Source organism: Sphaerodactylus townsendi, linkage group LG05 (assembly GCF_021028975.2).
Source record: "Sphaerodactylus townsendi isolate TG3544 linkage group LG05, MPM_Stown_v2.3, whole genome shotgun sequence".
NCBI classification, from domain to species: Eukaryota; Metazoa; Chordata; class Lepidosauria; order Squamata; family Sphaerodactylidae; genus Sphaerodactylus; species Sphaerodactylus townsendi.
The window spans coordinates 28045046-28333403 of NC_059429.1; the positions used below are offsets into that span (position 1 = coordinate 28045046).

Consider the following 288358-nt stretch of genomic DNA (forward strand, 5'->3'; position numbering starts at 1 on the left):
GCCTGGGCCATCCAAGTTTGGACTAGTAGTGCTGAATAGCCCAACTATTCAGTGAATATCCAAACAAAGCTATGAATAAATGTCCTGATTAAAACAACTGGTTTATGGGCATGACGAAGAGATTTTTTTGCAAGTAACCAAGATGCAGAACAAAGTCACATCTTTGGTGCCATGAACAAAGTGGTCAGCAGCAATGTACAGCAACTACTACCCAAATGGTTAGTTTGCTTTCTGATAGCTAGTTTTGGGGGAATTTGAGGATAGAAGGCAGCTAAGAAAGGGATGGGCAGCTGTGGGATTCTTCACCAGTACAGGGGCGTAACTGGAGCCCTGGGCAAAACCTGAGTTTGATGCCCCCCCATGGGCAGCGGAAGGAGGTGGAGCTCCTCCATCCTCCTCCCCTGGTGGCTTGTGGTTTCCCCCCCTCCCTGCCGGCTGAACTTAGGTACCCCCCTTACCGGCGAAATGGCTTGAGATGCGGGGGGCAGGCAAGTGGCTCCAGGAGGGACTACCAGCCAGTTACTACTGGTTACCATGTCTAATTACCTATATGCCCAGTGAGGCTGCATCCAGACTTAGTTGGATATTGTACAACTGTTGCACTATAATAATCATATCTTCCTGGATTACCCTGTCCCCAAAGTAAAATCCAGCTGCTAAAGCACAACAATAGCAAGTGAGTGTTTTGAAGTATTTATTTATTTATAACCCATCTTTTTCTCCAATGGGAACCCAAAGTGGTTTGCAATATCAATCTTGTTTCCCATGGCTTATCTTCACAACAACATTGCCAGATACATTAGACCGAGAGTGTGTGACTGGCCCAAAAACACCCGACAAACCTTTGTGGCAGTTTGGGGATTCAAATCTGAGTCTCCAGATCCTTAGTCTAACTCTCTAACCATTACAAAGAACTGGGCCCCAATAACTGTTGGCAGATTACTTCATGGAAAAGTGGCAACACACTATATTGTCGAAGGTTTTCACATCCAGAATCACTGGGGTGCTGTGTGGTTTCTGGGCTGTATGGCCATGTTCTAGCAGCATTCTCTCCTGACGTTTCGCCTGTATCTGTGGCTAGCATCTTCAGAGGATCTGATAGTAGATAGGATCTGGTCTAAAGATGCCAGCCACAGATGCAGGCGAAACATCAGGAGAGAATGTTGCTAGAACACGGCCATACAGCCCGGAAACCACACAGCACCTCACTGGCAACACACTGATTAAAAGGAGTAAGCATTTTTTTTAAATTAGGGAACTACATTCCAGATAGGAAAGACACTACCTCATTAGCTAGAGAAGTGAAGAGTGCTCAGTTTCTGATCAGGAAATTACATCTAGGAATATCAGTCTATGGACAGATAAGAGATGACACAAAAGCTGACTACTTGCCCACCCCTAACTAGCTGACTACTTGCCCACTCCATTCTGTGACTTCATCTCAATTCCTTTGCACACTAGACATTGCTACTTCCAACAATAATATCCAATGATGTGGATGCAGCCTCACTTACAAATTAACATGCAAACTCACCACTTGAAAATCCTGCCCTTGTGAAAATTATACAAAACTTTTGTAGCTAATCACATACTTGCCCTACTACTGCGGTAGAAACATCTACAGAAAAAAACAGAGGAGGTTACAAACCAAGGCATATGAATCAAAGTAGCTTTTTTGCCTTTACTTGCCTTGCTCTTAATGAGAAACTGATTCCAGGAGTTTCAAAACAAGGGGGATATTTTTGAACAGTGCTGGGGGGAACATGCAGAGAAGAAGCTTCTGCCCGGCAGATATAATCATGGCAACCATATTTATAGCTAGCCAATGAGATACATGACAAAGGCTTCCTGTGTAAGAGACAGCAGAAAAGATTGATGGATGATACTTCCCACAGAGAGCAGCTTTCTCATTGTGCGGACTCCTGTGGGGAGTCTCAAGGAAAGTTACATGACAAGATGTTTTGTGGCTACGGGATGCAATCCCACTAAAATGACAAAGCTGAGATCTGTGCAGTATTTTGGCTGATGTTTTTTAAAAATCCATTCTCTTAAGCATAGGCTGATGGTAGAAATAGTCAGAGTCTTCAGCATAAAGCTTGTATAAGTTCTCAACATGCCGAGTAGAAGCCGACCAAAGGCCAGCTTGTCCCAGATGTAAGATGCAATTCGAATGATATCATTCACTACCAGGAGTTTCATTGGGGAGAGGTCAACCTCCTTGACAACATCAAGGACAGGATCAGTGGCTCTTGGAGCCTCATGAATGAATTCAAAGCTTCACTGGTTGAATCAGATGGTCTACACATTACTTGTGGGTTGCAGCTAAGGCTGAATGTTGTTTTGTGCCCCCAGGGAGTTGTCATAGCTGGCATTTGTGATTGGGCTGGAATCCCCCCTCCCAATTGTCTTCAGGCTCTGAAGCATATAGAATTGCTGGTGGGGTTGATCCTGGGACAGGGGATGGAGTAAGACCAGTCAAGTGCTGCACCCCAAGACATGTGTTCTCTCTACCTGAAGACAGCCAATCCTTCTGCTGCCAGCCACTGCAGAGTGCCCACATAGTTTGCTAGACCCCAGTGGGTGGAGGCATGTCTCCCTGCACCGCAAAGAGCTTCTGCAGGAAACAGGAAGGGAGCCCCAGTCCACCATTTCCTTCTCTGGAGAGGGGTATTGCAGGTCCCCCAGTGTAGGCAATGGAGCTTGTGGCCTGTTGCCACTCCTCACCCTGGGGAGGAGGTTGATCTTGCTGAACTGCCCAGGGGAGCACCCTCTGGTTGAGTCTACTCTGGTTGAGTCTACTGTGGGGAGATAGACCTGAGGTGAGGCACAGGGGTCGACTCCCTTCTAGAAGGGGTTGCCTGCTGATGCAGTGGAGGAGCCTTCTCTCTGTCAAGGGTAGAGGGGATCAATCTGCAGTGGGGAGCAGACCCCTTTTGAACTGGAGTGATGCCCATCAAGCAAGGGCAAAGTGCTCTGAGACAAAAGACACTGACTTGACACATCTTCATATGAACCTTCTTTGGTGTCACCAAGGCCTGCCCCAGAGAGTGGCCTGCAGTGGAGGTGGAAGGTGCAGCATCCCCATGTGGACCTCCATCCAGAGCTGTGGTCTGAAGAGCTCTTGTGCATAGAGCCCCTCTGCTGGCACAGATAATGCCACGATGCAATCGGGAGTTTTGCATTGACCCCGGTGCTGCAGTGTGGCTGCCATGTTTCTGCCCCGGAGACGCCCCATAGCAATGGCTTTGCTCCACAAATTTCCTGAACCACAAAGGTTGAGGTCCTTTTGAAATGCCCTTTTGTTGCTCTGGAGGCTTCCACCGCAGTGCAAAACTGCTCCGTAGCAGAAACGGGGCCAGTTTTCCCACCTCGCCACTCTGGCCTTCCCCACCAATGGGCAGGCACTGAGAAGTGCCACCCTTCCCCCACTTGCAGTGAAAAAAACAGAGGGAGAAACCTTGGTCTTTAGAAAGGAGGGAGAAATCTTGGGCAGAAAAGTGGCATGTGCAGGCGTTGTGAATGAAAGGGCAGCAATTCTCTCGCACATGCAAAGATTTTAGATTTAGATTTTAGACGGATGGGAAAGGATGCCGATCTTGTCACACATGTAAGAATCTTAGATGGGGGGGGGGCAAGGGCACCGATTATGATGGCCTTTTTGTGTTCAGAGTCATTTAAAACTAAAATAGTGAAAATGAGTGGGGGGAATGGGGCAAGATTCAGCCAATCTGAATGCAGGAAATGGAGGCTGCCGGCGCATGTGTGAAAGAGACTACGGAAGAGCTTAAGCAGTGCTTATGGGAAAGCCTGGGCTTATAAGGAACGATTCGGGGCTTCCTGCACCAGCCCTGACTCGAGAGAAGGAAAGAGCTGGGCAGCAGTGGGGAACTACAAGCAGGGTGAGAAGCCCTGCAGCAGGTATGGTCCTGGGCTAAGCCACGTAGCATTTAGAAAGTGCAAAAGCAGCCTAAGATGCAGAGAGAAGGCACTTGTTGTCATTGGAGGTCACACAAAGAAACAGAAAGAAAAGGAGGCAGCTGGAAGGAAATCTCTGAGAATAGTAAATGGGTCAAAAAAGAGATAGTGGCAGTATGGACATAGGAAGGATACAGAGGAAACTGACCTATCCATCATTCTAGCTCCACTGTCCCTTCTGGTGTATTGGGATGCTTGGTGCAAAGAGATGCTGCACAGTCTTTTACTACAGATATACTTCACATGAATATGAGGAATCCCCTTTTAAAGCAACATGGCCACCATCATAGTTTGAGACAGCAAATACCATAATGAACTGTTTTCTGAAGAAGCATTTTGTTTTGCATCTCATTCTGTTTGAGAGATGGTGTGGTGCAGCACATCATGTTGAGGATCACTAGGGTGAACAGTTCTGAGCCAGAGAGATCAATGTGTCTAACTTAGTAAAAAGTAGCTTCATACATTCATATGATTTTCAAAGTACCGAAAGGCTCTGGAGCCTAATCAGGAAATAAGTAGCAAGACAAGGAAAGTATTGAAATCTTTATGGAAAATGTGGAGGACTGTAAGAATGACAAGATTGATGGTGCAACTGAGGCTTCAGTCCCATTTGTGTTTAACAGCGTTTACAACCCAAATCTATCTCGTTACCAACAGAGCTGCAAATTTCAAGGCAAACGTAAATTATGCCACTTGCTGTCATTCATGTGCAAAGCTGCAAGAGAACTGGCTCGGGACTACAGAAGAGCAGAGGAGCTGCTAGTCATAGAGAAAAAATCTCTCTCGAGGGAACCATAAAGAGCCTCCCATTGACAGCTGGGCTGAAAAGGTGGGTGAAAAATAAACAGTGCTGTTAACAGGAGCTGTCATTGTGATTAATACTGATGAGCTTTAATGAATGTGGATGCTTTCAAGCACAGCCCCTCACTTCCATTCAGAGACCAAGTGCTCATAGAGAGAAAGAATGGGAGATAATTTTATTAGAGAAAGGGTAGATGGTGAGATTTCAGGAAAGCCTATTGTTTTGTTTTTGCAATACAGTCCAGCAGTAACTTCAGTATGGTGTACTGGGAGATGACCATAGATCCTCTAGACATCATGGTCACCATCAAGGGTAGACTCACTTGGGTCATGCACTCCATTTGTGGTTTGGGAATTAATCAGGGGGTTACATTAGTAAGCAACCTAGGGCAGTACCATTCTAATGAAGGAACTTCCTTTGATAATTAAATCTTGCTGGTTTAGGCGGATGTCTTGGGACACTGTGTCTGTCACTAGTTCAAAGATTACCAGTTCAATGGAAGCAGACTTGCTGTCCCTCTCTGTAATCCTAAGCACTGTTCACATGTTACAGTGAACATTCCTATATCCTGCATATTTGTAAGAAAAAGCCAGCACACATTCACTTTACAAAGCTGGGAATCAGTACCTGGCTAAATGTGTGTTTGAAATCACATGTTTAGCTGCACATGTGTTAAATGTGACTGAAGAATTACTCAGTGCACATATAAAGAAAAAGCAAGTGCACACTGTACACAAATTATATGTGAGTTCCCTGTAATTTGGCAACAGGGTTAAAGTGTGTGAGTGCTGCTTGAAGGAATGAAGGGCAATAAACATGATTATCCTGAGGGTGTTAACATGGCATGCTGTTCCGGAACACCTGAATGGCAGGTACAGAAATGACCTCCCCCTTCCTATGCCTTGTGGATGTATAGATGCTCTTCCCAATAGGTGAGGAAAGAATAAAATTAAATAGGCTCCATTAGGCACATTGTAGTTTCTTAGGGTCTTTTAAAATTGTAGTCATAATTTATCCTGGTATGGCTGTCATTTCTGTCTTTCAGGGTGTGAAAAATGCAGTAGTGTCTTTTAAGTTCAGCAACTAAGGGGGGGATTGCATCCACAAGGTGTGCGTGCCTCATTATTTTGTAAAACAAATCAAAATTCCCACATAGTGCTTTTTGTGAATTAAAAAATATATTACCATCTGTGGTTTGGGAAATTGTCTGACAATTATCTAAGTATCACGGGTAGCTAATCCTTTTATATGAATTTCTGAATAGGGTTTTTGAAGAGATTTACAACCCTTTACAGGCTAAAGTAGTGTTATAGGGAAAAAAGCAATATATTTTCCAGTACTTTATGGAATAAATAAAAACACAGAGGAACTCTTAGTTTAAAAAAATTAATATGGAATGTTCTACCTACAGGAGACACCACATATGAAGCATTTAAATGCTGGTTTAACTGGAAAATCCAATTACAAAGCCATAAACTAATCATGATGTTATGTCCATTCACCTAATGATCCTAAGAGTGCTTTTAACAAATGATGCTAAGGATGCTATTTAGTTTTTGATGTGACCCCTGTGAATTTTTCTAATGCCTTATTGAAAGCTGCTTGCTTCAACATCCATATTACTTCTGGGAAATGTAATTTGTTCATTTAATGCACAGGTGGGAAATGAAAATAAATATATAAACATATTAAACTGATTCCGTTTTCACTAAAAGCCAGTTTGTACACCTGGCAGAATCAAATAGCAAAGTTTTTCTTTAGATTGGACCAAATCAGGATTTAGGTAGCTGCAGAAGAACATGAAGCTGTCTTATTCCAGATCAGATTCTTGGTCTGTCATGATCAGTATTGTCTACTCAGACTGACAAGAGCTCTCCAGAGTCACGACTAGAGGTGTTTTGCATCACCTACTAAACTGGAGATGCTGGAGGGTCAACCCAGGACTTTCTGCATGCCAAACAGATATTTTACTACTGATCTACGGCATCTGTGCATCTTTGAACATCGGTGGTTGCATCTTCCTGCACGCAATGAACACATAGTACATCAGATATCAATGTACATAACTCTCTTAGATGGTTAACCAATGCTTGGTCAGTTAGTGCTGCAGATGGATATTCACATGACTGAATGCTCCTTCCCCGCATTTTCCATAGAAAATTAAATATTAGAACATGTCTAACCTAACCTTTTTCTTTGGCATTCTAGTTTTCTTTGCCTAGGAAGACTTTTAAAAAAACAAAACAAAGGCTAATTGAAAGATGATAGCCTAGTTTCGATAGTGAATATAATTAAATTCCATATGCTGCATTCTTATTATTGAATTCACTGCCATGTGAAGCTATGTTCAAAGGTGGCTTATAAATGTGATTTGGGTTCTGGGGACTCTTCACTCAGTAAAAGGATAGAAGCTTCCTCTGTCACAGCAAGATTTCTTCCACTGGAGCCAGATTTCTCTCTTAGCTGGTAGAATCCCCACTGTCGATTAATCGAGTAATACTCACGCGAAATATCCAGGATTCATGACGAACTCCCCATAGCCTGATTGCCAAACACGTGTTCATCTTAGTTTTGGCGCTCCCTCTCCCCTTACTCATGTGTTTTTTCCAGAACCTGGTGCACCTTTTTAACAAACACATGGCGAAGCTGGATCTGAGGGGAGTAACATGAGTCGAATGTGTGTTTGTTTTCGCGCCATTGGTAGTGACACAATAGCTTTTCAGCCAATCAGAGCAAGGTGGGCTGTGCACAGTGTGCACGTGGCCTTTTTTTTTTTCCCGTGTGCTGGGCATGACCATGAGGAAATGGGGAGATGTGAACAATGAGAGCGCAGGGGGGACACGGGGGTGGAGAATACCTCTTATTTAACTGTTTTATTTTAGAGAGATAGTGTTTGTGTGTTTATTTTATTTTTTTGCAGGGAACAAGAAATGCAAAGATCTCTATTTCCCTTACCTTAGCTGCTGCAGCTGGACTAAACCAAGTCGCAATGGAGCTTGGGGAGATAGGAAAATTGGCTACGTTTCTCCTTTTTCCTTCTGCAGTTTTGTTTAAAAAAATGTTGCTTGTTTTGTATTGAGCTTCTCAAGTAGTAACAGCAGAAAATCACAAGGGGGGTGATATGTTTAAATTCCAGGTGATTAATCATTGCTGCATCCTTGGGGATTTTTTTAAATGGCACCCCTTTTTTTCTTTTACTAAATACTGATGCGGGGTGGCTGTTTCATGCTAGGTTGATTTATTCTGCAACACCTTCAATTCCAATATGTGTGTGTGTGTGTGTGTGTGTGTGTGTGTGTGGGTGGGTGGGTGGGTGGGTGTGCGCATGCGCAATTATAAAACCTTTGCAAAAATATTTCACTCACACAGCACCTCCTTAAAAGGAATGGGGTTTTTAAAAAAACCCAAACCAATCATCCACCATTCCCTCTATCTTCCCCCCCCCCTTCCCTCTCTCCTTCTCCTCCTCCAAGCAAATCAACCCTCTTTGAGATGCAACTCTCTTTTGGGTGGGACAAGCAGGAATGCTGCTGCAGCTTTAAATGGATTTGGGGAAAATTGGGGATTTTTGCTCTCATGACAGTGGAGGTGAGCTACAGGAGCTGGATTCTTCTGCTGTCTGTGGGGGCGTGTGCAGACTTTTTGTGTGTGCTGGCTGTGGCCACATGGCAATGATTAGTGAATATTATTCATATGTAGGTGCGTCGAAACATTGCACAAAAAGAAAAATCAGGGGTGGAGTGATGTTCCCACTTTGACCCAATAGCAAATCAAATTGTCCGATGCTGCCATGTAGTGACGTAGTAATGTCACCACGTCGCTGCATGCAAAAATATAAAAAAGGTCCCACCCCAACATGACACGACAGCCAATCAGAACCAGGAAGAACACGCCCGCTGAGCGGATCATGTGTTCGAGGGGAGTGGTACTTGAATCTGTGGGGAGTCTAGCATTGTTTGAATCTGTGATAGACATAGATGTCTTCACTAAAAACATGCTGCAGTGTGGAGGGGGAATCAGTGATTCTTTTGATTCTGATTCTTTTGAAACCTGGATGTGTCTGCATTTAATTTGAAGTGGGGATTCAGCTGCTGAAGGAATCATTAGATCCAACCCATGGTGAATAAATAAATGAACTGAAAACTCTATTAAATTAATGCAAGTTTCTACTGGAAATGAGAGCAGCTTTAGTGCTTTAGAGGGGTGGACTCTAATCTGCAGAACTGGGTTAGATTTCTCACTCCTCCACATGAAGCCTGCTTGACCTAGGGCCAATCCCAGTTCTCTCATAACTCTGTCAGGCCGTGCAGAGGCAGGCAATGGCAAATCACCTTTGAACACCGCTTGCCTTGAACACCCTATAGGGTCGCCATAAATCAGCTGTGACTTAACAGCACTTTCCACCATCACACTGGAAATGAGTTCACCCAGGAATACAGATATCCAGAATGGCCCACTGGACCATCCTTCCAATAGGATCAAACTGTTTTGAAATTTCTTTCTTTCATTCTTTTTTTCCCCCCAGAATCAAGTTTCAGCTACATTCTAAATGTCTATTTTGTCTTTCAGAATACCAGGCCTTTCTGTACATTTTAAATCATCTACGCAATGTGATAATATTTTGGTCCTATTTATACTATCGAACGTCATTTAACTTGTTTAATGCTTTTGATATAAACAATGTTGGAGTGTATTGCAATGGGTCATTGCCTTGGCCACTTGTGTGATTTCCAGAGGGCAAGAGGTCTTTGTCACACAGAGTTCACCTTTCTCTCTTCTCTGTTTATTCTAAACAAAACCAAAACCAAACCCTACCCAAGCATCTCAAATCACTGTGTGGATTAGCAATGGTAATAAGCATTTCTAGTGAAGTGGCTCTTTCCAACCGTAAAGTGGAACTTCTCACTCTCTCTGTTTAATGAGTTTAATAAAGCTTAATGAAACATTTTTAAACTTAATGAAGTACTTGGAAAATGCATGGGAAAAGGATGTGTGTTCCACTTATAAAGGAAAGAGGCCATTTCACTTGAAGCAACTGAGGTCCTCTTAAGCTTTTAATGTTCCTCCGAGGTTAATTTGTGTATTTTCAATGTCTTTCAAAGATAAGTGCACCCTAGAAAAATCTTGTTAGAGTAATTTAGAAAAATAAAAACATCCTGCTTTCATTACATTGGCATCAGTGGAAGCTCGAGGGGCTTTTAAAATGATTTGTTAATTATTTACAGCAATACCATATTAATATGAAAAAGGGTGACATCACAGATAAATTCAAGAAGCATAGAGCTAATTTGTTTCTATGGCCATTGGCTCACAGAATTTGTTGAATCAGGGAATGAGATTGAAGGATGGACATTTGAATGCTAATACATTTTAACCCAGCAAGCTCTTTAGCAGGTGAAAAGGTCACAGAAAGTCCCCTTTGATCACCAAAAAGCTGTGCTGGATATTATGGGACCAGCGTGCCCAAAATCAATATTGGATGGGGATGTAGTAAGGAATGGAACTGAGATAAATTGAAAAAAATGACTGGATTACCCAGTCTACTGAGCTAGCCTATGCTTCCAGATGTTCACCTATTAAGATCATATGGTTTTCTTTCAAAAAAACCCCTTGTACTAGAAGGAGAGTTTATAATATACAAACCCTCTCTTCACCCAATACCTGTCATTTTCCAGACATATTTTCAGACATGAAATGGCAGTGAATTTTTTTTAAAAAATAATGCCATATAAATGTTTCTCTATTCAGTTGTCTGCTTTGGTGCCCTATTCTGTGCCAAAAAAGACAACTGTTTGATTTCTGATACTGTCAAACTAACATCTGTAACTAGAGCTGACTTCACGTCACACTCTCCAATACCATAGAGATATGAACTGTGAACTTCTGTGGAACAAAGACTTGTAAATACCCTCAAGAACAAAGTTTTCCTTTACAACATTAGTTGACAATAGAGATGTGACAATGTATGAGAGAAATGTCAGTGAGTTTTTCGTAACAGTAGAGGCAAAAAAAATCACTCCAGTCAGAGACAACAGTTTCTCACATCTCTATTGTTTTTCATAAAGTCAACACTTTGTCTCTGGGCACCTCTTCTTAATGAAGTGTACATTTACTTTCGCCCTTGGTTTCCTCACGAATAGGTCTTGTGGCACCAAAACTGTCTTGAGATTTGTAGGTCAGACATAATAAATCTAGGAGCTTGTATTGTCCAGGGTCCACCTATTTATAATTGTTTTGGCTTGTTAATATGTTTGCCTGTACTCTGCAGAAAACAGAATTCTGCCCTCTCTAAGGGCAGAATTATGTACCCAAGGAAACTGCTACCAGTCTGCCTTCAGTTTTTTTTAATGACTTTGGAAGGGTACTAAAGCAACAGCAAAAGGGTTGTCAGAGTATGATTTCAGATTACTGATCCCTAGGAAATCAACAAGTGCAAATTAAGGAACTTGAGTTCTGACATCCTTTGGAGGTGGAAGTGAAGTAAAATACCTAGGTTGTGATTGGAATGTGTTTCAAGATTCTTTCCCATGGCAAAGCAGTTGAAGAATTCATAGAAAACTTCAGAGATATCAGATAAATGAAAAGTCTTTGGCTCCATGGGATCATGTGAAGTGATATTAGCAAGAAGTGTATGTTATATAGAGAAAATGCATGATTGTACTAAGTGGAAAAAATAAAATCTTTGACTGGGGAAATAGTTATGTGATTTCTCTTTGTATGCATTAGTTACTCATTTCTTTTACTCATTACTTACTTATAGTCTGCCATTCTCACTGGGACTCAAGGCAGATTGCATAGAGTCAATACAATCAACATGGGTCATTCAATAAATAATGAAAAAGGATGTGGATTGTGAATTCAACCAGAAGTTTAAGAAACAGGACTGAAGCAAAGCATAAGTGTCAACATAACACATAGGCTGTTTCCGCACACACACGAAAACGCCCCTCCATGGGCATGAATTGTGCCAGTGGAGGCTCAAGGACTGCTCGCACAGGAGCATGAGAGCAGCCCCGACTTTCTCCCCCTCTCCATTGGCCCCCTCCACTCACCGTCCCGTCCAGTGCTGCTCTGGAGGGACATGCCCATGCTGCCTCGGGCCCCTGGAGATCGGAAGGCAGCGGGGGCGTGTTCCCTAGCCCTTCAGATGCTGGATGGGATGGTGAGTGGAGGGGAGGGGGAAAACAGTTTCTTCCCAGCAGGTGCTGTTTGCACCGTGCCGGCGGGAAGGCAACGCTTTTCAAAAACCTTGCTCAATGAGCGAGGTTTAAAGTGCCAGGTTCATGCTGCTCCGGGGCAGCCAGGACGGAGCTGCTGTGAAGCAGCAGTGCCTCCAGTGCAAATGCCTTCCTAGAGATGGGAACTATGTGAATGCTTCCCTAGAGACTGTGTGAATGCTTCCTCCTGTGCGAACGCTTCCCTAGAGACATGTGGAAAGGGCCATAAAATGGTGGGAGATTACATGGTAAAATCTAACTTAAAACAAGCTATACATGGCAGTGTAGACCACAATCCCTAATAATTTATCGAAGTGACTTCATGAATGTTTGTGTACAGTGCTATCCTATTGCACACATAGAAAGGCCTCTTAAATAATTCAATTTTGCACAGTTTGTGGAAAACCAGGAAAGTGGGAGCCTTACTTACCTCTCAGACAGGCCAGTTCTCCAGGTGGGGACAACAATGAAGAAGGCATGTGAATGAATAATTGACTTTACGTATTTTCAGATTGCATTTGCAGAAAGTTTTGCTAAGGCCCCTTACACACAGCACCAAGAGAGCAGGTTGCAGGTGTGATAAAGTAACCTACTCTCCTGCTGTCCAGTTTGCATGCCTCTGAGCAGGTAGCAAACAGAGCCCGCGAAAGCAATGCGGGCTGCCATCGTGCCTTCTCAAGGAGGTGTGTCTTTCAAAAAAACCTCACCTCCCATGCTGCGTACCTGTGCAGAAGAAGAAAAGTTTGGATTTATTGTCAGAGCACTGTCAAACTACAAGTGTCTGATTAACAAAATCTATTTGACAGATGTCATATGACCTAGCTTCATTCTGAGCTTAATTGAAGCTGCTCCATGATAGGACAGCAACATGTATAGAAGACTCTAAAGTACTTGCTTCAGTGCGACTCATGTCTCCGGCCTGTAGGACCACTTCTGTGAAGCTGAGTGTAACGGACTTGCCCCCCCCCCCCAAGGGCTGGTGTGAAGCAGGCCTGCTTAAAAAGGCCTGGGTGACAGTAACAGTATGGCAGCAGGCCCTAATTAAAATAAAAGCAAGGTGATTGGTCGATGGAAGGCACTGTTGCCCCTGGCCAATGTAAGGGGGCACTAAAACGCTGCTAGATAAACAAAAAAGACATAGAGAGCCTGTTAGACAGTTCTTTGTGGAGAATTCTGAAGAGAACAGCTTGTGTTCAGAGAGCAGAGTCTGTGGAGTGAAGTCTCCCCGCTCTGTCTCTGGTGTAAAGGAATTCTGGTCCAGCTCAGATAGCTGGCAGGATTCTAGTGACTCTCCTCAAGTGAAGGAAGCTTTTGAGAGGAAGGAAGGCACTGGCTTTTTGGTGCAGAGTGAAGGGCCGGCCAGAGGCTTGTCAGTAGACACTGACCAGGCCTAGGAGTCTGTCCTGCCCCTGTACAACACCAGTCTGGGAAAAACCCATTCCAGAGGCAGTGAGGCCAGTTTGGGAGTAGTATGAGAGAGGGAGGCTTTGTATGCCAGAATCTCACAGGGCAAAGACTGGGTGTGTGTGTATTCAGTGGGTTGTGGATCAGAAAGGACTAGTGTCTGTTTGTGAGGAAAAGCAAAGTGTGTAAAAGCCAAGTCGTTTCTGAAGAGACACCTGCGTGTGTCTGTGTATGTGTGTGAAACCTAAATAACAACTGAAGCTCTGTAACTTTTAAGTGAAAAGAACCTCTCTGAAACCATCAAGCGTTAGTACCTTTCTGAGCCAGTTTAAGAAGCCTTTTTTGTTTTGTTTTTAATAAATTTAATTCGTTGTGTTCAAGTTACCCTCGTGCCAGCCTGCGTTTGTGTGTGAGAGGTTGAAGAGTGCCTGTTTGAGAGACTAGAATCCCAGCCAATTTTGAGTTCCCTCCGTTATTTGTATATGGGACTCTGAAGGACATTCTCCTCAGACCAAGAGCGAATGTGAGGTGGGATCCTTTATATATTTGACAGCCAGCAACAGTTTTTGGGATTCCTAGTTCCTTCCCTTTAATGGTGGCAGCAAAGAAAAAAAAAGATCCCTGAACACTAGCCTGGGATATTTTGGGTGGCAAAGGAAACTCCACTGGTCAGTTTAGTGGGTACCTTGATTGCAAGCCACCCGTCCTGTTATAATTGGTGGCTAGTGGTAGGATAATATCTCTCCCTCACCTTGAATATAAGCAACCCCATTACAATTGGTGGCTAGTGGTGGGATAATATCTCTCCCTCGCCAGAAACATAAGGGGTCCTGTTACTCTAAGCCACTGTGTTTGACTGAGTTCCTACAACATTCCTTTGTATTTTACACTCCTCTCCCGCACCTGGTATTAACCCTTTCCTTTTCATTTATATCCCCCCTTTCTCTCCCGTAAGAAGACTCAAAGGGGCTTACAATCTCCTTTCCCTTCCCCCCTCACAACAAACACCCTGTGAAGTAGGTGGGGATGAGAGAGTTCAATGGAACTGTGACTAGCCCAAGGTTACCCAGCTGGCATGTGTTGGAGTGCACAAGCTAATCTGGTTCACCAGATAAGCCTCCACAGCTCAAGTGGCAGAGCAGGGAATCAAACCTGATTCTCCAGATTAAAGTGCACCTGCTCTTAACCACTACACCATGCAGGGAGGTCCTTTAAAAACTGGTTCACTTGTGAGTGGCTTCAATCCGCATTACAACTAAAGAATCTCAGATAGATCCATTCTTGAAAAACCTGGGTTGATGGGAAAGCACAGAGCGGACTCACGTTAGGAGTGGGATCCATGCGAAGTCCCTCCCCCAACACAGGTTTTACTCCATGGTTATCCCAGGTTTATTGGTCCATGCGGAAAGGGCCTAAGGTGAGTAAAGTTGTTGTGGCAGAGCATGGGGGGGCAATGGTCTCACAGATAGGACAGCTCAAGGTCATGAATGGCTTTTTATAAGATAGTTCTTTAAATTGAGCTTGGCAGATGCGCAGTCAGTGGGGTGACTGGGGTTGTATTTGGTTATATTTTAATATTTTTCTTTTACTTTTTTGTTTGTTGTTGGTAGTGTCTATGAGTGTGTTTTTATAGGAGAACAATAAAATTATTGTACAAAAAAGTAATGTACAGACAACAAAATATGAGGTCTTCTGTTCCATTATTGTGTAGATTCTAAGTTAGATAGAAGTGACATCTGGGAATTAATAGGAAGTTGTATATGCAGATAAACAAGAACATTGACATGAAAACAAGTTTACTAATGAATAAGGAATGTTTTTTACTTGCTCCTGACTCAAATTTAAATCAGTTTATGAAAAAGAGAGAGACTTGCTGTGAAATATCTTCATACTACTGTAACATACAGTTGTTAGGTCAACACACTAGGGTGGATCCTACCCCTATCATATCACAATACTGAGTAAAGGTCATTTATTTACTTATTAAAATATGTACATCCCACCTTTGTTTTAGCCTCAAGTTTGAAGTCTTCCTCCAATCTAAAGCTTCTCCCTTCAGTTTAAATAGTTCTTTCATTGGAGGAACAGCTTCATAAGTTGGAGAAAGTCTCTTTAGAGAGGAGGAAGGCAACTGGGGGATAGTTGGATTCACCCCTTATCAGGATGAAGCTTGTGTTCTGATGGTTTGCATTTAACATAGACTGGCTGGTAATCTAGACCATAGAGTCAGCAGCAATCATAATGCTAGTATAGGTATGTTTATAGGGGGTTAAAGATCAGCGACTAAAATTTGCCAGCCCTCATTATCTTAATGAACTTCACACAACTCACATGTATCAAATTTCTAATCACTGTTAGAAATCTGAAGCTGGTCTCTAAGAGGCTATTGCAACTTTCTGCATCAGGTAATACAGAGAAATTGCACATATTATTCATTGTAAAAATCTACAGCTTTCCCTAACTGTCACAGCAAGAAAGTGCCCCAGTAATGGGATGAAGGTGATTAGGCACGCTTAATGAGAGTGCTCATTTTATAAAAGCATTCTGTAAAAACAATATCTCTCTCTCTCTCTCTCTCTCTCTCTCTCTCTCTCTCTCTCTCTCTCTCTCTCTCTCTCTCTGTGTGTGTGTGTGTGTGTACCTACCCCCAAAATAAGTCCTATCATGATTATATAAACCCTACTCCAAAAATATGCCCTACTGGTAGTTACAGATCAGGATGGTGTGATCCAGCAGGGTTCTCTCTGCCAATGAGGATGCAGCTTGCAACACACGTGACGGGGAAGCAACGGGGGTGCCGAGAGCCCACCTTAATAAATTGTGAGCGTACTGTATTTCTGCTAAAACAAGCCCTACCTTGAAAATAAGCCCTAATGCATCTTTTGGTGCAAAAATTAATATAAGACCCTGTCTTATTTTGGGGGAAACACGGTACCACCCCCACATGAAATTGCTGGAAGGAGAGCAAGCATAAAATCCATAAAAGGACTGGAACATCTTGTGGTGCCGGGGAGAATCCTGTACATTGGGGTGTCAAGCATGCAACCTGGGGGCAGGATCTGGCCCCTTGATAGAGCTTGCCAAGCCTGGAAAACATGGACTGCATATACAGACGCAAGGCAAATGAACTTATTGGTATATGCAAATGTCCCAAATTGTAAAGACAATTGATAAGACATAAACCATTCGTAGAGGTATATTGTGTATATATGGTAACTAATGTGCAACTGGATAAAGGTTCAACAACATATAAAACATATAAAACAATTCAGGTACTTAAGCACCTTATGAAATGTAGTGGGGTAGTGATTGTTAACAAAACTCTTAATCACTGTACATAAGGTATTAGACCTGTAGCATCCATTTGTCATTTCAATAATTGAAATAGCCATTTATCACCAATGTCCAAGTGACAGAAAAGCTTGCATGGAACAGTGGTAGTAGACAACGTAACAGCAATAACAACAGCAGCTCCAACAAGTAGATGACAACACCACAACGGCAGCATAAACATCCGCAGAACGCGTTGTGCGCTAGTCCATGTTTTCAATAATAATTTCCTCAGTGCATTCAAGTGAATATAGTAGTCATAGAGTTTAAATTTTTCTTGTATTATTAGCTTAGTAAAACCACATACAGCTTCAACATGCATGTGTTGTAGGACTGTAGGCCCTCAGAAGATGATTGTAGCACTCTAGTAGATTAATAAGCAATGGTTGATCCTTCAGACATGCTAGTTCCAAGTCATATGGGACTTTAAGGGTTTGCACCAGAACTTTGAATTATGCCCAGAAATAGATCGGGAGCCAGTATTGATGGGCCAAGATTGGAGAGGTATGGTCCTTATAGCCCACACCAGTCAACATCCTGGCTGAAACATTCTACACCAGTTTAAGTTTCCAAAAACATTCTCATTGATATTTATGAGCAAGTTACATATTCACTGCATAGTAGTAGCATAAAATGTTATGGAGAATATGGGAATGTATAGAATGAAAAAATAGCATTTTGATGTCATCAAAGAAAGAAAATAGCCAGTGTGGAACAATGTTTTTTTTAATGTTTGTGTGTGAAGTGCTGTCAAGTCACTTCCAGTGCAATGGTGACCCTAAGAATCAGTGTCCTCCAAAACATCCTGTCATTAACAGCCTTGCTAAAGTCTTGCAAACTGAAGGGTGTGGCTTCCTTTATAGTGTCAATCCACTTTAAGTCAAGTCTTCTTTTCTTTCTGCCTTCAACCTTTTCTAGCATTATTGTCTTTTCCAGGGGCACTTGTTCTCTTGTTATATGACCAAAGTATGACAGGATTAGAAGTTTTAGCAACAAAGATCAGACAGTATCCAAGAATTAAGGGATTAAATGTAGATGGAGAAGAGTTTAAGATTTTTTTTAAAATTGCGGGTCATGTCATTCTAACAATTGTAAATCCACAATTATCAAGCAGTCATTTAATGCAACAATTTGGATTGTTTTCAAGATATAAAATTAACCAAAAGAAAACAAAAATAATTTTGAAATTCTTAAAACAGAAAGATGCTGATATTGGTAAGATTACACGATGTGATGTCATTTAGGAATCAATTTTAATGGACGAAATGACACATTGTAGAGAGACAATTATAAAGCAACATGGAAGAAGATACAAGAAGATTTACAAAGCTGGAATAAGTTAAAATTTTCATGGTTGTGACAAATTGCTACTGTTAAAATGAATACTTTAGCAAAACTAAATTTTTAATTCCAAATGTTGCTGATTTACATACAAGATAAAACTTTGAAAGGCAAAATCAGATAAATAATTTTATCTGGAACAATTAAAAAAGCAATAATCAGGTTTAAAGTGATACAGGATGAAAAGAAAAGAAGAGGTCTGGCAGTACCTAACATCAAGTTATATTACCAGGCAGTGGGACTAGTATGGGTCTCAGCTTGGATTAAAAATCCAGAGCAAAGAATAACAAAGCTGGAAACAGCAGATTTAAAAGCAAGAGTACATAGCTATTTATAGACTCTGAAACTGGAGAAGAAGAAATATATAAATCAAAAGGATATACTTGTAATAAAACATGGACTTTTAGAAATTTGGGCAAAACCCCATAAAAGATTAAACCCTCCAATATCACCATTAATGTCTCCAATTGAAGCCTACTATGAAAGAACTGTAAAGAAGAATAATGATAGCATAAACTATGGCGAAATGATGACTGCCCAAGGAAAAAAATAAATCCTGGCAAGAAATAAAAGATGAAGGAAAAAAAATACAATAGCTAATATATTTTAAACTGGTTTCAAGATTAGAAGAGAACTGAGTTCAATAAGAGAAACACAAAGAAAAATGTCCAAATTTAAATAAACCATCATTTATTAGGAAGAATATATAAAATTCTTCTGAAATATGATACAGAGATGAAACAAGTGAAGAAATGCATAGTGAAATGAATGCAAAGTTTTCAAGAAATTTCAACACTAGGAACTTTTATGGACAAAAAAATATAAAATCACCACTTGCTAGACCTTGAGAGAAAACTAGTACAAGATGTTTTATTGATAGTATATCACACCAAAAGATATTGGAAAGATTATTAAATCCTTTAAAGGGACCTGTTAGATGTCAAGAAATAGAGGGATCTTTTTACCATATGTGGTAGACATATGCAAAAAAGTGAGAAAAAGATTCTGGAAAGAGATACATGCATAAATGTAAAAAAATCAGTGTTAATGTAGACCCCAAGATGATGCTATTAAAAATTATTCCAAAGAATCTACCAAGAAAATTGCAAGAACTGTTTCAGTATATGATAACAGCAGGTAGAGTGACATTTGCAGCAGAAAAATACCCCAATTGAGAAAACTGGGAAGAGATCAGAGAGTATGTCAAAATGTGGAAACTAACCAACCCCATAAATAAATGCTCATATCAGGAATTTCAAGGGAGTTCCAGGTTGCAAGGAGAGAGGGTGACGACTGAGAGGTCTCAGGTGCCACTGCAAAACTGCAATATTTGAGATTCCAAACTCCAAGAGCTGTGCCAACGTATCTTGAGAGGATGGAAGAAACCCCTTAGAGATAGGGGAAATGGGGAAAGAGGAAATATTTCTCTTACAACCATTCACCGGGACTAGGAGGGGCCTGCGGTAGCCCACAGCGGGAGTCCTAGCCTTTGCTTTGAGAGTGATGGAAAGAACTGCAAGCGGTGAGCTACATAACCCTCCAAATTGCAACCTCCCTTTTCCACCAAAGGGTCTTAGTGTATTATATATAAGACTTACAGAGTGGGCAGGAGTTATGATGGGAAATGACTGACAGGCATTGCAGGGAAAGCCTGCATTTGGTAATGGAAACTGACTGACTGGAAAGCTGGTCAAGCAAAGACGACCAGATAGTAAAGGCAGCAAACCTGTTTAAAATGTTTAAAAGAAGAAGGAACAGTACAAATTCAAAATGGTTTGACTAACAAGAAGGTTCTACTTATGAGAAAGGGAAAGGTGAAGTTTGAGTAGGCACAGACACTGTTGATATAAAGCCGGAAATAACAACAAGAAAGCTTCGACGCTTTGACGTGTGCACACTATACAGAGTAATAGAGACTGAGACGCAGGCGCACTAGAGGGAAAGATTGAGAAACAGAGCTTGGAATCGAAACTGATATGGAGACAGTGAAATGCATGGCGTAAAGTGGAAACCGGCATAGGAATAAAGACTTAGCAATAAACTACACATGTGCAAGAAAGCTAGAAAAAAGAGAAGGAATACTAGATATAAAGCTAAGAATTTAAGGCACTCTACCAGGAAAAGTGACCTACAACAAAGGACTGGTGACTTAACAGGAATGGCAAGTATGTCTAAGACCAGGAAAAATGGCATCCCAGAGAAGGTGGAAAAAATTGAACTGGAGAGTAAGATGGATCAACTGCTAGAACCAATAGGAGAAATGAAGAAGGAAACAACAACCAAATTAAATGGTCTAGAAAATAAAATGACATTGTTCCAGACACATCTTAGGAATATAAAAGGAGTTAAAAAAATGAAAGAGGATATGACACACCTAAAAAAAAAGAAAAGGAAAGTAACCAATCTAGAGGAAAGATTGGACTCACAAGATAAAATAAATGGAAGGCTGGGAGGGAAAATAGACCTATTAGAAGAGGAGATGGAAAGAACTGCAAAACAACTAGCATTATTAGAATTATGTCAAAAAGAAAACATTCTCAGATTCCGTGGATGTCTGAAGAGAAAGATAAAAAGCTGTATGAGTTAATTAAAAATTTAGCTAAATTTATAGATCAAGATGAAGACATTATTGAAGAGGACATTGTGAGAGTACTCAGAACTAATATAAAGAATACAGATTTCCAAAAGAAAGAAAGAGATTTTTTTTTCAAGGAAGCAGACAAGAGACGAGGTTCTAAAGAGGAATTCGAAGGGGAAGATGAAGATATTGTCTAAAGAGATAATAATACTTAAAGAGATACCCATATGGATTTTAAATAGAAGGAAATCTTATCACTTCCTGACAAATTTTTTGAGGAAAAAGGGATAAGCTTCACGTGGGAGGAAGTAGAGGGACTAAGACTCAAATATAAAATGAAATTCTACAGACTGCAAACTATTCCACAAGCAAATATTAAGCCTAAAAATTAGTAAAGAACAAAATGGTTTTCTCCCAAACAGACAAATTAGGAATAATGTTAGAATGGCAATAAATATAATTGAGTACTTAAATAAAAGAATAGATCAACAAGTGGCATTAATTTTTTTGGACTTGGAAAAAGCATTCGATAATCTAAATTGGCAATATATGAGGGAGATAAGATAGAGAGAGGAAGATATTTTCAGAATTGGATAGATACAATTTATAAGGAACAAAATAATGGAAGCCAGAGAGAGAGACGAAATTTAAGTTAATAAGCAAATTTGCCAGTGGTTTACAGCAAATAAAAGAAAGGTTTAATAAAGATGAAATTTAAGGTTTTGAGACAGAAGACTCATCCTTCATAAAAATTTTAAAAGATCCAAAAAAAAAGGAACTATGAGTAGGCTATATAAAAATATACTCCAAGAAGATCTGGTGGAGGAACAAGTAAAGAATTGTATGGTTAACTGGGCCCAGGATCTAAATAAAGAAATTAGCTTAGACAACTAGGAAAAAGTTTGGTGTAAAAAACTTGAATTTACAAGACCTACAAGGTTAAAAGAGAACTATGTGAAAATGTTGCATAGATGGTACTTATACCCCTCTAAATTGGTCCAAATGTACAAAAACTGTTCAGATAGATGTTGGGCCCTTTCTGCATGGGCCATAAACAGCGCCCTGGGGATGGCAAAAATGCCATCCCCAGGGAGCCGTTCGCGCAGGCGGCGCTGACTAAAAAACGCACTTGCAGCCGCCGACCTGGCTCCTCCCTCCCTCCTCCCCAGTGGCAAGCGCCAGGCACGCCTCCAAAACCTGCCTCCCTCCTGAAGGGAGTTTTTTTGTAAACAGCGCATTCCCGGCGGCACGATGCAAATGGCACCGCCAGAAATGCGCTGTTTTCCCCATCCCTCTCCCACTCACCTCGTCGCCTCCGTCGCCCTGCTGGCCTCCTAAGACCTGGAGGTCGGAGGGCAGCGTGGGCGGGTCTTAGGAGGCCAGCAGGGCGATGGAGGCGACAAGGTGAGTGGGAGAGGGCCGGGAAAGAGGCGGCTCTCCTGCGCCGGCCTCTGCGGGGGCTGCTCGCACACACTCGTGCGAATGGCCCCCACCCCTCCACCGGCAGAATTCCTGCCGGTGGGGAAGCGCCCATGGAAATGCCAATCTCAGAGAGGCTTGTTTATTCATTTATGGTGGAATTATAAATAAACCAAAAATACTGGATGAATATAATAAAAAATATTAGAAAGATAATAAAGATAGAAATCCCATGTGAACCTGAAATTTTTCTTCTGAATATTTTTGATATCAAATTAGGAAAAGAGATGGAAGTATTGTATGTGATAGTGGCAGCAAGAGTACAAGAGTACAATTTGCGAGGAAATTGAGGTTCATCCATAAAAGACTGGTTAACACAATTGGTAGAATACGTGCCCTACGATAAATTATCCAATATATTAAAGAATCATACAATAGACAATTTTTTGAATATATGGCAACCGCTTATAAATTATTTACAAAATCAAAAAGAATATGAGAATTTATGTACCTACCTGCAATGTTGAATATAGTAAGAAATAGAAGGTGTAATAGACAAATGTATGGGGTGATTAAATGTTATTGTTTTTGATAGGAGGAAGTCACATTTATTAAGTATCTGAAATAGGGGAAATGCTTTTTGTTAGCTTGGAAATGTTTTTTTCTTTGTTTGTTTTTATGTTTTCTTCTCTTTCTCATTGTTTTTTCCTGCTTTCTTAGTATCCCACTTTCTACTCTTTTGGCGTGCCTAGAGACCTGCATGTCTAATCTCTCTTTACTTTTTGTTCATCTTATTGCCATCTATACCTATCTATATGTTCTTACTTTTCTGATAGTTTACAAGAAGAATTTTGAAGATACATTATAATTAAGATTTACGTTCAAGATTATAATAATAGAAATAAGAAAAGAAGAAATATGAAGAAAAAATATGTAATTTGTCTATTTTGTACACAGGATTTTTTTGTTTTGAAATAGCAATAAAAATTAATTTAAAAAGGAATTTCAAGATAAATCGAAACTGTGTTTTATGTATCATGCCTAAAAGTAAAAAAAAATCTGTATATTCAATTCTGACTAAGGTTATAACTAAGATACTGAATTGCAGAAGATTTATGGTTGAACTTTAATAATTATGGAAATGTTAGTATTAAGCCAGAGCTAGTAATCAATAATTAGTAAACAGGTTATATTATATGAAAACAGTATTACACAATAATAATAATGGCTAGAAGTAAGTAATTATCTAGAAAAAGTAAAGGATTATATAAAACAGTATGATTTTAATTTTGTAAGTTTTGTGGTAAATTAGCAAGCAATTTTGAAGGTGTCTAAATTTAGGAGAATGTTGTAAATATTATGATCCATTTTAATTATTATTAATTAATCATTATTTGACCATATACTTAATTTTCCTAACTGTAAATTTTGTGCTTTTTGTTTTTATTTGTTATTAAGTTTGAAAATAATTAAAAATGAAAAAAAAGGATGATAGGTACTGTGGTTACAGTGTCCAGTTAAGACTGGGAAGACTCTGTTTCTAATATCTCTGTCTCCCTCAGCCTCAGCTACCTAACAGGGCTGCTGTGAGGATAAAATAGGAAGGGGAGAAGAAAGTTTTGAGGTGGAACCATGGCCCTGCTCTGTGTGCAGAAGGCCTGTGATTCAGTCTTGGCATCTTCAGTTGAAATGTGATTTGAAAGATCTGCTGCCAGTCAGAATAGAAAATACTAATGTTGATAGACCAACGGTCTGAAATTTCTATGAGACAAAAATGACTTTTCCCCACAACTTATTTTATATTTTCTTAAGCCAATTAATCCTTTTAAATGGTTAGATTGAATCCAGGAGCACCTTAGATTGGTTAGATTGAACCCAAGGAGCAGCAGTGGTGTAGGAGGTTAAGAGCTCGTGTATCTAATCTGGAGGAACCGGGTTTGATTCCCAGCTCTGCCGCCTGAGCTGTGGAGGCTTATCTGGGGAATTCAGATTAGCCTGTGCACTCCCACACATGCCAGCTGGGTGACCTTGGGCACAGCTTCTCGGAGCTCTCTCAGCCCCACCTACCTCACAGGGTGTTTGTTGTGAGGGGGGAAGGGCAAGGAGATTGTAAGCCCCTTTGAGTCTCCTGCAGGAGAGAAAGGGGGGATATAAATCCCAACTCTTCTTCTTCTTCTTCTTATAGGCCATCCAAAGGGAGGGACAAATACACTGCTGGAGGCAGCATGGGGGTGCACCAGTAGATTTGCCCTCCCTGGGTCACTTGCCCTAGCAGAAGAGCAGATCCACCAGTGGGCAGCCACTGTGGACTTCCACAGTGCTCTAACATGGTGCAGAGCTCTGTAGCTGTAGTACTGGCACCCTCACTGCCACTGGCTTCCACCTGGCCAATGGCAATGCCCAGGGCTTTGGATTTATGCCACCTTTTCAGTGGTGCAAGTCCATTAAGCTGAATGAGTGCTTTCTGGTGGCAAGGAGGCTTTTTTGTGTGTTTTTTGCCTCCCCACACTGCCGGAAAGTTCCCTTGGGAATGGCAGGGTGGTGCAGCTGCAGCACCATATCTGGGCACCTGGCTTTGAATGAAGCTGCCTGAGAGGAACGGAAGTTTCAGTGTATAACCTTTGAAGAGTTTATGTTCCACCTGATAGCCACAGTAGAATAGAAATGGAGATCTGAGTACAACTCTCTAAATAAATAATAAATAAATATTTCCTACATTGAGCTACATGTAGGACTACTTGAGTTATAAGGCTCCTTCCAATTTTATTATTCTATTTATCTATTATTCTGTTCATTATTCTATTATATGAGGGGTTTGCCCTGAATGAGAACTGAGGTTCAGAATGACAAAAAGTGTACACCTCGCAGTCGTGTCTTCATTGTTCCATACACGAATAATCAAATTAAGTGATGCAGATGAGGGACAACAAGAGTTTCCTTGTGCTTCTGATTCACATACTCACATTACCATAAGTAAACTCAGTCAATTGTGTTCTTGAATGTTCTTGGATATATTAAAAATCATGAAATATTAGGCAGTAAGCTCATTGTTGGATAAAGCAATATTTTTAGTTATTTTAGTGGCCCTGCTAAAAGTGGATTAAATAACTATGAAAATTAACTGGCAAATCTAATTTGAAAAGGAAACTCTGCTTAGAATTGGTGTGAGACCTTGAAAGTTGGACAAAACCCTGACTGGCTGGTTGTAACATTTAGAAATAGGGGAAATTCACAGCAACGGAGCCACAGATAAGTAATACACATCTTAAGCTTCATTATATCCAATTGAGGTCTCCATACCCTGACCCAGGTGTGGGATTCCACTCTTTTTAGCTAAATGAGGACATGCACATGTCAACTAGTGTATACAGGATTCCTAGCCAATCCAGAGCTTCACACTGCTTCTTTCAGCCAATTAGCAAACTTTCTGATCATGAAATGCAGCAGGAAGTTAGACTTATACCCCCACAAATAACTTACCAGTGCTATCACCAATCATCCAACAGGGTCATGGCAGCATGTGTGAGTCTACTCTCACTACTCCATGCTCATAGAGCTGGATTGGAGCAATTTTTGTTTAGAAACAACTTGCCTTAGTCTATCCATCTCTAAACTCATCAGGACAATTTGTCCTTTAGAAACATGCTTCAAGCCACAGTGTTCTACTGGGAATTGACATTTATTTTGAGGAAGCTCTAGTCTCAGACAGAAAATTATAGTTCACATTCCTGATTCATTTTATACATGGCTCATCTCCACTACAAATGAAATGAAATGCTTACTTTTCTGCTAACTCTGCAGAATGCATGGTTTAGTCGGAGACACCCTGTAGTGAACCTGCCATCTGCTGCTAGATTTGTTTGCTTATTGGTCTGACAAAACTGGGACTTCTTTTGTACAAAATATATTTTAGACTTAAATCCAATGAAGCATTCTACAGACAGTGGAAGGATGAAGAAGGGCCCCTGTTTGATAACTGAAAAAAGTTATATCCCTGACTGATTCCCAAGAATGAAAGCCGGGATTGCAGAATCTGCCACAATCGAGCAGAAAATCTGATAAGTTCCAACCCTTTATATTTTCTGATAATTGCTGAAAATTGTAGAATGAAATTTGCAGAGATATACAACATTCATTCTCATCTATTATAGGTGCTTCCTTTTCATGGTATTTTTGCAAGCAGGAAAAAAATGGCCACTTTCTTTTAAGCAATGAATAATAGTTCAAAAAATATATATAGAATTTCTTCCAGGTCCACAAAGGAACCCATTGTGAAACATATCTATGTATCTCTGATGTACACATACTCCAGTGTAAATAGGAATTGCCACATTCTAAAGGAATGCTGTGCTCATGCTCTTGCTTTCCTCATAGAAAACATTGACTGATATTGAAAGGAGAGTTTCAGGCTCATAGCTCCAAATCTTCTAAGTATCCAGGCAGTCTACAAAATCAGTGTGAGATCACCATAAATCAGTATGATACTACAAAAAAACTAAATGGAAGTGGTCAAATCTAAATACACATTAATGAATTTATTCCATCATCTTAATTAATTAGAACTGCAATGAACAGATGGAATCCAAAGAACCATGAGAAAAGTTCTCCTTAAAGAATCAACCTTTGAAGCCTCTCTCTGGCCCATGACCAGCTCTGCCCTACCCTTGCCCCATTCAGCACAAAAGTCTCTCTCTCTCCCACGCACACGCACACGCACACGCACATGCACACATACACACCCCTCATGTCATCCGAAAAAGCTGCTTCTGAATGGTGGAGAAGTCTCTGGACAATATGGGATGCAACATGGAAAAGATACAGGTTGGTGGAGAAACCTCAAGAAAATAAAGGGGGAGGGCGGTATAAAAGTGGAACGAATAAATAAATAAATAAATAAATAAAATAAAGACATCCCCTATACACACTTTGAGTGAGCAAAAAGTATCATTTGTTTGCATAAGGGAATTCTGGACTCAACCTAGTACTTCTGTTTGTAGTGTTGAGTACCCAAGCGTTGTCATACCCTTTCGTTTGATCTTATTCTTACTGAGGAATCAGGCAGAGTACCAGTTGCACCTTTGTTTCTTCTCTGTCCACAAATGAAAGTGCTGGAATTGTACAGCATGATCCATATCGTGGAAGGTGCAGTGCAAATGCCTGCACTGAAAGGGTGGCACATGGTTCGAAAGAGGTCTGTCTGCCCCTTGCCACATATGTAATGTGATGTTTTGCTGGTCTCTGTGCATCTGTCATGTCTCATCCAGTCCCCTACTTTTCCTGCACTGAAGTTATACTACTGAGCACTGTGCTAATCCTTCCTAGCATAGAGGGCTATCTGTATGCAGGGAAAGGCTGTGCATTTGCTTTGCAAACAAAATATTAAAACTTACATTCAGAGAAGGAGCATCAAATATCTCTAAAGTGGTCAGACTCACACTGTTCTATCAAGACTGTGGTTCTGGATGTGCCCATAGTGCCATAGTAGGGAGACCAGGTTTCCTGCCTCCTCAGACTCCACCTGCTGCTGCCAGCCTGAGAAATGGGTGTGTATGGTGGGGCGAATAGGGGTGATTGTTACCTTCAGTGTGACCTGGAAGTGAAGTCATCACATCAGATGACACTCTAATATTTACCCCAAACTCTGCGGTTAAAGCATAGAGTTTTGGGGGAATATCAGAGTGTTACTCTAGAACAGCCATTCTCAACCAGGGTTCCCTGGTACCCTGGGGTGCCGTGAGCATGTCCCAGGGGTACCGCAGCAACACTATAATCACCCCCCCCCTCATTTTTGTGGTGTCTCCCACCAGCTCCAGCGAGGACATGGAGCTGGCCCATGGGGCAGGGCCTGCCACAAGGTCAGCAGCCACCCCCCCACCCCAGTGCTACCCTTCACCCTGGGAGGGGAAGGTGGGGTGTGTGGCAAGCAGGGGCAATGGGAGGGGAAGGTGGAGGGTGGCGGCAGGGGTACTGTGATATATGAAGCGTGAGGTCAAGGGTACCCTGACCTCGAAAAGGTTGGGAAACACTGCTCTAGAATGATGAAATTGCTACTGAGTCATATGAGAAGTGACAACTTTTCCTCCGCCAGTACCCCACCTGGTTGCCAGTTTCAGGGGTGAGGCTGGCAACCCTATACTATAGTCACAAGCCAGTGTAAAGTATGAAGAACTCTGATTTCACTGCATGTAGAACTCTGCACTTAGGTACATCAGAGGCTCCTTGTGGTCACCAAAGTGATCTGGTTAAGGTATTTCTTTCTAGAAGACAATTGATTCTCCATAAAACCTGGTAATTTGTTAGTTACATTTTACTTCTTTGCTATTAAGGCTATGGCACATGTTTTCATTATATCCCACCTAATGTTAGTAAGCTAGCTTTTTGTTTCCCCTATAATGCACAATACAATAATATGGGGAATATGTGTGCCATAACATGGCTCCTTAATGGAAAAAAGATACAGCCCTTGTCAGATATCTTCGATGAAGCCATCAATAAGAACTGTCACTTTGCATCAACAGGAATGCCCAGATTTAGTCTCAAGAACTACAGAAAAAAATCTTGAATTAAGTTGCCAGGGTTTTTTTTAAACCTTATCTATTCCATATATACTCCACTTCCCCTTCCTGGCCAAAGACAGCAGACAATATCAACAATGTTACTCATTTTTAGTGAGGGGGGAAAGAATGAATCCCACAGCATTTCTTTTTAATAACTGTTCAGCTACAAAATTTTATTGGTATCCTTTTATGTTCCCTCTAGAGGATGTAATGCACAAAAGCATTGCCACGGAACATATAAAATTACAAATGAAATTTATTGTAAAAAGTAGAATGTCTTCTAGACTGGTGTCAGTATTTATTTTCATTCATAAAACAGAACCAAAAAAAATTGCAGGTATAATATATTCATTTGTCAGCAAGTTCATGGGTGTAAATTGCCATCCAACGGTATTGACTGATATAAGACAGATATTGAAAAGACAATTTAAATTTACTCTTCCAAACATAAACTGTTCCACAAAAGCACTGTAAAAACTCCTTCATGGTTTTCTTTTCTTTTTTTCTGTTGTGCTTCACACTTATGGTTAACTACATAATTTGGTTGTGTCATAATCCACTGTGTTTGGCAATTTGGCATTGAAGGCCTGCAAAGCAGATTGAATTCTCACCACCTCACTGGTAGACAGTTTGAGTCTATGACGCAGCAAGCATGAGAAAAGATCTAGACGACGTTGGCCAGGTGGAGAAAGTTTATTTACACGGTCCCGTATCTCTAGTAGCTGCAAGAGTGCAGAGTCCTGGGATCCCTGAGTATAGGGGTAGTCCAGCTGCAAAATCAAGTCCCGGATTGCTTCCGGATCAAAATGCATGCTGTAGCCAAACACTTGGATATTGTTGATTTTCATATAGCCCAGGTTCCGGGAGGGATCAATAAACTCCAGAGGTTCGTAGTAAATGCTCTCGTTGCCATTTGGACCATTTGACCTAATGCGACTCCTCAAGTAGATGTGGACTGTTTCAAAAAACGTCTTCCACTTGTTGCCTAGAGTCAGCGTCCAGTTATAACACTGAAGGGGTAAGTCCAGTTTAGTCCGCTCCCAGTCTGGGAAACTGTTTTCATTGACAGGCATAAACCAACTCTCAGAGTGGCTACCTCCAAAAGGGTTGACATAAACAGCCAGGACAGGCTCCAAGGTGCTGTTCTTAGTTAGGCAAATTTGAAGAGAGATACCTAATATCATATGGACCAAGCTAGATTTGTACTTGTTACTCTTAAGTGTAAGGAGCATCCGTTTGCGCCAGGAAGGGTCAAACCAACTGTTAAGACGCATGTCGTTGCTGATGAAGATAGCGTGGACCTCAATCCGGCGGTCTGTTTTCTGCAATAAATACTTCATCTCCAAATCCTGGAGATCAGTCTCAAACCCAATGTAGTGCTCTGTTGAGTCTGCCACTTCAGGTTTACAGAGCCCTTGGCTCAGCATGTACCCAGTATTACAGGTCCCACAGCGGGTACGGTTATCAGGTGCACAAGTTAAACAGGCAGAACCATCTCCTACAATGCATGGTAAAGAGCCAAGACAGGCAACCTGGTCATTAGGGCATGTGCACGAGTGAGTCTCTTCAGAAAAGCTTCCCAGAAGGCCATTTTCATTGCAGTAGAGAAAGGACTGGATGCGGTTCAGCCAATAGGTTGAAGATCTGTGAAGGAAACAAGAAACTGATAAATACCAAGTGAAATGAATATCAAAGTATGACAACCAATTTTTTTTTTAAAATCCCTTTAAAGGAGCAATCTAGCATTGGGTGGTGGCTCATAGGGACATCAGAGCTTCTTGTGGACACCAAGGTCACCTGGTTAAGGTACTTCACTCTACAAGACAATTGATTCTCATAATGCCTAGTAATCTGTTAGTTACATTTTACTTTTCTATTAAAGTAATGACAAATGTTTTCATAATATCCCACCAGAGATTCATATACTAGCTTGGGGAATTTGTGTGACACAGCATGGCTCCTTAGGAAAAAAAAGGCAGGGCCCTTGTCAGATCTTTTAGATGAAACCATCAATAAGAAAAGTGACTTTGCAACAACAGGAATGCCCAGATTTAGGTCTCAAGAATTACAGGGGGAAAACTTCAATTAAGTTGCTGGTTTTTACTTTATCTTATTTGACAGAGTAGAGACATTTCCTGACACATTGGAAGAACAGAAAGCAACCTGGGACTTTCCTAATTCACACAGAATGTTTGCACTGGAAGTTTTTAAGCAAGTCCCTGTCTCTTGGTGGTTGCTGGTACTAGTGCATAAGATTATTCTTTTAATGATAATAGACTTCTGCCACTGAGAACTGATGAAGAGCTGAAAACTAACTCTCTGATGGAAGGCACTGCAGTGGAGAGACAAGAATCATGTAAATCCATCAATGTTGGGCAGCTGTGCTACCTTGTGCATGTGTAAGATATTATGTAGGAGACCCATGATGCTGCTAGTCTTAGGTCATTTGTCTGTATGGTGCTAGGTTAGGAGCACACATGACTCTGCTGCCTTACAAAGCCCTCCAGTAACAACTTTGTTCTCCCCTGCATTGTTATACAGTGATGGCAGCTTTTAGTCTCTGGAGAACTACCTTACAAAACATCATAGGAAGACAGTAATACTATGAGCCAAACCTTACTAGTCTGTGGTAAGGATAATGAATTAATATGTAAAAAACTCTTTGAGGCCTTGATGAGCTCTATATACATCTACATATTACTTTGACACCTGGAATAAATAATATTATGCATATTTTCTTAGGTATGACAAATTGCTATTGTAACTTTATTTATATATTGATACAACAGCATGGTTTCCCCAAAGCATTCCTTCCACTCATTTGTACCAATAATGTCTGACATGAGAGTATAAATCCTATGCCAACAAAACCCACAACCCAGATTCCAGTTGTTCCACAAAATCAAACAAATATAAAAACAGCCTTTGGGGGATGTTTCATCCCTCACTGTTCCCTTACTGCTTTTAATAGCATGCAAATTAATGATTCCCACACCTATCAATGGATACTATTTATTTATTTGTTTGTTATTTTTATTAGGTTTATATCAGTGGTGGGATTCAGCAGGTTCGCACCACTTCGGCAGAACCGGTTGTTAATATGGTGCTTGTAAACAACCAGTTGTTAAATTGTTTGAATCCCACCACGGAACTGGTTGTTAAATTATTTGAATTCCACCACTGGTTTATATACTACCTCTCCCAATATAGGGCAGTTTCCAACATTTATAAAATGATGTAACAATTCAGATATAAATCAATGTAAACTCAGGACAATTAAAACCACTAACAATTTAAAAGTTAATCTAGCCAAATTATCTCAGATGGTATCTGAAATGGCACAGAAGATGGTACTTAGCTCCTTTACCCCAACTGAGGGGGAAAGAAGAGGAGGAAAGGAAAAGGAAAAAGGGGAGAAAAGGGGAGAAAAGAGCAATAAAAGGAGAGGGAAAGGGGAAGGGGGGAAAGGCTCTTAGATGTGACAGCCAAATCAAACCTTCATGTATATAGCAGGGAAAGACAATCACCATTATGAGAGTCAGTATAATGCAGTGGTTACAATGCTGGATTAGGATCTGGGATACCCAGACTCAAATCCTCACTCTGCCATGGATGCCCACTGTGCATCCCTGAGCAAGTCACTCTCAGCCAAAGTTACCTCACAGGATCTCCGTAAGGATAAAATGAAGGAGAGAAGAACTATGTAAGCCATGTTGGGGGTCCACTAAGGAGAAAGACAGGGTACAGACAAACATTCCCACTGTGTTGGTCAGCTCTCCTAAAAGCAGCTGCCAGGCCAGTGTTAGGATGCTGGAAAAGACCACCTATGGAAGTGGTGGCGAACCTTTGGCACTCCAGATGTTATGGACTACAATTCCCATCAGCCCCTGCCAGCATGGCCAATTGGCCATCTGGCAGGGGCTGATGGGAATTGTAGTCCATAACATCTGGAGTGCCAAAGGTTCGCCACCACGGACCTATGGTGTGATCCAACAAGCAATTCATATGTCCATGCAGTCTCTTGGAGATGAATCTAAGAACTTGGCAGCTCCGAGACGAAAATGTTTTACCTTTTTTCATTCTCACTGAGCACCTTGATGTATCACTGCTAGTCTCTCCTTCAAGCTGGATTGTAAGGCCAGACAGGTCTGGTGTTCTGTTTTTAAATAACTGAGTTTGCTGTCAGTGAACTGGTGATACAGACAGTATCAAGGACAAAAGGCAAACTATTCAGGAGAGGACAATTGTCCACTTGTGGTTACAAGCAAGTGCCTACTAAACTGGTTCAGCAATCTTTCATTTTATGATTTGCTGCTATGATTTGCAAGTCATCAATCTAACAAGGAACCAAACTTTGTTTCCCTTGGAAAAGTAAGAAGTACTGAAGTTGTTCCAAGCATAATTTTCTGAATGGACTGCAAGTACAATATTCCTATTGTTAACTAGATGAATATTCTGTGCATTTTTTATCATGTGCAAAGCAGATTAAGATATTCTTTTATGTTTGTGCCATCTCAATTCCCCCTTCTGGATTCAGAATCATCCAACAGTTGGAGTTTGCAGCAGAATCTGGGAACTGGACTGGATGAACAGTTTCCAAGAAAACAGACAATGCAAAAATGATAAGATTTTGAAAACGATTCAGAGAAATAGCCATCTTTGTTGTGTTTTGCATTTTCCAGATGCTCTTTCTTCTCATAGAGAATCATGAATTGAAGTGCAGATTTTGGAAGTGGCTATGCTAGATTCTATTTCATATTGATGAGGAGTTTTGCATACTCTTGTGTGGCACAAAACTTACTAGGATGCAGACAATACAAGAGGCAAAATTGCATTTGATTTAACAGGCAAGCAAGTCAGCATTTAATGGCTGACATCCTTTGGAACTATAATTAGGAAAGAAAGAAAGAAAGAAAGAAAGAAAGAAAGAAAGAAAGAAAGAAAGAAAGAAAGAAAGAAAGAAAGAAAGAAAGAAAGAAAGAAAGAAAGAAAGAAAGAAAGAAAGAACAAATGAACAATAGGCCCATTTCTGAAATTTGCTTGTGTATCAGTAGACTTTGTGATAATGAAGATGTGTGTTCATCTCCCTCAGCTTCTCATGCACCTCAAGCAATGTCTGAAGTCAGAACTCTACACAGGAGCTTCTTCCCACTGTCTACTGAGGCAGGAAAATCCTGTAAAATCAGATGAACATATGAAGAAGAGTTTGGATTTATATCCTCCCTTTCCCTTCTGTAAAGAGACTCAAAGGGGCTTAAAATTTCTTTCCCTTCCCCCCTCACAACAAACACTATGTGAGGTAGGTGGGGCTGAGAGAGCTCTAAAGAACTGTGGCTAGCCCAAGGTCACTTAGCTGGCACGTGTTGGAGTGCCCAAGGTAATCTGGTGAACCAGATAAGCCTTCTCAGCTCAAGTGGCAGAGCGGGGAATCAAACCCAGTTCTCCAGATTAGAGTGCGCCTGCTCTGAACCACTACACCATAATGGTGTATGTACTCCGGTGAAAGGAAGAAAACTTGTACCAACCAGGCTACAATAATTACTTCAAAAAAATTTTTTTCTCCCACTGGAGTAGCAATTTACTTGTAAGTAACCAAAATAATTTTACAACACAATAACAAAATGCTGATCCCTCAGAAGAAGATGTCACTATTTGATGCCTTTAACTCAACTAAAGTATCGTTAGATCCATCTTTCTTGTACAAATTCTAGTGGGTTTGTTACTGCATTATGTAATATTTATTGAGAGCAAAGCATGTTTTTACACATCCAGCAATACTTTATGCAAGAATCAATCTTGAAAAATTAATATTGATCTGTACTGCATATCATTTGATTTGAAACTGTTTTAGTGGGCCTTGCTACATTTGAATTCCCACTCAGACATGAACTCATAAGTCCTGCCATTTCCTCCTAGGGAATGGATCTCTTTCTTCCTGCAATTCACAGATGACTTATGGCAAGCCTGTAAATTTTTCAAGTCAATAGATGTTCAGAGGTGGTTTGCCAATGCCTGCTATCACATCACACCCCTGGTACTCTTTGGAGATCTCCCATTGAAATAACTGCCAGGGTTGAGGCTGAGTCCATGTGACTGGCCCAAAGTCACCCAGCAAGTTGGTGGAGTGGGGAAAGCTGGATTTCCCAGAACCTAGTCTGAGACGTTATCCACTATACCATGTTAGCTTTCAACACAGCTACTTAGCTGGATAATGCATTAGAAATTAAAAATACAAGAGTATGATTATCCATATGTGTAGCTGTGTTAATCTGTAGTAGCAAAGTTAAACAGGAGTCTAGTTGAATTTACTCTAGCACTAACTTTTGACAGTATTAGCTTGGAACTGATGAAGTGAGTTTTGGTTCAAGAAACCTTCTACATATGCAATTCATTTGGTCAGTCTGGACTCCTGTGTCATTTTAATGTATTATTGTTAACTGGAGATAGAAAAGAACCTATCAAAACTGGCCATTCTTTCAAACAATAAATGGAAGTAGTTTTATTAAATTGCAAATTGTCCCTCAGCAATGCATATATGTGAAGTTCTGTGGATATGTCAATTCATGTGAATTACTTCAATCAGTGAAAACACAGATGAACTAAAGTTCTTTGAACTGAAGACAGGACTAGCTAAAGTAAACAAACTTTTTTTTCTTGATAACTAATTCTATTGACAATCCATGGAAATTGTCCCAAATTGGTTTCTGCAGACCTTCAGCTCCCCAGTCCATAATAAAACACCTGCCTTAATTAGCCTGTGATCTTCATGTTATTATCTGGTGCTGATCTTCTGCCCCTTATCTGAGGTCTGGTAGAGTGATAATGCCTCATGCTTCCCCAAGGTCTCAGAGGGAAAAAAAGACACTTTAACCTTTAAAAAGGTAGTTTTCATTATTTTTAATTAAGCTCATCAAACTTAAGTACCATATCAGTCAGATAAGGAGCAGCTGTTTGCAAAGCTATCATGGTGTGCTCTTATCTTCTTAACAACAGATTTGCCCTCCTTGGTTACTTATTGATTAAACAAAGTCACATACAATTTGTGAGCCTCCTGCAAAGTTCATCACTTCTCCTTCTGGGGGATTTGGCATTTAACAACAAACATCTCCACTGGAATGTTTGATATGCAAATATTCTTCCTTAAAATGCATTTTAAATCTACATGCATGAAATGCACAAAATACATTTTTTTTCATCATCATATGTGGGCTCTGGATTCAGGGACCAAAGGGCTCTTCTAAATGCACAGAAGCTTGTAAAGTGACCCCCTACCCAAGCTGTTTGGTAATAAAATTGTAGGGGTCCACTGTTCGTGCCTGGTTTGTCCCTCCTAAAAGCTAACACTCGCTAGGGAGGAGTACACAGCCTACATTTTGCCCATACAATTTTGTATTTCTGAGTTTACAGAGCTGCAAGTGAAAAAGCAATGCTGAATTAGATACATGGAGTTAAGAATGTCAACCTACTCTATCAACAGGGTAAGGACACCTAACTCTGCTGCAGTGACATGTTTTGCCAGTCCTGTCTTGAAACTACATTTTCTGCCATTCATATTTCTACACATTCTGCTCTTAAAAGCTTGGCTTATTGAAATTCTACTAGAGTGCCATTTTCCATACAATCCAGTGGTTTACTGGAAAATATCCACTGATTAGTGGATTTCTTGTTCCTGTGGCAGACCTCTGATTTTCTACTCAAGCTATTTCAGGGTGGTCCCCTGCCTTGAAAGCAACAATGAGGACACGGCAAGAAGGAAAATGACGTGTGTTTTTTCCACTGTTGTTGTTTTTTGCATGGAATCCAGTCATCATGATGATAGTCAATGTGATACAAGGTCTGAGGAATGGATAACTCACAGCATGATCCCAGTTAAGTATCTATCCCTCAGCATGGCCTGAGATTGGGATGTTACTCTAAGTTATATGGGAGATCTGCAGTACCATAATGACCCCGCAGCCTGGATTCAGGAGCACATCAGCAGCAACATTCAAGGCAGTGGTGGGATTCAGTAGGTTCGCACAACTTTGGCAGAACTGGTTGTTAAAATGTTGCTTGTAACAATCAGTTGTTAAATTAATTGAATCCTACCACTGGAAACGATTGTTACATTATTTTAATCCCACCACTGATTCGAGGCCTTTCTACATCCACCAACCCTCAAAACATATACGAATCCTCTTTGCCACCCTCACTCCCCAGTTCCAAATGAAAAAAAAACCCCAACACTATTCTACATTGCCCAGCTGACCTCCCACTGAGTAAGTCGATCCTGTCTGTACCATAGGTGAATGTGTATACTTTCAGTCCTACTGTAGTCCAAAATTTCCTACAAATGCTACTCCTGGGGGTGGGGGGGAATGTCCCCTTAGGAACAACTGGGAGAGAGTTGGAGGTCTGTAGAAGGAACCAAAATTGGATAAAATACCCTTTACATTCCACAGAAATCACAGGTGGGATCCAACCCCATATCTGATAAATACCAGGGTAGATTGGCCCTTTAATTTACCAGATCAGTTAACTTTGGGTTGTAGACCAGGATGGCTGTTTGTATCTGAGAGCAAGCTGTACTTTGCTCCAGTACTGCTAGCCATTCCACAAGGACTGCTCACTCAGACCTTAACAGTGGTGATAATGACTGGCAAAGGCTCAGCCACATCCTTCTCCTACCCTTGGTTTGTGCCACTGGTGGCAACCACAGACACAAGTTTCTTGAAACATCTCTCACACTGCCAGTGTCTGGATCTGAGCTGAATATGGAAGGAGGCAATTAGAGAGCTACAGTCAGAAGGAAAGCACAATTGCAGCAGACTTCAGGAAATACTGTTGACTTCACTAGCAATTGCAAGGAGAAATTCACATAAAACTGTGCAGATGCAGTCATTTTTGAAACCATCCTGGTTTTAGTAGGAATACACAACTGCTGTAAGTTAAGATTTAATTTTCTATGAGCTGTACTTGATGCAAATGTATAGCCATTCACATTTTTCAATAACCTTAGATAATAAAAGATTCATTTTTAGTCAGGTGTCATGCACATCTCTTACACATAAACTATTGCATGCCGTTTCAGTACCTGACTTCATTTTATTTTCAAAGAAATTAATTTTTATATCCTAACCTACACCACAAACTGAAAGCAATAGACAAAACATGTTCTAGCTTGCTCATTCTGAACTTTGAATCTTAACATATTTATCCTACTGATATTAACAGAAATTTATTTATCGTTTCTAGTTCACCCCGTTCGTAAAATGTAGCTCAGAACTGTTTAAAGTTGTTCCATATATCCAGATTTAAAAGGCACAACAACTTGAAGAGCCCTTCAGCTGAAAACCAAAAGCCACAAGGCTCTTGATCATGAAAGGCTAAGTCAATGCAGTTATCAACACCACTTCTCTGATCTGCCCGCTGAACTTTGACCTGCAACCATTCTTGCTCCACTTTTTCTCTCAGAACAACAGAAAGTGAACAGCAACTGGTAGCATATGAGAGGGTGATGTCTGTTGGGTAAAAAATGTTTCTCCTAAGTTTTCCAGACTTGGCCTGACCACCAGTGGGACGAATGGGGGAACAGGGACATTGGGGGGGGGGGGGATCTGTCAGTAACAGCATTACGATCAGGAAAAACTGGAAATGATGACACTTTATTCTATGAAAGAAATTCTCTATTCATTACCACATTTATATTGACTAATACTATAGAGAATAAAACTTAACTGGTCTCCCAAAGCTGTGTTAAAAAAGATTTTGTTTTTTACTAAGTACATTTTGTAGACTGCATGAGTAATCTTTGAGAAAAGCAGCCCAAGAACCCCCTTTAAATTTCTCCTCAGTGGGAACCAAAAAACAGCTCTTGAAAGGATTAAATGAATGCATCTGCTTTTCACAGTGATTTCTTAAAAGCTACCATTAATAATGGGAAAATGATTCGAGAAGTGAACATTTGCTGCTTTGAAAAAAGAAATTCCATTAAAGAATATGTTCTGACAAGTGAAAATATGGAAACAACATTTCAATTTTATTTTCTGGCAGATACTTAAGCATTGAGTAGGTGGGACCCCCCCTCTCCCAACAACACTTGTATAAGTCTCAGCAGAGTTCTTTTTAATGGTTCTTGAATACTCGATGAAAAACTGTAGTCAGAACCTTGGAAGAAAAGAACATCCCTGAACTGCTGCTGCTGTTACTACTGCTGCTGATGCTGTTGCTACTCTTGCTATTTTGATGATTAATTGTTTGCATTAAAATTTTCAGATATGTTATCCTTGGGTTTATTTATTATATTTTTAGACCACCCTCCCCAGTAGGCTCCGGGCAGTGTACATCATAATTAAAACATAAAATAAAATGTAAAACAATAGTTCAAGCTGTAATTTAAAACAATCAATATGGCGACAGTTCCCTCCCCCCAACCCCATCCATGGGGGGCCTGGATGACATGAGGGTCTGATGGCTATCCTGGCTGGCCAAAAGCCTGGTGGAACAGGTCTGTTTTACAAGCCTTGCGGAAACTTTGAAGGTCTCCTTAGGGGGCCTGTTCCACCAGGTAGGGCCCAGGGCTGTGAAAGCCCTGGACCTTGTAGAGGCCAGCCAGATCTGTTTTGGGCTGGGGATTTCCAGCAGACACTCCTTCGAGGAGCGGAGGGCCCTAGCAGGGCAGTATGGGGAGATGCGGTCCCTCAGATATGCAGGCCCAATGCCGCTAACAGTCTTAAAGGTCAAAACCAGTACTTTGAAGATGGCCCAGAACTCGATGGGCAGCCAGTGATGGTATAAGACCGGAGTGATCCGGTCCCGGCACGATGTTCCCATCAGTAATCTGGCTGCTGCATGTTGAACGAGTTTCAATTTCCGGACCATCAACATACAGTTTGAAGATAACAAGACTGTAGAATCTTGCCCACTAGCACTGTTTAAGTCAAATCCATAAATCTGTAAGGGGATTCAGGATTGCACAGTGAAGTGTTTCCACATAAAAGTTCCAAGGTCTCTTTGGGACATGATATGAAGAATGTAAGGAATTAGATTACATGAAATCAGATCTCTAGGTCATCAAGCACACTACCGTTTGTTCAAATTCTCTGTAGCTCTTCATGATCTTTTGGTAGAAGTTGTGTCCCTTTAACTATAGAGACCTTGGATTAAACCTACAATCTCACACATGTATATGGTTTAGCATAAAGCTATGGCCATTTCCAGTAAAGCTACTGTATGCATATAAGTACATCACCTGAACCCAGAGCAAACATAATCAGCTTGACATGCATGGAACTTGTGTAAGAGTTAGAGTAAGCACATCTCTCCATTATTAGAGTTGCTAACAACCAGTTGGAGATCACCTCTATTACAACTGATCTCCAGACAACCAAGATAATTTCACATGCAAAAAATGTTAGCTTTGGAAGATGGATTCTATGGGGTTATAGCCCCATGAAGTCCATTCCCTCCTGCCTCCTCAGGCTCCACCCCCAAAATCTCCATATGTTTCCCCATATGGAACTGGCAACCCTATCCATTAGGAAAATAATGGATTGTAACATGGATGCATTATACAGAAACCTGCCCAAATGATGACTTGATTCATGTTATCACCCTCCCTTATTGTTCAGGGTGAAGAAACCTCCTAATGAGGCTATCTCACACAAAAACTACAGAATAAGGGACCCATATCTCATATTATGTTACACCTGTGACAGAAGGACAGTTTGCAGTTCCGGCCTGATCATTATCTGAATTGGGTCTCATTCTCTTATCCCGTGGTTGAATGTATGTGCCAGTCTCACCATTGAAATGCTGTTTGTATTTAAATGGAAGGTGTGTGAGAGTCCTGGCTGTGGTAATAGCTTGTTCCCAGATGTACCTGTTAAACTAGTGATGAATATACATGGAAGGACCAGCCTTCATTAACTTACATCCTACTCAAATGCACTGTGACATCTTAGACTTTAATAACTTCATTGTGGTACAGTTTTTATTGGGCCAAAGTCCATTTTATTATAGGCATAAAGTGGTCTTCTTAATTGTACCCAAATGCCAGAAAAGGACATTTCCACCCAGCAGTAGAAGGACTAAGCATTATACAGACATTCTCCTAAAAAAACAAAAAAACTAGAGACATCAGATGGTGGGATGGGGAAAGAGGGGCTGCCCTCATACAATTCAACCAACAAACCATTTAGCACTTTTTTTGCTACAGAGTTTCCCACACTTCCATTGCTGTGGCAACATTTTGGGATTAGACAGTCACTTTGGGGATGAACAGATTTTTTGGGCGGGAGGGGCTTATCTGTTAGGTTGGGAAAAGGGACATTTTAACCCTTTGCCTGCTTCATATTTGTTGTATTTCGGTCAGGTTTTATAAACAGGCTAGATTCTGAGGGGATTGATGAGGCTCTGGTTGGGGTTGGTGAGCTTTGAGTGGGTGTCGTGCTTGTCGCTTAGATTGGCAAGCACATTGAGGCATTAAGTATGTGCAAGACACCCAAATCAGCCATTGATCTCAGCACAGTCCCAAAGGTTTGGAGTGGATTAATCTCTCGGTGTTGATAGGTAACATTTCTCTATACAAATTTGATGCAGTTGAGTTAAACACAGAGTTCAGATTGCAATTAGTAAATCCTCATTTAACCCATGCATTTTATTTGGTGGCTTCATTTCAGGATAGGGGGCCAACTGCTTCTTGGGGAGGGATAATAAATGTAAAAGCTCACAACAGATAGGTAAGATTTCTAGGCTGGACTCAGATCAAACCAAGAAGTTCTGGAATACAGTGCCAATTCAGAAGGTAACAATAAAATGTAATTTCCAAGTTGATTTAAAAAAAAAAACTTCTTCAGTTCATATGATAAGGCCGCCCAAATGGTTGAAAGGTTAGAAGGCAGTGATGCAGACTGAGGGTGGATGATTGCACACTCTTGAAGAGCCACTACCTAATACTACAGTACTGGAACGTTAAATGCTGCCTCTGCCCTCCTGAGGATTTCCTGCTGGGCAGACTGAATGGCTATGAATCCCTGCAGAAAGGTTATGTCTTCAGGCATGACTCTCACGACCATTAACTTGCCAATCAGAAATTCAGTTTATCCAACTTCTTTTCAGGTCCTCCTGACACTGTATTTGGTAAAGAATGGCTATCTTGCATTCCCATTTAATGAACATTTGAAGTTGCACAAAAGATTTCATTTAGGAACTTTTCTGCCAACTGCTACATATGATATTTTCTTTCAAGGGTGTAATCTCTTCTCTTCCTGCCCAGCAGTTATCATGTTGGGCTGTGGATTTCTGACAAGTTGAAAAGCTTTGCTAGTGGATAATAAAATAGACAAGTGTTTACAGATTCACGTACACTCTTGCTTTGATGAGTAATCATGCTGTCTTTGTGATACATTCTTTCTCTACTGCCTACAGAATGGGAAAACCAAAACCACTGATAATCTAATATTTACCACAAGTCAGCCTTTACCACAAGTCAGCCTTAAAGTTAAAGAAGTTTTCTCTCTTTCTCACAATACTAGAACCAGGGGGCATTTATTGAAAATGCTGGGGGGAAGAATTAGGACTAATAAAAGGAAACACTTCTTCACGCAACTTGGGATTGGTGCTTGGAATATGCTGCCACAGGAGGTGGTGATGGCCACTAACCTGGATAGCTTTAAAAAGGGCTTGGACAGATCTATGGAGGAGAAGTCGACCTATGGCTACCAATCTTGATCCTCCTTGATCTCAGATTGCAAATGCCTTAACAGACCAGGTGCTCAGGCGCAGCAGCAGCAGAAGGCCATTGCTTTCACATCCTGCATGTGAGCTCCCAAAGGCACCTGGTGGGCCACTGCGAGTAGCAGAGTGCTGGACTAGATGGACTCTGGTCTCATCCAGCAGGCTCGTTCTTATGTTCTTAAGTAGAACTGACTTTACCAAAGGTTCAAGACATTTTTCTCAAACTGCATGTTTGGATGAGCAAAGGAAACTAAACCCACATCATCAAAATTGCCACAGTTTCTCTCCCCTCTGGCTTTTCCGTCAAAAGTCCACCTTCCATTTTTTCACATTCTCCTTTCACAATTCATTGCCTATACCTTATCCATACTTCAGCTCCCTTCCATCTGAGTTTCTTGTCCCTTACCATCTTTATCTCCTGGGTAGCTTATTTTTCATCCACAGTTTCTCCCATGAAGTTACAGTTGCCCATAGCAGGGGTGTAGCAAGGGGGGAAAGCGCCCAGTGCACTGGTGCATCCTCCGCCCCATCCCGTCCTGCCATGCCCTCGTCACACCCCCATAGGGGTGTCTGCCTGGTGCACCGGGCACCCCCGGCCCCCTTGGAGCTACGCCTCTGGTCCATAGGGCTTATGGAAAGCTTTCACCTCTTAAATAAACTCATATACACTCATTGCACTCAGGCTGAACTCAAGCATGATATATTAATTTTGCATATAATTCATACAATTCTCATAGTCATCAACTTAACACATCCATTTGATCATATTGTAGTTTATTATTTCATCAAATCCATTTCTCTTACAGGATTTTTAAAGATACAATTAATCACTTTTATCACTTTTGTCAAAACATAAACACAATCAACGTTCTGATATATGTTCTTAAATTTCCAGTCGTTCAAATATTCCTAAATTACAATAAATGATAATCATCCATTCATATTCATGCTGAATCTTTAAGAATCCTGCATCTTTAAGAATCCTGTGAGAGATTTCACTTGCACAAGTAGTACTTTAACTCACATGAGATTTCCAATGACTCAGCAACCTCAAAGGAATAGAATTTGGGAGATCACAGTAGACTACGCTTTGAAGACAGAAGTAGGAAAGGGGAGCACTGTTTGGGGAGCACAACTGTACTGTGTAAAATCCATTCCTTGCCAACTTGTCAATATTGTGATGCAATAAAACAAAAAGTTGACATGCTGCCTTTCTATTTATTCAGCTACTACTTATCAACTATATATGAAAAATGATATGTGTCATCAACAATATGGCTACTCAGTATGATTTCAAATGAGTTCAAAATGTGACCACTAACTTGCAAACATTTGAGCGTATTAGGTAAGCTCTAGGAAGCATTCCTAGTTCTTGCAAAAGGTCAGACATTGCCTGTGTCCTTTCAATGAAGTGTACACTCTACAACATTTCCCAGACTCCTTTGGAGTGCACTTGGATTCCATGGCAGAAATGCAGAGTTTCCATAGAATGCACGTTGATGGAGAAAGAGGACCCCCAAAACTGGAATATTTGAGATAAAAATCCCCTACAGGAAATAAAGACTTATCTGGCCAGAGGCCTAGTAATCCATGATGGATAGAGAAGTTATCTCCTCTACCTATTGGCAAAGGAGGGAAAAGACCAGTCCCCGACCAACTGGCAGGAAAGGGAGAGGAGCATCCCTTACCGCCCTGAGCATCCCTTCCCCACCCCCCTTGTCAGAATTAGGGCCATTCTGACAGAGGCAAATGTGGGACAGAGAGGTCCATTTCAAAATATTCTCCATGCTTTTATTTTTCTGTTCCTGTTGCATTTTTTGTGGGAAGTCAAGTGTTGTGATGACATGTGAAGGAAAATCAGATGGCTGCTCCACAAATTTAGCTTTCCTGAAGTTATTCCACCCCACGCACAGCATTCTTGCTTAGGGTTGCCTTCCTTGATTGCCTTTTTACTCCTATTTTGTGGTGGTGGGGTTGTTGGGTTTCAGAAAGCGAAAGTTTTGCTTCCCTCTCCCCCCACACCCCTCCCTCTCCCCTCGCCAGACCCCCAGTGTGATAATAGCGTAATTATTTCAGAGAGATTATTAGCATTAAACTCCAACCTCTGAGATGATGTTGATGTGCTGGCAAACAAAGTAGAAGTGGAAAGATGAAGACTGTACTTGACAAGTCATTCTTGGAACCAGCCAAGCCCCAACATTGCTGCCACCATCTCAGGGATTCACTTTGGATTTGGATAGTGGCTATGCAGGTCTGAGAGCTGAGGACAGATACAAGCTGTACTCTTATATTCTGCCATAACACAGGCCCCAGTAGTACAGCCAGTGCCTTGGTTGCTTAAGCAGAGATCTAGCTCTGGGTGCTAAGCAAAATGGCCTGTTGCCATGAGTTGCTGACCCTGACCAAGAAACTCTCAGTTTTGTTGTTTCTCATCTGTAAAATGGTTATGCTATTGGCTAGATATTATGACTAGGTCATTGCTGGTGGTAAGGGACTTATAAGCACATGGAATATGCGTACATTTTAAATGAACAGGAAAAATGTGATTAAGTATCGTTCTTATACCAATCAACTCCACCTTGGGTACATGGGCTCCATTTTTTTCACTGCTGGGCTCCATCCTTGGGCACAGGGTCACCATTAATTAACCTCAATTAACCTCAAGGACTAGCTCTTGGGGTCATAATTTTGTCTGTCAGGACATCATAAAACAAACAAAAACATTTATGAATCCAAGGAAAATGAAAAAAAAAACCTTTATTGCTTTTCTATTCCTCTATTTTTTTCTAATGGACGAACACAGCTACTTTATGTACTATGGAAAATTCATGAAGGGTCCTTGTGTGTGGTGATCATTAATCATACATATTTATACGTAGCAATCTATACTGATCAATGAAGCCAAATATTCATTAGCTAGATGCAAGTCATTATAGTTCAGCCTGCATCCCAAAGGAGACTGTCCAATTTGGAAAGCAAAAGTTTCACCCAGAGTTTAAGAACAGTTTGTATACTGCCCAGGAGTATTCACTTATAGCATAGAACACTTAATTCTATGGCTGTGTTTATCATTGTGGCTCCAATCCACAGCAGCTTATACTGGGACAAATGTTTTATTTAAGGTGTCACAAGATTCCTGCTCATTCTGCTGCAATTAAGTAACACACCTACAGACAGACAGACAGACCTTAGGGTGAGAAAACTAGTAAGGGATGATTTTGAATTTCTCACCCCAATTTCAGTCTGAAAATCTCCATTTTGTCATAGACACAAATCAAATAACATGAGAGGCACAGCAGACTAATTCAGCCAGAAAAATCAGCAATAGCTGAACAAATGATAAACCAAGCTGGGCACAGAATATTATTTAAAAACACAGAAATTCTGGACCACTCTGATAACCACTATGTCAGACTACACAGAGAAGCCATTGAAATCCACAAGCACATGGACAATTTCAACAGAAAAGAAGAAACCATTAAAATGAACAAAATTTGGCTACCAGTATTGAAAAACACTAGAATCAAGACAGTGACTAATGAACACCACTCAGACAAAGGATGTCTCCAGGCAGTAAGCAATCAAAAGGGTCAGTGAACACTACCCAGACAAAGGATGTCTCTAGGTAGTAAGCAATCAAAAGGATCAAAAGGCCATGCTACTACAATGCAGATGCCCTCACTATTGATATTATCTTCATGGTTACTCACATGCTAAATAGGTGGATCCCACCCATCACATGCAAATCAAGCTTGCTAATTGCACCCTTTACACTTGTTAACAGGCAAATGGTTCTTTTTCCCACCCTGGACATTCAACAGGTATATATACTCCACTTGCTTTACTAACATCAGATCCTCTGAAGATGCCAGCCACAGATGCAGGTGAAACGTCAAGAGAAAATGCTGCTAGAACACGGCCGTACAGCCTGGAAAGCACACAATTTTCCCAGTGATTCCAGCCGTGAAAGACTTTGACAATACAATGTTCAGTTGATTTGTAAGATTGTGTGTGTGTGTGGTATGTGTTTGTGTGGCTTTCTCTTTTTCCTGATTTTGAAATAAATGCCAAGGAAGGAGGAGGAGGAGGAGGAGGAGGAGGAGGAGGAGGAGGAGGAGTATCTTGGATTTATATCCCCCTATATCCACTGCATGGAGACTCAAAGCGGAGTACAAACTCATTTCCCTTCCTCTCCCCACAACAAACACCCTGTGAGGTGAGTGGGGCTGAGAGAGTTTGGAAGAACTGTGACTAGCCCAAGGTCACCCAGCTGGCATGTGTTGGAGTGCACAAGGTAATCTGGTGAACCAGATAAGCTTCCACAGCTCAAGTGGGAGGGTGGGGAATCAAACCCGGTTCTCCAGATTAGAGATTAACACCTGCTCTTAACCACTACACCACGCTGGCTCTCTAAGAAGCAGCTAATCAGGCTCCATCAGCTAAAAAAGTGTTTCTCTAGATAAAGTCATTGCTGCTTTGTATTTAATCAATCATTAAATTTGAGATCATTAAAATGTTGATGCAGGCAAGAGCACAAATTTGTCAAGCTAACAGTGCCTTGGTGGCTGAAACACTCTCTATTTTGGCAAAATGTTAGATATTGAAGATTGGAAAAACTCTGGTTTCAAAACTAGAAGATTCAAGTTTGAATACGCATTTTTATGCTGAAGAAATAATGAGATAAAAGAAAAATATAGATATTTTCTTATTTAGATTCTTGTTCTGTCTAATCATTTACTTCATTCATTAAATCAGTGTAAACATAAATTTATATATAATAAAATCTATCACATATATTATGTCACTTTAATGTAATTTATGTATACTAATTGGCCACAAACTGTAACTTGTTCACAATATTTTGTCTTTTAGTAGTGGTATCCTGCCATTCTTTCTTTTGATTTCAAACAACCAATCAACACCCTGACCCTTCAAAAAGTCTGCAGTCAGCCCTTCCCTCCCCAGGATGTGCTAATTTCTGATTGTTTTATTTAGTTGTGAATTTGGAAAACACATCAGTCCATAAAACATTCTGAGGATGGGGAAAAAAAAGCATCTTGGGGAGGAACTCTGCACGGCTTTTTCCCCAAGATGTCCTCTGGACGCCTTATTTCTGCTTAAGCCGTCTTTTTTTGAAGTTGCTAAAATGTGGACTGAAGTTATCTGCAAGTAGTCTCCTGATTGCTGTGTGGAGTTTAGCAACTAAGGAGACATCTTATTTTTCCCACTTGACCATTAAAACGCTCTTGTTAGTCTTCAAAGACACAAACATACGATACAAAAACTGGTGTGGATCCTCATATAATGAATTTGTGTCTTGGATGAAAGATCATCAAAAAATTTTAAAAGGAAAAACTATATACTGCTGGAATCAGCGGGATGAGCTGAGTACAACCATGTGCTTTTGGGGCTGAAAGGCACCTAGCAGCAGGCCCTGAAGCACAAACATCCAGGGTAACCTTCACCAAATAGCTGTGTGTATGGAGAATCCCTGCAGCAGAAAATGTTGGCAGGAGAGCTTTTAACTCAGGCGAGTTTTTGTCCATGCTGTCTGAACAAAAAGTCAGGACATCTTTTTAGAGATGTTCCCAGGATGTCTTATTTGTGCTGTGCATGAAGAACCATGAGGAATAATTTAGACTATGCTATGTATAGAGCAGGAACTTCAAATGTCAAGATTCTCTATGACTAAAAGCTGTTCTCCAGAATAAGAACTTCAAAAGAAGAAAAAAGCACATTTTACACTGTAGATTCTGGGAGCAGAAGTCCCCCCCCCCCCCAATATAAGCTAAATTAAAAGGAGCAAAAAACAAGCTTGGGAAATAGTTAACAGAAATATTTTGCATGAGCTTTTGTTCATTGGGTTGAGAGATTGCATGCTCAAGGATTGCACAGCTTTTTTTCCCACTGTGGTTTTAGAACTTCCTTGGTCTTTCCCATTGATTGCACATGTATGCACTAAGCACTTTCTGACCTGCACCTGGAGTCTATGGAAAGAACAACAGAATGAAGCTGCCAGTACATTCTATGCAAGTGTAGAATTTTGCCGATTTCTGAAACAACATTCAGTTCATAACATTTGGAAATATTGCCTCTTTAGGTCCTGTATGTAATTTTGCTGGCTTATGTTGGGCCCAGATTGTTAATAAATTAAACATAATTATTTTGAATGGAACTGCCCCAGGTGATTGGCCTGAGCAATTTTCCTTTTGATATAGATTTAAACTCTACCATAGATTACTTAATTGTATCAAGTGATGTGGCATTAAGGATATTGGACTTGGTGATAGAGTCAAGGTCTGAAAGTGACCAGATTTCATCAATTTTCCTCTTATCCTTTTCTGAAATTTTAAGTGCCACCAATATTCCCTGTAAGCTGTGTGTGTGCATGGCTGCATGGCCACCGTACTGGTGCTGCATAAATAAGGGACTACCCACCAGGGGGAGCTCTCCCAGGTGGATCAGTTCCACATAGCATTTTCAGATTGCCACACAGAACCATGGAATACTTAAGGGGGCCATTAAGTGCCATCTTAAGTGTTCTGATCTTACACATCTGGACATTTCTGTAGAATTTGAAAGACGTAAGTTAGATAGAACTGGCAGGTGTATAACATTTTCAGTGAATAGGTTAATTCAGAGCAGGGCAGAGAAATCCATGACAATCTCTCAGGAGACTTGAGGAATAATATCTTTACTCTCAGTTATTATTATGAGCTTATACTGGACTTAAAACCATTATTATCTAGGCCTGGTCAGACTAACCAGGCTCTAAAGGTTCCATCAAGAAAGTGGTATTGACTAGGATTGTATAACCACCAAAATCGTCTTGGCCATTTTGCTTCCTTTAAAGCCAATCCTTCTCTGACAGCTAATCAAAAGTGACAGAGAGAGAGTCTATAAGACTCTTTTAAGGGATAAGAGAAGAGCTGCAGTTTATGAAAACTTGACATCTCTTATTAAGTCAATAAGAAGGACTTTTAGGGTTCTGGAAAATAATCTCTACCTGCTCCAATGCTGCTAACAGCAATATATTTAGTTTTATCAAAGCTGAGGCCTGGGAATGCCATTTTTCTTCTCTCTACAGTGAACAACATATGCATATCCAGTTAGATTTCCCACTGGGTTCCACCCCTCAGTGGTCCTCTGTAAAAACACAAGAAATGAAGCAATTATTACTCCAACTAAAGAATGGAAGGCCATGGGTAATGGTTTTGTTTTGCCTGATTTATTGAAATCAAATGTGGACTAGTGGGCTCAAATTCTTACCTCCCTATTTACATATATAGAACAGACTGTCCAGGTCCCTAAAGACATTATAGTCCTCATCTTTAAGAGGGGTAGAACATCCAGCCAACTGTAGATCAATAAGTCTTTTTGAACACAAGTAGTAAAGTATATGGCAAACATTTCTGTTTTAAATTATGTGATTGGTTAGATCGAGAAGTTTTTTAGAGGGAAAACAAGCTGGCTTTAGACACAATAGATCAGCTATGGAGCATTGTCTAATTTTACAATATTTTATGAACAAACAAGTGCATTCTGCTAAAGAATTTCTTTTTGCAACTTTTGTTGACTATAAAGCTGCTTTTGATTCAATTTCTAGGGGCCTTTTATGGACAAGACTTTCTAACTCAACAATTGATAAATGGCTGTTGTTTCTACTTTATAAACTGCACGAGAACACAAATTTGTGAGTTAGACATAGCAGAGAGGGTCATTTATCCAGCTCAATCTCTATCCAAGAAGGTGGGAGACAGGGTTTTATATTGGCACTCTTCTTCTTTAACATTCATATTGATACACTAACTGTTTGTTGAATACAGATGGCCATGCCCCTAAATTAGCTGATAAAAGGCTCCAAATAGTCCTGTATACTGATGGCACAGTAATTCTATCGCAGACTAGGGTCAGGTTGAAAAGTTCTAGCACTGCATTGTCAATTATGCCAAAATTTAAAAAGTGCTTTAACAACTGGGTATTAAAAAAAAAAAACCTGGCACATTGAGGAGTGGTATATTGAGGTGAAATGTTTCAAATGCCTTGGCATAGTTCTTCAGTATACTGGAAGACACACAGCTCGTTTCAAAGTGTTAGCTGACTCCACACAAAAGAGCACAGAGGCAATACTAAAAGTTTACTGTGTGAAGGTGGTAGATTCAGCCCTGCCACTATCAAATTACTTATGGCCAAATTTCTAATTTAGCTCAGCCAATTATGATCCTATACTAATTTTATTCCCTCAGAGAAAGTTCAGTTGGGATTTCTTAAAGGTCTATTCAATGCTCCAAATTGTACCCTCGATGTGATACTTCAGCAGGAGGCTGGGTTACCAAAAGTAGAGGCTAGGCTAGTATCATCAATTACTGGTTGAAACTCCACCTTCAACCTGCAGGCCTTATTCCTTTCTTTCTGTCAGCCAACCAACAATCTTCTTGAAATCAGAGAGTAATTAATAAATTATCTCACAATTGGCCTAACCCCTGATTATTTACTGGAAAGGGGACTTTAGAAAGCAAAAATCTGGCCCACCAATGAATAACAGATATCGAGTCACAGAATGAAATGGCCTTTCTCTCAAGGGCATATAGGCCATTAAAGACCAGGATAGGATCTTCCACTGTATCATATCTAACACAGATTACTTGTTTTAAATTTTGTTGGGCTTTTCAAGACCCCAATTCAATGCTGTCTCATCAGCCTTACTATAGAGCAGTGATGGCGAACCTTTTACAGACCAAGTGCCCAAACTGCAACTCAAAACCCACTTATTTATTGTAAAGTGCCAATTTGGCAGTTTAACCTGAATATTGAGGTTTTAGTTTAGGAAAAACGGTTGACTCCGAGGCGCGCGTTACTCGGGAATAAGCCTGTGGGCGCCTTTGGAATTTTCACACGGGCCCCTTTTTTGCACACACCATTTAAAATGTTTTTCAGGCAGGAAACAAAATGTTTCGTCTGTGGAGTTCCACACTGTTTTTTCCCTCTTTGGTTCCAAAAACATTTCCAAGCAGCTTTGGGAAAGGACATAAAGGAAGATTTAGAGGTCAGCAGCTATCGTTTTCTTTTTCTTACATGGTTTTGCCTTTTGTTTTTTGTTGAACTTCACAAGAAGAAAATTTCTTGGAAATGGTCCAACTCGACTCCCACTCCTAACGAGTGGCCAGTGCGCATGGGGGGGGGGGGGGGGATGGTGCGTGCACCCAGCAGAAGTAAGGGAAGCCACTTGCACCGGCACAGGCAGCCAGCACCGTACGCTTGGAAGTTGCATGCAAGCCAGCCAGGCGGGAAAGAAAGTCTCGTCTCTCGCGTTACTTCCGCTGCGCATGCCAGGCGGGGGGGTGGCACGCAGCTGGGGCGCAGCCTCGAATTCTTTCTCTCTGAAAACGATACACCTGTAGCTGGGGTTGGGAGGGAGGTTGTTGCATTTGGCCGCAGATGCCAGCCATGGCGGTGTCAATCCGGGTGGAGGGGGAGAGGACTTGCAGATAGCAGCCTGGGATGGCGGTGCGGAATATTTGTGTCTTTTATGGGTTACTTAAGTCCATATCCCCACGCTCACACACCGGAGCATCTTAACGATGGGGCAAGGTCTTGCTGACAACGACACGTGCTCCCTACTCCCTTGCAGGTCGTTGTGCTCCTTTTGCTCTTTTTATATGGCCAATATAAAAATATTGCTCTTTTTATATGGATTTGCTCTGTCTTGCATCCCCTTCTCCCCACGCGTCTTGGCCCCTGTGCAGAGTGCTGCTCGTCCACGGAGCGCCATGACCCGGAGAGCCCACTGACGGATGGACAGGGCAGGGGCTTTGGAGGAAGCTGCGCCCCGTGAGGGAAGAGCGCGCGGAGAAGCGGGTGGACAGCACGGCTGTCAAGGAGCACCATGGGGAAGAAGCCGACTTGCCCGGAGGGGGTTGACAGCTGGTGCCAGAGAGGGGTGCGGGCTGCCAGGGAGGGAGCGTGGGGGGCTGACGTCTGATGCGCTCTCTGGCCAGCTGGCAACTGGAGCCCGAGATCCCGGGCTGCGGAGCCTTGCCCTGCCCTGCTGCAGGAGGGGAGGGGAGCGGAAGGGAACCCCGGCTGGCCGGGTAGGTGTGGACGCCTCTGACGGAAGGGGGGGAGAGCGCACACCGGCCAGCTCTGTTCCCTCCTCCTGAGAGCTGTTCGCCAGTGTGCCAGTTCCTTTGCAACTGTGCGGGGAGGGCCCCCACATTTCCAGGATACTGCAGCTCGCTCCGGGGGAAAAAACGGTCCGGCAGAGCTTTGTTTTGTCTCACTTAGGCAGCAGCAGAGAGCAAAAGCAAAAACAAAGGGCTTATATATGTGGCTGCTGAACTTTGCAAGTGGAGGGGGGAGGTTTGGAGAGTACCAACGGCGTGAACTCTTTTCTCTGACCCGGTGGTGCACTGCAGCCGAGCCAGGGGAGAGGGGCCTGTCGATGCATATCAGCTGTTTCTTGAGCACTTTCTCGTGTGGGGGGTGGGGTTAAACTATAAACGGCGCCCACAGTCACTCTTCTGTGGAAGGCACCTCGTTTCGCGCCTGGAGGAAGGGAGGCATGTCGGGTGTCCCCACAGGCAGGAAGTGCCTCCACCGGAGCGGATTGTCCCAACAGCCACACCCCCGCCGTGGGGGGAAGGACCCCTCGCAGCTGTTGCAGGGCCACCGGCGGCTGTGAGATATCAGAGGAGCATTTTGCACACCACTTGCCCCCTTTCTCGCGTGTCCCTGGCTGCGAGCCTAGCAGGGGGGAGGGGGAGATTCAGCACTCTCTTGCCGACAGCAAGGCCTTGGCGTGCCACGTCCGGCACCCGTGCCAGAGGTTCCCCAACACGGCTTTAGCACCTACCTCTGGAGGATCAGCAGTGTCCTTGTAACTCCACTGCAACTGAAATGACTGCTCATGTTTTATTTTACTGTGAATTCTGTTGAGATACTAGGAACAGCTTAATTTTCCCTCTGTTGCCTAGGCTTCCTAGGTTTGATGAGATGTCTTAGTAGAATGCTTGCTTGCAGATAAAGATACTCACATCTCTTAGAGTAGACAGTGGCAAAGTTCTGCGATATTGCTATCAGAGTGTGGAAATCTCTAATCAGTAACAGGCGACATACAAATAATTTGTATTCTTTGCTTCGTTGTTGGTTTTATTCCTTTGTAATATTGCTAGTCAATGACCGTAAATAAATACACTGAGCTGCAGCCTAGGTTTTTGTATTCCAAACTAGATAACTGCAAATTTTGTCACAAATGTGATTTTCTCAACAGGCCACACGGTAAACCACTTTTCAGTTTAAAAATGAAGTTTATGATATTTCAATTCAATTCAACCTTTAATGGCATATAGTTTACGATATAGCACTGGAGGATAATGTTCAAATACAGAAAATAACAGCAGTATCACAAACCATGTCCTAACCTTTGAACACATCCATTTCTCTATCTTTCATTTGCTTTCATGGCAGGTCTTTATTTGCCAATTTGCATTCTATAGAAGCTAAAACATTTTTAGTTTTGCATGTTCTTTTGACACCACAATTAACAGCGCCAAAGATTTATATGAAGTGCCATGTCATCAACTTTGACAGTACTATTCCCTTCATATCTGTAGGCTTCCATACCCAAATAACTAAACTATTCGGGGCAGGGGTGGGGGGAAAGGAGGCTGCCTATGAAATCTTTTTTTATCTCTTTGCCAAGATTCACAGGTGCCTATTGTAGAAAGATCCTTTATTATACTTCACTATTTCCCTTCAGGACACTAATGTGGATTCAGCAGAGAGTTAACAAAGCAGAGGGGAAAACCCTCCATCAGGCAGGGAATCTGTTTTTGTATTTGAAGTCCACTTTACCATGCATAATAGAAGCAATTATGCATCCTTTAAAAATCAGTGCTGCAGAAATTGTGCATAGACTTCTTTTTCAATCTGCATGGACAGAAATCTTTGCTTTAACATGGAAGGCCAGAAGAGGCTCTTTCATATTTTCCTCCTCATTTATTTCTATTTCTATTTGCATTTATCACGAGTCCTTTACCACAGTTCCAGGGCGGGTTACAACAAATTAAATCACCACAGGCAGAATGGTGTCTTTTTCCTGTGTGCTTGAGAGGACAGTTTAGTAGCATTCTGGGACTGACATATCTTTACAGGGAGGGGGGAAAAGGCTATCTTTTTCTGTGGTGAGCAATTTTATGCTCCAGGTGAAGTTTCTCAACTACTAAATACTGTTTATGACTTCAGTTTAGAGTCAATCAATTAAGACAAAAAAAAGTTCTAAAAGCTTTTAAAGCATTTAGAACAGAGACAATGAACAAACAGTTCACAAATTTTAAAACATGCTGTCAGGGCAATCCACAGGCAGAGTGGATAATGAATCAAGCTAACAGTAAAGAGACAGGAAGCAAGAACATGTTTGTGCTGCAACAGTGAACTTCAGCATCCCAAACAGGTCTGACTCCAGCAAACTCATCCTTACCATACAAGTTGTTTACAAAGGCTGTTTCCACACAGCACAATTACACTGGGGTAGATCCGGGATCGTACATATCGGGGCTATTTTATCCCAATTTCTGCCTCCACACAGCTCCCCGCTTCTTCCCAGGAGCCGATGCAAGGCAGGGAGGTAATACTCCAGTTTGTTCCGCACAGCCCTGGTAATTTGTAATTACCTCATTGACAAAAGACAGAGGGAATGGCTCCCCCCTCCCCCCGCTTTCCCCTTCCTACACGATCCATGCTTCGCCAGCTCCAAAGACAGAGGGACTGGCTCTCCCCACCCAGCTTTCCCCTTCCTGCACAATCGATGCCTCACCAGCTCCAAAAATAGAGGGAACGGCTCTCCCCTCCAGCTTTCCCCTTCCCACACGATCCACGCCTTGCCGACTCCAAAGGTAGAGGAAATTGCCCCTCCACTTTCCCCTTCCTACACAATCAATGCCTCACCGGCTCTAAAGAGAGGGAACGGCTTCTCCCCACCCACACCCCCGCAAAGCGGGAAAATGGCAAGGTGGGGAAAATATACCGGGTCTGCTCCCATGGTGTTTGCAGGGCAGCAGGATCACCCTGGGATCTTTTAAAAGAACCACCGAACTGGCAATTTTTGAATATCGTGGGGTAAGGAAAATATCTCGGGGCAGCACTGGGGCAGACACCAAACTGGCAATTTTTGAATATTGTGGGGTAAGGGAAATATCTCGGGGCAGAACCAGGGCAGCACCGGAGCCATGCGGAATTCACGACTGAACGGGGATATTTTTCTCACTCACTCCGGGATATTTTGACCATGCAGAAACCTTGATGCCAAATGCTACATTTTCCCCTTTGAATTCTACATTCCCCCCCCTCCATTTGGATCATGAAACATTTTTCCTTCATTTTTTTCTCCATTGTTTTCCCCAGCATTTAACTACAATTTTTAGAAAAAGATGTTTCCCAGCCAGCTTCTTTTGAGTATGTGAAGGTGTTGAAATGGTTTTTATTTCTCCTTCTCACCAAACACCTGGCCCTTATTCATGTCCCCATGTGTCACTCAACCTCTTCAGCCATTTTCTCCTCCCTCTTGTGTTCTGTTTTCAAAAGGAATCTTTAATTTTTCTCTGTCTGCCACATTGCATTAGCAACATAACATTAAAGCAAAGACACAAGCCACGTCAGTTATATCAGCTTTGTCAATTTCATCTGGAATTAGGGCTGTAACATTAAGGAGAAGGTACACTGTGCCTGCAGTCAAGAGCCAGTGAAATTAACAAGGAATGCTGTTTTTGCAGGAAGAACTTGACAAGGGACTGCCACAGTAACAATTGTGTGTTAATACAGCTCTAATTTTGCCAAAAATGTGGGAGGTTTTTTTTGGGGGGGGGGGGGAGGCTACAGCTTTCCCTCTCCTGTTGCAAACCCTAGAATGTGACCCAAAATGATGGAGGAAAAAAATCAAATAGAGAGAAGATTTGAATGCTGCACTGGGCTGAGCCTAGCATACCATTCAGAACAGGGACGTAGGTATAGATTTTTTAAGGGGGGTTCGGGGTGTGGCCACACTCACCTTCCCCTAGGGCATGGCCATGCCTCCCCAAGCTCCACCCCTGGCCTAGTGCTTATAAAAGCAGCTCTCCAAGGCCAGGGGTGGCAGACTCCCCTGCCCTGCCCTCCTCTCCACCAGCTGAGCTCCCAGCTGGCAGCCGGCAGTTCCTTCAGCCCTCCCCTCTGGGCAGAGGCATAGAGGGAAAATGGAGTCTGGTGCAAAATCTGAGTTTTGCCCCCCCCCCCCGGCAGCCGCTGTAATGCTGGAATCCACCCCCAAACAGCATCACTTTCAATGGATTATCCCCCACCCTGAAACAGCATGGATTATCCCCCACCCTGAAACAGCATCACTTTCAATGTGGCATAGTGGTTAAGAGCAGGTGCACTCTAATCTGGAGGAACCAGGTTTGATTCCCTGCTCTGCCACTTGAGCTGTGGAGGCTTTATCTGGGGAATTCAGATTAGCCTGTGCACTCCCACACAGGCCAGCTGGGTGACCTTGGGCTAGTCACAGCTTTTCGGCGCTCTCTCAGCCCCACCTACCTCACAGGGTGTTTGTTGTGAGGGGGGAAGGGCAAGGAGCTTGTAAACTCCTTTGAGTCTCCTACAGGAGAGAAAGGGGGATATAAATCCAAACTTTTCTTCTTCTTCTAAGCTGAGGACCTCAGCTTCTCCCTTTAAATCCATGCCGAAGGGGGTGGATTTAAAAGGAGAATCTGGGGAAATTGGGGGGGTGCCTGCTTTCAGGGGCGCAATTGTTAAGCTAGCAGTACCAAACTTTCAGGGTATCTTTAGGAGACTCTCCTAATGATACCACCCCGGTTTGGTGAAGTTTGGTTCAGGGGGTCCAAAGTTATGGACCCTCAAAGATGTAGCCCCCATCTACTATTAGCTCCCTTTGGAAACAATGAAGGATGGGGCAACCCCTTTGGGAGTCCTTAGCTTTGGACCCTCTGGACCAAACGTCACAAAACCTGGGTGGTATCAGTAACAGCCTTTCCTGATGATACCTCCCAGGTTTGGTGAAGTTTGGTTCAGGGTGTCCAAAGTTATGGACCCTCAAAGGTGTAGCTCCCATCTTCTATTAGCTCCTATTGGAAACAATGGAGGATGGGGGCACCCCCTATGGGAGTCCATAACTTTGGACCCCCTGAACCAAACCTCGCCAAACCCAGGTAGTATCATCAGAAGAATCCCCCAAACAATTCCTGAAAGTTTGGTTCTGCTATCCCGAACAATGCGCCCCCTGCAGGCAAAAAAACAGAAAAAACACTAAAATGTTTTAAAAACCCACAAACGGAGGGGTGGAGCTTCGGACATGAATGGGGGGGTTGAGCCTGAGGAAACCCCCCCCCCCTTACCTACGTCCTTGATTCAGAACTCTTTCCCTCCTACTCCACTCTAAAAGCTGATAAAGCCAAACCATGTTCATTTTTATCAGCTTCCACACTATTTGGCTCAGCCAAGTATCCTGTTGTTGTTTTTTTAAAATAAACTTTTTGACGATTCAGGTGTTACCAAATCAGCAACCCTAGCTCTGAGTGATGTGGTGAGGTGGTTCAAAGGGCTCATGGAAGCTCTCAACAATCCTGCTCAAAAGCAAGTTTCTGCATACCACCTGTTATTCCTTTATTTTGTATAACACATCATATTTATAACTTTCTAGTTCATACACATCTCAACACTTTAGATTTCGATGTCAACTGTTCAGTTCTAACATTTACTGGTCTTTAACAAACACTCTAGGAGGTGTACAAAAAGCATGGCTTTTTTTTGTAGGCAATATGCTGATGAAAGCAATCCAGACTATAACAGATGGCATTCTTTCATCTTAAATTTAGAAAGTAATCAGTTCTTGTCTCAATCTCTTTTTAAACAAAAACAAAAACAAAAAAGGAAGGTATAGATGCCAAATAATACCTTCCACTGCTCAAGGTTATGAAATCCGTGAGCATTTAATTCAGCCTATTATTCTGAATAGTTGTAGTTTTATTTGGGAACAAAAAAAAATATCTTGTGTTCATTTATTATATGGTGTCCACGTAGACACTGGCTCAATTCACACGTATACGAAACAACAGTTTATTTTTGAATTATGGTTATTTTGTAAACTTGCAACTTGTCTTGCATTCAATCAATAAAATCCCAATTTGCCTGTCTGTAGACAGAAAATAAGGTCCTGGGAAACAAATCACACAAAATGTGTTCAGAGGTGAATCTACAGAAAATGGCACCCAGGGACAAGCAGTAAAATTATGCCCCCCCCCCCAACATTTGACACTAATCTTTTAGAATGTTGACTATATTGACTCACTATGCATAAAATGCTTTGAGTCTCTGTGAGAAAAGCAGACTATAAATAACATAAACAAACAAAATCCTCCAACAGCATCAATAAGAGTTTCACTCCCCCATTTGATGTTCAAGAACTATGATCCCAGAGCTGATCCTGACAGGGCATATCCTTTTAGAAATGCTGGTTTGATTGGGCCTCAAGGTGTACAGGAGTCTTAAGGGTCAGCCTCTTTCATCTCAACTCTTGTCCCCTCTCCCCAGACCAAGATTTCTTGCAGGACTCTTCCAACTACTAGAGAAGGTGCACATGGCATCCTTGGATGAGTCTGTTGACTGAATGTGTGAATTGCCTCCTCTGGACAGCAGAGACAGAGAAGAATTTGTATTGCTGGTCTAGACAAAGGGCCCCTTCAGAGCCCCCAAAGTATCCCAGAATGGAATTTGAAGTCGCTAAAAGGGAGACATCCTATAGATACACCTGTGAACACATTTTGTGCATAAATAGCCACAGACTTTTTTGCAAACAACATTTAAAGTGCAAATTATCTTACAGTTCTTGTAAGGAGGAAGGGAAGGGGGCCGTCATCTGGTCATGCCTAACCAAGTCTGAGGGGAAGGGGAGAGGCCTGTTATCTGGTTGAGGCCCACCCACCCTGGGGGAAGAGTTGGGGGGAGAGGGAAAAGGGCATTTGTGTTTCTCCATTCCTTCCAAGGGTAGTATAATTTTCATGGGGAAAGGAATGATTCACAAAAATAACCTAAAAGTCCCTTTTTGTACCGTCTGCTTTTGTGGAGGTGTGCTCTCACTCACTAAAACTTGTGCTGAGTTTTACACATTGCCTCACAAAAGGGTGGCCAGATCCATTCCCAACCCCACCCCAAGACAGCAGAAAGGTATTGGAAGGGGTATGCAATAGCTTTAAAACTACCCCGTTCCACCTGCCTGTGTTTGGAGGACATATGATCTACTCTCATCTGCTCCCCAAAAGACCCAGCCAGTGCAGCTTTTTCTTAGGATGGTAGAAGTTGCTTGCCCAGTGCACACCCTCCCATGTGGAGGTCTGCTAGCCTAGGTTGCGAAAGGGTCTGCCCAGCAGGGATGGGAGGAAAATGAGCTCTGCCTACACTCACACACACAACTGCCCCCCCCCCACTTGCAGGAGCTGTCATGGTGGTGCCAGCCAAGAAAAGGCCAACAGGAATTGGAGAGTGGGAAATGGCTAGATCTCAGTCTTTTTTCTGCCTGCAACCTGACTATTTCAAGAGGGGGTGTTTCCCAGCCAGGTGCTCTGGCAAAGATAAACAGTAAGCTTCTATCTCCTAAAGCAGGGGTAGGGAACCTGCGGCTCTCCAGATGTTCAGGAACTACAATTCCCATCAGCCTCTGTCAGCATGGCCAATTGGCCATGCTGGTAGGTGCTGATGGGAATTGTAGTTCCTGAACATCTGGGGAGCCGCAGGTTCCCTACCCCTGTCCTAAAGGGAGAGCATTTTGCAGAGCACTCTGTTGTGGTTTGGCATGAGGCCAGGATCACCTGGGCCTGAGGTCCTCTGCCAGATGCACCTGCATCTCCAGATCAAGGAGCCATCTTTCAAGGGTCCTTGATCTGGAGATGCAGGTGTGCCTGGCATTCAGGACCAGGTTATCCTGTCCTCATGACCTTTCCCATGCAGTCAACCAGTACAAGGGGCCAATCCCAGTGATCCTCCCAATCCAGTGTGCTCAGGTGGATTTCCCTAAGCAGCCAAGGGCTTTCAGAACAGGCAACCAAGATCCTCTTCCACTTGGCAAGGATAAGCATAGGCCACATGGCTGCTGCTGTCACATATCAATCAGGTGGAAACCCTGCTGTGAGGAGGGAGGCCCTGCAACTCATCCACCCACCTACTCTCTTGCTCAATCACCTGCCCACTTTCTCACTCACGCCCTACTTGTTTGCCCAACAAAAGGGCCACTTCAGCTACCTTTCTGGCCTGCAGGAGGGGAGAGGGGTGGGTGGCCATATGCACCCACTGTGTGACCCAGGCAAGTGACATCTGGGGAGAGGCCTCTCCCTCCAATATCCAGCTCTGGACATGCTACAGGAAAGAGGGGGAAAAATATACTACACATCACAGGTGTTATTTCAGGATTTTGTCAATAAAATTCATATGTGACATGAAATCACAGGTACAAATACAGTTGGTAAACCATGTTCAAACTCCTGTCTCAAATCTTGATTTCATGGACTGTAACAAGTCACAATTAGCAGAGCTGCCCTCATTTGACTTCAGGGAGGAATTAGCCATTGAACATACAAGGAAATTTCCTTCCAGGCCACTAGAGGGCTACTGGTGGCTAGAAGAAAGCACACCCAAGCCCTAGCAACTCTACCAATGCCTCAGGGGCTACTTTGCTCAGACCTGTCATCAACAATGCCAGTGGTATCAGCTCATCAGTTGCCTCCTCCTGCACCATTGCCAAATGGGAAGGATGCAATGGGTGAATTTCCCCCACTGATCTGAGTGGCCCTGCAGCGCTGGCTTGTAGCATCACAAGGGCCTCTCAGTTTGGCTTGCTCCAAGGTCATTTTCACTTCCCAGCCTGAGACACAAACATGATGCTATGGCCACCACATGACTGCATGGTATAGCAGTTAAGAGCGGTGGACTCTAATCTGGAGAACCAGGTTTGTTTTTACACTCCTCCACAGGAAGACCTTGGGCCAGTCACAGTTTTCTCAGAAATCTCTCAGTTCTATCTACCTTACAAAGTGTCTGTTGTGTGTGTGTGTGTGTGTGGGGGGGGGGGGGGTTTGTAGCTGCTTTGAGACTCCTTAAAAGTAGAGAAAAACGGGGTATAAAGCCAACTTTTTCGCATGACTGATCCACAAGTTGTGCCATGGTTCCTTCTCCTTTCTCCTCCCCCCTCCTTTTTCCATTAGATTTTCCCCAGTCATCTAGTGAAACAAATTGTTTGACATGGCATCACTACCTTTTGAGGTCCCCCTCTCTACCTTGCTAGCTGTCTGTTAGCTGTCTTTTTTAGGGGATGGAAAGACGATGTCACATGTTTATTTTTTTTTTAAAAAACCCCTGTGCATTATGATTACCTGCAGTGAAGGAAGGAAGAATTAAAGGGCTATTGCTTTCAATGTCAGCTGCACTACTTCTGCAGTAGCTCATTCTAGCCTGAGGCACTTTGGGAATAGTGTTATTTATAAGGAGTGGAATTTTTCACCCTGAAACTCACTTTTTGTAGATATAAATGCTGATTATTCTTTTTTTTTCTTTCAAAAGGAAGAATTTCTCTTTTATTTCTGTTTTTAGGTTTCTATCACACCTCCGTGCACCCTTCTATAACTGCAGCCCTTACAGGGTTGTTTTTATATCACACAAAACAGAATGCTGTAGCAGGAGGATAGGAAGGTCTGGGAAGACACTGTTTGCTCTGAACAATTACATAATGAAATTTGGAAATTCCGTAGAACCTCATTTCCTGTCCCTCCTATTTTTGAATTGGTCTTCTGATCAAAACATAATTGATTGATAACAGACTCCAAATCCATAAGAAGATGAAAAGAAATGGATTTTTGGATTTCAGGGAGAAATTGGGCTAAAGAGAACTAAGAGAATTCCTCTTAACACCCCTACTCAATGGTAAAAAAACAGGAAGTATTTAATTCACCCACAGTTTATTTGGCTGCTGAAAGGGTTAGGAACTTGAATGCTAACAGCTGGGTGAGGCTTTGATTTTAAAAGTGTAATAAACTGCTACCGATTTTACTGTGCAAGAGGGGAGATTATGTACACATAGCTGTACTTGCTTGAACAGCTTCTGAAACTGAGAAAGACAGCCTCTTTACAAAATCAATTCTGCAGACTTTTAATGGGAATCAATAGATAAAACAATAATAATGGAAAATGATTAATTAGGTTCTGACATTAAGTGAACATTATGATGCACACTTTCAGTTCTCTACATACTTAATAAGAATGCAAGTGTTAGAATACTTAAATGCCTCATAAACTATCTTAGGAGTATTATTGGCTTCTTAAGAGTGGGAGGCTCACTGGAAAGAGTTCACATCAGCAAAGTTTTAATGAGATGGACCCTTTCAAGGTTGAGATGGAGTCTCTGTTTCAAATATGGGGAAAACTCAGAAATAGAAGACTTGTGCAAATATTCAAAGTATAAAGAAAATTATATGTCTGAGATGAAGGTCAGGATAATGCATTCTATTAATCTACATCATTTGCAATTATTTTACATCACGTTTCTGAAAAGTTTGAAAACAGTAAACAGAAGGTGAAAATTATAACAATCCTTTAAAATTATTCAAGTGTAGCCAGGTTGATCTTTACAGATCTTTAAAAACTGTGCCTTAAAAATTGGTGTGGGCTGTGAAAAACTTGTGTTAATCTTAACTGGTAGAGAGAAGGTAGCATGTTATAGCCAGATCTCATCGGATTTTGGAAGCTAAGCAGGATCGGTACACAGAAAGAAGACCTCCAAAGAATATTTTGCAGAGGAAGGGAATGGCAAACCACCTCTGCTTAATTACTTGTCTTGAAAGCTCCCTTGCTGGGGTTGCCAGAAATTTGCTGTGATTTGATGGCATGACACACACAATCTTAAAAGGAACAACTGAATTTTCTTATTAAAAACTCATTATCCAATACATTAAAACATCCCATTAAACCATAAAAATAAATACATTTTAAAAGGGCCATAGAAAGAAAGTCAAGGATAATGTCCCAAGGATAATGACCTTAATACCTGTCAATAAAGAAGCCCTATCAATAAAGAATCCCACCTGTGTATAACTAATGAACATGACTCTACATAAACCTTTAAAAAAAAGGCTACAAAATTTTAAGACTAACATAGTAATTCACAAATTCAGCCCTTTAACTGAACCCCAAAAAGTGAAGTTTTAGACTCCTTGCCAGAAACAGGCTATATGCGACTCAGCCCATTTTCCACGATCTTAAGCATGGGCTTTGGTTAGCATACCCATAGTGCAGATGACCAAACTCATTTCATTACTTAAAGAAAGGAGCTTAGAAAAAAATGGACAATTGGAAACTATTGGTGGATTACTTGGGAAGAACATAAAAAAGAAAAAAAATGATGATTAGTGGTTTTGAAGATTGGTGGATTGTTGTTATAAGACTTAATGGAGAAAAGTATTTTATTACTTGTAGTTATTGAGTTGGAATTTTAAGTATGTGGTTAAAGAGCAAGTGATATTAATTTTTACTGTTCACTCAACATAGATGAAATTGGAAGTTGTTACATTAAGCGTACTTTTCATAGATTTTGATATTTTTTTCTTTTTGTAAGTATTTTAAATATTAATAAAATTTGATAAGTTAAGACTGGCCGATTACCCACAAGGTCTTTGCTGTGTAGTGGAGGCCACTGTTTGCCGCAGTAGGAATTCTTGTATGGTTGCATTTTTGGAACCCCAATTTCACTTTCCACTCTCTTAATGGCAAGTGAAACCACTTATAGCATCATTTAAATCTTGCTTCGCCACCAGAGTGGGACAGATTTGCCAGTGGCACAGCTTTGCCCCAGACATCTTCTCTCCACCTGTGGCCAGTCTTCCCACTGCATTGCACACTTTGCATACCTTTCCCCTCACCCTCCCTTCATGCTGTCAGATCCTTCTTGCTTCCCTAAGTGCACTGATCAAGAAATCAGAGATCGATCTTTCATATGTATAGTGGTTGAGTGGGAGGAAGAACCCATCCATCTTTATCTAACATCTGTGTTCAGTCTGTCCTCTACCAGCACAGCCTCAGTTTCCAGGTGTCCTGAAGCTTTTCCCCTTGCCCCCCTTCCATTCTGCTGGCTCCTTCCTGCTTCTCTAAAGTCCACATACTGACAGATTGAGAGATCAAGCTTTCAATATACTATAACAACAGAGAAGGTTTTTGCAAGGAACAGTACAAGCAGGTATCTTTTTGGCTCCACTCCACCACCCTGCTCTGCTTCCGCCATTCCCAATGTCTGGGTGGGGGGGTTTAAACTTTATTTTAGGCAAGACTCTGTTTCTAAAACAAATATTTCTCTTGCGACAGTGGCAGAGATACATAAAGAGAGAGAAAGTTTGTGTGTGTGTCGAGGGAAAGGGAGGGGGAGAGAACATCAGCTCAGTGCCTTTAAGGCTGTTGATGGGCAGAGTTAAGAGAACCAGGAGAAGTAGAGGCCCAGCAGAGTTAAGCAGACAAATGTGCTGCAGGCTATGGACTGCCACCTCATGTGTAAACAGAGAAATGTGAGGAGAGCCCATTATGAGTCCACTGCACAGAGAACAGGTTTGAGGTAAGTGTTCCATGTGGAATGGGCCTCTGTCAATTTTCTTTTTTCCTGCTAATATCCACCTTGCAGACAAAGCTAGGGAAGGAGTTGGTAATCACTGTCCTTTTATATTTTTTAAGAGAGTAAGTTTTACTTCTTTATAGTTTAGAAATTTATAAAAAGGCATGAGATATCTTTCCTTAAAAGTACTTACTTTAATGAAATGTGAGAATCCAGGTCATCAAATGGCTTAAATGGGTACTAAGTGCAATAGGAAACCTTAGACCTGGCCTACTCATGCTTGGAAGATGGGACTAAACCACTTCATGTTGCAGTTGGACCATCACATTTGTGAATTCTCTGCTATGTTAAAGTTTGCAGATATACATATATATAAAAAAAACAAGCACATAAATGTTCCAATCCAGGTATTTGCCTTTCTCTCTATTGTGCAAGTTTCTTTTTGCAGGGAGATTTAAAACAAAACAACAAGGAACAGCATACAAATTCAGTATTCATCACTAGCGGTCTGAAGCAGTGCAGTCCATTCTACCTTCACAGAATTCTACCTAGGATTGCCAAGTGGAGACAGTTAGGGTTGGGAACAATCAGGGCATGATGTCAACTGTGTTTCTGCATCACTTCAAGGATGTGACATATCTTGGGGGTGAGATGTATGTGCCTTGCAACCAAGGTGTCATTTGTCTTGGTCATGTAGGGGTGCATTCGGCCACCCCTTCTCCTTCTGCAGCTCCACCCACAAGCTTCTGCTTGCCCACTGTCTCACTGACTTGCCTAGCCCATCGCCTCCCCATCTCGCTGGCCCACCACCTCACTCAGCCTGTCACCCGCCACCTCACTCAGCCTGCTGCCTTGCTGCCTTGTGCCGCTTGCTGCCTCCCATGGCCCCAGCTCACATGGCCTGCCTCTCCCTCCCCTCCCTCTCTCCCCGCACACCCAGCCCCTGGCCTTACCGGTGCAAAATGGCACCTGGCAAGGGGAATTTGGGGGGATTGGCCACGGAGGGTGGGCACCATTTCTCTCAGGAACATAATTCCAGATAGCTCTGGGAATTGCCAGGAAGTCCATTGTAAAACCACAGTTTTGTGACAATTCCTAGAGCAAGCTTATGTCATTTATTTTTGGGGTTTTCTTGGAAATGATGTAGTTAATGTCACATTTCTTTGATTTTTTTCTGCTGTCACTCTGAGTGGCAGTGGGCAACTAGGGCTGTTAGTGGTAGACCTCCTGCCATAGCAGGCCTACTGCTATGCTGAATGTGTCCAGTGACATTTACTCAGTCAAACACTTCTAGATTTCAGTCATGACCTTCACAGAGTCAGACAGTTGAAAGGAGCCTTATAGGCCCTTTAGTCCAACCCTCTGTCCAGTTCAATACATTATTATTATTTATTGATCTAAATTGTCAGCTCTTCCCACTCTAATAGTCAGACTCAGAGTAGCTAACAAATCAAAATATATCAATAAAACAATTCACAAGTTAAAACAACATTCAAACATTAAAATCCTAACACAGATGGTGATTTCCTCTTTAGATGATGTAAAGTGCCAATAAACTGCCAGATATGATCAATTAAAACCCTCCTATACCACTTTGATGAAGAAGAAGGAGGGGTGGATTTGGGAGGCCAATAAGCTCAAGAGAAAACTGTTGTTAGCCTCAGTTAAAAGCTCAGTGGAACATCTCTATATTACAGAGCTTGTGGAACTGAGTTAAGTCCTGCAGGGCCCTGGTCTCAGATGACAGAAAATTCTACCAGGTTGTGGCTGGCTGAGCCAAACTGGAAAATCTTGGGGCCAGGGATCACTAAGAGGTTGCTTCTAGCAGAGTGTAATGCTTGCAGGAACAATATCAGGAGAAGCAATTCCACAGATATGATAGTTCCAGACCACTCAAGGCCTTAAAAATTAAAATTGAAACCTTGAACACGATCTGGAATTCAACCGGTAACCAATGCAACTGACAAAGCTCAGGTTGAATAAATGTTCTTACTGGGGTCCTTGTAAGGACCCTTGATGCTGCTTTCTGTATCAATTGTAGCTTCCAGAGCAATTTCAAGGATAGGCCAGAGTAGTTGGAGTTATAGTAATCCAGTCTTGATGTGACCATTGGGTAGATCACTGTAGCTATGTCTGAATGTAATAGATAAGGGACCAACTGTCTTGTCTGGCAAAGGTGGAAAAAAAGCTAAAAAGAAAAACCAAACCTGGTAGACCCAAACCACAAATTGACCACTGAGAAAATACAGTGTTTCTTTATAGTGCAATTAAAGTGAACGTTTGCTTGGAATTATTTCCTAGTTTACAGAAACAAAAAGATAGAACAATAAACAGCAGATGCCATACATACACAGATGAACAAAATAGATATTGCTAATAGATGTTGCTAACACGCACTCAACGAAGAATCACAATGATACTCAAAAGTCCAATAATACTGTGTTCTCTGTTGCTAACAAGCATTCAGCTAATTATTGCAATGATATTCATATTTGATGGGATTCTAGATAATGTTCCATTTTGTGGCTTTACCACTTCATCAGACTTCCAATCCACTTGCCCTTTCACTGGAAAATACTTTTAAGCATCTGTGTGATCCAAGTAGATAAGTATCTCTGCCATTGGTTGTGATGCTTGAAAAATTCCTATCAAGTCATACAGTACAGAGGCTAAGCATTTATTTCATGTCAATTTGCTGTATGAGCAACCCTTGGCCTCCCCTAACTGGAAGGATCCCAAGGTCACACCCAGGCTTTTGACAGAAGTAGCAGATATTAGTGTTACTCTGTCTAATTTTGGCAGTTCAAAACTTCCCCCTTGGCCCAACCATAGGACCTCCATCCTATGGATTTAGATTCAATCTGCTCTGTTTCAACCATTCTGCCATGGCTTCCAGATTCTTGATCAGATTTTTGGGGGTGGCAGCTGGCTGGCCCTTCATCAACAGAAAAAGCTAGCTGTCATCAGCATTCTGATGGCAACTCAGTCCAAAGGTCTGGACCAGTTGAGCCAGGGTCATATGTAGATGTTAAATAACATTGGTGATAGGATTTCCCCCTGTGGAACCTCACAAAGCAAGAATCACTGTTGGAACATATCCTCACCAAATGTCACGCACTGTCCCTGACCCTGGAGAATTGATGTCAGTCATTCTAAGGCTGTTCCCTGAATCCCAATGATGGTAAGTGGTGGGTCAAAAGATCATAGTCACCATGTCAAATTCTGCTGTTAGATCTAACAGCAATAGCAGTCCGACCTGTCTCTATCTGTAACTGGAGCTCATCTGTGAGGGCAGCCAGCACAGTCTCCATCACATGGCCAGGTCAGAAACCAAACTGCAATGTGTCCAAGCCTGAGATATCATATCAAAACACCTGGCCATCAACAATTCTTTGAGACAGTTTCTCGAACTAGCCAATGGTAAGCATGCATGGAGACATTGTTAGCAACTCCCTTCTAAGTTCCATTAATGCAGGTCTATAAAGAAAGGCATTCACTTTATTTTTAAGAGAATCATTCTGTACAATCTTAGTTGGTACCAATGTTGTTCACTCTGTTCAGCTTGAGGGCAAGGTGAGAGATACATATTTATTATCATTAGTTTGAGAGTATCCCAGATTATTAGAAGTACCTGAGCCAAATTATCACATGAGTGTGGAGTTTTAACTCTTGCTCCCACATTTGAGGCAAGCAATATGGCCAAACCCACTTTACAGCAACCTTTCATACTAGATCTGTGTGCTGGAATACAATAGGAATTATACTCTGAAAGAAGGATGGGAGTTGGGACCATATCCCTTGCATGAGTAACAGGTCAGCTTTAGCTAGAGTATTGCAAAAATCTGCATTACTGAACTAATTAGTCCAATCAGCCACATTCCAAGATATAAATTTCAGAGATGTTAATGGATTGACACTTCATTTCTGGCATCAATCTAACTCTGCTATTTGATCTAGGGTGCCACGAACATCATGGAAAACACAACAGTTAGAATCAAAGGCTGGAGGTGAGTTGGACTGTACAGACTGCCCAATATCCTTGCTTATGAACACCCACCACCCCCCGAGAGTTTCGATGTATCATGGTGCCTATATTTCTAAGTACTGTAGTATCTTCAGGAGCCCTGCAAGTATCTGCCAGCTTAACTTCATCTGATTTGCTCAGTTCCTTGAGCTCTTGCCAGAGGCAGAGATGCAATGGGGACATCTGGGGTGGCTCACCCCAGGAGCTGTCACTGCAGTCACATGTCAGGCACGGGACTGGGGGCATGTCAGGGGCAGGGTGGGGGAATGTCAGGGGCATTTCAGTGGTGGGGCGGGGGTGGGAGAGGGCGTGCAGGCAGTTCATGTCCCAAGTTCCCCTTCATTCATCACTGGCTCTTGTACCCATGATTTCCCACCATCAGAACTTCCAATGTCATTATATAGGCCCTTAAATGTGGAGGATTCAGTTCTAGTTCACTCAGTTGTTTCATATGAACTTGATTCTGGGTGGCCAATCTCAGCGTTTTATGATGATGGGGTAGAAAAGGAGTTTGCCTTTTCAAGTTGAACTGGTGTCAAAAGTGGTGATCAAATCCCAACATTACAACAGTTCTTAGGAGAGACTGATATTAACATTTTGTCTCTGCAAGTGTTAAGACTCTCCCTCAACTGATCTAGTCTCTTCAATATTGCTTCCTGCTCGTTATTGCTTGATAGTTGGAAGGAGTTCTTAACACTTTCTTCGAGCATTTCATTTCCAAAGGATAACAGACCTTTAAAGCTTTTACTGAGATCACCAGAATTATCAGGTTGTTTGCTGATAGAATTACTATTAAGGAGAGCAGCATGCTGAGATATTTGAGCAGAAGGTAAACTGGGGGTGACACAGATGATGGACACTGGAATGGTAGGCCAACAATAGTGAGGAAGTAGTGGATATTTAAGTCTACTAACAAAAACTCCTCATGAAAATGTCCTTAGATGCCAAATTTACTCTGATCTGAAGTAACAAACCCAGAATATAGGCTGTCTTAAAAGTAAGCAACAGCCTTTGCAGTTTGGGAGGAAAGCTTAAGCTAGATCCATCCAGAGACTCTACTGATAGTAGGTCAATATTCAAAGACTTTCTTCCCAACAAAATTCTCAGATGGTTTTTGGCCAGTCTTGTTGAGTTCCATGAAGCACAGACTCCCCTAAATTCATTAACTGTGAGACAAATTTGCTTAGCAGCCATCATGAACTGAAATGATTGGCTGTTACTAGAGTTTCCTAATTCTGAATGTTTCCCATATAGTTAATGTCATTTCCTCCCATTCTTCTTTTGTTATGTGTATTCTAAATTTGGGAGGATACAACGGTGCTACTCTCAGGCTTATTTACAGTTCAAGTTGAGTGAGCAGAAGGTTTACCTTTTAATTCAATGCACTCTAAGCACTGAAATAGTTTATCATTCATATCTTTCAGGTCAGCATATATTTTCTTTACTGTAATGGCAACAAGATTACATAGCTGAAGCAGTTTGTTTCCAGTGGTTCTAATATTACTGTTTCCAAAAGAGGAGAAGAGGCTGGTTTCCCCATGCTCCTCCAACTCATTAGGTCCTTCCTTACAGAAATGGGCTGCTGTTATCTCCATCTGAGGTGGAAGTGCCTTATGGAATGCAGACATTATGACCTCAGGCTCTGCCAAAACAGGTATTGCAAAGTTTTGTGAACAGAGATCATAATTTTCCTTTGTAGCAAGAAAGTCTCTGATTTTAAGTTTTTTTTGCAGGCAGGCAGTGAGCTTAGCACCTCTCTCTGCACCATGTGATTGCTTTCTCACTGTCCTTTATCTTTCCATTAAAAAATTCAGAAGTTAGAGTGAAAAGTTTTTTTAAAAAAAAACTCAGTGAAGGCACAATGAACAATAATAATAAAAGTCTTTCATCTCACTCAGCAGAGCTTTTTCAAGGTCGAACTTGCTCAGACCTAGTATAACTACTCCCCTCAGCTCTTCAGTTCTCAGTAACAATGCTTGAAAAAACAGTAGTCTTAAAGTAGTCCAATAAGCCACAGATTCTCACTTAGCTCATTTAAACTCCATCTCTGGGCTGACTAACAGTTTAAAGCACTGAAAACAACAGCTGGCCAGGTTCTCAGGTAAAAGTTTTTTCACATCGCATAGTTCCTGGTCCTTTTAACTGGAGACCCTGGGGATTGAACTGGCTGGAGCATTCTGCATGCAAAGCAAATGCTCTTCCATGGAGTCACACCTGTCCCCAAGTGCAGTGGTGGAATTCAGCAGGTTTGCACCACTTCGGCAGAACAGGTTGTTAAAATGGTGCTTGTAAGCAGCCAGTTGTTAAAATATGTGAATCTCATCACCAGAACCCGTTAAATTATTTGAATCCCACCACTGCCCAAGTGGCTTTACTATTCTAACTTTTGCCTATTCTGACCCTTCACCTCAAAGTGAGCCATGTTACATAGCCCTAAGTTTAATTAGAGCATGATCATTATTATGGTTATTATTTCCTTCATAGATTCTACAGGGAACCTTTTCCTTTAATAGAACAACCATAGAGGATCTGACCTTTGTCTTATCTCTCGTTCTTTCATGTTATCAACATTCACTTTGGTTGGAACAGGCTTTTTGATGTGCACCTGCTCTGTGAGATCGAAGGCTTTGATTTGCAACCGTACGCTCCTTTGCATTTAAACCTGTAAACTCATGTTAAACTCCCACATGCAACAAATGTAATGAAATGGATCAAAAAGCGTTTTATGGTGCGATTCAAAGTGATGCACATCTGAGGTGTAGTTGGCTTTGTTCATGCCGGAGGCAATTTGTATTTCACAATGAGTGTATGTTTCATGAAAGAGGAGCACTTGCTATTATTGTGACCATTTATACTAGGGATGAACACATCTTCTACGGGTGGTTTCTTTTTTTATATTCCACTATCATATGTCAGCGATTGGTTTTCTCAGTTTTGTCACTGGCTTCCCATATTCATTTGTATGGTATAGAGTTTTGTATACCATTTACTTGGTATTGATAAATACAATGTACATTGGTTGTTATGGGTTTTCCAGGCTGTGTGGCTGTGGTCTGGTAGATCTTGTTCCTAACGTTTCATCTGCATCTGATTGTGGCTGGCATCTTCAGAGGTGTATCACAGAGAGATGTCTATCACAAACTGTGTCCATTGTCAAATGCTGATTTATTGATGCAAAAATAATATTGGATAAATAATAATAGTATACAGGGAAATAATATTTTACAGGGAAAAAAATTGGTCTGAGACACAGAAAATGGTGGAAGAATCACAGATTTGATTCATACAAGGAAGAAACACATGAATATCAGGATTGTCCATTTGAAACCAGAGAAGTTTGAAATCCCTGATTTGCATTTCAATCTGTTACATGCTGCATACAGCCCTTTGCTCTGGCAGACTGAATTTGATTCTTCCTTAGGAACACCTGTGGCCAGATTCAAATGTGATATGTTGTGTTACCCAACATTTTGTTTTAACTGAGCAGCTGTTGCCCATGAAATCTAGTCACATGGGCTTCATTATCATACTGCAGACTTGTGGCCTGGGAAGGTGTTACTCGGTCATGCTGACTACTCCTATGAAGTTGTTTTGCAGTAGTAGCTGCTCAGTTTCAATAAGATAGTGGACCAATGCAAAACAATGTTCTTTTGCATTGTCATAGACCAATATTTGCAGGCAGCAAACAAGTTGCGCACACAGAATGTGAATCATAAACAGTAGAAACTAAGAAAAATTATTTAAAAATTGAGCCATGGGCACAACTACCCTGACTTAAAAATGGAGCTCATGAGTCATTGTTGCAAAAAGCTTGGAGCTCAATTTCATCTCTGTGCCAAGACAGAAATAACGTTTGAACAGTGAGGAGGAACAGTGTTGTTCTGAAACCAACATCTATCTCTCCTGAGGCCAGCTCTAGAAACACTAATTCTGTAAGCTAGCAAAATGGTTCCATCTGAATAGGGAAAAGGAGGGTACCTGTTGGTTCTGCTCAAAACTGCAGTTCTCCTCTCATGTCTTATAAGAGATATCCAACTGTGAAAAAATGTTTCTGGCTTTTTTATTGCTAAATGCTATAATAGATATTTAATTCTGAAATTGGCCCTGAGTGCAGATCAAAAATCCACACAATGGGGTCAGGTACAGAAAGGGGAGATGCTTTGACAAATCTGCCATGATGCACTGTTTGCGAAAACATCCCTAAAGTAAAAGCTATGAAGACACACCCATTCATACCTAGCTGTGAAGAATCTGCTACAACTACTTTAAAATTCCAGAGATTGGGTTGCCAGGCCCACACTCGGGCTGTACACCCCCTGCTTCATGTCTCTTCCCTCTGGTGCTGATCTGCTAGCCATAAGGAGCCTTGCTGGCAGGAAACTAGGCCTAGGCCATTTGTCTTGGGCTATGTCACTTCCAATGCACATCAGAAGTGATGTTGCTGAGTGACACAGGCCTAGGCCTAATTTTTGTGCTGGTAGTTGCTGCCTGAGGATGGGACCACCCCTTCTTGGAGCCCTTTAACCCAATAATCACACCACACTCATGGCTGGGGAAAATTACTTGACCATAGCCAACCATTAATTCTGCAGTAAGAAGTGTGAGGTGCAGCATGGGATTCTGATCTGATTTGTAACACTGGGCAGCCCCTCCTCAAGGGTGCCTCCAGGACAAGCTGCTCTTCCCGCCACCCTGTTGGCTGACAGTTTCCCTTGCCACTGCTGCGGAGCTCCAGCAGGTGGTTGGCCTCTTACTGGAGCTTCGCTGCGATGTTCAGCTGGGCGGTCTGCCTCTTGTCATAGCATTCCATACTACATGCGGGGGGGGGGGAGGTAGTTCCCTAGCTTCCCTCCCCCAGCCCCTCAGATCAATTCCCATGCGCCAAACCACTGAATGGCTATGACAAAGCAGCATGCATTAACACATCACCAAAGTATAAAAGGGGGAGAGGTGGGCAGGCGAGTTGTTGGCCGGGTTACATGGTCTCCAGGGTACATGGTCTGAAGACAAAGGCCAGCCTGGTCTTAGGTGTGCTCCGACCGGCCTCCCCCTGGAGATGTTGCCCTGCCCTCATGGGGCATGGCTGAGAGGCCCCCCATCCGCCCTTAGTAGGGTGGATGCCAAAGGCCTCCTCCTGCCCTTCCCAGGCAGCAACTGCAGCTGTGGTGATTCACAGTCGCTCTTTTATCCCTATTTCCTGCATCCTGCCGCCAGTTGGCAGGGGGTACTTGAAAAGCCTATCCAATGATTATCTTTGTCACACATTCCCTTGAATTATTTCATTATTTCCAGGTAAATGCAGCCATTGAGATATGTTCCTGGGATATGTTGAAATAATTGTTATTCAAACATTCACAGTGGCTATACTTTGTATTATGTGTATATCCTTATAAAAACTTTGGTTTTGACTTAGTTCAAAGTAAATGTTCTCAGGACTGCAGATACAGAGTACTAACTCAGTTTGTCCTGAGCCAAAATTTTAAAGGGGTCACAAGGGGGAAAAACATCCAATTTATCTTAGCTTTTTATTTCCTCCAGTGACAAAAAGAAACCATTTATCAATCCTCTAAAACCTGGCCATTTTGCTCCAGTTAATGGACTCACAAAACCTGTTTTCCCATTCATGCTGCAGTTTTCAGACTCCTCAAAGAAAACAGAGCAGGAGCATTTCAAACGGGTTTCCCTTATGGACAGCCAAGTGGAATGTTCTCAAATATTTAAATGCTGGCATTTGCTGAATTGTGGGTGAACTTTGTTTAACAAACATAATCCTTTATATTCACTTGTTTTGAATTTTATCCATTTGTTTTGGATTACTTGTACATTAGGAATTAATTGCTAAGATAGCTCCATTTTGCCAATGTGCCAGGGAAAATGCTTTTTGATCCAGTACTTTCTTGTCACAGTTGCATCATTTCTTCTAAAAATATATTTTCCTTGCCTTTTTAATTAATCCACAAATTGTGCTGTTTAGACTTGGCACTGATTGATGTCTCTCATTGCAAACTGATTTAAACAGCATACTAATTAGTCTTATGTAGATACTACCCAATGATACTGCATTGAAATCAGTAATGCACCAAACTCATCCGACTAACCACAACATATCTTACAAACTGATACTGTAAAGCATGTTAAAGTGCTTTTATACTCAGAAAACTCTATACAGCTCCTAAGAATTACACTGCAGCTGAGGGGGGTGGGATTTGGAAATTCTGCTCACCATCAATGGAAAAACTTGCTTCTTTTAATCCTATTAATTTATTTGAAACTAGGGGCCACTCCCCACTTACCTCGTCTGAGTGCAACCCCGCAGCGACCCCTCGTAGAAAAGCCTCCGTGGCTTTTGACAACGGAGACATTTGTTCCCCACTCATTTTCCATTCAGGAAATAGCATGGGGTTCCACATCAAGAGTCAAAGAGGCAATCGAGCGTTCTGATTGGCTGGCATGCGTGTGCATCACATTTACCGACATTAAGGGAGTTGCAGCCAGCCAGGGTTAGGCCGAGGGCTCAATTTGATTAGCTGACCCGAAGAAGTTACGTTTTGGATAAGCTGAAGCAGCATTGTTTTAAGAGAGCGTCTGCACATGCTTTGAAGCGTCACTACCATGTTACCAAATTTAGCGCTGGGCAGAAAAATGAGAAAGTAAATATTGGTTTCGGCTATTAACCGCCGACGAAAGCCCTGTGCTCAGCAGCACTTTGCCAAGCTGCGAGCAAAAAAGAGCAATGTTAGGCGCGTCTTGTTGATGCACACGTCTCAATTTCCGGAAGCACTTTCTGGCGGGAATACCCTCCCTAAACAAAATGGCCCGGTTCCACCAGTCGTGTTTTCCTACCGATTGGCCTGGGAAGCTGCGCGTCAGAAGCCCGAATCAGCCGCGCGTAAACAGCCCGAGGATTTCCCACCTTACCCCCCTGCGGCACTCCTGCATAAGGGTTTTTTGAAAATGTTGCTCTTTTCAGGGGACCTAATTTGCCGTGCAACAAGGAAGTGGGAGAGCAGCAAATTAAGGGCAGCTGTGCAGTGGGCGCTGGTGACGTGGGGAACGTCCATCCTCCTCGTGTCTTTTAAAGAGGTGACCCCGCGGCTTATGGTGAGTGGGGAGTGGCCCTAGATCTTCTTTTACACATATTGCAACTGTACTTCCACTATAATTAGCTCTGTAGAAATGTACACATGTGATAATACGGGGAGGAAGACAGCTTTCTTTTATGTTCAGGATATTTTCTTGTGACTTGTTTTCTTTTAATTTTTTTCCCTATTTCACTGCTTTATTCCACAGTTGACCTGTTACTAGCTCCAATAAAACCAGTTCACCCTGAAAAAGAAGCCCCAGGCAAGTTTCTGAGCACTTCATGTGCTTAACTCCCCACCAGATCAATGGCTTGGATCCTGCAGTAGATCTCTACTGTCCAAAAGAATTTTCACTGGTAGAACTGAACTTTCATGCTTTTCTCCTCTCACTGCAGTCCACTCCACCAAAATGCAGCCCTCTGATGGACCGGGGAACCCCAGAAACAAAGCGGTGGGTGGGTAGACATCTGCAGCACTAGAAGGAAATGGCAAGAAAACATGCCTCCCCTTCTGTTTGTGGAAATTCTCCATGAGTTCCAACTAAACATGACTTGCAACACTTTGTAGAAATGGAACATGCATGATATGAACCAACTGTGATTTGGATCTTCCTTTTGTAAAAGCTAATTAGCAGTCCCGAGAGTCACTTGGATGACTTGAGAAGGGTTGAGGGGTTAAATTGTATTTAATCCTTTCCTCTCATTATAAAACTGCAATTCTTCCCTGGACGTTTATGCACTTGTGGTCTGCTTCAGTGTGCATTCCTTTTGAGTTGGATGTTCAATTATGCACTCATTTTGGCTTCTTCAGAAGTTATGGAGCTCTCACATCCGAGAAACTCCACTGTTTCTAAAACCAGGCAAAGTGTGATTTTCCCTTGTTTTTGCTGGGAAAGCAAAGGGAGTTAGGATATGTTATGTTTCCTTTGGGTTTTCCAGCTCCTCCCTGCCTTCCCCCACTGACAAAACAGCTTTTCCAGCCAGAATCAAAAGACTTTTTAAAAATTATTTTTGCCCTGCAGATCTACCGATAATGCAGTAGACCGAAGAAATTGGCATGGTGTATTGCATTATCGATCACCCAAACTGGCATCATCCCCTCCTTGCAAAAAAGTGTTGGGCTACCTCCCCAGAGGGAGGTTGCACAGAAACAAAAATGAAGTGGTAGGCAAACAGTAGATGTCCCCTGCAAACAGGAAACTGTGGGAAAACCATGTTACGAAGCCAACAGCTGTGCTGCAAACAGTAAGTGCAGTAAGTCTGCGGATAAAGCAGGCATGCATGTCTTTCCCCCATCTTGAATGCCTTGCCACTGGGGCATATTAAATGGGGGCATTTACTCACTCAATGACTCTTTATTTTTAAAATAAAAACTGTGGCCGATCCTGATCATGAAACTTTCATGCCACCTCTGCTTGATCCTGACAAGTGGTGTCATGCAAGCATTGAAACTGAGTCGGGACATGCCAATTCCAAACCTGTGAGCTCCTCAGCAGGCCTTAGCCAATCACCTTTTTCTCTCTGCCTTCCCCTTTGATCCCACCCTCTGCAATAATGCTAAATTGTAAGACTTGCAAGGATTACTGAGAAGGAAGCCAAGCATTTTTAACAGAGCACTACATAAATGCTAATTATTATTGCTTTTATTAGTTTCAGTGGCACTTGTTAAGACCTAGCTTTTTTCTGGTCTGTGGGTCTCTGGTGCCCTATGCACTCCAGATGCCTTCATTTCCATAGCTGATGGTTAGTTTGTGCCTATAGTGCTTGCTGTTATTAAAATTCCACACAATTGACAAATTGAAGCAAACTGAAACAGTTTTTCATTCTCTGCTTGCTATGCCTTTGCGTTTCTTAAACTGATTAAAGAAGGCTCTTTGTCAATATGCATTCAGGAGATGAGCATGATAGAAAAGACCCAAATGGCCTCACAAATGTATTTTTGACTTGAAGGAATGTTTGCAGTTCTTTTCAAAGAGAGTTAACTAGGGCACATCCAGATTCACAAAAGCAAGACTTCCAAAGAACGCATTCAGTGACTGTTGTTTTCAGATGATGTAGACACTACTTAGCTCAGCACTCTAATGATCCCATATGCATTTTTGATAAGCTTATCAGACATTATTAGGATGCAACAAAAATAACAACAAGAAAAATGTGTGGAATAACTGTGCTGGTCGTTGCTCAGTTGTTTTCCCACAAATGAATTATTCTTTACTTCCAAATATCTTAGGACTTGTACACTTTTCCACTTTCCTTATTGTGAAGTACTCCTAGAGTTGCTTAATATGACCTTGGAAATTCCTGAAGACTAGGGGGTGGTATTTGAAGAGGGGGGAATGTGGGGGGAAAGGAGGGAGGGAAGTGATTGCAGCAAGGATGTGATGCCATAGATTCCACTTTTTAAAGTTACCATTTTCTCAATTTTAATCCCAGAGCTCCAGGTCCCACTTGAAGGCTGGTAACATGATACTGTAATCCTTAGCAGAGTTCCCCTGTTCCAAGTCCATTTAGTTAATGGGCTCAAGTTACCACCTGAATTACCCTACCCACTATATGGTGTTTTCCCCACTTTGCTTTTGTCATATCCTGACAATCTTTGAACTCTCAAAACAGGATGGAACCAAATCCATGAACTGTATCTTAGAGGCTTTTAACCTAAGGTTTGGCTGATTATTTAAATATATGTGAATTCAGTTTACCTTAACTTGGCATTGCTGGCTCCTTCTCTTTTTCCCTGTTTGTGTGTGTGTATGTCAGGTTCTTCCTTGAACTACCTTCGCCTCCCCACACTTTTCTAGCTTAGGATCCCTTTTCTTTTACCCCCTCCTTCCTTGATCCTTCTGCTTATCCTACACTGCTCTTCAATCAGATCAGTTCAGACAATGACAGTCCTTTGGCACAGTTAATCCCACTGTGACATCAGAGCAGCTCATCTAAACACTGATGGAGGTTTCACCACAATCACAGCTCAATAATTTGGTGGAACATTATAATATTGGAAAACCTTCAATAAAGAGGCAATATGAATTCGGTGCTACGGAACTATGCTGTGCATATAATTTTAAAACAAGAAAACTGGCACATACAGAAAGGATTTTATGCTGCTTGCTTATTCCTCTCTCCCATTAAAACTCAATATGGAATGTAAGCTTGTGTGATCACTGTCAGATATAAAATTGCATTTGATTGCAAATCTTCCTCCTGATCTGACAGCCCACAAATGTTACTTTGGCATATACAATGTAAAATGAAAATGAAAAGCCTGAAGATTGAATGAATATAAATGGTGTGATGTTGGCTGCTATTAAAGAACGGAAAACTTTCTAGTCAATTCAAGATGATTATTATTTTTCTTTCAATAGAGCTTGATTTTGAAGCATCAAGTGACCATACAAATCCTGTCTATGATATGAATGCAAGAGGAGGCAAAGAAACTACTTTACATGAAACCAAATGCACCTGTTTGTATACAAGGCTTAATTCTAGGCCCTTGGAAACTGCCAAAAAAAACATTGCTACTGAAGATGAGCAAGAGATTCTATTCTTTGAGGAGCTTCTCCAATTCTTACATGACAGTGAGAGGCACCAAGCACTATTGCTATCTAGCAATAATTTCATCCTGTTGAACTAGGACCTTTCCGCACAGGCGGGAAAGAGCACCCCAGGGACACCAAAAACGGCGTCCCTGGGGAGGGGTTTGCATGGCCGCCGCCACTGCATCACAGCAGCGCCGGCCTCACAACCCCCGAGCGGCGCAAAGATGCTGCTTCCAAACCTCGCTCCCTGAGCGAGGTTTTTTGGAAGCAGAGTCTTCCAACCACTGCCGTGCGAATGGCAGCGGATGGAAGGCGCCATTTCCCCCGCACCATCCCCAAACACTTACCTCCTTTCCTGGCTTCTGGCTCATCGCAGAGGCCAGGGAACACGCCCCCCCCCCGGCCTGCAAATCTAGAGCCATCGCTCCAGGCTGTGGGGGTATGTCCCCTGGCCTCTGCGACAAGCCAGAAGCCAGGAGACAAGGTAGGCATTCAGCAACAGCGCAGCCTGTGCGAAGGCTACGCCACCACCTGCTGCCCTCCCGGGACCATCCATGCGAATGGTCCCGGTGTGTGTGTGTGTGTGCGTCAGCATTGTTTATGCCAATGCACCGTTGCGGTGCAGAAAGGGCCCTAGAGACTGATAGCATCGGGAGGCACAAACTGTGGGGAGAATCTGTGGGGAGAGAGTGCACAGATATGTGCTGTTGCCATGGTGCAGGCAAATCAGCCACACAGAGTGAAGCCTGACCCTCTTCAGGCTGAACTTCTTGTGAGAGCCAGCGTGGTATAGTAGTGAAGGGTAGATAGACTATAATCTGGAGAACTGGATTTGATTCCCCACTCCTCCACAGGAGCAGAAGATTGTTATCTGGGGAACCAGACTGGTTTCCCCACTCCCACCATGGTTAACAAGGGAGGTTCAGGAAAGTATCAGAAAAAAAGATGTCTTTTAGAAAATGGAAGTCCAGCTTGACTGATGAAGAATATGAAAAGGAACACAAATGGTGGCAAAAGAGAAGCAAGTTAGCTGAAAGGGAGGCAAAAAAGGATTATGAGGAACACATGGCTGCGAATATCAAGACCAGCAACGAACAGTTCTTCAAGTACATCAAAAGTAAGAAGCCAGCTAGGGAAGCGGATGATGAAGGAACAAAAGGTGTGCTGAAGGATGACAGGGAGATTGCAAAGAAGCTGAATGAATTCTTTGCATCAGTCTTCATCCAAGAGGAGGTGAGGAAAATTCCTGCCCCTGGACCAAACTTCTTAGGGGGTGAATCTGAGGAACTAGCAAAGATACTGGTAGACAAGGAAGAAGTTCTGGCAGCCATTGATAAACTAAATGCCCTGGTCCAGGTTGCATTCACCCAAGAGTTCTTAAGGAGCTCAAGTGTGAAATTGCCGATCTTTTCACTTTAATATGCAACTTATCCCTGAAATCAGCCTCCATCCCTGAAGACTGGAAGATGGCCAATGTCACACCAATCTTTTTTTAAAAAAAAGATCTAGGGGGGACCCACGAAATTACAGACCAGTCAGTTTGACATCTGTTCCTGGTAAGTTAGTAGAATCAGCTGTCTTTATTGTTAAAAAGCCTCATAAAGAAGAGGCGCCGACTTACCGGCACCGCCATTGCCGACGGGGGTAGGAGAGCTGTGTCTCCGCTCCGGCGGTGGCTCCTCCCCCCAATGGCCAAACTCAGGGCTGCGCTGCACAGGCGTGCAGCAGCGCAGCCAATTGGGCAATGGGTCAGGGAGGCGCACAGTCATGACGTCGACTAATAGGTGCCTCCCACCCTCGTTAATTAGCCGGGCTGGGCCTCGTGACGCCCCTTCTTTCTCAGCCGGCTGGAGATTGTCCCGCCCACCCTCCACTTCTTTCGGTTGTTTTGTCGTGTCCATTCATTTATTGTCGTCTGCGGTTTGCGCATGGGGGAATGATCTATGGTTCAGGTTAGCTGCCTGCTAACTAATTTGGAGCCTCCTAATGAGGTTTGGGATGGAGCAAGCCAGGTACAGTTTAGCCCAGGCGTGGGCTGAACTGGCTTGCCCCCCTCCCCACAGCAACTGGAAGAGTCTTCAGGCAGCGGCCCAGCACCCATCTGAAACTCCCCCACCTTGTTGCTGCCAGGCACCGTTTTTTTTCTGGTTTGTTTCCTCAAACAGGCGGGTTTGAGGAAAGCGCGTGTTGGGGGACAGCCTGCTTGGCCTGCCCAACTCTGGATCAATCCCCCATGCTGCACCTTACGCTCTATTCTGTCAAGCCAATAAATTCTTGGCTATGGCCAAATTTTATACCATAAATAAATGAGTGTATTGTTTTATTTCTTAGCTTAAGTCTTGATTCATACAGCGGTCTTTCTCTCCCTCTGGCGGTAAAGTCTCTTTTGGAGTACCCAAACTAGTTTGAAGGGTGTTAAACAGATTTGGAGGGGAAAGTGAGATCTCCTCACAGTGAAAATTTCCCTCAAAGGTAGCAGTGTGATGTAGCCTGACAAGATCAGCCTTGAAGGGTTTGTATGAGTGCCTGTGTGTGAGTGGGGTGTGCTTGTGCCTTGCTGCTGAGCTTTGCTCTGAGCTACTGTCTCTCCCTCAGCAGTATGTAGGGTAGATGATCCTTTACAGTGGTGCCAAGAGGTGGGAATCCTTTATAGTAGATAAGGGATCCAATACAGAGAGCTTCAAGGGATATCAGGGTTGTGGCACAGAGGTAGACTATGGCAAACCACCTCTGAATGTCTCTTGCCAGGAGTTGCTATAACTCAGATGTGACTTGACAGTAAAAAAAAGAGAGTATTTGTTGCAGAAACTAGGGCATTAGAGTAGGAAATAAATGGACTTACATAGAAACCTCAACTAATCAAAACTGATTTCTCCTGTTGGACTTTGTGTTCCCCAGCATGACTTCCTACCACATAGCAAAAAATAGAACTTGTCCCTTATGACTACAAGTCACTGATACTGCAAAAAAGAGATCTCACTTCTGCCCCTGCAGTCTGATTGCCACTGCACCTGTAAGAACAACTGCAAGAAAAAGAGAAATGCAAAGTATTTTTATCTTATTAGTATAGAGCAGTGTTTTCTAACCTTTTCGATGTCACGGTACCCTTGACCTCACTCTTCATATCTCACAGTACCCCTGCCATGCTCCCCCCACTTTCCCCTCCCAGTCTCCCTGCTTGCCACCCCCCACCTTCCCCTCCCAAGATGAAGGGAAGCACGGGGGGTGGGAAGTGGCTACTGACCTAGTGTCAGGCCCTGCCGGTGGGTCAGCTCCATATCCTTGCTGGTGCCGGCAGGAGACACTGCAAAAGTGAGGGGGGCCGGCAGCATTGCCGCGGTACCCTTGGGACATGCTCACGGCACCCCAGGGTACCACGGAACCCTGGTTGGGAATCGCTGGTATAGAGCATAACAGCTCTCCTCTGGTGCTCAGCTTGCCTGGCTCTGAGCTGCACATGCAGATCCAAAATGGGACAAATTCCTGTTCCCCCAAGTGATTTCCATTCAGGACAACAGGGTGGAGGGAGGGAGGAGCCTTTCTGCTCCCTACACTGTGATCCTGAGCCAAATTGGACCTTCACAGATTTTCAGAAACACTGTTCCCTGCAGCTGCTGTGTGGCTGTGAGGAAACATCAGGTTTGGACCCATCTTATTAGAAACTGCATTATTTCATTTGACCTTGAGCGAATGAGCTTGCTAGGCTATTTTTAGCAAGGGTATGAGCTTTTATTGGGAAGTGGGGCCATCTTCACACAGACATGTGCCTAGAGTAAATGTATTCCCAATAACATGTGGAGTCATTGTCTGACCTGATAATTAATATGAATGCTAAAACTCATCCTTAAGTGAGAGTATTTGGAGGGGACAAATACTCCAAATACTCTCTTTGTGTTCCCCAGCACTTCCTACTACATAGCAAAAAATAGAACTTGTCCCTGATGACATAGGAAGCAGAGTAGTTTGGAGTATAGCCACAGTTTAGGGGCAATGCACAGAAGGTCTCAGGCTCAGATACTGGCATATTCAGAAATAATTTTAGGTAGCCGGACCCATTCTGGAGAGCCACTGCCAGTCAAAAGAAAGCAGTACTTCACTAGAGTTACCAATGAACATATAAGGTGGCTTTCTATAATCAGTTATTGTTGGACTAACCGGACAGTTTTAACATAAGCTGCCTATGAACATATTCTACAATTCTTATAAAATCTATTTGATTTATAACAGACATTTAAAACATTCTCAGCTTTCTATAAGAAAAATTAAGCTCTTGATTTGGATTTATGGTCATCATAAGACAGCAATCTGTCCCTCTACTGAATCACTATTGGCATAGTGAATCATACTTTCTCTTGGCATAGTTTCAGCAAATATTCTATTTACTACAACTCCCTTTGGCTTCAATGGATTCTGGATGGAATCCTAATGATAGCAGAGTTGTAAAATGGAGGATAGGCTAGGTAGTTAAGGGAATTGGGAGGGGCGTTGGTTTTTTTAACTGTCTTTGGAAAATGACCAACCAAATCTGGGAAATCTGCTCTGCAGATAATTTAGGAGAAATGCAGTATCTATGATTCATGGACCTTCTATCAAAGGGTAAAATGCTTTTGGAGAGAAAGATCGGTCCACCGTAATGCATTTTTATAGTCACCCCTTCATAACATGAAAGCTATCTGTTCCTCTCTTTGGGGATAAAGTATAATTAGAAGACTCCATCTGGAATGTATTTCAGACTGTACTAAATACAGGAGCCTGGGATTCTCAAATAGAATGGGGCCAGTCCACAAGGCAGGGCTTTAAATAAGCCCTAGCCCAGCGCCCATACCAACGGCGTGCTCTTGTACCTCGCGAGAGCACGCCAATCCGCATTCATGTCAACCCTGCCCTTCTCTGGGCAAGATGACTTCCTGGCGGCCAACTGCGCATGCACCAGAATGGGCGCACATGCGCAAGGCGGGCCGCAACATCAACTCTGCAACCTGGTGCTGAACCGACAGCTTCTCTGCCGGGCCTCCCCTCCAACAATGGCAGCAGCATGAGAGGTGCGGCCACGCTTTCTCATATAATTTGACCCAAAGAAATACAAACATGTTGATCTAGTCCAGGAAGAAAGCAACAGCAGAAAGTGCATTGAGAGGAATCTCATCATGCACAAACTCCTTACTTGTTAAATTAAGATGATTTTTTTTGCAGCAGAAAAAGATGCACCCATAGCAAATAATCTTTTTTTTTTTTGGTGGGAGGTAATAAAACTAAAGAAAGCTGTGTCACAGAGAGAAACACATTTTGCTGTGACATACCTCTGAAGATGCCAGACATAGATGGGGGCAAAAAGGTTAAAAGCAAAAACTACCTGACCATAGTCACACAGCATGGAAAACCCACAACAGTTAAATCTGGAAGTATTGTTTTACAACACTTTCAGAAGAAAAGTTGTGTTGGTCTGCATCAGAAGGACTAGATTCAAGTCCAGTACCACTATTGAGATGAACAAGATTTCTGGAGTATAAATGTTTGAGGGTCAAAGCTCATTTCATCAGATCTGATAAGCTTTGATTGTGGAAAGCTTATACCCCCAAAATCTTGTTGGTCTCTAAGGTGCTACTGGACTCAAATCAAGCTCAAAAATGCCTTCTGCTTAAATGTGGCCAGGTGTCTTCAACAACTGGAACAGCAAATGAACCACCTTTGATGCTTCATTTGAGCCATGGATTCAGATTGCATAACAGGTTTCAGATGCTCATTTCAGCTTCTCAGACTGTATGGTCCTGACATTTCTCCAGGCACAACAACAATAACAAATATTCCCCACCAGTGATTTGCCATAGTTGGTCCCCACCGCTTGAGGTGTGAGGCTAAGGGCCAGCACGTCCCAGATAAGGTCATTCTTCACAGATAAGCTTGAGTTCCAGCATTGTATCAGCCTACCAGGCGAAAGTACTGTTGGTCAGAAGAACATTCAACTGAAACCAGTAAGGCTTCCTTACTTCCAAACTAAATGTGTTTAAGTTTTAACCTAGTTTTGGCTGACTGCATTTACATTGGTGTCTCCAAAACATATATCCAGTACATTGCTTTTTCATACAGCCAGTAAACAATATTAGCCCTGTAATGTTCCTGGCCCATTTCACATAGCTCTTTAGTTTTCACTTTCTGAACCTTTCAGTGCAATTGTATGCAGATACCTCTGTTAAATCCCATAGATTTCAATAGACTTGAAACAACACTATGTAGAATTGAACTGTTAATACAAGAAGTGTGCATTTGGCTTTGCCAAACCAAAAAAAAGAACCTTTAAATGGCAGTCAAAAAAGTCAGAAAAAATAAGGGTTTTTTTTCTGGGATTCCCCAAAATGCCTCCATTGAAGCCTATCAGGAACCTTTATAAGGCTCTGGGGAACTTTTTTTAACAGGGAATTGTCCACACCTGTATGGTTAGAAGGTTGGCTAAAACTACAGCTCGTTCCCATAGTACAAACATATATTATTGCTTTAAAACAAAGTCATAATACAGGAAGAAGACCACCACTTCCACTTCCACTTCCACCAGCAGCAGCAGCAGCAGCAGCAGCAGCAGCAGCAGCAGCAGCAGCAGTATGGATTTATACCCCACCTTTCTCTCCTGTAAGGAGATTCAAGGTGGCTTACAAACTCCTTTCCCTTCCTCTCCCCACAACAGACACCTTGTGAGGTCGGTGAGGCTGAGAGAATTCTGAAGAACTGTGAATAGCCCAAGGTTACCCAGCAGGAATGCAGGAGTGCGGAAACACATCTAGTTCACCAGATAAGCCTCAGTCACTCAGGTGGGGAATCAAACCGGGCTCTCCAGATTAGAATGCACCTGCTCTTAACCACTACACCACACTGTAGATACTATCACTAATTTCCCACATTTCTCCATTTTATGGCATCTTGTGTAATTTATTTTTAGTCCATGTGCAGTTCTTGCTAAGCCAAAGTAGATCTTTTAACAATTTTAATTGTTAAAAAAATCTGAAATAAGCAATAGAAACCAGTCAACTCAAGGAGCACTATTATTGTTGATAATCTATATAAATAAAAAGCAAAGTGTCCATTTGTTTCTTATCGTTGCTCTCCAAAACTACTGGACCAAATGCTATGAAATTTTCAGACAACGTTGCTCTCTCATCTGAACATGTTTTCACTACCTCACATTTCTCAACTGTGCCAGGTAAACCATCCTTTCCCCCCAAAACAGCACCATCACTGCCCTTTCCCCCCCAAACAGTGCCATCACCGTTCTTTCCCCAAAAAACAGTGCCATCTGGTGGATGCTGGGCCTGTTCTGAGGTATGCGTTCTAATATTTCATTCAGGGAGAGGGGCCAGGAGTCAGTGAGGGAGTGGAGGGACAACAGAAGTTGAGGCGCCAGCAGTCCTCTAGAGGTACTGACCAGACAGAAATGAAATACAAAACCACTCTCAACCTATTATCTAGAAAACAATCACACTTACACATGAAGCCTCTGCCCTCACCTCCAGTCCCTCTCCCTGAATGAAATATTACCTCAGAACGCATAATCCACCCCACTCTGGTGTCTCACCAAACCTTAGGAATACAAACCTCTTACAGTACGGACTGGCATTCTTCAGACCATGCTCATCATGACCACTGATGCCATTATATAAGTAATACAATCATTGCACTGCTAATTATATATTCTAATCCAGGATAACTAACAGACTATGTTGCAAATGAAAAAAAAAACAACTTCCACTAGAGATTTTAACTGCCTTGAGCGCAGCGTCATTGGCAGAATCATAAAAACAGTTCACATATACATAGCCATTGTACATATTTGCGGGTGCCCCCCCCCCAAAAAAAACTAGCTGAATACATTCATTCTTCAGCCTGTGCTTACAATGATTACAGAGAAGAATGCTGCAACAGGTTTTCCCCCTGTATGGCAAGTAATCAGAGAGTACATTGGTTTTTCTGCAGCATGGTATTTAGTAAAAGCCTAGCCACAGCAGTCCACACACACTGTATTCTGCTGTATTTGTGCTCAACTTTTCCGGTAGGGAAATGTTCCCAGTTTCGAATTGGAAGGAGGCCCTGTGAATTAGGCCGCAGGAGCATTCTCCCCAGCATGTGCTGCATGGCCTGCTCTCCGTGCCATTTACCTCACACATTACTGGGAACTGCGGGCCTTGGGGACAGAGACACAGAGGTCAGGAGGGCAGACTGTTTCCCTTCTCCAGCCGCAAATCTCAGTGCAGCCACAGTCACCCACCACTTCTTCACACGATCACATGGCTGGATGTGCGTGACAATTTCACAACACACATGTGCACATTAGGTTTTAGGTAATATTTAGGTAATATTTAGGTTTTAGGTAATATTAGGCAAAGCAATTCTCCTACACTGTTTGCACATCATCACCCCATACAGTCCAACACAGTGAACACTCTCACAATTGCCCTCTCACCCTCAGTCCACCAAGCACTTGGACAGATGCTAACTCACAACAGACTACCTGTCTACAGGGACTTCTATTCCCTTTGGAAATTTGGCCAGCCAGATCTGCAAGGCTCCCTTCACAAGAAGCCCCATTGGCGGACAACCCAACTCATGTGGGGAGAAGGGAGCTGGGGAGGTAGTTCTAATCTGAGACCTCTGAAGTAACATTGGGTTTCCCCTGACATTTGAGGAGTGGTTAGATAACGGCTGCTACCACCAGGCTCTGCCATTGTGTACTCCAAGGTAAATTAGGTCTGAACTGTCAGTGCCAGCCTGTGTTGGACCATCCCTGAATTCTACTAAACAAACTACAAACCATAATACAACATTGTGAATCCAATCTGCTGTTGAAAAGGGAAAGAGGGGTTCTATTTGACCAGCCCAAAAAGCTATGCTGGGGATCATTGGACCTGCATGGACATCTGTGTGGGTTGCGGACTGTGATGAGGAGGACATTTGCCACGAGTGGCCGGGTACCGCTAGTATTTTCTAAAATCAGATGAGGTTTGCTTCAAGATATACCATATTATTGAGTGTTTGGCTGTGTTAAATTATTGTTATTACACATACTCTGCTGTTCAACCAGAGAGTAGCTCTTATATGGTAGCTCATCATTTAGGTTTATTACATGCCAAATGTAGTCCACCTCAGTTCTATGAGATTCAGGCCCTTTTCTGGGCCACATAAGAATTATATTACTGATGAATCTCTATTAACACAAATGGTCTGACTTTACTAACCAAGGCCCTTTGTCAGTGCATCATGTTATATGAATCTGATGTTTGCAAAAATGTCCAACAAAAAAAGCTATGGGAGTATTTTTGAACTTTCCTGTTGTAGCATTTACACTTCAGAAGATCAGTCAGCCCAATTTATTAGTAGTTGTTTTAGAGCCACTGACCACCTTCCAAACTATTTCCTTGTATGTCCACCAGAGATAAGACTGAGGATGGAGATTTCATCCTTTCTTCTCCCTGATAAATGATGGGGGTGGAAAGAAACCTCTGAAGTACTCAGAACCAAATTGCATCATACCAGTAGTAAAGATGCCAGTACAAATTGTGTTCCCATATTAGGGGTACCAGGTCCCTCCTGGCCATCAGCAGGTGATGGGGGCAGGATTACCAGAATCAGTTTGGGGAAACTCTTGGATATTTGGGGAGGAGCCTGGGGAGAACAGTGACCTCAGAGTGGTACAATGCCATAGATTCTACCCACCAAAGCATCCATTTTCTCCAAGGTAACTGATCTATGTTGTCTGGAGATTAGCTGTATTTTGGGGGCAACCTGGAGGCTGGCATCCCTACTGTCAGTCCCAAGCCCCTTGTGTCTGGACATCATCACCCAGGGGATTCTGGGGGACCGTGACACCAAAGAACCTCCTATTGGAGTGTACAAGTTCATTCTCTGATTCAATAAACCTGATTTCTGCAATCTTGAGTTTGGTTATTGGGAGGAGGTCGATGAACACAACACCTACCCATATGTCCCTTCTCTCTACAGTCTCTAAAGATTAGCATCCTCTCTCCTCATATCCATTTCACATCATTGGCTAGAAGTCAGAAAAGTGAGGAATCCTGTGAACGACTGGTTCCATTGGACTGTACTTCTTAAGACACTGTCTGCCCACAGTTATGTTGTTTCACATATGAGTGGAAAGAAGAATAGCACCGTGGAGAGACTTATGAACTTGTAGCTTTAACATAGTAATGTCATCGAAGAGCCTGCACATTCCTAGGTCTAGTGAGAGTGCTTAAAAGATGTTTTAAGACAGTCATTAGTTTGTGACCAAGCTTTCTACCAACCCTTCTTTCCACCAATTTGTTAATCTACCTCCAAGTCACATTTAAGAATCACTGCTCTAAGTTGCTTGCATTTGGTTGTAGTTGTTTTCTTACCTTTGCCTTGGCAAGCTGATGAGTGGCTGTTTATGGCACCTCTTGCTAAGGCTAAAGAGCTTGTAAACAATTTTCTGTGCCTTAAAGAACAGTTGTTTCATGCTGGTTTCTAGCTGCTCATAGCGATGCTGGAAATTTGAATCCATTGTCCACAAGTGCATAATGGCAGATGTGTTGAGGAAATAGTTCATGGGGAGCCTTTTCATAAAGAACTTGAATTCATCTGCAAAATGGTAAAATTAACATTCTTTTAGGTTGGTTGTCCTTTAAGCAGCAATACAAGATTTATGCTGATTTTTGTCACTGTTAATGAACAGGCAAATGCAATACTATCACTTTTATACACAGGTAAATGTTGATGGAACATGAACACTCAAGAACTCAACAGCAAAGATCATCAGTACAACTCACAGCAGAATTTGATAAATTTAGAATTCCAAAACTTATTTTTAATTAAGGCTATGGCCAAAAGCACCCAAACTTGGGACTTACTTCCAAACAAGGTTGTCTAAAGCTGGATCTGTATGTCATTACAGTATCATAATCACCCATTTCTTTTTTCTCTTTTTTATGAAGTTAAAGCTTCTATTAAGTTTAAAAGCAGACGATAATATAATATTTCATATGGGGCAGATCAGTGCTGGAATTCAAATAATTTAACAAACGGTTCCAGTTGAGAGGGGGGTGCGGTGCCACTCCCCCTCTCAACTGGAACTGGCTCTCCCCTGGCTCAACCTCCATCGCCGGTGGCCCTGCTGCCTCCAAAGACGAGGCAGCAGGGCCACCGATGATGGATTCTGATCCAGGGGTGGCAGCAGCCAGCAGCAAGCTGTGGGCCCATTGGCTGATGTGCCCCCCTGGCTGCTGCACTCCCCAGCTCAAGTGGGCTGTGGGGGGGGGGTACACAGTGGTGGGATTGACTACCAGTTCTAACAAACTGGTGCAAACTAGCTGAATCCCACCACTTGGGCAGATGTTACCAAGTATTTTAAGTTAACCTTGTCCCACTGGTTGGTCTTTGGTGACCTTAAGTCATCCAATTCATGGCCACTTATGTCATGGAATGTTTAGAAATGCCTTGTCTGGAGCTAGATGATTAATTTACAGCACAATCCAGATCGTGGAGGTGGCTGGGGATGGCACCACTGCCAGAGGACTTTCAGGTGGTGTGGGGAGGCAGAGGAATAAAAAAATCTCCCTGGCAGCTCAAAAGTCCTTCATAGGAGAAAACAAAATTATGCTAGCCAAAAAGGTGGCCTAAGTCCATTCTCCCACCGCTGGCATTCCTGGGGTGAAAGCCTGATGGGAACTGACTAGTGTCAGCTCCACCTCCAGGAATGTTCCTGGGATGCCCTCAGCCCAATGTTTTTCAGTGGGCAGCAGATCACTCTTCTGGGTGGCTAAGATTCTTACATGTGTGTTTGTGTAGCTGTGAAAATAGCTCCTTGAAAATTAAGGAAAAAATGAAAACTATATATTGCTGGAATTGACAGGACCAGCTGAGTACAACCATGTATGTTTTAGACTGAAAAGGTGTCCAGGATTGGAGCCTGCAGAGCAAACGTATTAGGAAACCTTCAGCAAATGGCAGCAGGGAGAATCCCTTCAGCTGCACACAAAATGTCAGGCACAAGCTGAGGGTGAAACTGACCAGAGAGCAAAACGGTTGGGTGGGAAACAGTGTCTTTTCCTCTCTGATGCTTTTACTGTCTGGAAAACACCCAGAAGCAGCTTCTTTTAAAGACATCCCCTAGACATCTTATTTTGGGTGTACTGAGTGAAAAGAGGCAGTTTCCTCTTTGTAAGACGTCCCACGGGCTTCTTTTTTGTGCCGTGTGACATGGACCCTTCATAGCCTGCATTTTCTTGTCCACACAGGAAAGAAGATACAGTTGTGAATTACTGACTAATGTAATGATAGCACACTCCAATCGTGTGTGGATGTGGCTGCAATGAACTTCATGACTGACTCAGTATATGAACCGGGGTCTCTGTGGTCCTGGTCCAATGACTACAACATACCATGTACCACAAATTTCAGACCGTCAGTCCCAAAGTAGTATACTAAGGAAACGTTTGTTATCTGCAGCTATTTGTGGAAGGACTACATGAAGTACCATACCTGCTATCCAACCTGACATGCTGTTTATAAGTGATAAGCAAGGTTTGTATTGTACTCATTTTCAATGCAAAACTAAAAGGGGCGGGGAGACTTTTGCCAAGAGCAGAGCTTGTTAAGTCTTAATGAAATTATGTCCTGCATTCTTTCCTAATGAATATCTCATTGTATCCAGAGTAATGAGAGATAAGGCTAATGTAAAGCCACAGAGCTTTGCAAATAAAGAGGGAGAGGGAGAAAGGAGGGAAGGAAGGAAAGAAAGAAGTGGTATTTGCCTCATATCTTAAACTGACACATTTCATGAGCTGTGAAACTGCAACACGAGTGCTTACTGTTCAAGGATTATTAAATTTATTGTACTCTAATCAGCAAAATGCACAGGTACTTTTGAAATGTGATTAAGGGCACAGGAAGGAATCTGGACAAGAGAGGAACTTAACCATCCCATAACTACCTTTCAGTTAGAGTTGCCAGAGAAATTTTTCAGCAGTAAATTTGGAGGTTACTTCTCTGATGAGACATCAGAGCAATACTACTACTGCAATTGCTTCGGAGAGTTTCATGAATCTTTTTCACCTACTCCTACACTGCCAGGCTTCTCTGACAGGTCCGGTTCTTGAACACTGAATTTCTGGGGTCAGGGGATAAAGGCTACATTTATATGCAATTTAGTAACTTTATAAATGTGGATACCGCTCCTTAACCTTCTCCCCTTGAAACATACAAGAAATAGAAAATACGTAAACAAGCGGGAGACGCCAAAAGATTCACAGGGAAGAGGATCTCATTTCCCCCCACTAGCTACTGCTATGTTGTTCTGTCTCCTCCCCAACTTTCCTTGGTATACATTCCACCCCTTTCCTTCCCACCATCCCTGTTCAGTTACTTGGGGGAGGGGCTAATTTCCTCTCTCTCTCTCTCTCTCTCTCTCTTTCATGCACACACACACACTTATGCACATGCATCTATAATCTATAACAAACACGCACACAAGTGGGTGATCTGCAAGGGTTTGTGGGGGTATATCATCTTTCTCTTTACCACTATTTCTTTCTATCCTTTCTTGAAAGTCCCCATAGCATTTCCCCTTTTCCTTCTTCACTCTTTCTTTTCTACCCATGAGCCAACCTACTTTTATCTGCCCCCTTGTTAGCTTTCCCTACTTCCCTCTCCTGGAGGTGGGAAAGACTGGCCCAGCTCTATGGTGCTGGCTGCTTACCTGCAAAGACTTGAGGGGAAGCAAGCCACTTTCCCTGGTATCTCCCTCCTGATATAACTTCCTTTTTTCCCCTTTATCCTGGCAGCCCCAGTATCATCTTCCCTCCTCTGCTTCCCACTTACCAACCAACTTACCTTCTATCTGCCCCACATTTTTAGTTATATGTAGCATTTATTTACTTCATTTATACACTTTTCTCCCTAATGGAGGCCCAAAATAGCTTACATCATTCTCCTCTTCATTTTAATCTCACAACAACCCTGTGAAGTAGGGGAGTCTGAGAATATGTACCTGGCCCAAGATCATCCAGCAAGCCTTCATTGCACAAGTGGAGATTTGAACCTCGGCCTTCCAGATCCTAGTTCAACATACTTAACCATTACACCACATTATGGTTGCTTAGCAGTGGCCAGAAAGACCATTTGTTTCTTTAAGGTACAGACGCTGCTTGTGTTATTTAGTGTTTTTTTTTAAAAAAAAACCCTTCTGTATTTTTTTTTAAGATTCCATATTTTTCTGCCCTGTTTGTCCCTGCCCATTTTCTTAAAATACATGGTGGGTGACAGAACAAGTATTGGTTGCATACTGTCACTTTGTCCAATGAAGCATTTAGCCTTCCATGCAGGGATCATTCTTCTTGAGAAAGACCCTGTTGCATAGGAGGGGAAAAACCTGTTTGAGGAGGGATCTTGCACAAGAGTAATGCTTTACATCTACCTGAGTGGAGTGGTTGGATTCTCAGACTTTGGCCATCCTCCAGTAGAACAAAATATAGAGCTCTGCATGCCCTTGACATTTTCTACTTGATTCAAGGAATAGTTTATGAGGCATTGCTAAACTGAGTTACATCCTTCTAAACCCAATGACTTCTCCAGGTTTAGAAGTCTGTAACTCAGTTCAGGTTTGCACAGATAATTTGTCAATAAGCAAAATATCTCCCTGGATCACAGGGTAAGAGACCATCTCAAGACATGCACCTACCACTAATTACCCTCACTCTTTTTGGAAGACCATATACCTGTGCCTCCCCTTGTAACAATCCTGTAAAATCATGCATCTCTTACCAGCTGTGCATGGATACATACTAGGACTTAATAACCTGTGTGTGGCTCTTTTCTCTCTTTTTTGAGCCTCTTTTACTTCTCACAGCCTTGGGAAAGGGGGGGGGGTTGTCAAGCATTTGGCTGGTCACAATGCACAGTCGGTGGGCTACACTCAGCTTGATGAACCATAAGTGATGTAGGCCTGCTGTCCTTAGATAAAAGCACACATTATCCCTTCCCTTCTCATAACAATGACTTTAATTGTAATCAGAGCAATAAAAGTTACAGAGGTCAAGTACCAATCGCAGCAGCAAATTGAAATCCCAAAACACACAGCTACTGAAATTTTATCTGCAATGAAAGCATCTTTTTCCCCCTGTAGTCCCAAACTACACATGTTCAATCAAACTCCTTTTTAATATTTTTCAGGCATCGTTACTGAGATTTAGAAAAGATGAGCAGCTTCAAGAAATGCAGACTCTCACATTTCCACGGGGCTGGCAAAACATAGCTATAAAATGTTGTATATTAGTTTTTATGTTGCAATGAGTTTCAGTTTCCATGATACATTACTGAAGGCATCCCAAGACAGAGGGACTGGCTCTGAAATGTGGATATGTTTATTTGAACAAGAACAAAAAAACCACCCTCCATTTTAAATTGGTTTATTATTTGACAGAAAAATGCAGAGAAGCTGAACTTTGAACTTGCTTTAATAAACCAATTAAATCCTTTCTACTATCAATACCTTTATCATCAAACTCTATACACAGGGCTGTGTATAAGAATCTATGCATACTGTCTATTGTGGCTTTCTCACAGGGCTGGATCCAAATCAGTAAGTCACTGCGAGACAAAGATGCCATACATCATTAACATAGCTGGAAGTTAACATGACTTTCATGGATCATGGGGCTGGTTCCAGCATTTGGAATTCCTCCATATGGACACTATGCCTTTGGATGCAGCCATGTGGATCAAGAGTACTGGCTGGCGTAATACACCCACAAATTCAGGCACCAATTCCTGGCCGAGATTAGCATTAGCATGATAAGGGCCCCTTTCTCAACTGCCAAGTTGTGATGCTGTATTTGTGGTTGCAGCTTCCTCCATGGCATATCAATATGGTCATGCTGGTTTATTTACAAAAAAAAGCATCTTGACTTCTCAAGCAGGGAAACAAATATTTAATGTTACAGTGGGTGATTTGGGGCCAGTCACCTACTTTCACCCTAACCATCCTCATAAGGGATAAAAAAATGAGAGAATAATATTAGCTGCTTTGATCCCACTGTGGAGAAAGTTGAGGTATCTATGAAGTATATACATAATAAATACAGCTGAGGTTGGGAGGCAGATGAAAAGTAGGTTGGTGAAGGACTGAGAAGGAAAAAAAGGGAGGAAAGGAGGAAGGAAAAGGGGGAGATGATATGGGGGTGGCTGGAAGACCAAAAGAAGAAATATTGTAGAGAAAAGTGAAATGAAAGTGAGGTGTCCTTGAGGGTTCTACCATGCAAGTGGGCCTAGTCCAATGGCTGGCACCACACAACTGGGGCACAGTTTTCCTAGGCAGAGACTATCAGGCAGTGAAGAGAAGGGAAGCTTAAGACAGAGGGGCAAATAAAGGTAGGTTGGTTGTTTAATGGGAATGAGATAGGGATGCCAACTCCAGGTTAGGAAATTCCTAAAGATATATAGGGGTGGAGCTTGGGAAGTGTAGGCTTTAAGAAGGGGAGAGACCCTTTTTAGTGTTTTTTTTCCAGTCTTTGGCCTGTAGAGGGCACAGCTTTTAGGCTAGCAGCACCAAAATTTCAGAGATTTTTTGGAAAGGGGGTCCAAAGTTACCATCCCCCATTGTTTCCAATGGGAGCTAATAGAAGATGGGGGCTACACTTTTGAGGGTCCATAACTTTGGACCCCCTGAACCAAACTTCACCAAACCGGGGTGGTATCATCAGGAGAGTCTCCTAAAGATACCTTGAAATTTTGGTGCTGCTAGCTTAACAATTGCACCCCTGACAGCAGGCACCCCCCAAATTTCCCCAGATTCTCCTTTTAAATCCCCCCCTTTGGCATGGATTTAAAGGGAGAATCTGAGGTCCCCAGTTTAAACACTGAAAGTGATTCTGTTTCAGGGTGGGGGATAATTCACCACAAAACAGCATCACTTTCAATTTTGTTTTAACTGAGGACCCAGATTCTCCCTTTAAGGTGGATTTAAAAAGAGAATCTGGGCTCCCTAGTTTAAACACCATTGGAAGTAATGCTGTTTGAGGGTGGATTCCAGCATCACAGCAGCCGCCCATGCTCCCCCCCCCCAAAAAAAAAACTCAGATCTTGCACCGGACTCCATTTTCCCTAGTTACGCCTCTGCTTGAAGGGAAGGGCAGAAGGAACTGCCAGCTGCTGGCTGGGAGCCCAGCTGGTGGGGGGGAGGGCAGGGGAGTCTGCCATCCCCAGCCTTGGAGAGCTGCTTTTCTAAGCACTGAGGCTGTGGCGGGGCTTGGGGAGGCGTGGCCATGCCCCCAGGGCAGGTGGGGGCATGGCCCTGCCCCCCAAACCCACCCCATTAAAAATCTATACCTAAATCACTGGCTCCACCCCCAAATCTCTAGGAATATCCCAACCTGGAGCTGACAATTGTAATTGGTCTCTGTAGTTGGGTGATCTGTTGTGATTTCTGGGTAACTCCAAACCCCACGTGGAGGTTGTCAACCCTACCAAGGTGAGAAAGAGGAGGAAATAGGGAGAGGCTATGGGGGCTTTCAGGGAAGGGTAAGAGGAAATAGTGGGGGAGGGAAAACAGCAATTAACATTGCTGTAAATTCATAACAGCAATGGTGAGCCAAGAGAAGATAAAAATAATAGAATCTCTTTTAATCTTTAATTTTATGTACAAAGCAGAATAGGCAGACTGTGGACTTGCGAGGAATGAGAGCTTGTTATCAGCTTTCAAGGAAATCCGCAGTGCCCTTGTTCATGGTGGACTGGACATCAACTGGATTTTACTGGCATATCTTTCTTGTTTTCTTTCTTGTTAATGCAATCTCATCAAAACTGTTTCACATACCTTAGTACACAACTTGTGTGACTTTTAATAAGTAGATTTGCCAGGTGCAGTACTAGCAGGTGGCCCCTAATGCTTTTAAGGCTGGAAAGGAAATGATTACATTATGCATTGTGGATTGGTTGTGCCCTCCATTTGGTTACAGGACAAGAACAATTTAAATATTGGCTCTGTGAAGGAATTATGTGTGTTGCACCTGTTTGTTTTCATAAAACAGAGCTACCTTGGGGTGAGGGGAGAGGAGGAGGGAAATTGTAGCCATGGACACTGTGACAGTTTGGTAAATTTGTGTTTCTCCCTCTTACTGATTAAATTTCTTGACATCTACATGGGGGAGTTAATTACTGGAAGGCAAATTAACACCCCTGTAAGATAACAGAGTAAACAATAATTATATTAAGGATGTGGGGATGTTGCTGAGGTTTTTCAAAGCCCAGTATAAAAAGAAGACCATTAGTTTGGGGAAAGGGTCAAATGGAGTGAACTGTATTGATTAATGTCTTTCCACTCAGTGATTATAAAGTACCTTCAGTTGCCAGTGAATCTTCTCTAGACTTTTTCACAAGGAATCTTTCAATTAAGACCTGGCATGGAACAGCCTTTGCATACTAAATAGCCACCACTCCTGAGCTAGCAATCGGTCTGTTGTAATCAGAACAGTGACTAAAATGTACTGAGTGAACCAGACAGTTGCTCTTCTCTTGGAAGGATGAAAGACCATTTTCAGTGCCCAAATAAACCCACAATTTCATTTGAGTTCATGAGCATTTCAAAAGTTGGAAGTCTGTATGATCACATTTTCTAGTTTACTGTTCAGACAATGAAAGAGAACTACCTTTATTTTAAAATGTCAAAACTGTCCTAAAGACTGGTATGAACAATCTTCCCACAAATGAATTTCCCACAAATGCAATGTAAAATGGCTTCAATTATGTCATTGTGTATGCTATACAAAGTCTTCAAAACACATGAATGGGGGGAAGCCTCAAAACATTTAAGGTTCATTCACTTATTTATTTACTTTTAATTATTTATAATTTGCTACTGATGTGTTTTGTCAGGAGGTTTAGATCAAAATACCATTTAAAACACACATGTAAAGCAATCAAACAAAAGGGAAAATACATGAAAAGCTTCCTTATACCTAAACCTTACCTACAGTTACTAGAAACCTAAATCCTTCACTGAAGATCCAGCAAATCCAGAAAGTACAACAACTCAATAGCCAATTATGTGTCAGTTTTACCAAGGACTGTATTGTTGACTGTGACTGGTAGCAGCTATAGCTCTCCATGTTTTCTGACCAAGGAAGGTCCTTCCCAAAACCCACTACATGAGATCCTTAACTGGAGATCCCAGGCATTGAGACTTGGATCTTCTGCAACTAAAACATGCACTCTACCACTCTCTGACAGCCACTCTCTGACAGACCAAGAAAGTGAGAGGCTGGAAAGCTCTGGTTGTCTCTAGTCAGAAAACAAACCATGAGCCCAAAAGGAAGACACTGATGTGAGTAACTCTGGACCATTCCGCACAACACAATATGTCTTGTAGACATTTTAAAAAGAATAATTTCTTCTTTTTTGCCCACATAACATGGACAAATTAAGCATTTCACCCCAAAAAGGTCCTTTAGCCTGCCTCCCTCCCACCTAAGGACATAGGTTAGGGGGGGTTTCTGGGTGTAAACCCAACCATTACATGTCCGAAGCTAAGCTCCCCCGCCCCGCTTGTTTTTTTTGTATTTTAGTGTATTTTTTCAGTTTTTGGCCTGTAGGGGGTGCAACTTTTAGGCTAGCTGCACCAAAATTTCAGAGATTTTTCAGGAGACACTCCTGATGCTACCATTCATGTATGGTGAGGTTTGGTTCAGGGGGGTCCAAAGTTATGGACTCCCAAAAGGGGACCTCATTCTCCATTGTTTCCAATAGGAACTAATAGAATATGGGGGCTACACATTTGAGGGACTATAACATTGGACCCCCCTGAACCAAACTTTAAACATTGAAAGTGATGCTGTTTCAGGGTGGGGGATAAAAGGAGAATCTGGGCTCCCTATTTTAAACACCAATGAAAGTGATGCTGTTTGTGGGTGGATTCCAGCATCACAGTCTATTAGGGGGGCACAAAAATCAGATTTTGCACCAGGCTGCATTTTCCCTAGCTACACCTCTGTCTGGAGGAGAGGGCAGAAGGGACTGCCGGTTGCTGGCTGGGAGGCTAGCTAGTGGGGGGGTAGGGGGTGCGGGGCAGGATAGTTTGCCATCCCTGGCCTCAGAGAACAACTTTTATAAGCACTGGGGCCAGGGGCGGGGCTTGGGGAGGCGTGGCCACACACCCCGAACCCACCCCATTAAAATCTATGCCTGCATCACTGCCCCCACCAATTGTTAGACCTCTCATTTCCGTTTTCTGAACAGCTTGTACCCGCCATTTTCTGCTGCTTCGGGATTCTCTGTGCCGCCCGCAATTTGCAGAAGGTTTCCACAGAGGTTTCCTCTGCTTGCACCAGAGGCGTAGCTAGAAAAATGGAGCCCGGGGCAGAATCTGAGTTTTGCGCGCCCCCGTAGGTGACCGCCCTCCCCTCCCCCATGACCAAACAATGATTTTTTGCACCAGGTCATTTTCAAATGGGATTGCGGGGGCAGGGAGAGCTTGTTTTGCCCATGGATTTTGTGATCCATGGACACAGCCAGATTGCTGGAGATGGGTGGTGGTGGCAGAGCTGGCTCTGCCCATGGAATCTGTCAGAGAGAGGGGAGCTCCAGCCTCAGCATTTGTGCCAAGGCTGGAGTGCTGGAGGTGTCTGCTGGGGGAGGTGAAGGCTTCTGCTGGGCCCCTGCAGGCCTGACTAGGCTTTTGGGTCGGGGAGGGGAGGCTTCTGCTGGGTCCCTGCAGGCCCGGCTGGGTTTCTGGGGTGGGGGAGGAGGGAGGGGAGGCTTCTGCCGAGCTTTTGCAGTTCCAGCTGGGCTTTTTGAGAGGGGAAGAAGGGAGGGGAGTCTTCTGCCGGGCCCCTGCAGGTCCAGCTGGGCTTTTTGGTTGAGGGGGAGGGAGGGAAGGCTCCTGCCAGGCCCCTGAAGGCCCTGCTGGGCTTTTTGGGGTGGACAAGGAAGGAGGGGAGGCTTCCGATGGGCCCAGGCCAAGCCCCCTCCCCTGTGCCCCACTTACCTTTGGTGCCGCAGTGGTCTGGGGCAGCCTGGCAGGGCCTGGCCTCCTTCCCTCCTTGGCCTGGCCCTTCCCCATCAGACTGCTCTTTCAGCCAGCAGAGGGATCAGTCCTGAACAGACTGCTCTTTCAGCTGGCTCTGCCGAGAGCAGTCTGTTGGGGTGGGGCCAGGCGATGCAGGAAGGGGGATGGGTTTGGGGCAATTGTGCTCCCCCACATGACTTAAGTGTAGGGCGACTGGATCAATTGTCCCCAGATGTCCCCATTGTAGTTTCGCCACTGGCTTGCACCTCATCTCTTTGCAATTTCGGTCTAAAAAGTACATGAATAAAGTTAGTTTTCACTGCTGATTCAGCACATGTTTTGTTTTTTTGGTTTTGAGGAAGGTGTCTTTGAATCTACAAAGACACAATATGAGAATCAGCAATATGCATACATTTCGAGTCTTTGTAGCTTTAAAAAGACCTCTGTCAAAATAAAACAAAAGGAAAAGTGATATATGGTGTGCAACACAGAGAATCCCAAGAGGCAGAAAACATCTGTATTCATATTTCACATTTTGAAATGTTGGTTTATTAAGCACTGTAAGTTTTGATTAAACTATGGTTTTGTAAGGACTACTTGTGGTTGATAAATCAGCTTCAAACCCTAACTTTAGATCAAGGATTGATAAATCTTAATTTATATGAGTGGCACACATTCCATTGTGCAGTAAAAAAAACAAAACTAAGATGTTCCATGGAAGGCAGGTCTACTCAATGCTTCTCAATGGGAGGCAAAGCAGTCCTCTGAGCAGCTAAGATTCTTTTATGCATGTCTGCAGAGTTACAAAAATAGTCTTTGAATTTTTTTTTAAAAAAAAGGAAAACCAGAATTGGCAAGACCATCTGACAACAATTATGTACTTTTTGGGCTGAAAAGGTGCCCAGGATTGGAGCCTGCAGAGCAAACATCCTGGGGCAACCTTCAGCAAATGAAGGCAGGGAGAATCTCTTCAGCAGCATACAAAATGTTGGGCACAAGCAGAGGGTGAAACTGACCAGACAGCAAAATGCGGTCTGGTGGGAAAAATAAGATGCCTCCTCATGAGCTCCGCATTCTGCAGTCAGGCAGATGACATCTTGCAGGCACCTTAAGGGGAAAAGGTGCACTTCAAAGAGTTTTCAAAAAAAGATGCCTTGAGCTGAAATAAGGCATCCTGAGGAAATTTTGGGGAAAAAGCTTTGTGGAATTCGTTCCCAAGACACCTTTTTAAAGATTCTCAGGACATTCTTTATCTGTGCTGTGCAGAATGGACCAATTATTTCTTCCCCCTGCTCTTGAATGGTTTTCATCTGTTTGGATTTTCAGTGTCACCTTCATTCATATCTTCTCTCTTTAAAAAATTTATATGGCAATAAGAAAAAAAATCTTCAGCAGTTTTTAAAAATAGGTATAGCCAGCAGATTCAAAATGGCAACTGTAAATATTTTGTGGTTGATGGATAATCCATAAGAGTCTCTTGTGCATCTCTGTAGTTAAAGGACTAGTCTTGGAATCCCAGTCTGAAATGAGTGACTGAAAATATCAGATTCATTCCTTTCTGCTGAATGGGAGGGAGGTTTTAATGAAAAAAAAAGTTTAATAACACCCAAACGGGCCATGAAAAGGGGAAAGGAATGCAAGGTGTCTTCTACCTCTAAATCCTTTGATATAATATTCAGTCAATGGCTGTAGCAAATTGTCTTTCCTAGTAGAACTTCCTTATGAATTTTCTTTATTGCTTTAAATCCCATCAGCTTAGTCGAGCAGTTTTCGGCAAGAGAATGTTAATAATTCAATCTCTATGAAGAAGTGAAAAAATAAAGAATGCAAATGGGAGCAAAAAAGGTAAGGCTATAGTAATACAGATCCCCAGCTGAGCACACTGATGCGGATTCACAAATTTCAAAAGGGAATTAAGCGGATTTCAACCCGTGTTCAGATGTTTGGTGCTGTGTTCCAGGTAAATCTTGCAGTATCTGGGTGAAGCTGATGACTGCACTTTGTTGAAAATAAAACTCACCAGCATTCATCAGCAGGCGACCCATCCATTGTTAAGGAATTACATATTGTATCTAGTTAATACAGGGACTCAAAGCTAATTCACGTGGAAATCCAATTTCAGTTCAATGGGTGTACTTTAATCACCACCATGGGAAAAGTTCAAAGTCAAAAATGATTTTGGTAAAAATATAAAGTGGAAGGGGGGCTCAAAATGGAAATAATTGAGGGGTCACCAGCAGAAATGACCACCCCACATTGCCCCCTTATCTGCCACAGTTATAGAAATGTGCAATAGGTCATTACTACCTTGTGTTGTCTACCCCATCCCCATGAGTGCCAAGGATGTAGAAAGAATGTGCAGAAATACACCATATGGTGGCATCACACCAGCAGAGAGGGCATTAGATGCAGGGTGTCATTTTGAGAGGTAAATTCACACATGTCATCACTAAGCTTGAGCAATATCGAAAAAATTCAGGAAAATTCGGATTCAGCTTGATTTGGCTAGAAAATTATCAGTATGGCTGGATTAGCCAAATCCCCAATTCGGTATACCCGAATTTATTTGGGATCGTTAGCATTTTTAGGCATTTTAAGTGTTTTTTTCATTTTTGGTCAGTAGGAGGGCATTGTTAAAGCTAGTGGCACCAAGATTTCAGGGTATCTTCAGGAGACTCTCCTAATGACACCACCACAGTTTTGTGAAGTTTAGTTTAGGAGGTCCAAAGTTATGGACACCCAAGGGGGTGCCACCATCCCCCCATAGTTTCCAGTGGAAGCTAACAGGAGATGGGGACTCCCCCTTTGATGGTCCATAACTTTGGACCCTCTGAACCAAACATCACAAAACCTAGCTAATATCATCAGGAGAGTATCCTGAAGATACTCTGAAAGTTTGGTGCCACTAGGTTAATAAATGCATGAATAGATAACATTATCATAATCTCTGCTCTGAAATGGCTCCATTGCAGCCAATGGAGAATTTCTGGGTGTGTAAGCACGGTGCACATATTTCAAGGTAGAGGCACCAAACTTTCAGGGTGGCTCCAGGAGATACTCCTGGCATGAACACCCAGGTTTGGGGAAGCTTGATTTAGGAGGTTCAATTTTCTGGACCCCCAAAAGGGTAGGACACATCTCACTCCATCCACAGAAGCAAAGTTCATGAAACCTGTGTGGTGTCATCAAGAGAGTCTCCTGAAGATACCCTGAAAGTTTGGTGCTTTTACCTTGAAAAATGTGCCCCCCAGACACCCCCAGAAATTCGTTATTGGCTGTTATGGAGTCAATTCAGAGCAAAGCTCTTCAGCAAATTCCATGGTGGGAAAGACTTCAATGGGGCTTGCTCCTTTTAAATCCTTGCCTTGATCCCTTGAAATCCTGCACCCCAATCCATGCCAAATGAACAACACCTCCCACGTTGTTTAAAGGGAGGCCAAAGATTCTCTTTAAATCCACCCCTTGGGGAGGACTTAAATTTAAAGGGACCCTCTGGCCTCCCTTTAAACAACATGGGTCTGTTTAAATCCTGATCCCCAATCCATGCTGAAAGAACAACACTTTCCACATTGTTTAAAAGGAACCTAGAGGCTCTCTTTAAATCCATCCCCATTGGCATGGATTGGGGGGGGGGGTGGATTTAAAGGGACCCTCTAAGCTCCCTTTAAACTCCCCTGAATCGATTTGAATGCCTGAATGGTGATTCATATTTGAGCATTCAAATGGATTTGGATTCAGCTTGCATTTTGGGAGCTTGAATTTATCCCGAATACAAGCCAAATTTGCCAAATCAGACCCAATTTGGCTTTTGGCTATTTGGGCATGCTGAATCACCAAGCCTAGTCATCACAGTTAGTTTTGCCACCAATATATGATATCGTTTGAGTTAGTTCAAATCATATCTTGTCTAGGCACATGTGTACCTACTACTCATTCTGAAGCTTTCAAAATAAGAGCTGCACAACAAACTGTTAAAAATGAAGCACAATTTTCTGAGGGCACAAAGTTCCTCTTTTTACTCATTTCTTAGGAGAGGAAGGGCAAGCTAAAGCTACGTAGAACTTGTACATACTGCAGGTCCCCTGCCTGGAGATTCTAGCAATACCAAGCCTGGATCAGTGATGTCATTTAAAACATGGCCAATCATTTAGTTCAGTTTATTTGTTTAGAACTTTTTTTCCTTCCTAGATTAGGTTGAGAGTCCATGACTGACCTAAGGTAAGCTTCAGGGCAAAGTGGAATTTTGAACTTGGTTAATTCAGATCCTACTCCAGTACTACACCCCATTGGCTTTCATAGTTAATAGGTCATCAGAGGTACATGAAAAACCGGGGGGGGGGGGGGGGGGTTAAATTCATCACAGATTTCACACACCAGAAAGTGATGTTGTTCATTGAGTGTTTAGATGAATCAGCAAACAAGATGAAACCCTGCTGTTCTTCAGCACAGTTTTCCCTCCCTCTCCCCCGAGGAAAAACTTAAGAGTTTTAATTCAGTCAGGATCCCTGAGACACTAATGAAGCATGCTAATTTAGGGTGAACAGCATCAGTATGGATTTTTGATCAAAACAGCTGCTCATTTTGCAGAGCAAGCAACTAAATCTGAAGGCTACAAGATACGGCTGTACAAAGAAGATATAAGGAGAAAACAGATGGATCCAGGAGAACAGAGCTGAAAGAGCCCCTGTTTCCATCAGCATAGAGGGAAGAGACTGAATATAGGAAAGAACTTATAGGAAAGAAAAGAAACTGTGGTCTGTCTGTCACATGTTTGTGTTAAACTAAAGCATGGCGAGGAGATGGGTAGGGGTCGTTGTTGCTATCTCCTATCATACATGAGTTTCAGAAGATCACTATCCTCAAAGCTTGGGAGAAGGGACAGCCGTGGAGAACCTGACTCTCACTCCACACATTCAATGAACATGTGAGAAGAGTTCTCAGTGCTCAAAAATACACTTTTCGGGTAAAACCCACATAGCAAGAAGCATGCAAAAAGAGAGGACCAGTTGGCCTCATTCAAACATCACACAATTCATGTATTAAAAATATTTGTTTCCCACCCTTGTTTTCCAGCTATGAAAGAAAGAAAGAAAGAAGCTGCAAAGTCATAAAAACAGCCTTAACAGTCCATCAACAGGAGAAAAATATATGCACTGGTTACCAATGTAGCCAGATCTGCCAAATCTCAGGAGCGGTGGTGGTGTGATTTTTACTTAGATCTGCCAAATCTGAAGAGGGGAGTGTGGTTTTTTACTTAGGTTTTTTGCTCCTCAGCATTGTTTGGTTCAATTTGGTTTGTGCATTGATTGCAAGTTTTCTTTCCCCCTTTAAGAAACCTGGAGTTTGTTTTCACCCAATAAACCAGGTTCGTAAATACAGGAAGGAAACAAGCTCTCATCTGCTTTGGTAGCTGCATTTGGACTTCATGGGAAACAGGAGTACCAAAAGCCTTCAAGTGTACTCTGTGTACAAGGGGAGGGGTGACAGGAAGGAGTACTTGAATGTAAGAACTCGCTCCACTTGGGCCTGTCTTGGATAGAAGTTTGTTGAGAAGTGAATGTCTTCATTCTGATTCTGAAATATTATCACCAGACTTTTGCAATGTAATTTACTTTTTTTTTTTTCAAGTACCAATGTGTGTGGATGCAGTTTTTGGCATTTGCACATATGTTTGATCAACTTTTTTAAAAAATTCAGTCTCCAATGCACACTTTTCCTCCAAAGTTAAAATTCATCAAGCTTCTCTCCTGCAGGAGATAAAGGGGGGGGGGGGATATAAATTCCAAAGTCGTCGTCTTTGAATATCTTTGAAATTCTATGCCATCTGCAGCTATCATTGTCCCATCTGATCAAATACTGAAAATGACACTTGGGTGGATCTCGGCAGCATTCTACACCACTGACTGAAGAACTGTTTCTCAAGTCAGTTCATATACACCCCAGTGCTGGGATCTAGTTGAGACAAAGCGTGGCCTTCCTGCAAACATCACAAGACTCTATACTTACCACTTGGCAGGATGTTTGAATTGTGAAAACTGCAACCTGCATGTGGGAGCTATTCATTGCAGTGCCACTCTTTCAGTGACACTGGCAGACCTCTGATGGGCTACTGCAATTGTGCAATCATAACAGTGGCATGAATAGCTCCCCAGACATAGCTATTGGTTCTTATAATGATGTACTCATATGAGAGTGGGGAACTTGTTATATGCATTACCAAGTGTACCACCAATCATGACTAGTCCCTCCGTACGTGACCACGTTCTTCTGCTAAATGGAATAAGGTTTGTCCCATTCAGCAAAAAAGATCAGGCAGCACCTGATGGATTTCCCAAATCAAACTGGAAGCAAGCAGCATGTGTCACTCTAGGATTTCTATCTGTGTTTGGCAGTGAAACCTCCCTCCAGATCTCATGGCAGTCTCACACTGGTGATAACTATGTTGATCTAGAGGTAGGCATAGATACTGGTTTCTCCTCCTATATGCTCTGTTTTTTCTTCTTTGATTCTGATCTGTAATACATCAAAAGATTTTCTAGAGCATCAGAAACTTAACCTGTCACCTTTGGCAGCCCAGTAAAATGTTAATTGCTTGCAAGTTGTTTGAATGATGATGCAATCTCATGACTGCTTCACTCTATACAAACTCTACATTGGTTCCCCTGTTCTCCATTAACTGTTTTGGGTCATGTGGGTTAATCCTGGCTTTTAAGGACCAGCCATGACTGTCATTTGGGCTCAATCAGGAAGGGCTCACTGTTGTGTATGGAAAGTGATGCATTTGATTCAAGACAGTACAGAAGCTTAGGCTTTATTTGAAACCAACAGAAGTCTTCGATTAAGTTTCAAAGGCAATATTTATTTTGGGGGAGAAATGATAACAAGAGAAAGCCGGTTCTCTCATTTGTAAACTCCTGGAGTACAATGGGCATGACAGATAGCTCTGCAATGCTGGCCCACCCTTTCTCTCCTTCTCTCTCCACAGAATATCCTCCAAAACATTTCTTATATTTACAAGGGAGAAAGAGATCATTCTGCTCAGTAATGTAGGAAAAATGGACAACTACTCAATAAAGAGTAATAGGTAGGGAGGTATAACTGCAGGCAAAAAAAAAATCTGTCTCCTTTTCAACCCCCTGTCAAATCATTTCCATAGCCTCGGTGAGAGCCTGTAAACCAGGAATGAGGAATGAGGGCATGACAAGTTCTCTTAGAGGTATGCCGCAGCCATAAAGGTCATAATAGTCTAGTGTGGTTAGATCGCAAGGTATTTAAAGGTTGCTCCCTTCAAGTTGCAAGTCTAGAAAGGGCAAAATGGAGACAGCCAGAGGAGAACTTAATTCAACAGAGGATTGGAATGGATTAACAATGATGACTTGCATCAATAAAATCCTGCTAACCCGGATCACTCCTTATTTCACATGGTCATCTTCTGCTGTCTCTATGTATGCCATTACTAGTGTTATAAGATGTTAATGGAAACATCTTATATATCTTGTTGCTGCTGTCAACAGGACTGCTGGGTATAGCAATGAAGCAAGTTGAAGGGTGGGTCTGATAGTGGGGGAGGCATTTGATCAGAGATGGAGATTCAAGCTCAACTGAACAAGATGGGAGGGGTGTGTGATTTTTTTATGCAGCTTCTAGCTTTCCTTCTGCAAAACACTGCAAATTGCCATTACCTAGGTATCCTTGGAGAAATGTCACTTGCTCCTTAGCGTCTATGCTAGACTTTGGCCTCCCTCTTCTCTGCTGTTCCATCTTTGCCCTATTTATAGTCATATGAATGTAATTATTTAACACTATATGTTAGTTGCTATTGAGTTTTTTTTAATGATGTTTATTATTATTATTATTATTATTATTATTATTATTATTATTATTATTATTATTATTATTATTATTATTATTATTATACACATAACAACACAGCACAAGTGTCTGGAATTCATCTCTGAATAGCGAGTCCTTCCCAAGGACCTAGGATATTTTTATTTTTTATTTATTTATGTTTCAATTTATTATACGCTACATGTCCAGACTCTAGGCCAGTGTACAGCCTAATACCTATCATATACAAGAGTAAAATAACTAAAACCATTAAAAGCAGCAATAGAAAGAGACTAAAGTATAAAGACTAAAAATTAACTTGCAATGGTGTCCGACAATTTCCATTTCCAAACCACACCTCTTTCAAGGAGGGAAGATCAAGCAAAATCCCAGATGGCAGAAGGCACAGATGTAAAAGAGCCATGGGGGGGCGGGGGGGGGGCACCATCAGCGGCTGGTTCCATCCAAAGGAGCCCGGCCGGAACAGCTCCGTCTTGCAGGCCCCTCTTGAATTCGGTAAGGTCCCTTGACCGGACAGCTGGTGGAAGAAGCGTTCCACCAGGCTGGGAGCCAAGAGCTATACAAAAGAGCCCTGGCCCGCGTGGAAGCCAACCGTATCATCGAGGGCCAGGGACCACCAGTAGATTGGCCTCCGGCGCTGGCCCGAAGAGGCGTGTATAGAGGACATGTGAAGCGTCTGGTCCCGAAGCTGAAGAGTCCCAGGCAGCGTAAAGGCCTTAAAGGTCAGCACCAACACCTTGAAGATGATTGGGAACTCTACTGGAAGCCAATGCAGCTGAAACGCGCTTTGGAAACTGGATATGCTCCCAGATGGCACTGCCTGTGAGCAAACGTGCAGCTGCATTTTGGACCAGTTTTAACTTCCGAATCAGCACGCGAAGGAAGGCCCGCGTGAAGCGAGGGATTACTGGCATAGTCTAATCTGGAGATGACCGTTGCATGGATCACTGTGGCCAGGTCGGTCTGGGAGAGGAAGGGAGACCCCAGCCGGCGGGCCTGGCGAAGATGGAAAAAAGCAACCCGGGTTATATGGGCCACCTGGGTACTCCATTGATAGAAGGCGGAGTCCAGGTGGACCCCTGGGTCTGTCTGTGGAGAAGGTCGGTGCCAATGTGACCCCTCTCCACACACCGGCCCGGCTGAAACATCCCCCTCTCTCCCTCACGGCCAGCCAAGGAGGATCTCCGTCTTCGATGGATTCAGTTTTAACCTGCTCTGTCGTAACCATGGCACCAGCAACCGCCTCCAAACAATGCTGTGGCAGAGGCTGCAGGGGCGGTGGCTGTTCCCCCCTCCATCAACAGAATGAGCTGAGTGTCATCCGCATACTGATGACAAGACAACCCAAAACTTTCGTACCAGCTGAGCAAAGGGGTCGCATGTAGATATTAAATAACGAAGTAGCGGGGATAATAATGCCCCCTGGGGTACACAGCAATAGGCCCGGAGCACTTCCGGGAGGCCTCATCCCAGCGCCTCACTTGCTGATTCGACCCCAGAGAAACTTGAGGCAATCCATTTGAAGGACAGTGCCCGCCTCCAGAGGCAGCCAGGCGGTGGGTCAAAAAGGTTCATGATGCGACCACATCAAACGCTGCGGTGGATCTAACAATACCAGCTTTGGCGCCGATCCGCCTCGGTCAAAGCTGCATCACGGAGTGTATCTGTGGCGGCGGCGAGAACAGTCTCCATCCCATGCCCAGGACGGAAGCGGACTGGAAGGGAATCAAAAGCCGATGTGTCATCCAGAACCTTGAAGCTGCTCCAGCACCACTCTCTCAATTACCTTCCCCAGAAAGCGAAAGATTCGAAACAGAGCGGTAATTATGGCCAGCTCTCCAGGATCTAATGATCGTCTTTTTAAGCGTTGGTGGACCACTGCCCCCTTCAGCCCATCCGGGAAACCTCCTTGCTCAAGGGAGTTATTGATGATACTCTCAACAGATGGGGCCGTAGCTCCCAGCTTGGCAGAGCTTTCACAAGCCAAGGCGGGCATGGATCCAGAAGAGGACAGGTAGTTGGTCTAACAGCAGCTACAAGGTCCTGTCAACAGCGGCTTCACAGAGGCCCGGGAAAAACTGGGCCAAACAAAGGGCCTGAAGATGGCGAAGGGAGTCTCCAGTTCACTCAATTGTATGCCAACGTGGAGGGAAGGTCACGGCGGAGCGACGAATCCTTATCCGCAAAAAAGCTCATAAATGCCTCACAGCTAATATCCAATTGAGAATTTGATGACCTCTTCTGACCAAAGAGAGGTCAATGACTCGGATTATCACTGAGAACAATTGAGCTGGGCGGAAGCTAGTGGACGCCAGGGAGGAGGAGAAGAAGCACCACTCTTGGCAACCATTCGTGCAGCCATCTCATAGGCTTTCATAAACGTCCTATAATATGTTCGCGCAGCTTCGTCGCGAGATTTCCTCCACACTCCACACTATATTAGAGGTATTTGCGTAGAAGATAATGTTGTAGCAGTTCCTAGAAGTGCTGCTTCTCTTGCAGCATGTGGACTGGATGTTCTGGGTCCAAGTTTTAGGCTTTCCAGATGTATTTTCTTAAGATTTCTTGGGGATTTACCTCCTAGAGCACCGACTACTAAGTGTGGGATTACAGTTGTTCTTTTGCCACAATCATTTCCAACTTCAATTTGTAAGTCGCTTGTATTTTGTGATCTTTTTCCAGCTCTTTTTGCGTCCTCTAATTCCTACATGTCAACTGGCACAGCAACATCCTTCATGATCCAAACATGTATGTTTTTTTCTCTACCACTGTTATGTCTGCAGGGTGTTGTGTACTTGCCCAGTTAATCTGTCTGTCTGTATTCTAAAGTCCCAGAGTATTTTTGCTTCTTCATTTTCTGTGGTCTTCTCTGGCTTGTGCTCATACCAGGTCTTGCTACAGGGCAGGCCGTACTACTACTACTACTACTACTACTACTATTAATACTACTACTACTACTACTACTACTACTAATTATTATTATTATTATTATTATTATTATTATTATTATTATTATTATTATTATTATTATTATTATTATTATTGATGATGTGATAGGTATTGGTAGGTTCTAAGCTGTGGTCTAATTGTTATTTACATCTTTATTGTATTTTTCTGGATTGTTGGAAGTCAACCTGAGCCTAAAAGGGTGGTCTACAAATGTAATAAATTAAATGAAATTAAAATATTAAATATTTTCAAACTTGCTGTCTCATTCTGTGATCTTTTCTTCAGCTCACATTCATACAGAGACCTCCAGGCATTTGTTCACTTTCAACCACATATTTCATTTTTTTTTTTTGATGGAGCTGTGCAGCATCTTGTTTTTGCCTGCATGTTTTGATCCCAAGGCTCTTATACTTGCAATCAATGGATCTCAGAAGGTGAGAGTCTAAGGACAGGAAATGTTACATGCCTTGTTGAAATTTTTTTGGCTGTTTAGATTTAGGTGAATTTTGTTTCAGCAACATTACATGAGGATTTTAACAAAAGGCCTAAAGTTACTGAAACCCACCAGGATTTAGGATTGCCAACTCTGGGTTGGGAAATTCCTGGAGATTTATAGGCAGAGCCTAGGGAAGGTGGTGTTGGAGGAGGAAAGGAAGCTCAGCAGGAATGTAATACCATTTTTACCCTCCAAAACTTCCACAGTCTCCAGAAGAACTAATCCCTGTAGTTTAAGATCAGTTATAATTTCAGGAGATCTCTAGGCCTCATCTGGAGACTGGCAACCTTGTCATGACTTCCCAAGAAAATATATATATTGGGCATCTCTCATAGTATCCAAACCTGACCAAAGCAGCATATGAAATCACATGACTTGTCTGTTTCCATGGGCCTCCAGGGGGACTAGGACCAGTGGTGAGATTCAGCAAATTCCCACCACTTGGTCAGAACCGGTTAAAACAGTGCTTGTAAACAACCAGTTGTTAAATTATTTGAATCCCACCACTGACTAGGACCCCCAGAATTTTGTTTCTGTAGTCCCCTTCTGCCAATCCCCCCCCCCCCCGTATCATCATTGTTGTTCTGTTCCAACTGGGAACTTTTTACATACATTGTCCCTCTGGGATTCCTGAAATCACTGTAATTGCTGCTGCAAGCCGTGGTTCCCATGCAATAGAATTATACATGAAACAAGGAAGAAATAAAGAAAAGGCAATTTCAAATCAGCTATCCTCAGAGAAAAACAGTTAAGTTTTGTCATTTGGCTTCATCTTCTGTTCTTAAATCACTAACAATGTGCATCAATATTACACAAAGACAAAATCTAGAGGAATAAAACTGAGTAGTGCTAGAAGCAAGATTATAATTATGTTAATCGCCCTTGTAATAAGAGAAAATGTGGGCTTTCTCCATGTAGAAAAGTGCATGAAATAGCAGTTCCAAAAACCACTATACACACAAAGGACCTTGAGTCCCACATGATATTCTACCTGTAGACCTTAGTTCCCACCACTCATCAAGCACAGAACCCACAAGTAAGGATGCAATGTCAGCCTTTCCTAAAAATAACCCTTTGTGTCGTCTTTATACACAGACATAAGATAATCCAAAGTATACTTCCAATTCCTCTTGATTTCATTTTTCTGTTACATATATCTTAATCTATATCTGCAATTCCTGTCACCCCAGCCCTCAGTTATAGTCACATTTCCTGCCAAACATTTTTTCCATATTGTACATCCATATGCGTCCCACATAGCTTCCCATTTCTCTTACTGTTTTTCCCCAGGTCTGATCAGTGCTTCTTGTTTTTTCCTACCATATGGCCAGGCAGCTGGTCATGAAACTGATAAACTAAAGAGTGGCAAAAGTAGTTCTTTATATGCCAGTATCAACTTCTCTCCCCCCGCCCCATCTTCCCATTCTCTGTGGTACTTAGAATACAAGAAAAAGAGAGAAAAAGAGGGGGGGTGTATTATATTTCCCAAACATTTTGGATCTACACAGCTATTTTCAAGAACTAGGTGACTTTCAGTGAACACAGCAACAGGAACTTCTTTCAAATCTTCCTCTACTCTCACTTGGTTTGGGGAGTCCATCCAGAATGCATCGAGCATGAATAAAATAAAATGTGCAACCTCAAAGCCTGCACCTGCCAATAGTGTTTGTCATTAATCATTATCAATGTTCAGCTCACCTGAGTGGATCATCATTACCTAAAATTCATTGAAACAACTTTGAATTTGCAGAGGTGTATTAACGACAGAAATACTGAGAGGAATCATGACTCTGGCCCCTTCTGCACACGGAAAATAATGCGTTTTCAAACCACTTTAATAACTGTTTGCAAGTAGATTTTGCTATTCTGCACAGCTTCAAAGAGCACTGAAAGCAGTTTGAAAGTGCATTATTCTGCATGTGCGGAATGAGCCCATCTCTCATGCACTGTATACAGCCCTTATTCTAAGAGGCTCAGAACAGTGTACACTGTACTCCCATTCTCATTTTATACTTACAAAAAACCTTTAAGGTCAGTTAGACTGGGAAAATGGCTGTCTCAAAAGAGGTAATCCATTGAGCTTCTATTGAAAGGTGGACTAGCTTACAAGGAATATTCAGAACAGAGGCCAGACACAGCCTTCTGGTAGGACCAAGGTTAATAATGTTTTATCCCTGTTGCAAACAGGGTTATATTGTATATTAATTTATATACCGCCTTCCCCCGAAAGGCTCAGGGCTATGTACAAGAAGAATGACCATATCAATAGTCATAACATAAACATCAGTTAGGCATAGTCAATCAGCAACATCAAATAAGCATATTTGAATAGCAAGATATCAGACAAAAACATAAAAAATATAATCAGCAATGTACTGTATAACAGGAGGTTAACTCTGATATATGTACTGTAGAGCAGGAGATTAGCATTTAGGTTAACTCAGCTTCATGGTAGAGTGGGGATGAGAATCTCGCTGTCCTAGATCTTTGTTTAATATTCCAACCACTACATCACTCTGACTCTTACTAAAGAAAGGAACTCTGCTCCAGCTGAGCAAGTTGTCCTCCACTGGAACAAGGCTCTTAGCTGAAGGCAACTGTAGGTATAAAAAGTTATATAAATATCACACCTGAGTCTTCAAACTCGCTGTTGTAAGCATTCCAGGTCTCACTTATGCGAAGCAAGTTCTCCTCCATAGCTTGAATATCCATATATGGACAGTTGCATTCTGGGAATTTGGGGCCACACTGACACCAACAATCGTTTTCCTTGCAGATGAATTCTCCCTCTGAATTGCAGGCAATATAGCTCAGGGCTGCCTGCACAAACCGCTCTTGCAAATATTCAGGCAGGATGAGCTGCAGACCTGAAAAGGCGGGGGGAGGGAGAGAGGAAACAGTCTTACTAAGTCTTCTGGTTTCCTCCAAACCATTGTTATATTTCTGTTGACACATGTAAAACAACCTTGCAAATAAATGTACAAAAGTCACTGGATCACAGTTTTATACTTCTCCAGCTGCCCACATATACCTATGACAGAGGGGGGGAAATAGCCTGTTCTTTTGCAATTTATAAAGCTTTTCTTTTTGTATCACTTACTTTTTATTCTGGTTTTGTGGTCACTGCTGCAATATCAGGTGTCATTTTTGGGTTGCTGAAGCAACCCAGATTCATGAAGGCTGTGACATCTGCATATGCACTTTTGACATTTTTACCCCTTCACTGATTTTTTTAAACCAGATTTTTCTGCAAACCTCAGAATTGCAGAACCATAAGTGTAGCCATGATTGGCTCCGTTGTACACATTTTTTCTATCTTCATGGGGCCAAATTCAGCCTGTTAGATATCAGGTTTTAGAAAGGACATATGCTATGGGTTATCCCATGTATTAGCACCCCCTCTCTAGGATTCAGAGAGTATAGAAGACACCAAGTTGTTAGCCTCACATACACATTTGCTTGATCCATATACACTTCCCAGAACCACAGCACTGTGTCTTTGTGTGAAAGGGGACCTAGTCAGAGACTAGGAGAGATAAATTCCAGTCTCAAATGATCCAATTGATTAAGGACCTTAAAATTTTATCAATATTTGCATGTATGACATATACATAAAAAGTGCACATGGATATTTTTAGATATTTGGAAAAGTTTTATAGATGCTTATCTGTAGACTTGTCACCATTGTTCTTATGTTTTCATATATTTTTTATTTCTTTCTGTTTGGGGGGTTGCACATTTTTTAAAAAATTGCAACATTTAAAAATGAACACTGAAGTGAGTTAATGGCTTGCTCCCTGTTAACAATAGTTAGATTTGTGTGAGCTGGTTACATATCCTTATCTATCTTTAACTATTGTAACTATCTTTCTTCTTTTGGGTTATTTGAGCAGCAGGATGAATTTTGAATTTTCCTCCTGCCTGTGCCACCCAGAGCCCCTTTGGAGACAGCACAGTGTCACCTTCACTACGCTGTTTCCTGCTGCCACAGTGCTCCCAGAACTTTGCGCTGTAAGTCCATCCTACATCAGTCCTATAACCTCCAGTCCCGCATCTGACAATATTATAATCTAAGGGTCAAACAAAGAAGATTAATATAACGTAATTCACTTTATCTATAACATGCAATGTGCATTTAAAAGGAAAAGCTCAAAAGGGGAGGGGGTATAGAAATTAATAAAATAGAATCAAATTAAAAAGTGTTGTTTTAATGGGCTTGGCTCTTCTTCTTTTAATAAAGCCTGGAACTTAGTTTCAAATAGCAAAACTGAATGGATGATGAAATTAACAAATACCACATGTACTTCCTAGCTGCATGATCCTAACACAAACTCAGCTTGCAATTTGTATTTCATGTACAGAACCAGAACAAAACAGGTGATCTTCATCTTGTCTGCAAGAGCCCCAAGGTGAGGAGAAGGATTGTTTTTCTCCCTGCCACCTCTAAGTGTATTACTATTTTTTCCTGTTCTGTAATGCTTCTTACAGAGCCATCCTAAATGGAGCTACACACTTCTAAGACCATTATTTTAATGCAACTCTTCCTGGCCAAGCAGAGTCCTGGATTTATCAGCATTCCTCTTCATTCATAGAATGAGACTGACCTCCTTATACTGAATTCCTTCAAAACAAATGTGAAAGGCTTCAGGTTTGAATGCTTCTCCCTTAAAAAATTAGCAGCTCAAGGTAAAGGATATCCTGGAAACTATCTCTCTGAGGTCGGAGTGTGCTATATGGGCAGAATGGGCTCAGTTTAGACATCAAATAAAACCATGGTTTAATTAAACATCACAAGTCCCATGGTGTGGAGTGGTAAGCTGCAGTACTGCAGCCAAAACTGTGCTCATGACTTTAGTTTGATCTTGACAGAAGTTGATTTCAGGTAGCTGGCTCAAGGTTGACTCAGCATTTTATCCTTCCAAGGCCAATAATGTGAGCCGCCAGCTTTCTGGGAGTAAAGTATAGGTGACTGATGAAGGCAATAGCAAACCACGCCATAAACATAGTCTGCCTAGTGAACATTGTGATGTGACATCACCCCATGAGTCAGTAATGACCCAGGGTTTGCACAGGGGACTACCTTTAATTAAACCATGGTTTTCTAATTAAAGTTAGTTAATTACCACAGGGCCCCAGAATCACTGGCAACACAGTCCTAAGCAAAAGGTGATGGTTGCCTTGAATGAGTAGAGCAGGGATCACCACAAGCCAGCAGCAAGTGGTGGAGCATGATCAGCTGTTTTTGTAGCAAGTAAGCATGAACAGTCACTGCCATAAACTGGCAGCCTCCCCTTGCATGCCTATTCTACCCTTCTTTCCACTTCCATCAGATAGTGGGGCTGTAGGCAGTGCCCTTTCTGGGGCCATTTTTGTTTCTCAATATCCCCCAGATAACTAGGTGTAGGGATGGATTCATGGCAGGGGTGAGTATAAATTAGCTTAAGTGGGTCAAGGGCTCCTCCACCTCTGCAGCAGATTGTCCTGACAGCAATCCTGAAGCCACCATCACTGCCACGACCCCAAGGAGGTAAAGATGGTTGTGTCAAGGCAATTAATGAACCTTCACTGGGTTCTGACCTCATCACAGGGCCTGGGACAACTGTTGTAGTTGACCTGTGGCTATGAACACCTGACTATCAAGTCAGGATCTGATATCACTGTTCGAACTGGTCTATTAACCACAGCTAGTCTTAACTGCAATTTCTCATGATGTATTTATTAATTTATTTATTTATTGTTATATTTATAAACCGCCCTCCCCCGAAGGGCTCAGGGTATGAATATGAATGAACCCCAAAGGGCTCAGTATGAATATGGACATCCTGGCTTAATCCTGGCTCATTCTCCAACACTGAATCAAAAGTGTTGAAGTAACATTTGATGAGGCAAAGCAGAATTTGGAAGATAATCTGTAAGGTGAATCCTGGTTTTTTTAAAAAATAACCATGGGTAAAATAAACCATGGTTTTGTGTTGTGATTTTGTCTGTACTTTTGGATTGCCTCTTTTCCTAATAAGACTTTGGGTCTTAAAAAGCTAAAGAACGGAACCAAATACAAAGTCCATTCACACTATTTGTTTTCATGGAAAAGTGATATTTCTTTATCTGTGGAAGCATAAAATGAAAAGTCATAAAAGGAATTGTTTTCGGAATGTCACTGATTATTCAATTATAATATTGCCAGTAAGCAATTATCATGTTTGAACTTTGTGTACATTGTGTTTTTCTGGATATCCAGTTGGACAGATCCACATAACCCAAGGATCAGAGGTGGATGGCAGCAGACAGCAGAATTCCATGCTTATCAGAAAAAACACAATTGTCCTCTCTCCACCCGGATTCTAAAGATTATATAGCCTTGTGTCTGACACAGTTGTATTCAATTCCCCACCTCAATATTTTTTTTCCTGTTTCCCTTTCCTTGCTCCTTTTGAATGAATGGAGAGATGGCTTCCTTTAATTTTCTGGACAGGGACTGCAGTCATAAAAGATCCCAGGGTTCAACTAGAAGATACACATGATATGAGTCACTGAGTAGTCCTTTGACCCAATTCATGTCATATATGTCACCTAGCTGAGTCCTGTCAAAGTGGAAACAAAGTTGGTCTCCCAACAACAGGGAATGAGGATACTGGGCAGCCTGGGTTGCAGGACAGTCTGACTGATAGTTGTGAGAATTTGATGGGCATTGCCTTGTATTTTGCACATCTTGTACAGAGGTGACAATTGTTAATTTCTTGATAGGTTTGCTTGAGATGTGGAATCTGATTCTGGTGCTTTTAACTACTGATGAATACTAAAATATGTATGCTATGTGGTAATGAAAGGAATCTAATGAATTCAGTTGAACAACATTTTCATGTGGATTTTACCATTTTGACATTGAGATACCACAGACTGAATTCTGTACCTTTTCCATTAATTTCAACAAGCCTCATATAGAAGAAAGATTCTATGAACTGTATCTAGGTAATACTTCCTTACCTGGAGAAAAAAAAGTTCCTCCTCTCAGGAGTTGAAATGGACACAATAGAGCTTTTGCTGTAATAATAACCAGGTAGGCTGGGATCACTCTTCATAGTAATTAGACTCATCCTATTATTATCACCTCTGCTTACAGCTTTTGGATTCCTGTGTTTTAAAATTCTGTCTAATCTATTTGATAACATATGAGCAGTGTATTATGTTTGTGTGACTGCCATCGATGGCAGGGTATAAATGTTTCAATAAATAAAAATATATAAACGCTCACAATGGGAAATGAATGCTACTTCCACCCTACTACCTTAAATTCTTCTAATAAGAAAATAAAGCCTATACCAGGGCTCCTACTATAGCAGTGATGGCGAACCTTTTCGAGACGAAGTGCCCAAATTGCAACCCAAAACCCACTTATTTATCACAAAGTGCCAGCATGACAATTTAACCTGAATGCTGAGGTTTTAGTTTAGAAAACACGGTTAGCTCCGAGGCATGCATTACTCAGGAGTAAGCTTGGTGATAGTCGGTGGCTTTGCTTTGAAGCAACCGTGCAACTCTTCCAATGGGTGAATCACGACCCAAGGAGGGTTTACTCAGAAGCAAACCCCATTGCCAGCAACCAAGCTTCCTCCCAGGTAAAGGATTGCGCTTTAGTTCTTCACATGAAAATCAGTGGGGTTTAACAGCGCTTAACAGGGTTACCTACACTGCTTCCCCAAAACTAGGTCTTAGGTTTAATGCTAATAATTGAGGCCAGCGGCCCAAGCCAGACTAGATGTTGGGGGGGGGGGGACTCTGTTTGTGCGTGCCCACAGAGAGAGCTCTGAGTGCGACCTCTGGCACCCGTGCCATAGGTTCGCCACCACTGTACTATAGTGTGGGGCCTTTCAGTATTCTGTTTTGTTGCAGAATGAAAAAATGCATTCCGGGGTTGCATAAGTATGCCTATGTTACTTCTGATAAAAACCAGAAGTGACACAGTGAATACTCTAGCATTTCCCAAAAACTCTCTAGTAAAAATCATAGTGATTTTGAAAAAAGCTAGAGCAGCTACCTTGTCTCTTCCAGTTTTTATCTGAAGTAACTGCCCTTCCCCCATGTACTCCGAAGGTTGCTGGCAGTAGCCTGGCAACAGACAAAAAGCTGCAGCTGATGTATTTCAATCAACAGGAAAGGGAAAAGCTTGTCTTTTTGCCAGCAATTTTTGGGAGGTAGCGTAAGAAGCTGGAGTCAACTCACTGTGCTATGGAAGTATGTGCTTACTGACCAGTTAGTGGCCTCTGTGAACAACAATGCCCACCTCCACTTTGTGGGCTGCTAGCTAGGCAGTAGTCAAGCGCTTGCATGGTGGTGCCTGAGCTACTTGGTGGGGCCTTTCACTACTTTACAATAAAATATATATATTTTTAAAAAACCTGAAATTTAATGTACTGAGCTATTGGGTTTTTTAACTGACTGAACACAAGTTTGTGTGTTTAATTCCTTTGCAGTTTAATTGACTGAACACAAGGTTAAATGAGTCCGCACAATAATAATGTCAATGTAGATTGGCCCTACCCTGTAGAATAGCTAAGTTGGGCAGGTCCATGTTGAACTCCATCTTTAAGAGTACAATTCTAAAAAATAATTGCCTGGTTGTAAGCCCAACTGAATGCAATGGGACTTACTTCCAAGTCAACCTGCTTAGGATTGCACTTTAAAGTCACCCTGAAATAACATCAATTTCCTACCTGCAAAGCATCTCATAAGTTGAGGCTTTGTAAAGCCTCAAAACTAACTGGTGACAGCTAATGAGAAACTCAGCCAAAAACCAACTTCTTTTCTGTGTCAAAACATGTTAATTTCATTGGTGATTTGGGCATGCTTTTAAACATAATTTGGAATAAATGAAAAGAAAACTTCTCAGTATGGAGCTCTTTATCGAAATATGATGGCATTGACTGAAATGGTTTTATGAAAAGCAATTCTTGTGCTGTGTTTTTGACTTTGACTAGGAATCCAACAGAATGTATCAAAACAGGTCCGTGATTGATGTAACAACCAATTTCCTAAGCATTTTACTGACAAATATTATGTCGAGCACTGAGAGAACAGCTTCAGAATGGCAAATAATTTCCATAAACACAGTGGAGATATGAGCCCCAATGAAAATGACAGGATCATCTATCAAACTGTTACATGCCCAAAAAATATCAGGCGTATAATGTGATATTCTTGATAGGCTGCCTTATTATGGGAGGAAATGGAGAAGGAATCTTGAATTCTGAACGTCAATTCAATGGGAAGATAATTCTCATTGCCAGTTACCAGAGCCCCCCAAAATGGGATTTTCAGACAGCTTGCAGACTTAGTTTAATCCTGCAAATACTTCAGCATCTCAGGGGGTGTCATAAGGAGATATGCTGTTATTGTGACGGGAAAGCATTTCATTCAATGGTTCCATCAAATATTGCAAGAGCAGGAGCCCAAGTGAACTTTATAATAACTACAACTGATCTTGCATCACTCTTGGGTGGTTTTTGAATCATTCATATTCAGCCACTTCATGTAACTATTGCTATTCAATTTTTTAAAATTTGAAACTGTAGACTGATAACTCATATTCCAGGTTAAAAGCCAAAGAGAACTGTGAACTGTTCATATTTATTAGAACTTCATTTAATGTTATTAAAAAGAATGATATTTGGCAATGTTTGACAAATCAACTGATCAACTGGTGGGTCAGAAAATATTCAACTTGGAAATGTCATGACCACATATGGCCCTTGTCCCATCATATCTCCCCTCTCCAATTTGCTAGCCTTTTTGAAACTTTGTAGGCTTTCTTCCAAATTCCTCACAGGTAGTGGTGGGATTCAGCAGGTTTGCACCACTTCAGCAGAACCGATTGTTAAAATGGTGCTTATAAACAACCAGTTGTTAAATTCTTTGAATCCCACCACCAGAACTGGTTGTTAAATTCTTTGAATCCCACCACTGCTCACAGGGCTGCTGAGCAGGAACATTTCAATTTTCCTCAAGCTGTGCTGAAGGATTTACTCCTTGACCACCTGGGGATGTGTAGAATTGAGTTAATCTTTAATTAAGTTCTGTTATCTTTCCTTGAAATATCTCAGATGGTTTATCTGGCAAGAACCCATGATGTAATCTTGAGGTTTACCCCTGATACTGGGGACATATTAACCACAATGCTACAAGTTTCAAAAATGATATGCTTGAACATGGCAACCCCAACATTGGACAAGGAAGAATAATGTGTCACTGATGAAGGGGACAAGCCACCATGAAACAGGTAGTTACTGGATAACCCATCTCTTTGATGATTTAAGGACTAAATTTATGTAACCAAGTTTTCACTATTTGTCCTGGAGGGTGTATCTAGATAGATGCTTTAATTCCTTTGCCGTTTGCTGTTTGTTTACTTGTATATGGGGTGTGCACTCTTCTTGGACATCGTTTGCAACTTCGGATTCTGTATGCACATTGAGGCCGCTTCCACACGGCCACACTGGGGGTTGGGTCGGCGTACATGACGCTGACCAACCCCCCCCCCCTGCCCTGCCCGACAGGTAACAACAGGTAACAACAGGGAAGATGGCACTGCGCTGCACCGTCGCCCGATCGACTTACCTTTCCTGTGATCTTCCGACGTGTCGCCGAGGCCAGGGGACACCCCCCCCTGCCCTGCCCGACCGCTCCGGAGTTGCAGGGCAGGGGGGCATGTCCCCAGGCCTCGGCGATGCGCTGGAAGGTCACAGGGAAGGTAAGTCGATCAGGAAAGGGGGGGATGGCGCCTTCCATCCGCTGCCGTTTGCACGGCAGCAGCTGGAAGCCGCCATTTTCCAAAAACCTTGCTCGGGGAGCAAGGTGGGAAAATGGAGGCTTCGCGCCGCTGGGGGGGGAGCAAGGGCGGCGCGGCTGCGAAGCATCTGCGCCCCCCATGCAAACAGCTCCTTAGGGATGGCGTTTTTGCCATCCCTAGGGCGCTGTAAACGGCCTGTGTGGAAAGGGCCTGACATTGTCACTTATTAAATCAGCCTTTTAATTGTCTACTTTATATATTGCTTCTCATAACTGTGGTGTAGTAGGTTTATGTAGTATATTTCCACTACACCTCACAGTTTTTTGTTGTTTGGTTGTTTACCTTACAAATAGCACATTCTGACATGCATGCATGCAATGGCACTGGGTGTCAGGTTGTGCTGCCCATTTTGCAGCTGTGCAGTGACAATGCTGCAGTTGTGGCTCCAGCATCTCTGTCATGACTTCCCGATACCCTCTAGTAAAGGCTCCACTTCCCTGTCCCCCTTCAGTACACTCAGTAGTGTAAGGGCCCTCCCAACGCCCAATCAAGTAAGCCATTGCTGACATTCCTACTGGCTGTGTTTTTTTACAAAGCATCTGTAAAAAAAGGTTGTAAAAATCATCTCAGGTGTCTCAGGCCAATGTGTGTTCAAAATATGGAAATATGATCTTAGTCCAATCACCGTGATTAGCCAAGTATTTTGGTTAAACGAAGCAGCACAACTGACTGAACACAAGAGTGTCCTTAATTTTGAAATATATGACTGTACTGTCTACCTGCATAAAAATTCTACTTTCATATGTGCAGGCTATAGAAAATTAACATTCTGAAGGTGTGACAGATAGATATAGCAATAATGAAGGTGAACATTGATATTCATTTTCAATAGTATCTCATTTCTCAGATATGAAATTTATGCTGATTCAGGCCATCTGTCCATCTAGCTCAATGTGTCTACTCTGATTAGGAACAGCACTCTAGACTCTCATGCAAGAGGCTCTTCATTAAAGTCTTTCTTCACGAAGAGAATTTCTAGAGTTAATTCTGTAACTAGATCATGTGCAGTTCACACAACATTCATTTCTTTCCATTCACTTGTTTGTTATTAATTTTCATGTGTATGTTGATAAAAAAACCTGCCAAAAAGTAATCTTACTAGAATTGTAAATGAGATTTTATCAGAATTCCTATTGTATCACATCTTGCTGAAGTAGGCTTTCTGCATAACCCCCTGAAAATGTTTTGCAAACATTTTGCAAACATTTTGAAAAAACCATGTTTGCCCTAAGTCACCTCCTCAAAAATGCTTCCTGACCACTATGTTGTGGTCATTCAGTTTTTTAAAACAGATTCAATGCTATGAGGCTTCAAAGCCCCATGCTGCCATTCTCTAGAGCCCTGGATTTCTTTTTTTTTTAAATTATCAAAATACAGCCAGAGACTGCTGGCAGAAGCTCAGAAAAGGGTGCTGACAGGGAACTCCTGGGCAGAGGCGTAGCTGAGCCAAACTGTGCCCAGTGCGCAGTCTATATTTTCCACCCCCCATGACCCCCCGCCTTTCCCCCCGTGCCCCCTGCAGTGCCCCCCGCATTCTCCCTGCAGCGCCCCCCCTTCCCACACTTACCTTAGTTCCTTTCCTTTTCCTAGAACTTTTTCAGGCTGAAAAAAAGGCCTATTCACAGTTCAGGCTTTAAAACTGCCTGATGGGAACTATACTTCCCAGGATACTTTGTGAGCCCCAAGGACTCCTGGGAACTGAAGTTCCTCAGGCTGTTTTTAGCCTGTACTGTGAACAGGCCTTTTTTTCTGTCTGAAAAAGTTCTAGGGCCGTGGTGGCGAACCTTTGGCACTCCAGATGTTATGGACTACAATTCCCATCAGCCCCTGCCAGCATGCCCAATTGGCCATGCTGGCAGGGGTTGATGGGAATTGTCGTCCACAACATCTGGAGTGCCAAAGGTTCGCCACCACTGTTCTAGGGAAAGGAAAGGAACTAAAGTAAGTGTAGGAAGGAGGGGGGTGCCATGGGGGGTCGGGGCAGGGGCCTGAGAAAGGGGAGGGGTTAGGGAGAATTGTCCACCCCCAACATGACCCAAAACCATGTGCCCAGTGTGTGGCCCCGTCCCTGATGGCCCTGCCTCTGCTCCAGGGACTGCAGAACAGATCAGAAACATTTTAAAAATCCACACAGCAAGTGAAAACTGTTCTGCAAAAGAAACGCTTCCAGAAAACTATTTTCAAAAATGAATTGCCTCGGAACAGCATGCAAATAAAATGTTTTAAGGCAGGAAATGAAATGTTTCGGGGGGGGGGGGGACCATGTGGAACTCCATGAAGAAAACATTATATTTCCAGTCGGGAAATGTTTTATTTGGTTTGTGTGAAAAGTACATGTGCTGCTGTACTTCTCCAAACAGCACATTAAAAGAAACCTCATACAATTGTATTAATAATTGCATCATTCTTAAAAAGTTTTTGCAGTGTTTTATCAAACATGATCATCAGGCTCACAGAGGTGTCAGTTCAAGGTTTTCCAGTACCTCAAGCAAGGTATACCTCTGCCTCTCATACCTCCTGTCAGCTGGCAGTAAGTTAATGACAGTTGGTCAGCCCAAGAAGTGATACAGATATTCGCTGCAAGTCAGATAAGTCCCTGTGGTTCTCACTGAGATACCCCACACACTTGTTTGGTTGCTGGGCTAGAGAACTAACCGTAGCAAAGAAAAGATCAGTGTGAACAGAAGAAAGGGAAAGCTGTACCAAACTATAACATACACAGTGCTTTGGACAAAATTTGAACATAATTTTTTTAAAAAACTGGAGTATTTCTAATACATCAGTTCCACTGTCTAAAGAAAAATGAATCATTTCCAATTCCAGGTTGAAATCTGGACAAGGAGAACTTTAGAAGGTTATGATCCCTGCAGCACACATAACATCTAAATTGATTTGAGTACATGGAAACTACAGACCTGCTTAGAATGCTAGAGGCTTCATATACCTGGACTTTCCAGCAGAGCTAACAGAAGCTAAATTTCTACTTTCATGTAAGTCAAGATTAGAAAAATTAGACATTTAAATTGACCCTTGAGATGCACCGTTCAGACAAAGGTTTGCAGAAAATTACAACCACTAAAAACATTTTCCTTCTCCATAAGAAATTTGAACGAAATTCTACCAACATACCTTGCAACTGAATCTTATTTTCCGGACTCTGTACCAGAACAGAACTGACAGAATCTAGGTTGTCATAGTTACTGCAGCCAAGAGGACCAGTCCGGGTTTCTGTTACCTAGTGAGCAAGGGAATGGAAAACCATTTGCTGCATTATATGGAATATGTTGAACTTGCTGTACAAAAGACTAGGCAAAGTGCAGTAGCAGAACTCAATACTGTTAAATTTCAGCTTCCTAAAATGAATATTTTGATATCTTTTTTAAAAAAATACCCACATCCAGCAATAGTCATATGATAAATGAGGGGTAGTCTATTTAGCATGGTGTACATGTTTTGCAAGCAAATTCAAATTAGGACTTGACTCCAAACCATTGCCAATCCCCCCACTTCCAAATAGATCTGATCATAGTCTGTGGGGAAGGTAAATTATAAAGAGGTTAATGACTAAGGTTGTCAGGTTTGCATTGGGAAATAGCTGAAGATTTGAGGAATAGAACCTTGGGCTGGCAGGATTTGGGGAGGGGTATGGGTATAATACCAATGAGTCCACCTTCCAAAGCCACCGTTTTCTTCAGGGAAACTCATCTCTGTCACCTGCAGATCAGTTGTAACTGAGGTAGTTATCCAGGGCCCAACTGGAGGGTGGCAATCCTGTTAATTACACCTAGCTAAATAAACCCAACTGATTGATGACCATAAGCTTCAGGAACCTGTGGTCTGAGCAGTGGGTCACAAATGCCTCTTCCACTTTCTGATCACTTATGGGCACCAGTTATTTGTGCCAGCTCCTTCAGCAGTGAGAAACCATTCACAGGACACCATGAAATTTCATTTGATGTCAATGATCATTATTTGAATCTTGTAATTATAAAAAAAGAGATAACAATCATATATGACAATTATGCAGAACAGACTGGCCAGAGTGAGGAAGATGTGAATTAAGTTGTAAGCAGTGCTTTGCTTCCCTGAACACAGTTTGACAATCAGTGCACAAGGTGGGGGAAATCAAGAGTATGCTTTTAAGATAACAGGTACTGTATTTAAGCAACAACTTTTTGCTTTTATGAGTTACAGTTAAATATGAGAAAAGTTTGCACATCTGCTTTTCTTGCCTAGCTTGTGCCACAAGAAATCTGATTGTCTAAGATGACAACCTATAATATTGTCCATTTGCAAGTGACCACAGTACATCAGACATGAAAATGGAATTTAATAATTGAACAAAAAGTAACTTAAAATTAGTAAGAGGGAGCAGAAGAGTTCAGAAATTGGAGGGAGGGAAGTAAAAAAGTGAGGTTTGGTCCAGAATTCACTGGTGTAATTTTGTATAAATTAATTTAATTATAACTGGCTTTTCTCTCCAAAGGGGACTTGAAATAGCTTACTGCCCCCACTTTATTCTCATAACAACAAACCCATGAGGTAGGTTAGTGTGATATAGCCAGGATATGAAGGGCTCAGCTCCTTGCATCATGGGAAAACTACTAGTGTCAGAAGAAAGTGTTCCTGCTAGCAGACTAAGGTTGGCAACTCCAGGTTGAAAGAGTCTTGGACATTTGAGGAATGCAGAGTCTGAGGAGGGGAGAGCGCAGCAGCATGTAGAGTCCACCCTCAAAAACCACCATTTTGTTCAAGGAAACTGATCTCTGTAATCTGGAGATCCATTGTAATTCTGGTAGAATTCCAGCCCCCACCTGGAGGTTGACAATATCAAGTGGGAAAGATCAGGCTGTCCAGACCCTTTGTTTGCAAGAGAGGCCAGCCAGATGGCTCTGGAAACAAGGACCACCACCCTCCAAGGGGGTATTTGACTGACTGTTGTATGAAAAAGAAAGCTGGATGAGATGGACCTTTGATCTGACCTGGCAAGGCAAGTTTTCATAGCTTTTCTTTTATTCATGAAGCCATTTGCCTTTAATGCAATATGAATCCAGAATGTTGTTTTATAATGAGGATTTATGTGATCATATTTGTACTTCCCATTCATTCTCATTACAGCTTGTAACTTCTAAGGTAACCAAATAAGGGAAGTGTGGTCATTAGCATGATCGTTACATGCTCTGCTTTTGCATATTCATGTTCATCCTTCATTCAGAGAGGCCATTCAAGACAATTGAATATAGGCACTGATTGCCACTGATTTATTATACAGGAGCAGGGTGTGTGTGTGGGGAGGGGGGAATCCTTTAAAAATGTTCCATAGCTGTGAGAAATGTGAGGGATAAGGAAGAAAAGTTTCTCAGTTTGCTGTGAAATCCATTAGCCTGTTTACCTGGAAAAGAACCATTATAATCATGGGGCAAGTATATGTCCATACCAATTATGCTTATGAACAACCTTCATTTATTTCGTTACTTTGAGATATACATGCTTGAATGATAATGAACTGGAAATACAAGTGAAGAAGAGAACAAATGGGCATGTCTCGACTTCTGCAAAAGTTTCATTCCCTTCAGTGGTGCACTTGGGCAGAGAAGCCTTCTGGTAGATTCCATCTTTGGGGCTGGGGCTTGTAAGTGATAACATGAAAAACAGAGATGGGAATGTTACTGAAACTTGGAAAGAAGAATAAGAGATTGGATTTATACCCCACTTTCAGTGGTGGGATTCAGCAGGTTTGTACCACTTTGGCAGAACCAGTTGTTAAAATGGTGCTTGTAAACAACCAGTTGTTAAATTATTTGAATCCCACCACTGTCCACCTTTCTTTCCTGTAAGGAGTCTCAAAATGGCTTACATTTTCCCACAACATATACCTTGTGAGGTAGGTGGGGCTGAGAGGGTTCTGAAGAACTGTGACTCAAGGTCACCCTGCCAGCTTCATGTGTAGGAGTGGGGAAACAGATACAATTCCATAGCTCATTTAGAGGAGTGGGGAATCAAACCCAGTTCTTCAGATTAGAGTCCACTGCTCTTAACCATTATGCCACACTAGGATTTCTTCACTTTTTGAGTTTTCTTAAGTTAAAAGTTTCTTGAAGACGAAGCTGAACTCGGGAGATTTTGATAGATGTAATAGGATCAGAGAAGCTAATGATGAAAAAAGATAAGCAGCGCATATCCCCCAAAGGAAGGAAGAATCATAAAAAAGGCTTCCATCTTCCTCAGCATGAGACAAATGTGTAAATAATAGAAGGTATAGCTATTTATTTTAAATATGTAACTATAATCTTTTACATTAACAGAAATGGAAGCCTTCCTCTTCACTCCAGATACAAAGAGCTGGCTGAGGTTCAACAATGGCAAAGAAACAGAGGTACTCTGGTAATGTAAAAGGTTATAGTTACATATTTAAAATTAACAGTTATACCTTATCTCATTGTATAAACATGTTTGGCAGGGTGGCACACAGAACATTTAGTAGCCATGTGGCTCTTTGGTTGATAGTAATATAAAAGAATGGGAAGATTCCTTAATTTCAGGGTCAACAATGGGCTATTCAAATATCCTTATTTAGGGTTTTCTTTGGACAAGAATATCTTCCAAATAACCCTTCATGAAGATACCCAGGCTGGGAGGTGACAATTTTGTTGGTAGCTGCTCAGATGGTATAAATAATTATAGCTTCTCTCTAGATCCATCTCTTTATATACAAAGGGGGATTTCCACATAAGCATCCATGTTCACCATTTCTCCCCAATGGTGTAATCAATGGATCTGCATATATGCACTGCCTTCTACAGAAAAGAACCATATCATTTTAGTCAGTTTTTTCTTAATAGATTACAGGGGGGCGGGGGGGGGTGTCATTCCATATTTTGCATCTTTTGACTGAAAGTACCATCAGTGGAGTGATGTTAGTGAAGTAGGACTTCTTTCCTTCTCTTCTCATGCTACAGTTCACTGGCCCCTGGGACCCTCATGAACAAAATGACGACCATCTGCAGAGGGAGGCGTGAACAGGCAAAAAGACCACTCCTCCCCTCTGCTACTAACAGAAGTGTTATTCAGACATCCTTGGATTCAACCCATTATTCTCTCCACCTTAATTATATCCTCACAACAACTCAGAGATTGTTTAGACTGAAATAAAGCAACTGTCTGTAGTTCACCCAGCAGGCTTCGTAGCATTTTAAGCCTGGGTCTCCCCAATCTTATTACAACACTCTAACTACTACTCCACACAGGTGCCAGTCATTTTGGGTGCAATCCTTTGTATACTTTGTCAGTGCTACATGGGTGTGTTGGCTCAAAACCTCTTGTAAAAGTCAGTCACCTTGTAGCAGTCCCCACCCTAATTTCAAAAATGATGGCATGGGTCAACTTTTAGGGTTCTTCCCCCATTCTCAGTCTAACCCAATGGGTGGCAGTAGACATGACGTAAACAGTTGGATGTTATCAGCCCTACATTTCATTCACAAACACATATTTCTTAGTAAATGCATGATGTCATCATACTTCATTTTCTCACAGATGGCAGCCTATGGAGTGAAGATAAGATTGAGAAACTCAAAGTTTGATGAATATTTGAAAGAACAGGTTATAAATGGATTGTAAATGCACTTGTACTGAACCATAGGCCCAAGAGAAAAGCTTGACTGAGCTTGCTGAGATTCTGTAATTTCAGTCAAACATCAATTATACTCCAGATAATTTGATTCACAGAGAGCTACACACCGGATAATTAGTACAATTATTGGTGCTGTTCCAGAAAAAATGACTTGAAAACCTAATCAAACCAAGGTAACAGAAGAAGCAAACCTTATTAGTGAAGAAGCACAGAAAGAAGGTGTGGAAAGGCCCTGAAGTTAATCAAAATCCTTCCTTGCTTTAAGGCTGTATCTGACATATTAGTGTGCTCTTTTTATGATTCAGGCAGATACTCTATCTCACTGGGGATGCCAATGGACTACATGATGGCTAAGAAACTGAAGCTCAGTAAAGGCAAGATGAAGATAATGTTGGTCAACAGTAAAACTAATTATGGGTTGTCAGACTGCCCCAGGCAGGGTTGTACTTTCCCAAAGAAACAGCTTCACTCTATGGATCTACAGCTGGAATGCCTGTCACCAGCTTTGGATCAGCCTAGAACATCCCTTCTGATGTGCTCGCTATTCCTTTCAGTTTGGTATCATCTGCAAATTTAATGAGTAGTCCCATCAGCCTCTCATCCAGATCATTTACAAAAATATTGAAAAGTACTGGGCCCATAACTGAGCCCGATGGGACCCCACTTGACACCTCCCTCCAATTCAGATAAAATGCCACTACTTTTCGAGTGCAGTTCTCCAACTAGTTTCCTATCCACCTAACAATCTTAGAGTCCAGTCCACAATTCATCAGAACATTGTGGGGAACCCTGCAGAGGCATAGGGGGCAAAATGGTGCCTGGGGCAAAATGAAAACTGTGCCCATCCCCGCCCACCTCTGTACGCCCCCGCCACACCATGTCCACATACTGACGTGTGCCTGGGGCAAGACCCCTCCACCCCATCTCTTGGCAGCTATGCCCCTGCTCCTCCCTTTCTTTGAAACTTGGGATAACATTAGCCCTCATTCAGTCTTGTGGCACATCTTCCAAGAGGTCTAGAACATGGTGGACAAAAGATCTGCAAGTTCTCTATAAAGTTCTTTGAGCACTCTTAGGTACATAACATCTGGAATGGGAGATTTGTACTCATCTGTATTGCAGCCAGGTGCTTATCAACTACCTCTCTTCCCATATCAGCCAGTAGCCTGGATGCTTTGCCTTGTCTACTACCATCTCTAGATGAGCCTGTTATCTTATTCAGGGAAACAAAACTGAGGCAAAATAACTACTGAACCTTTCTGCTCTCTCTCTGTTCTCTGTCAGCATTATTCCATTTTCACCCAACAATAGGACTATCATCTGTTTAAACCTTGTGTTTGCTTCTCACATATCTGGAAAAAAAGCTTTTCTTGCTGTAGCAAGCCTTCCTAGCTTGCCTCAGCTCACTATGATCTTTGGCCTCTCTGATGGCTGACCTACAGTGCCTAGCAATCCCTAGACACTCTTCTTTGGAACTATGCCCTTGCCTCCATTTCTTTCACATTTCCTTTTTCTCCCTTAGCTCATCATAAAGTTCTCTGTTCATCCACATTGGCTTTTTGGAGTCCCATGTTTCCTAGTTGTTGGAATAGTGATGGCTTGAGATTTCCAGAACTCTGGTTTTAGGAAAGGCCAACCTTCATTTGTTCCTTTCCCAGCAGTCTTGCCCACTGAATGACTCTCATTATTCTGTAATCTGCCCTACTAAAATCTAACAGACATATACAAACTTCCTTGGTCCACCACAGTAAAAAAGAATTCCAGGAGGACATGGTCACTTCCCTCTAAGGTCCTCACCACCTTTACTCCATTTACCATCTCTTGCTTGTGGGAAACTCATTCCCATGTAGGGCCTGTATGGAAAAGGCTGCACTGGAGAAAAGGCAAACTTGCTCCCTTCTGCTTCTTCCATAAATGGCATTCCATTAATGCAGGAAGCAGGAGGGAGCAATTTTGCCCCCTTCCCTGCTGCAGCCTCTCAACCCACATGGCTATTACACTGAGTCCCCTGACTTTGGAAATAAAATTTCCTGGCATTGGAAGTGGCTGCTGGAGGAACAAAAGAGCCAAAAAGACCTACAGCCATCAGCATCTTTTTCCTAAAGGACTGGAGTATCCAACTCACCATCTGCAGAATTGGCTAATTAAGCCCTCCCCCCACCCCCACCCCGCTCTGCTGTTCTGCTTCTGTAAAATCTTGCTGCTTTCCTTTTATATCGTTTACATGACTTCAGGGACTTATTTTATTTATTTATTCATATCTCTCAGATGCAGGGGGGCAAACGTATCAGAAGAAACAGTATCAAATGCTCTCTGGAATATAATCACCTCACATGCCTTTCTGAATGCAGCAAGAGAGGGTGCCCTCTGCATCTGCTTTGGTAGGCTGTTCCAGAAGAATAGACCCACCACAGAAAAAGCCCATGACCTCTGTTGCCAACCAGACACTCCTAGGCAAGGATGCCACCAGGAAATACAACTTTCCAATGCTCTTAATTATTTTAGCATGCTTGTGCTGCTTTAGTAAGGTCTGGTCATATGTAGAGTCTATACAATGTATTGCATTTTTGCATTTAATTTACTGTATGTCACTCAAAGCCTTCAGGCTGAAGGTAGGAATTTTTTTTTCACAAGTAAATAAATAAACAAACATTAGCCTCATCTCCTGGTAAAAATAAAAATAGGATGGCATCTCTACTTGTCAGAGATGCTCATTTGACAGCAAAAACACCATATTTTTTGCCAATACATGACTGTTGACAAATGGATACATTTTCATGACATAATCAATATCAATAATCCATTTTCATGACACATGATGAATATCCAAGGAGTGATGAAATGTGTACTGGAGGTCATGTACCCAAAGGTTAACTAATACAGTCCAGGTAATTTTTTGAGCAACACTTAAAGTTGACAGAATATGATCTGGCAGATCTGGGTTTACCTTTCCATTCTGACATGAACCTTGCTTTATGACCATGAATCAGTCACAGTCTCTTAGTCTGAACTACCTCATGAAGTGGTTTTGATGATAATGTGGAAAAGGGAGAACGTACAAATGTACTGCCTTGAAATCCTTGGAAGTAGAGTGAGATAAAAATGTATTGGATAGAATCTACTGAAAAAGGAATTGAGCTTCTCAAACTTTGTTATAGGGAATTATGGAGCTCTTCAGAGCCAGTGTGGTGAGTGGTTAGGGGGTTAGCTTAGGATCTGGGAGACCCAGTCTGGAATCTCCACTCATTCAATGGAACCTTGCTTGCTCACCTTGAGCCAGTCACTCTCAGCCTCACCTACATCACAGGATAGTTGTGAGGATAAAATGGAGGGGAGAAGAATGTTGTGAGGCACTTTTAGTCCTCATTGGGAAGAAAATCAAGGTATGTTTATCTAAACAAACAACCTGAAAGCATAAGAGCTTATTCTTAATGATAAGTTCATTTATGACATGTCATATTCAGCTCTCATATTTAGCTTACTCACAACTACCACTCTTCACCTATCATACCCAATTGAGTTCCAAGGTATTTTCTCAGTTGATGTGAGACTACAGTGAAATCCAGCAAGAATAGCACCTGGTGGCCAACAGACTAGGCTAGTGCCTTGCATAAACTGAAAGTGCTCGCTAGAATTCACTCCCAGAATCTTCACTCCCAGAATCTTCTGAGACACAGACAGAAATTCTGTAGCAAATGCAAATGGATTCCTCAGCAGCCAAGTCAATGTTCTCTGAAGGTACATGATATGGAAACTCATCCAAGTGGCTCAAGCAAGTGAACTGTTGCTTCCTGTGCTCCATGTCAGGCTGCGCGTAATTTCATGTACTTCCACCAAATTGCACACAATGCACATGATTAGTCCCTGGAGAAACTTGCAATTTGTAACCAATTTTTTGGCTACAAAAGCCCTTTTAAGACTGAGTGAAAGGAAAGTTTTGAAATGACAGTTTTGAAATGACAGTTGGCCATTAGAGCTGCAAGTGGTCTTGGGCAAGGCACAGCCTTTCAGCCTACCTTACCTCATAGGGTGCTTTCAACAATAAAATGGGATCACTCCATGTGTGCATCCTAAGCTTTCTGGAGGAATGGCAGAAATAGCAATGTAATAAACATAATAATGGTGTTTGTTTGTCTGTGTCAGAGTCTTATCAACTGGATGAAGTGTTTGTGTTCAGTTTGACAGAATTTATGAAGTAGCACTACATCCATCATGAGAAACAAAGGAAATAGAGGACCAGGGATACACAAATAATAACATTATGTTTCTACTGTGGCTCTCAGTCTCCTCTTGCTGGAATATAACAGATACTGAGGAAACTGTGCAGACTATAGTAGCAGAGGGTCTTCCTTGACTTGTTCAGTTCTGCATTTCTGTTGCTCCCTGGTAGAGGAAAGAACCTAGCCTGTCAGAAACCATTTAAAACAGTCCATTGGAAAAAAAATGTTTTGCTTTCCCATGGTTCCTGAAAGTTCACTGACACTCCCCATCCAGGAACAATATTTGAGGAGGGATCAGTGGGCTGTAGTCAGAGGGAGAAGCAGAAAAGTTCCACTCCACAAAGTCCATGGATAGCTGGATACATACTATGGCAGTCAAAGGCTTACTTCAATTCTGGTTTATTTTTTATTATTCAGAGCTCAGAAGATGATAGGTAATGTTTAAAAAGTGGTGCATGCTTCAAGAAGCAGAATTCCATAAATTAAATGAGGAATTGCCGGCATATAAAGCATCATTCACTTACAGCACTGAGACTACACTGAAAACCTGAAACTATATTTGTTTTGTCTTGGACTATTCAGATAAATAGCAGTAGGACCAACCTTTGGCTTGTGAGTGATATTGCCTTTCATCACAGATAATCTCCAGCCAGCATGGTGTAGTGGTTGAGAGTGGTGCACACTAATCTGGAGAATTAGATTTGATTCCCAACGCTTTCATGTGAAGTCTGCCTGGTGACCTTGGGCTAGTCAAAGTTCTCTCAAAACTCTCTCCGCCGACTCAGAGGCAGCTATGGCAAATGTCTTTTACCTTGAAAACCCTACGAGTATGTGACTTGAAGGTTTGACTTAAAGGCACACACACATTTACACACTGTTTAGATTACCTGATTGGAGCTATGCACACACATCTTCCCCCCAATGAGCATGCTTACTGTTGGATGGGGGTGGGGGGGGAGGTTTGAACATTTCTAGTTGCTTAAAGGTAAAAAATCCAAATGTCACAAACATTATTCTAGAACTTCAATGGAAGTAGTATGAGTTCAATATCCAGGAGTTGCTCTGCTCTAAGAACAAAGGTTACTGCACAGATCAATGGCAATTGAATCACATTCACAGTTCAATTGACTTTGCCCATAGAAACAATGACTTCTAGCTCAGGCAGTTTTAAGGGATGATGTAGCAAGGATTTTTTAAAACTGGAATTAATTGAACTGTCTCATGAATACCGTCCATGAAAAGTTGTCTGTGACACTTACTGTTTCAGCTGATGGCAAAGAGATTGAATATTGCAAGTGACATGGCCCGACAGCACCAAGGATAAAGAAAAAACAATGGATGTGTATTTCTTAGTTTGGTATTTATTTTTTGCGAGGCAAATCAGCCCCATTATACCTCTGCCAGATTGACCACCAGGTAAGGGTAAAATTGTTGATCTGCCACTAAGGATAATTTGATGATCACATCATAGGCACTGTAGTTCAGAACTTAATCCACCCCATTGTTGTACTATATCACCTACCCAAAGCCTTGTCCTCATGGAAAAAATACTGGAGATGAATGATTATAATAGCTCAGTGGTAGCACAATAAACAGTGTTTTTTAAAGGGGGGACATTTTCTCTATCCTGGAAAACTGTGGCAAGTCAGAGTAGACATTAATTAAGTGGACAATGACCCCAACTCAATAGCTTCATATGTAAATTACCCATTTTCATTTTCAAATAAATATCCCAAACATTCAAGGTCTATTTTCAGCAAGACAGAGATGACTTTCACCCAGCACCTTCCCCTATGTTTGAAAATGTACTTATTACAGATATTAAATAAATTTTGTTGGATAGGCATGATGGGGAAGACAGGAGAGAGTTTGATCCTTGTAAGAATTGTCTTGCTGGGCATGCAGCATTTTATAAAAAAAAAAATACAAGACGTGTGTGTAAAGTGTTAATTTAGTTAATAACTTTTTTAAAAAATAAATAAGTCAATTCCCTTGTCCTTCAAATACCCCAAAGCAGTCAGCCAATCTTTTTCCCTTTGCCAGTCCTCTGCTAAAATAAATAAATAAATAATCCTCCCAACTGCAAAATCCAGGATTAATTTTAACCAGTATATCAATATAGGATTTAGAATCCTTTAAAAGCTGCAAAGCCTCCAAATTATTAGAAGGGCATTTAGTTTCCTTTGCAGATCCATGGGGCTTACAATTACACGGTCACTGAGGATGTAAATTATGATGTTTGAATTAGTGCTCTTTATTTATTTCTTCCACCAAGCATGCTGAGATCAATATAGTGCCGAATGTCATATTTCAGCTGAAAATTTTTAGGCTGAATAAATTCCGCATAAATAGACTAATACACACAGGCCTGCAAAGGAAGGAAGGGGGATAAAATGGAGCTCTTTAGACTATTTTCTGTGCTACCTGCAGTGTTTGAGTCACTGGCTTGCATTGTTAGAAATTCAGTGCAGCACTGGTCCATTCTGCACAGCACAAAAAAGATGTCTATGTGATATCATAAAAAGAGGTAACGGCCTCTTTCTACCTCGCACACCCCAAATAACATGTACAGGAGAGGTCTTAATGAGAGGCTGCTTCTGGTGTGTTTTCCAGACATCAAAGGTGTCAGAGGGGAAAAGAAGTTGTTTCCTGCCTGACCATTATGCTCCCTGGTTAGTTTTACACTCAGCTTGCACCTAACATTTTGTTTGCAGCTGAAGGGATTCTCCCTGTCTCCATTTGCTGAAGGTTGCCTCAGGATGTTTGCCCTGCAGGTTTCATTCCTGGGTGCCTTGTCAGCCCAAAAAGTGCATAGTTGTACTCAGATCATCCTGCCAATTCTGGCAATACATTGTTTTCCTTTTTAAAAATCTCAATGAGCTATCTCAGTAGCTACATCGACACGAATAAGAGAATCTTAGCTGCTTGGAAGACAGGTCTACCACTCATTGAAAAGCATTGGGTATACCTGCCCTCTGCAAACCCACTTGAGTTCCTTTTTTTTTTTCCTTACTGCACTGGCAGCAGATCACAGACATTATGTGAGATATACTCATTTTTCTACTAGGGCCTTTTCTACCAGGATACATTTTTCTACCAGGATACATTCACTTGCCGAATTCATGAAGGTGCGTAAAACTATTATTCTGGAGGAAATTTGGTGGAAGGTGAAGTGTTTGGTGGAGGGTACAGTGTTTCAACCTTTGACACTGATTTAGTCAAGACAATCCTCCCCACACCATTTCCAATCTATTATTCTGGATAATGCTATGTGAAGTACAAGAGTGCGAGGCACATATTGCTGGGACACCTGGTATTGTAGCTGTGATGGACTGCAGAAGAAATGTATATTTTACTGTGTAGGTCTGTATAAATAACGTATTGTTTACATTAAAGTGTGAGGCATAAAGGCCTAGAAATGGAAGCCACCTGATTAGTTATTGCATCCTCCACTTTGATTGGTTTAAAACCTTGATGACACAGAGAGGGAGAAGATTGACTCCCTGACTAGAACAAGTTTAGAGCCTTTTGGATCTGAATGTCTATTAGTTAATTGATAACATTATAGTCTGATTATACTGTGTTATAGCCTGTGCCATGTGTTAAAACAATACAATACCCAGACTGAAATAACTGGTGGCAGATTGATGGAAGAGTGTCTTTCCACTGGGGCCATGTAAACCTGAACTAGGGATCAGATATTCCAGAGATAGGGAAGAAGAATTCCTGGAGTTTTTGCTTGGTTTCCACCAGAGAGAAAGAGTTATGTTTTAGTTGTAGGGTTTCTAATGAGTGAGGCTTGTGAGGGTACTGAGTATATGTACCAGCCTGTGATAGACCCTGAATGAACAATCCACTAGCCAATACCATCTGAAATATATGGAACTATACTATCAAAGAAACATCTAAAAGAACATTTAAGCAGACTAATAACTGAAACTGAACACATTCATTAAGCCTGTGCCTGAGAACTATAGCGAATATTCTCTGCCAAACCTCTTTTGTAACTATATTTTATCCTGCCTTATCTTTTTACCTATTCCTTCCATCCAAGTTATTTATCCCCCTTTCCCATCTCCTCTCTGTTAAATCAATCTTTTATTCTGTTTGAAATCAGTATTCTTTTGTGTGCCTTATCAAGGGGTTTTCCAGAAAATTTAAAATAACAAGCAACCTTCACCTTCTGGGAAAGCTATAGGGCTGAGGAGAAGGGCTTTTGTTCCATCATATGCTACCATATTTGAAGCACCTCATTTCCTGAGTGGAAAAAGGAATTAAAAATCTGACAAGCTGGGTCAGACAGTGGTTTCCCTGCCTCAGAGAGATGAGAAGGTGAGGGGGTCCATTGCAGTAGCAATTTTCCTCAGCACTGAAGTAGCAAAAAGAGTAAAAGAGGGCTTAGTTGAATGGATGTGTATATTTTCTCTTTGTGCGCAGAGGCATACTCAGAAGGGGAGAATTATGCCCACTGTTTCTGACAAGCTAGTTTTCTTGTTTTAATAGATTTCACTTTTCATGTCACTAATGGATCTATGTGCCTAAACAATTTTAATGGGTTGGATCCAACCTCTTAGTTAACAGAACAAATTATTGTGAGAGCAGAGCAATCTCTGCACATGGAACAAATGGCTATGTGAGGAGTGTGTGCGCTAAATACTGCTGACCTTCTTTTCTACTGCAACTTCCCATGTCATTTCCATACATATCTCACAATTCCATGGGGAGGGGAACAAGACTTGAGTGTAGCTAATTGCATAAACTGATGGTGCACTAGAAAACTTTCTGCTGTATCAGGGCTTAAAAACAAGAAAAATAGCAAGTTCCCATCTATGGCTTGGTGGGGGAAAGTGTCAAGTTGCATCCAAGTCATGGTGGTCCAATAGGTTTTCAAGGCCAGGGACAAACAGAGGTGGTTTGCCATTTCCTGACTCCGTGTAGCCACCCTGGACATCTTTCATAATCTCCCATCTAAATATTAACCAGGGCCAACTTTAGTTAGTTTCTTAGACCTGATGAGTTCAGGCTAGGCTAGGCCATCCAGGTCAGGGCCATTGGCTCACCTGCCATCAAAAGACAGCTTTCAGATTTGGGGCAAATTTTAGATATATAGTATGAGAATGAGCATACAGTTAGAAATACTAAAGTAACACATGACCGTTGATTTCCAGTTTTATTTGAGAAAGCCACTAATTTATGACTGATTTGCCCACTGGGTGGAACTGGTGGGCTCTCAACAGCAACAAAACAAAACAAAAACCCAAGCATATTGTGGATGGGAGTGGTTGTGACTGGAGTGAAACTTTAAACTCACTAAGGCAGAGGCATTGTGATACACTATGACACAGGGTACCACATTTGGTGGCAAAGATCTCTCTGTCAAGGTCTGTTCATAGAATGGCTGGGTCCAAATCAGTATTTGCACTCTGCCAAAATAACAGTGTATGAAATGACTCCATAAATTAAAAAAAAAGTTGGGGGAAAGCCACTGAGGATGTGTTTCTCTTTGTCGATACTACTCATACACACTAGATTATTATCAAGAAATTGTCCTTGGCAGACTGTGTCAGTCGTGTTAAGGCAGAGAGGAGGTGACAATATGTTTAATCTGGAGGAGATAACCAATTTATGGTTTCAGAGGTCAACATCAGCACTTTCATTTTTGCTTGGAAAGTCATAGTATAGCCATTAGTGTTCCTAGGATGCCCCTGTAAACGATTTCTTCATACTCCCACTCTCTTTGTATCCTCTCACCAGCAAATAATTTCAGATCAATTACCTGTGGCAAGTTAAAACTGATACTCTCAATATCTGGAAGTTGCAGGACAGAGACCCGAAGCATGAAGTTGCACAGAAAGTCAGGTCTTGGCACATATGAAACTCCCTAAAGGAATTCTGGAGTGGAATTTGTTGTCTTGGCAACAGATTTCTGCCAAAAATATGAGTGACCTGTCAGATACTAACTCACCTGTTTTTGCTGCTTCTGTTTTTCTGTGCTCTCCCATGCTTGCTCTTTTTAACATCATGCATTCTTTATTCATGTATGGATGACTATGAACTGCACTGGGTCACCAGCTTTTTACTCTATAGCTAGGAAGTTCAAAGTGAATAATCCTCACATTATGTGAAATCATTCTCCAGAATGCAGAAAATATAGATTGCAAAGCTATTGATGCAGTGCAGGTTAGGACGGACTGTGCATGCACAAAGACAGTGGGGCAATGTAGAACCCAGAAATAAATAAGGTCCACTGTCACATTTATCATGAGCTTCAATTTCTCCATCTGTTTTAGATTGTAATGACTTATTTAAATGACATGGCTGAACATTCTATTCATCTCTTTTACTTTTATAAACAGTGCATCTTACACTTTGCAAGGGAGAAGAAAATGTCAAGCATGAGTACACAGCCCAAAGATTGGATCCATTGATGTGTGGACAGAAACCCACACTCAGTGCAGTACTGCTTGTGCAAGCGATCACAGTGGCTATAATACAAGACACTCAATTATTTGTAAAATGTCTGGTGCAAGCTGAAATGCAAATTGGGATACGGTAAGTTTAACTAAGGAGATAGAGAAATGTGCTTTGCTTTGGAAGTTTGACTGTACCAAAATCTGCATCTTTAGTATAAAAAAGTTTTTCTCTGTCATAGCAGAAAGCAGGCAGGAGGGAAGAGGTAAATTAAATCACTGTTCTCTTGCCTCACCTAGCTATCCTCTAGAAATACTAATGGCCTCCTGGACAAAAGACAATGCACCAGCTAGAAGCTGGCACCTAGTATGGAACAGAGATTTGCGAGGTCTGAGATAGAAGTTATCTTCATTGAGATTCCTGGAGATTGCAGGCTGATTCCATGTACAGAGAAAGAGCTTTTAGACCTAGGCTCCCGTGGAAAGTTGCCATTGCCAAGTAGAGGAATGCTGGTCCAGACAAAACTTCCAAGCTAATAGGAGCATTTTTGAACACTGTAACTTCTAACTTAACCTGTTTTAGAATAAAATCTGCTAGAACATGTAGAGAATGAGCGATAGAGGAATTTTGGGATCCCCTGGTCAATTTGTTGCTTGTGTGAGGACTTTTTTTTTCATTTTAAGTAATATTTTACAATTTTTCATGCTGTTAATTGTTGCCTGTGCCACACAGACTTCCACCATCTAAACCCACTATATATATAAAGCCTGTTCAGAGAAGGGGAACTAATCTCTCAATGGTGTACAAGTACAGTCAGATATCCCTGTGGTAATGAGGGTAGCAGGAGTTACTGGCACCAGGTGGGGTCTTAGAACAATAATGCAGGGAAGGGAAGCTGAGAGCCCTCGGCAGATAATTCCTACGAAGGAAGCTGGTAGCAGTCGGGGGAAAGGAAGATTAAAACCCTTTGATGCCGGAAAGCTAGGAAACTGACTCATTGCCAGGCAGAGACTTGAAGGACTGCTGGAGATAAGGTTGCCAGTCCCACAGGTGGTACCCAGAAATCTTCAGGTGTTATGACTGATCTCCAGGCAACAGATATCAGTCATCTGGAGAAAACATCTGCTTTGGAAGGTGGACTGTATGGCACTGTACCCACTGAAGTCTCTCCAAATTCCATCCTCTACGTAGGTTCCACTCCCCAAATCTCTAGGTATTTCCCAATTTGAAGCTGGCAGTCCTACTTGGAGAGCAGAACAGAACTGGGGCTACAGGTCAGTGGGGCTGCTCTACCATGAAAAAGGAAACTTTCAGAGCAGACCTCTTTTTTTGCGTATTTCAGTTTGTATATTTAGAAATCTTCCTTTGGACCCATGAAAAATGCAGTGGTTTTGCAAAATAGATAGACTTGCTTGCCATTATTGGGAAGCAAGTCAAGGGCAACTAGATGGTTTTATTTTTTAAAAGTTTAGTCCAGATTTCTCAGACATTACTTGCAGCCACACAGGAACTTCAGGGAACATCAGCTGATAAATTTAAAGAGAGAGAGAGAAACTGATCAAGCTCAGAATGCTGCAGCAGGAAAAGGAAATGCTTCTGCTCCCACCATCCATTTTCCATGCCAAAAGAGGGCTGAGGAGAGTTATTTCCCTGATTTTGCAGTTCAATATGGAGCATTCAGTGCATGTAGGGCAGCAAAAACTGAATAGTGCCTCCCTCCCCCACAAGTGGTTTTGGTACAGAAAACATGGGGGATGGGCAGAAGAGACTTTTTCACCAGCAGTGTCCTGAGCCCAGTGGGGCTCTCCTTTATTTTTTAAACTGATATTCCCCACAGCTGATGTGGGTGCATAGAGGAAGGGTCTGATCTAGGAACCTAGACCCAATTATTTTTTTAAAAAAATCATCATGTCTAGTTTGCTCTAAAGGTGGTGATTGTGCAAAACCAAATTACCCCAAAACCAGGAAAAACAAACCTTGTTGAGTTTTAGGAGAGATTGTTTTTTTACTAAAAAAACAAAACAAATTCCCAGGCTATTTACCAGAGACAAATAGTCTGGAAGCTGATAAAGGCATATATGATTCAACTTTATAGCTGAGAGAGCTTCAACTGAACACTGGAGATTTCAGTTGAACCTCCCTCCCTCCCTCTCTTTTCCATTCTCTGCCCCCCCACACACACACACACATCAGCTCCTAAGGCTACATGGACTTGGGAACCAGCATCAGGTCTGATGGACCTGAGAAACAGTGGAGGGAGGACAGCATCATGTGGACTTGAGAAACAGTGGAGGGAGGACAGAAGTTAATCATTGTGGCCTCTGAGCAGTGCCACATGAGACTGTGCTTGCGTAGGCCAACTGCAGAACTTTTTGATAGCAAAAATTAAGAGCTTTAGGTTGCTAAACTGTATTTATATTTTTGTGTTGTACACCGCCCAGAGCCTTTCGGGGATGGGGCGGTTTAAAAGTTTAAGTAATAAATAAATAAAATAAATAAATACATAAATAAATGGGTGCTCCCCTCTCTCAGCTTGGGCTACACTAGTTTCCAGCCAGGTCCATAACTTTGGTCCCCCTGAACGAAACTTCACCAAACTTGGCTGGTATCATCAGGAGTGTCACCTGACAATAGTCTGCAATTTTGGTGTTTTTAGCCTAAAAACTGCGCCCCCTGCAGGCCAAAAACAAAAAACCACTTTAAAATGCAAAAATCCACAAACGGGGGGCGGAGCTTCGGACATGCAATGGGGGGGGGGTTGAACCCGAGAAAAAAAAACCCGTTATCTATGTCCCTGCATCCTACCTGTCAAAAAGGACTCAAGCCATACAGGTTTTGGTAACAAAATTCCAAGCTCACCAATACCAAAAAGAAATCGCTATACAGAAACTAATGGGTTTAATGGCCTTGGCTACAGCCGCACACTGTTATGCCTTTCCAGGCTTCGCACGCACCTCATTCAAAATTGGATTGTGAGATCATTTAGGATTAATGTGGAACCTCAATGGCAGAGGTTGTCCATCCCCCAATACATCCTTAAGTTCCTCAATTGACTGGATGAGATTAACCTACTAATGGGAATGCTGCCTGGGGCACTTGCCCAGAATATTTTAGTGACCACAGACCCTTCACTTGTGGGTTGGGGAGTGCACCGCCAAGGTCTTGAGGTACAGGGCCTCTGGTCACAACATGAAACTTCTCTGCACATTAATCTAATTGAACTCAGCACCCATTTAGTGACCTAAATAACTTAATTTTTGCTTTCAAAAAGCTCCATGGTTGGTCTGCACAAGCACAGTCCTACGTGTGCCTGCACAGAGGATCACTAGATGAACAACAATTACAATGAGGAACACTGTTTTTCTCCCTACCCCTGCTTCTCAAGTCCATGTGAACTTGAATAGCAGCAGCAGGAAAAACTGAAATGTCTTGGGTTTGGATTTTTAACATCTGAAAAATTCAGTAAAAGCTGAATAAAGCTGGCAGGTATTTGCTTTATTCAGCTTTAATGAAAATGTATGGGTGTTTATTGCCCAAACCTGAAATGTACTGAGAACAATTTGTTTGTGTTCAGCCTTAGTTTGCTCCTAATGACTTCTCCAAAGTGGGATAGGATGGACTTAAAAAATCAAATAAAAAAGGCAATTTCTTCTACAAAAATATTGTGGCTTAATCAGCCTCTAAAGTTAAGTAGCAAAAAGACTGGTGCAATGTTCTTCTAGCATTCAACATGAGAAAGAGCTTCCTGCTAACTTTGAAAATAGCTGAATTTTCTAGGCTTGAAAGTTTCTGAAGTGGGCAGAAAAGCTTAGCAACATGACAGCTTTCAACATTATATCTTTCAAGTTTTCAAAAACGGCAGGTTGTCCGATCATGTAAATATATCTATCAATGGAATATAGCCTTCAGGCATCTGGCAAGTTGCCAGTGAAGCCCCTAGGGTAACATGAGCACTGATTTAGGAAACAAACTTAACCACTTCAAACAGAGCAATGCATATATTTAACAAGTCTACTGAACCATTATTGGGGTATTCCATGTAAGATAATAATTGAAGCAGGTTTCTTGTCACATACTTGCATTCTATCAGGGAAAAGGGAAAGTGGGGGAAATAACATCAAGTGCAATGTACCTTAGTTTCCATTTGCTTAGATCTTTCCCAATGTTACAAGTCAAGTCTGCCTCGGGTTTTAAAGTAGCAACCTGAAGGGTATGGGCAGGAATTCAACTAGAGCATTGCTCATTTCTCGCTAGAGGAGTGGACTTCAGGGAGGCCAGCCATAGCAGCAAGAAAGTCAGAACAGGATGGTACTTTCTTGCTGGCAATTGTCTTCACTTCATTTTGCTCTTTCTGCCTCTGTTTTGTCTTGCCCCACAGAGGAGTTGGTGCTAGGATATCTTTGGATCTCAATGCCACGCATGCAATGATGTACAAGCACCAGTTTCTGATGCTTTTGTTCAGGAACTTCCATGTTGAAAAGCCCCTTCCTATTCTTGTATTTATGTTTGAGTTTAGCATGCAGTCTGTATGTCCAATGGAAGGTGACCTTGTAAGTGGGAAACAGAATGGAAAACTTGGAGAACCTAAGATTCATCTTGCTTAATCATATCAAAGGTCCAAATGGTCCAGAAGTCTGTATCCAAAAAGCTCCTGCTATATGCAGTGAAAACCTCACAAACAAGATATCCATATAGTCCTAAATGTTAGAAAGACACTACAGAAGGTTAGCTGTGATGTAACTCATCAAGACGATTTTTTGACATGCTTTAGGACATGATGAAGGGAGGGTGCAAACAGACTGTAGAAATTAAAAGCTGTGGCAAAAGATGTGCATAATATTATGTTCAAAATTCAGATTTTTTAAACAAAAGAACAATATAGATTTCACAATGTATTGGGTTCCTCTTTGGAAACAAGAGTGAATAACTTGGAACTTCAGAATCCAGGGAGAAGTTCAGATGAGGAGATTGTTCAGCAGTATCTCTAAACCTAAAGCACAGTACTGTGGCTCATAATGCAATGCTAATTAATTGGGTGAACTTCTCTATCTTCCTGTGTGGTTCTGGGAACTGCTCCAAAATGCTGAGAGGTCAGGCTTGCTGAAGAACCTGTCAAAACTTCTTCTCTTCTTGGCAGTTAGCAGCACAGCTCAGGGAAACAGGGACAATTGAATAATGGGATGGTAATTCTTAGGACAAATTGCCTGAGCAATCCAATTGTGTGGTTGCACAATCTCAGAATAGCCATATAAGAATGGGTTTCAACCATGATTTCAATGGTGGTATTTTGATATAACAGTTTGTAATGATCAGCAGTGATTTTACAATCTCCGTTCAGAGTGGGCTGATCTTTACCAAGCTAATTCAGACATGATTCAGAATGGGCCCAAATTAGTTCATGGAAGCTCAGCCCAGAGTTTTCAGGTTTCCCTAGCCCCGTGGTGGCGAACCTTTGGCACTCCAGATGTTATGGACTACAATTCCCGTAAGCCCCTGCCAGCATGCCCAATTGGCCATGCTATCAGGGGCTGATGGGAATTGTAGTCCATAACATCTGGAGTGCCAAAGGTTCGCCACCACTGCCCTAGCCTCTGGTGGCAGATGGGAGAATGGAGATACCCGATCCATGTTGGGAAAGTCTTGGAGATTTGGGAATAAGGTCTGAGGAGGAGGACAGGGACCTCAGTGGGTTATGATGTCATAGAGTCTACCTTCCAAACCATCCATTTTATCAAAGGGAACTGATCTCTTTCATCTGGAGATGAGCTGTCCTTCTAGGGGATCTGCAGGTCCCACCTGGAGGTTGGCATCCCTAGCTCAATTCCATGCCAAGCTTAAACCCATCTAATGTTAACAAAAAAAAATTAAGAAGTCACAATCTACACACACTCTATTTATCCCAGTTTTGTTTACTATTCTGGGACATTCGAGATGGGATCCATACATTTGATGTCTTGTGTGTCAAACATCATGAACCAAGACAACATCTTCACACTATATACCATGCATGGGTGGAGGATTTGCCTATGCCTCTTTCAGGAAAGGAGCAGGAGGTCCTCTAGGCAGAAGTGAGATGCCTCATGTATCACAATCTTTCAGAAGAAACCTTGGAGGCTCAGCCTCCCCTCAGCAGTCTTTTGCTTCAGCATCAGCTCCTTCCCACATTCTATGTGATATGGAATAATTAGCTATTTGCCTAAAGGACCAAATAGTAATTTTGAGCTGCTTCTCAGATTGGCTTAGAGAGGGCCCTTTATAAAGAAACTGCTTTGCATTGGTAGGCCAGGAAGGCTGGGTCACATAAGCAGACCCTAAAAAGAATTAAAGTACAGGAAGGGTTTGAATAGAAGTGTAGTGTAAATTGGCAAGCACTCTGAGGTATGCAGAGATGAAGGAACATTTACCTCAAACCATATGTTAAATATAGGTTTTCCTCAACTGTGGTGTGATACTGGAGGTTGGGGACTGAAGGTTGGGGACTGTGTGGGAAGATCCACACCAATAAGTGTCATTGGTGTGGGTCTTCCTGCACAGTCATGCCTGTATAGAAGTCATGTATCACTGTTGCACCAATAGCAGTTTTACTTTATTTGTCTGGTGCCACAGCAGCAGTGAGCAACTGGACTGAGGGTGAGAGAACCACAGCCACAAGTGGGTGCCTGACTACCCTGCTCATAACTTACTAGTTAGCAAGGACTAGTGAGAGTGCTCACTGGGTGCCAGGCAGCCTCATTGGAACTTAATGACAACCAGAAGGAAACTGATGGTGACAACCCTATCTAACCACGGTCGTTTCTGCAGGTTAAACAAGGGAAATATCCTGGTTTGGCCAAGAAGTTTGCATGGTTCCTGGCCCTAAAGCAGGTTTGTCTCACAATATTTCCCTCATCCTGGGATTTTCAAAAATTGCAGATTTGGCAATTCTTTTCAAAAATTCCACATTGAACTTGCTACTGTGCAAACACCACGGGAGCAGAAACAGTTTATTTTTCCTGCACAGCCACCTGATCTCCCCGCCCCACCCCACCTCGCCCAGCTCCACCCTGCCCCACTGCCCACGCCCCTGATTTTCACACCTGTGTCATGTCAGTTTCCCTCTGCTGAGCCACCAACCATTGCAGCCCGCCCTTCCCAAAACATCCCCCCATGCACATTTTCTGTTTGACCAGGTGCCATTTCACTTGGGTTAATCAGGAGTGGAGTCCCAAAATGTCCCCCTTTTCTTTTCTGTACATGTACTGGTTGCTCAGAGCACATAGCTAGGGTGATGTGCACTTTGGGTTAAATGTTGGTGGGCATATCACGTGGTGGGGGAGCCTCTTGTTTTCTAGAAAAATATGAGAATGTGAGTGGGAATGTGATGTGATTCTGTACCCCATTGATTTTTGCTGCCACTTGCTGTGTTGAGGCCTGCACCGGGCCCTATCCAGAAGTGGGAAAAGGGGGGTTCATTTTCCCCTGCTCACTGTGGGTCGGCCAATCAAAAGTGCAGCCTTTTTGTGGGGGTGGCCAATCAAAACATGGGACACAGACTGTTTGTGTATGTGAAGATATGCTTGTGGTGTAAATACAAAAGACCCAGGTTTGTGTGAAACAAACTGGAGTAGTTCCTCCTGGTCTTTACTCAGTTCCTTCACAGAAATGGGTGGCCCTGTGAAGGGAGAAACCGGGACAAAATAGACCCAGACTGTAAGATACCGATTGTAACCCGGTATAATTGTGCCATGGAAAGGCTCACATATTTTGGCATGTAGCCTATGAGAACAAACCACAGCATTCTACACTGCTGATGTTTGAACCATAATGGGTTTGTCACCCTGAAGGCTAGGTGTTATGAAGGGAGTGAAGGTTAAATAAGTTATTGATGTAATTCTTCCATTAATAAAACCCTAATTTTATCCATTGAGAACCAGCATAGTGTAGTGGTTAAAAGCAGAAGACTGAAATCTTGAAAACCAGGTTTGATATTCCCCTTCTCCACATGAAGCCTACTGCGTGATGTTGGGTCGGTTATAATTCTTTTAGAAGTTTTTCAGCCCATGAGGAGGAAGGCAGCAAACCACCTCTGAACACCACTTGCCTTGAAAGCCCTACAAGGTTACTGAACTCAGCTGTTGCTTGGAGGCAAAATCACATGCACACACACAATTTAACCCATCAGCTTGAGTCCTATCTCTTAAATCTGAGGGCAGTAGGCTCACCTTCACTTAAGTTTAAATGGCCAAGGTAAATATTTCATCTTCACAGCTGAACCACCAGAAAAAGAACTTTCATATTTTTTTTCCGATCATCTCAAATGCATGACTTGGTTCATGTTAGTTGGTGATAATGCTGACATAAATTAGATGCCAGTTGTCAGAGAGCAAAGAGAGAACATGAGGGTTTTAAAAATATATATTAATAATGGAAAACTGTACCAAAGAACTTTCAAAGGAACCTCCAGTTTTATAAATCAAGCAACTCAAGTAGCTATTGTCTGAGAATTCCTTCACTGTCTTGAAATGTGCTGTTGTTAACAAGGAAGGTTGTTAGTTTGAAATAAAACAGTATGTTCCACAACTGAAGAGCCAGGCTTTGAACTAAAGAATCCAGGTCGATCGCTGGTTGAAAAAAGCTGCAACGGAAGGCTGCTTCACACATTTCATTTTAAGTGTATGATGCAGGTATATGCATCAGGACACAAGTGTAGGACACAGGTATATGCATAAAGAAAAACATGAGTGCAATTTACCAGTGAATTAACATTGAATGGTAAACTCTATTTAGGCATGCCAGCTGCTGCTAAACATCCAGCAGAATTGGGGGGTTGGGGAGGAATGGGGTGAGGAGGCACACTAATGTCCTGCTGCTGTATGACATCACTTCTGGTGAACAACTAGAAGCAAGGAAGTTCTTCAACAAGAACAAAAAAGACTTTTAGGCAATCTGATATTTAAGTTAATAAACAGATATAAGTAGATAATAAAGGGTCCATTATGCATGTTGAACTTGCCACAATCCCAAACAGAATTCTCCATGAAGTCTTTTGTCTGGGACATGTTGGTTATTACCCACTGCCCCTTTCCCCCCTTGGTTTGTCATCCTTTTTTGCAGCAGGGCAGGCTGGTGGGCTTAGGAGAGCAAGGGGATCCACGATTTTTACATGTCAGCAGTGGAGAGAAAGCCCATGGAAACAATATTGGTTGTTTTAGAACCTTCAAATGGGGATGCTTCTCTTTTGCTATGAAGACATACAGAAATGAACCCCCACAGCCATGCCAATTATTCCACAATCTAATCGGCTGCATCTGTGTAGCTGCACATGTGCAACACAAAAAATAATAGAAAATGCAAAAGGGACCTCGTGCAATAATGAATGTATTGCCGTAGATATGCATGGCAGCCATAAGGGTTGGTCGATACCCCAAAAATTCGGTAAATTTTGTATTCAGATGTTTTGGGACATAAAATGATCTGTATGCCTGAATCCAACTCATAGCCAATTCCGATATGCCCGACAATTTGGGTAAATCTGAAAAATTCGGGTCCGTTTTAATTTTTTTGGGGGTATTTTTTGTGTTTTTACACGTTGTGGCCTACAGGGGTGCATTTTTAAAGCTAGCGGTACCAAACTTTCAGGATAGCATCTGGAGACTGTTGTGATGATTCTCCCCAAGTTTGGTGAAGGTTGGTTCAGGGGGTCCAAAGTTATTGACCCCCAAAGGGGGTGCCCCATCCCCCATTGTTTCCAATGGGAGCTAACAGGAGATGGGGGCTACACCTTTTGAGGGTCCATAACTTTGGACCCTCTGAACCAAACTTCACCAAACTTGGAGAGTATCATCAGAACAGTCTCCATATGATACACCAAAATTCTGGTGCCACTATCTCAAAAATGCACCCCGACAGGCAACCCAAGAAATTTCCCCAGATTCTGTGTTCTGCAGTGACTTCACTGCATTGCAGCCAATGGGAAATTTCTGGGGGAGGGCTGTGGAGTGCACATTTCTCAAGGTAAAGCCACAAAAATTTCATAGCATCTTCAGAAGAGTCTCTTTATGACACAAGCCAGGTTTAGTAAACTTTGCTTCAGGGGGCAGTGGGAGATGGGTCCTACCCTTTTGGGGGCCCATAACATTCAACCCCCAGAAGCAAAGTTTACCAAACCTGGATGGTGTCATCAAGAGTCTTTCCTGAAGATACCCTGAAAGTTTTGCGGCTTTACCTTGAGAAATGTACACCCCACAGCCCTTCCCCAGAAATTTCCCATTGGTTGCAATGGAGCCACTTCAGAGCACAATCTCCCAGCTCTCTAGTCTTCCCACCATAGAACTTGAAGAGGCTTACTGTGTTTCACCACCACTCCTACACATGAAGCCTGCTCAGTTACTGGACACTGTGTAATAGACTTCTCTCTGTGATATATTCTGAAGGTGCCAGCCACAGATGCAGGCAACTTGTTAAGAACAAGATATACCAGATCACGGCAACACAGCCCGGAAAACCCTACAGAACCTCCACCTCTTAAAGTGAAGCCATTCTGCAACACTCTTCAAGCAAGGGGCACACTTGGGGCAGAGGGACGGAAGGTTTTTGTTGGGGACTCGGAAGGGAAAAGTTTTTTTTCGTTGGATTTTTTTTTTTAAAAAACACAAGTTGGGCCATCCAAGGCCCGATTCGGTAATGGTGCCGAATCAGACTCCATTGATTCGGACCTGGCTCAGTCCAAATCTGCCCGAGTTGGAGGCGATTCAGACTGAATTGTTGATTTGGTTGATCCGAATCACCAACCCTACCCATAATTGTTGCCACCAAGGGGAGAAAATGTGCTTGGAAAACATTGTACACCTTCGGGCTCTCAGAGAATCTTCCCACAATGTGCTGAGCAATCTGCACAGAATGGTGGGTAAACAGGTGGATTCTCCCTAACATAGTGGTTGGCACAGGACCTTAAGTAAACAGGTGGAATGGAGGGAAATAAAGCCCATTGTATTCACCTGGCACATGGCAGAGGCCTTATGCATAATCGGCCAAGGTTTGGCATTGTACCAGGGTTTACAAAATTTTAAATAATAGATTGAGACAGTTAACCAAAGAAAATGAGGTTATTTGTGTTTAGATTTTTATGGACATTTAGTGATATAAATGTGGCTACTTTTAAAAGGAAGGAAAAAATAATAGGAGCTGGTACAAGAGTATAAACAATTAGTTTTTTTTAAAAAAATACCATGTATAGGGTGAAGACAAGATGGGAGCCATTTACTTTCTCTTTTCTATTCTGTATTCTGACCTTTTAATCTTTAAATATCAGTGTATGGGTTACCAGATAATTTCAGGGGGAGGAAACTATATCTTTCTTTTGGTAAGGTGGATGGTTCACCATCTTTGTGGTTATGTAGTATAAAATGGAATATATATTAGTGTGATGGTGGTGTGCCTGTCCCATTTTTCCCCTTGCCACTTTTTGAGGAACCTGTGAGTAATGGAGGTAGGGACTGCCATAAGGCCTCCTACCATAATGGGAGACCTGGAATCCTGAGATTTGCCTATTTGCAGTGTTTAAAAGGACCAAAGTGACTACCTTGCTTGATCAACCAAACCAAATTACCATCTCAGGCAATTCTCTCTCTCTCTCTCTCTCTCTCTCTCTCTCTCTCTCTCTCTCTCTCACACACACACACACACACACACACACACACACACACACACACACACACACACACACCCCCACACACCCCAAGCAAACTGCTGACATACTTTCCCTTATATTTCAGCATTTTAAAGAGCTAGAGACTTTTAAAAATAAACTGTCGGAATTCAGAGGCGGGTATGATGTCCACATGCTTGTCCCATATGTATGTCCGTGTGTGCATGTCTATAACAAGGAAGAACACAACATTTATGGTGTGATTCCAGAAAGTTTTCCCATACCTTTATGGCAGTAGAGGCAATTTGAATATGGTGTAGCCTGCGCAGTGTGCTGTCCCTATCAATGAAGTAAGAGGCTGCCAACTGGTGCAGAGTCTCCAGCGTCACCGTGGTACTGTTAATGCTGGGATCGCTCATTTCTGATCTTTTACTCAGCTTCCGCTTGTCCACAAAAATTGTGAGCGATTCCTCTCCTGCACAAGTGAGACATGAAAAAAAATCAGAAAAAAATTAGAGAAAAGAAAACACCCACCATCCTTCCACTTTCCCTTGATTTTCATGCATTTGCTCTGGTTTTCCTGCAAGCAGAGGAGAAGGTCAGAGTGCATGCTTTGCTTTGCATTCAGAAAGTTCCAAGTTCAGTCCCTGATATTGCCGAACAAACATCCAGGGCACCAGAGCTGGAAAAGATTACTAATTGAGAATTTTGCATGAGCAACTGCACACGTGCACACACACTCACACACCCCCACATGGGCAGCTGCCCTCCCCCACCATGATCAAACAAATTTTTTTGCACCAGGTCATCTCAAAGTCACCATTACATTATAGAACATGCCCCAACTCACAAATCTTGGTAAAAGCTGAATCCAGATGATTTTAAACAGATCCTCATGAATTCATATGATTTTTGCATTGGAGTGAAATGAAACAACCATGAAACTATAGAACATGTCTTAGTCTACAGGCAGCACCAAAACAATCACATATCCCATGCTCTGTGGCATCGCAGGGGCACAAAAACCTGCTTGAAAAATATGGATCCTCATGATTTTTGCAGTAAGTAATCCCAAAATCACCAGCACATCACTATTCCAACCATTAGCCACATGTCTGAACACAACAATCATACACCCCATGCTTCATGGTGCTGCAGTGGCACAGTAACCTGCTTGAAAAAACATGGATTTTGGTGGATCCTCATGATTTTTCCACTTGGTCACCCAAAAATCACCAGCACATCACAGCTCATACATATCCCTAGACATATATCTGAACACAATAATACTTCATCCCATGCTCCATGGCACCACAGTGGCACAAATATGTGGTTAAAATACACGGATCCTCATGGATCCTCCTAACTTTTGCACGAAGTCTCCGCAAAATCAGCATCAAATCATAGCCCAAGACCCTGGCCACATGTCTGAACACAACAATCATGCATCCCGTGCTCCATGGTGCAAAAACCTGCTTGGAAAACATGGATCCTTGTGGATCTTCATAATTTTTGCACTAAGTCACCCCAAAATCACCACCTCTCAGAACAATGTCAGCTGAGCTAGGGGTGGGGGAAGGAAGATAAGTGTTGGGTAGGTATTGGAGAAGGTGGCAAGGGGTGGCTAGGGTGGGGGAGGGTGGCAAGGGGTGGGGGAGAGTTGCAAGGGGTAGCTAGGGGTGAGGGAAGGTGGCAAGGGATGGCTGTGGGTGGGGGAACTGGGAAGGGGTGGTGGGGGGAAGGCCTCTGCCAGGCCTCTGTGGGCCTGGGCCGTACCCCTACCCTCTGCACCCCACTTGCCTTTACAGCATGGCAGCAGTCTCAGGTAGCCTTGCAGGGTGGGGCCTCTTTCCCCCTTTGCCTGCCCCCCGCTGGACTGCTCCTTCAGCTGGCTGTGTGATTTTCTGCCCCCCCCACATGACTCAATGGGGCAATTGTCCCTGGATGTACACCACTGAAGTGGACCAGTGATCTGACATGGTATAAGGTATGTTTCATAATATCATTTCTGCCCTCGAGCAGGTTATATATAAAGAGAAACAAGGCAAAGGGCTGATCAGCAAGTGTGAAAGTTAAAGCAGCGACATCATTACCATTGAAACTAATGTAGAAGGAAGCTTGGGTGTAATTCTTACAAACACAAGCCTTAATTTACAGCTGCAAATAGATCCGACTGCCCCAGTTGATGAATCTCTCCTCGCCAGCTGCAGTCTACAACCATGAAATAGGCTTAGAAGATGATCTGAACATTCACTGACAAATGGATGCGATTTGGAAACCTATTCAAGGTTGTGAGTCTTACAGACTAAAAAGGATTAATCACACTGTACAGCGAAAGGATGGAGGGAAAGGGAGATTGCTCAGCACCAGAACAACGCAGCTGTGAGCCTTACAACTCTTTTTTTTAAAAAAAGACTATCTGCAAAAAACCTCCAGAGGCAGTTTTACTTCAGTTGCCCCAGGCAAAATGAGTGTAAAATACATTTTTGTTTCCTGCTCACAGGAGGGGGGGAAAAAAGCTTCATATAATCCAATAATTGGTTCATCGGATTAGCCAGCCTTCTAGGTTGATGCTTTTTTTCTCCCTACAGCAATGCTACTGTCTCGGCATTCATCAATGTTTGTAGAGTGACATTCATTCTATAGACTGACCTTCGTGCACTATTTTCCAATGTTCTGGCTAGCCTTGGCATGTACAAACTGCTCCTAAGACTAAATTTCATTCTTCTTTGGTATACAAGAGTATATTTTATTATCTAAGATTTATAGTAACCTTCATTGATGACATATCCCTTTCATTATTGTTGTTTTTCTATTTCGAGGTGGAATGTGATGCCCGCCCCTAAACATAAGGCTGCAGATGAAAACAGTCTTGATTATTAAAAAAACTCTCATAATAAATATAACAGAATGGTTTATAATGCAGGAAAATATCTCAAGTTCAGATTCATTCATCCATGAGTGGAGACGGAAGTTAATGATTGTGTCTTGTTACATCTCTTTGTTTTTTTATTTGCAGAAACTATTTTTAATTTGTTTCTAATCTGCATGTTGTTGTGATGGAATACGTCAGTACAGATTCAATAATTTTTTTGCTGTTGTTTGTTGAAGTTTGTAATAAAGAGAAAAGCTCTATGTCTAGTTGCTTGCCTTTCTCTGATACGTAGCAATAAAAGGAGTGGCATGGTGTCATCTTGCTGTGCATTCCCCCACACTGCATAATTCCTTGGCATGCCATTGTGTTGTGTGTGTGTGTGTGTGTGTGTGTGTGTGTGTGTGTGACAAAGAAGTACTCAATAAGAGAATGCCACGTTATCACTCATTGCATTACTATGCATTACAGGCAATAATTTTCAGTGGAAGCACTGTTTTCAGTGGAAGCACTGTGTTTTGGTAACATCTAGTTTTGCCTGTGCAGCCTTGCCTTTGTATTAGCTCAGCACTAAGTGCCACTGAATCCAACAGGGATTTTTAGCAAACAAACATGCACAGAATTGCAGCCTTGGCCTATATTTAATTCTATGCAGGTATAGTAAAACATATTTTATTTTCCAGGATTTATATTTGCAATTTAAAGTCTTTGTTCAGCCAAGACCTGTTCCCTCCTATCTCTCAAAGGTGCCTGAAAATACAGGAAGTTGACGTTTCAAAAATACAGCACCCCACTGTGGCCACTTGAGCAAAGAGTAGGTGGCACATTAATTGGGAAATGGCAGGCTGAAATAATGAATTGAATCCTCATGGGTCTTAGGAAAAACTTCAGGGATTATTTAAATAGAAATGCAGATCACAATATCCTAACACAAGGGGCATTAGAATAGTACAGTAACAGCTTTCACAACCAACGTAAGAACATACGAATACGCCGCCCTGAAGCCGCTGCCGAGCGATCGGCAGGGTCTTCACGACGCCTCCCGGACACGGCACTTACCTCCCCTGGCCTGCGCCGAAGAGCAGGCGCGCAAGGCCAGGGTTAAGCGTGTCCCTAGGCCTCAAGCGACGCAAGCCGAAGTCTACAGGGACACGCCGGGTCGGCCGGGCGCTGGCGCTCCACGGTACCGGCGTCCCGCCTCTTCCCGGGATCGTCCGTGCGGATCGTCCTTAGTGTAGCCGGTCGGGCGCCGAATGCGCCGACCTAGCCGCTTCCGCCTCATATGAAACGGCCAGAGTTCCTAGAGAACTGCTGTTAGTCAGAGGAGACCATGCTGGGCTTTAAGGATCAAAGATCTGACACAGCAGAAAGAAGGTATGTATCTTAGAATACTCGACATGCACAAAAATAATAGAATCAAGCATTTTGTCATGTTCTTCATCATACTGTGACCATAGCTTTGGCTCATTCCGCACATGCAGAATAATGCACTTTCAAACTGTTTTCAGTGCTCTTTGAAGCTGTGCGGAATAGCAAAATCCACTTGTAAACAGTTGTGAAAGTGGTTTGAAAACGCATTATTTTGCGTGTGTGGAAGGGGCCTTAGTTAATATTCCTGGATAGGGCAATGATAGTGTATTTGATGTTAACAAGCTTAAGTAGAGACACAGTAAGAGAAGAACACATGAAACTGGGCCTTGCTGTGGTGATACTCTGGGATTCTAACAGTCCAGTCCAATACTAAACTGAGTTACACCCTTCTATGTTTATTTAAATCAGTAAACTTAGAAGGGTGTAACTGTTTTAGGGTGGCACCATAAATGATTTTTAAAAGTGAGTGTTTAATTGTAACAGTACAGCAAAAAAAAGCAGAGGGAAATCATCCAGAATCAATGTGAGGGCAAAGCCAGATCTAGCAAATTCATGTTTCAGCCCAGATCTGACACAATTTAGAAAGCAGAGGGTGCAGTTTTAAGATCTAGTGGCAGTACCTGTCCAAAGGGCTGGGACAGGAGTCTGTTCCAGCCCTGTGCTCCACCTGAAATGTCTGTGTGTAAAGTGTCGTCAAGTTGCAGCCAACAAATGGTGACCCCAAGCAAAAGGCTCTAGGTATTATCTTCAAAGCATGAAAACTTCAAAGTGGGTGGGGGATGTTTGGCTGTGCAGCCTTGCACATCACACTGTGGGTCCTCAGTAAAGTTCTCTAATGAGATATAAGTGAATACTAAAATATATTTTAAAGCATATATTCTGAGCCAACCCCCACTTCCACATCCATCATAAAAAAAGAGAAAGTATTATATTGCAGAACCTTGCTGAAAACTTGGGTGATTTCCGCCCCGATGGTCAATGCATGACAGAAATACATGCCCATGAAATCACAAACAACAAAAACACCTCCCCTTCTTTGGTATTCCCAAGTTTAAAGTCACTAGGGAAATCTGAACTATTCTCAACGATACTCCTGAATTTTAATCCATAAAGTTTCATTAAATTTAAGAGGAGGTTATCAGACCAAATCCCAATGAATGACCAGAGAACAGAACATAATTGGAACAAAATGGGTGTGTGGACTTTGTTCAACACTTGCCAGAACAGAATTTACATGTGTACAGATTATACACACGTTGCTCACTCTGTATGATCAGAAAGGCTGAATTTCATAGGATTTTTAACTGACTATACATACTGAACCTATGGACATATAACATTCATGTACATATGATGACCCACAAACAGACAAATGGGTATCAGAGAAAGACCTAATGTTTCCTGCTCCCTACTTTTGATGCATGAAAAGGGCTGGGGTAATTTTAATGTCTCAAAATTTTGGGGAGGAAATCAATACATTATCTGCAATACATTTACAAGAGACTTCAATACAAATGTATCAAACATGTAGAAAAGAAATCACACCAAAACACTTTAATGCCAGAGCACCTTGGAAAGACATGAAAATAGTATCAAAGGTAGGGTGAAGTTACTTTTGAAGAGTGAGACTAAAATACTCATTGAAAGGAAACTTTAACAGAATCTTATGACAGTGTAATTACACACAGATCACAGGTATGATTATGTAAACATATGGGACTGACAAGTCTGAGGGCAAACTCTGCACATATGTGAAGGAGTTGCACAGATCATTCTGTACTGGAAGAATATCACTGAAAAATTTGAGTATGCTATTGATTACAATTGTCATTCATGTTTTTTCTGTGTGATTGGAAATGTAGCATCATTATGAAACACAGCCAAATTCCTGCCATGCTGGATATCAAAGACAGGCAAACCAGATGCCCTGCCATAGAAGATGTCTCCCCCCCCACCACACCCCAGCAATGCTGCCTTCTGCTGCCCCCTGTAGCACCAGGAAAAATGGGGTGGGGGAGTGCAAATGCCACTTCTGGTCATGTAACTAGTAGAGATGTCATGCATATCCACAATACACTAACAGTCCCCCAAATCTTTGTGGTTTTACCATAGAATTTGGGGGTAGATTGCAAGCTTTTAAACAGCATACGATGTCACTTCTGGTCACAGAAACGAAAATGTTGTTGTGGTGTCAAACAATGCCTCGTCCCACTCCAAAAAGCTAATCTATGATCAGACATCCTAATGTGATTTTTGAGCATACAGGGCAGCTATGGAGAGTCCTAATTAGATTAAAATAACAGAACATGGCAGAGGAAAGTATAACAATTTCTCTCAAATATTTTTAGTTGTGTTCCTCCCACACCACTGGCACAATTGCTGGTGACTAAGAAAGAAGATAAGCAAAGATAAATGCCTATCCTTTTCCCCTGCAGAGTTGAATGGCAGCTGTGGATGGCAAGAGGAGCAGGAAAATGGCAATGATGAGAAAGAGTCTGGGAGGAGGGGCAACTTGTCCAGTTGCACAGTCCTGATCTGAGTCGCCACCCTGGCCTGTGAGCAAAATAAAAACTATCAGGAAAACCTCCAACATAATGCATGTTGGGGCACAGTGCATATGCTTCTGTATTTAAGATGAGTCTGTTATGCCACATTGTATTTTACGACTGTAAAGTGATCACATGCTGAGATGACCTTTAAGTTAGGGTATCTGGCTACCTTTATGGCAGTGAAAACTAGCTGCTTGATAAGAATCCAGGATTATGTAGCTGGTGTCACTAATTTTGCATGACTTGTTGCCAGGTTTCCCAAATAAACAGATTATTCAAGTTATGACAATATATATATTTTAAGTTGTGCGACTCAACAAGATGGGTTGAGTGATTTGAGTTACAAGATTGAGTGAGTGGTTACAATTTGCTTTGTCTTCATCTGATTATCAGAAATGGTTTTTGGAATAAATTGACTGTGTATTTGTAACATCTAAAACAGGGACCACCCAGGATCACAGTTTCCCTCTGCAGATTATTTGCAGAGTTTACTGCACATCTGCCCAGTGGGGCAATAACTAACTAACTGTGCTCTCATTGCACCAATATGGTTTATAGAGCTGTTGAGCGACCCAGCTCCCTGGAGTTGCTATCTATCTGAATTCCCATACTAATCAGCAACAAGGTAATTAAAATATGATCCCTATTCTGCATCCAACTCCTTGGAGATGGGTGGTGAGCATCCTGAGAGCAGTCTTTCACCCTCATTTCCCAGTTTAGTGGCTCTGGAATGCAGTGACAGGTTCCTGTTTTAACCTCCTCCACAATTCATCCATATTTGAATGCATAGCACAAGCAGCAACCAGAGACATGCGGGGGGAGGGAGGGGGAATTTTTTTTTTCCACAGAGGATTCCTCCTCCTTTCCCTCTGTCAAGAGAGAATCCATTTTGAAAGCTAAAAGCCTAGAAAAATATTTTGTTTTCTCTCACGAGTTACCAGCATTCAAATCTGCGGGTACTGTTTAATTAAGTGAATGTTCATCTGTTCAAGGTTACTGTGTGCTTTGTGAGAATGATGGTGTCATCCTCACTAATTGGGTTCAGCTGAAACTGGTTGTTTCAAGAACGCTGGAGAAAGTTTTGTTTTGCATGGGAGGGAAAACTTGCTCACAGTCAATGAGACCCAGGAAGTTCTGATTAAAGTGTGCCCTCATTGGTCAATCATTCATTTATTTATTTTTATTTATTTATTTCTTCAATTTTTTTATACCGCCCGATCCCCGAGGGGCTACAGTGGTCAGCCAAAAACATAAATTAGTACCTATGGTTTTGCCCAGTATTATTTTGCTTACTTTCCTTCTACTTTCCTTATGCTCCACTCTGCACACAAAGCTAATGAAACTCTTGAAACCTCTAGTAGCTTCTGCTTGTAAGGGTTCACTGTGATATGTAGAAGCTAGTATTGTTATTTTTTTGTGTGACTGTATGTGTCGGAAGTGAAGGGTTTTACACTTTTTTGCCACAGGGACAGAGGAGGACTTACCAGTGAGTCAGATAGCTAGAGGGGGTCAAGATTATAGACACCTTTCTCTACCACTCTGACACTATCACTTTGATGTGTAGATTTTTACTCTGAGGCAGGGGCGTATCTGCCAGAGGAACATGGGGGGAGCAATTGACATTGGGCACCACCCGTAACATCACAGGGAGGGTGCAAAATTGCCCCCACATGTCTTTGTGGTTTATTAATTCATGCTGGATAATATTAAAACAAAGCATAACAACCCTTGCTGGGTTCTTATTAGGCTAGATGTTAACATTGGACTAGTATGATCTATGGCTTAAAGATATACTTCTCTGCTTTTCTTTTTTCTACAAAAAGACTGTTGGTTAATGTTATATGGTTTGAAATATTGTTATATTTTAATATTACTGTAATAAAAATTCTTATCTATGTGAAGCCACAGTTTCCACAGGATAAACCAACTGGAAACACCACTAACTGTATTATCTCACAGTGACATAAAAAATATTACTGAACTCCTCTTTAGATCACCCAAGGGAGGCATATTTTCGGGGCTTGTGAACAGAGACTTGGGAACATTTCAAAAAAGGCCACGTGTAGTATTTCCCTTTATGGCCAAAAAGGTATAGTCTCACCAGCCAACAGGTTGCAAACACACATACAAGTCTCACCACAAAGTCATTCATTTCCTGAATTTGTTTCCCTGCATGCTGGATACAAATGTTTGGCAGCTCTATTAAGGAATCTAGAAGGACACATTTTTCTTACACCATGTAGCCACAACAGAAATTCAAAGAAAATGTAGATGTAATTAAAGGGAAAGAAAAGCAGTTCTGTTGGAAAACTCAAAGATACGATTTTTGTACCGGAGCATAATACATCATATAAACAAAATATCAGAATAGAATCTTATTACAAAGGTCAGCCTATAGATGGAAATGAGCATGTTTTCCAGCTGTGCATTTATTTCAAGACAAACTACATGTTACATGAATTTCTATGTGGGGAGATGGGAGGCACAGAAAATTGGCCACTGAGATCAATTGCTACCATATCTTATTGAGAGAGTCCATGACTATACATATCACTGAAATGTATTGAATGGTTATTTAGCAGGTAGTAAAGTGAGGGAAGTGAGGGGAAAAAAGGAAAGGTTCATTCCAATGTGTCATGCCAATCTAACAGCACAGATCAAATCTGGTGAAAAGATTAGCAGAAGGAAATGTCTTGAGAACTCCTAGCTCTGGTCTCCTGGTGTCAGCTGTTCCTTTTATCCACTTTAATCCACTTATGAGAGCAGGTGGATTCCAATCTGGAGAACCAGGTTTGATTCCCCACTCCTCCACCTGAGTGGCAGAGGCTTATCTGGAGAACCAGATGTGTTTCCGCACTCCTACATTCCTACACTCCTTGGGCTAGTAGTCACAGTTCTTCAAAACCCTCTCAGCCCCACCTACATCACAAGGTGTCTGTTGTGGGGAGAGAAAGGGAAAGGAGCTTGTAAGCCACCTTGAGTCTCCTTATAGGAGAGAAAGGTGAGATATAAATCCAAACTCCTCCTCCTCCTCCTCCTCCTCCTCCTCCTCCCAGGGCCATCTCAGATCAGGAGAGCAGAGGGCAGGGGAATGCTGATCCCCCTTCCCCATGCATACAATGACCCTGATTAGAATGAAGAATTGATTCTTCATGCACCTGGAAAGCATGGAACTCCCAGTGGTGTGACTAAAAAAAATCATGGTGGCAGCCTCAAGAAGTTTCTATCATGTGAATTAGTTTTAAGGATGTGAAGGAAAAAGCCACCTCATGGTGATTCCTGTACTTTAAAAAAAGTCATTTCAAGTGAAGAGGGCAAGTCATGGGGGAAAGATTGCCCCAATATGCCTTCCCTCCTCAAATGAGGACATGAAACAACAGAAAATGGGTTCCTCCTTTTAATGCTGTGCAGTAGTAGTATGGTAGCCATACCATCAGAAAGGAGATGCAATTCTATTCCAGGCAACAACCAAATAAAAATAGACAGCTCCTGATGTGGCAGATTCTTGCACAGCACCTGACAAGAATGCTTTTATTAGCATTTTGCAAAAAAGAAAAAAAACTGTTAAGTTTTATATAATTGAACTGAATGTTGGCAAGCAGGAAAGAGGGAGGCTTCTTTAGGGAGGGGAAGGGCTTCTCTTCAGTGAGATTTTGATCTACCTGCTATTTTCCGAAGGAGAAAAAAAATTATGATGGGGCTTAATGCACTGTTATCTAAAATGACAACAGAAAGCTATATCTGGAAAGGACCTTTACAGAACTGATGCTGCAGTGGGATGCTATGGAAGTCACTGAGATGTGAAACTGAACAAGGTGACTGCTATTTTCTTAATATACAGCTGATGTTTCACACACAGAAACAAATTAAAGAATTTTTCATATGAATAAAAGGTGTTTGACAAGATTGTCTGGTGGGAAGGATGCAAAATCACAGGAATTATCTTTAATACAATCACCCACCAAGGGAGAAAGCAGTTTTGTTCAATTGTCACTTTTTGTTGGTGCCTGCGTGGGTATTTCTGAACATTAATTATCTTTCCTGCTGCATAATTCCTATTCTTTCTCTTCACTGAATTGTTTTGCCCTCCCAGCCTATTACAGAATGGATTGTGTATCTCTCCCCCCAACCCCATCTGCCCCATTCATTCCAAATTCCATGCACGATGGCACTGCTTTTCAAAACAGCATGTGAGAATTTAGGTATGCTGTTTCCATTAATGCTAATGGGATCCGTGTGGCTAAAGGTATCTGTGCTTTCTTTAATATTTTTGTCTACCTGTGGTCTTAGTCACAGGAGGAAACATGCATTCCACAGTCATCTGAAAGGCTTGTTAGCTGGAAAGTCTTACAACCAGCTGCCACTGACTTTTTATGTTGGACAACTTCAACTATAATAGTTTCCTAGATACATTCAGCATGAAACCTGAATAATCATAGCAAAGAAGATTCTATCAAAAATCAGAAAAAAGAGGATTGTTGGATCAGTCCAAGACAAGACATTGTTGGATCAGTCCAAGTCTTCCAAGATGGAAAGTCTAGGGTCCATTATGCATGGAACACTTACCTCGGGGCTCTTTGTTGCACAGTGGGGTTATAGTGGGAGTTTACATGCAAGGAGGCACCCCACTGCCTGCTGTGTGGCTTGTCTACGGAACTCTCAGAGTCTCTGCTTTTCTGGGTTCTCTTAACTCTGCCCATCACCTCACTCTTAAAGGCACAGATCTCATCACATCTAGTCATCGCAAGATTGCTGGCTTTCTTAAAGCCCTTTAAATTGATGTTATATTGATATCGTGGTTGCAGTTATATTGATATTGTAGCCCCTTTCCAAAAAATAATCCTCCCCAATGAAAGAGGCAAAGCAGTTTCCTGAACCTCAGCCAGTTGAAGAATAAGACAGTGTTCTAGAACTGATATTCACTCCCCCCCTCCACACACATATACCTTCTCCCATTGCTGCTGCCACCATGAGATAAGAGAGAGGCTTGTCATTTCAATATTCCTTGGTATTTCAACATTCTGGTATTAGATCTATCATTACTTAAATAGTTCTAATATAGTTCAAATGCTTGAACATAAGAACATAAGAAATAGCCTGCTGGATTAGACCAGAGTCCATCTAGTCCAACACTGCTACTTGCAGTGGTCCACCAGATACCTTTGGGAGCTCACATGCAGGATGCGAAAGCAATGGCCTTCTGCTGCTGCTGCTCCCAAGCACCTGGTCTGCTGAGGCATTTGCAATTTCAGATCAAGGCAAATCAAGATTGGTAGCCATGCTTCAACTTCTCCTCCATAAATCTGTCCAAGTCCCTTTTAAAGTTATCCAGGTTAGTAGCCATCATCACCTCTTGTGGCAGCATATTCCAAACACCAATCACATGTTGCATGAAGAAATGTTTCCTTTTATTAGTCCTAATTCTTCCCCCCAGCATTTTCAATGTATGCCCCCTGGTTCTAGTATTGTGAGAAAGAGAGAGTAATTTCTCTCTGTCAACATTTTCTATCCCATGCATAATTTTATAGACTTCAATCATATCCCCCCCTCAGACGTCTTCTCTCCAGACTAAAGAGTCCTAAATGCTGCAGTTTCTCCTCATAAGAAAGGTGCTCCAATTCCTCAATCATCCTCGTTGCCCTTCTCTGCACTTTTTCTATCTCTTCGATATCCTTTTTGAGATGTGGTGACCAGAACTGAACACAGTACTCCAAGTGCGGTCACACCACTGCTTTATATAAGGGCATGACAATCCTTGCAGTTTTATTATCAATTCCTTTCCTAATTATCCCCAGCACAGTTTGCCTTTTTCACAGCTGTCAATCATTGAGTTGGCATTCCCATGGAACTATCAACTAAGATGCTCAAATTTCTTTCCTGATCTGTGACTAATAGTACTGACCCCTGTAGCGTGTATGTGAAGTTTGGTGAGTATGTAACCCCCATGCCCAGAATGGGTTGGCCCAGAATGGGTTGACCCAGTAAGGGGGTGGAGACTCGGAGCAGCAGAGAGGCTGAAAGAGCTCTTTGCAGAAGACAAGGGTACCAGACTCGGACCTTTATTTCTATAAGCCCTTAACACCTTGTTAAGGTAATTGCAATATTATTGGGAACTACTGGGAAGGTAGTTGTTTTTGCTATGTTGTAAATGTTGAAGTTTATTGTTTCAGGGTTTTCTTTTGTGGTTGTAATGGGTGAGAGTTCTCCTGGAGACCTTCATCATGTTGCAACCTGTTCATCAAGCCCTTGGAGTCTTCAGGAGCCAGCCAACTTGCAAAGAAGAATTTGGACTTGGCAATATCAGTAGACTGTAAATAGAAGGACTTGAAATGCAACCTGAACAGGACCTTGAATTGTAACGTTAAATGTTGATGTTTTAAAAGTGTTAATTGTAAAGAAAAGTAAACCATTTTGTTTTTTTAAATTTGGTTCTTTGCAACTCATTCCAGGTTCTGCCCGACAGAACCCACAGAAGGAGGTTACAAGTACACTAGAGTACACATGAACAGCTTATTTTCAAGATTGCCTTCCCCCCAAAGTGGCAGTTAGAGCTTAGTGGAGGATAGGGTAAGATATCATTTCAAAATCAGTTTAGATTAGGGCTGCAAATCCCCCAGTTCTAGTTTGAGCAGAAGAGGGAGAATTAAAAAAACAAACTGGCAGCATCACATGTAGCACTTCTGGTGAAAAACTTGGAAGTGAGATAGGGTAGCTCTAGAAATCACAAACGCCGCCCCCCCCTTTATGCTTTTACCATAATCCTGGCAATTCCTAGAACTAACCTAGGTCACTTGTAGGTTTTTACCAGAAGTGCCACAGTGCCACATGTGATGCTGCCCTCCCCATTGTGTCGCCCCCTCCACCCTCCCATCAGTTGACAGGCACAGCTTGAGAACTTCAATTTGAATTATACTAGTTGAAAATCATCCCAGGATGCAGCATGATCACATCAATATTGCCTATATAAACTTCATTTATACTAACAGTGTCCTTTGGAATTATTGAAAATTGATTGTAATGGTTTCAGAGGTTTTCTTAGCAAATACTTTATGCAGCAACACTTAAAAATAATGAACAGACTGCAGGTTCATTGAATCGTACCCAATTTTCAATGAAATCATACAATTTCCTCCCCCCCCCCCCATCCCTCTTTGAGCTCTGGATACTGTTCCTCAAAACACGGGGTAGGGTCCTCCCTCAACACCAGCAGGAAACAAGGGAATAGGGTTGTCAGAGCCAGGTTGGGGAAACTTCTGGAGACTTGAGGATGGAGACAGGGGAATTCAAGGACATCAGAAGGATACACTTTGAGGCTGGCATCCCAATGTCATGGGGATTTCTTTTAGCTATCATGACCATCAACATACTTTCCTCCATGAATCTGGCTAATCTTTTATGAAAGGCATTTATTGTCAGGTTCTGTCAGCCTCCCTTGCAATAATCACACTCTTGGATACAGAAATCAGTTTATTAAACAGGATTAGTGAACAGCTACTGGCAGCTCTTTGCTGGAACTAATTACAATACAGCAACTCGAGTTAATAATTCTTCCTTTCTAACCTCCTCCCTTAGAATCCTAGTGGGGTGAAGTAGCTAGCAAATTTCTAAGCGAAGAGAAAGCTTCAAGGTTGTCCCATAGATAGGACAGGTGTTGCCAGACAAGAGGATGAAAAAGCATTTTCACACCCAGAGCAAAAAAGCAAAGATGGCAGAGGTTTCTGACCTTCTTCCGGTCCACCTCAAAGATCCATTGCAAGAACAAAAAGAAAAGCTGACATATCAACAGGTTTTCACAGGATCTTGAAATTGATGCAGCATGTGTCAGCAAATTCCATAAGTTAACTATGGATGGCATGAAGGATTTCCTTTTCCCTGAATTTACTACCAAACTATTTCATTGGGTGACTTAATATTCCAGTGTTATAATTAAGGGTTAAAACTTATCTGTTCTCCAAGATCTCTTCAAAAGTGAGTTCCCTGCACCAGCCTTTGGCCACAGTTCAGTCGTAGTCATATCCGTATATGTGCATACACATAAATAATGCATCTAGCCAATTTATGTGAGCTTAGATGAACATCCCAATATATATATATAAAAGTTCAGGCATGGAAGACAAATTTTCACATGAATCTCTTTCACGCTTTCAAACCCTGTCTGTTATACAGAAAGAAGCTGAAAAGAAAATCAGAGTTAAATCTATGATGAAGGTTGAAGGAAAATAAAGCAGTCAAATATGGTGGTATATTAATATTGCATTTTCATAGTATTATTGTATTTTCTTACAGAAAGGAGGTTCCTGTTTTGGTTTTTGTGCCAAAACCATCAGAATATAATGGAGAGTTCCTGAGCTAAGGGATAATTTGTGCATTCATTTTCCTTTCTTCATAACAGAAACATTAAGTGGTAACTTGCATGTGCCATCACAAATCAGACAGAATCGACAGAATTTTCATATCTCCTTTTGTATGATTTTTTTAAAAAATTGCCAACAAAATTTACAGAAAGTAAGATTTTTTTAAAAAAAAGAGTAACCAAGGGCAATCATTATCATACAGTTTAAAAAAACAATTATAATTCGAAAAAAGAAAATAAGGAAGAAAATAAAATAAAACTGAAAGAGTAAAGAAAAGAAAAGCCAATACAAAGAAAGGGGGGCTGCTTCTGAGAGCTGTTTAGCTTATACAGACTTGCTGATCCTAGATTTTCCCAGAACTAGTTGGTCAGTATCAAACCTCTTTTAGTCCACCTGTCAAATTTAAGGTCTCCAGTATCTGAAGAGATGAAAGCTGAGGAAAAGCTTGCTTTCAACAAATAAAAAAATGCTCCTTTCAGCAAGAATGGTTAAGAAAGACTCAATTGAAGTGAAGTGCCATTCCCCTGGAAGTCCTCACTAGAATTTTCTTATCTCCTGAACCATAATGATTGTTGATTAAGACATACAACAGAAATGTGTAGAATGTTGGTAGAATGTTGACCTGATAAAATATGCAGAACCATTTATAGGCAAATTTTGAAAACTAAATTAGAAATTCCCCAGACATAAAGCAGATAAATAGGTAGGCTAAGCCCCTGAACCTTTGTATGCTACTTTCTATTCGTGGGAAATGCTTTCCACCTGCAGCTTGAAGCGGTACAATCCACTCTGACAGCTCAACATTTCATCATGCCCTTTCTAGCTAACAATTCTAGTCCACTGAACAACACAGGGAATTCACAATACCTCTATCCTACTCCCCAGTGACCCCTGATCAATGCCTCGAGGTAGGCAAAAAACCTCCCGGACACCTGGCCAATCTCGTCAGGAGGAAAACTTCTCCATGACCCCGAAGTGGTGATTACATTACTCTAGGCAAGTAAGAAAGAGCCATGGGAGCAGAGAACTGACTCATCCATTCCTACTTTCTCTCTCATGATCTGCCTGAGTTCACAGAATCAGTCTCGCTCTCAGATGGCCATCTAGCCTCTGCATAAAAACCTCCAAAGAAGGAGAGCTCACCACCTCTCGTGCAAGCCTGTCCCACTGAGGAACCACTCTACCTGTTAGGAAGCTCTTCCTAATGTTTGCCCCCAAAATAGTTTAGTTTAGTTTGAACCCATTGGTTCCTCCCCCCCAAAACCCCCCAACAACTCCTCACCATCCTCTATACGACATCCTTTGAACGCTTATCTGGGGTGTCCTTGATGTTCCCCTCACTGTCCCTTGAGACCGGTCCCCCCGGTTGGAGGGCTTCCACGGGACATCTACTAGGAGCATTTGTAATATCCTATGGGGTTCCATTTGAAGCACTTCAGTGAGGGGGAGATTGATCTGGCCTCCGATAACTTTTCAGCCACCCTACAGGTCACTGCTTGGGGAGTACCCAAACAAGATGGCCTACACCATCCAGGAGAATGACCCATTGGATACTCACCATGAAGGGGTCTTCTTCTGAGTGGTTGTAGGCCATCCTGGCCCTCCCTGTTCTTGTTCTTCTCCGGTAATGTGTTTCATACATAAAATTGCAAGGTTAACATTCCAAGCTAGAGTTTCAGAGCCTGTGAGAATTCCTTTGAGCTTTGGTCCCTTCCAGAGTTGTTAGGTTAGGTTTATTTTTTCAGCATGTTATTATGTGTTTGGTTGTGGTTCCATTGTTCTTGTCTCATTGTGGTGAGTCTGATCCTCGGCTAGTCAGATACTGGGGCAAGACTGCTACGACCCGCCTACAGGAAGTGACCAAAGTATATTTTTTGCCTCCTTGATTGACGGTAGAGAACAAGCCTTTTTAAGTGCTTGAAGATGGTTATCATATTACCTTTCAGTTGTCTCCTGGTTAAACATAGCCAGCTCCTTCAACCTTTCCTCATAGGACTTGGTATCCAAACCTTTGCCCTCCTTCCTTGAAAAAACTGATATATATATATATATTCTTAATATCCCTTCACAAAGTTTCAATATTTAATGCAAATAAAATGCAGTTACTACTTTTAATTCCTGTCCATCTCAGATGATGGCTGCAATACAAGTTTCTGGGGATGGAAAATGGAGAATAGGAGGTTTGGATTCTTTTTTAAGTGTCTGGAAGTTGGCAAATGAGATTGGAAGAGAAATTTGGGAGTGAAATATTTCCCCTCAGAAGAAAAAGCCAGTGGGTTCAACCTTATAATTTAAAATATCATCCATGTCTCTGCCCAGAGGCACCCTATGTTTCAATTATTAAGTGAATCAGGAAGAAGAAAACTGCAGTAATTCAGTAATGAGAGAAAGGAATTCTATGCATGCTCCAAAGTATTTATTTCTAGTACATAACACTAGAACTTAAAAAAGCCTCATAGGCTAAGTTCTGATAAGGTCTTAAGCAAGTTACATAAAGAACTGCAGAAATAAATTCTGGAGAAGGGAAATGTTGGCTTTTTGTAGCAAACCAAAATGGAGTCTTATGCCACCTCAAGGATTAATACCTTTGTAACAGCACAAACTTTCATAACCAGAGCCTAGTAGTCCATCGAATGCATGAAGCAAATCTTCAGTCAGCAGCAGAGGTGCCAACTTCAGGTGTTGAAATCCTTGGAGATATGGGGGTACACCTTTCAGGAGGTTGGGGGGACCTCAGTGGGGCATAATACCATGCAGTCCATTAACTAAAGCAGCCATTTTCTGCAGGGGAACTGATATCTATAACCTGGTGATCACTTGTAATTCCAGAAGATCTCTCGACCCAAATGTTTAGAGAAGGGGAAAACTGTAAACAGTTTGTAAATAACAGCCCTAGAATCATCTAGGCCATAATTGCAACAAGGGGGCAGGGCACATGGTGAGCTCCGGTAGGTGAGCATGCATGTCCTGGGCTGGGCAGGCGGCTGAGCCAGTCCCAGCCCTGTTCGTGTGATATGCATGAGCTGGAAGGGTGGAGCATGCTCCCTATATATTAGGCAGCACACGGTTGCTCTGGCCTCTTCGATGCCTGGATCAAAGTTGACCCACACACCCTCCCTATTTTAGGGTTGGGTTGGGCTGCTCTGTTCGTTGCAGCCCTGGCAGTTTGGGCAGAGGAGCACATCCTTGTGGGGAGGCTGGGTCTGCGCCTGGACCTTCTCGTGTCTGGGGGCCCCCTTAAGAGGTTTGGGGTGGGGCGGGCTCATGGGCATGCCACAGAGGCCTCTGCAAATCTGAGCCTAACACCCCAACAGTTAGGGGGCCACAAAGAGCGGGTGCCCCAGTGGACCTGACCTTTCTGTCCTCCCCAAGATGGATTGGGGTGGTCCCCAGGTCAGCCAGGGGTGCTGACAGGCTGGTGATCGCATGTGCTCCTCTTGCATGCCCAGCTTCCACCTAAAATGATGAAAATATAATAAAAGGGCTGCGGCCTGATTTTATTCCAAGAACATGTCCTCTGGTTATTCACCAGAAAGCTTCTGCACATCTGGACGCAAAAGGCTATGAAAACCCTTTGTAACATTGCTGAGCAAAACACAAAGTATGAGATAAGTGCTATGACTGCTCACAATAGGTATTCAGTAAAATTCTATTTCATAAAGTACATACACTATGACAACTCTCATCCAGACTGCTTTTTGTAGTGAAAAACAGTGCATTGGTAATGAAGGGGGAATGAAATGCAAATGGACTAATTCGACTGAAGGAACAAGAAGCTTCAGCAACGTACATGTGCTCCAGTTCTTGGCATTCTCTTTTTCTTTATCTCTGCTTTCAAAAGATGCATGCAGCTTACAGTAATAATTTCTCCAAATACTAGATTTTTTTTCCTAAATAAAGTATTTAAAATGTCACACAAAAAACAACACAAAGCTTTTTGAGGGGGCCTGGAGGTTCCTTCCCCCTTCACAGGTGGTTAATCCTTTTACATCATTAATGCATACCTCCTGTCAAGTTTAAATGGCTGGGATGAGCACTAGTTCAGCCACTTCATTAGAATTATCTTACCTCCCAGGGTTGCTGACAGCAGGAAGTGTGTCCCATATTTCTTGATAAGGTTTTCTGTGATTTGCTGAAGGGTAGGTCTCCGTCCTAGTAGTCTTATGTTTCGGAAAAATTCAGGGGCAAGAGGCAGTGGGGAGCCAAGAAAATTCTTCCTCTCAACAGCTAAGTTGTTTACTTTCCAGCGGCCAAATTCCCTGGAATAACAAAAAATCCTCATTTAAAAATGTGTCATTTACTAAATGTGTTTCTTTTAAAGAACACCAGCTTGTTGCCTAGATGGGCATCTAATTGCTGTAAACCTTGCTTGTCATTCATTAGAAACAAGACAGAAACAAGACAGAAGTGAAAACCAGTGAAGGAATTATTTCACACACAAAAATAACTGTGAGGAGAAAAAACACCCAATTTTGTAACAAATGAGATGCTTGAGATCTTTTAAATGTTTTTGCCATATTTCATCTTGCAGAGCGTGGCCATCATCCACAACAGGTTCATTTTCTATTTAATGGAACGCAGGTAGAAAGTAACTCACAGCTCCCCATGAATGCCTTTTGTTTTTGCTGTGGTGTAGAAGACAATGAAAACAACATTTTCTCTCTGAGGGGGAAAAAACCACAGGCTAACATTGGGCAGGAATGTTTTCAAGTTGAAAGAACTCTGGTTTTTATATTTGTGAACATTTTTAGCAGTGGTTTTAAAAAGAAAAAGCTTCTCCTTTTCAGCTGTTCCTAATGCTTATGGTGAAAATATTGACTTATTCACACTCCTCCTTTCTTGAGTGTCCCTAGTGATTTTTTTTTCAAATCACCAAAGGTGACTGGCCATATTGCATTGTGACTTCATCATGTTTCACAGTATAATCCCTGATCAAGTGATACATGACTTGTAATAGCCAATAGAAACAATGGCACAGATCAAGCTCAATAAAAGAAGATTCACAATCTTAGCCCTGTACGCATATTCCAATGGCAAGTTCAATCAACATATGTAGAGGGAAGCAAGAAGATGCCAATTAGCCCGGCTACCTGCCTCCATGTCATCATGGGCTTTTTGAGCAGCATCTCTGTGTCAAGCAAGTTATACTTGTATCCGTCCCCAGGAGCAGCAGCAGAATAGTGGTCAAGAGCAGGTGTACTCTAATCTGGAGGAATTCACCTCTCTGCTGCTTGAGCTATGGAGGCTTATCTGGGGAATTCAGATTAGCCTGTGCACTCCAACACATGCCAGCTGGGTGACCTTGGGCTAGTGACACTACTTCTGAGCTCTCTCAGCCCCACCTACCTCACAGGGTGTTTGGTGGAGGAGGGGGGAAGGGAAAGGAGATTGTCAGCCCCTTTGAGCCTCCTTACAGGAGAGAAAGGGGGGGATATAAACCAACTCTTCTTCTTCTTCATGATCAAAATTGTAGGACAGCAGTGTTTCTAGTTATAGGGACAGTATGTATGCATGTACACTTCCTCTATGCATGGAAGTAGCTCACAATATCATATGGAAGCTGGCAAGTCGGTATGGTAGGAAGGCCAGATGGGTCCAGATGGGCCATAGATCAATGAGGTTGCCAGAGCTTCCCCCCTGTGTCAGATGGAAGGGAGCAGACTGAGGGTCTTGAGGGCAAGGAGTCCTGGTTGGGTTGCCTGGAACAACATGCACACAGTTGGGGGGATGGACCTCACAAGCCCTGATTATGAGAGGCCTGAAAACTAGGCTCCAGGGAAGGTGTCAACTAACGGGGGTGCTAAAGGGGAAAGAGAAATTGCCACTCTTTAGCAGAGACTGGCCCTCACCTTGGCCGTTTCTGCACGGCCACGTTGCAGGGGTGCGTCAGAGTAAATTACGCCGATGCACCCCACCAGGACCGTTTGCACAGACGGTCCCGGTAGGGGTGGGGAAGAGGCTGCACCATCCCCTGAATGCCTTACCATCCCTCCATCCTTCCAGCATGTCGCACAGGCCAGGGGACACGCCCCCCTGCCCTGTGCGACAGCTCTGGAGTCGCAGGGCGGGGGGGGGGCATGTCTCCTGGCCTGTGCGACGCGCCGGAAGGCTGAAGGGATAGTAAGGCATTCGGGAAAGGGGGGGAAATGGCACCTTCCAGCCACTGCCATTTGCACGGCAGTGGTTGGAAGCCACTGTTTCCGAAAAACCTCGCTCAGGGAGTTGCAGCGCTTGGGAGTTGCAGCGCTGGCCATGCAAACTGTCTCCCAGGAATGCTGTTTTTTGCGCCCCTGGGATGCTGTATTTGGCCCATGCGGAAAGGGCCCTAGATAGCCCCAGACTAGCCTGTTTTTATTAGATCTCAGAAGCTAAGCAGGGTCAACCTGGGCAAGTATTTTGCTGGGAGAGACATCCAAGGAATACCAGGGTCATGACATGGAGGCAGGCAATGGCAAACCACCTCTGAATGTATCTTACCTTGAAAACCCTGTGACTTAGAAAACAAACAAACAAAATGTGAGTAAATGCAGAGACATAGCAAGGGGAAATTGCGCCCAGGGCACATGTGTGCCCTGAGCAGCCACCAAATCCCTGCCCGCCTCCACCATGCCCCAGAACGTCCTCAGAACACCTTGGAATGCCCCCACCATGCCCCTGGAACATCTCTGCCATGCCCCCGCACCAGTGCGCGCCTGCTGCATCATGCCCCCCTGCCCACTTGGCACTACACCACTGAGTAAATGTAACCACAGCCCGTGATGCTAATAAACCAGCTGGTTGATCCTTATCCAGGCTTCATGTATTGGTTCCTTGGGATGAAATCCTATCCTCCAAATAACCTGCTGTGACTTTCAACCCTCCAGGTGACTTCAGAGATTCCGAACCCAACAACAGGCAGGGCCAGAATGTTCATACACTCTTTTCTTTTATGTGTATTGATCCAACAAGCAATCAGAATGTATGCACAAGTATTATGTATTTGTGGGGAAAATGTATATTAATAAGATTCCTAGTTCCTATCAAAATCAAAACTGGAGAGTATTCAAATATAGATTGATATGTTTTGCAGCATTTTCATACTTGATATTTACCACCACCACCCCCTTTGAGCCCATCTCAAGGTATCTATTTTAACTGAATGCTTTCAGTCTTACAAGGAAAAAAAAACAGGGTCAGTATTTTTATTCACAGTCATATGATTTCCCCTTCACACAATTTCCTGTATATTACAAGCTACACCATATCAATTGCTGCATTCCCCTTGGGGTACATACTTACAAACACAGAGAGCTTAAAACAGATGAGCAAAAATCCTACATGACAAATCTAATGCTGGGCATTTCTAAAAAAATGTTATGGGGTGAAAATGTTCTTATTTGCCTTGACTTTTTTGTCTGTGGTATGAAAGATAGCTTCTGCTGGGGTTCTCTTAGTGTGGAAGTTATTGTATCACACTGATCTATTTGATATCCCATCTTTCTTTTTTTAATGCTGCTATTAATGCTGCTATTTTTAATGCTGCTATTGCTTATTGCATTTGCACCCTTGCTTATTTACATTACCATTAATGGCTTCATATTTAATGTTTTTGACAGTGACATCTTAACAATATTTTCCATGGAATAAGCCCCATTATATAGGGTAGGATTCTGTGTAGAACTGTTTGGAGTTTCATTTTGTTTTAATTGTAAGCTACTTTGAACCCATCATATGTTGAAGCAGTTAATGGACAGTTCATTAATGTATTTATAATCAGATAGCAGATCAGAGTTTAATTTTTGAATGTTTTTTTTCTATAATAAATATTTCCAACACCTAAAAACTTAGCATATCAGGAGGAAGATCTAGACTGGTCTTTAGTTGGCTTTTGTGCAAATATATATGAAAGATTCAGTTTCCCTACTTGAAGTCTCGAGTGGGAACCTCAGAGGAAAGCCCTCAGTAGTAGTAGAAGAAAAGGAGGAAAAGGAGTTTGGATTTCTACCCTGCCTTTCTCTCCTGTAAGGAGACTCAAGGTGGTTTACATACTCCTTTCCCTTCCTGTCTTCACAACAGACTTGTTGTGACCGAGGTGGAACTGAGAGTTCTGAACAAACTGTGAGTAGTGCAATGTCACCCAGCAAAAATGTAGGAATGAGGAAACTGTTGGAATAAGCGACTTCTGCATGCCTGGACACTGGGGGGTGCTGTGTATCTCACTCTAACTGTGATGTTGCCTCTCTTGTTTGCCCTCCTTGTCTGGGCCAGGAGACCGCCCACTAACTTCCTTTCTTCCCCATGCTAGCTTCACTTCTGCTCTAGCCTTTGACCCGAGCGCATGGTCAATGGCAGCCTGCTCAGTGGGGCCTTTCCCACTGCAGCATCCTCTCACCTCCACACACGTGATGGCGCGTTAGTTGTGCCCACTTGTCGTAGGGAAAGTAATCTCTTTAGACTAGGGTTCTTTCTATCTACCTTTTCTTGGAACAAAGTTCTGAACTGAAGATGCTTGAATAAATGTAAGTTTTACCTTTTACATTTATGTCTCTGGAGAAATTTCTATAAACTGCATTCACACACACTACTGGGCATATCCATGACTCTAAACGAAATCTAACAGAAACAAATGTGGTTCACCAGATAAGAGTCTGTCTTTCATTTGAAGGAGTGGGGAATCAAACCTGGTTCTCCAGATTAGAGTCCACCTGCTCTTAACCACTACACCACACTGGCTCAGAAGGGAATTGTAGGTTCAAAGACACTGCTATAAAACATTAGACTTGAATCTTCAATCTCCAGATTGTAAACGTTCCAGATGAAATAGCTCTTGAATCTGAATTGCTATTAACTTTGGAAGGAAAAAAAATACAAACACCATCTTTTGAGAGTCACCCCCCACCCCCTCTTTAGATAGTATTTATGGGTTTTTTTTATTTTGTGCACAATCCTTAAAGATTAGATGTGTATATAATGCTGTGCCTAAGGGCATGTGCTCCATAACTGTAAACCTTTACTGCTAGATGTTGCTAATGTTATTATGAAGCTAAATGCCACTGTTCTCCAGACCACAAGCATGATCACCTGAAACTGCAGAATTTGGTCATCCCTAGCTTATGTTCTAAGAGATAAGCTCTCCACAGCCAGAGATTGAAAGGAAAAAAAGAATCACCTTCTAGAATTAACTGAAGCTCAACCCCTATTTTACCACACCTTTATCTAAACAAAGGTCCTCTCTTGGATGGCCCTGGCAAGTCTAATCTCATTAGATGCTAAACATAATCAGCCCTGGTTAATACTTGGACAGCAGACCATCAGGGAAATCCAGGGTTGCCTTACAGAGGCAGGCAATGGCAAACCAACATATTTTGGCATGACAACCCTACAGGATCACATTAGGCAGCTGAAGAACTGATGAAATTCTCCAACAGCACCAGCTAAGCATAGACCTCCCAATCTATAGATGGTACAATAATAGGGAAGGCAGCAAGGCCCATCTTTTAATCCAAAGGTATTATATGTGTTCTTCTGCAACCTGCTTTTGGGTTTTATTTTGAAAAGGAAATATGAGATCTAAACAAAAGAAATGAATAAAACCAGACTTGGTATCCTCCTCTATACTTGTGACTCTCTCTGCAGTGAGGGGCATGCAGAGAGAAAATTAATTCCCTCAATTGTATATGTGAAGTTACCCAACCTCGTCATTTTGCTTTCTAATAATATTAGTGCAGCTCAACCTTAAGAGCAGACAGTTTTTGATTACCACTGAAGATAAGTTATTCCAGAGGCTGCATTAAACACAAAGAATGACAGCTCCTGCTCATTGCTCCGAAATATATCGGTGGTTGCCATGAAAGCAAACAAGTCAATTAAGTAGTAATAAGCACATATTTTATTCATCTGTTTACCAATTAAGATACAGCAAAGAGTTATTACGAGAAGGACATGTTGTCCTCAGATTCTAATCAAGAAACCATTCTTGTTCCTAAACATCTGGGGAAACCTTACTTTTATGAGGCCTGCCAACCATTATGGCACTGACTTCAGGGGAAACTCAGAGTTCCAGTTTGTAATGAGAATATATAAGAGCTTCTGTTCATCCTAGTCATGATGAACAGTGAATTAACCACAGAAACTGATCCCATACAAAGAGGTGATTCATACACAATCCAGCCTATAGCTAAAAGGAGATGCTTCTCTATGCACTTATTTCCCCACTGTAGAATTTCACTATCTATTTTGTAGACTCCAGTCATCAGTAGAATTGAACCTTTGTTCATACATCTGAATGTACAAAAGTATCACAATATTTGTTAGTTTAAGTTTAGAGTGGAGCAGACTCGTTCTTCTTCCATGAAAACGGAATTGATCCATATATTCAAAACAACAGCATTTTTTTTTTGTCCAGTGAGACCACTTCTATGAAGATATTCCCGGGAGTACATTATTGTGCACTGAGCAGAGGGGTGGACTAGTTGTCCTGTATTTCCCCTTCCAACTTACAATTAAATGAAATGGAGGTTTGATTTTCTTCATACAAGCATGTTTCCTTTGCTATGGGCCATGTCTCAATGAAAGTATAGATGCATTGTAGGCAGAAGTTCCCTGTCTAGTTCCTGGTGTCTCCAATCATGAGTAGCAAGTGTTAGTGAAATCTTTGCCCACCACTCACAGTTGGATGATGCTGAGCTAAATGTAGCAGTGGCCTGACTTGGTATAAGGCAGCTACATATGTCCATGTCTCAAACATCCCTACTCTTCACAATAGCAAGCCCTGTTGCTTCAGACACTTTTCACTCTCACCAGTCTCACTTTAGCTATTAAAGTAAGGCTGGGAGAAAGTTTGCTGTAGTGACAGATCTAGCTAAAATAGTATAAGGGGACAGATTCACATTCCTTTATCTATATGGATTTTTGCTATAAAAATTGGATGTCACTGTCATTTTATACATGCATGGGTCAAAAATATGGCCTCCATCATGTCTTGCTTTAAGCCTGTTGCTAGTCTGAGAGCTGTTTCATGTTGCCCAGAGGTAAAACTTGGTTTGCTACTGAGCGTACACTCAACAAAAAGACATCAAAAGACATTTATTAGGCAAAAGTGTCAAGGATAAAAATCACAAAAAAGACAAATATAACAAGACAGATTAGGTTTCTCTTTACAACACAACCTGCAGCAAATACTGGGCTGTGTTCCCTAGCATCAAGGGATCGTTACTGTCATTGAACAAGAAATTCTAACATAGTCGTGAAAAATGGGCATCCATATAATGTGCATGTTAACTGCATGTATGCTGAGTGCATACATTTTCTTTTTAGACATACTACTTAAACCTTTTAGTCATACTTCTAAAATTATATACTGTGTGAAGCAGCCCAGTGGTTCAGTTGTATCTACAACCTGAAAGATTGCTTGACTACTAGATTGCCTTAGATTTTCAGCATCACAGGGTTGATACTCGTGGTCAATTATTGCAATTTTTTTTAAAAAAATCATTCCATTTCACTTCATGTAAAACAGCATTATTTTATTTAGTACATTTAATCCCACCTTTCCTTCAGATCGAGCAGCTTTAACTTTATTACTACTCTCTATCTTATCTTCACAGCCACCATGTGAGGAGGTTTGGACTAGGAGAGAATAACTGGCCCAAGGTCGTACAGGAAGCTTCATAGCAGAAATGGAATTTGAACCTATGTCTCCCAGATCCTAGTCCAGCAGTTTGACTCTAGATAAAAAATAAAACAAAGTAACTTGGCCGAAGTTCAATTACTTTTAAAGGTAGATAGGCATGTCTATAGGACCAAGTGAAAAAAAAAACCAATTGCCATAGAAATATCAGTGTTCATTAACTGTCCTAAATAGAACAACTTCCCAGCATTTCCTGAATACTCATAGGCCCCTTCCGCACACGCAAAATAATGCATTTTCAAACCACTTTCACAACTGTTTGCAAGTGGATTTTGCTATTCCGCACAGCTTCAAAGAGCACTGAAAGCAGTTTGAAAGTGCATGTGCGGAATGAGCCATAGAATTGATGTTCTCCTCATTTATTCATAAAGCTCATTTCAGAGGACGATGGTTACTGCTTAAAGTCTCTATAGTCTACTTGATGCCCACCTAACAGCATTACATAAGGACAACAGAGGATAAATAATCAGTGCATACATGAGCATTGATAAAACATTGCAAAAAAGCAGGGGTGGAGCAAGGGGGAACTGGGCCTGAGGTGTGTGTGCTCCCTGCATCCCTGCTGTGACACTGCTTGCCCCTGCCCTGGAATGCCCCATTCAAGGCCTTGCCTGGGGCATCTCGCCTCCCATGGGTGCTACGCCACTGCAAAAAAGTAATCCTGATGTGGTTGTATGCCTATGATTATTCCAAGATTATTTTAGTCTGCATCGAGAGAGAATGACAGACAGACAGACAGACAGACAGACAGACATGTGATTGCTTTATGTTGTTTTCCCAATGCCAACATGCACATTGGTAATGCAGAGATAAGGAAGGATGCAAATAAACTAAAAGGATTGAGAGTTGTGGCAAGTTGTTCATACTGTGATTCCAGAATTAATGTTATATTCTTCAAGTTAAACTGAAATTCCAAAGGTGAAAAAATGCTAGACACAGAGAATCAACAAACTCATAAATTGAATGGAGAAAATTTGCTTATTCTCCCCTTTATATACTTTTTGAATACTCTTCCCATTGTGCACTGATCCAGTTGCATATTACATCAGCATTCCAATTCTGGATATTGTGCTACATTTGAATGAGATTGGTTTGGTAGATGGTGGAATACTATGTCCCACATTTATATCACCAGCAAAAGTTTTAAGATGTCAACAGTATATCAGTGAGTGCATTTCATCCAACCCAAGATGAGCATAAATCATGGACTGGGACTACAATATTTATCTAATACATCTAATACATAGCCTATATTTCCCCTTTGAATGATTCATACTGGCTAACCATAATAGTTAAACTGAGAAAAACTCACACCTAGTATAAAAACAAACAAAATGCTTAAAAATGCCAGAAAATATACACAAATATACAATCTAACAAGTTTTTAAACTTTTCTGCCTTATACTCTTTCTTTTTGACAAAAAAGGATGTACCTTCTGATATTTAGGAGGACCATTCTGTAGTGCAAGGGGCCAACATTAGAAAGGTTTAAAAAGAAGTGGCAGATTTAATAAGCCTGTGAAATGTGATACATGAAAGGACCAACCAGAAGATCAGAGGAGTTCATATTAGGAGAAATGCTCCTTGAAGTATATGTGTCTCAGCTCATGCACAGCTTTAAAGGTAAGGATCAGTACCCTCAAACTAAACTTGGAAACTATTATGAACCGATGTAACAGTCCTTGAATGGGTGTAATAAGTGTTATGCATTTTGCTGAAGGAAGTAATTGAGATGCTAAATTTTGATAGATCTAAAGTTTCTGAGATGTCTTTAAGAGCGGCCCTAAAGCAAATGCATCACATTTGCATGTGTTGTAGTCACAAGTCACCTAAGTTACTCAACTTATGGCAATCCAGTAGGGCTTTCAAGACATGAGACTAACAGAGGTAGTTTGCTATTGCCTTCCTCTGCATGGTCTTCTTTGTGGTTTCTCATCCAAGGACTAACTAGGAGCAAGATCAAATTAGCTTGGACTATCCAGGTCGGGGTGCCTCACAATTAAGGATGCTCAAACATCTGCCAGTTTAGCTCAAGGTAATATGCCAGTCATGAAGACAGAAGTGAGTTTTCAATGACCAGTTTCACTGTTTGTTGACCCAACTGCATCTGTTCAGTAAGCTGCTTCACAATATTCCTTGTTAACTGTGCAGCACAATGCAATTAGCTTTCACACATGTACAATTAGCATTCACACAGCCTCATTCAGTTCTGCTCCTCCTCATCCTTGCTGTGTAATTGCTGCACTCAGCAGGCAAAGGGTTAAATAAACAACTAGATCAGTCACAAGCCATATTAATCAGTTGCTATGTTTTAATAAAAACCTACCCTCCAGTGTATCCTTAATCAAAGCAATGCCAAATAACGATAATGGATGCTGATAGTTTGAGTCAGAACCATCCTTGCACATGCTCATCTATTTTGGTACAAACCAAACATCCTAGCTGTTCTGTTTGCATCTAACTGGCACCTCTGAATAAATTTGACTGTTGAACACATATGCAATGAAATTTGTAGCATCCCTAATTATAATTTATTTATTTATTTATTTATTTTATTGGATTTTTATACCGCCCCATCCCCGGAGGGCTCTGGGCGGTGTACAACATTTGAAAACAGTATAATTAATAACATTTAAAAGCAGCGATAAAAATCCCAGAACGTTTACCAATAAGTCCAAATTTAACTATCAATTTAAATAAAAATCCAAGATGTAGGTGGCGTCCAGCTGCATAATATAAATCCTCTCCCTCCCACGATGAAGGAGGCATGGCGAAGTCCACTGATGGAATTGATGTAATTCAGGGCCCGATGTTGAGGGCCAGACGGGCACTCCATTAGCTGCTGGATCCTCCAAGGCCCGGGCGAACAGCTCCGCCTTTACAGGCCCCGCGAACTCCTTAACCTGCGAGGGCCCGACAGCTGGAGGAAGAGCTGCTCCATTCAGGCCGGGCCAGGGCTGTAAAAAAGACCTGGCCCGCAGAGGCTTTCAGCCGCATCACCGAAATAGGACTACCAGTAAGCTGGCTCTCCGCCGATCGAGAGGCTTAGGACATATGGGGTGATGCGTCTCGATACGATGGCCCCAGGCCGAATGGCCTTAAAGGTCAACACCAACACCTTTGAAGATGATCCGAATCCTACTGAAGCAATGCAGCTGCCGAGCACAGGCTGGATGCTCGAAGGTACTGCCCGTGAAGCAGACGCGGCTGCTGCATGGTGAAACTAGCGTTTAATCACTGGATCAAACGCAAGGCTGCCCGCCAGAGCCGAAGCCACAATAGTCAAGTCTGGAGATGACCGCTGCATGGATCACTTGAGGCTAGGTCCGCCCGGAGAGTGAAGGAGCCAGCCACCGGGCCTGGCGGAGGGAAAAAGGCAGTCTGGTTGTATGGGCCACCTGTCTCCATTGTGAGAGACAAATCCAGGTGACTCCCCAGGCCATGACGGAGGGGCCGGGCCACCGTGACTTCCTCCCACACCGGGCGGCTGGAAAGTTTCCTCCTCGCCACCGCCAGAGGATCTCCGGCCTTCGAGGGGTTCAGCTTTAACCTGCTCTGTCAGCACCAACCAGCAACCTAAACAGTGTTGAGATGGGGCTACGCTGCTCCCTCCATCAACAGAATGAGCTGTGCGTCATCACGCATTGATGGCAATCAGCCCAAAACCCGCATTACTGAGCAAGAGGTCGCATGTAGATGTTAGCCAACAGCGACAGTAATGCCTCTGGGGCATACACCGCATTGAGCGGGCACTTCCGGGAGGCCTTGGTCCTCTCGCGACTCTCACTTGCTCGGTTCGCCCCGAGAAACGAGGCTATCCACTGAAGGACAAAGTGCCCCCGCGACTGAGGCGCCAGGCGGTAATAAAGGTCGGTCGACATCAAACGCCAAGTGTGAGATCTAACAACATTCAGCAGCCGCATCCGCCTTTGGTCGAAGCTGGATAATGGATGCGTCTGTGACGCTTAATGAACAGTCTCGGCCCCATGCCCAAGCACGGAAGCCGGACTGAAGGGTCGAAGCCGAAGGCCATCCAGAAAACCTTGGCTGCTCCAACACCACTTCAATTACCTTCCCAGAAACGAAAGATTCAAACGGGCGGTAATTGGCCAGATCTCCTGATCTAACGATGGTCTTTTAAGAGGGTGGACTACTGCCTCCTTCCAACCCATCTGGAAGGTCTTGCTCAAGAGAACCATTGATGATACTCAACAGATGGGTCGTGAGGCCTCACTCGCAAGTTTTCACAAGCCAGGACGGCACGGATCCAGAGGACAGGTAGTAGGTCTAACAGCAGCTAAGGCTCTGTCGACAGCGTTTCCAGAGAGCAGGGAAAACTGGGTCAAACAAAGACCAAGACGGCAGGAGTCTCCAGTTCGCCAATTGTAGCTAACGCGGGATGGAAGGTCGCGGGCGGAGCCGACGCGATCTTATCCGCTAAAAGCCTATAAATGCCTCACAGCTATCCAATTGGGGATTTGAAGATCTCTCCGATAGGGAGGTCAGTGATCAATTATACGGAATAATTCGTGCTACGCAAGCTACGGACGCAGGGAGGAGTGAGAAGAAAGTCCTTCTTTCGCCTCCTTCGCCGCCATCTCATAGGCTTTCATAAGCCGCCCCATAGGATGTTCCGCCGCTTCACACGCAGATTTCTCCATACCGCCTAGTCGGTGCGTAGCTCCTCCGTATACCATGGAGCGTGCCGGGAGCGGGGACGTAGAGGACGCCGGGGAGCAACAACATCGATGGCATCGGAGAGTCGAGAGTTCCAATCCTAATCTCAACATATGCTAGCATGGATCAACATGTCAAGGTCAGCCAAGTGCAAATAATATTGAAAACAGTGGTTTTAGTCACCACACCATTACTTATAGTAGGTGGCACTCACTGACAAAGAATTTTTCCCAAACTAAGTCTCATTAGGCCACCTTTCCTTCTTCCCTTACCCCAAATGTACTTCCAATCCATTCAGGAAATACAAATCGATAAAGGTCCTTTGTGCTTTGGAATCAAGTGTCCATCCTGAGAAGATTGAGAGAGTTATGCAATTAGCAATGCTAAGCCTCATTAGCAATAGCTTAATTATGCCTGTAGAGTGATATTGATGCCAACAAGTATCAATAGTAATCAACAGCAAGGACAGATATTGTGTGAGAATGTTATTTGTTGCAAGGTTATGAAGGCCAAGGTATATGTTAACAGCGGCTTCATTGAATGCTTCTCAATTTAAGATTGTTCATGGGAGAAGTACAGGCTTGAGATGCAATGAAAAGTCACCAGACATATACCACAGACTATTTACCTCTTTCACTGCTTTTGGAGGGCTATATGCTTCCAGCAAGTAGCAACATCTATACTGTTCATTTTTAATCAGAAGTCTTCTTCAGGTTGACTGTTATGATCTCATCCAGTTAAGGAATTGTGTGATGTGTGATGTGATATTACTATACCATGACAAGCCAATACACCCAATGGTGTACTGCCAACAGGGGGGTCAAATGACCCTTGCACACTGGTGGGGGACTGAAAAATTGTCCCCTCCCCTGTGCCAATCCAGCTTGGAAGAGCTGAGTTGGCACGGGGGAGGCACCTAAAGACAGAGGCAGCCTTGGTGCCCATCCGAGCCGCCTCCTTCCCTCCCCAGGCACTTGCGGCAGGACTCGAGGGTGGCTCAGATAGGCACTGCGGTGGCAGGCAGGTTTCTGGGCTGCCCATTGCAGTGCCCTGCCCCCCACCTTCCTGCAGGCTGTCTTCTACCCTCCCCGGGCTTGGGGAGGGCAGAAGGTGGCCTGCAGGGAGGTGGGGGGTGGCTCAGACAGGCACCTTGGCAGGTGTTGTCCCCGGGCACCATTTCCCCCCAATATGCCTCTGAATACACCTGACTGGTCTTGACTACAAGGGAATGTTTGAAAGTGAATTCTGAGTTAGGTCAATGCAGTGGCGTATCTGCCTAGGGACAAGGGGTACCCCTTGTCTCTGGGCGCCACTCTTCTGGTCACGTGGGGGGGCACAAAATCAGCCCCCCCACATGACCAGGAAGTCCTGCTGGCTCATCCTTGTCGCGTGCCTCGACCCCATCTGAGGCATGCAAAAACGAGGCAGCAGGACTTCCTGCTGCCTCCAAGCACCCTCAATCCCACCCTGGACTCCCCCTCCCTTCCTCCCCCCCACCAACTGGGCTCCCAGCCGGCAGCCTGCAGTCTCTTCTGACCTCCCCTCCAAGTAGGCCAGAAGAGACTGCAGTCCCGGCCTCAGAGACTTGCTTTTATAAGCACTGAGGCTGGGGGTGGGGCTTGGGGAGCATGTGGGGGTGGAGTCTGGGGCATCAGAGGGCGGAGTTGGGGTGGGGGGGCAGAGCCTGGGGGGCATCCTGGAGACACAATTTGTCTCCAGGCGCAAGTTACCCCTGGTACGCCTCTGGGTCAGTGCTTCCTTAGCTGCCCTGAGCTTCCATTTTCCTAGTTGTTCCTATCAGTAGGATGCCTTTCCCTAACTCCCATCAACCTCCTCTATCTTCAAAAAGCAATTTAGAAATATTGTGTTCAGACCGGAGCAGATTAATACCACAATAGATTTAGGTATGAATGCTGGTACTGTGTTACCAAAAAACCCTGCAAAGTTAATCTTGGATCATGATTTATTATGTGAATATTAAAGCCCGTTCCACACGAGCCAATAAACACAAGGTAAGGATGGTTAAAAACCTGTTTTGGGGAGAAAATAAGTTTTGCAGTGAAAGTATCAAATATATTAATAATCATAATGCATAATTAAACTTCAAACTAATTTGAATATTAACCTTTCAATCTAGATCAATACAGATTGATGAGAGACAATACATTTTCATTAGAAGGGCTGCAGGTTAAAGACACATGGTTGTTTCTTTTATGACTGCAATAAGGAATTGTATCAATGACAATAAACTCCTGTAACAACAATCTTTTTAATCATGCATTTTTCTTTAGCTGCCCTTTATCAATGGAATGCTTCCCTCCCAATCCCAACATTCTGCTCCATTCTATCACTCAAGAAACATTTCAGGAATTTCCCTCACTGGGGACTTCTTCATAAGATTTACTTTCTCTACACTTTTCATCTCTCAGGATCTTTCCCCCAAAGGACTGAAGTCTGATTCCATGCATATTTATGTAAATTCATAAAATGTATTCATCAATTGACCAGCAGGTGACTAATGACATTCTTCAAGCAACCAACAACACAAATTAAAATAACCTGTCAAATGAAATGGTGCATTTTCACAAGTGAACTAAGAAAATTAAACATTCTGATGGTATGTAATAAATCCTTTCTATCTCAGTTAGTTTTGTTTACTGTTATTTGCAAATGTTTTATGTGACTTTTCCCCCCATCCAAATCTACAACTCCATCTTGTCTCAGGTGGACCCTAAGACCTGGGTGTTGAATCTCTTTTTGGCTCTGTGTCGGGTGTGGTACTGCAGATAGTTACAAAATGGATGAAACCAAACTTTAATTCCTAGGGTGCAACTGGAAAATGTGCATATACAAATATTAACCCCCTCCCCCCCAAAAAAACAAAGAAAAGATAACAATCAAACAAGGTCTAGAGGAAGTAAATAAAAGAAATGGACTTTTCCCCCTGAACACTAAGTTCTTACATACTTAATCAATTCCAAACTGAGCTGAGGAGAGTGTGCCCATTGCCAGATAAAATAAAGTACATCAGATTAAATATGTTTCATTAAACCCAAGAAACCTCTCCTGTGAAAGCATTCCTTGCTGCAACTATCATCCACATGTTCTAGTGAGATATATATTGCTGCTCTAAAGAAGCCATTGGTTAATTTAATTACAATGCCATGAAGTCTGCCATTGATTGGGGAAAAGCGCAGAACTTTGAGAGAATTAATTGCACTTGATAATGGTTTTGGAATAAAATGAGTTCTTGGAGGCAATCAACAACTATAACATACAGCAATATGCAGTTTGTAACAAGCATTTTCTTCTGTGGAAGAAGGGATAAAGAAGGGGAAAAATGATTCCTATTAAATGAAGCAGAGTATTCTAATAATGGCCACTATTTTATTTATTTATAAATTAGACTTATAAACCGCCCTCTTTAAAATTCCTAAAAATGTGTTGATGCCGTGACTATACTTCCCAGCTTCTAACTACCGGTACTATAGAACATATTTATTAGTAGTACACCAAATCCAGTAATTTGCTGTGCAAAAAAAGCAGTTTGAAAACAATACAGAGAGTTCATTTGCTCACAAGTAGCACATATGGGCACCAATACATGTGTTGTAGCACATATGGATCTTATCACTTCAATTCTTATTACTTTCCAGGTGTCAGTATAGTGAGCATTTTTACTCAGTAGTTTCCAGTTACTCTCAAACAGAGGAACAAAATGTCTCATATTAAGTTTTTTTCATCTCATACAAAACTCTTTGCTTTTTTGGTCAGCCATCATAGCACGAGAGGGAGCACTGAGCATAGCTTATGTCATCATCTTTTAGACTTGCACTGCTTCCTGAATCTAAGACAAACCCCTGAACCACTGCTACCAATATTAGGGCTTGGCTTGGGCCCTCAGTGGCCAGCATAGATCAATCACTTGGGGTGACAAATTATCTTGAACAGATCCTAGGAAGGCCATCATTATAAAACTGAACAGTTTTGGAAACACACACACACACACCTTGGTATATGGTGAAAAAAAACACAGTGGAAAATGCTCCCAAAATCATCTTGGTTCTGAGAAATTATGGAAGAAGAAGAAGAGTTTGGATTTAAACTTCCCCTTTCTTTCCTGTAAGGAGACTCAAAGGGGCTTACAAACTTACAAACCTTCCTTTCCATTCCCCACAACAGAGAGATGGGGTTGAGAAAGTTCCAAAGATCTGTCACTACTCACTAGCCCAAGGTCACCCAACAGGTCTTATGTGTTGGAGTGGGGTAACAAACCTGCCACTCGAGGAGTAGAGAATCAAACCCAGCTCTCCAAATTAGAATCCGCCTGCTCTTAACCACTTCACCGTGCTGACTCTCAGCTCAAAGGTTTAGCAGTATTGGGAATTGCACATAGGGAAAAAATGCAGTTATGTCAGTTCAAAAGGTACAGAGTCCCACGGCCTCTCTCTTTTTGAGAATGAACCAACCAAACAGTCTTCAAAATTACACCCAAGTAGCATGTTTTAAACCAGTTAACCAAGAGGACAGCAAGATAACTACCATGACATGTGTATAGCTAGTATGGAGGCTTACTGATGATGGCACACCAGTACAGGAATATCCTAATATCCTTCAAGATAATTTTAGCACTCACTACCTGGAGCATTGATTGTGTTAACTAGCTCACTCAAAACCCGAGCAGCCCTTGTATGTTAAAAAGGAAAGCAAGCAAAAAGCCACCTGCTGTCACAAAAAGCAGAAGGAATCTGCTTTTTCCCCAAAGCATATCTGCTGTTTTGTAAGAAATTCCTTATTCAATCAGCACTGGCTTCAGTCTTGTCTGTAATTTAAATGTTCCTTGTAACTCAAGGATGATGGGCAATTCTGACAGCAACGGAGCGCTGACAAATCCCTCTCATGCACGAGACGCTGACATAAATGATATGAACAGTCAAAAGGGAACAGTAAAGGGAATGTGGATGTCTTGCTGAACAAAACAAAATGTGGCAACATTCCCTCCATTGCTTTGATCACTTCTGTTTTCTAGGCCTAGCTGTGACAACAGTGGCCTTAAAGGTGATTGCCAAGAAAACTGCCGCAGAATGTATCTGCATAGCTAGCAACAGAGGCAGAAATTAAACTAGTTAAATGCCACTCAGGCCATTCAAATGTTGCAACGACAATTATTTTCTGGGAGACCTTTGAGAGGGATAAATTTATGATTTTTTAAAAAAGTTTTTTTTTAAAAAACATAGTCAACATGGATTTTTTATTTCATCCATAATTGAAAGGGAATTAAACCTTTGTTTTAAGATGTTAAGACTTTCTGAAACTGTTTTTATAACTTGTTTCTGGATATCATTTAGGGTGACAAATTTTGTTCTATTCCTCTGGCTTCTTTTTCACGGCTTCTTTTATTATTGATACTTTTGATGTCATTAGGGTGGATCTTACCCTTACCCTACCACTTCGCTGAACAAAGTTTCTTTATATTTATTTGGCATCTTTTTTTTCTGGTACATGGCACATCTTTGAAGCCGAAGAAGCACATGACATATCTCCAACCCAAGGTGCTCCTTTTCAGTTGAGTTTTTTTTAAATCATATATCTAATAAAATCTGCATATTTCTATCTCCATGATTAAGAATTTTGATTCTCTTTGGGTAAAGAAACAAAGCTGTGGTAACCAATCCTGAGTATAAATTATTGTTGGGTAAATGTAAATACATTATGACCCAAGCCAGATGCAAGGGGGCAAAACAGCATTAGGGAGTGGCAGAGGGCCCTGTTGGGTAATTTGACCCCTCTGCCAATGTAAGGGCACCCATGCTAGTGGGGAGAAAAAATGCACCAGCTGCCAGATGCTGCACAGCTCCGTAGTGGACAAACCTGGAAGTGGACATTGGTGGGGAGCTACACTGGCATTCAAGCAGACCCTGGCACAGGGGGCATTCCTGGGGTGGAGTAGACTTTATTTGGATTCCACTAGTGTTCCAGCCCATGAATGTCACCCTACAAGCCAACAGGCTATCTCCCCAATGAGGTGATTTGGGTATCAGGGGAGTTTTTGGATTTCCTTCCTTTCTGAACTGACCAAATCCTCTTTCGGTGTGGTGCAATTGCCCCTTTGCTGTGCCATCTCAAGCCACTGTGATGCTCTCCCCATCATCTGGATTGCACTTTAGTAGACAGTGGCGATTTCCCACTGGCGATTAATCCTGGGATAGTCACCCGAAATATCCAGGTTTCCTTGTGATCTCCCCACTGCTGAACCACGGAACACAGATCAATCCTGACTCTGGTGCTCCCCCTCCCCCTTATCCCTCCCCCTTATTCCCCAGTACCTGGTTGCTTGTAAAACTTTTTGGCAAAATACATTACCAATCTGCATTGGTGGCGAGGTTATGGGGCCTGATGTAGTTCAATTTTCCACCGTTCACAGTGACACAAATGCTGCCAGCCAATCAAAGCATGGCGGCCCATGCACGATGCACGCACAGTTATTTCTTTTTGGTTTCGTCTCGTTTGGTTTCATTTTGCTTGGCTTCTTCTGTTTTCGTCTAAAATTTAACCTCTCTGACGAGAGAACGAGAGCAAGGAGAGGCTCGGTACAGCGTTTAAACTCAGAGGGGTTGCTTTGTCATGGTCTCACATCTTCACCAGCTGACGTGATGACATGAAAAAAAGTTTCCACTCCAATATGGCAGCACAGCCAATCAGGAGAGACCCGCCAAGGCCCACCAAGCCAATCATGCGGAAGTGGGGATTGTTGCATTTTTGGAATCTGATGCAGGCCTACAAGTCATCCCTGGAAAAATGGTGCAGTGAGGATGTTGAATCCGCAATGAAAAGTTGTGGTTCATTTTGAAACTTGGATTAATCTATTTTTAATTTTCAGTGGGAAATTGCCCTATGATCAAAATTTATGTGTGTTTTTTTAAAGGTCTGCGCCAGTATATACTTAAATAAATGTTGCAAAATAGCAGATTGCAATGCACTTAGTTTGTGTGGGAATCATTTATGGTCTTTTTGTTTTATACAGATTTGATAACCATGTACTCTGCAGGAGGTGAAGCCTAGGCTGTTATAAAGTTTCAAAGCCAACTGTCCAGATGGTTATTGGCTGCAGGCTCTTAAAATTAGCTATATATTGTTTCTGGCTTGGTATGTTGCATCATTCTTTAATTATTCCATTGATCTTTATGGATTCCTGGCAAATGGGAGAATTGCCAGAATCATACCCCTTTACAAGGAACATGACCTAATTTGGCTAATTAAGAGACATTACAGTAACTGTTCATATCTAGTCCAAAGTAGTTACATTATTGATTATTTTCTGTGCAGCTCAATTTCAAGGATGAGGACACCTTTGTAGCTTGGTCATTTTTTCCCCTAAAATGAAACTTGCTGCTTTTGCATAGACCAGTGGCATTCACAGAACTTCTTCCACAAACATTTTGAGAAGTGCACATGTCATGGAACGTGTATAAAATTCCAAGGCACCCTGCTCTTGTTTCAAGTGAGGCATGAAAAAAATTGTCCTGGGTGAATTGGAACACACCCAAAATATGGCCAACATTGCCTTGGGGTTTTACATGAAGATAAGATCATTAGATGCGTACAAGTTTATCTGCCATTAACGATCTTCTCATCATAGTAGACCTCCATGCCAAAGTCACAGCATTTGACAGCTGTTTACACATGGATCAGTCCTATCACTAAAGGATGCCAGCACTGCACATTCCTGGCTTTATTCTGGGACTACACAGCTAATGTCACAATCATGATTGACAGCAGTGGTTTTCAGTCTAATGTATCTTATATCCCACCAAGCACTTTGTCAAAAAACTTGTGTCCCACCATGATAAAAACAAAATGTTCACCTTTTTTTATAAGGACACTGACAGGTTTACAGGAATTCTGTTACTAATTGTAGCACACCAAAATGTGGCAGATAATCAGTGGCTGGCATGGTTGGCAGGAAATGGCACATCATACTTCCAGGTGAATATGGGCATTGGGGGAGACAGAATTCTTTGTAACTGTTATGAAAACTCTGCATCCTACCTAAGGAAATTCTACATACTACTAATAGTATGTACCACCAGTGGTTAGGGAGGGAAGGTTGCATGGTACAGCCCAATCTCATAAGATCTTGTAAGCTTGGCAGGGTCAGTACTTGGAAGGCAGACCTCCAAGGAAAAGGCTTAACTTTATGTTACTGTACTATATTGTGATTTTTATAGCACTCTTCTTTGCCCAAAAACTGGGTTCAGGGCAGCTCCCAACATAATTTAATATACAAAGTACAATATGTAATACAAATTAATATAATAAGTTTGTTAAAATACTCATCCCTATCAACATGAAATACATCAAACAAATTTCCAAAGTTTGGTCTTGCAGTGTTTTTTGTCTTATTTCCCCATGGGGGTCTCATTCCACAATCCTACTACCCCAACATTGTACATCCACCCATTATTTCAGCCTATTCAAGGGAGGGGGCAGAGATATGGAAAAAATATAAGAAGCAATGGAAGAAAAAACAGAGAGGGGAAGTGAAAAAGGCAGGAGTTGAAATAATAGGGAAGACAAAGAAGAGAACAAAAGAAGAGGAAGGAGGGGAAGGGAGATCAGACAGATGGCACGATCATACCTCAGCCATAGGCATAGAAGAATATCTCTGCCTTGCAGACTTTACAGAACTATAATACATTTCACGGGGTCTAGTCTCAAGTGGCAGAGAGTTACACTAGGCAGGGCCCAGGGCCAGGGCTTTACCTGGCATAGATGGTAAAAAGCCATTTTAGTTGTTCATGCAACTTGGGCCTCCATTGTTAGGGAGGCATCCAATGTCACACCAGGCTCTAGGCAGTGGGTGAAGGTGCCAATGACATCCCATCCAACTCGTCAGCTTACAGACCCTTCCCCACCTTTCTTTCCAGCCCAGTCACAATACCTTCGTCTTCAATCAATTTCATTTCAGCCTTCTCTGACACAACCCATTTCACCACAGCCTCCAGACATTTGGCCAGATTTCCTGGGGAGGTTTCCAAATGGCCACCCATCAACAGATAGAGCTGGTGTCATCAGTGTACATATGGTACCCAAGCCCAAAACTTCAGACCACCTGGGCAAGGGTCACATGTAGATGTTAAGTAACACTGAGGTAAGAATTGCCCCCATGGCGCTCACAGTCTACAGGATGCCAGGAAGATGATTCTCCCCTCAGGTGCCACTCCCCCCCCCATTCCCAGAGAAATGAGGTCAGCTGCTGTTGTGCCATTCCTCGAATACCAGAAATGGCACAATGGTGGGTGAAAAGGTCGTGATTGGCATTTTCCCCACAGCCAATATATCCTTGGATAAGGAAGTGAACCATCCTGGTTTGGGCATGAATTCCTCAAGGCTTCCGTGCTTCATCCAAAAACACCTGCAGCTGGGTTGCCACCACTCTCTTAACTAGCTCTCCCAGAAATGATAAGTTTGAAACTGGGAGGTAGTTGACTAGATCTGATGGATCTAGAGATGACTTCTTCATGAGCAGCTTCACCTTGACCAGCCATGAGGGACATAGATCTAGAAAGAAAGTGGTCTGGCTTCACAGCTGCAAGTGCGTTGTCTACCTTGGCTGGATTTGTCCAATATGGGACCTGAAGACAGCCAAGGGGCCTCCAGTTCACCTACTGTATCAATATTTATGGGAAGATCATTGCAGAGTGACAAGATCTTACCCTCAAAAAAGCTTGCAAAAGTCACACAATTGAGTGTTGAATTCCTAAATTTTTTTGTTCCTCAGAGAGGGAGCAAATGACCAAATTACCCCGAACAATTGAGCCGGGCATGAGCAAGTAGACACATGGATGCTGCAAAGAAGTTATTTTTAGCAGCCTTCAAAGTCAGCTCAAATGACTTCTTAAACATCCTACAGGATATTCTTGTAGCCCCATCATGAGTTCAATGCCAGTTTCATTCTAGTCGTCTCAATGGCAAACCATCTCTGCTTGTCACTTGCCTCGAAAGCCCCTTTCTTGAGTTGCGAAAAGTCAACTGCAACTTGACAGCACTACACATACACACACACACAAACACACACACAAATATACTGGTTAAGAACCACTGATTTACAGTATGCTAAGCAGATGCTCTCAAAACAGTGAAGATATGTATTGAAATGTAGGCTGAGGGTTGTCGGGTATTTATATGATATGAAGTGCATTACCTGCAAACCAAGCTGAAAGTTCTGAGCTCATAATTGCAAATATGCAAACAGCAAGGCAAACAATAGCAGAGGATTGGTCTATTGGATTCTGATGTCACAGTTGAGGTAGACAAGCAGGGGTGTTAATGGTACTATATTTCTCATGTCTGGGTTGCAAAAGTTGTGGTAGAGTGGAATAGCTTCATCTGTCTCATTTTATTTTCCACAGGTAAAATGATTAAAATCCCAGGGCTAGCAACAGCTAGACACCTCTCCAAGAATCATATGTAAGTGTTCATTGACTTGAAATAATGGCAACTTCTCCCCTGCAGCAACAGAGCACTTGATATGTTTTCTAATGAAGTAAAGAGTTAAGGTAAGCAATTTGTTTTCTTGAGAGTCTTTGTTCTAATGATGATTGTTAAGTGTCTTCACTCTTTCTCTCTTTCTCTCTCTAAATATGACAGGGGTGGCCCAGAAGGATTTTTTCCAGGGTCCCTGGATAGTTCTCAGCAGTCCTGTTTACTATGGCAATTTACAATGGATTGAGAAAGTCTTGAACTTCCTAATTCTGATTCAAGGGATTTGAAGTGTGTTTCCCAGGTGAAAAGTCACATGTTCATTAGACTCAGTCTCCCCGTTGCATTTTATCTTTCAGATGGTACCTCTCCTTTTTAGGCCAGCAGAGCAATCATTCAGAAACAGGCAGCAACACAGCAAAGCATTTATAATAGACCCTAAAATACCCCCATCCTTACTACCTGCTCCCCACTCCTCCCTAGTCCACTGTGATTGTATTCCATGTTACCACAAAGACGAGAAGAATATGAGGAAACTAAAAAAGAGAAGGTAGCTAAAATGGAAGTCTCATCTTCACTGCTTGCCTTGTAGTTTTCAGTAGTGTTTGGATATTCTCTTAACTTTATTCACAGTATAGTGTCGAATCTGTTATATCTTTTGAGGACTCTCTTTATAATGCACAGGTCACAAGAAAGGTATTAAGGTGGCTCTCAGAGTGGGACTGCTAACTGCTAGACTACGGTGCTGTGATATCAGCAGGCTGGGATATAGAATTCAGATGTTATCTTTGGGCACTTTCAGACATGCAGAATAATGCACTTTCAATCCACTTTCAATGCACTTTGCTGCTGGATTTTACTGTGCAAAATAGCAAAATCCACTTGGAAATAATTGTTCCAGTGCACTGAAAGTGGATTGAAATTGCATTATTCTGCATGTGCGAAAGCAGCCTCAGTTGCGGACCCAGCTATACCTACATACTTAGTCAACCAGGGCCAATATAGCATATAACCCACCAAGCCAAATTCAGCCCACCTTTCATGTATCATGAATTACCATGCATTCAACCCCCCCCCCCCAATTATTTTTGCTCCTGATGGGCTACTGCATGCGACTATCAAACTATCTATTCAGTTTTTGGTGTACTCAGACATCTGTTGCATATATCACAGAATCTATTCAGTTCTCCAAATATATATATCAAATTTGCCAAATACCTGAAGGAGTAAAACACATGTTTGTCCACTGAAAGCAGATATGAGTGATTAGTTGTACCGTCCCTCCCCTGCTCTTGGGTTAGCTTTTCCAGCTAATCTCAAATCACACTGTATGAGCTTGTTTTCTAAATGCCCCAGGTCAGCATTTTAAATGAAGTTCTCCATCTTCATTGACATTCCCAACGAAAGGATTTTAAATAAACACAATATTTCAACATAGGTCTTTTCTCAAACACAAAGACAGGTGCCTAGTGGAGGAATGGAGGATTTTTCTTCACTTTCATCAGAGAGAGGGAGAGAGAGAGCGGATAAAATCAGAATACAAGAATAGCCCTGCTGGATCTGATCAAAGGTCCAATATCCTGTGCTCCACAGAGGTTTCAAGAAAGGAATAAAAGCACAGTCCTGAATTTATGGAGGATAGGTCTATCAAGCATTATTAGCTAAACATAAAGCTCAGTTTTCTTTTTCTTTTGGACAATCAGTTGTTGTGATAATTCAGTACCAGTATATTTCTGAATACTGGTTGTTCAGGGAGGGGATATTGTGTGAGAAGGTTATTGCTTTCATGCCTCATCTGAGCACTTTCCAGATAAGAAGCATCTGTCCACTGAAGGAAATAGGAACCTGGTGTACTTTTGATCTGACCCAGAAGTGGTCTGATTATGTTCTTACTTTTATGACCTTTAATTATTGTTGTCACTCCAGGACAGTAACTACATTGCTCTAAGTTCATCTTTTTCATTTTTGCCTCATTACACGGGTATGACATGAACAATCGTTCAGTCTGAATAATCTAAGGCAGTTATTGTAGAGGGTGGGAACAGGACTGGGGGATCCAGATTCAAATGCTCAGCCCATAAAGTATATTGCATGAACTTACTTGGGCTTGTCACTCCTGCTCATGATCAATCCTGATTGTGATCCTGGGAGTTTGGTGCTCTCAATGTTTCTTTCTTCAAATAGTAAGTATGAAGAGATTTGATTTTAATTGGAATTAATGTGTGTGTGGATATTGGGTTATAATGTCTCTATAAATAATTTCCCAGACTGTCTGAAACTGCCCTCAAAAGTGTTATTTACCCCACTGAAACCAACATCCAGGTACTGATACTGGCATCTGCATGTTTGCTTTAGTAAAATAAATAACAGGTCTGAGGGGCCTGTTTACGGATTGGAAAAATGGGGAAAGTGGGAGAGGGTTTACTCCCTCCTTGCACCACAACCTTGCTAGGAATTCTGTCTCTATATCCTTGATATTTGAAAAGGAAAAAAAATCCACACAAAAATCCACAAAAGGAACTCCTGGTGTCTTATCTGGTTGGGTCCTCCCCTAACATACCTTATAGAGTCATTACAAAGATAAAAAATGGTGAAGAGAATGATGTCTACAGCCTTGAACTTCATGCAGGAAGGATGGGATAAAAATGTTCAATAGAGCAATTTGACTTGTCACTATTTTATCAGCTTAGACTCATGAATCCTTGTTAAATTATTTGTTACACATGGAAATAGAAGCTTGCTGTATATAGAGCAAGACTTGAGTGAAGGCAAAGAAGTTTCACTTTATCAGAGGCATATCGACAGATAGTGACACCTGGGGCAATCTCTCAAACTGTACCCCCCCCCCACCACTTCTGATCTTGATGTTATGCCTCTATAGATACATCCAAAGATCATGTTAGCCTTTTTTGTTGCTGCTTTATACTAACTCAGGGGTCTGCCACCCGCGGCTCCTGAGCCGCATGCGGCTCTTTCAGTCTTATACTGAGGCTCCACATGGCCTGGAGGTTGGAGGGTAGTATGGGCATGTCCCTCCAGCTCTCCAGAGCAGCACTGGAAGGAAAGGTGAGTGGAGGAACCGAACCGGAGGCAGCTCCATGCATGAGGGTGCCACTTTTTGTGTCCCCTCCACTGACCTCTCCTTCTAGCGCCGCTCTGGAGGGTCGTGCCCACGCTACCCTCTGACCCCTGGAGGTTGGAGGGCAGTGTGGGCGTGTCCCTCCAGAGCAGCCGCCATCCCTCCGATGCCATCCCTGCAGCCGCCATCCCCCCTCTGTCCCACGGAGCAGGAGGCTGCCTGCTCCATTGGGCAGAGGGGGTTTCCCTGCCTGACACCGCTGCCTCCTGCAGCACAAGAGGCACCGGGCAGGCCATGGCCACCAGAGTTCAGCTTTTTTGGAAAATGTTCAGCTTTTTTGGAAAATGTTCAAGTTTTTTAAAAAAAGATGAACCCCAAAATCCCCCCCAAACAATGGTGCATACCCCAAGTCAGCTCTCTGGGGTTTCAGTCAACTAGGATGTAGGGCTGCAAGCCTCTAATTGGACCTGTAATTTTGGAATTTCAACTGATCTCCAGATTATTGATGTCAGTTCCCTTGGAGGAAATGGCAACTTCAGAGGGTGGACTCTGGCATCATGTCCCTGCTGAGCTTCCTCCTTTCCTGCAATTCCACTCTCTCTAGACACTAACCCCAAATCTGTAAAAAAATCATGAACAGGAGTTATCAGCCTTACTTGGACCCAACTGAACTTCTATAGAATATCCATGCTCCAGCCTCAGAAGCCTCTTGGTTGAACACCAATGGCCACTGCAACTGACAGACAGTTGTATTCTCCAGACCTTATATAGAAAGTGGTATTTTGCCTTTGCCACCATAACAGTACACACTGAACCCATGAAGCTGCCTTACACTGAGTGAATCCATTGGTTTATGAAGTCAGTAATGTCTGGCAGGCCAAAATTGCAGGTAAAGTCATTCATATTGCCTACTACCTGATTCTTTTGAAAGGGAGATGCAGGAGATTGAATCTGCGGCCTCCGGATATAGTACCTTCTGCTCATTCCATTCCAGCTGCTACAACTCAAACCACTGTCTTTAGGGACTGTTCACTGGAAAGGAGAGTCTGTGCTGGATGCTGTAAGCTGTGAACACAAGGTGTTTACACAATCTATCTTTCTTCTGCCTATAGTCCTCCCCTCCTCCTGTGATGCAGTTTGGAGGAAAATTGTCAGAAGATACCTCTGCCCTCTCTTGTGCCTCTTCGTTCATGAATTGATGAAGAGCTTGCACAAGTGCTTGGAAGCAAGTTGTGCCAATGTCCCTTACTTGCTGCAGTTGCATATACTACACACCAAGGGCTCTGGACTTTAGGAACAGTTATGACTGCAGAAGGTACCCATCATCCTGGGACTCCTCCAAATGATGACACAAGACCACCAAGCATGGGTTCAATTAGTTTATTTACATATTATTTAAAGTAATTAAATAGCTGATCTACATCACTGCTTATTCAAATAAGCTGATGATTTTGAGGGCCAGCTCTGCTGGGCATCCACCTGGTCTGCCTTTTGGGCAGGTCTGCCCCGGTTCCAAACTTGACTGGCACTTCTGCCAGCCTTGGTTATCAACATCTGCAAATCCCTATATGCCAAGAAGTGCCACGCTTCATCCCTATTCCCTGGTGTGCTGTAAGACTCAAAAGATGTCACTCAGCATCAAGGGCACTCCTTCACAGTGAACCCAGCCACAAGTCATATGATGGCCTGTTCCAAATATACCCCCAATCATGTCAGATGGCTGCTGAACTGGTTTTGGCCTAAACTGTCAACAGCCAGGCCTATTTATAGATGAATTCCTGCCTCAGTGACAATATGGCAAAGGTGAATAAAATAGAGCTTCACCCCAAGCCAATCTGGCAACTTCCTTCTAAGTCTTGCCATAGTGACCAGCTGATCTCATACTGCCCCAGGGAGGCTGGGTGGATCAGCTGCAGCAAAGAATGCCTGTGGGGAGAGGGTACAGTTGCTAAGCAGGCTGCTGCCCACCCCTGATTTGCTGACTACTCTACTTGTGAGCCAATAGAGCCCCAGGCCTCTCGCAGTTAATGGGCCAGGGTAAACTAATCCACAGCATTATCTGCTATACATATTTCCTCTATGAACTGCTTCTATTCTATTGGATGTTGAGGTGTCTTTCTACTTATAAATCCCCCACTCCATAAGCAGTTTATTTTGAACCCAGTGCAAGTAGTCACTTGACCTTGTATCCTAAAATAAATTTGCACTTCCAGTCCTCATATCCTAAAGTAAATTGGCTTCCGGTCGAATTCCGAATCATCTTCAAGGTGTGGGTTTTGACCTTTAAGGCTTTGCGTGGCCTGGGGCCCTCGTACCTTCGGGACCGCATCACCCCATATGTCCCATCTCAGCCTCTGCGTTCTGCAGAGGCCAATCTGCTGGTGGTCCCCGGCCCCTCTATGATGCGGCTGGCCTCCACGCGGGCCAGGACTTTTACGGCACTGGCCCCGGCCTGGTGGAACACCCTCCCTCCAGCCATCCGGGCCCTGCGGGACCTGGGTGAGTTCCGCAGGGCCTGTAAGACCGTGTTGTTCCACCGGGCCTTTGGAGTGTCCAGCCACTGATACGGTGCCCCCTCACTGCTCACTGCTCTGTGCGTTGGGGCAGTTATATCAGGGTCCCCTCATATTGAGGGGCCCACCGTCTCTCCCCCCATGGGGGTAGATTTTAAACTGGGGTCAGACGCCTCCTGTTCATTTATGTATTACTGTTATTCGCTGTTTTCTGAGTTTTAAGTTATTTTATGGGATGGAGCCTATGTATTTATATTTTGTATGACCACTCCTGTCTGATATTTAGATAATGTTGTTCACCGCCCAGAGCCCTCCAGGGATCGGGCAGTATATAAATTGAAGAAATAAATAAATAAATAAATAAATTTGTGCAAGCAAAAGTGCCATCTTTAAAACAGCTACTGATTGCGCTGGAACTTTAGGGTTAGAGCAGACACAAAGAATACCAATCACTCAAGTGTTTCCTCTGGTGCAGCAAAACTATGCTTAATTCAGGAAATGTTCCACACGCACTGCAGAGGATCCACAGTTGATGGGATCCAATTCATAATCCCTACAAGCATAAAAAAATGAAGCAAGTTTCTTACATTAATTATTCTACACATTTCTTACTAAGTCTTAACATATAAAAAAATCTAAAATGCAATCATTCTTCCCCAGACAACCAGGAGGGCTGATAGAATGACCTACTTTGAGGATGAATTTATCTGCCCACATACTGGCAAAGATGACACTCCAATTTTCTTTTTGATTAAAAAAAATCTTTATTTTCCTCTCACTACTTTGAGGAAGAGATTTCAGTATGAAGTGTTTTCTTCTCATTAGAGTCCACTTTTTTTGTCCATACAATTTTGTACTGTTAAGAAATGATTTTGCATCCATCACTTTTTGACAATCAGGTGCTCTGATGTAACCTGTTACAAAGTGCAAGAAAGGGACAGTTTGTGCTGAAAAAAACAAAGTAAGGCACTTCTGGGGAAATTCTGCTACTTTGCCTCAAATTACGTGCAAGGAAAAAATGTTAGATGGGTTACAAATGAGGAGCATTGTTTATGAAAAAAAGGTAAGATACTGCACCAAATCTGCCAGATCTTCCTGTAAGTCATGTATCAGTCTGGACCCAGAAACAGTGAGCTGGGGCATTGTGAGTGCCGCAAGACCAGTATATTGCTAAATATCTTACTAGTGTTGCTATGAGAAGGGGATGGGCTTTTTTTCCCTAAAATTCACTTTTTTTAGATATAGCCATTGATTTCTCTTATTCTCTCTTTTTTCTATCTTGAAGAGGGGATTTCTATTTCATTTCTTCTTGATTTTTCCCTGGAAAGAAATCAGCATACCCTTTTGTAACTTTAGGTCTTGCAGCTCTTCTACAGCCTCATGTAAAGCAGGGAGATAGGAAGGTCTGGAAAAAACACTGCCTGTCTCTGAGCATCTACAGAAACTGAAGTACTGTATGAACTTTCTTGCTGCCTCTCTTCTCTTTGAATTTTTCTTTGACCAGAATAAGTTATTAGAAATGGATTCTAAATTCCTTAAAAAGGAGGAAAAGAAACCATTTGTGGGATTAGACACTGGGTACACGTTAGGATGCCGCCCCAGTTGTCTGATCCCTATCAGTAGAGTTCCCAATACAGGGTTGGGATGTTCCTGGAGATTTGAGATTGGAGCCTTGAGGAGGTAGCTGGGGGCGGGGGGGGGGGGAGAACCTCAGTGGGATATAATACTATAGTACAGTGCACCTTCCAAAGCAGTTGTTTTCTCCAGGGTAACTGATTTCTGGAGATCAGGTGTAATTTTGGGAGATCACTAGGTCTCACCTACAGGTCAGTAACAATGCTTATCAGTGAAGCAGTGAGGGATTTTCAGTGCATTTTTAGTGCAACCTGCATTGCATGGATCCAATGACATGATTTCTATATTCACAGTAGAAGTGATGTTGTGACATCAGTGTGGTTCCTATTTGCATGTCCCTGCCCTCCAAAACCTGCTGCCAGTTGCCAGATTTTGGCTGGCAACCCTAGCTAGGGTTGCTGGACTCCTGCCAGGGGTTGGGGATCCTCTGCTCTGGAAACCCTCCCATGGCACCATTCAGTTGACTGGTAAGGGGACATACCAGCAACAAACTGGCCCAAACCTCTGTCATCAGCGATGTACTGACATCACTTCTGGAACTCACCAGGAGTGACATCATTGCATTGCCAGTGAGGTGAGGGCATTCTGGTATTTAAGCAAAAACTCTATGATAAAACAGTTTCTACCATAGAGTGTTTGTTCAAACATCACAGTATTCCAGTGTTCACTGTGACATGATAACATCACTTCTGCTGTGTGCCAGAAGTGGTGTTGATCCATCACCAGTGACACAGGCCTAGACAAATTTCTGTCAGTAAGTTCTTCTCTACTTTTATCTCCCTGGCAACCCTCATCTTAGTACATGTTAGTTATTCTAATAACTTGCTCCTAAGATGGGGTGCTTGCAATGAACATCTCCTCAGGGATACCAATGAGCCTTATAATAAGTGATTTTGGAGTGATATTGCATTGGATCCAATCTTTCCATGAACAAAGTAAATTCACAGAAGTAATTTTGTTGTCTCATTCTCTTAGCGACTACCCTATATTGAGAAAAGAAAGACCAACTCTCACTTTGAACATCTCTAGTATACAGTGCCTCAAAAGGCAGATGTCTGCACTATCAACAGTGATTCCAGGCAAACAATTTCACTAGTGTTCCCATGGATTTCAACGTACAATCAACATCACTTTCAGAGAAAAGCTAAAACTGAGAGAGATAATTCCATTTAAAAAAGAGCAACAATAAGAAAAACAGATACCAAATAAGCAGTGGTGGGATTCAAATAATTTAACAACTGTTCTGGTGGTGGGATTCAAATAATTTAACTACTGGTTGTTTACAAGCACCATTTTAACAACTGGTTCTGCCAAAGTGGTGTGAACCTGCTGAATCCCACCACTGCAAAAAAGCATTACTAGCCTCAGTAGAGTTGCACCCTTTCAAATGGACTTATGAGGTTGTAACTCTTCTTGGGTACTAAATCTAAGGCTACTTGGATTTTGTTATCAGCAGGTAGTGGAATTTAATTTTCTCTGGCACAACAGCCTCTATTAAAAGATTTGCAATGAAACTGAAGAAACAACCACCAAACTTAAAAGTCTTGTTGTTAGAACCACCAAACTTAAAGGGCTTGTTGTTAGATCTTCACATGGACTTGGGTAGGTCAATTCCTCAACAATGGCAGAGAGGTTGCCCAAACCTCTCCCAGTCATACAAACTGGTCCTTATCTTTGCTGAGGGATTTAATGCTATACACACATCTGGAAATTTAATACATGAAGTCATCCATCATCCTGCATGACAGATAGTATTAAATTAAGCCAATCAAAATATTGTTTAACCTGCTCTTAAGGACCTCCAAAATTGAAAGTTAATTCTACCACAAAGTAATGACCAGATTAAGACCTGGTTCACAGCCTCTGCCCTTATCCTTTGTAGAAGCAACTGAGCTACTGTTGGGCTTACAACACAGAAGAAACTGCACATCAGTATTTATTATATGAAGTGTATATCTATATTAGCTAAATCTTGATTTTGGACATTTCTTTTTACCATTACATTGAACTGAAAATCCAGAGGGAATCACATGGGGAAGCAGAATCTATCATCCAGACATAAATTTCTTCAGATGACTAGTGAACCAACAAATCACATTGTTTATGCTGTTCATCTGATAAAGTCTTGAAGTTCTGCACTTCTGGAATGGAGTAATTCCATTCTGTGTAGACTGTAGCATGGTTATACAAAGGAACAGTTTGACTGATGATGCTTTTGTTTCAACAGAAAAAAATAATGAATTTTACATGAAAAATGAGTTCTATGTCTAAAAACGAAACAGACAAACATCTAAAACTTCAAATTTCAGGATATCAATTTCAAAACCTGGAAATTTGGCACTTATAGTATATTTTTTTAAGTGTTTGCTTTTTCCCTATTATTGACTTAAATATCAATTGATATTCCATCAATATCTGCACTCCTTCTTTTTTAGGTCAGGTTGATGTTTTCACATACAAAACCACTATTCCAACAGTGGTGGAGCCTTCCTCCAGCACAAAGGACTTTCCACTGGGAGACTTCTTCCATCCGATAAATGTTATTTGTGTAGTTGTGTAAGTTCCTTGCACAAGAAGGTTCTGCTGCTATCAGAATGTTGTTTACTTAATTAATTTATAGTCTGCCTTTCTCATTGAGACTGAAATTGGATTGTGTGTAAAGTTTTGTCAAGTCGCAGCTGACTAATGGTGCCATGTAGGGTTTTCAAAGCAAGACATGTTCAGAGGGGGTTTGTCATTACCTACCTCTGCATTACAACTCTGGACTTCTTGGTAATCTTCCATCTAAGTATTAACCAGGGCTCACCCTACTTCACCTATGATCTGATGAGCTTGGGTTAGCCTTGTCCATCCAGGACAGGCTCAAGGTGATTTACAGAATTAGAAAACAATGCAGTAAAGGGAGGCATAATATACACAGTAAAGAGTACAATAAAACTGGATTACAAAATTAGGGAACACTGAAATAAAAACAGGATAATACATCCAACACACATAGAATCCAGTCTGATAGTTTGAGATGACCTGGACTAAACAAGCATTTTTGCTTTCTATTACTCCAAACGAAGCAACTACTTTTCACAAAAAGCAAAAAGCAAATTGAGAGCACATAATTTCCCCATCAGTCTCTGTTATAATCCAGCATATGCCAATATTATGTTTAGTGAACATGCTGTAGAGATGAGATATAGACCTATTAAAAAAGTGGTTCACAATGGAAATGCTGACAATAATGTAAGCAGTAAAACTAGAGCCAACTGAAATTATGCATCAATTAATAAGAACCAAAGCGAAGCATGAAATGAAACTTCAAATAATCAGGTAGGATATATACTTTCAGGAAAATGATATTGGTCCTGCTGTGATTCTTTCATTTTGTGCAGTGAGGGGCTGATAGATTTTGCTGCTCTTTATCAAAACAGTTACACTGCATGCCTACGGAGAAATTTACTACCAAATATTTTATCTTAGCCCAATAAGTAGGGATTTTGAAAATGCTGTTCTCAACATTTAACAAAAGAAGGACAACACGACTCTGTCCCAGTGGGCCTCCGTCAGTACAGAAACAGAAAAAAAAGAAGCTTGAATCTCCCAAGCCTATCACTGGACCAGACACAGATTCAGAGATTAAATTTTTCTGCCATTTATCCACACTTACATATAATTAAACTCCTTAAACAAATGCAACAATTGTCCTATGGATGAAAATGAAATTACATTTTAATAACTGCAGTATTATGTAGGAATGTGAGACATTGCATTATCATGTAAAGGGTGGAGACAGGAACGCATCTTTTTGTACTTTGATAGATAATAGGAAAATATTAATTCCTCCCTTCTGTTCATACATTCACAAAATTTTGATGCTATACAATTATTAAATATGTTCTAATTGCCAAGTAGAATGGATGAGAAAGTGATGAGACCAATATCCAGCACAACATTGTAGAATGCTGGCAGGCTTCTTTTGGGGGGCCTTTATTATTTTAGTTGTCTTTTTTGTTAGATCCTAAAGGGGAGGACTAAGCCCATATGGAGAGGTCAGAGTGTTGCATGGACATATCGCAGAGATGTGCTGGTGTAAAGCTCAGTTATGCTGGTCCTGGCCCCTTGGCCTGCTCTTAACTAACAAAGAATCAGGTCCAACATAACAAATGGGAACAGAAAAAAAACATGCTGCACATCTAGCTGCCAACTAACATTTAATATGCAAAATAAGTGCAAATTAATATCACATACACCTTATCCCATCTACTAAGTCTAAAAGAATACAAAATGTGAATACACTATGTCAATCCAACTGCAATATCTCCTATTCCAACTGCAATATCTCCTATTCCAACTGCAATATCTCCTATAAATTTAAATCTCTTGTATATAGACAAATGTTCAAATTGTCTATATATAAATTGTTCTGAATGCAGAGTTTCATTGCCAGGGATGTATAAATGTTGTAATTGTACAAAGCCCAAAAGTTAATAAAGGTATATCCCAAATAAAGGTCAGATAGACGTACAATGTTGTGTTGATGTCAATTTCTTCCTGAAACGTCGTGCTTGCAACGTTCTTAAAGTGAAAGTTCCCAATGTCTCCAAGAGCAGCAGTGAGGTAAAATATCTATCGGAGATGTATACCCAGAGCCCTTAACGGATGGAGCGGTATATCAAAACTAACTAACAAACAAATAAATAAATATAACTAACAACTATATTGTCAACATCAATAGACTTGCTCCAAGTATGATGTACAACCTCATTCGAGGAAATATGTGTGGGTGACCCTTAATCTAATATCAATACATATGAATAGGGTAATACACCACACCTGGAATGAAATAACTTCAAAATGCCACATGCGTTGAATCATGATTTTCAAACTGGATTCTTCATCAGTGAAAATAATCCTCAGTACACATTCATATAACCATCTTGTAGTTATGGGTTCTATAGATAGTTAAATATAGTTCTATAGATAGTTAAATATTGGTATATAGAGATTCTACGTCTAAGGTAACTAACTTGGAGCCTATAAAACAGTGAATTCTTTCAAGCTTGTTAATGAAATCCACAGTATCCCTAATATAGGTGGGCATTTTCTGTACAAAGAAAAGAATCCACGTATATGGCCAGGGGTTCCAATATTAAAGTGGATGCTGAAACAATTGGTGTCCCCTGAGGGGGATAACTAAGTTTGTGAATTTTTGGTAAGGTGTAAAATACTGGAATCCTAGGGTATTGGTTGATGAGAAATTTGGATGTTTTATCAGATATCCAACCCAAAACCAGGGCTTCTTGTACTGTAATTTGGATGATATGGCCAGTGTATGTATGTATGTATGTATGTATGTATGTATGTATGTAGGTAGGTAGGTAGGTAGGTAGGTAGGTAGGTAGGTAGGTAGGTAGGTAGGTAGGTAGGTAGGTAGGTAGGTGTGTGTGTGCGCGTGTGTGTGTTTCTTTGTTTCTTTGTTTCTTTGTTTGTTTGTTTGTTTGTTTATCATGCTTGTATACCACCCTCCCCCGGAGGGCTCAGGGCAATGAACAACAAAATACACAGATAGATAAAATCAATGGATAACCAGAATGCAAAATAGTTATGGCATGCACCTAAACAATAGTTTAGTTGTGGAATCTTTATCTATCTTTTTGTAATATGTTGTATCATCTAGTTGACGGTGCATTTCAGTGATGTAATCCTGAATTACTATTGCTCCACCTTTGTCAGCTTCTTTAATAACAATGATGGAATCATTGGGCAAATTGTTCAATATTGTTTGACCTTAGAAATGACATTATTGAACTGTCTGTGTTGATGTTATGACCTCTCCAGATTAACAATATCTCAGACTACTTTTTCAAAAGTAGTAATTGCCAGATCCTGAATCATGGGTACAAAGGTAGATTTGGTTCTGAAATTAATATCCTGATGGTCATATTGATGTTCCTTAGTTCCAAAAAAGGCTTTCAATTTCAATGTAATTATTAATTTAAATATATCAATATGTGTTTGGTAATCATTATATTTAGGCGTGATGACATACTCTAATCCTAAATTAAGTATACAGGTCTCCTCTGAGCAGGAGAACAAGTTAACCACTAGGTTTTCCTCCTTCCTCTCCAAGTTGAACGAAAAAAAGGTGGGATGTCTATGTCGTGCACTCCTTCTACCCTCTCATATCTCTTTGATGTTACTACTTACATCCTCATCTCCTAATGTGCAATGCAAATCCTCCCTGTCTGTTAAGTCATTTTCAGATGAACTATAGCTGTCATGCCAGGTAACTCATTTAGTATTAATGGAATTCTCATACTGCCATCTGTATTCTTTGTTGGACTCATAATCCTTTTGATCCCTTATAAATTTTCTGTTTTTAAATTTTAACAGTTTGTCTTTAAAGGTCTTCAAATTTTTCTCTATGTCTATTAATTTGTAATCAAATATTGTTTGCGAGGAGGTTGTTTTTAAATTAGATTCTAATTTTTAAAATTTCATTGTTGATACGTTGTTCCTCTTCTGTTGCTGTTTCAATTATCAGCAACATCAAATCCATAGAGAATGTATTTAGAATATTAATCCACAGTTTTCAGAATCCACAAAAAGGGTGGGTCCTTTTTGCATCTGCAATCCTCGAGAAATCCTATTTGATTTAAAGTATTCAGAAAGTGACGTGGCATGATTGTGCGTTTTAATTTTCTTATTTTTAACCCAAACCCTTGCACTCTTGGCCACAATCACAGCTGTGCTGATGCTGATGTCATTGTAGCCTTAGAAACAAATTGACACATTCTTTGTCCTACCTCTCAATCACTGACAAAAACCTTTTGGGGGCAGACTAGCAGTGCCATAGTTCCCTTCCGACATGCAGAATAATGCACTTTCAATCCACTTTCACAATTGTTTGTAAATGGATTTTGCTATTTTGCACAGTAAAATCCAGCTGTAAAGTGCAATGAAAGTGTATTATTCTGGATGTGTGGAGGGGACCATAGTTACTCCAGTGGTAGGTACATTTTCCCAAATGTAAGAACAAACAAATGGAAACTGAAGCTAGTGACCAACCAAATTATTCTTGACATATGACCCTTCAATGGAAAAATTCCACGGTGGGACTCTGTCTTTAGGGCGAAAGAACATTTAATGCAAATTTTCAACAAGACATTCAAGATTCCTGCAGTAGAAGTAATGCATAGAATGGACCATGCCTGTAGAGTAAAAGTGAGTTTTTATGATCCACAGGAAATTCTACTTTTAATGAGGAGAAGGGCCATACTAATGGATGTGGGTATATACCCCTTTAGACTTTTTAAGAATTATTTTATCAACCCTCTAATTATCAACCCTCTAATTCCAGTTCTAGAATTTCCTGAAAGGACTGAATCCACGCAAGCTGTGAAAACAGAATCCCCAAGTGTAACACAAACACATAAAAGCTGGGAGGACCCCAAGCCAATTGCAAATGTGAGATCCCCACCTGAAGAGTCATTGTTTGGCTGTGAGGGTTGGGAAGATGATGTTAGATCATCCTTCAAACTTCTACCCCAATCCGAGCAAGAAGCAGTATTGCAGTGTTTTGACCAGATGAGGGCTCAACTATTCAAAACATATGCTCAACAAAAAAACACAGAAGCTGCCCTTGGATGACCCCATGAATGAGATAACCAACCAAGGTTCCCCAACCAATTACTCTGAAATGGAGGTTGCCCTTTTTTGCCAGACTACCTCCCATGGGGATGAACTTGGGTCATCCCTGGCCATTTGTGAACCATACAACTCCCACACAGATTTAGCAGCAGATGACCAGGGAGAAGTGATAATCCCTATGGCCCCACACTTGGCATCTGACTTGTTGTGGCCAAGTGAGAATTTAACATCCACACACCCTTCAGCAGCTATAGCGAACCAAGATGCTGGCCAAGAAAATGACTGTGTACTCTTTGATATAAATGGTTCCCTTGACCAAATCCTTGACCAAGACTGACGCCAGAAACGGCATAACACCACTCCACCTTCCCTGAAGCTTATCCCATGGAATGTGGCTGGCTGGTTCAATAAAGCCAAAAACCCCTGATTTCCTCAACTATCTCCTGAGGTTTGACTTGATCTGCCTTCAAGAGACTTGGGCACCAACCCCAGTTCAACTACCAGGATATAATTCAGTCTCTCTTCAGCCTACAGGCTGAACCCGAAGGGTCATCACCAAGCAGGCCTTACTATACTGATAAAATCTGAGGTGGGAGCTACTGCTAATGTAACCCCCATGCCCAGAATGGGTTGGCCCAGAATGGGTTGACCCAGTAAGGGGGTGGAGACTCGGAGCAGCAGAGAGGCTGCAAGAGCTCTTTTGCAGAAGAAGCAAGGCTACCAGACTTGGACCTTGATTTCTATAAGCCCTTAACACCTTGTTAAGGTAATTTCAATATTGTTGGGAACTACTGGGAAGGTAGTTGTTGTTTTGCTATGTTGTAAATGTTGGAGTTTATTGTTTCAGGGTTTCTTTTGTGGTTGTAATGGGTGAGAGTTCTCCTGGAGACCTTCATCATGTTGCAACCTGTTCATCAAGCCCTTGGAGTCTTCAGGAGCCAGCCAACTTGCAAAGAAGATTTGGACTTGGCAATATCAGTAGACTGTAAATAGAAGGACTTGAAATGCAACCTGAACAGGACCTTGAATTGTAACGTTAAATGTTGATGTTTTAAAAGTGTTAATTGTAAAGAAAAGTAAACCATTTTGTTGTTTAAAAATTGTTGTTGCAACTCATTCCAAGTACTGCCCCACAGAACCCACAGTTAGAGGTTACAAATGGCGCCCAACGTGGGGCTTGGAAGTGAGATTGCAAATATAAATTGCTTGCAATGGAAGTGTGCAGCAAGTTGGGGTTTGATCCCCATATAACTGTTTTGTTATGTGATGTAAGTTCAAGAGATGTTGCTGTGTTAATTTGAAACACTGTTTGGCAGTTATATGAAGGAAGGGATTCCAGTTGCAATCCCCCATCCCTTCTGCAAACTGCTTTGCTGAATTTGCAACATTTGCTGGAAAGTTTTGCAAACTTCCAGTGCAGCTAAGTTTGGAACAGTTGGAAATCCTTGCAAGGGAAAGACAATGTTCTGCATTCAGATGCACCAAATGTGGTTCCTCCAAGTACAGGAATCTCTGGGGAAATCATTGTGCAATGATTTCAAGAGTTGCATTGTAATTACTGTCGGGACGACAGAATTTTAGTGGGGGGAATGTAACCCCATGCCCAGAATGGGTTGGCCCAGAATGGGTTGACCCAGTAAGGGGGTGGAGACTCGGAGCAGCAGAGAGGCTGCAAGAGCTCTTTTGCAGAAGAAGCAAGGCTACCAGACTTGGACCTTGATTTCTATAAGCCCTTAACACCTTGTTAAGGTAATTTCAATATTGTTGGGAACTACTGGGAAGGTAGTTGTTGTTTTGCTATGTTGTAAATGTTGGAGTTTATTGTTTCAGGGTTTCTTTTGTGGTTGTAATGGGTGAGAGTTCTCCTGGAGACCTTCATCATGTTGCAACCTGTTCATCAAGCCCTTGGAGTCTTCAGGAGCCAGCCAACTTGCAAAGAAGATTTGGACTTGGCAATATCAGTAGACTGTAAATAGAAGGACTTGAAATGCAACCTGAACAGGACCTTGAATTGTAACGTTAAATGTTGATGTTTTAAAAGTGTTAATTGTAAAGAAAAGTAAACCATTTTGTTGTTTAAAAATTGTTGTTGCAACTCATTCCAAGTACTGCCCCACAGAACCCACAGTTAGAGGTTACACTAAGATGCTGCCTTCTTGCCCCTACCTAGTCTAGGCGGTTCTAATGGGTAGAATTTTGAATTAGCTCTAGTGAACGTTTACTTACCCCCTAGCACGGAAAGGACCATGAAAGATTTATATTGGACTCAACTGACAGAATATTCATTCATTTAGCCTTTATTTGGCATAAACAGTATAAAAAGTATAAAATAACTGACAGAATATGAAGAGAGTATGAAATTAGCACTTCCATCTGCTAATTTGATTTTGGCAGGGGACTTGAATGCTAGAGTAGGAAGGAAGGAAGGAAAGCAACTTTCAGCATTTAGCAGGTCTGAACTCAGACTTATTACCCTGGCATTTCTTTATCCCAAGACACTTAAGAGATAATATAACTAATTCTGCTGGCATTAACCTTGTTAAACTGTGCTTCCAGCTTGACCTGATCCCACTTAATGGTCCAACCAAATATATCAATACGGGAGAGTACACCTTTCTTTCACCATGGGGAAATAGCATCATAGATAATGTAATGGTTTCCCAGTCATGCTTTGTTCTTGTTCAGGACTTTAATGTTGTACATCAAGTATGGAGTAACCATTTGCCACTAACATTAGATATCACCTTAAAGGCATCAAGATAGAGTATTTGTGACTCCTATACAAAGATGAGCCCCAAAATTATCTGGTGTGACTTAGTAGAATCAAAAATCCATGAGTTTCTTTACTCTTCAGCCCAAAAGAATCTTAGAGCAGAATTGATCTCAATGACATCACCTGTTGAACTTTCCAACCAACTTGATGCCTTATTGCAGAGAATTTTGGTTCTGTCTACTCAGCAGCTAAACTCCAGTGCAACAGAGACCAATAGACATAGAGACATGGGCTTTAACAGGGATTGTAGGATCCTGAAATCCCAAATCAGGGAGTTCTATTATTCTTTTAAGACTAAAAATGAAGCTAATATGCCCACTGAATACTTTGCCCTCAAAAGGCGTTTATCACAACTGATGCAAGAACTTAGATGTAAAGCTCTTAACTCTAGGTGGCAGACTCTTATATAGGCAGCCAGGGAAAATGACACCAGGAAATTCTGGACAATAGTTGCAGGTGATATGTGCTCCCATTCATACTTGATGTCTAATGTGGACCCACAGATCTAGCTTTCCTACTTTCAGAACCTTTTTCAGGGTGCAAGCAGTAATTACCCTTCCCCTGATCTATCTGATTTAGAAATACCCCGGTTTGGCCACCTGTTTCTACAACTGAAATAAAGTCATTAATTGAACAACTAAAATTCCACAAAACCCCTGGCCCTGACACAGCCCCTCCAGAACTTTACAAAATCTTTATAGATTGGTGGCCTTCCATTCTGGCAACACTATTCACCACAGTTGACAAAACAGGTATTGTCCCGTGTTCCTGGACGAATGCGGTCATACCCCCACATCTTTAAAAAGGGAGACTGCACATCCCCGGCCAACTATAGGCCTATAAGTGTTCTTTCCATTTCTGGGAAGCTATATGCAAAACATCTTCTAAATACACTTGTTGACTGGGTAGAACAAAACAGGATCTTGGGCCCGGAACATATTGGATTTTAAAAAGGCAAGACTACTTTAGACCATTGTATGGTCCTTCATTTAATATCCTCAAAATACTTTAAAAAAGGAAAGTCTAACCTCTATGCTGCCTTTTTAGATATGAAAAGGGCTTTTGATTCAGTTGACGGGAAGTTGCTTTGGAACAAACTAGATAAAATGGGTATAGACACTAGACTCCTCCTACTTACTAAGTCCCTTTACAATAACACCACCTGCCAGATTAAGTGTACGCCCACCGGCTTGCTGACTCCTAAAATACCAGTTGCAAAAGGTGTTAAACAGGGAGTTTTTTGGGCCCTGTTCTATTCAATTTGTTTTTAAATGAATTCACACCCACTCTCAAGGAAGTTCACTCGCACTTTCCCATTTTGGGCAACACCCAGTTACCAATTCTGCTTTATGCAGACAACGTGGTTCTGCTATCAAGATCTAAGGTTGGTCTAAAACATCTTTTAACTAAGTTTAATGAATACTGCTCCAACAACCTGCTTGAAGTAAATACAGCCAAATCAAAAGTAATGGTTATTTCAAATACGCCTAATCCCAGTACTTGGCTTCTTAATGGCATTGGCCTAGAACAAGTTAAAAGGATTCACTTCCACTTTAGAGCAGATTGGGCAAACCATAGAGAGGCAGCAATCAGGGGATGTCAGAATTCTGTTGATGCAGTTATGCGGTTCTTTTTCTCTAAAAGACATGAATTCATACCTGCAGCCTTAAAAGTCTTCAATGCAAAGGTGACACATCAACTCCTTTACGGAGTTCCCCTTTGGATTGGAGCTTGGAATAAATCTGTAGAGAGAGTCCAATCCAAATTTCTTTACAAGATTTTTGGGGTACCCCACTGTGTTCCATATGCTGTTCTGTGTCTCGAATCAGGACAGCACTTGTTGGAAACCAGAGCATGGATGACTACTTTAAAATTCTGGTCTCATCTTTAATACTGACGCTGAAAGCCTTACCCATTTAGCCCTCTCTGAACTGCATTCCTCTGAATGGTGGAAATGTATAGTGGTCAAAATAACCTCTTTAGGTCTCTCTTTAGAAACCTTTTTTATGCAATCTGCAAATGAAATTTGGTTATCCCTAAAAAGAAGGCTACTGGACCAGGAATACCAGTTGCTGTTGAGTGCAGCCAGGATATCATGTTCTCCCTTGCACTATGGAATATATTCTGAAATTAGCCTCCAGTTAAATATCTATCCCAACTGTCAGAGCAGAGATGGATCATCACTTGAGCTAGATATAACACGTTCCCCTCTGCCGTTCTTAAGGGCCGACAGTTGAATATTCCACTTCAAGATAGAACATGCGCATATTGTCAGGATATTGTTGAGACCCTTGAGCATATTATGTTTTCTTGCCCGAGGTATGCGTTATCAAGACTCTCTCTACTTGTCTTGGCTCTAGGGAATAAAAAAAGTTGTTTGGAGCATACAAAGACTATTCACCTGCTGAATAATAGTGACAGTGGGATAACGGGAAAAACCGCTGAATTTTTATTAGAAGTGCTCAAGTCAAAGACATAATGGAAGCTTGATCATCTGTTCTGTACCAACCTTATGTGCTTTGTCCAGTTTTATGTCCTGTTTTAACACCTGCTCTGTCCTGTATCTTGTATTTTTACTGATATGCCTAATAAAGGTCAGTTGTAGTTGAGGAAGGAAGGGATCTCAGGCTGGTGTAATCCCATAAAATATTATCTTCAAATGAGCCATTTTCAACAGGGCAACAGATCTCTGTAGTCTAGAGATTAATTTTAATTCCAGGAGATCTCCAGACCCCAGCCGGAGGTTGACACCTTTATACAAAATGTATGTAACAACCTATTTGAGATGAAGTAGCTCTTTATGCTAAAGATCAAGATTCTCATTGGAAGAGGTCTTCTTGTATATTCTCACTTAGGAACAAGGATCTCAAATTCTGTCAGGGTAAACTAGTTCTATCATATATTTTTTTCATATACATTATCATGAGATGATTTTAAGAAGTAGTCCTTCTAAAGCCAAACATTACAAAACAGTCTTCTAATGCCATATTTTGAAGGTCAGATACCAAATTCAACTATCCTTTTTTAATCTCACCTTTCCTCTAAGGGGCTCAGGAAAGGATACATAGTCTTCCTCACCTCCATTTTATCATATTGGCACCTCTATGAGGTAGGTAGACTGAGAGATTATGATTAGCCCAAAGTCACTGAGTGAGCAAAGTGTCTGTTTGGGGATTTGAACCTGGTGTCACAGATCTTGTCATGACACTGTAAACACTTCACCATGCTGGCTTTCAGAATACCTATTGGAGCAGCAGAATATTTTAACACTATATGTGCTGATATGATTGACCATCCACATTTTGTCATATTTGTAATACCAAACAGCCTTGAAAAGATCTAATTATATAAATATCTGCCTTCGAGGTTTTAACTCTTGAACAGGACGACACAGTATTTTTAAAAATAACATTACCTTCTAAAAAAGCTCTTTATCTAGGATGAGTATCTGACACTTCCGAGCCTCTTTGCTGTCAAATCAGCTACAAGGAATGAAATGGAAGAAGTGTGAAGAAGAGAGCTCTGAAGAGATAAAAGGGTGTAATTGTAGAAGTGCACAAATTATACACACTGCTTTCTTTTTAAAAAAGGAAGAAAAGCAAAGAATCATTTCAGCACTTTTTCCCAAAAGGACAGAACTGAGTTTCACAAACCCTATCTATCGCAAAGGCTTGGAAAGTATCTTCATATTACTGCAATCTTGCTGTTTGATCCAAAACAAATATACTATTTGTTTTCTCAAACATGCTGGGTAGGTTGAACAACTATCTAGGTTGAGATGGTTGATTGAGAGAGGTAGATACTAACTATCAGTAGACTGGGATGCCTCTATAAACAGGACAGCCAGTATGGGTAAAGGTGAATACAAGACAGGAGGTGTGGGTGAAATTTCCACTCAAATAAGAAACTTACTAACAGTCCCATCCTATGCAGAGTTGTTCTGCTCCCCAAGTAAAACAATATTTTGGTGCCCTGTACTTGGCCAGAACAGGGTGGGAGACTCACAAGCAAGGTATAACAGTTCAAAAAAGAGGTTTATTGCTTAGAAGAATTGAGACCCTAACTCCTCTCAGGGTCTGACTAAGGCTGTTTCCACATGGCCAGAGGCAGCGGCTTCCCACTGGCTTTGATGAAACCAGTGGAGCATCGGGACAGTTTGCATGGTTCCATCAAGCAGTCCAAATGCCGCCAATGCCTGCAGGGGCAGCTCTGCACAAAGCCACACAGGGTGTCTACGAGGGACTCACCTTGAGTTCCTCTGCAGCTCTGGGCAGTTGGAAAGACACACCCATGCTGCCCTCCAACCCTCGGGGGTCACAGGGCACCATGGACATGTTGTTCCAGCTGCCTGGAGGTGCACAGGAACTCCCTCGCAGACACTGGAGGGGCCAAAAACGGCACCTCACCCCAGTGCTGTTTGCATCATGCTGAATGAGCAAGGTTTAAAAGTGGCATCTTCGCACCACTGGGGGGAGGGGGGTAAGGATGGCGCTGCTGCGATGCAGCGCCTTCTGTGTGAACACCCTAGGGACACCATTTTTTCCATCCCTAGGATGCTGTTATTTGGCCGTGCGGAAACAGCTTCAGATAAGATACTTGTTTGACTGGAACAACTTCAAGCTGGAGACTTTTATTCTTTCTTGACTTCTTCCAAGAAAGTCCACTTCTCTGTGCCTCCTCTTGGTTCCTTCAATGTATTTTATCTGGATTCTACTCTCTGTTAACACCTTAACTTTAGCTCTCTAGACTATACACCAAAGACTATACACCATAGACATAACAGATATTGTAGCCTTGCAAATTCACTGGCAGCTTAGACTGACTGAGCTAAACAGGGGCATTGCTGGTGATTAAAGGAAGACTGGTCTAGGGAGATTTCTTAAAGGGACAGGGTCTAACTAAAATTCCCTCCCTTAGAACACTATACAAGGAACTAAACCCATCCTAGCTATAGGGAAACTAAGACTTAATAAGAAAATAACAAGAGCTTCTCTGGGGGCATAACACAGAGTTGCACCTTTATAAAGTCACTGAGGTCAACAGGCATAACTTAGGATAACGCCTAACCTTTATCTTTTTTATGTTATAAAATAAGCCTTCCACATGCTGTCTTCTTGGAAAAAGAGTGAGATAGTAATGAATGAATAAATTATTATACCATGCTGCAATAAGTGATAAGTATAGTATCTGTATATCCCCTCAAGGAGATAAACTATAAATAAGCAGTTGAATGCTGAGGCCTATTTTGTTGATCAAACTATTTTTGTCTGTTTATATGCCGCCCTTCTAGGCTCAGGGCAGCTTCCAGCATTTAAAATACAATTGATGACAACAATTAAAATGTAGATGGCAAATAAAATCAGTTTATATTAAAATATCTCTACCAATATCAATAACAGAGAGGAAAAAAGGGAGGGCATTCAGATGGACAACTGTAGCAGTCTTAGCCATAAACCTGGTGGAACATCTGTGTCTTACAGGCTCAGCAGAACTTTATCAAGTCCCATAGGGCCTGAGTCTTGATAGACAAATCATTCTACCAGGTAGGGTCAGGGCTGAGAGTGACCTGGCCCTGGTCAAGGCCAGCCAGGCATCTTTCAGGCCAGGGACCACCCAAAGACTGTTATTTCCTGATCATAGCATCCATTGGGGACATACTGAGAGAGGCAGTCCCACACATATGATGAACTCAGACCATTTAGGTCTTTGAAGGTCAACACTAAAACTTTGAATTTGATTCAGTCCTCCACCTGGAACCAACCCAGCTGGCAGATTACAGGTTGTATATGTGCCCACCATGGGGTGCCAGTAAGGACCTGTGCTGCCACATTCTGCACCAGTTGGGTGAATTCAGGCATATTTGGGCCAAAACACTGCTGACTCATGCTCAGTTTGTGGTCTACTGAGATTCCCAGATTCCTTTCACATGTACTGTTGTCAAGCCAGGTGTCACCCTCCTATATCTGTGCATTTCATTTTTTATACCCAAGTGTAACATTTATCTTTGTTGAAATTCATTTTATTAGTTTGGCCCAGCTCTCTAATCTGTCCAGGTCATTTTGAATCCTGACCCTGTTCTCTGGGGTATTAGCTACCCCTTCTAATTTGATGTCATCTGCAAATTTGATTAGCATGCTCTCTATTCTATCATCCAAGTAACTGATAAAAATACTGAACAGCTCTGGACCTAGGACAGAACCCTGTGGCACTGCCTTAGTCACTTTTCTGCAGGATGAAGATGAGACATTGCTGAACATCCTTTGGATTCGGTCAGTCAACCAATTACAAATTTATCTAACAGTAGCCTTATCTAGCCCACATTTTACTAGCTTGCTTGCAATCAAGGTATGCTACATCTATAGCATTCCCTTTACCCAGCTTGTAACTCTGTTTATTCACTCAATCAGGAGTAACCAAATCCAGCTCCTATGAGTCAAGTTAAAATAATACCATTATTATTTACCATTTGATGTCTATGCTCACCCAAAGTAGAGCAATACCAATGCAGAGGTCATGGATAGGTGGAAATTATTTACACTTCATGCAACTAAAACACCATGAAGCATCAATAATAGAAGTTTAGAGGCTCCAAAATGGATGGAGATTTTCTGGTTTGCATCTGGCCAGCTGATTTCACAGGCAATGTTTCTCCATATCAAAACTCCTGTCACTGAGATTATGCTAGGAAGGAGAATAAACATGACAAGGAGGACAGAGACTGGAAGCAGCTGCATAATTATATGCATATGAATCTGCCTCCAGCTACTTTTTGTGATTTCCACTCTTTTCAAGAAAGCTGAGAAGGAGAATCTTGAAACAGGTTCTTGTAGCTGGATGAACAAATAACAATGTTCAGGGGAAATATATTTATCTTCCCACTCACAGCAGACAGACAAGCCTGAATGGAATAGCCTGCATATACCCATTTGATATATGCTAAAAGCATAACAAAGTAAAAATAGTCTGACAGGAGGCAATTGGATATTTAACAGGTGGATCATATTTCTTGACCAGCAGCATAGACTACCCTAGGAGTTTATTCTAAAGGTGTGAATTTGATATTTCTTGTCTGAATATATATCTGAAAAATATTGACAAGGTATTTTTCAGATACTAAAAGGTCTGATCAAGTCACAGTCCGCTTATGGCAACCTCATAGGCTTTTCAAGGCAAGAGACATTCTGAGCTAGTTTGTCATTGTCTGCCTTTGTTTAGCAACATAAGATTGGATGATCTCATCCAAGTACAAACAAAAGTTGATGCTGCTTAGCTTTTGAGATCTGAGTTTGGGCTTCCCAGGACTATCCATATCAAGATTGTATTTGGGTACTCTGACTGATATTCAGATTTTCCCCAAAACCAGAAATTAGGGCCTCCAAAATTCTGGAAATATTCAGGAATATTCAAGGCCAGAATTGAAAGCCTACCAGACTTGTGTGTCTTCCATTTTCAGGTTTCCCAAGCAACTGGGAGGGGGACATATCTAGCATTTGATGCTAGAGGGAGCATGAGAACTAACTGCTTAATCATGGCGATTCTCTCATAGTCCTCCATAGGTCTCTTAGCATGCGCAAAAAAAAATCAAGTCTGCAACTTAACTCCATTTATAGTGTTGATATTTTGGTGTGCTGCTGCCACCCTATGTCTTGGATTTCTTCTGATTGCTGATGTATGCCTGGAAAGACCTTTTTCTTGTTCTGTGCATGGACAAATTCATGACTGGTTTTCCCACCTCAGATTCTGTTTTTAAATACTGCTTAAAATGTTATTTCAAGGGGATTTCGCTTGGTTTTTTTTGTTTGTTTATTGCCAGGGGTTACTTTTTTCCCCTTTCTGGTTCTTTTAGAAAAAGTTTTCTATGGCTTTGTTTTGCACTATTTTTAAATGGTTTAAAAGGCTTGTGCTGCTGGGTTCTCCTCTTTTGGCTTATTTAAGAATTTTAAGTGCTTTTCATTTATTGTACTTTTAAAGGGTTTTTAATTTTTAAAAGGTTTGTGTCGGGAATGAGGATTCCAAATTGCTATTGTTTTAAAGAAGTGTATATTTTTATATCTTGGGTTTGGTTTAATTGTTCAGCATAAAAATCTTCCTGTGTTGTGTTTCCTGGGGGATAGTTTCAAAGAGTTTTGGAGTGTTCCTATTGTTGTTGTTTTTTAAAAAATTACCACTGCAGCAAATTCTGAAGAAAATTTCTGGTTAGATTTTAAAAAGTTAGCTGTAAGTGATAGTTTATGTATCTTAACAAACATAAAATAATATTCAGTTCAGTGCCTGGCATTCTAAAAAAAACCCAACCCAACAACAACACCAATCTTTGATTAGTCTTTTCAAAAAGTCAAGTTTTTTTTTAAAAGAGCATCAAGTTTACTTTAAAAAAATTAGGCTGGGTTGAGTTTTAAAACAATTGAAGCTAGGTGTTTTAAAATATGGGGTTTAATCTTACAAAAGATGGAATTCAGATTTTCAGAAAGGCTAGAGATCCCCTGAATGTTTGAACTGAAAATTAGGGTTAACTTTTAGGCTTAAGGGTTTTTTTTTTTTAAAAAAAATTCATACTTGCACCACAGGCTGTAGTTACGCCCCCCCCCCCCCAACAAAGAATGGCAAACTGTTAGGTTAAAGAAAGGTTTTTTAAAAAGAATGTAACTAAAGCAAGCCTAGTTGTATCTTTACATGCACACACCATGAATGCAATTAAAGGTTAGTGCTCACGAGGCAAGGCAGACAGTAAAAAGAAACGGAAGCAATTTAGTGAGTCAGGTTCAACAGCATGTGAGTTAGTGCTCAAACTCAGAGGTTAGGATGGCCTCTTTGTCTACCCCCCCCCCCGCACACACACTGTCCTCCTGTGAGCCCCTCACAGGAGATAGCTTCACCAGTCCCCTTCAGCAGTAGCAGCAGCTACAAATCAGAATAGGTAACCTTATTTCTCCATCAGAGGCATTATGAGGGCAGAGGGGCATCAAGCCCTAGGTTTCAAGTTTCCTGCATCATGGAATGGAATGGAATGTTTAATTTCTATACCACTCTCCCCTGAAGGGCTCAAGTCGGTGCACAACAATATAATAATACAATTCATATAACAATAACAATGATAATAATAATAACATCAGCAACAGAAGCAATGAACAGCAGATCAATTCTTACAATGCAGACACTTCAAAACATCAATAAATAGAATGAATTAAACAAAATACAAAAAAAAATTCCAAAAATATAGTACTATATAGATGGCAACCTCACATTAAACAAATCCTCACATTAACAATAAGTCAGTTGTGGTAAGGAAGAAAACAGGGAACAAAACCCAGGTCTAATCTAACTGCTAATGGTTCTAGTACAAGCAAGAATCCAAACTAGCCTAACCACTAACGTCAATTAATTGACCACCTAAGTTAAGCTACACAATAACCATACCTAATACTAGCCAAACTATCTAACAGTAATACAATACCCACTAATACAACAATGCCAGAGGTGGGATCCAACCAGTTCTCACCACTTCTCTAGAAGTGGTTACTAATTTTTTCTGAGTGCTGAGAAGGGGTTACTAAAGCAACCTCCCTGCCCAATAGGGACTGGAGGTGTGTGTGTGCGGTGGCACCACTGTTTAAATCCCACCACCATCGGAACCTGTTATTAAAATTTTTGGATCCCACCACTGAACAATGCCCACTAAAACTCTAACTGAGCTAAGCTACCAGGAGGAAACTATGAACTTAACACTTAATGCTAACACCACTAACTAAACTAACTAACCTATCCTCACTAGTTAAGAGCCAAGACAAACTTTTATCAACAGAATGCCTCCATTGCTGGGTCGATGGCCAGTAGTCTACTGCCTCAAGGCCATTGGCCCTCTCACTGCTAATGTGCCAGGGCTCCTGTTGTTCTATAATGTCTCCAGACTCAATTACCCAAGATTGCCCAGGCAGGTGCTGTTTGGGGGTTGCTGCCACCAACCTCCACAGTTCAAAAATGATCCTAGCCAATAGTTGTAATAGGAAGGCCTCTGCCACCAGACCCCTCTGCTGGGTTGTTGTTTCTAGGCACTGCCAATAGTATAGGCGTGAGTAAGTGCATCTTTCCTCCACATTTGCACTGGTGGGGAGCTGCTGCTCCTGTAGATGGTGGATGGGCTTTGCACATATTGCTCATGTTCAAATACACTGTGGTGGGTGGGGTTCCTCTGCCACAGGCCCTCACTCAACATCAGTGGACCCAGTGGGCCCAGCTACATCAATGAGTCCTCGACCCCTCCCTGCATCGACAGGTCCTTGTTGCCATTGCTGGATCAAAGGCGGTTTCTTCACTTGGCCGAGCCCAGCCTGCAGTGGGTGGGGGACCTCTGCCACCGGCCCCCACTCAACTGCAACAGGCCCAGCAACAGCAGATCCACGCCCCTTCCCTGTGTCCACAAACCTCCACCATTGCAGCTGTCACCGCTAAGGCTTCTCCACGCAGTTCAGCCCAGCCCACAGTCAATTAGCAGCTCCAGTACACAGATACCAAGCTGGAGACATATACTGGACAAAGTTAGTCCAAACAGCCAAAAGTAGAGGTTTGTTACCAGACTTAAGCCAGTTCTCTGTCCTCAGTAGATCTCAATAGCTCTCCAAATGGGTAGAAATGGGTAAAAAAGCCCATCTCCTGGTTCTAAAAAGCTTAATTTTAAAGCAACACAGGATTTGCGGGGGGGGGGGGCAGCAGGGAGAAGAAAAGTGGCCCATGCCCCTGTGTTGCTTTAAAATTAAACTTACTTTACTTCCTGGTGAGCACCTGCCAAAGGGAGACAAGTCCAGATAAGGAGCATGAGGGCAGGGGAGATCCAGCCACATCTAAACAATCAAAGGGTGGATCATTGATTGGGAAGAAAGGGATCAGGGTATTTAAACCCCCTCCTCCCCTTTGCTAATTGTGTGATGTGCACTAAAGAAAAAAGGAGTGTAAAGGGTGAGCCCACCTTGGACTCTGACTCCCAGGAGGTGGAGTCTGATAGACGTTTAAGCCAACATTGTTCATGAAGACCCAATGAAGAATTGTTCAGAGATAGTATATTCCAAGGATTTTGCATGTTCATTTGTTGTCACTGTATTCAACTGTTTGTGGTGAATCATTAAATACTGAATATTTCTAAAGAAAAACTAAGTATTATATTTGTTGTGAGTTAGCAACGTGCTCTCAATCGGGAGATATTCTTCCCATATATCCCCAATGTTACATAAGGAAAAGTGGAGATCAGTTTGAGATAGAAAGGTTCTATCTAGGGCCATTTTTACATGGCCATATCCCTGTGCAGCTGAGAATTCCACATGGTTCCTGGTCCTAACACAGGCCTGCTCCAGTGTTGCCCCACGATATTTACCTTAGCCTGGGATTGTCAAAAATCGCCAGTTTGGAGGTTCTTTTCAAAAGTTCCAGTGTGACCCTGCTTATGCCTGTACTGTGCAAAAACCAATCGAGAGCAGGACCAGTCTATTTTTCCCACCCAGCCGCCTGTTCTCCCCACCTGACATTGATTCAAGCTGCTACTCAAAAACAACAGCCAATCAGAACGCGGGACACCAGGCAAGCTCACAGGTGCTTGTAACTGCCAATCCAAAGCAACAGCCAATTAGAACAATCACTTGGCCTATTTTCCTCAGTACAAGCTTTATTTTAAATCAGTTAGCAGATCTATTCACTAGTTTTCTCCCTCTGACAGCAAAATTGTTTTTAAACCGTTAAAAACACAGATCAATTCCATTCCCACAGTACATACACAAAACACCAATCGGGAGGAGACCAAGTTTATTTTTCCCACCCAGTCGCCTGATCTCCCTACCTGATGTCCATTTAAGCTGCCACTCAAAAACAATAACCAATCAGAATTCAGGACACTGGGCATGCTCAGACATGCTTCCAAAGTAAATACAGAAGTCCAGCTCATGCAGAGCAAACTGAAGCATTTCTTCCTGGTCCCAACTCTGCGCCTGGGCAGGAGCGAGGAGCCATGCATAGGCAGAAATCAGGATAAAATAGCCCCAGTATATATGATCCCGGTTCAACCCCGGTGTAATTGTGCTAGGCAAAAACAGCCTAGGACAGAAGTGGAACAGCTGGATGGAGTCTTCTAAATCATGGATCACTCCCAAGTAAATTACTGTAAATTTCCTTGCGTTTCAAGGTATCATAACTGGTTAAAAATGAGAATTAACTTTTGGACAACTGCAAAATTGCATAGCCAACTCATCACTAATAATTGCTAACGACTAAAGGAAAAGTATTCTGTCATGCACCAAGACTGATTATCATTGGTCCAACTTATGATTAAGAAGACTGTGCCATCTGCACATATCCAACACCTCTATCTATTGGCCAAATTGACTATTGATGCTTCTCCTTAACATCTCTCTTCTCTCTAACCTATTCCAACTGCCAGACTAAACTTTTTCTATTTTTCTTTTTTAAAAAGAGCACTTTGATACATTTGCTTTTCTATAAGCTTCAGGAAAATGAAAAGTACTCAAACGTGCAACTGATCTAGTTTTTGGTGGTGACATTCTCACCCGGTCTTGAAGATTTTTGTAGCTTCCACACAAAGCCAATATCTTTGTCTTTCATCTAGCTTAGCCGCAGATGGTTTTTCTTCCAATTACCAAACAAGTAATGAATGCTATGGTTGAAAGGTGAGCTGTCACATGTTCTCCTGTGTCATATACTTTCTGAAAGCCTAATATAGGGTATTGATGGGGACACTCTTATTTACAATATTCCATACTCACATACTTAAATACATTTCCATTAGTTAATTCATGTTGCTCTTAATTTTATTTATCTATATATTTGTACTTTGTTTTCCACCATTTGTGAATGTAGTTGTGAGGGACTGCACAGAAAAATAGAGGCTTAAAAGTGCAAGTCAGTCAGTTGAACAAGGTTCTATCACAACAGAGAGGGGGGAAATCTCAGAGGAATGGGAAAGCTCCTTGATTGGGTAAGCTGATTTGCACTCTGATTGGTGGAATAACCAGCCGACTCAGAGAAGGGGGAAGTATCTCTCTGAGAGGAAAGCTTTTGAAAGCTTTTGAATTTGAAATTTGGATTTGAATTTGAAGTTAACATCAAGTGTGTGTTAAATATCTACTCTGTGAGAATTTCAGTCAGGGAGTGGATTTGACTTGAAATATACTGAGTTTGGTGTGCCCTGAAAGCAGAAAATATAGAGACAGGAAAACTGGGAGTTTTATTTATTGGTCAAAGCTGCAGGTGGATTAGTACTGAGGCTTTCCAAAAGTGAACATAAATACAAGGGAAGGAAAAATATATTTTGGGTATAGAAGAATTCCTAAACCAGTTAGGATGGGAATTGTACACACAGGTGGATTCCCAGTCTGGTTTATTAGCGTTCTGCTATAGTTATCTCAGGAGGGAGATTTATGTGAAGTGGGTGGCTAACAGTGTCAAGGCTGTATGTGAAAGAGTACCAACTGTTAGAACCCAAATCAACATGATCTAACCAAAACATCTTAAACTGAACGATCTTATAGCAACTGTGAAACTTATAAAGCTTGAATTAATAACTGTTTCTGTGCCAAAACCTAATATTTGTATGTAGTTACCTCTTGCCTGATTTCCATCCATTTGAAATATCTCCTGATCCCATCTAGTTTGTTCAATAAATTTTACTTCTGTTTGTTGAATTTATCTCAGTTCTCTGCTGCCTTGAAAAGGGGGATTTGCCCTAAGGGAATAACAGACTGCCTTTGCTGGAGTTCTGAAGGCTGAGCATCTCATATGCTACCATCAAAACATCCGAGTCATTAGAAAAGGTGGGAAAACCTGCCCAGTACAATTAGAAAGATGCCTGAGCCTGCCACAAATAGATAGAAGGATGAAGAGTCCTGCCACAACAGTCAATCATACTGACATCCAGTCCTCTTGTGTACAGCATTTTCTTCAATGCTTGAATATCTGAATCTCAGTTTATGACTGGGTGGTGGTGGAAATCAACGAATGTAAAAGTGAAGGATCAATAGAAAGTTATTTCATGGAAACCTGGAATAAATATAAGAAAGTATTATTCCCTCTGTTCAAGGTTAAAAGCTATTATCAATCACAATAAATTTAACTAGTAACTTATGGACTCTCTAGATTGGTAATAATAATATTCCATTTTGGATAAAGTTTGCAGGAAGATGGGAAGTTATATATCCTGCAGGTTTCAATATTTTCATATCATATACTGCACAATGGTTTTTTTGACCCTCAACAATGTTAATAATTCACTGTCTAGTATAAAGAAAATGTTGATTGATGGAAGTTTGAAGTGGATTATAGTTTAAGAATGATACATTGATGAAGAGTTGGGAAATGATTTTTTGTGTGCCATCAAGTCACAGCTAACCTATGGCAACCCATAGGCTTTTCAAGTCAAGAGACATTTGAAGGTGCTTTGCCATTGTGTGCCTCTGTATCATGACCCTGGTGTTCCTTGGAAGTTGTCCATCCAGGTCATGTGGGGAAAATATGGAACTAGTTGGGGCTATCCAGGTTAGGTAAAGACGATATGAAACTAGTTAAACAGCAGCAAAGAACTCTTTATTCAAAAGTAGAGAAGTGGAATCAGACTTTCTGGACATAGGCAGCGCCATCCAGACAGAGATAAATGAGCTGCTGCCAGGGACAGTGTGGCAGCAGTGCAGTTTAGCCGCCTGCTAAGTAGTTCTGAGATGGAAGAGCAAAAAGCCAGTCTGTGGACCTGGAAAAGTGGTGTAGCAGTGTCAGCAAAGAGGGGGCAGGGCAGGAGCCCTGATGAAGAGATCAGCAGAGGAATGGGAGAGAAGAGAGCAGGCAAAGTACTTGGAAGAAAAACCTTTGAGGAAGATTTTGCAGAGGAAGGCAATGACAAACCAGCTCTGCTTAATCACTTCCCATGAAAAAAACCTGACTAGGGGTTGCTTTAAGTCAGCTGCAACTTGATTGCACTTCACACACACACAGTGATTTTTAAGCAAAAAGCTTAAAATTTATTTACAAATACCGGTAAATGAGATGGTCGATAGCAGAGGTGGGATCCAACCAGTTCTCACCACTTTTCTAGAAGTGGTTACTAATTTTTCTGAGTGCCAAGAAGGGGTTACTAAAGCAACCTCCCTGCCCAATAGGGACTGGAGGTGCATGTGTGCGGCGGCACCACTGTTTGAATCCCACCACCCTCGGAACCTGTTATTAAAATTTTTGGATCCCACCACTGGTTGATAGTTACCAATGAATAAATTCAACTAGAACTGAAAATTAAAGTACGTGAATATTGTTTTGTTGTTAGTGGGGAAAAGACAAGAAATCAGAGGAGGCAAACAATTGCACAGCAAAACAAAGAAAAACACTCCAAGAAAACACCATTTTCAAAGCTCTAAAAGAGATATCTAATTTTAGTAAGTAAATCATTAGAGTTCTGAAGAAATCAATAAGATTCACTACAGGAATAAACCATGAATATAGTCTGTAGCCAACTGCTACTATTTATTTTAATACTAAAATTGGAAGGACATTGATTTGAGCATCTAGAAACATTTTCTCATTGTATTCACTGAGGCTCCATTAACCTTGTATCCATGTAGCCTTTTCTTCCTCTATTATTAGCGAACTGCTTTGCTTCATGAAAAAAAATCCACACTAAATGCTTATCTGCTATGATCCATTACTTGGTAAATGGATGTCTTTAGCGGTCAAGCAGGTGAAATACAAATGTAGGGTGCAATCTAAAAAAAATGTTCTAAGTCAAACTAGAAACAACATGAATTACCAAAGAATTAAAGAGAGGGTCGGTGGTCCAAACTAACGCAAATGACAAAACAGCCCATGGTATTTTAATTCTAGGGGTAGCTGATTCAGCCATGTAAAAATCTTAGAAGAATCAGCTGCAGTATACAACTTCATTGGATATGACCAAGGTCTCTCAGATCTCCAGCAGTAGCTCAGAATAGAGGCACAATTATAAAGAAGTTAAAAAAATGACAAAGAAGAAATTATATTTTCTGGATATATTCAACTATCAGGGATTTTTTGGGATGCCAGGGAATGGGTCCTGAAAACCTGCAGAAATATTTGAGATTGATCAGAAACAACCGAAGGCAGCATTTTAAAAGCTTCTGGTAGAAGTGGGCACCATTTTCTTCCTGGTGGTTTTTTTTTGGGGGGGGAGGGGGGGTTCAACATTTAAAACACCCAGAATTTTTTCAGAAAAGCTGGAAAAAGCCGAAATCCTATGTTGACTATTTCAGTTTCTTATAATCTTGGCAAATAGGGAACCAGCAGAGAGGAGTAGCAGCAGTGGAAAGAAGACTTGGCCAGGAAGAGCAGAGTGACCTGCTGGTGTTCATTTTGGAGGGCTTTTCTCAAAGCCACAGCTTTTAAAACAGTGTATTTTAACAGGGGTTATCTCTTTTTCTCCTTGTAAGGCTCCTGTGAGCTAAGGCTGCTGAATCTGGAAGGTGGGGCTTAACAGGGGTTAACAGAGTTCATCTCTTGTTCCTCATTGTCCTAAGAGGTGGGGCTTTTGTCCTGAGAGGTGGGGCTTTAGTTCAGTCTCTGGAACCAGCGGTGCGCACAATTTTAATTTAATTTTTTTGTTTTTTAAATTAATAAGGACATATTTGACAGATAGGCACGCAGATAGCTCCAGGGGGGCAACTGACTAAAAGCTTAATATTTAAATATCTAAAACAAATCAGATATGGAAGGCAGAAAGACAGCAGGGGAGGGCTTTCCAGTGTTTTGCACTGAGTGTCACATGTATGACTATCTGCCACTAGGACAGAAGTCGTGGGTAGCCCCTCGCTGCAATGAGCTCCTGGCACTCAAGGAACGTGTGCATTCTCTTGAAGCCAAGGTGGCAGACCTGGAGAAGCTGAAAGAGGCAGAGAGGGTGGCAGACGAGGCTTTCTAGGGACTTAACAGCCGGGTCCCACTTCGGCGTGACATCTCTTCAAATGTCATGGAGAATGAAGGTCTTGGGTATGGAGGGTGCCAGTCTGAGGTGGGGAAGATGCCCCTTAGATGGGATCCCTTCCTTAACTGGTGATCAGCTATCCCTCTCACACTGAGGATACCCCTCGGGAGGTGGGTGGCTCCTTGTAGTGGGTGATCTGATCATTAGAAATGTAGAGAGAGTTGGGTTTGTGAGAGGCGCATGACCGCATGGTGACTTGCCTGCCTGGTGCGCGTAAGGTTGGCGGATGTCATGCTTCATCTAGATAGGGCTTTGTGACAGTGCTGGGGTGGAGTCAGCAGTTGTGGTCCATATTGGCACCAACTACATTGGGAAATGTAGCCGGGAGGTTCTGGAAGCTAAATTTAGGCTGCTAGGAAACAGGTTGGAAGTCCAGGACCTCCAAGGTGGCATTCTCAGAAATGCTACCCATTCCATCGCAGAGGCGAGAGCTAGGCAAGCTGAGATACAGGGTCTCAATGCGTGGATGAGAAGGTGGTGTAAGGCAGAGGGTTTCAGATTTGTCAGGAACTGGAGAACCTTTTGGGACAAGGCAGGCCTGTACAAACGTGGACGTGGCTTTCATCTTAACCAAAGAGGAACCAGGTTGCTGGCTCAACATTAAAAGGTGGCAGAACAGCTTTTAAACTGATCACTGGGGAAAGCCGACAGGAGCTGAGAGTGACTTCGGTTGAATACAGTATCTATGGGGATGCAGACAGAGAGGGAGGTTTTTCTAAATCAACCACATACAAGCGAGGAAACTAGCAATGTGCATGGGACAAGGGATAGTGTCTGCAAAAGACTTGAGGGTAAAGCACATAAATCCCAGGTTAAGGACAGAGACAGGGTATATAGGTACCCTATGCTAATAGTAGAAGCATTCGACCTAAAATGGGGAAGCTAGAGTACAGAGTTTTGAAGGAGGACTTTGATATAGTGGGCATTACAGAGACATGGTGGAATGAGGAGAACCAGTGGGATGCTGTTATACCCAGGCTACAGGCTCTATAGGAAGGATAGGACAGGGCGATTGGGGTGGAGTTGCCCTTTACATAGTATCACATAAAATAGACAATGTAAGGGGAGCTGGTTCCCCTACAGAATCACTGTGGATATCAATACCAGGTGTGAAGGACAGTTTAATATTACGAATATATTATCGCATCACAGACCAAAGTGCACAAGAGGATTCTGAGATGGAAAAAAGAAATTAGAGAGGCCAACAAAACAAAAATGTAGTGGTAATGGGTGATTTTAACTATCCCCATATAAACTGGAAAAATGCATGTTCAGGTCATAGTAAGGAGAGAGAGCATTCCTGGATATGCTAAATGACTGTGGCTTAGGAGCAGATGGTTGTGGAACCAACCAGGAGAGGTGATCCTAGATCTAATTCTATGTGGGACCCAGGACCTGCGTGCAGGAAGTCAGTGTTGTTGAGTCGATAGGGAACAGCACCCACAAATGCTGTCAGATTCAGTATCTCAGTTATTGCGAACAAGTGGCAACTACTAATGTAGTTACATTCGCCTTCAGAAGGGAAATTTCTCAAAGATGAGGGGGGATAGTGCCAGGAAGCTGAAAGGGAAAATCAAGAGAGTCAAAACTGTCCAGGATGCTTGGAGGTTATTTAAAAACACAGTAATAAAAGCTCAGCTGGAATGTGTTCCACAGGTTAGAAAAGGCAGCACCCAGTCCAAAAGAAAGCCACCATGGTTAACAAGAGGTTGAGGAAATTATCAGAAAAAAAAAAAATGTCTTTTTAGAAAATGGATCCAGTTTGGACTGGATGAAGAATATGAGAAGGAACACAAATGGTGGCAAAAGAGAAGCAAGTTAGCTGTAAGGGGAGGCAAAAGGATTATGAGGAATCCATGGCTGCGTAACATCAAGACCAGCAAACAAAGTTCTTCAAGTACATCAAAAGCAGGAAGCCAGCACTGGAAGCAGTAGGTCCGTTAGATGACAAAAGGAACAAAGGTGTAAAAAGATGGCAGGGAGATTGCAGAGAAGCTGAATGAATTTCTTTGCATTTGTCTTCACCCAAGAGGAGGTGAGGAACATTCCTGCACCTGAACCAAGCTTCTTAGGAGGCGAACTGGAGAACTAGTGAAGATAGTGGTAGACAAGGAAGAGAGTTCTGGCAGCCATTGATAAACTAAATGTTACCAAATCCCCTGGCCCAGATTGCATTCACCCAAGAGTTCTTAAAGAGCTCAAGCACGAAATTGCTGATCTTCTCACTTTAATATGCAACTTATCCCTGAAATCAGGCTCCATCCCTGAAGACTGGAAGATGGCCAATGTCACACCAATCTTTAAGAAAGGATCTAGGGGGGACCCGGGAAATTACAGGCGATTCAGTTTGACATCTGTTCCTGGTAAATTAGTAGAATCTATCATTAAAGATAAAATTATTAAACATGTAGAAAAGCAAGACCTGCTGAGAAAGAGTCAGCATGGCTTTTGCAGAGGCAAATCCTGTCTTACAAACTTACTACAGTTCTTGAGGGTGTAAACAGGCATGTGGACAGGGTGAACTGGTGGACATTGTCTACTTGGATTTCCAAAGGCTTTTGACAAAGTTCCTCACCAGAGACTGTTGAGAAAACTCAGCAATGAAGGAATAAGAGGGGAAGTCCTCCCTATGGATTAAAAACTGGTTAAGAAACAGGAAGCAAAGCGTGGGTGTAAATGGGAAGTTCTGCCACAATGGAGAGATGTCGGAGTGGTGTCCCCCAAGGATCCGCTTTGGGACCAGTGCTCTTTAACCTATTCATAAATGACCTGGAAGTAGGGGTGGGTAGCGTGGTGGCCAAGTTTGCAGATGATACCAAATTATGTAGGTGGGTGGAGAACCACAAGATTTGTGAAGAGCTCCAAGCTGACCTTGATAAATTAGGTGAGTGGGCTCAGAAATGGCAATGCAGTTCAATGTAGCAAAACAAAGTGATGCACATAGGGGCAAAATCCAAACTTCACATACACGCTACAAGGGTCAGTGCTATCAGTCACAGACCAGGAAAGGGATTTAGGCGTCTTAGTTGATAGTTCCATGGGAATGTCAACTCAATGCATGGCAGCTGTAAAAGGCAAACTCTATGCTGGGGATCATTAGGAAAGGAATTGATAATAAAACTGCAAAGATTGTCATGCCCTTATATAAAGCAGTGGCGCGACCGCATCCTTGAGTACTGTGTCCAGTTCTGGCTGCCATGATCTCAAAAAAAGGATATTGAGGAGATAGAAAAAGTGCAGAGAAGGGCAACAAGGATGATTGAGGGACTGGAGCACCTTCCCATGAGGAGAGGCTGCAGCGTTTAGGACCCCTTTGAGTTTGAGGAGGCGGATGAGGGGGGGGATAAGGATTGAAGTCTGTGGGTTCAGGGTATTGGTAGAAGGATAGAAAGAGACTTTTTCTCTTTCACAATACCAGGAACCAGGGTTCTAGTATTGTGAGAAAGAGAAAAATTCTCTCTGTCAACATTTTCACCCTGCCATTGAAATGCTGGGGAAGAATTAGGACTAATAAAAGGAAACACCTCTTCAATGCTAACGTGTGATTGGTGTTTGGAATATGCTGCCACAGGAGGTGGTGATGGCCACTAACCTGGATAGCTTTAAAAGGGGCTTGGACAGATTTATGGAGGAGAAGTCGATTTATGGCTACCAATCTTGATCCTCCTTGATCTGAGATTGCAAATGCCTTAACAGACCAGATGTGGGAGCAACAGCCGCAGAAGGCCATTGCGTTCACATCGTACATGTGAGCTTTCAAAGGCACCTGGTGGGCCACTGCGAGTAGCAGAGAGCTGGACTAGATGGACTTTGGTCTGATGCAGCTGGCTTGTTCTTATGTTCTTATGTTCTTAAATTTTAAAGCTAAACCCAAAAAAATCCCAACTAGGAGGGCCAGTGGCATAGTGCCAATGTGGCCAGATGGGGTGGGACTCCCCGGGTGGAGCAGCAGTTTGGGCATGGCCAGGCCATGGAGGGGGCCTGGTAGGGGGCTGGCAGGGTGTTCCGGGGGCATTCTGGGGCGGGGGTGTACAGTGTTGTGGCGGGGCACCAGGTGCGCTTGCGCCCCAAGTGCAGTTCCCCCTCACTGTTCCAGAGCAGGGGTAGACGGCCCCGTGGCAGGGGCGCAGGGCACGCATGTGCCCTGGGCACTGTTCCCCCTTGCTCCATTTCTGCTCTGAAGCCAGTTCTGACATAAGAGACTGCAGGGGAAAGCTTGGGGCAGGGATCAATGTGCTGACCCCTGCACCCAGCTGTTTTAGCTACCTCAACACTGAAAACCAAGAAAAGCTGAATGGTTACTCAGCTTTTTTCATTTGGTGTACTTGCCTTTGCCCAAATACCCTGTTTGGTTGTTTGTTTGGGTAAAAAAAGAGAAAAGCTAAATTTCTCTGTAATGTTACTGTGTTTCTGTGTCTTCTAAGGGCCTGGATTTGAAGAAAAACCACTAGATGGACCTTTATTCTGACTACAAAAAATGTGGCACATCCTCCCTACCCAAGTCTGTCATTCTGAGGTTATTGGGATTTTTAGAAAAATGGAAAATATGTTCAGATGTAGATATTGAGTGAGCTGATATTAAACTGACTTGTCCTGCTATTGTGCTGTTATTTTATACTGATAACCTTCTTCTCTTTTGTGATTTTTCTATAATTGCTTTTATGTTTTTAAGAATGTTCTGTAATACCTTCTGAATTCTTATTTGGGAAGAAAGGCAGGGAATACATTATGCGTGAATGAATGGAAATGGTAATTCCTGCGCTTTGGGGTTATGTTCATACTTGTGTGATTCAGTAATCTGGAACATTAGAATAAAAGTTTGTAGGAGCTCAGCCCACCTATATCTAAATGCCAGATTTTAGACATTAAAGAAAAGAGGAGAATGAGGAGAAAATGGGACACTTAAATACATTCACATTATTAGGAAATACACCCCTACATCACAGTCTGTGATTCATGAAAAAAACACACGCATGCTGGTGGCAGACAGTTGTCATTACGTGTAGAATTGCCCCACTTATGTCTAAAGTGGCAGGAAGGAATGTGATTTTTAAGCATCAAAGGGGTTGATGTGATCAGAGGGTGCATGCATACTTTGCCATAGTTTTCATTTTTAATTCTTTTCACACCTCTGCTATACATAAAAGATCCTGCACAGTATGTAAAACTGCACAAGACAATAAGTTGATAATCACACAAGCAGATGAATATATGACAACATCAATATTTGGAAGTCAAGATTTTTGACACAAATATCTAGATTTTTGTGCTGTTCTGTCAATGAACCTAAGTAATAGGGGATGAAAATGTATTTATTTATTGTATTTATACTTTGGATTTTTAGGCTACCCTCTCCTGAAGGGTTCAGGGTAGCCTGTCATACAATATAACATATAACAGTTTAAAATATTATACAAAAATGTACAACAGTAACCCCATAAAACAATTATAAAACCATATATCAGATGGCGGTAAAATCCCCACCCCACCCCCAATTGAGTCCACCAGAGGCCAAGATGGAAAGGAGCGCACTCAGCCCAGCTGGCCAAATGTCTGGCGGAACAAGTCCATTACAGGCCCCAAGGAAACTGTGCAAATCCTGCAGGGCCCTGATCTCTCTAGGGAGCCTGTTCCACCAGAGGGGGGCTAAGGCCATGAAAGCTCTGGCCCTAGTAGAGGCCAGCCGGATCTGTTTTGGCCCAGAGATCTCTAGTAGGTTCTTTTCCAATGATCAGAGGAACCTAATGGGGCAATAAATGAATGGAAGGAGACTGATGTTATGACATACTGCACATGCACCAAACAATTTCTAGATATTTAAAATAAAAACACCAAGATAGCCAGGCAAAGATGACTATATAACTCAATACCACATAATACGGATGAGAATATTTTGCATTCCTGTTCCTAGATGAGGCTCTCCCCCTGTTGTTCAGCCTCTCTTGTGTGCCATGATTCTCTCAGTGAAGAGCATTATTGTAAACAGGGTTTTTTTAAAAAACAAAGTTATCTTTAATATGCTTTATATGGTGCTTAGTGACTTTACTTTAAGCACCTATTAAATTGCAAATACTGTTGGGCTTAACTATTACTGTACATGGCAACAGTCACACTACATGGCAAATATGATATATCACCAAGGAACCAAAGAAGGACTCTCCTATTGAATCCCAAGAATGAGAGATAGATAAACTGTACCAGATGTCTCAATGAAATCAAGAGGGTTTGCTGTGCTGTGGCAGATAATGATGATGCAGATCATAATAGTCATGGTGATGACATACTGCAAATGCATCAGTATTCACAGTCTTGCTGATAGAAATTCGATGTCTCCCATGGGGCTTAAATTATCATAATACATCAGCTGAGTTGCACATCTGTCTACTGAAACAAGAATAAAACTGAACTCATTCTACAGTTTTGCACTGTTAAGCCCTTTACATCATTCAACTTTCCAGTGTTTGCCTTGTTGGTATCATTTCACATACATGCTATGATAGGGAAGCTGCCTCCCCTTCATGTGATCTCACACTTCTTTGGACAGATGCATAAATATTACAACTACATAGACAAAGATGGTTGTATGACTTTTTCCAACTTAGGCCCCTTCTGCACAGCACAGGTAGAGTGGGTTGCAGGTGGAATAAAGTAACCCACTCTCCTGTTTACCTTTTTACATGACTGTGCAGGCAGCGAACGGAGCCCATGGAACCAATGTGGGTTGCTGTCGTGCCGTTTTTTTGTTACCTCGTGGGTTTTTTGTTACCTCCCTCCCTCTGCTGGTAACTACATGGGCAAGCAGGCATGGACCTCCACAGCCATGCTGCCATCTCTGGGACCCTGCAAAGCTATGCAGTGGAGAGGCAGGACCTCTACAAATACAGGGAAGCGCACCCGATTATAGCGCTTCCCTGCCAGCTGTTCACTTGCAAGTGGCTGCAATGTGATGTAAAACAAAAGAATTACAGATAGCGTGATTCTCCAAAAACCAGGGTTTGGGGGGGAAATGTGGGGCAGACTCACGTTAGGAGCAGAAGCCATGCGAACTCCCCCATGGGTTTTTTCCTGTCCCCAGATGAGGTTTATTGGCCCATGTGGAAAGGGGGGGTGGGATGCGGGTGAAACCTCACTGGAAATAGTGTGACCCCTGCACTGCTGTCATTTACACTTGTGCCACCCAAATGGCATGGGCAGGGGTGGTAACAGCAGCTGCATGGCACTGTGCAGCTCCATGGTGTCAAATATAGGAGGTCGTCCTGGCATTCCCAATGGTAGGGCTTACTTCAGTCAGTTTCCAGAGCCCTTTCAGCCTGGGAACTCCCCTTTTCCTGGCTCAGACCTGTGCCGTCAACAAGAAAGGTGTAAGACATTGCCTGAATGGGGCTTTTTATGTCTGTTAGGGGTTTTCTTTTGTTTTCCTGGTAGCTGTGCCCCAAACATCTTTTTGGGCCTGGTTCACTGCTTGGAGCGGGAGGGACCCAGCAGGATCTGCTAGTCCTTTGCCAGGTCCAGCTCAGGACAGGTGCACTTAAAAATGATTCCCTAATGCCCACAGACATTAGGGACTTTTTTAATCTGCTGAAGCATGCCACTTTTTACTTCTATCACAGCACGACTGACCGGACTTAGATCTTTGGGTGGAAAGGGGTATAGTAGTTTATTTAAGGATATTTAAAGCCAGGTGTTGTGCATAAGGGTGACAACATTACTCCACCCCAAAGTTCTGGGCAATTTTATTAATGGTACATGTACATATTAGTGGTACTAAAGAAAGCACAAGACCTTATTGAACTCCACTCAGAAGATGTGTATCTGATTATTTACCTGAAATCACCTTCTATATCCAACCACTTTAAAAAAACCTCAAAGATTACAGACTATATTGATCAGGTCTTTTGAGACCTATAAGTATCAAGTAAAAACAAAGAGCATCCCTGAATTTTCTTTATAACAATAATTTGCCTTGGATACTGCTTAGTTCTGTCTGCCTTTTCCCAGTCCTTCCTGATCCATCTATTCCATCTCAAGCCTTATTACCTCAGAACTATTTACAATGTTTGTGTACTAACGATTATGCTCAAGGCAGGAAGGGGATGGTGGTGATAGTGGCTGATCTTTATGATTCTTCATACAGTTCTGCATGACCTGGGAACTGATAATTGGATACTTCTCTCTATATTCATTCATCCCCACTAATTCATTCTTGAGATGATTTATAACAAGCCACTGTGGCTTGATTTATGCAGTGGTATCTAAAAACTAGGTGATTCTTTAAAAGTGTCTTTCAATTCTACTGCACCATCCACCATGTATTTTGACAGGTACCCTTCACAATGACATTTGCCACTGTCCCATTCTTTGAATTTTAATAGATAAATAAAGAGAAAAGAAGGTGTGCTTTTTTGCTAGTGGCATTGCAGCATACTTTCAGATTTAATCTGGGGATTGAATGAACACTACCAGTTTTCCCCATCAGACTGTTAATCGTTTTTAAATGTGCCTGTAATCAATAAAATAGACCCAGAGGCCTAGAGAGCAGCCAGTATTTATAAACAAGTGAATCAGAAAAGCTGGGTTGGGGGGGGGAGTGGAATTGAAGTCAGATGAAATATCCTAATTGCTTCCCCCCCCCAACACACACAAAAAGCAGTTTTCAGACTCTTAATTTATATATTTTATTCTTTGAGTGGGAAGAGAGTGCCTTTTGTTTTCATTATGAGGAGAAAAGACACGGTGACAGCCACTTCCTTTTCAATAGTTTTAAGTAGTGACCTTTTCAAAAGTCAAGAAAATATAGATTGTTTGCAAATTAGTCTTCCTCCATGAAGCAGTGTATTAAATACTTTTGTGAACTGCAGATGATAAATTATCACATTCAACTGCTCACTTAGATATATAGACTGCATTAGAAATCACCAGTTTTACCAAAATTGATTTAGCTTAGTTTTGAATTTTTCAGATTATTGCTTGAACATTAAAACCAGCCTCTGATTTTCAATTTGGGGAAAATCTGCTATTAACCAGGGTAATTCAGTATTTGCTGAACAGGGGTCTGAACAGACTACTTAGCAACATTTGTTTGCTGCTGAGATGATTATTTCACAAGAACACCTCTAGGATTTGTTCTTAATTCAAAATGAACAGCATTTCAAGTAGCCTTGTGTCTGCACAGTGGCAACATTCATCATGCAACTAGCCACAAATGATGCTTGCTCACAATTATTGATTGGAAAGGGAGCAGAATGGAAAAACAGAAGAGAGAAAAGGGGAATTCTGTATCTCCAAATGAGACTAAGAATAGGTGGCAGCTGAGATGTGGTCTACACTTGCTCCAGAAGGGTCGAATCCCCACTACTGTCTTAGCCAGGTTTCAGAACACAAACTAACCAGGTTTGAGGTTGTTTGTGTTCTGAAACCTGGCTAAGACGGTAGTGGGGATTCAACCGGGGAGGTCGTCCCTCAAACCTGGTTAGTTTGTGTTCTGAAACCTGGCTTAGACGGTAGTGGGGATACGACCAAGGTGGAACTGGGGCAGGGTTAGAATGCTCTGTATGTGGTATATACATAAGTGCCACCAAGTTCCAACTGCTTTATCACAGGCCCAAAAACGGACTTTCCAGACAAGTAGGAAGCAGAGGTGGTTTGTCATTGTCTTGCTCTGCAGAGTCCTTAGTGGTCTCCCATTAAAGTACTCAACTTGAAATCTGATTAATTTGGGCTATACTGTGCCACTTTCCCTTCCTTATACAAGTTGTGGATTCATAGTTCGAATCTTTCCCCCCTTACAGATTTTTTTTTTTGGCTAATTAGCACTTTGCCCTTAGATTCTAATCTATCCTTTCTCACCCCAGACTAGCCACCCCATTCTGCTTCAAGAATAGGCCATAGTCACTTGATGAGAAATAAGAAATAACTGAGGAATGTTTCAGATATTTGCTCCTAGACACTTTCCTGAGATGAAGTGGCTTTTTGTAAAAGATGAGAGATGCAAGAATGGAATTTTTTTTCTCCTCTCCTGTGTGAGCATTTTGGAAAATGAAACAAAACACAAATTAGCAGGTTTTTAAGATAAAGATTCAAACCTGATAATTTGGTAACTGTCCCTGGGACCACATCCTGTGACATCAGTTCTGATCAACCACCTGAAATTTGGAACTCTGTGAAAACTGCATCCTGAAGTCTGTGTCCTGGTCTATTGAAGTCTATAGGGCAGAATAACATAGCATTTGTGAACAGGGATAACTTAGCATTTGTAAACACACCCCAAGGTTTGTTTCATTTCATGAGGAGTGTTAGTTAATGTAATTATTGTGATCTGTAACTAGTAAACAACAAAAAAACCCACTCCAGATGAGCTGTATCCAGCAGTAAAACATTAACATTAGAGAATTTAAAGCACTCACCCCCCCAAAAAAAAAGACATGGGCAGCCCCACCCAAAGCAGGAGGGACTGAAAGGTGCTGCCTTGTGCCAGTGCATTTGCCCTTCCCGGAGCCCTCACTTCAGCAGTGGAGACAGATGTGCTGGTGGCTGCATGTCCTGCATTACTTCCACCACAAAAAAAAATGGATCTTCGAACTAGGCAAATGTGCCAGCATTTGGGATGGGATGGGGCATTTCTGGGAGCAGAGCCAACATTAGCCAGTTCCCTCCCAGGGATTAGCGCCGGTTGAACGATGCACCAGTCCTTGAACCTGTGCCTGCCCTTTAGATGTGTACGTCCATTCAGCCCTATGGGTCTTTTCAGCGGTAGGGAGGTCCAGGGCTTCCCCCTGCTCCCCATGCCACCAAAGTGCCCTTTTGGAGGAGTGCTGCACTGGAGCAACAGCTCACTGCCTCTGGGTTTGGATGGGGCTGTTAGAAATGGGGCTTTAATAAGCCTCTTTGACGTCTTGCGAGCTGTTGGCATTATAAACTAGTAGCCGGAATTTTGCTACTTGGCTTGAGATTTTGGAGTTCTCATCAGAAAGAAGCCAGTCAAACTTGGCTTTCTGTAACTGGTCTGGGAACTTTTCAAGAACTGGATGGATAAATCTTGATTGTGCCTCCTTGAAATGTACACAACAGAAGAGCACGTGCTCCATTGGCTTCACTTCCCCTGTTTGGCATGGACATAATCTCTCAGCATAAGGGAACTTCTTGAATCCATGCTCCAGGATTGCTGAGGAGAGTGCTGAGCACCTAGCCAGAATGAACACCCTTCTGTAACTGCTGGTGGGGAAGGAATGTGTCTAGCTTCAGCTACGGACTTAAAATCAGGTGTTCTTAGGATTTGATGTTCTGTGTCTTCTGCTCTTTTGGATGAGTTGTTTTGCTTGCTCCAAAACCGACTGTAGAAAGACACGTGGTAAGAAACCGGATCTCATGAGGAAGGTTGTTATAGAAATAGCAGATAATAGGATATTGTTTCAGTGTCATGGAGCCAGTAGTCTGCCTGAATGTCTAAGTTTTTCACCCTGAAGAAATGAAAAAAAATATAAAATTGGAAGATATGGATACATGGCTGTTTGTGGCAGTTATCAAGAAATTTGATAGCACACAATTGCCAGCTTAAATCTCCTTAATGGGCATGATCCGGCCTGTATTAAGCCATTTTTTGAGCTCCATTGAATCCATTGGGAGAGACTTAAGAACATGCTGGTTCAGCTGAAATCACTGGAACTTAAAATTGCTTAGTTTTAACAGAATCGTATAGCTGGTATGCTGAGAAATGCAATGTTTGCACATGATGTATCTGTATTCTTTAGTAAAGATTTGCTTGAAATGGAGAATGGAACTGATGCACTTAATTTTATTGGCCCTGAAAAAAACTTTACTGTCAAAAATATAGAGAAAGAAATACAAGAGATTCTTCTTTCTTTGCACAAGGCTCATTGTTGCATTACATTTTTAAGGTAAGGGATCCCCAGGAGCCACACATATGACTGTTTTGATGTGCAAATACTTTATGACTGGCTCTTTCTCAGCCCTGTGGATTGGGAACTGACCTAGAGAGTGGATGTTCAAGAAAGGAGTTCAATTTGACATGCACCTAGATTTTTTTAAACTCATTGGTCACAAAACTAGCACACATAAATTGCTGGATCATGTGCCTATGTTAGTAATTAATGGAATTCATCACCTCAATGAAAAAAAAAGTCAAATTCAACACCTTGTTCCAATAAACACTGTCAATCAGTATACAGATGAAATTAAAACTGCTAAAGTACACTGTACAGTGCAGAAAGTTAGATCAAATGATCTATACAATGAACTCAAAATCAATTTCATTTGAGTATTATTGCAGCAAACCTTCACTGAAAAGTAGCAGCAAATCAATTGCAGAGGCCAGCAGTAAGTGCTCATGGAAACGCGTAGGCTGATACTGTGAGATGTCATTGATGTGTGTGACCGCATTCCTTGGGAGGGGAATGGAAAGGCACCCCTCCCACACATCTAGGCTGGCTGGTCATGATCCTTTACCTGGGAGTAAGTTGGGGTGGTGGCAATGGGTGTCGCTTCTGAGTAAACCCTCTGAGGGGCGCGACTCAGCCATTCAAAGTATGTCATGGTTGCTTTACTGAGCTTACTCCTGAGTAACGCATGCCTCGGAGGCAACCTGGTTTTCTGAACTGTAACCTCAGTATTCAGGGAATCTAGGTTGGCTGGCCCCTCTCTCCCCTCCCTTGCATGCCACCCCTTACTCTCTCCCCTCACTCACTACTCTTCCCTTGCATGGCACCCCTCCCCCTACCTCCCTCTTCTTTCCCTTTGCTAGAGTGGGTGGGTCATATCCAGATGCTGGGCCCCCTCCCTCCCCTCCCTTACATGCCACTCCTCACTCTCTCCCCTCCCTAACTTCTCTTCCCTTGCATGCCTCCTTCTCCGTCCCTTCCCTCTCCCACCCCCTCTTCCCTTGCATGCCACCCCTCCCTCCCTTCCGTCTTGCTCTGCTAGGGTGGGTGGGTCATATCCAGATGCTGGGCCCACTCCCTCCCCTCCCTTGCATGCCACCCCTCACTCTCTGTCCCCTCCCTCACTTCTCTCCCTTGCATGCCTCCCCCTTTGTCTCTTCCCTCTCCCTCCGCTGAATGTGTATGAGAGTAGGTGTGTTGTGTGGTAGCAGTGGGTGAGGCACAGAGTGTGAAAGATACCTGCGTGTGAGGGGGGGAACCCTACCTGACTTCTCATACGGCAACGTGTGTATGTGTTTCACTTCCACTCGAGTTATTGCCTATGTACTGTTTTCACTGCTCATATCTGGCCATCTGAGCGAACATTCTAAGGGCATGAACATTCTAAGGGTGACAGTTACACACAGGCAGCTTCATGACCTGGTGCTCCAGGAAAAAGATGTTTTACCTGGCTCAGGTGTGTTTTCTGACAGTGGGAGGTACGTAAGAACACAGTCGGGGGAATGAGTAAGTGTCTGTGAAATTTTCAGAGTGTTTGGGCCAGCAAGTGTGGGGTTATTCTCTAAGCAACAAATGCATGGTTCCATTTTTATATATATAGATATGCCAATATTTTTGACCAATATTATATCCCAGTATCCCACACGGAACCATATTCAGCCCAAACCCTTACCTCACCAAAATGTTGACAAGCAAGCTGACACACAAACACACAGGATGTGATAACAAAAGCCCATGGAAGAACAAAAGGGTTATTTTGACTTGCAGAAAGGATAGCCCTTCCCTAAAGGAATACAGCAGGAAACCATGTAATCTGTCTCAAGGGTTCTTTAAAATACTGGAAGTGTGCTTTAAGGAGAATGATTACTTTATTCAAAGATCCATGCTTCCATCCCTAAATAGCTCAATGTTTGTGATGTTACTTGCCTGTTAGCCTTTATGAAGATAGTTTATAGAATGTTAAACTGAAGTAGAATTTCTGTATCTCTGAATACTGATAAGCTATCCTGTCTCCTCCACCCAATGTTGCCATAAGACACTCCCTGTCTTCTGCAATCAAGGACATTTAGCCTTCAAGTACAATTACTACAGAAAATATCTGCATTTCTGAAAGTACCACAGTATGTTGCAAAAGAATTTCTTTGTTGTATTAGCTAGATCGTTAAGAACCAGGATGTCTAGGTGTGGTCTGGGGAAACAGATGTTGAAGTCCTACACTGAAGTTGCCATCAAGATCCCAATCCTCTGCAAATTGATGTATTAATGTTTGAATGTGTTGAATTGTTTTGGGGACACCCCTTCCCATGCTAGTTTTTATAAAAAATAAATAAAAGAACCCTGCCTATCACCAGTTAATTGATCCCCTATTGTTGCTACTGGAGGTGTTGTCGGTTTCAATAAAATTCTGAAAGACTTTCGAGTCTCTTGCCTCTCAATATTCCCTGTCCCTCCCATTGGGAGTTGGGTAAGCCTGCCTACTAACTTCTGTGGTGGTAACACTAGGGCCAATATCAGTTCCATTCTCCATTTCAAGCAAATCTTTAATAAATAACACAGATATATCATGTGCAAACATTGCATTTCTCAGCATAGGGTGGGTGGGTGGAGGGAGTAAGAAAAAGAGGGAGGCCACAGAATTCACATTTCTTATGTTTGCCTAAACCATGGGGGATTGTATGGGATTTTGAAAAACTTCTTATTTAATGTATAAGTTAAGAGGATCAAAGTGGTGAAATGCTGGCATGGCTTAAAATAGAAACCAAGTGCACATGTCAGTTAATACAGAGAGAGGAATCTGTATGTCGATCAGTGAAGATAGAAAACATAAAGTTGGAAATCAATAAAACAAAATATTTCTTCATACAAAACATTATCAGACAATAAAATCCATTGCTGTTGGAATCTATGCAAGGGCCTTTTAAAATATATTGTATATTCGTGAAGAACAATCTATTAGCCATAGTAGCTAGAAATGGAATATTTGTCCTCAGATGGAGTATATTTTTGTAACTAGATTCTAGGGTCCAAACCAAAGACTGCAATTGCTAGAAATGTACATTTTCTGGAAGTTATGAATGCATAGAGAAAAAAAATGCAGGCCTTAATTTGGAAGGGGAGAACCACAGCAATTTTTTTGAGGGTGGAAGGAATTGAAAAATACACACATTTACTTTTTACCAAACATGAATGTATTATACTATTATAAGGAAATCTGCTTCTTCATTTATATCCTAACTAGCAGGGCACCCGTGCTTTGCTACGCATACTTCATCACAGGCTCTCTATGAATTTCGGGGTGATATTCAACATACTTCTTTACAGCCTGTTTGTGATCTTTGGGGTAACATGCAGCATATTTCCTCACAGCCTGTCTGTGGACTGATGGGTTTCGCATATTTTGCAGCAGGTTCCTGTAGTTGTCATTTTCTAATGCAATGTGTTATTGCTCTCTTTCACCTGGTGGGCTCCAAAAGACATCATGTGGAAGCAGCCGTTGTATTTTCGGGATGCAGAAAGGAAGTGTTCTGTCATTGGATGCTGATGAGTGAGAAGGCTGTGAAAAGGTTCAGGGTAGGGTTGAAGGGCAGGGAGCTGGACTGTACCGCCACTGCAGCACATTCCTGGGGACTCATCCTGCCACTTCAGAGCACGACACCAAGCACAGGGTGATTGGAGGTCGAGAGCATTAAATCTGTCTCCACAGTAATAAATCTGATGTCCATATGAAAAAAAAATGACAAATATTTAGTAGTCCAAGGTGATAGTGTGGTTTTTAAGGTATGTTGTTAGTATTTGGCTGTAGCAGTGTTGTTAACATGAGTGTGGGTGGAGGAGTGTGTGCGCACATGGACCCCTTCACATATGTATGAAGGAGATAATGTCACACAATGTTTTTGTCCCTTCTGGGTGAAAACCTGGAAGTGATATTATCATATCAGGTGATGTTCTGAAATTTCCTCAAAATTCTATAGTTGACATGTCCTCCCCTTGCCCCACCTCCAAAATTCCTGGATTGCCAGGCAATGGCTTAGTATCAACAGTACTGGGACGAGCTGACCTAACCAAGGCTTAGAGGCACTATTATAAAAATGAAAAAAATCTGGTGTTTTGCCAGTTTTACTTCTGGGAATAATTATCTGATTCTCAAGTGTCAAAAACTTGTTCAAAATGCCACTCAATATCTTTGAGGTATTAATAAATTTATTCATGACAAAAGTCAGGAGGAGATGATGCAAGGGACTAATTTGCTAAAAGAAGAGGAAAAAGTCCTCAAAATGAATATTGTTATATAGCAGTTTTCTTTATCAGTAATCTTGATCTGATAACTAGGATGCCATGTCATGGCCTGCTAAGTGCACAGGAGCTTCAGGTTACAGCTGGCTAACAGAAGCAGGCAGAGAGAGAGAGAGAGAGAGAGAGAGAGAGAGAGAGAGAGAGTGTCCTGAGGAAAAGCAGTCCAGTGCAAGCCAGAGAAGCCAAGCAAGAGGCAGGTCAGTCAATCTGTTCCGGGTCCCCAAATCCAAAACATTCAATCCTAAACAGGTGTTGCAGAAACTATCAGGCTGTTTCCCAAAGTTGCTCCTGCAACACTTACTGTTGCAGCCAGAGGCGTTCCTAGGCAAACCTGAGCCCTGGGCAAAACCTGAGTTTGGTGCCCCCCCCCCATGGGCCGCTTTCCTCTCCAGCCGGGGAGCAGGTCGCGCCCTCCGTGCCTGGGCAGGCCCCTCCCCTCCTCCCGGCTCTAACGCACATGTCGCCTTTCCGGGCCGGCGGCGGCATGTGGGGGACCCCCGAGGGTGGCGGCTGCCCTGCCGGCTGGCGGCTGCTGCTCCAGGGCGGCCTCCCCGGGTGGGGGGGGGCGAATCCGTCCCTGGCCCGGAGAGGAAAGCAGGAAGCTTAGGGAAAGGAGAGGTCGCAGCGGCTGGCGGCGGCATGTGGGGGATCCCTGGGGGCGGTGGCTGCCCTGCCGGCTGGCTGCTGCTGCTCCGGGGCGGCCTGCCCGGGCGCTGGGGGGAACCCAGTCCCCGGCTCGGAGAGGAAAGCGGGCGGCAGAGGGAGAGGAGAGGCCGTGGCGGCTGGCAGCGGCATGTGGGGGACCCCTGGGGGCGGGGGCGGCCCTGCCGGCTGGCAGCTGCTGGTCCAGGGCGGCCTGCCCAGGCGCGGGGGGTGACCCGGTCCACGGCCGGAGAGGAAAGCAGGCGGCAGAGGGAGAGGGCTGGGTGGGCTGGAGCCGCCTTATCAGATGGCGGCTACTGCTCTGGGGCGGCCTGTCCGGATGCGTGGCGGAGAGGAAAGCGGGCGGCAGAGGGAGATGAGAGGCCGCAGCAGCCGGCGGCGGCATGCGGAGGACCCCTGGGACGGGGGCGGCTGTGGCTGCCCTGCCGGCTGCTGCTCCGGGGCGGCCTGCCCGGGTGCATGGGAGCGACCCAGTCCCCAGCCCAGAGAGGAAAGCGGGCGGCAGAGGGAGAGAAGTGGCTGCTGCAGCCAGCGGCGGCATGTGAGGGACCCCTGGGGGCGGTGCCTGCTGCTCCGGGGCGACCTGCCCAGGCGCGGGGTGACCTGGTCCCCGGCCCGGAGAGGAAAGCGGGTGGCAGAGGGCAAGGCTAGGCCTCCGCGGCCGGCGGCAGCATGTGGAAGACCCCTGGGGCAGCCGCTGCCCTGCCGGCTGGCGGCTGCTGCTCCGAGTTGCGAGTGGTGGAAGTTGCGCTTGCGGCGGGCCAACAGGGGCTGGGCTGGGCAGGCTCAAGCTGGGGAAGATGGGCGGGACCGGGACTGCAGAGGAGGCGGAGGTGGAGCTCTCTTCCCCATGTGACTCACTCACAACGTCATCAGTGAGTGACCTGCAGCCTGCTGGCTGCTCGGGTGACTTGACCAGGCCAGCCACCGTCCGAAGTGGGCGGGGCCGGTCAGACATTTTGTCGCCCCTCACGTGACCTGCAATTCCGTCGCCCAAGGCAGCTGCCCACTCTGCCCAATGGGCGGTCCGCCTCTGGTTGCAGCTGCCTCTTATATGTCTTCATTTCTGCTCAGTCTGAATCCTGAGCTGACACACAACTGTCCATTTGGCATCTCTGGGCCTCCAAATAGGCATGGAGTGCCTGATGGCCATGATGTCTGAACTGCCTCACGTAAACAGGTGAGCTGGGAGGACTGTTTGCCCTGTCCTTCTGCTCTTGGCTTTGGCCAGCACTGTTTCCCACCTGTGTTACTTCTGGCTGCTCATTGGACTCAAACATCTGTGATTCTGGAGATTCAGACAGGTGAGACTCTGATGAAGCTGGGTCATCATGCCAGTACTCCCAGTGGTGGGATTCAAATAATTTAAAAACCAGTTCTGAACTTCCAGTGGTGGGATTCACGTGGCATTTTTGGGTGGGTGGGTGGGAGTCGGAAGGCCTCTGTCAGGCCCCCAAGGGCCGAGGTGGTGTTCTGGGCTGAGAGGGGAAAAGGGATGGACTCTGTAGGACCCCAAAAGGCCCAGCTGGCCTTTTTGGATGGGTGGGGGGAGAAGGAAGGGCTCTGTCAGGCACCAAAAACCTGGCTAGCCTATAGGGGTGGGCTGGAGAAATGAGAAGGCCACTGTCGGCCCCTCAGCTTGCCTTTTGGGGTGGGGAAAGAGAAAACCTCTGCTGCGCCCCCAGTTGGCCTTTTGGGGTGGGTGGGGGATGGCCTCTGCTAGACCCCCAAGGATCTAGCTGGCCTTTTTTGGGTGGGTGGGTGGAATGGAAAGGTCTTTGTCAGACCCTTAAGGGCCCAGCTGGCTTTTTGGGGTGAGTGGGGGTGGGGAGAGGGAAGGCCTCTGTCAGGCATCAAAGGGCCTGGCTAGCCTGTAGGGGTGGGCTGGGGGAGAGGAGAGGCCACTGTCAGCCCCTCAGGGGCCCAGCTTGCCTTTTAGGATGGGGAAAGAGAAAGCCTCTGCCAGGGCCTCAGGGGCCCAGTTGACCTTTTGGGGTGGGGAGAGAGGGAAAGCCGCTGCTCTCCACACCCCGCTTCCCCCTCCCCATCCCATCTGGCAAGCTCTCCTTTACAATCTGGCTTCCCTCCCTCCCTCCCTTAAAACTCAGGTCTTGATGGGAAAGGTCCTCTTGAAAGAGAAAGGACCTCTTAAATGGAAAGATCCTCTGAAGAGGAAATGTCATCTTAACAGGAAAGGTCCTTTTCCTTTCCCTTTCAGAGCCTGGTTTTTAAGGGAGGGGCAGAGGCCAGGCTGGGAGATAACAACCAGTTTTGCAAACTAGACAAAACTAGACAAAAAATTCTAGTGAACTGGTGCAAACCAGTTGAATTCCACCACTGTGTATTCCTCAACTGAGGAAGCGCGGCTGGCTGCTGGGGAGCCCACGACATAGGAAATACATAATTTTACATTTTTCATGCTTGAAAAATGTATTTAATTGGACATGAGCATTATAACTTGTACATTTACTATCCTAATTAAAGAAAAATGGTATCTGTCCTTTCAGTGGACCCAGACAAGTCTGCCAAGTAATGGTAGAAGGGTGAGGGTACACATTCACTAGAGCTCAGAAGACTCTGGGAGTCTTGAGAAGCAATGCAGTCTGCTTGCCTTATTTTCTGTTAACCCAGGATACATTTAATCACAGGGCATAAGCGACGGTTAGAAGTTCCTATAGCAATCAGTAATGATGTATTTAAACCCTTTGATTCAAAATCATAGCAAAAGCAACCTTCTAAAAACAGAGCATTTACTATGTTTTCTATTTAAGCAAAGTGTTAAAGTGTACTATTATAGATCCCTAGATATTGATGAGTTGCTCTGTGTGTGCGTTTAATGTTTAAAGGGAAACAGAGATTTTTTTTCCAGAGCCCATGGTGTTTCTCAGCAGTCCTGGATGATGATTGATTCACCTCCAATATGCCTTTGTATTCTAATCCCAGCAAAGATGCCCCATTAAGTCCTTGACACATACTAACAGGCTAGCCTGATCTTGTCAGATCTCCAGAAGCTGGGTTGCTTTAGTTAGTACTTAGATTGGAGATTATCAAGGAAGTCCTGCTATGGTGGGACAGGCAATGGCAAACCACCTCTGTTCATTTCTTGCATAGGAAACTCTACAGGATCTTCATAAGTCAACTGTGATTTGGCAGCACTTTCTAACACCAATGGGAACTGAACCCCCTTTTTCCAGGTCAAAACTGCACTTGATCTAAGCATCCCACACACCACATATTGTGGCCTTCCAGGCATGAATCTATCCACCTGCTTTTATAGTCCAAGGATAGCACCAAAATCAAAAAGGGCCTGTGCTCAGGTTTGGAGGTCACCAGTTGCAGCAGAGCAATAATATCAAATAGTAAAAATGGAACATTATTGTGATTCTTTGATTTGTATAAATGACAAAAAATGCATTCACATTCTGTGTTTGTAGTTGACCCCAACTATGACAATGAGAGAATTCACTTAGCAACAGATACTAGCTCCGTGCACGCTTGTTTGCAAGATACTGTGGTAACTGAACATATGGCTTGCAGCATCATTAATACCTTAGCTAACAAAGCTTGGCTAATGTCTCTACTATATCAGCTTTTCGCCTTGTTTAGTTTTGGAGGGCTCTCTAATTTTAGTGTTGTTACCTTTTTCCTACATAAGAACCAATGCAATTTTGTTAATATTGTTGTTACTTGCCCTATATTAACTTGTGCTGCACCTGCACTATTATTTTTAGATTGGGTCTAAATCCCTATGGGCGAGTGCTGACATTGCTTTGTTTCTCTTTGACACCATAGCCTGTTCTGCGGAGACTTGCAAAATGACATCATTTGGCCATAACCATTTATCATTGTGATGACATTTTAACAGCCCAAAGTTCTTGCATTACAATGTTAAGATGATAGGTTGGGATAAGAAGTTACTCCTGTAAATGCTGAGAAGCTAATTTTCTGCAGTCCATTTTTTCCCCTTTTGGTTAAGAAAAGGAGCAAAGATATTTATCACTTATTTGCTTTTTAGAATGGTTGTTCAAGATAGCCATAGTTAGTCCATTTTGACAGACAAAACAAGATTACCAATGCTTTTTCTAGACATCAGTCAGAACCCCAAGGACTAGTCAGGTGGATAGTTCATGTATTTAATTGGCATTGTACTTTGCCTAAAGTGAAATTTAAAGCAAACTTTAATGGGATCCTGCTTAGGAAAACATATCTGAAGGAATGGGTTGGTTCTGAATTCATTGTCCAGTGAGTTTCAGAGAGAGAAATATTCAGTCCCTAAACTAAAAATACACAAACCCATCCCACCGCGAGAATTCCATATATCTAAGCTCATGTAGTTTCCTTCAACATTCTTAGATGCTTCACCTCAAGGAGGAAATTTGAAATGCATTATGAATATTGCTTAAGGGGGCATCTGGTGACAAACTTGAAATGTGTGGACATTTGTTCCCTGTCCAGGGAATGTTTTAGCCCCCACCCACTTTTGGAATGTTTTAGGGGAGCAGCTGGCTTTTGTGCCAGGAGAGGACAAATGAGACATGATAGTAATGCTGGATGACTTTGGAGCTAGAGCAAATTTACCCAAATGCAGGTGACCATCAGAGGCTGCCCACAAGAGGTACCCCCAACTGAATGGAAACAGAAATTTAATAATTTAATAATTAATTTACTAATTATGTTGATAAATCATTAATATAGCCTAATTATAACCTCGTGTGTTTCTGTCTTGTCTCTTCTCTTCAGGGCAGGGATGCAATTTATCTAAGAAATATTACTAGCATTACCAAAAAGAAGAAGAAAAAGAAGGAAGAAAACATTGCAGCTTGACTAAAAATTCCTTAGATGTATTATCCTACGGAGTTCCTCTTAAAGTCACTGATTTTTTAAAAACTTTAGGTGATCTTTAAATATCAACTCAACTCTGCCTTCAGTAAATGGCACTCAGCTTCATTTTCTCATGTATAAGGCTCAGTTTTCAAGAGAGAGATGGGCACCCTGTTCCAAATTACCAGTCATCAAATGTTAAGTCCTATAGAGCATCTCTCCCTGACAAGAAGAAATGTTCACAAAAACTCAAAACAAGTGTGCCTGCTGCTACTCATTTGTACTGATACTGCCCTAGAACCACAACTTCAGATTCCAGCTGTAACATACTGAATACATTACATAGGTTAAAATTAACATCCGGCAACCTTTAGAAATTATTTTGTAATTAACTCCCCTGCAGCTGATTCTAAATGGCAGTGGCTGCACCCAAAACTCACAATAAACTGGTTAATGTACTGTGGTTTCAGGTAAACCCAGTTAGTTACAACAACCCCATGCAGAGAACCCAGGAGACCTCACATTTGTGTTTGAAGGGAAACCTGTGCAAAAACAGCGGCTTCCATCATAGGAGAACATTTGGCTTGCTAATGCCCAACTTTTTGTGACTGGTCTTAGTATTCTATGGAAGCCATTTTGTAATTGGCCACAGTCCCTCATGGCAGTCATTTAGGCATAGCATACATTCCCAGTCTCAAAATCTGAAATATGTCTACCAACTCAAAGAGATTGGGAATCCTTGAAGTATAGTTTATGTGCAAACCAGGCTTTGTTTCTCAGGGCTGCATTCAGACATCAGAACTAGCTCTAATTTAACTTTGATTGCTCACCCACACAGTTTGAGTTGGTTACAGTCAGAAGCATATCTTCGGAAAGTGGCACCTGGGACGAACAATGTGATTGCACCCACCCAAACATCTCAGCTTTGAAAATGGGGGAGGTGCCTATGGCAATGGGGAGAACTTTGCCACCACCACCCTCACCATCTCATAAGAAGCCCATACAGTTTGTTTTAAGTTTATGTTTAACTTTGTTCCAGGTGAGCATCTGGTCCAGGTGGAGACTGGAGTAGGCTTGCTCAATACCCTAGAAATTCAGTAAAATTCGAATTTGTTCAGGCATGCAATTATCTGTATGCCTGAATAAGACAAATAACATATTTGGATTTTCGGCATACCCAAAAAATTTGGGACAGTCTGATTTTTTTTGGTATTTTTCACATTTTGGCCAGCAGGGGGAGCATTTTTAAAGCTAGCAGCACCAAAATTTCAGGATATCAATCAGAGACTGCCTGATGATAATACTACCCAAGATTGGTGAAGTTTAGTTGGGGGGGGCAAAGTTATGGACCCCCCAAAGGGAGTTCCCCATTGTTTCCAATGGGAGCTAACAGGAGATGGGGGCTACCCCTTTGATGATACATAACATTGCCCCCACTGAACCAAACTTCACCAAACTTGGGTGGTATCATCAGGACAGTCTCCGGATGATACCCTGAAATTCTAGTGCCGCTATCTTTAAAAATGCGCCCCTGTAGGCCAAAACGTGAAAAACACCAAAAAACCCTGAATACCTTGCATTCGGATTCGTTCATATTTGAGCAGGAAATATTCGGCCAGTTTTGGCCCAAATATGCCCGAATTCACCCAGATTCGGGCTGAATATGATATCTGTTGCACCTGAATATCCAAGTCTAGACTGGAGGTGGGAACAAGGCTAGGAAGGGAAACCTTTCACAGCTTACTCCCCACTCCCAGTCCTTTCCCAGCTGCTTTCCTAGAACTAAGTTACAATTACATGCTTTGTGACTGTCTTTGGCTGCTGTGGAGGTAGCTGGTGGGGGCAACATCCAGTTTGCCCCCAGGCAACTCATGCCCAGGATAAGAGCGTTGGCTTGTCCCACCCATGTTATGCCCAGGTATAATTTAGAATCCTGGCTTGTGTGACATAAACAAACTCCAGTTGACCAAGTCACCTGCACTAGCTGAACTGGAGTTTAATCAAACAGGAAGGTTTTAGATCAAGCTTTGTGCATAAAGGAATGGAGATAAGAGGATCAAAGGATATGCTTGAGCACAGGAACAAGCTGTGTTCATGAAGGAACAGAATTAAACCATACCTTCTCGTGACACTTCAGTGTAGCCCACATTTAGTGGGTAACTCCAAGTTTACTGCACAAACTACAATTTAAACAAATGACAGTTTATGCAACTGTCTGAATGCAACTGTCTGAATGCAACCAACCCCCTTTGAAGTTTTCAGCATGTACCGGTACTACTTCACTGAAATAAATGAGTAGTTTTAGCAAAAAAAAAAAAAGAGGAGGAGATTGAGAATAAAACTTTGTTGCTGCTTTGGCAGCAATGTGAATGCCTCTTTTATTCAGTAATGAAAAGACTGATTTGGGGCTTCAGCAACCCAAAGGGTTTCATGCAAAAGTAAGGGAGATGGAAAATTGGCAACATTACACAGCATCTCATGTTGAATACTAAAACTTCTTATTTTTTTTGTCAAAAGCTCAGATAAATATGCATAGAGAGAAAAAGCACAGACACAGACATAAAGACAAAAAAGCACACTATCCCTAACTTGTGCAGAAATTCTTCTGAACAGCCTAAATAAATAAATAAATACAGTTAAAGTTAAAAACTAATGTTCAGTCTTTAAAAAATCACTGCTGGCAAGGAACCCCTAGCTATTCAAAATCAAATAGAAAGACAAACAGTAGAAGCAATTGATTCGCTTCTGGTAGTTCAGCTGCTGTCCCCAATACAAGTTAAGTGAAGACACATTATTATATTCAAGCAAGCACACTGAAGAAATAGATGCATTGAAGGATATTTTGGAAATTTCTTACATGCTGTGGTTAGCACTATCAATCACTAGAAAAAAGCCTTGGGCATTAAAATAAATAAATAAAAGATATTTCCTTCCAGTTAAATAGAGTAGCACTGGTGTCTTCCTGAATAGTGACTAACTGGAGGCCTCTGTGGAATGTTATATAGCTTGTGACTGTTTGATATTCTCCAGTTATCTAACAAACTGTGCGCCTACAGGATTTTCATACTAAAACTGTATGGGGGCAGGAATCTAGGATAAAAGAATGGGGTCACTAGAGGTATCCAGAGAATTATAATACACCCACACACATCACCAGTTGGAATCATTCCAATGGCCACTACCTGGATTCACCACTTCATATGGTTTCCAAACAGCAGCACGAGGAATTGCGGGGGTGGGTGGGGGTGGGGTTGCCACACTTACAACATTGATGGTTTTAACCATACAGTTTTACAATAGCGTTTTTTGTGAATGCTAGTTTTTGTGAAATGTCCCCTTTGACCCTTCCAGTTCGAACCAGACATGGTGCTCTGGCACAGCATCATCATCATCATATCTCCAGCAATGGCAGATGTTCTCCAGCAATCACCTGTCATATTGTGGGATGCCTAGCATTCTTACTGATGTACAACAAAAACTTTCTAAAGAGGACCAAAGGGCCCATTTTGGCCAGTTCTGCTGATTGGTTCTGAGTTTCAAGGAAAAAAAATATTATTTGCTTTCAGGCTCTTTATTAAAAGCTAGAAAGGGGGAAAGAAAGCAAGTGACAAAAGCCTGTTCTCTCTGAAAAGGTACACATCCTTGAAAGAAACCTATAAAGTCTGAAAAAATATAGGCTTTTTCAATATAAAACCAACCTTTTATGGAACCTTTTGATTCCCTTCCCCCGCAATTTTTGGAATCTGCTTATTGGAGACAAGAAACGAATGTAGATTTTTATTATTATTATTTCCCCTGGCATAGGAGTGTATTAATAAAAGGCAAAAGATGCACTATTTACTGCAGTGCAAAACCCAGCCTGAAAATAGAAACCATTGTCAATTACAATGACAGTTTACAAGGATTTGTGAGGTTGGGAGTAAGGTATCATCTTCTTGTTTTACACTGTGTGCTGAACTGATAATCTTCTGAAACATCCCATCTCTGCCTGCAAAATTCGCAACCATACTCCCAGCACCGTATCGTGTTATTGCTACCTAGAAATGGCACACGACTGAAAAGATAGGTGTTAAGGTCATAGGAACATCGCACTTAGGATTGAATATGGAAAGGCTGAAAAGAATCATAGGATGCTATTTGTTCCCTTTCTATCCTCTTGCTGATATATTCAGAAACATTCCTTGAATGAAAATACAGCACATTTTAGATCTAGGACTTCTCAAGTTTTGGTTTCTTTTGTGCAGAAATCAACAATAAGCAAGCACTCTTTGAAATCAATAAGAAATGAGGAGTTCTTAATATGTTTCACACTGGGTGTTTTGTTCACTTTCTGATATGGCTGGCTTCATTTAGTTACTGCATATGAGTCCTGGGATGTTATTTTCTCTTAGTACTTTAATGAGAATCCACGCTGAATTTTCACTGCAAGACTATTTCAAGCGCCAAACAACACCCTTAATTGTTAATAAGAAAAAGTCATTTCCTTACTTTTTTTCCACAAAGAAGACTGCTAGAGAGAGAAGATTATTTCAGACTGAGCTTCTTCAGACAACTACAAAAATATCTCGCTAATGGAACTGTAAGAGTATGTGCCTGATGTATGCACAAGCCTTTGAAATCTGGGGCAGCGGGACCGGGAAGTTACTTCCCTGTAGCACATCAAAGCTTTGCCACAGGAGAAAAAATAAGCAGCTTCTTGCCAAGTTTTAGAACTGCTATACAACTAAAAAGGTTGATTCAATACAGTACAGTATCAGCTCCCTGCCAGAAAGGAATGAATAGATTTTAAGTATAAAAGTTTTCTTTTTTAAAGATCAAACACCATTGAATTATGGGATGTTTCCATCTTTTTCAGAAAATAAAGTTCCAAAAAGTAGCACCTGTGCCACATCCCTATTTATAACTGTCACTGAACATGAAACTTTTGTAGAAGTACATAGCTGGAGAGGACCAATGGCTGTCCTGCAAAACTCACAGTGTGCTGTAGTGGTTAAAAGGGGTGGACTCTCATTGGAAGAACTGGTTTGAGTCCCCATTCCTCCACATGTGCGGCAGACTATAAACTGGTGAACCAAGTGTGTTTCCCTACTACAGTACATGAAGCCTGCTGGATGACTCAGGCTAGTCACAGTTATTCAGAACTCTCTCAGCTGCACCTATTTCACAAGGTGTCTGTTGTAAGGAGAGGAAGGGAAGTAGTTTGTAAACTGCTTTCGAAGGATTCCATTAAAGGCCAGAATCAACTGGCTGTTGTGGTCATGATCTGGTAAGGGTTTTTTTTTTGGGGGGGGGGGTGGCTTTGGTTTTTATACCCCACTTTCCTCAACCTTTAAGGAGTCAAAAAGCAGCCAACAATCCCAATCTCCTTCCCACCCCACAACAGGCACCCTGTAAGGTACATGGGGTTGAAAGAGTTCTGAGAGATCTGTGACTGGCCCAAGATCATCCAGCAGGCTTCATGTGGAGGAGAAGGGAAACAAACTAAGTTCACCAGATTAGAGTCTTCTACTTTTAACCACTATACTGTGTTGGAAAGGATGTTATAAGCCTCTCTGGGTCCAGTGGCATAGCTGCCATGGAGAGGGGTGGGGACAAATACCTCAAGCGGGCCCCTGTTCAGTCATGTGGGGAGCAGAAAATTGCCCCCACACCCCTCCTCCTTCCCCCCCTGGCCGGTCCTGACCCCACCAGGCTGCTCCTTCAGCTGGCGGAGGCTGAAGGAGTGGTCTAGTGGGGCTGCCACAGGGTGCCCCTTGGCCCGACCCTGCTTGGCCCAGTGAAGGCTGCAGTCAGCACCCCTTGGCCCCACCTGGCCCTGCCAGGCTGCCCGGGACTGCCACTGGCTCAGGTAAGTGAGGTGTGGGAAGGGCATAGCTACCACAGGGCGCAGGGGTACCATTTTCCCCTGCTGCACCTCTACCTGGGTCCCACTGGGATATAAACAAACTGGGATATAAATAAACACATAGAGAGAAAAAATTAATATTGGGTAATAATGTACAATCTAATGCATAATAGATTCATTAATAGACTTCCACTGAAGAAACAGAAAATCATTTGGATCACCAGATTAGCTATTGAGACATTTTTTCCCTGAGAAGCCTCCAAGTTTCAGTGTGTGCCTGATAAGAACACTCTTCCCTTCTGAACCCCCTTCCAACTTCTAGGGACAGCACAGTTTGATCTCTCATGAGATGTGTCCTTCAGAAAGAGTACATTGACAGTCCCCCATTCTTTTCAATCCGGAAAAAAAATATCCTGCACTTGCTGGCAACTTTAACCACTGCATTGTGTATAAATTTATAACCATCATACATAGCTTTTTAAGACAATCCTCTTTTTTTCGCAATGAGGCAAAAAAGCATCCTTTTTTCCAACCTCCCTCTAAAAGGTTTATAAGCTTTTTTATTATTATTTCATCATTTCTTTGATAGTTTCACAGATTCCACCTTTGAATCTACTCTATCTGACAAATTTTCATGACTTATTTCCCATTGTCTGCTCCCCCCCGCCTTCAGATCTATCACCTAGGTATATTAGGAGACCCCATCCATACCTCATTATCCTTGGGAAATTGGTCCAGCAGATAAATCAGAAGTGACATTGGATAGAGGAGACTCTTTCGTTTGTAACTTTAATCAGTAGTTCGTATGAAGCAGAAGCCCTCTATTTGAAATCACTCAAAAATGCAATCATAGTTTATCATATCTGTGGACTTGGAAAAACAGATTTTCTTTTTTTTAACTTCCAAAACTCCAATCATCTTGTGATTATTTTCTTTAGCTCTCTATCAGCAATAGTGTATTAATGTTCAACAATTTCTCGACAAGCTTTCCCTACGATTCCCCCCCCCCCACATACACACATACACCTCATTGTGTTCAGACATAGTCCATGTTCCTACATATGGCAATTTGCAAGCATTTGCTATCATCGCTTGTTCCAAATTACCAATTTTTCTTTTGCAAATATCAAGCTGTCAAAACATACAAATGACCAACTATTTAGATGAGAAATGTTCCTAGCAAATAATGATGCAAAGATGGCTTTCAAATGGGGATCCTTATGTCACTTGCAAAAGTGCTGATAATTTCATAAATATACATAGGCTGCTGATGTCTGGCTCTTCAAAAGAGCAGTTGTAATGGAGATGATCTCAGAGCCAAATAAAAGGATCTATTTATTTATTCAGTACTTACATGCAGAACTTCCTTTTCTTTTCCTCAGCAGGCCTGTTAAGATGAAGATTTTCCTTTTTCTTTATGCTGAATTTAAACAGAAACAGTGTGGGATATTTAAGCGCAGAATTATAATTTTAGGTTTTTTGGGGGGAGAAGGGATTAAGCATTACTTTGTGAGCAAACATTATCAGGAAACTCAATCCATAAAAACTGTTTTTAAGGCTATTTTAAAATATAAAAATGGACTTGTCTGAAAAAACAGAATTTCAAGGCTGAATAATGAAATGAACTCAACACTCCAGTCACTAGACTGTGTGGAACAGAGCCCCCTCAGTGGTGACCCCAATATGTAGAATGTTCTCTCAAGACAGGTCCATGTGGACACTTTACATATGTCATTCAGAAAATACTAATTTGTTTTGGAGGGCTTTGCCGTTTAAGAGTCGACAGTGGAGTTCTTTCTTGTACACTTTTCATGCAATAACTTCCAGGTTTTATTGATGCTGGATTTTAAATTTCATATCATATGGGTATCATAGTAGTGAAAAGCACCTTGAGGTCCAGTTAGGTTAAAAATGTTAGTTTACAAATATTTTAAATAGAAGCATGCTGTCCACATGATGGCTTGAAGCAGTATGAGCTTCTCTAGCAAAGTCTTCACTTTCAGAATAAGTGTGAGTGCTCAGAAGGTCTTTGAAAAAACACCCAACATGATAGCACAGAAGTCAGCTTCCTGCAAACCTCAGCTTGCTTTCTTCATCTTGTTCAAAAGCATATTTCTAGCCTGTATGTTTGTGATGATATGCATGAAGGATATGGCAATGCTTACTGAAATATCAGAAACCAGGGATGACTGAAAAAGATTTTCAGGGGCTGGGTGCAGGGTTTCAAGTGTCTTTGTCTCTCCCATTACAAGCATATCAGATTATTCTATTCTGATAACACAAACAATGCAAAACAACAGAAATGATGCACATTTCATTGATTTACCTAATTTATTTTTGATAGGAATCCCATTTTTCTTGACACAATGAGCTGCAAGAGTACTGCCATTGTGCCAAGAGAAATAAATGGTTAAAGACCAAAATTCAACAGTAAATCCTAAAACCACACCCACTGAAGAAGTTTCTTGACATATCGGTGTATGATTTATGGCTATGGACTTGGTGGGTTCTAAGATGTCTGTGCTGGGGATGAATAGGGATGCTATCAAAAGTTAGGCCCTCTCCGCACGGGCCATATACAGCGTCCCAGGGACAGCAAAAACACCATCCCTGGGAGACCGTTCGCACAGGACGCATCGCTGCTTCGCAGCAGCGCTGTCCTGGCTTTCCCCGGGTGGCGTGAAGCTGCCCCTGAAAACTTCGCTCAATGAGCAAGGTTTTCGAAAAACAGTGTGTTCCTGTTGGCGTGGTGCGAACTACACCGCCAGGAAGACGCTGTTTTCCCTGTTGGCTTCACTCACCATCTTGTGCAGTGTCCCTCTGGAGGGCTGCAGAAACATGCCCACGCTGCCCTCCAACCTCTGGATGTCGCAGGGCAGCGTGGGTGGGTCCCTGCAGTCCTCCTGAGTGACAATGGATGGGATGGTGAGTGGAGGGGGGCAACCGGAGACAGCTCTCCAGCTGAGGGGGAAGTGCCAGCCACTAGCGTGCGAACGGCCCCTGAGCCTCCGCCAGCATAAATTATGCCGGTGGAGGCTCGGCTCTGCACGTGTGCGGAAAGGGCCTTATATTCCCATGACTCTCTGTAATTTTAAACACTTTCAAAAGTTAGCTTTAAAACTATGAGTTCTTCTGTTGCTCACTAAAAGGTAAGCATCATGGAACCTGAAACCTTAACTATGGAAAAATTATGGGGCATTTGTGGGTAAGGAGGAGTGGATCAAATGTCATTTAAGCATTGGGGATTGGATCTAATGAACCAGAAGTTGAAAGTAAATGGCTGCTAGTGCTTTCCTGCACATGATAACAGAACCATCCAAACACTGATGTAATAGCTTCAGTCGTACTCTTCATGATTCTTCTAGTACAAATAGTTGTGCAAACCCTTACAGAAGCATTTTTTTTAGTAGAAGACAATCTTTAGATTTAATTTCATTGTTAACAAGGGAGCTCCAAAAGCTTATCTCCAAACTGGGCATGAAGGCAACCAAATGGCAGATGAATTTCAATGTAAGCACCAAGTGGTGACCAGAGACTGTGCTTTTTAAGTGGTGGCAGCTCACTTTTGGAATAACCTTTCCTATGGGGCTTGCCAGACACCTTACTCACTTTTAGGTGCCAGGCCGAAACATTTATCTTTGCCCAGGCTTTTCTTATCTGGCTTCTAACCTGCTTTAGCAGCATGATTTTAGACTGTTCTGTTTTAGGTGTTTTCATGCCCATGCTTGCTTTTATTGGATTTCTTTACTTTTTAATTGATTTTTATTTCTATTTGTTCTTATTGATTCATGTTTACTGTTATTTTCTCTCCTCAGCCCAAGTGCTTCAGCTGTGAGCCTGATCTCTGCCAAGTTTGGAGACCCAGGCACCTGCACATCTACACACACCTGTTAGCTTCTTACATATATATATACATACATATATACACACACACACATATACATAGTATACATATATATATATACATATACATACATACATACATATATATATACATATACATATATACATATATATATACACATACATGCATGCATGCATGTATGCATGTATACATATACGGCATATATATATATATATATATGTATATATATGCATATATATATATATATGCATATATATATATATATATAAAAGAGACATATATATATATATATATATATATATATATATATATATTTATATATATTTATATATATATATATATATATATATATATATATATATATATATATATAAAGCTAACCGTGTATTTGTTTCTCACACCCTAACGCGGAAATGGCTTGACTGATCGCCCCCAAATTTAGCCACACCGCCGGTGTCCATTCTGGACCGGTTTCAGGACCATCACCGGGCTCCCAGGTCACACCGGAGCCTGGTAAAACTCACGCTTAGGGAAAGCAATGGCGGACCAATGAGGGGCCACCGTATCGCAGGGGCAGACCAATGAGGGGCCACCGTATTGCAGGGGGATGTGCCTTGCCCACGTTCACCTCGTCGTGTGCACTCCTGCCCTGCTGAGGAGCATTCAAAGCAAAGGCTCAGGAAACCGCCGGTTATCCTCTCCCCTTCCTCCTCCCTTCCACGCCGCACTCACCACTGTCAGCCCGCCAGGACAAAGCCATCAAAAATCACTGGGACAGGAAGGAGCATGCCAACCCAAGCTGCTTGGAACAGCCGGTACACCATTCCCCTTCCTCCTCCCTTCCCTTCCCTTCGCTTCCTAACCCCCCCCCCCCGGAAAGCCACAGTGAAGTGTGGCTGGGTCTGCTAGTTTTTTAATAAATAACTAAAAACCCTGATTTAATATACATTGATCTTATTTATTTATTTTCAGTATTTATACTCTGATTCTTCCAAACTGCGGACCCAAAGTGATTTACATCATTCTTCCATTTTAACCTTAGTAATAAAAGTCCCATGAAATAGTTTTGGACTTAGAGAGTGTCATTGACCCCAGATCACCCAGTGATCTCCATGGCAGAGAGAATTTGAACCTGGGAAATCCAGATCCTAGACCAACACATTAACCATTGTACTACACTGGCTCTGTTGATTAAATTTGAGTGGGGGATAAATCACCAAGAAAAAGACCTTGTGGTAAATTACTTGTTCAAAATATATGCAGTAGCAAATTCCATGAGGGATCCTCAAAAAAAGAACTGAAAGGAGAATTTTCTCCCATCACAGCAGTACTCCTATAGCTTTTCAGCCTTGCCCAGGCATTCAGCCAGGCAGATAATTTTCAGGAAAGCTGCAAAGTTTGCAAAAAAAAAAGCAATTGGCATTAAAATTTACTATCTGCAATACCCAAGACATATACCTGACCTAATTACCTTGACAATTTGTTCACAATTTAAAATGAACAGAATTTTGAGTAATTCTGCATCTGCATGGTGGCAGCACTCAACATGGTGGCTGGACAGGTGACTGTTTCTGATACGGTCTCACAATTCACTGGGTTTTGTTACATACATCCCAGGGGCATCAGAGGTAGACAGTGCACTATTTTAAATAATCTCTATTAGAGGATATGTGCTGCTTTGGGACTGGTACAGTCAGTGGCATTCATCACTTCGTGCCATGTATTGTGCTGGTGTATGCTCAGACCAGACAAGATTGGACTCCAGTTCCCAGGCAATGGTGGGGGAACACACACATCAAATTACCATGAACTTTGGAAGTCTGGCAGGAAACCAAATGGGTATGATTGGAATGTTACAGGAACCAGCTTCCATCCTAGCAGGATCTAGACAACCAAGCAAGCCACATCTAGCTTGAAACAGTATCAATGGAAAGCCAAACAATTAGGATTCTCAACCTCCAGGTAGAACCTGGAGATCTCCCAGAATTACAGTTGACAGAAATCAGTTCTCTTGGAGAAAATGGCAACTCTGGAGGGTGGCTTCTATAGCATTGTGCTATGCTGAGGTCCTTCTCCTCTCCAAACCCAGCCCTTCCCAGGCTCCACCTCCAAAATTTCCAGATGTTTCCCAACCTGGAGTTGGCAACACTATGATGCAATCCAAACCCAGTAAACACTGATATAGCCCACATGCATGTGCCTAGCATTTGCAATCCGGACCCAGTAAACTATAGGGTCAGCCAGGCAAAATGGACAAAGCTAAAATTAGTAGACAAGCCTTAAGGCTCCATCTACCACTCCTCAGAGGAGGGTTGTTGTTGTTGTTTTTTAGCAAAGATTATAAGTGATAATCAAAGATGGGAAAGCTGTGTGAGATCATGGGCGTGAACGATATTTTCAGTCCAATTAAAAAAGTTAGGGGAAAGAGGATGGTCCTTTTTTTAAGGTTAAAAGCTGCTGCTCATAGTTTGTGAACAAATTGCAATTCCAACAGAATGGTGACTGAACACCCCTGATAGTTTTCTTTTCTTTTTCAGAGAAGGTAGTGACCCAGTTTCTTTTTAAAAAAATATTCATCAATCAGGGATGACAAGATACAAGACATTTCTCTGCAACTATTACAGGTCCTGTCTCTGGAATTCCTCACTCACAAATACTCAGGACTGGAGAAATGACATCAGGGACAGCTACTTCATCAACATCTCATCTCTACTCACCTCCTAAAAATGTATTCTGTATACATTCCTGTATTTTCTGTATAAATTCCTGTTACAGTATTTATCCATGGCTAGATGAAAGCATAGTGAGGCCCTAAAACATTGATGGCGAACCTTTTAGAGACCGAGTGCCAGGGGCGGAGCAAGGGGAAACTGCTTCTGGGGCATGTGTGACCCTGCGCCCTTGCCATGCCCCCACCCTGCCCTGGAACATTCCGCTCCGAATGTTCCCCTCCATACAGCTCTAAAACACCCCATCACACCCCTGTAACACCCTTGCCACACCCCTGCAGGGGTGCACACCCAGTGCATCACGCACCCCTGGTCCCCTTGGTGCTATGCCACTGCTGAGTGCTTAAAGTGGGGCGACGGCACACGTGCCCATAAAGAGGACATTTTATCTCTCCTGATGAAGATCCTGGCTGTTTTCAACACCCCTGTGACACCACCCAACTTTCCCCTCAGTGCTTAGTCTGCCTTTTTTTTTGCATCCCTCACCTCACTTCTTTCCCTGTCACCACTTCATTTTTGTCATTTCATGAGGTTTTGGGTTTGTTTGTTTTGCCGTTGTTGGTTGAATCAAGCAAGTATCATTAAATGGATCTACAAAGATCCAATCAATGGCTGAAAAAAGCATTGTTTCAATGAATAAACAAAAATAAAAAATTACAATAACCATGAAATGTTGGGAGGAGGTAAATGTGGGCAAACTTCATGGTAAAGTCTATACAAGCGTTAATAATAATAATAATAATAATAATAATAATAATAATAATAATAATAATAATAATAATAATAATAATAATAATAATAATAATAATAATAATAATAATAATAATAATAATAATAATTAAAAAAAGTGTGGGGGATTTGAAAATGTTCTTGAAACATTCTACATTACTTCTACGGAAAGGGCCTGAGTTAGATGGTGCTGGGATACAGTGATTGACCAAGGTATGGGAACAGAAAATAGCCTGAATATTATATTTGGTATAGAAGAATAAGGGATCTATATAAACTGAAAATCAAGGAGTCTTTCTCTCAGTAGTGAAAAGTAACTTGTCAGCAAAGATACAAAGTAGGAAGATGTTATAATATCACTAAAGAATTTATAACATCCTGAAACAGGACTAGGGACTAAGACCAGCATCTCATAGGCCCTTTCCGCACGGGCCAAAAACGACGCCCTGGGGATGGCAAAAATGCAGTCCACAGCGAGCCGTTCGCACAGGCGGCGCTGCTGAAACACAGCAGCACTGACCTGGCTCCCCTCCACCTCCCCCAGAGCGGGCAAGTGCCAGGGCCAAGCTGCTCAAAAACCTCCCCCTCCTGGAGGAGAGGGTCGCAAACAGCCAGCAGCCCTCACGGCACGGGTGTGCTTAACGGCACCGGCCAGGGAACACGCTGTTTTCCCCGTGCTTCACCTGTCGTCCTGCGGCCGCTTCTACTGGATTGTTGAGACTCTCCCTCGCTGTCCCTCCAACCCCTGGAGGTCGGAGGGCAGCATAAGGGTCTTAGGAGTCCAGCAGGGCTTAACGCCAGGGATTGATCCTTTGAGGGTGAAAGTGGGGAAGATCAGGAAGAGGCGTCTCCTTAAGGCGTTGTCAAAGACCGCCTCATGGGCTGCTTGCACGCTTCCATGCGAACGGCCCCCACCCCTCCACCAGCAGAATTCCTGCCGGTGCAGGGGCGCCCTTTCTGCAGTGCAGAAAGGGCCTAAGAGTCTAAAATACATTTTAGCTAAATAGTGAAACTTAGTTAATAAATGCAGATGTCAAATATAAATATTTAAAGGTTAGAAGACAGGTAAAATCTAATTAGATAATTAAAATGTGTTTTTCTATATTTTAATGAATTCCAAAATGATAGTGAACTATATGAAAAGGATATATGTATTCTTTGCTGGCCTTTGGCCGTATTAAACTATCTATTAAAACTATATATGTATTCTATTTGTATCACAGATTATAAGAATGGCTATAATCATTTTAACTGTGTTTAGTGAATAAGATGTATGTGAAATCATTAAATCCTGGAAAAGGTTATTTTGGACCATAGCCCTCTTCAGGAATGTTGGAAACTGGTTAATTTGATTGAAAGGTTGAAAATAGTTTTATTGCCTGACCTATGGAAGGGGCAAATAAACTATCCTAGCAAAATTTGTGCATGCATTAAACTAGCATAGTGGAAATCTGTGCTTGTGTTAAACTGTTAGACTAGCAAAATTTGATTTTATGGTGGAGGGTATGTACATAAGAAAATCCTGATGTATGCATTTTGAAAGTATAAGAACCAAGATCAGTGTCTGGTAACTTGTGTCTCTAGCATACAGCACCCTGTACAGAGACTGAATCTGATCAGTAAAAATACTCTCTTTGAAACCTAAGCCTTTGGAAATTTTCATTCTATCTTTTAAACGTGACTGATCTGGGCCAGGAAAGGGTCCTGGCTCAACAAAGGTTACCCAGCAAATTGAATTCTGAGTGGGAATTCACTTGCTTAACATTTCACTTGCTTAACATTCTAACCACAAAGTGCTATGACTCTATTAATAAATATCTATCCTCATATATCCTCTATAATAAATATATATCTTCATATATCCTCATATTCTCATTTTTGTGAACTCCATTTAGTTAATCCAGGAGCAAGACAACAGTCTTACCATTTTGTTCTGTTTTGCTTTGATGATCAGCATTGTCGTCCCAATTTCATTTTCTTTTTTTTTTCATTTCAATTATATTTGTATCCTGCCCTATCCCCAAAGGGCTCAGAGCAGCTAACAACATGATAAACAATATATTTCAGCAATATAACAATAACAAACAGTAACAGTAATAAAATACATAAGACTAAATAGAATTCAGGCAAGAACATTAACCAATTTTGGGGATGTTATTTGCTGGTAATCACTGTGAACCATTTTACAGTATCTGGGAAGAACAGAAAGCTAAGTAATTGCTCATTGTGTCTATTTGAAAAACCCACCAAAATCTAAAATGTAATTATTGCTAGAAACAAGATATATTATATGCATTTTCTGCAAAAAAAATAATAGGACTAACGGGAAAGCCTGGAATCGATACAATTACATAAAATATCTAATAAACTAAACCTATTATAGCCAATAGTTCTTGTTTCTAATTTTTGGCAAGTCTTATGATAGCATATTGGTAAAATTTATTGCAGTTATATTTATCAGCATTCTCTTTCATTTCCATTTTCTTGTCAAAGCATGAATTGTATGCAAGCAGCTACTGGAAATGCTATGTGACTCTGTACAGAAATAGCCAATGTAAGATCTCTCAAGGATCAAAAGCACACATAACTAGACATTATATTTCTACATATATATTTCTACTTTCCATTATGTTGGCATTGCATGTCTAGTACTTTCATCTTTAAGAGGGAATACATCATTTTCACTATGCAAATCCATATTACTGTTACATGCTGCATCTGTGCTATTGCATGTGACTGTGTGCATCATTCAAAATCACAAACATCTTTCTGAACACATAATTCAGCTCAGTCGCTATCTTCTATCTTCTGTTGGTTTAATGACAAATAATTTAGTGCATCCAGTTGCCACTTCCTCAGTTCTCACTAAGATACTGTAAAGCCTACTTCCTGTTTGAGCCGTTCATCTGCAACTGTGAATGTGCACCTGTGACAGATCTAAGCAGCATACAGAGGTAGAAAAGCCTGACTGTAAAGTTCTAATTCCTCACAGAGCCTGAGTGTGTGAGTGACAGGCTGGGAGAGAGTGGGGAACTAGAAGGGTAGTCAGAGCTTCTGACATTCATTTAAGGGGTAGAACTCTGAGATCCAGAGTAATCAGACATACATAGTGTCTTTGAATAGACCTCTGGTGTTGGTAGGAAGTGTACTGGGGGAAGGACCCTACTCTAGTCATAAAATTATCTTCAAAAGATAAAAGAATTCCTAACCCATTTAACAATAACAGAGCTATTTCATCTTCTGGACAGAGTGGGTAGAACTGAGAAAATTAACTGAGTGAGAATTTGTGTCAGAGATGAACCATCTCAAGTCAGGAGGAGAAATTTTACACAGCATGTGGGAGAAGAATTCCCATCCTTAGTTCTAAGGAAGAATTACTTCAAATGCTGTGAAGTGATCCTAAGTTTGGGGAAGTTCAAAGGGGATGGGAGTTTGGGTGAATACTCTTTCCCTTATAGTTTACAGGCACCAGAGTTAACATGTGAACCTATGGGTATGAGCTAAGTACTCATTTACCGACCAAGAAATGGATGGATGGCTGAGTTGACCATGAGCCAGCAGCCAGGATATCTGACCCACAGGGGGCTCGAACTCCTGACCATGTGAGTGGCAGTGCAAGCATGTAACCACTGTGCCACATGGCAAACTGGGGCCCTGGGCAAACCTGAGTTTTATGCCCCCCCCCCCCCCATGGGCAGCCATGCTCCCCCACCACAACCAAACAATGATTTTTTTTCCACCAGGTCATTTCAAAGTCACCATCACATTATAGAACATGCCCCAACTCACAAATCTGAACACAGGGATGGTTCATACCACACAGTGGAAATATTTTTTTGACATTTTCAAGAGTCATCATTCTGCATGCAATTTGTGGGATGTGTTTGTATTGCAAGCTGTTCTGGAGGACTCATGGCAGTACAATATTTTAACAGTACAAATCAATGTGTAAATATTAAATGTACTTAATCAGAAGCAGATAACCACACTCTGATACTATCACTCAGAATCAGACAAAATTTTGATTTCAATACTAATGTCTTAACATAGTCCACTTTTTCTTGATGACGTTTCTGAACACTGGTTAACCTTAAAGGCCAAAAAATATGTACAGGGTATGAAATACTTTCACGAAAAACAACCCCAGGCAAATACACCACCTTCACCACAAGGTAAGGGTCTTTCCAAGCGTGTCTTTCCTTCATATCCCTCTTAAGATCAGAATATGTTAAAGTTTACTGTAGACTTTCCTTCTTTTTATCACTTTCCTAGAGCAGCAGGTCCACAATGATGCTTACTGAACTGATGCAAAATCATCTTCTAAAGGTGTTTTGGAAGTGAGGCCAAGGGCACTTTCTCACATGCAGAATAATGCTTTTTGAAGCCACTTTAAATGCACTTTGCAGCTGTATTTTAGGGTCCCCAGTTTAAACAACATTGAAAGTGATACTATTTTGGGATGGATTCTCCCCTACCCTGAAACAGCATCACTTCCAATGTTTAAACAGGGGACCTCAGATTCCTCCTTTAAATCCATGCCGAAGGAGGTGGATTTAATAATAATAATAACCTTTATTAGGCATTGAGAGAATAAAAGAGAGAAAGAAAACAAGCATTGGCAGGAAGGGGGTGGATTTAAAAGAAGAATCTGGGGAAATTTAGAGGGTGCCTGCTGTCAGGGGTGCAATTATTAAGATAGCAGCACCAACATTTCAGAGTATCTTTGTGAGACCCTACTGATGAAACCACCCAGGTTTGGTGGTGTTTGGTTCAGGAGGCCCAAAGTTATGCACCCTCAAAGGTGTAGTCCCCATCTCCTATTAGCTCTCATTGGAAACAATGGGGGATGGGGCACTCATTTTGGTAGTCCATAACTTTGGACTCCCTAAACCAAACCTCAGAAAACCTGGGTGATATCATCAGGAGAGTCTTCTGAAAAATCCCTGAAATTTTGGTGCTGATAGCCTAAAAACTGCAGGCCAAAAACGGAAAAAACACTGAAAATACCAAAAAACACAAATAAACCTGCATTTTTGGCACCTGCCACAAGGGGGCGCCCTGGGCAACTGCCCACCTTGCCCATAGGCAGAAACGCCACTGCTTTTACACATGCTGAATAATCCACTTTCAATGCATTTTGCAGCTGGATTTAACTGTGTGAAAAGGGAAAAACCAATTACAAATGATTGTTAAAGTGGATTGAGTATGTGTGAAGCATCCCTTGATCAAGGTTATTATTATAAAGTTACAATAATTATCGAGTCCACATCCGCAAGTCAAGGATATAAATATGCATCATTTGAACTGCAGCACACAAAGCTTAGCCAGGCATCCATCTTGGAATCAGGCCTTTCCTAGGAGCATGCCTAGTCTGACTACTTAGTAAAATGTATCTGCCACTTGGCCATTTAGGTGGCAACTAACAGGAACATATGTTATAATTATACGCTGTAACAAGTCATTCTAATTACTCTATAACAGCAGGATATAATGGGTATAGGAATGCTGGCTTTTTTCATGTCAGAAGTTACAAAACAGCCTTTTTTGCTTACTTCCCATAATGCTGGTGATGATGGCAGAAGCATCTGTCATGACAGCTAAAAGGAGATTAAGAAGCAAAGCTCAGCTAAAGAATGCAAGCCAAGTTTCCAAATGGTTGCTGTTTCAGCCTTCAGAAGTTAAACATACCAGCTCTCTTTGGCACATTTTTGCTATGTGCAAACCTAGTCAGCTTTACTACCAATTGAACAATTTACGTATATTTTCCCTGCTACTTTTCCTCCAGGATGCTGCTGCAATATTACAGCCATTACAGGGAACTTCAGTATACAAAATGCTGCTCAAGTAAAGCCTTGTTACATATAAAGTACACTGAAACTGTACCCCTGCAGAATACAAGAAGAGGGCTACATGCTTAAAACCCCATATCCCTGCCCTACTCCATACAGCTTAATGATGCTGTGTTATGAGAAAATTGCTTAATCTTTTATAAAATACTATATTCTAGAGAACATTTCTTGTCACACAATATTTAGAACATTTGTTTGCTGTAACCCAGATCCATCCCCACATCCCCGGCAATCCTTGTTGAGCCTGTTAGTATTTCTGGAATTCAGACATAGAGTGGTCATAACCACACAATGGCTGCTGCAGAATGCCACACAGACAGAGGACACTTAAGGGTACAGAAGAAGATGGATAATTTTACGAAGTACACTGACAAAGAGGAGTGAGAGAGAATAAAACGAGCAATGTGGTGGCAGCTGAAACAATATTATTTTAATTTACCCAGACAATTTGATTTTCAAGAGGTTAGTCAAAATTCCTACTGGGCAAATGCCCCAACTGCCCCCACTCATTTTTCTCAAAACATGTGGTGGGTACTAAGTACAGTTGCAAGGTCCCCCTGGACACTGGTGTGAGATGGGAGGTAGTGTTGCAATGTACAGGTTGGGAAATTCCTGGAGATTTGGGGATGAAATTTACAGAGGTCAGGGATCTCAGAGGGATAGAATGCCAGAGAGACCACCCTCCAAACATCCATTTTCTCCAGGGGAAATGATTTATGTAGTCTAGAGATGAGCTGTAGTTCCAGAAGAATCCTGGAATCTGGCATCCATCCCATCCATCCATCCATCAATTTATTAATAATGGCCATTGACAAGAATACAATACCATAAATAAATACATTATAAAAAAAAACTCTACAAAACATTAAAATACTGCTGTAAAACATTTAAAACCTTTAAATACAGTAAGCAGTGCCACAACAATGAGGAGAAATCTGACTTTATATGGCAGTCCCCCTCCCCCTCCTGCAGTCCGGGCGCCCGGGGCGAGCCGAAGCGGCGACCCCCGGACACTTTACTTAATGCTTATTTCATCAGGGTATCTTCTTCCAATTATTTTTAACACTCGTTTATTTTATTTATTTCTTAGATTTATATCCTACCCTTCCCAGTAGGGGTCAGGGTGGTGAACATCAATATAAACTGAATAAAAACAATACAATGTAAAAACAGTGAAACAAAGAACCATATCAATTAAAACTTCAAACAGTAGAATAATAAATAAGTACTGGTTGTGGTGGGTTTTCTGGGCTGTGTGGCCGTGGTCTGGTGGATCTTGTTCCTAATGTTTCACCTGCATCTGTGGCTGGTGTATTGCAGAGGGAAGTCTGTTACACACTGTGTCCAGTTACAGTCCATTTTACTTTAAAAATGTGTACTTAAAAATGGACTGATAACCCCACCCGCAATACAATGCACTCAACCACACCTTTGCATAGCAAATTCCACCCAAACACTTAATGATTGGTTCCCCACCCTGGAACATGGACAATATACCACACTAAACTTTCCCTTCTCACATAGACACAGTGTGAAACAGACTTTTCTCTGTGATACACCTTTGAAGGTGCCAGCCACAGATGCCGGCGAAACGTAAGGAACAAAATCCACCAGACCACGGCCACACAGCCCCGGAAAACCCACCAGAACCAGTTTTCAGTCTTTGGCTGATTCCGCATGGGCCAAAAACAGCAGTGTGAAAACGGTGTGAAAACAGTATAAACCTCTTTACACCGTTTTAAACCCCTTTTCCACCATTTTCACACTGCTGTTTTTGGTCCATGCGGAATCAGCCTTTGTTTCCTCTGATTGAGCAAGCAGTCTATGAGAATTGGTGACAGTGGGCCCTTCCGTACATGGACAATGGCATCCCTAGTACCAAGAAAGGTGTCAGCAGGTGCTTTGGCAGTCATGGGCATCATGTTCAGAATCCTTGCAGTAACAAAACGCAGCAGTGAACACACAAAAGTATCTTATGCTGAGTCAGACTATGAGAGCATTGTCTAATCTGATTGAAAACAGGTATCCAGGATCTCAGGAAGAAGCCTTCCACTTCACCTGACATCTCATTCTTGTACCAGGAGGTGCTGGGGACTGAGCCTGGCACCTTTTGGATGCAAAGAAGATGTTCTGCTGTTGAGCCACAGCATCGTTCAAAATACAGAATTAGTCATTAAATTCATTCTACAATTATACAATATTCACCACTCATACAGCTCACAAAAGAAAATTCAGGTGTCTTTAAAGTAGAAAATAAGACCTCTTATAGTAGGGAAGAAAATATTCCAAATTGGAAATCGGTCTGCTAAAATTTCTACTCGTCAGCTAGATGCTGCCTCAAAATGTCTTTTGTTTATGGATAACACAACCTTGCAAATGCCACATTTATTGAATGAAAATGCTGGACACTATATACATAAATGGCTTTATGGTGTTGGTTGCTTTTTGACCCATTTGATAAACTGCTATAATAAAAAAATGAACTGTGAAACCATTATGATGACATAAAACTGCAAGAGAATAGAGAACTTTGTGGAAGTTTATGGTGCATTCAAACCTAGTACGCAGCAAAGTTGTAAAATGCAGGTGTTAACCAAGCACTTGGGGCCATTTCCCACCAGTGCAGTATTGCTCTGGAACTAGCTAGCAGTGGCATATGTCATAAAAAACCCTGACCATCACTGGAATCTATCAACAGAACCCACCCTACCAAAACTAAGGTGGTTTCCGCATGGCCAAAAAAACAGGGATGTAAAAACACTGTCTCTGGGGTGCTGTTCACACAGCTGGCACAGCTGTTCACACAGCTGGCATCGCAGCAGCATCGTGTGCCAGCCCCTGAAATGATGGAAAAACAGCACTTTTGACACTCGCTCAGGGAGCAAGTTTTTCCAAAAGCACCATCTTCCATCCAGAGAAGTGCAAACCGCACTGGCATGAGGGTGCCACTTTTGGCCCCTCTGGTGTGAGGAAGACACTTACCTTTGCTCCCTGGCAGCTCTGGATGGCTGGAAAGACATGCCCATGCTGCCCTCCAACCCTCCAGGGGGTCGGAGGACAGCATGTGTGTGCCTTTCCAGCCGTCCAGAGCTGCACAGGAAGCAAAAATAAGTGTCTTCCTCACATCCTGTGCAGCTCTGTGCGGAGCCTCCCTTCGGGCAGCGTCAGCATCAGGACTGCCCGCACGAGACCGTGCGAACGATCCTGACACTCCACCAGCTTCATTTAAGCTGGTGGGAAGCCTCTGCCTCTGGCCATGCAGAAACTGCCTAAGAAAAAAAACAGCTTGACAAGAAATCTGATTGTCAGAAAATCATAGAACTATAAGATTGTTGGGATTCATCAGGTAAGTTCTCTCTCCCTCCCATGCATTCTATTTTTTTCTAAAGTCCATATACATTTATGGTGTTACTCTGTATTAAGTGATTAATATTGATCTCAGTGTGGAAACACTGGATAGTATGACATGAAAATGTCAAAATCTCTGTGCACCATGGGATTTGTATTCTTTTTCAGAGCAAAAGGAATTAGAACTGATGACATTGTGACATCACCAAACCGTATGGCACATATTTTGCACATGAGAAATGTCACAGGCTCAATGCAAAACAGAATGTGTAGTTTCAGAGCAAGAGGGTTAATTGCCAAACCTTGGTTCTACAAGTTGTGGGTTTTCCGGGCTGTGCATCTGTGGCTGGAATTTTCAGAGGTGTATCACAGAGGGAAGTCTGTTACACACTGTGTCCAGTGAGAAGGGAATGTTTTAGTGGGGTATAAATTGTCATGTCTCCATGTGGGGAACCAATCAGTAAATGTTTGGGTGGAACTTGCTATGCAAAGGTGTGGCTGATAATATAGTATTGTAGGTGGGGGTTTTCAGTCCAGGGAGTGATTCACATTTGCATTCCCCGCAGCAGCAGCAGTATTGGTGAATGCAAATCCTGTGTTTGGGTGGAGTCCATTGTCCATGAACTTAGCATGCCCTTGGCCTTTGCTTCTGGTGTTTTTAAGTACTGGTAGCCAAGCTTTGTTAATTCTCAGAGGCTCTTTTTTCTTGTTGAAGTTGTCTTGGTGTTGGTAAATTTCAATGACCTCCCTGTGCAGTCTGACATCATAACCTTTGAATTGTCCAGAATTTCAGTGTTCTTAAATAAAATGTTGTCCAGTTTTGTTTAGGACATGTTCTGCTACTGCAGATTTTTCAGGATGGTTGAGCCGACAGTGTCTTTCGTGCTCCTTTATACAAGTCTGAATGCTGCATTTTGTGGTTCCTATGCAGACCTTTCCACAGCTGCAGGGTATGCGATAGACTCCTGCAGAAGTGAAGGGATCTCTTGGTTCTACAGTTTAGAGAATTTACTGTACCTTAACAAGAAAGTACAGTGGGCTTTTCAACAGGAAAAATAATTCACGAGCCCTGGATGATGAAGAAGAAAAAAAACTCCATAAGATCTATTAAAAGAGCTATTAATATAATTTGCTTTCAAGTAACTATGTTTAAAGCTGAGATGCTACACATTTTTTATTGGACCAGATTTTTGTGTGGTGAATATCTATAACTTTCTTGCTCATTGTGCCATATATTACATAACTAATGGCGAGGCTCAAGAAAAATGCTTCAAATATGGGGCTAAACCATCTGCCTTGCTATTGAAGATATAAAAATGAAAAACATTGTGTGTGCCATAAAACTGAGCCTACTGTGTAGAGCTGTAAAAATAAAAAGAAAAGCTTATGAGGGGCTCAACGTACTGGAAAGGGACTTGAAGATTTCCATCTCCACAAAGTATGACAGCTTAAGAGTATTTATGGTCCTTCCAGCCAGGAGGTGAGAAAGAAATGCAGCCTCTAAAGAACTTATTAAATGGCACACCAGCGTCAGCAGCAACAGCTTTGCTGAAAACAATGAAAAGGTTTCATATTTGCTTCTGGAAAGTATCATTGTATACAGATGCAAACTGAAAAGGGAACAAGTGATACTTTATAATGTGAGACCGCATGCCTTGGATCTTTCATATGAAGCACTCACCGTGTGCCAGCAGTCACATCTGCATTTGCAAGCAACGACCAAAGACAGGGCAGAACTCTATGTGAGAAAGAACATGGCACAGCTGTCAGACACAGAGCTTTCTATACCAGAAGGTTTCTGACAGTTGTGGTAGCAGCACTACAGCTCTGCATCCATTAAAGGCCATAACATAAGAGAAGGGGTGAGATGGAAGGGGATCTGCATATGGGGCAGCTACTTTAGGCAGAGGGCAAATATTCCCTTTCTCATTTCATTTTATATTCATTTATATTTTGTAAACAGTTTCAGGTACTGGGAGTTTTGTAGATTCAGTGTTGTATACATGACATACCATTTTTTGTACATATAGTATTTTTACAAGTAGAAGATATTTGCGGTGCTGATTTTTTGTTGTAGAACACGTGTGGATCCTACAGAATGTGCCCAAGCAAAAGTAGGGTGGATAAAAATCAATGATTTTTTTTAAATCAGATTTTTAATTTAAATTGAATTTCTAAAATAAAATGCTTTTTTTGGGAAGAAAAATCTGTCTAAGTGTAGTTTAAACAGTTTTCTGTTTAAGGTGCATTATAGTCCAAAGGTTATTCATCATGAAATAAGAATTAGTTCTTAATTATGTAGCATCAGGCTGTATATTTATGCAATGTTATTGTTTAGGTAAAGGAATTTCATTAACTAATTCACCATGTCATGCTTTTCCAGAGGTTTCTGTAAGAGGGGGTGACAAGATGGGTGAGGTGCTGACACCAACCACTTTTCCTAATCCATGGGTCACAAAGGAATTTGGAAAAAGTCATGGTCATAGGAAGTAGACTGTCTATCAAAAATAAGAAGAGGTGCCCTCAGATGATGAACTTTTAGGGTTGGAGGAGTCAACAACAGCAGACAACCATGTTCAGTGATGAAAGGAATGGGAAATGTTGAGAGACTCCCAAACTTCAAACTCAACTTAGACAACAACTTTATCTAAGCAGAGAATCTGATGGACAGCTTCAAGAGAGACTCAGCATCAAGTAGATGGCATTGATCCATGCTGAGAAGAGACATCTGTCTGATGAATCAGGGAATCAGACAGAAGTCACAGTCTTCAGCATTTGCACTGTGGAGATGGAAGTGATCAGCATCAAGAAGAGACTTCTGGTTGACAAAATGGGGAATCAGACTGTGGATATGTCGGAGACAAGCTTCAGTATCAAGGAAACAACAGCTTAGATTGAAAGGTATTCTTAACCTTATTTTTGGCCTTTTTAAAATTGGTCACAGATATTGTCCATTTGGCCACCAAAGCCAAGTCAGGAGTCAGTCCAGCAAGAGCCATAAGAACTGAAGGGACCAAAATGCATGAGCCCTCTTTAAATATTTCTCTGTGGGAGAATCCACAGAAGTGATGTGAGAGACTTTTCCCCACAATGTGACCTTAAACTTGGAAACCTATTCATGTCTGGACTTTGGAGTGAAAAGATGGTAAGATGGGCACGTCTTGAAAACAAGAATCTCAATGATGCAGAAAAAAACAAATTATGCTCATAATTTTAAACCATCTTCATTCCACACTTCAAACATTTTTGAATAACTCCATCTGAACAAAGAAGATGAAAGAGAAAAAGAAAAACCTGAGGTAAACTGAAGCACTCAGCTAAAGTTGGTTCTCTTACCTTGGTGGTGAAGAGAGAACTGAGGGATGAGTGCTCTCCCCACTACCACCATGTGATCATTTGGGTGGGAAATCAGCTTGCTCTTGGCTCTTGTCAGGAAAGGGGGAACACTTTAAGTGCTCTGAAGCTTTTAAAAGCTTTCTGGTCAGTTCTCCACAGCTGGGCTGTACAGTCCCTATGTAGGACTGCAGTGAAAACACAATAGTGAATGTACATCATATTCAAGAGAGAAAGTTGCAAACTACCGCCTGTGCTATATTAGTACATGTATTATAATTCTTTTCATCTCAGAGGTAGAAAAAAAATAAACGTTGAAAATAAAAAAATATTGTGGACATGAGCAGCTTAATCCAGCGACCTGGGCAGATGAAGACAACACTGCTGCTGTGCCACCTCACCACTTCCAGAGGGGTTTTCAGCAGTGTGGGGAGGGGGGGAAACTATGGTGAAGGTAAGAGCCTGAGGCCACAGCACATCCAGAGAAAAAGCCAGGGTGGAAGCTGACTAATATTGACTGAACCCTTTAGCCATACCTCCAGAATACCCTTGCAACTCTGGTGGGGCCGGCAGCAATGTGAGGGGGCTGACACAGCACTCAGCACCACATCTGGGCATCCCAGGAGACTACAACAGCTCCCCGCTTGCAGGGTAAGTGACTTGGGGAGGGCATTTCCACCAGCATAGGGCTGTGCCACCTTCAGGAAAACATTCACCCCCTCCCGCCCAATTGGGCTGTTAATACATATGCTAAAAGTATGGGGGGGGGGGTCTCTAAAGTTTTTCTTTTTTAAAAAACATCAGTATTTGACATACTAATGTACCATTATGTCGATATATGACAATTGCCAATTTTGAAGCCCTCAAAAAGGACCACTGGTGACATGCGGAGGAAAATGACTGCTACAGGGACTGGGACCAGAAAAATGCATGACTTCCTACCTACAAGGTAGCTAGTCTGGTTGTGCTGAGATCTTTCCCAAAACATAGCAGGTTTGACAAAGATCACATAAACGTTGAGGAAAACGTTGAGGAAAACGTTGAGGAAAACATAAACGTTGAGGAAAACATATATGCGGAGGATCCATATTCCAAAAGATTGAGCCCTGGGCAAATCAGCCCTGTGGAAATGGCCTAGCAATCATAAAATTTAATAAAGTGAAAATGAGAACTGATTATTGGCCTTCTTATAACACAGTAATTACCTAACATGGTTAGAAAAGCCTCTCACTTGGCCCACACAAATCTTGGGTCATTATTTTGTCTCAGCTAATTGAGGTTGTTCTGTTGGATATTGATTTTCCTTGCATAGCATTTAAGTTATATTGACTTCTGAAAATCAATGGAGCACAGATGGTAATGTATTGACTAAGTGAAAACTAGAATACCTCTTGTGGAAAGTCAGCAGGGAAAGTTCCTCTTCATACATTAATAAATTATCTTTAATTCCCAGAAGTATAAGCACAGAGACTCTACTCTCTCCCAAAAAGGGTCTAACAGGCTCCTGTTTCATATATTCTGTGATATTATTTGCTTCTGTGGGCATATATTACAAGAAAGGACAATCAAGTACAGTACTTCCAAAACTGTTGATACCTGGGGCACAAGTCTCTTTCCCCCAAACATGTGAACAAGTGACAACTACTAATGTAGTTACATTTGCCTTCAGAAAGGGAAATTTCTCAAAGATGAGGGGGATAGTGCGCAGGAAGCTGAAAGGGAAAATCAAGAGAGTCAAAAATGTCCAAGGTGCTTGGAGGTTATTTAAAAACACAGTCTTAAAAGCTCAGCTGGAATGTGTTCCGCAGGTTAGGAAAGGCAGCGCCCAGTCCAAAAGAAAGCCACCATGGTTAACAAGGGAGGTTGAGGTAATATTAGGAAAAAAAAGATGTCTTTTAGAAAATGGAAGTCCAACTTAACTGGATGAAGAATACCAGAGAGAACACAAATGGCAAAAGAGAAGCAAGTTAGCTGTAAGGGGAGGCAAAAAAGGATTACGAGGAACGATGGCTGCTAACAACATCAAGACTAGCAACAAACAGTTCTTCGCACATCAAGCAGGAAGCCAGCTAGGAAGCTTAGGTCCGCTAGGACGATGAAGGAACAAAAGGTGTGCTAAAAAGGTGACAGGGAGATTGCAGAGAAGCTGAATGAATTTTTTGCATCTGTTCGAATTCAAGAGGAGGTGAGGAAAATTCCTGCACTCCGGAACCAAGTTTTAGAGGTGAACTGGTGGAACTAGCCAAGTTAGTGGTAGACAAGGAAGAAGTTCTTGGCAGCCATTGATAAACTAAATGCCACCAAATCCCTACCCAGATTGTATTCAACCGAAGTCTTTAAAGAGCTTCCGCTACGAAATTGCTGATGCCTCACATTAATATGCAACTTATCCCCTGAAATCAGGCTCCATCCCTGAAGACTGGAAGATGGCCAATGTCACACCAATCTTTAAGAAAGGGTCTAGGTAACTGAAATTACAGGCCAGTCAGTTTGATTGATCTGTTCCTGGTAAATTAGTAGAATCTATCATTGGAAGATAAAAATTATTAAACATGTAGAAGCAAGACCTGCTGAGGAAGAGTCAGCATGGCTTTTGTAGAGGCAAGTCCTGTCTTACAAACTTACTAGAGTTCTTTGAGGGTGTAAACAGAGCATGTGGATAAGGGGAACCAGTGGACATTGTCTACTTGATTTCCAGCTTTTGACAAAGTTCTCACCAGAGACTACCGTTGAGAAAACTCAGCAATGAAGGAATAAGAGGGGAAGTCCTCCCATGCATTAAAAAACTGGTTGAGGAACAGGAAACAAAAGGGTGGGTATAAATGGGAAGCTCCTCACAATGGAGAGATGTAGGGAGTGGTGTCCCCCTGGGCGATCCGCTTTGGGACCAGTGCTCTTTAACTTATTCATAAATGACCTGGAAGTAGGGTGGGTAGTGGTGGCCAAGTTTGCAGATGATACCAAATTATGTAGGGTGGTAAGAACCAATAAAGGATTGGCGAAGAGCCCAAGCGGACCTTGATAAATTAGGTGAGGGCTAAGAAATGGCAATGCAGTTCAATGTAGCCAAATGTGCGATGCAACGGAAGCAAAAAATCCAAACTTCAATAATAACACGCTGCTAATCGGGGACGGCCGCCTTATTGATAGTTCCATGGGAATGTCAACTCAATGCATGGCAGCGGTGAAAAGGCAAACTCTATGCTGGGGATAATTAGGCAAAAGGAATTGAGAATAAAACTGCAAAGATTGTCATGCCCTCATATAAAAGCCACACGGTGCTTAATTCCATTCTGGAGTACTGTGTTCAGTTCTTGTCACTAACACATCTCAAAATGATATTGAAGAGATAGAAAAAGTGCAGAGAAGGGCAAACGAGGATGATTGAAGGATTGGAGCACCTTCCCGTGAGGAGAGGCTGCAGCCGCTTAGACTCTTTTAGTTTGGAGAGTGAGACGCCTGAGGGGATATGATTGAAGCTCCATAAAATTAAGTGCATGGGTAGAATGTTGACAGAGAGAAATTCTTCTTTCACAATACTAGAACCAGGGGGCATTCATTGAAAATGCTGGGGAAGAATTAGACTAATAAAAGGAAATTCTTCACCAACGGTGATTGGTGTTTGGAATATGCTGCCACAGGAGGTGGTGATGGCCACTAACCTGGATAGCTTTAAAAAGGGCTTGGACAGATTTATGGAGGAGAAGTCAATCTATGGCTACCAATCTTGATCCTCCTTGATCTCAGATTGCTAATGCCTTAGCAGACCAGGTGCTCAGGAGCAGCAGCAGCAGAAGGCCATTGCTTTCACATCCTGCATGTGAGCTCCCAAAGGCACCTGGTGGGCCACTGCGAGTAGCAGAATGCTGGACTAGATGGACTCTGGTCTGATCCAGCAGGCTAGTTCTTATGTTCTTATGTTCTTATGTTCTTTTGTTTTCTACATTCCTTCTCAAAACAATGGACTGGCTTCTTCTTTGAAGTTCCATTAGTATTAAAGTGGCAGATTATCATCTTTGCAAGGACAGCAGGTTACTTGGTTAAATCGGTTATTGTTATTTAACTTTGTATAGTTTCTAAAGGAAACTGGAGCTTCCCAGCCTCCTCTTTGCATATTCAGAACCTGGGAATGAGAGATTAATTTGGGGAAAATGATGCTGCTGCTGGAATTTAACTACTCTTGTCAACCATTGTGTGAACTGTGTTGGAGAATTCAGGTTTTGTTTTGTGTACTGAAATAAAACTTTCACATCTCAACCACCAAAAAAAAACCAGAATTCAGGTGTACCCTCACTCTCACATTTGAAAAAAAAGTAACTGTCCATACGTTAGCAAAAGAAAGAGGGCATCAGTGCTATATCGTTCCTTCTCACTTCAATGGGCACATAGTGATAAATGCAGATTAGGAATCACACAAATAACAGTGGAATAATTAAAACACACACACACACACACCTGCAGTCTGATGTTCTCACCGAAGTTCTTACCAGAAATGCCAAAGGGTAGTTCTAGAAACTGATGGGATTCTGTGGTTTTATCATAGAGTTTTTGGCAATTTCTAAAAGCTACTCTTTATCCCTTCCAGCTTTTTAACAGAAGTAGCAAGATGTTGCACACAAAGCTGAACTCCCCCTGGCCCTATACAGAACCTTCTACCAGTTTTCTGGCAACCCTACCTAGCACAAACCTTTTCATACTAATGTATGCCAAAAATAAAATAAAATCCCAGTTCTGCAAAATAGTACAAAGATTCAGACTTGTCTGTTTTCTCCATGAACAGTTTTCATGCTTCTATCTGACTTATAATTTAGATTTTGTACAGATACTTTGACAAGAATTGCTGTGGTCAACAGGACAAAGATCATTTCAAGGGTGCTGCCATGGAGGTCAGATCAACTAGTGGGTGTTCACCACAATAGTTTAACACTATTTCTGTGACTATATTGTGAATGTATAAAGCATTTTTAATGTTTGGCCCCATTTCTTTTAATTTTCATGCATACTTGGAAAGACTGGTTTTGTCTTGCTTGTCTTCTCCAGTAAATTTCTCATTTATTTGCTTTATGCCACTGGCACACACAAACACATACACACAAAGGCATCAATATTAAAGTTGATAATTCTATCAAATTTTATTAATACTGTTCAAAAAAAGAATGGCTACAATTTCAGCCCCTGTGTGAAGAAATCAGAAATGAAACCTCAGTTTGTTTAAACCAGATGTTAAGGAATTCAGCAACCCTCATCTTCCTTTAGGATTAATATGCATACTAAATGGTAATGAGGAAGTATTGTGCTTTGTATGGATGCATCAGGCACAAATTTCTTAAATGCAAAGGACTGCAGACGCTGCACCTGTAGCATTTCTGCATGGACACATCCCCAAAGTCCCATTCTGGGTGAAAAGCTTACAGCAAAGTGTGGCCACATGATCCAAGTTTCTAACCATGAATATGATGCAAGAGGTTTATTGCTTATGGGACAAGGAACTGAAGGTTTAACTTGCAATAACATTGTTTCTGGAGCATGGGTGAATTTGCAAGTAGCTTAAACCATCTCTCAAACTAGAGGATTTTTTGTCTTTTTCTTTTAAAATCCTAAACAATGAAATGGGTCAATGGTCTTGGTATACACACCAATGTCTAAAATCTCTTTGGTTCTCAAAGGGGTACGTTCTGTGTTGATAATGTTGCTATATGTATTATGAGATATCAAAAAGCAAATAATCACCACAAATGCTTTTAAAATGCATTGCTTTTTTTGTCAAAGAAACCTTGCTCTAGTGGACAAAGACTTGCTCCATTGAAGCAAGGCTGCTCTCTTGATTGAAGGTAATGGTAGTATCCATTTGAACCTAAAAGATAAGCCTTCTGGCCTTGCTGAATCTGTTCTGACATGAAATCCTCACTGTTATATTATCTTTCAGACTTCTATTATGAACACAGGCATGCCAACTGAAAATGTTTTATTTATCTACCAAGCATTACAATATCTGTCTCTGTCTCTAAGCCTGCTCTATATACGTATGTGTCTTTCTCTGGTTACTCTTTGTAGCCCAATTGTCATCAGTACCCAGTATTCAAAGGCTGTTTCTGCATGGCACAATTATACTGGGTTACAATTGGTATCTTACAATCCGGGTCTATTTTATCCTGGTTTCTCCCTTTGCATGGCTGCCCATTTCTGTGGAGGAATTTATTTATTTATTTATGAGATTTAATACCCCCCCCCATCCCCGAAGGGCTCTGGGCAGTGTACAACCAATAAAACCATCACATTAAATCATGATCACTAAAACGACATTTTCAGTTTTATTTTATTTTTATTTATTTATTATTTGATTTAGTATACCGCCCTATCCCCAAAGGGCTCAGGGCGGTGAACAATATAAAAGCATATATAAACTAAACATATAAAAGTTTAAAACATATAAAAGTTAAACACAATTAACAATCAGCTTCAACCTCCATCTTAAAATCAGATGATGACATAAACAATGACAAACTCATTGGGTCATCAGCATAATATGGACAAGTCCCCAAGGTGGAATATGGGGCGCAGGGGATGGCACCTTCAATGGCTGACCTTCCCAAAGGCCTGGTGGAACAACTCCATTTTGCAGGCCCTGCGGAACTGTTCTAGTTCCTGCAGGGCCTGGATGGCTGCGGGGAGAGTATTCCACCAGGTTGGAGACAGGGCACTAAAGGCCCTGGCCCGGGTAGAAGTCAGCAGTATCATGGAGGGGCCTGGGACCACCTGCAAATTGGCCTCTGCCGAACGCAGAGGTCAAACAGGGACATATAGGGACAGACAGTTCTTAAGATAAGGCACTCCCCAGGCCGCGGAGTGCCTTAACGGTTAAAACCAACAACTTGAAGACGATTCAGAATTCTAGCGGAAGCCAGCGAAGGCGGTGCAGCACGGGCGAGATGTGATCTCATGATGAACTACCCGTAAGAAGTCATGCTGCTGCATGCTGCTGCATTCTTGACGAACTTGACCAAGATGACAACAGAGCCTCCAGTTCACTAATCATATCTAACGTGGTAGGAAGGTCACGACGGAGCAATGTGACTTTATCTGCAAAAAAACTCATAAAAGCCTCGCAGCTGTGGGCCAATTGAGTAGATTTGGAGCCCTCAGGTAGAGAGGACAAGAACTGGATTATGCAGAACAATTATGCCAGATCAAGTATAATGAACAATGATCCTGATCAAAAAGAAGATACAACAGAATGTGAAAGAAGTACAGCAAAAGAAGGGGAAATAGATGAAGATATAATAGATGATGAAGCAAATGAGTTACAGAGAACAAACGAAATTACTGACCAACCCAGACACTCATCACGCATTAATAAAGGAATCCCAGCACCATGATTATCCTGCACAGAAAAACTACCGTGCAACAAGAAAGCAATTGGATGTAAAAGGGATTTCAAAGCAAAACAGGATGCAGAAGGAAATGTTGAAAGATACAGAGCAAGATAAGTAGAAAAGTCATTTCAGTTATGTAAAGCTCTCTTATGTTCAATGATTTCTGACATAAAAAGGCTGGTCTTTAGCTAGATAATTGTTCCTATCATAAATTGGTGCACAAAGCTACATTCTGCTCATTACTCTGCTAACAGGATCATATAGAAATATACCTGTTGCACAGGAACTGTGCAGACTTCTTGGCAAAACTGGGATATTTCCCTTATTCAACCCGGGATATTTGGATTGTGCAGAAATGACCAAAGATGTACAATCATAATGCATATCACTTTATTGGAAAGCAGACTTTAAAGGAAGTAAATCTGCTTTTTAAAAAACTAACATGAGAAAAGCTGGTTTTGGTGGAGTTGTCAGACATGGCTTGACAAGCCACAGGAGACAGGAAGGCAGAGAAAATAAGAGGTGCTGTCATCACCATTGTGATGTCACTTCCCAGGAAAACCTGGAAGTGATGTTATTCCTCTGTAGACCTTGTTGGAAACTCTATGGTAAAACTCTATGCTAAATTAGTTCCACCAAATCACCTGCCATTTTTAATATATATTTTCTGATGAGTGGTCAAGGGAGATGATACCCAAGGGTAGGGTATCTCCCACATCCACCTGGACTTTCTTGGGAGGGGTATATAAATATTTTGCTGTAATACTGTTTGCACTGAAATTTTTGTCTAGGATTGTTAATCATTAGGGATGTGTTGTCTCAATGCTCAGAGACAATTTAATTCTATCTGAAACACCTTGTTGGCCCTACACAGTGGATATTTTATATGTTAATCCAGAATACCACAACACCATTGCACTCCTTACTACTTGAGCTACTCCTTTAGGTAAGAAGAACCATTTTACATAACATTCATCACACAGGACAAGAGATCCATTAAGATAGATATCTTAATTGTACCACAGCGGAAGGTTACATCCCCACCCCACATACACATAAAAACAAATTACCTAACATATCCTAAAGAAATTGCTTAATGAGCTAGTTTACATTATTCAGGTAGCTTTATATGACCCAGAGTTTAAAGTGTCATCCATTCTGGATAGCATTGCACTCCACTTTTAAGAGACATGGCTGTAGCCTCAGGATGCTCTTGGAACAAAGCCTACTGCTGATAAGCTGGTGATTTTTGACATTTTAACTGGTTAACCAGCTGTAGCCTTCTCTAACCTGGCCAGCAAAGATCTGGCTATGGTAGTACATGCCTTAATTATATCTACATGAGATTACTGCAAAGTTTTCTGTTGATCTGTCTGACAAGTGATAGGAAACTTCCATTTGTGCAGAATGCTGTAGCCAGGAGGTTGACTAGAATAGATTAAAATATGGTTGGTAACTGGGCAGACTCAGCACAGCATGGAGTTCTCCACTCTGCTGATGCTTTCCAAGGCTCATGGAGTTTGTAAAATGCTGGTAGGGGAACCCCCCCACCCCCGCCAAATTCTTTCCCAAACCCTCAAGAACTGAAAAATTTTGGTTTAGAGTTTTTACCTCAAGAAGTTTCAAAGAATAGTCAAATAAAGCCACTGGGTTCATCCCTAGGTCATAGGGGCCATAAAACTATAGTCATGATTGATCTACAGTGGTTTCCAATTTGTTTCTGGGCACAATTCAAAGTGTTAGCCTTCAAAACCTTATATGGCTTGGGATCAGCATACCTGAAGAACCACCTACTCCTTTATTAACCCGCCCAGCCATTACAATTATCATCAGAGGCTTTACTTTTTGGTGACATTGCCTTCTGAGACTAAGTCAGCAGCCCCAGAAAGGTCCATCTTCATAGTGGCACTAAAACTGTGGAAAACTCTCACCAGGGGAACTTCTCTGCCCCTCTCTGTTGCTGTCTTCTGCCAGAGGTTGAAGACTTTGTCTCATTTGGTCTTCCCTCACTGATCCCCTTTCGTGCCCAGTGTTTTAAGTGTTGTTTTTGTTTTGTATATATATTTAGCTCTGACTTTAATTGTTTTAATGATTCTTCAGGAGGGGTTGGTGCTTTTAAATTTTATTGTGAATATTTCAATTTGTTAGCTGCTTTGATGACGCTGTGAGAGCTGAAGGTGCAATACAAATTTTGTAAAATAAACGAAGAATACTTGGAAGGCATCCAAAAATATGACTCCTTACAGAGTGAGATGGATACAGTCTAAAAATCTATCTTTTCCCAGTACAACTTATGATTGATTTTAAAACTTTGATACAGTGGTCCTAATTTTGCACCCTATCAATACTGCAGCTCAGGCTGCAACCTCAAGACAATTTACAATACTATGGCTCACTTGTAAGAAAAAAGTTGTGCTAATTTAGCGCAGCCACAGTTGAGTCCTTAATGAGCCCTCTTCCCCAGAATATCATTTCTTTTGTTACAGTAAAAAAATGGGCTGATGAAGCACAGCACAATTAAAACACCATTAATTTCAATAACGCTCTTTTCAGTGGGTAATGGGTCCCTGAGATGGTTTTTTCAAACTGCTAATTCTCTGTCGTGCTGAGAATGTGCAAATAGTAGCCACAATGTGGAAACCTTTTGATTCATACTATGACAAAACAAGCAAGTTTGTCTTAATAGTGTCCCTGGTGATAAGTACAGAAGCCTTTCTGCGTTCCTTAAATATTTTTGTGCTGTCATTACTTTGCTGCTGTAAAGAGTATTGCTAAAGCATGAGAACAGATGATTAGAGACTGTAGCCTAGTTCACACATCCAATGCAAACCTTTGATCAGTTTATATTCTACTGCATATGTAACCTCAGCTTGTGGGTTCTGTGGGGCAGTACTTGGAAGGAGTTGCAAAGAACCAAATTTAAACAAAACAGTTTACTTCTCTTTACAAATAACATTAAACATCAACATTTAACATTTACAATTCAAGGTCCTGTTCAGGTTTGCATTTCAAGTCCTTATATTTACAGTCTACTGATATTGCCAAGTCCAATTCTTCTTTGCTGGTGGTTGGTTTTGAAGACTTCAAAGGCTTGGTGAACGGGATTCAAGATGATGAAGGTTCCCAGAAAACTCTCACCATTTACATACACAAAAACCCTTAAACAAGGTATAAAGGGCTTAATAAAATCAATCAAGGTCCCAGCCTGGTAGCCTTGCTTCCTCCAACCTCATGAGTTCTGCAGCATTCTGCTTCTTTTCAGACTCCACCCCTTTCTGGGTCATCCCATTCTGACACAGGGGTTACACATACATGATGAGCAGCAAAAGAATATATGAGCTGATTCCACCAAAAAGGTTCTTCAAGAAATGTGAGGTGACAAGAAAGCTAAATCCGTGGTTTTACATTTGAGATGGCTCTTTCACGTATGGTAGTTGTCATTTGGTGTTATAGTCATCAATCAATAGATATGTATATGTTAATCAGCTCCAACACCAGCAAATAGGAAGAAAGAAGTCCAAGCATTGGCTAGATTATTTTTGCCAGCATTGCATTCTATGAAAACATCAGCTGTAATATTATATAAAGAGTGTCTTAGAGTCCTTTCTTCTGTGCAACTTCTGTGAACCCAGATCCGACTTGTCAAAAAAGTATCACATAGCGTGGACAGAGACATTTCCAGAAATCTTAATGGTTCAAATAGAGCTTGTTCAGCCTCATTTAAAGCATTGCACTGCAGAAGAACAGAGCCACTAGCTTTCTGTATTTCTGATACCAATTAATATCCTGCTTTAAAATATATGAGTTTAGCTTTCAGGCTACACATGAAGAGTACATTTGTGAATTTGCATGAAACCGACAATCTCAAAGCACAACCCACAATCCCGCTCCCCACCCGCAAATGTTCTTAACAAGAAGCCTGAACAATACTTTCAGCCAACTCATCTCTTAATATATAATACCTTAAGGACAAAACTTCAACTCTTCTAGTTTGAAGGGAACAGTCCAATTTCTTGCTGTTGGTCTCCTTTGATGACTGCATGATCTAAGCATTTTCCTTTCCTTACAACAGCATCTGCCGCAAGGACAGCTAGAGTAATCTCTCTTTAGCAAACAACATCCCCAGCTAAATGCTGATTACACTGACAATGGGACTATATGTGCTTGACAGAAATCCCACCTTCAGTTTACTGTAAGCTTTTTCTGACAGGCATTTTTTTTTTTTAGAAAAAATTGCTTTAGGTCAGACTCTGACTTCCTTAGGCAGACTTCTATCAAATGTAATATACATGGTTAAAAAGTATAATATGGAAATACAGATTCTGACACAAGCCAAGTCTGTGCTCTGGGCAACCAG

General features: G+C 42.1%; 2 protein-coding genes across 2 annotated transcripts; both read right to left on the reverse strand.

Annotated features, from left to right (window-relative positions):
• Nucleotides 1–28764: 28764 nt before the first annotated feature.
• On the reverse strand, nucleotides 28765–215698 carry BRINP3 (BMP/retinoic acid inducible neural specific 3). The gene is made up of 7 exons (XM_048498765.1): nucleotides 215682–215698; nucleotides 171867–172057; nucleotides 152937–153127; nucleotides 125895–126000; nucleotides 114553–114789; nucleotides 89990–90212; nucleotides 28765–30267 (listed from the first exon to the last, which is right to left on the reverse strand). The coding sequence occupies exons 3-7, from the start codon at nucleotides 153069–153071 to the stop codon at nucleotides 29151–29153; spliced, it is 1818 nt and encodes a 605-aa protein (XP_048354722.1). The 5' UTR covers nucleotides 153072–153127; nucleotides 171867–172057; nucleotides 215682–215698; the 3' UTR covers nucleotides 28765–29150.
• Nucleotides 215699–245894: 30196 nt separating this feature from the next.
• Nucleotides 245895–247067, reverse strand: LOC125433324 (basic salivary proline-rich protein 1-like). The gene has a single exon (XM_048497827.1). The coding sequence runs from the start codon at nucleotides 247065–247067 to the stop codon at nucleotides 245895–245897; it is 1173 nt and encodes a 390-aa protein (XP_048353784.1).
• Between the last annotated feature and the right edge of the window lie 41291 nt (nucleotides 247068–288358).

Bases quoted from the DNA above. Each gene is read 5' to 3' on its own strand.
- BRINP3 (XM_048498765.1), bottom strand. From the start codon at position 153,071: ATGAGCGATCCCAGCATTAACAGTACCACGGTGACGCTGGAGACTCTG. The intron at 114,790-125,894 runs GTATGTTGGTAG...CCGCCTTTTCAG, and splicing joins AAATAAGATTCAGTTGCAAG to GTCTGCAGCTCATCCTGCCT. The intron at 90,213-114,552 runs GTGTGATATTTA...ACCATTTTGCAG, and splicing joins CAGCGAGTTTGAAGACTCAG to ATGAATTCAAGTTCTTTATG.
- LOC125433324 (XM_048497827.1), bottom strand. From the start codon at position 247,067: ATGTCTGACCGGCCCCGCCCACTTCGGACGGTGGCTGGCCTGGTCAAG.